At 35.6% G+C, this 288,358-nt stretch overlaps 3 protein-coding genes and 3 long non-coding RNA genes across 19 annotated transcripts; 3 read left to right on the forward strand and 3 right to left on the reverse strand.

Annotated features, from left to right (window-relative positions):
* Positions 1-37,188: 37,188 nt before the first annotated feature.
* LOC101901060 (small nuclear ribonucleoprotein-associated protein B) lies at positions 37,189-38,110 on the forward strand. The gene is made up of 2 exons (XM_005175769.4): positions 37,189-37,345; positions 37,400-38,110. The coding sequence occupies exons 1-2, from the start codon at positions 37,343-37,345 to the stop codon at positions 37,994-37,996; spliced, it is 600 nt and encodes a 199-aa protein (XP_005175826.1). The 5' UTR covers positions 37,189-37,342; the 3' UTR covers positions 37,997-38,110.
* Positions 38,111-38,310: 200 nt separating this feature from the next.
* On the reverse strand, positions 38,311-42,182 carry LOC131806044 (uncharacterized). Its single transcript, XR_009343937.1, has 3 exons — positions 41,820-42,182; positions 39,806-41,756; positions 38,311-38,806 (listed from the first exon to the last, which is right to left on the reverse strand). It is a non-coding gene; the product is annotated as an uncharacterized LOC131806044 (long non-coding RNA).
* Positions 42,183-49,381: 7,199 nt separating this feature from the next.
* Positions 49,382-164,778, reverse strand: LOC101889182 (CD2 antigen cytoplasmic tail-binding protein 2 homolog). Of its 10 annotated transcripts, XM_059129948.1 has the most exons (6): positions 164,499-164,776; positions 164,260-164,443; positions 85,776-85,804; positions 85,335-85,715; positions 85,015-85,152; positions 83,287-83,636 (listed from the first exon to the last, which is right to left on the reverse strand). In XM_059129948.1, exons 1-4 carry the CDS (start codon positions 164,597-164,599, stop codon positions 85,703-85,705), a joined length of 327 nt encoding a protein of 108 aa, XP_058985931.1. In that variant the 5' UTR covers positions 164,600-164,776; the 3' UTR covers positions 83,287-83,636; positions 85,015-85,152; positions 85,335-85,702. The 10 variants fall into 10 exon arrangements, with proteins under 10 accessions (XP_058985925.1, XP_058985917.1, XP_058985923.1 ...); XM_059129934.1 differs by lacking the exons at positions 164,260-164,443; positions 164,499-164,776 and adding an exon at positions 85,939-86,165 and having other exon boundaries at positions 82,811-83,636; XM_059129942.1 differs by lacking the exons at positions 83,287-83,636; positions 85,015-85,152; positions 85,335-85,715; positions 85,776-85,804 and adding an exon at positions 49,382-49,504 and having other exon boundaries at positions 164,499-164,778.
* LOC131806070 (uncharacterized) lies at positions 78,039-89,860 on the forward strand. 4 transcript variants are annotated; one of them, XR_009343951.1, is made up of 3 exons: positions 80,162-80,309; positions 88,933-89,052; positions 89,113-89,860. It is a non-coding gene; the product is annotated as an uncharacterized LOC131806070 (long non-coding RNA). The 4 variants fall into 4 exon arrangements; XR_009343949.1 differs by lacking the exon at positions 80,162-80,309 and adding an exon at positions 86,199-86,337; XR_009343950.1 differs by having other exon boundaries at positions 78,039-80,309; positions 88,933-89,860.
* A 48,570-nt stretch (positions 164,779-213,348) lies between the features above and the next one.
* Positions 213,349-214,611, reverse strand: LOC101897369 (ER lumen protein-retaining receptor). 2 transcript variants are annotated; one of them, XM_005189946.4, is made up of 2 exons: positions 214,456-214,611; positions 213,349-214,399 (listed from the first exon to the last, which is right to left on the reverse strand). In XM_005189946.4, exon 2 carries the CDS (start codon positions 214,297-214,299, stop codon positions 213,661-213,663), a length of 639 nt encoding a protein of 212 aa, XP_005190003.1. In that variant the 5' UTR covers positions 214,300-214,399; positions 214,456-214,611; the 3' UTR covers positions 213,349-213,660. The 2 variants fall into 2 exon arrangements, with proteins under 2 accessions (XP_005190003.1, XP_005190004.1); XM_005189947.4 differs by having other exon boundaries at positions 214,479-214,606.
* Positions 214,612-239,111: 24,500 nt separating this feature from the next.
* On the forward strand, positions 239,112-239,715 carry LOC131805782 (uncharacterized). The gene is made up of 2 exons (XR_009343824.1): positions 239,112-239,397; positions 239,470-239,715. It is a non-coding gene; the product is annotated as an uncharacterized LOC131805782 (long non-coding RNA).
* The last annotated feature ends 48,643 nt before the right edge of the window (positions 239,716-288,358 follow it).

Consider the following 288,358-nt stretch of genomic DNA (forward strand, 5'->3'; position numbering starts at 1 on the left):
GCATTCCACCTTATACCAAGAGGTTTAGAACTACTAGATTCTACAAATGACAACAATTGCGCATCTAACAAATGTTCTGGGGGAAAACAGTTCAAAATATTTTTATCATTGGCTGTCCATTATCTAAGCTCAGACTTCAGATAGAAAATCTTGTGGAGATCGACATATTTTTGAAACGAGGACATTCAAAAAGCAAATGATTATGTTGCGGGAAAATAATACAAAGCTATTTTGGGGGATTTGAAATTATCTGATGACTTCGGTTTTGTCATATGTGTTTGTACCTTTTTTACAACAGATTTTGTTGCCTGTTCACTTCCCCTCATATCATGCAATCACATTAAAGTTCAAATCCTTTCAGTTAAGAAGCTATCCAAATCTATCCAAAGTGATATTCCGATTTGTCTTTTACGCTTTGTTCCCACAACATTTGCGTAATTTTTGGTAACCGCTGAAGACAAAAGACAGCCAAAAATGGGTCCCAATTTTCAGTACGGATGTCACAGATGTACATCGCCGATGCGGATTCATTTTGTAATATTGGCAAAGCGAAAAGAATTTTTTTTCGAACGTTCCCACGCCTCACATTCCCACCCCTGCTGACCGAGGGTGCGACCTCCCTTTACGGAGGGATCGCGTACACATCATGATCCGCATCATAATGGGAATTCAGTAGGAAATTGAAAACCAGCTACAGAATCTAATTCATCATTGAAAATAAAATTATTCTAGATTTAATAACTTCTAAACTCATACAAAAATCTACATTACAATACACAGAATTAAAGTCAACACACATTTTACTAAGAGGTTCGCCCATTGAATGATTGGTGCGGTGAAAATCAGTATATAATAATTGGTAGTATCTACTAGATCTTAACGGAACATTAATTCTAATAGATGAGATTAGGAAATCTGAAGGTATATTACCATTTAACATTTTTAGTACAAACATGGAGTTCAACATAATACGTCTGCTTTTAAGTGTATGCAATCTAATTAATTTTAGCCTGCTAGCATAAAGGTAAGGTCACATTGGGCAAATATTTGACGAAAAATGTGAAATATTTCTTTGTCACAATCTGACCACCAAATATTATTTGACGGTAAATACAAAAACAGCTGATTTTGGGAAAACAAAATTATTTGCCAGAAAACAATAATTTGACCAGTGTGTCCATAATGTGAACACATATGATCAATTATTTTCCTCTTTTTGGGTCAAACATTTATTTGACGGTGCAAATGTTTTGTAAGGTCAAACAAGGAAAAATATCAGTTTAAAACCTTGGGCAGCATTTTGCTTTAACAGTACGTTTATATATATGAAGGTTAACCCACGGGATTTGGATTTAAATTGTCATATCCATTACTTTTACTTCAAATAAATCCTCTCAAAGTAGGTTAACCCTACAAAAAGTCCTAACGTAAACATGGCATAAGAACAAGATGATTAATGAATAGAAAAACAAACGAATGCAATAAGTGGTTTTGTTTATTTGATATTTTTGAATTAATGTTTAGTAAAATTTTTAATATATGGTCTTTTCCAGAACTGCAAAAATGTAAATGTTTTTACTACGATAACCGATTTTCCTTCTATTATATCAAAAAAAAATTGTCAAACTAGTAGATTCTTCCAGGTTCTGTAACAGGATATAGGTAGATGCATCAACGCTTGAAACATTGATATGTCAAAAATTTTGAAATGTTTTGACCAAAATAGGTAGTTTGTTCCATGGTATAATAAAATCAAGGTAGGGCTATGATACCATATGATTTTAATTTTTTCATTTTCTTGGCTTAATATGTCAACTATATTTGCTTATATATATGTTTTCTTTTCAACAACAAAAAATTGTTCAGGAAATATTCAAATTCGAGTGTTTTCAAAATGTTTATTGCGACGTATGCATCGACAATATCTACAGTTTTTGTAGCGAAATAAACCTTTAGAGATATATAGAACATGATTTTGAAGAGAAATGTTGACCTTTCATTCAGTTTTCGCGGTTTTTAATTATTTGTTCAAAATAAAAGCAACAAGTTGTTTGATTTTTTATTGTTTTGATACTAATTCTGACATTACAAGCCAAACAGGTAGACCTCTATACTTGCAATTTTTTCAAAGTTAGCCTACCTTCTCTTCTTCTTATACGATGCAAATCAGAGGTTGTACTGATATGTATTTTTAAACAATTTTTACAAATTTCTATAATATTTCATTGATTATTTTCAATTCCAAAATTGTTTTGACAGTTCATTGTCCCAGCAGCTATGTCGATGCGACTACCTGTATTTTTCTACCATGATACAAACATACAAAAATGCAAAAAAAAATGTTCTGACAAGGAATTTATTTCACAACAACTGGTCTTTTGCTTCCCTTCTCCAAATAAACTCCATTTTCTTTATGTCTCTCTTTCACTCTCTCTGTCTATTTCTCTCGGCCAAATAAACTTGTATTTCCTCACAGTTTGATCAAACAATTTAATGGGAAAATATATTTTACGAATGTAAACATGTATCAAACATGTTTTCCCATAGCACTATTTGACGCTGTTTGGTGACTGCTTGAACAAACCAAATCTGTCAAATATTTGACTGTAATGTGAACATCGAATCAACTCTGTATGAATTTCACATTTGTTCAGTCAAATATGGGAAAACAAATTCCGATCAAATATTTGCCCAGTGTGACCGTACCTTAAGAAGGCAAAACAAAATCACTTTTCCAAAGTAAACCTCGTAAGGCAAATAGCAGAAATTGTTTTTGCACGGATTCTATTTTATCTGAGTATATTGCATATTGAGGATCCCATACAACAGAACCATATTCCAATATAGGTCTAACAAGAGACGTAAATAACTGTTTTGTTATATATGGATCAGAAAATTCTTTGGCCCACCGTTTATTTACTATTGTTATTACATATATTAAAATTTAATTTTGGATCCATCAAGAGACCTAGATCGACAAATGAATCTACAGTTGATAATGAATGACCGTCAATATTATATTGTAATATCACAGAAAAAGATCTGGAGAAGCACATATGCTTACATTTGCTTAAATTTAACTCCATACAATTTAATCTGCACCATTTAAAAAGGCTATGTAAATCGCTTTGAAGTAAACTAGCTCGTTTATCACAGTTATGGGAAATGAATAATTTAACATCATCTGCGTACATTAACAATTTCGAGTAATTTATGGAATTAGGTAAATCGTTGATAAATAAAAGAAAGAGGACCGGTCCAAGGTGACTTCCTTGCGGAACACCCGATGGAACATTAATCGTTTTGGATAGATACCCTTCAAACAAAACAAGTTGTGATCTATCTTGTAAATAAGATGATATCCATTTGACTAAGTTTGTGTTGAAACCCATATAATTTAATTTACATATTAGGAGTTCATGGTTAACCCTATCAAAAGCTTTACTAAAATCAAAATAAATTGTATCAGTTTGTTTACGCTGAACAAATCCTTTTATAACTGTTGACGTAAATTGTATAAGATTTGTTGTAGTTGAAAGACCACTACGAAAACTATACTGATATGGACTCAATATAGATTGAATTTTCTGTAAAATTGCTGCAGTAAATAATTTTTCAAACAATTTTGGTATGGCACTTAATTTTGCAATTCCTCTATAATTTGACACATTAGTAAGACTACCAGACTTATGTAAAGGTATAACATAAGATTTTTTCCAGAAAGTAGGAAAGAGACCAAATTTAAGTGAATAATTAAACAATATAGTTAACGGAAGTGCTAATGTTTCTGAACAATATTTAAGAATTATATTAGGTATGCCATCCGGTCCTTGACATTTAATCGATTTTAAACTACGCAGACTATTGGACACATCCTGACGCTGTAGAAAAGGCATACAAATTTGATCAGCCTGTGATAACTTATAAGGATACGAATCTTTAATTTGGCAAAATGTACTGGAATAGGTGGTGGCAAAAAAATCTGCGAAACATTCAGCAATATCTGTGCCTGTGACAAATTCTTTATTGTTATTTTTCAAAACTGAGGGCTTTGAGGAAAATTTTCGTTTTAGATTAACAAAATCATAAAAAGATTTAGGATTGGATTTAAAATTATTTTTAATCTTGTCTAGGTAAAGATTATACAATCTACGAGACTCTAAAGTATATTTAGATCTAGCAACAGAGTAATTAGTGTAGTCTATTGTTAAGCCTGATTTTTTATATTTACGAAAATGCTTATTTTTAGAGTTTTTTAAACTTGATAACTCAGAGGTTATCCATGGATATTTATTTGAATTTTTAACTCTAGTGGTTGGAACACATTCCAGTTTAAATCTATTTAAAATATCATAAAATTTATCAATTACATATTCTAAATCTTTATGGCTGTTACACAGGCACACAGAAGCCCAATTTACGGAGGAAATGAGGGTATTAAATTTTCGAAAATTAGTTTTTGTGTAATTAAGGACAGTTTTAAATGAGTCGGACTGACTTTCTTCAATTACATAACTGTGAGTCATGGAGATATATAAAGTTGGATTGTATATATCTTCAGGAGTGCATATTGGAGGAATTCTGAATATATCAAAATGCTGTGTTATATTTACAAACACCAAATCAAGAATTCTGCCGAGGGAATTTTTCACACTGTTTATTTGATAAAGATTTAAGTCACACAAACTATTTATAACATCAAATGTATACTGGGTACTGTTCATTTCGGATGGCAAAGGAATCAAAGCTTCAGAATCTGGCATTGGAAGCTACCTAATGGAGGGCATATTAAAATCACCAAGGATCAGATCATTTTTTCAGTGATTAAATTTATTGCTGATAAATGCTGATTATAAATGTCAAGTGAAGATGAAGGGGGAATATAAGAGCAAGTTACAAAAAATTTAGATATGTCCAATTCAATGGAAACACTAACAAATTCTATATCAAGAAAATCATTTAGATCAATTAAATTAATGGTATATTTGGTATCAACTGCAATAAGGACGCCACCACCTTTTTTACAAACACGATCTTTTCTAAATTTTTTGATATTTTGAACATAAAATTTCACTATTTAATATAGATGTTTTTAACCAAGTTTCGGAGAAAGCCAATACATTATAATTGAAACCAATGCTATCAGTATATAAACTGGTTAATTTTGCATTAAGCCCCCTTACATTCTGATAGCAAATAGAAAATGAGTCATTTAGTTTTTTGGCACCGAATCTGGTCTAAGAGGCAAATGAGCTAAATTATCGGATCTCTCCACAAATTATTTAATAAATGCCCTAGCAGGCCAAAATTCTTTTAAAATCAACTGTACAAAAATATTTGAAAGAAGATCTACTTTCAGAAAATGCAGATCGGAGCTTATAACATCTCAAAAAGTAATCTCCCTCAATTTTTGATTTTATATAATAGATTATGTCATCGGCCGTTGTTTCTGGCGCAAACCTTGTTACAAATATCATTTTCATGGCGGGAGCCATAGATAATGATCTTTGGACAGGTTGAGTTTTGCCAGTAGCAGTCTCGGGACGATCACTAGTGATGAGTGAAGGAAGTGATAATTCCTGTATGTTACTAGTAGATTGTGAGGTTTTCTTAGGAACCTCACTATCAATACTCATAACTTCAGGATTATTAACCCCTTTACCTATACCGCTGTTATCTACCGGAACTGGATGTTTCAGTCTCAGTTGTTTCAGTGATATTAACTGAAACCGGTTGTGGAACAGTGTTCTCCACAGAAACTATTGCTTTGCGACTAGGCATTCCCTTAGTTGATGCCTTTTTCGCAGCCCTTTTGCGTTTCTGGCCAGAAACTGACGGTGACGACACAAACTCATCTAATTCTTGGTATTTCTCAAACAATGTAGAGAAATTCACAAATCGGAGTGATAGTGAGGAAAAATCTTTTTTCATCGATGTCAATTCCGACTGCAAATCCTTTACAAAATTATAAAAGTCTGCAGAGAGTTTCCTACATTGCACACAACACAAGCGAACACCAACATTATTTCTAATTGTGTCTACAACTTTTGCATTAATCCTAGCACATTTTGCATGTCATTGATAAAGACAAAACCAACAGGTAACACACAATTCATCCTCTGCAACAATATTACACAATTCAAAAGGGCACGACATTTTTTATTTTAATTATTATTTATTTTAATTATAATTATTTCTTTTTTAATACACAAGTTACAACTAGTTTTTTCAAGATTAGATCTGTAGCTGGATTTTTTTATTTATTTATTTTATTCTTCTTTAAATTCTTTTTTAAATTCTTTTTTAAATGTTGGCAACTCTTATGAGATGACAAACAAAACAAGACGATATGTTACAACAACTAATTAGCTAATGCAACAAAGGAAAGAGGATAAAAGGAGAATGTACAACTACACAATTTGAAAATTGATATTACTTTAAAAGACAAAACAAGATGTTAAAACACTAAACCAATTATCACTTTGAGTTACAAAATCACTATTGAACACTTTAATACACTTTTTACCAGATTAATTAATTTACTAAAACATATAACTAATAATTTTTTCAAAAGCACGGAACACCACAATTTTTTGACACTAATCACAACAGAGTTGCCAACTCTATGTATTTTAAATTGTTTGTGGACAAGTAACCGAGGATTTATATTATATTTTAAATTATATAATTATATTTTAAAGCTTTCCACCGAAACTGCGGTGGGTCAACTGAAATCTCGAGATAATTTCTCGAGCCTCTCCACTAGTTTTGCGCGTAAGATTGCAAAGGCGCTCTATATCGCTTAAACGCGAATTATTTATGTACACCGTGCTAAAAAGGTCTCTAAACATGGGCAAGATTGAAAATCTTCTTCGAAAACATCTATATCACACGGAGGAAGCGTTAAACTATGCATAATGTCATTATTTGGAGGATCAATTAAACTCTGATGAACACTAGGATTCCCAATATTCGACATTGGGGAGCTAGTCTTACCTACTTCCTGAGAAGTATATGTAGCAGAGTTCGCTATCTCTAAAGTTACATCAGAAGCCTGTTATTCTTGAGGAGTATTACAGGGATGCCGCAAAAGTGACACTACTGAACTACTGCGAGGGGAGTTCAGCGATTTTCTCGAACCTCGAAAATCTAACAACTTATTATTTATATCTCTTAAGCATTTCATATATTCCTGGTGCACGACCTCATATTTATGATCAGCGGACTCGATCATTTCTTTAGTGGAATCCTCAGACGTTTCCAAGAAGAGCATACATGTATCGAAGACATCCTGGGTCTTTTTCCAATATTTTTCTAGCTCGGTGCTACGAACTTCTAATGCACAGAGCTTAATTTCCTCTGGTTTCATTGCCCGAACCTGTTCCACGAACCTGACGAAGGTATCCGAAACCCGGATGAAGCTGTCCAATGGAGTATACGACATATTTAAAAGTTTTATTTAAATAAGCAACAACAATCAAACAACTCACAAGATTTTTTTTAAATTTTGACGATTTTCTTTGAAGAGAAATTCGAAATGTTAACGAACAATTTCCGTAGGCGATCAGAAATATTCAATTTAGTTTTACCAAATAATTTTATTCTTTTCGAGGGAAACCAATTTCTTATGGAAAAGAATAAATATCAAACAAATTTTTCACAAACTCCGACTGAAAGATGAAAGAATTCCAAATTTCAAAAAATGCGACCTAAATCTTCACGAGAGAAACCAATTTTTTCTACAAAAGAATCAAAATCGACCAATTTATTTAAAATTAGGCAAAATATTCAACGACTTCAATTTTAAACGAACCCGACCTAATTCTTCACGAGAGAAACCAGTTTCTTCTAGAAAAGAATTAAAATCGACTAAAATTACCAAGAATTCTTAATGTATGCAAACGGCAGGATCTAATATGAAGTTTTACCAAAACAATTAATAAAGCTTCCCCAAATGCTAAAATTTTCACGAAATTCTTAAAGAAAATCAACGAACTAACAACACATAAATACGTAAATTCCTATTCTTCGAACAAACTGCCTACTAAAAAAAAACACAAAAAAAGCGATCACGAAATAATTTTTTTTTTCAAATTTTATCAAATGCTAATAATTGTATTAAGAAATTATATATACATTGCGTACAGCTAGCCGCAAATGTTACATGCATGCTTACAGTCGTTATCATGAATATGGTCCCAGACCATGTCAAATTGTTATCTGGCTCGTTAGGGATCAAATTTTTATATCAAACCATTTATTTTATTGTGCATATTATAAAGTAAGTGTGTGTTTAAATTCAATGTATGGTTTTATTTATAATTCAACATTTGTATTTTGTGAGCATGTACAATTACTTGGTTATAGGTAGGTTTGTAATGCACTTTAGTTTTTCATGTAATTTAGATTTTTGCTGTTTTTAATGTTGGTTTTAAGTTTTAATTAATACAGTTTTAAGTTAAGGTTTAAAAGGTAAGTATTTAATTGAATGTTATTTCTTCCATTGTGCCGGTGATAAGTACGGACGCGTTTTATTTTCGTTGCTAATGAAATGTGTATTTTTCATAAGTAAATAAAATAAATAATATAAAAGCAAAATGGACGCTATTCAAAAACTTGGGAAAAATCTAAAAAACCTGCTTACAATCACTTTTTAATTAAGAATTTTTGCAAAATAATTTTTTTATTCTCTTTTCTTTACTTTAAGTTACAGCCAAACCCCAAAGCCGTTCTAAATCGGTATCGCCGAGTATTTCCCACAACAAACATTTGTCAGGTGAGACTACACCGAACGAAACAAGAGAAATGTCATATAAACACGTCCAAAATAGATATTATAAAGGTAATATCACATGATGGGATTGCACATCAGGAAAATATCGCTTTAAGTAAGCAAGCGTCTCTTGAAAACATACGAGGCTAAACAAAGTTCCTCCAGGCATGATATGACTTAGTAACGAAGCGAAAGGCCACTTCTAGAACGCCAATCAAGAAACCAAAAGTCTACAAATAATGACCGCAAACAACAGATTCTCAATTCTTGGCTCTAATGGAGAGACTGACAAATGAATGCAACTCGTTAGATCCCAAAAACCTCTCCCACTATATTTTCGCGAAAAAACTACAAACACAATCTCGTTAACAAACTCTCCTAAATGTTGGAAAAAATCTAATGTTCATGTGGTATCTATTAAGAAAATAAATTTTCAAGGGACAGAAATACAAACTTTTACTAACCGCATTATAAGGACCTAGTTCGTGTTCTGGATTCTGAAAAGAAAAATTACTACACTTATCAGCTCAAGAGCTTAAAAGGACAAGTCGTCGTAATTAAATGGTTTCATAGTTCTACACCCGAAGAGGACATAAAATATGCAGCAGAGGGATTCCAAATAAAGTCCATCATCAACATTTTAATAAAGATAAAGTTCCGAAACCTAAGTATGTTTAAAGTAGAACTAACATATGAATCTTCGCAAATAAAGGAAAAGAGACAAATTCATTCAATTTTAGTTTTGTTTGTAATCGTGGATTGAAAATAGAAGAACGTCAAAAAAGATAAGGCCAACCTCAATGTGAAAACTGTCAAGAGTACGGTCATTCCAAAACGTATTGCAAAAGTTATCGGTATCTATTACTTATGGCGATCTCCACGAATCGTCGGAATGTCCACATCTCCACATAAAAAGGTGTGGCTTAGCCACAAGAAAGCCTGTAAACTACCGGGTACGGGAAAACCCACAATTTAATATCAAAACAACTGATTTCCCTGAGCCTGAGGAAAGTAACCATCGCTCCCAAACATAATCTCCCTTCTCAGAATATTAAATACTCATATTCTCATGCTTTGGGAAATGACTCACCCAACCATAAAAATCCAAATATAGAATCATCATTGAAAAACTTATCGACAACATAAATTCTTTAATGACAAGCATGCAAAGAAATGATGAGAAATCAATCTATCATTCATTCAATCATCATCATTTTAAAACAAAAATATATAAAATTCAAATTTGTTTTGGAACGCAAACGGCTTAAGCCAACATAAATACGAGCCAACATATTCAATCACACATTTTATTGGCATCTGAAACTCATTTCACTTCTAGAAACCTTTTTAGAATAAATGGATACAGTACATATGACAGTAAACACTCTGGTGGAAGAGCTTGTGGTGGCACCGCGGTGATAATTTTTAATAAAAGTCAACATTACCCCGTGTCAGAATATAAGTTTGATAGCTGGATATTACAATGCCAAACGCACTTTCTGAAAATGTAGACTTATCACACCCAAAGGTAGACAACTTTTAAACTCCATTTCGTCCGCTAAACTATATGTTAATTATATATATCTACCGGCCAGCCTACTTACTGGCCTTAAGACCTGCAAAAACGTCCTGACTCAATTGACTTTGCGCTAACAAAGAATATTAAAAGGGAACAAATGTCCATGGTACCCTCGTTTGAATTCCCAAACTATCATAACATTAAAAGATATCCAACTCGTATCTTCACAGTATTATCTGTCAAATAAATAAACGAAGTGGATGAAGTACAAAAAATGTGCCAGTATACATGCGAATCTTAACACTTCCTAAAAGTCCGAAGAAAAAAAATTTGAAAGCAGTTAAAACATTTATTTCGGTAGTCAACACCGCTGTCAATGTTGTCACTCCCACTAAATTTTCTAAACTATAGAAAAAATCCTACAATCCATCGATCATTCTGAAAAAGGAAGACTAGAAAAGAATGGCAGAAGCGCAGCTTCCCTAGGCTTCGGGACAAACTTAAAGAATGTGAAGAAATAAAATATCAGCTAGGTTCAGGCGGGCTGAAATTTCTAAACCACCACCATTCGGAAGGAACTTGAAAAATGTTTTAAAAAATTCCGTCGAAACATACAAATAGACATCTTTTATATGAGGGCTATACATACCTGGTGCTGGATAAGTAATTTCCTGCCATAGACTGTAGTTCCGATTGCGAACTTCAAATACGAAATTTCAAATAATTCCGGTGAATAATGTCTCTATATAAACAATCCTCTTCGATGGATTAAAGTACCCAGAATGAACTCCTTGTGTAGAATTACAGACAATTCCATTGAAAACTGTGCTTCAAATCAGCAAAGCACTGAATATTAGGGGGGGGGGGTTGGTTGTTATATGGGGGTATTTCGATATTGTGGACCGATATAGCCCATCTTTTAACTTGAACTGAAATGACGAACTTAATGAACTATGTATGGTGAATGGTATAAAAACTACAAAAAAAAAAAATACTCAAATTAAACGAAGAGCCCAATTTAAAAATATTCCTAAATAATCTAGAACAGAGATAACTGATTACAGCGTATGTAAAGCCACAAATAACTTGAGAAGACCTATCGACCACGAATCTCCAATTCGCTTAGAAAATGGGACCTAGGCAAAAACAACAGACAAAAAAGTAAACGCATTTGCCAAGCACCTTGAATCTGTATTTACACCAAATCCTGGACCACCGACAGTTGCTCAACTTCCTATTGACGAAATCGTTCTGAATCCCATACGATTTCTCTGAAAGAATTTGAAAGTTCTATAGCCTCGACGAAACCAAAAATATCCCCTGGTAGAGATGCTCAAGAAATTACCTACTACAGCCGATAAACAAATGTTATTCATATTTAACAGCATTCTTCGAATAGGGCACTTCCCCTCTGCATGGAAAAAATCAGAAATAGTAATGATTCCAAAACCTGGAAAAGATCCAACGGATGTCAAATCGTATAGACGTATAAAAAAATGGTAAAAACTTATTGTCATTTTCTTCAATATATAGGAAAGATTTAATAAATACATAAAATATTATTTATTTTTGTGTGTGAATGTGCAATTTTTTGTTTTAGCTAGGTTTAGATTTTAGAACAAGTTGTGTTTGTTTTTATTAATTGTGTACTTTGTCTTTTCTTTTTTAAATTTGTATTGGGCAGTTTTTGTCGGTTTGAAGAACTTTTCACTAACAAAAATATTATTTGTTCTTATGTTACTAAGGCGTATTGAAATTTCGAGTATCTAATGGAAAATAAATTGGTTGGCGTTAACATGTGTTTATGTATTGGTGTATATGCACCAATGTATAAATTGCGTACAGCTAGCCGCAAATGTTACATGCATGCTTACAGTCGTAATCATGAATATGGTCCCAGACCATACACTGCTGTTATTGCGAAATTTACAATTACAATTACAGTTTTTTTTTTGTCGATTTAAACATGTTTAAAATTTTCAGCCATAATTTTTACTATATAAATTATATTTTATACGATTTTCTCAACACTTTAGAAGTCTAGTTCGATTTCTTTCTACATAATAATTAGGTAAGAGAGCAAGTTCTCTGAGAAATGATATCGTACACACCTAATGTTTCAGTTTTTCGTGGAGGTTTCAACATGTTTGCACGAGGGGATTTAACTCGTGGTATAAATTTACTATATTCTTCATTTTAGAATGTAATTATGTTATAATTATTTTATTGAATTAAAAATTCCTAACCTCGAATTATGCCTTCTTATATTAGCATTTAAAAGGCTAGCAAATTGAAACATTTGACGTATTCACAAATCCTTTAAGTTATATTAATTCATAAACACAAATAGCTAACCCGGCTGCGTTTTCGGGAACCAACTAAACACATAACTTAATCTATAAAAATATATATATGCAACGTTTTCCAATTTTTTTATTTCTCAGCTGCAAGGTATTTAGCTGTGTCCACCTCATGCTTGAGCGAGGATAGTCCAAAATAACTTCCCTTTTATGACCACACGCTTTTACACCCTTCATCATTCGAAAGAAACTTAAAAAAAAAATAAGAAATCACATTAAACTTCCATTTAATTGAAAACCGTTGTCAAATACGAAATTTAAAACAATTGCAGTGAATAATGTCGCTAATATCATCAAATTCCGAATATAGAGCGATATCGTTGCAGCATATTCAAATTAATTTTGTAATTAAAATACAACCTTTCCCAACGGAAATGAAACCCGTTGTGTTTGAAAGGAAACTTTTTGAAGCAGATATGACAAATTTTGCAGTGGAAGTGAATCCTTTCGCTATTGGAATTAAACATTTTGCAATGTAAATGAAATTTTTTGATTATGGAAAGGACCATAACAAAACATTTTTATTTTAAGTAGGTTTAAAATTGAATCAACTAATTATTCCCTATATATATTGTGAAAGAGAAAATTTTATTAATTATTAATATTATTTCTTAACATTTTCAAGACCCACCATTCTAGACACAATACAAACTATTGTTCCAAATTTCAAATCTCTACGTCAAATTTCATCTCAACATCGTGTTTTCAACAGACTGACAGCCGGACATCATTAAATCAACTGAGATCATAAATGTATATACTTATTGGATCTACAACGAATATTTAGAGGTGTTACAAACAGAATGACAAATTTAATATACCCTCCTTTCCATGGTGGAGGGTTTAAAAAGGAGTTATCTAATTCGAGTCAGAGACAGACATTGAAAAAAACCTACACGACAGGACTTTTATACCTATATAATGGATCTGCTGCTAAAAATCAGAATAATAGTTTACATTAAAATAATGCTAAATTTCGTATTTCAGTCCTGTCCATAAGATTTATGGTAATAGTACAGCAGGCCCACTATTGTTTCAATTACTTTTTTTGCGTTAAGTATTAAGAATATTTAATATTTTATATGAAATTGTTGAGGTATGTTATTACCATAATTAAACAAAATTCAGAACAAAATTCTGGTCTTGGAGGACTCCGTATGAAACCGCCTAACAAAACCGTGCGGATCTGGCGTCCCTTTATGTTGTGTCACAAAATAGGTCATGCGAAGACTTGATTCTGCTGATGTACAAATACCTTAACGAACATCTGAGCATATTCCAGTAGCGTCAATCCGCACAGTATAATTTGATTCCTTTATCGATAGCGTCCCAATTTTGTATAACATTTAAATTCTTTTTATGCTAAACAACTTTTAGAGGAGAAGCCATATACTGTATGAAATATATATAATTAGTTTTACTCATAATGAATCTTACTATAAGGTGTGTCTGGTTACCCTAAAATTGGTAACAATTGTTACAAATTGTTACTGGAAGTCGTCTGTTAACCCAAAAGTTCTGCAAAAGAGAGCGGTCGGAGAGAGAAATTTTGACAGTTCTTTCAGTGAGAGTATGCAAATTCTTGCTGGAAAAATTTCTTCTTGCAATCACTTGCAACTCTTCTTCTTCTCATTCATCGACATTCAATCAGATGTTTTTCTATTGTTTATTTATTTCTTTTTGTGATTTTAATTTGAAAATATTGTTTTGGAATTAGCAAGACTAATTGTTTTTTGAGATAAACTTTACAAAATGTGAAAAACGTAAATATTAATATGTAATAAGAAAATAAAAGGCTATTTCCAAGGTTTTTAGACAAACGCCATTAGCAACAAATTGAAAGGACTCCGGGGAACACATAAAATCTATCTTTCTTTTATTGTTCATTTTTTGTTTAATTGCTTATTTCCTTTTTATTTAAAAAACTTGTAAAATTGGTGTTCCTTCCTTTCATTTTATTTTTATAATAGGGGACATATTGGTTTGTTTTGACAAATCAGCTGATTAGTTGCAAGCTTTTGCAGGAATACCGTCTGTTTACTTTTCGCATTTTCCTTGCAAAAGAGAATAAAACTACCTTACTCTCTCAGAAAGATTTTGCTGGACAATTCCTGCAGGAAAAGTAACCAGACACACCTATAAATTGATGGACACCATAATAAAAGCACTCCTTGGCTTCAGATCGAAATATTCGATATGCAGATAGAGAATTCAAGTTTTGCTCTTTTAAAATAAAAATTTTGACTGCTGATTGTTTTTTTTTTCTATACAGTATAAGGTGTATCTGGTTACCCTAAAATTATCACAAAAGATCTGCAAAAGATTTGTTGCAATCACTTCCAACTCTTCTTCTTCTCCTCTCGTTGATTTATATTTAGACAAGCAATTTTTAATTTCTGCATGATTAATCTCTGTTTAGTTTTTGCGGGATGCCGTCTGTTTACTTTTCACAGTTTCCTTGCAAAATAGAAAATAACTACGTTGCTCTCCTAGAAAGGACCTGCTGGATAATTCCTGCAGGAAAAGTAATCAGACACATCTATTCCATTTCTTTTAAAAATTTCAGCGTTGCGTGTCCCTTTTTTAACAATTTTTGCGCACCTAATATTTTGTACGGACCCCTTTACAAGTATCATTTTCAAAGGGGAAATTTCAGTATAAACACTACAAGCTCTATCGTTACAATAATCATATGTTGCGAAAATATTTCCATAACTGTTGTTAATGCCACGTATTATTGGATGTTTGTTTGTTACCCGAAGAGTAGTTTCTTTTGACTACAACTTTTGTTTTTTTTGGTTTTTATGTTTTGCATCTTTTGATGCATACACGAATTAACAAACATTAAATGTATTTTTCTCGCTTTTTCTCCGCAGATAAACGTTTTACCAAATTTTTTTGTACTTCATCCAGTTGGTATATTTATTTGGCAGATAATACGGGGAAGTTACGATTTGAATATCTTTTAATGTTATTATAGTTTGGGAATTGACAAGTCAAACGAGGGTACCATGGACATTTTTTTTCTTGAGTCTCTAATTTCTTCTCATTTTACAATATATCGCCCTTCAGAATTTCTTTTGGTAGTTTTCAAGTAATATTATTTCAATCGATGAAGTATTGCAAAGTGATATGTAAGAGACACATTTTGTGATTTATTCTGCAAGGATTGAATTGATTTCATAGGTGTTCCAACTGTAAAGATGAATGGGCTAACGTCCATCCCTATTAGAAGATCAACTGGTTGGTTGATTAAAACTTCAGGTCAGCTAATTCCAAGTTCGTAGCGTCATGCATCTGTGTTCTTTCAAGGGTATATGACTCCAAGTTTGACGGAAGCGATTTCAGAACAGGTGCCCAAACTTCTAACCTGAAATTTGGGTCAAGTCTGGAACGTTATTTAAATACGAAAGCTTTGGCAGAAGTTTCTGAAATGAGTCGATTACTTCTTATCACATGCACTAGGTTTCGTTTAGTGGGCAACCTTAAACGATTCTTTAAATTCTCAGTAACATAAGTAGATTGTGATCTTGAGTCGATTATAACCTGAAATTTGGGTCAAGTCTGGAACGTTATTTAAATACGAAAGCTTTGGCAGAAGTTTCTGAAATGAGTCGATTACTTCTTATCACATGCACTAGGTTTCGTTTAGTGGGCAACCTTAAACGATTCTTTAAATTCTCAGTAACATAGGTAGATTGTGATCTTGAGTCGATTATAGCTCGTACGTCGTAATAATGACCATTCGCATTGATTTGAACCATGGCTGTAAAAAGTAGGGTGTCTCCGGGACGAGGACTGACTTTACCGTCATCCTTGAGTGTCAAAGTGGTTATGTTCGTTTCTTCATTGATGTGGACTGTATTAGTGTTGTGAGAGCGGCAGTACTGGTGCTAGGGCGTACTTCCTCTTGTGTTGAAGTTTGTGATGTAGTTCCCTTATGTAACATAGTATGGTGCTTTAAATTACATGTTCTGCATCCAAAACGACTTTTGCAATATTTTACGCCATGGTTAGATGATAAGCAATTGAAGCACACATGAATCCCGTCATTTACGTATTTAGCAATAAATTGTGGACAATCCCGTATGAAATGATTAGATTTGCAAATTTGGCACGTCTTTAAGTACTGGTTTATGGACTGCTGCTGAACGTTTGCATTTTTGCTCTTGTAATTTTGGGCTTTCTGATTAATTTACGCTTGAAAACTGTTTGTAAATCTCATTTTCTTTGTATAATCGTTTCTGCACTGAGTCTACTGATTTGGTTTTGACAATTTTGATTTTATGTTTCCTATGTTTGTGGGTTTGTGGATCAAAAAATTGTTAAAAGCTTCCCATGATGGTAGAGTCTTGCAATATTCTATGGTATTTTCAAATTCTTCTAAAGTTTAGGAAGTTTGCTGGAACAATGATATATCAATATAGGATCCAATCCTGCTACTTCGACATTTTGTGTCTCCAAAATTTGAATGCAGTTATTTACTGTTCGCTGTAGCTTCTGTATTCTCTAACTCGAATCAATTTAAACTTTTGCTTATAACTTCTCTAGATTCCCCAGTTGTTTTTTTTTTTTGAGTCAAATGAAAAAGTTTATCAACATTGCTCAATTTGAAGTTCTGGATGTAAATGGCGGAAAATAAATCCTGAAAAGTATTGTAACTTCCTTCAAAAGTGTCCGTGTCGCAGGGTGGTAATCTCAAAGGTGGGGTAAAATCAGCTTCCTTTTGAGCCAACTGGGTTTCTCTTCTGATTCTTCCTCTGCTTCATTTTCTTTGAGAGTTTAGATTTGTCCATTGATTACTCCTATCGCCTAAATAGTGGGTCCTTAGTTTAGTTTTATCAACCGGTTTTCTTCCTCCCTGTGAAATAAAATCTCGGCATTCTAAATACGCTTTTTACTTGGTCATAAAATGAATTTAGCTCCACTCTTGATGCCTCCAATGTGTGTATGTTGTCGTCTGTGCCTGCGATGCTCACAATTGATGTGTAATCCTTCAGATCATTCAAGAATATTCGAATTTCTCACGGTTGAGTTTAGACATCTTTGTTGTAGTACGGGCCAGACTTTAGAACAAATTTTTGTATAACAAGAATTTGAAAAATTTGCCGATTAAGAGTACAGATCTTTGTTGTATTTGGATACAAACAAATCAATGATTTTTCTTGACAAAACCTTGAATGTTACTTTCCAAATATATTTTTTAAGAACGAGTGATTTTTAATTGCAAATCGCGTTTTCGAATGCGCAAATTTTACAATACTTGCTAGCAAATACTTTGCAAGAGGTCAGAAAAATATTATAAATTTCAACGAAATAAATTGCGTAGAAGGATCAGTCAAGTTTACGATATAATGGCCAATTTCAAACAAAATATCCGTTTTTACTATTTAAAAGTTCAAAAAACAATCGCCGAAAAATATGTGTTCGTAAATGGACTATGTAGGTCCACGTTTTCATATAGCCTCCATACAACGGTACCTCCCGATATTCGGTATTTTGACGATTTAAGCGACATTATTCACTGGAATTGTTTCAACTTTGGTATTTGAAGTTCTAAATGGATACTACTGCCTATGACAGAAAATTATCTGGGAGGTCCACGTCTTCGTATAGCCCCCATATAACGGTACCTCCCAAAATTCGGTATTTTGATGATTTTAGCGTCATTATTCACAGGAATTGTTTCAAATTACGTATTTAGAGTTCGTAATGGGAACTACAGTCTGTGACAGAAAATTGTTTATGCAGGTCCAGGTCTTCGTATAGACCACATATATCAGTTCCTCCCTATATTCGGTATTTTGACGAGTTTAGGTATAATACCCACCGAAATTGTTTGATATATGGTATTTGACGTTAGTAATGGATGCTATAGCCTGTGACAGAAAATTGTCTTTGCAGGTCCAGTTCTTCGCACAGCTCCGATATAACGGTAACTCCCTATATACGATATTTTGATGATTTTAGCTACACTATTCACCGTTAATTTCAAGTTTCAAATTTGAATATGGTAATGGCTAATGACAAACAACGCCTATGTAGGTCCACGTCGTATAGACCCCAATATAGCTGTATTTTTAAAATTTTAACAGAATTTTTTAAGGATTTTATTTTTTTAAAATTTCCAAATTCGTTCCAAATGGTGGAGGGTATTTGATGTAAATGTGGAAGTGGTAGAATAAATTCAACTAATCGTTTTGAATGTTTAAGATGAAGTAAGAAAAAATTTTATTCAATATGTATCCATCGTTGTCACAATTCAGTTTGTATGTCTAGGCCTACTATATCAATTTAACATTTGTATATAACAAGTATAAATATTACAAGTTTATTTCAACACTTCTCCTGAACATGTAATATATCTACTTATAGTAACATTTTAAATATATTATAAATTGTTATTGCAAACCAAACACTTTCGTAAAAACTAATAATTTGTTTAAAGTAACGCCCTTTGTAAACATGTCAGCAGCCATTTCATTTGTAGATACACTCAATCAAACAATTGTCCGTACCCCATACAGCTGAAAATATATTTGATTATAATTCGAAAAAATATTTACCATATTCGAGAAAATTATTTTTTTTTACAACAATTGTTATAAACAACAATTGTTTATAATAATTGCCAACAAAAATAAAACAATCATGTTTCATTACTTTTTTATAGGAAATACAAACAAAAAGTCCAAAAAAGTAAAATCAAAAATTTGTCCGTACGACAGAATTCGAATATAACGAGTCTTTTTTTTTGTTTTTATAAAATCGGATCATTATGTAGAGAAATATAGATTTCTCTAATATAACGGATCATTCATTTTTGAAGTTGAGGAAAAATTAGACAATTGTCCAGTCTTATAAAGTGACTTGTCTGAATAGTGCGTTTTAAGAGTTTGACTATGAGTTCAAATAATAAAAATCATACTAAAATTCCTATTGCCATCAAAGAATTGATTATTAAACTGCACAATGAAGGCAAAAGTTATCTTGACATCGCTAAAAATATTTCCACACCAAAATCATCTGTACAATATGTGATACAAAATTATAAAAAAAAAACAGGCTCACTCTTGATTGCGCCAGGAAGAGGTCGTAAAAAAATCATAGACACTCGACTAGGAAGAAAGATCGACCGGATGGTGAAGGTGGAACCAAAAACAAGTGCTGTGGAAATAGCTAAAAATGTTCAAAAAGATGAAAACGTTACTTTAAGCGCACAAACGGTACGGAACTTTCTGCATGATAACGAATATAAGGCATGTGTTCCACGCAAAAAAATCTTCATTTCAAAAAAGAATTTAAAACAGCGTTTGGAGTATGCCAAAAAATATGTAGACAAACCTGACGAATTCTGGAAAACTGTTATATTTACTGATGAAAGTAAATTTAATATTTTTGGGTCGGATGGAAGACGTTTTGTGTGGCGAAAAGAAAGCACCGCGTTGCAGTTAAAGCACTTAAAAGCAACAATGAAACACGGTGGTGGCTCGGTGATGGTGTGGGGTTCAATGGCAGCTGGAGGTGTGGGAAATCTCGTGTTTGTGGAAACCACGATGGACAAATTTAGGTATTTGAATATTTTAAAAGAAAATTTAAAAGCAAGCGCCACTAATTTGGGCATACAAGACGATTATCGATTCTTGCACGATAACGACCCAAAGCACACTTCCATGGTTGTGCGAGAATGGCTGCTCTACAACGTTAAGGAAGTGGTACCTCATCCTCCCCAGATTTAAACCCCATAGAGCATCTATGGGGTATTTTAGAAAAAAAAATTCGGCAACATAAAATAACTAATAAGCAGACGCTGAAAGATTTTATAGTTCAAGAATGGCGGGCTATTTGTGCAGAAACCACAGAAAAACTGGCTTTATCGATGAAAAATCGCTTAAGAGACGTAATCGCTGCTAAAGGATACCACACTAAATATTAAGGATATCAAACATCAATATAATACACATTTCATTAATACATATGTAAATTTTTTTATAGAGTACGGACAATTTTTGGAGTTAATATTGAGAATTATTTTCAATTTTTTTGTTAAAAATAAAAGTGAATCTTTTTTTATTTTAATATTAATTGACATTTTTATAACTACTTGTTGGCCCTCAAAAAAAAAGATTACTACATTCAAATTGGGAAAGTATTTTTCGAGTTATAATCAAATATATTTTCAGTTATATGGGGTACGGACAATTGTTTGAGACAGTGTATGTATTGCAAGTTAATAGTACCATCAAGTAAACGTTCTTGTATAAATTTGACTCTTATATCGATGTGCTTCGTTCTAGACGAATAGGCATTATTATAAGCAACGTGAATATCCCTCTTATTATCACAGTGCAAAACTATAGTTTTTGAAGGTTTAACACTGAGTTCTTTCTCCAAACGTTTTAGCCAAATAGCTTCTTGAATGGCCGCAACAATAGACATGAATTCCACTTCCACTTCGTAAATTTCATCCTCGCTTGTTTTAGGACAAAGTTCCTTTGACACTTTTGTACTACAACCAACTGGAGTTTTTATTGGGTTACAGTCGACCATCTGAAGACGCTTAAGAACATTTTGAATATACTGGGTCTGGTCAATTTTGATATAGTTGTCCTTTTAGGAAATGTAGAAGTTTCACCCAAGTCTTGCATTTTAAAATTTTTCTACAGAGATCCCTCAATACGTTCAATATGACTCGATTTATTTAACAAAATCAAAACATCATCTACGTAAATTGCGATGTATGTTATTTCATCCTTCTGAATTCTGTAGTAAATGCATTGATCGGTTTCGGATCGAGTAGGCCCCATCTTCAACAAAACTTAGTTAATAGTATCATTCCATATACGGCTTGATAGTTTTAATACACATATGGACTTTTGAAGTTTGCAAACTCTACCAGTTCCATCATTCATACCTTCGGGCTGTTCCATATATATTTCTTCCTCTAGATTACCGTTTAAGAAAGCAGTAACTGCATCCATTTGATGTATTTTCAATTTGTACTTTGCAGCTAAAGCAATTACAAATCTGATTGATTCGTACCTGACTACAGGAGCAAAAGTTTAATTATAGTCAATTCCTTTTTCTTGATTATAACTCTTTGCCACAAGTCTTGCTTTTCACCGCAAAATCTCATTGTTAGCACCAACTTTTGTCCTGAAACACCATTTTGCAGCAATTGCTTTTTTATTTGAAGGTAACTCTGTTAAAATCCATGTTTCATTTGCAATCAACGAATCATATTCTTTCGTCATCACTAGCTTCCATTCCTCTGCATATGGTAATGCGAAAACTAAAACCAGTAAAGAAAGTCTTAAGCTGGAAATACATAAAGCGCTTATCTGGCTGGCTTAAGTCATCGGCTGGCTTCTTCGTAGAGGAACAAAGGAGTTTTAGGTTGACTTAGTTCGATTTTGACCCTAGGCTCCTTTGTTCATTTCCGAAGAAGCCAGCCGATGACTTAAGCCAGCCAAATAAGCGTTTTATGTATTCCCAGCTTTAAAGTCGGGCGGGACCGACATTATGATACCCTACACCACTTTTCTAATTTAGTAGAGCTCCACATAACAATTAAAAGTTTTTATGGGAGAATTCAATCATACACGCTATGATTATAATTATAATTTAAAGTTCCAAGGACTAAATATACCGAAGCATTCGTATCTTTTAAATTCGGACTTGTATTGCCCTTCTAGACTCAATTCGGTCGTAAGTGCCAAATTCAATTCCATTTGGACAATTACTAGACGTTTGGTGCACAAAAAAAGCTAAATCGGACGAAGTTATATATGGGAGCTATATCTAAATTTTGACCGAATATCTCCAATTTCAATAGGGTTCGTCCTTGGGCTCAACAAATGATCTGTGCAAAATTTCATCTGGATAGGGCAATAAATGCGAACTGTACTTTGTTTACAAAAATACATGGACAGACGGACGGACGGACATGCTTAAATCGACTCAGAATGTGATTCTAAGGAGATCATGAAAAGGAACTATGGGTCTATCTCGTTTCCTTTCGCCTGTTACAAACAAATGCACAAAGACAAAATACCCTGACCACCTTGTGGTGTAGGGTATAAATAGTGCAAGCTAATGGAATAGCACGTTGGAAAGCCCATAAATAAACGTTTCCAGAAAACTGTATTAAAATCTGGTATAAATGACATGTAAACATTCACTTTCTTATTCTTATTGTCTTGAGTTTTTTGAGTCCATAAGTTACAAACAAACGTACATATTCCTCTTTTATAGATATAGATATGGTGTGGTATATATGTGGATACTAAATCTACCTTTCTCTCTCAGAGAGATGTTGCTGGACAATTCCTGCAGGAAAAGTAACCAGACACACCTATTGTTAATGCTCTAGACAGATGGCAGAGTAAGAGTGCATTAGAAAGCTGTTAATGGAGTCCATAAGTTACAAACAAACAAACATACATTTTCCTCTTTTATAGATATAGATATGGTGTGGTATATATGTGGATACTAAAATTACCTTACTCTCTCAGAGAGATATTGCTGGACAATTCCTACAGGAAAAGTAACCATACACACCTATTTTAATGCTCTAGACAGATGGCAGAGTTAGTGTGCATCAAAAAGCTGTTAATGCGCATTTAAGGTGAGAGTACATAAACAGCTTAACATCATGGATGTGCATATTAATGTCCTTTGTCATATGTCATGCAATAACATCAAGCTTCTTACATATGTACAAAAACCTTTAATTTTTTGCCCTGGGGTTTCGCTCTGCCTATAGATCCTTAAAAATCTCGGTGTCTCTCTGAAAACGGAATCGTCGATTCTATTCTTTCGACTTTTGGGATTTTTTTTAAAAAATCCGGGTCCAAGAAATCAAATATTATAACACTCCAGAACCGTTTTAAATAACTCCCACGGTAGAAGAATATAGGTAGATGCATCAACACTGTGGAACATTTATATGTCAACATTTTTAATATGTTTATTAAAAAAAGTATATTCTTATAAATTTTCTTATACAACACGAACCGCAGGTGGTTATGATACACATTTTTCAAAAAATTTTGCAAATTTAAATAACTTTTCATCCAAAATTTTCAATTTCTAAATTGGCATGACTGTTCATTGTCCCAACAGCTGTGTTGATGCGATTACCTATATTCTTCTACCATGATAACTCCATAAAGTGACCATTTGTATGGGTAGGTATTTTACATTTCAGTTGGTCTGGGTATAAACCGGGTCTTGTACCAATCTCTGGAAATAATGTCAAAAGAATCCCAGAGTTTTTACTAAACTAGAGTTGTACCTAAAACTGTTAATATTTTATTAATTAAATTTTAGGTAAAAACAATGCAAAATTTTACAATTCTTTTTAAGTTGACAATATAATTACCCAGTGAACCAAACTGTCCTAGTTCGGTTAGAGCATGTCGGAAGAATCTTCCGATTTCGAATACGAATTCGGCCCGATCTCTGACTGAAAGTTGACGTGTTGTCGTTTTAACCGACTTTCGAAGTCAGATCGAATTCGCACGAATATCCGTGGGAAATTCGAAAGGGAAATTGGAGTTGTTGGATCGAACTCGGACGTAATATTGTGCGCATTCCTAATATGAAGTTCTGATGTACATGTTAACAACAATCTCATTACGACGAAAGCAAATAGTAATAACTATCGACTACAGTAATAACTATCGACTAAAGTAATAAATGTTGAATATGTGTATAAATACACATGGAATAATGATAATTTAATACATAAATAAACGTTTCCAGGAAACTGTATTAAAATCTGATATAAATGATGTGCGTGAAGATAAAAACGATTTGAACTAGCGAAGACAACACTCAGTCTGGACGCACTTTCTGTTGTATAACAGTGTATAACAGATATGCGGAAAACAAAAAATGCTATTTTTTTAAATTTGTAGTTATTTTTGTTTGTACCCGATAATGAACATAATTATAAGTATAAAAAAATAAAATAACTACTTTAAAGGTGTTCATACCGATTATTTTTTAATGGAAGAAAATTACATAGCCCACTGTGCGACAGTAAAAAATAGTGCACGCATATGGATGGTGATGCAGGAAAGGTCGTTCCAAATTTTAGAGAAAAATTGATTTTTCTTATTTTTCAAAAGTTATCATCGAGTCCCACTGTGCGAAAACTAAAATCAGTAAAGAAAGTCTTAAAGTCGGGCGGCACCGACTTTATGATACCCTACACCACTTTTCTAATTTAGTAGAGCTCCACATAACAATTAAAAGTTTTTATGGGAGAATTCAATCATACACGCTATGATTATAATTATAATTTAAAGTAACAAGGACTAAATATGCCGAAGCATTTCTATCATTTGGTGCACAATTAATTTGAAAACGGATAAAGATATATATGGGAGCTATATCCAAATCTGAATCGATCTCAATAAAATTTGGCAAAGATTTTTCTGAGCTGTATTTGATATATTTCCCTGAATATCGTTGTTATGGAGTGCATATTACGGCTGTGGGTAACAAATACAACAAATCGAATGAACAATATATATGGGAGCTATAGCTATATCTGAACCGATTTGACATACTAACTTCTAGACTCAATTCGGTCGTAAGTGCCAAATTCCATTCCATTTGGGCATTTAATGAAATTGATTTTACTATATTAGTCGGATCATCAGACACAAATCCCATCGCACTAAATACAAAGGATCGTTTAGGCCTGTCAGCTAACCTCTCTGGACGTCGTTCATTTATATTTTCTGAAGATTCCGCATTATGAACATCAGTTGCAATAGCGTCCATAAAATCATTGTCACTGCTTCTTAAGTTATTATCATTGGGTTCCAAATCATTATCCGATTCCAAATCGATTGTTGGTTCTCTCTCTTTTGACAATTCAACTACAGTACTTCCCCCGGAATTGTCATCTTCATAATTCACCACTTGCTCTATTTCGGGAAAATATAGATTGTTATGTTAATCAGACATTTTACCATAAAATTCAGACTCGAAGAAAACAATATCTCTGCCAAGATGCAATCAATGGACTTTTTCATTAATTTTGACCGCTTATGTTTTGGTACATGAACCATAGCTTTACAACCAAATACTCTTAGGTGTTTTAAATTTGGTTTTTTGTTTGACCAAATTTCCTCTGGAAGACGTGAGTTACCTCTGCATGGAACACGGTTTATAAGATACGCAGAAGTCATAGTAGCTTCTGCCCAAAATTGTTCCCTTAATTTGCTCTCGAATAGCATACAGCGCATCATTTCTACAACAGTCCGATTCATTCGATCTGCTACTCCATTCTGTTCTGGAGTGTACGGACAAGTTTTCTGGTGTTTTATTCCGTGTTCTTTCAAATATGTGGCAAATCGGTTGTTCACATATTCTTTTCCATTATCAGTGCGTAATATTTTAACTTTGCTAGAACATTAATTTTCCACAGCGTTCTTGAATTCAGCAAACCTCTCGAAAGCTTCCGATTTTCGTTTTATTGGGTAAACAAAAAATTTTTCTAGAAAAATCATCAACAAAAGTCAATAAACAACAGTTCCCAGAAAATTACTTTTGCCTAAATGGACCAAGCAAGCCTGTACCTCGTTCACCTACGTCTTTAAACGATTTTCGAGTCGGTTTTCCTTCAACACAGGTAACAAATTGAATTCACATTTCGGAGGTTTTCACTACAAATATGGCCTAGCCGACGATGCCATAAATTTGAAGTTTGCTTCACAATGAGAGATTTGTTTTTTGTGGTATTCACATCGCACTTCAGACGGTACAAACCATTATTCATTAATGAATAATTAATCACCCCAATTAAATGATCATCCTTGTTGAAAATCTGACAAACATCTTTCTCGAATGTAACCTTCTTTCCATACTGGGTTAACTGAGCAACAGAAAATAAATTCGCACAGAGGTCTGGAACATACTCCACACTTTTAACCACTGCATTGCACGAATCTTCACCCATATTCAAAGACATCTGTATATCTCCCGAACTCGAAACTTTCAATTTGTTATTATTGGCGACCACAATTTCTTTGTTACAAACCTTAGTTTCATTAAATAACGAATCTCTATTATAAGTCATATGATACGTCGCACCTGAATCGATATACCATTCATTCACTTTGTCTGTTTCAGATATCAAAGCTGCATACAAAACGTCACCATTGTTCTTTGTTGGTTTCTTAGGATTGTTCTTGTTTTTCTTTGGAGAATTTTTACTAATATTTACGCAAATGACACTTCAATTAAAATTTTTTTAAATTTTCTGTTTGACACAAATCCTTTTTTTTTTTCTTATTGTTATCAAATTTAGCGTCTTGCAACAATAGATTCTCTACCGAGTCAACAGTCAATTTGGTCTTTGAATTTTCAATTGCCATCACCAATGATTGAAATTCTTTCGGCAATCCTGCCAGCATTAGAGAAGCCGTTACTTCGTCATTAATTACCAATCCAGCATTATTGACCTTGATAGATGTTAAAATCATTTCGTTTACATATTCTTCCATCGATGAAAAATCACCAAGCTTAAGTTGCACTAACTGTTTCAACAGTTCCATCTTTCTGGTCAACCCCGTATCCTCGTATGCGCTTACTGTCGAATCCCAAGCTTCCTTTGCCGTTTTAGTTTTTGCAATATGAGCGAAATTGTTGGGTTCGATCATTAGCGTTATCTCCGCTAAAGCAAGTTCATTAATTTCACGATCCTTGTCTCCATCTATCCCTTTTTCGACAACATTCCAACATTCGACATGATTAAAATATCACCAAATAAGATTTCGCATGTTGTCTCCAAACATCGGAATTTTCACGTTCACGTAGCTTTTTGAATGGGAAATTGAAAACTGAAGCCATTGCGTTTTAAAATGCACGATTTATAAAATGAATTCCGCGTAACAATTCTACCAAAAACGATACAAAAGTCCCATAACCTGATATAAATGTGGAAATGGTAGAATAAATTAAACTAATCATTTTGAATGTTTAGGATGAAGTAAGGAAAAATTTTATTCAATATCTATCTATCGTTATGACAATTCAGTTTGTATGTCTAGGCCTACTATATCAATTTAACATTTGTATATAACAAGTATAAATATTACAAGTTTATTTCAACAGTATTCAAAGTTCGGCCTGGCCCAACTTACTGCTTTTTAACTTGTTTTTTTTTTTATTTAACATGGCGTTTATAATTAATTAGTAATATTCCGATGTGTCCGTGTTTATGTAAAATATTTCTTGTTGATGTATGTACACGTAGAAAAATACACGTTCCAAATATGCTTGGATCCAAGTATGTATATATTTGGTGCTGTTTGTATAGTGCAGCAGAAGACGCAAAAGCGACGACAAGTGGGGTGAAAACTTTGTTTTTGCTGCGCGGCTAAACACTTGTGTTTTGTTTATAAGTGCGGTTGTAATATTTAGAAGATTTTCTAAAAGAATTTTGGGAAAAAAAGTTTTTTTGTCATAGAAGTAATTTTTAAATAACTTTTGGGGAGAATATCCCTGACAAAAAACAAGGGAAACGATGAGGATTGGTGGCTCTTTCCGAAACCTAGGTGTTTAATTTAGAATTGCATTAAATATTGCTTTTTATTGACCCCTGGTTTGGTCCTTAATTATTCGTTAAAATGTACGCGCTACGGTTTATTGCAACCTTGTGCTAGCGCCTTTGACATTTTAACGAGTGATTAAGGACCAAACCAGGGGTCAATAAAAAGCAATATTTAATATTTAATAATATGGTAAACATACCATCGTTCTCCACTAATAAACAAACCTTGTTTTTGAAAAAACAACAATAAAGGGATTATGCCTGACCATTTTGCAACAACAAAATACTATGGTATCCCGAACAATCAAGCCAATTCTGTTCCATATGTATTAAATATAAATACTTTCTATTGAAGTATATATATGCTTACATCCAAACATATATATACTTGTATCCACGCATAACTTCACCTGCATCCAAGCATATACATACACTTGCATTTAATCATATATTTACTTGTAGTATCCAAACATATTATATGTTTGAGACTGTAGCAAACATATTATATGTTTGAGACTGTAGCAAACATATTATATGTTTGAGACTGTAGCAAACATATATATATATTGCTGTAAAATATGTTTGAAGACATATGTTAGAGAGGCAATTTTTTCCCTCTGTGTATGTGATAGGGGGTAACCAGCAATTTTTCAAAAAAAAATTTAACAAAAAATATGTACGATAGCAAGGTTATTGGTGTTGTTAGATTTCGTGTTGTTTTTGGTATGTAAAATATTTAGCAAAATGTCTGATAATTTTTTGAAGTTGTTGTATCGCAATTATGACGCAATAAGTTGCGTCATAAAATTGATTTTCAAAGAACGCTAGTTAAATGTAAATGGAATATTCCATATTCCAAGCATTGATTTATCCAAAAAAGGTAAATAATTAATTTTTGTAAAGTCTCCAAAAATTTATATTGAATAAGGGTGTGTTGATTTGCCAAAGGTCCCACTGTATACGAACATACTGTTACGTTCTTGGATTTTACTTAATCCCGTGTAGACGTTGTTTTATTTCCCAATACAGCTCGTACCAAATAAAACGCGGGTTCTTTTGGATTACGATTATTACAATGATTTTATTCACACAACTTTACTTTGCACTTTACTTTACTCGACGGTTTCAATTCGCGATCTGATTCACAACTGACTAACTGCCTTTCCATTTCCCCTATTTATATGAGCCTCGCCTGTCGCTACAGAAGTTTCTAGACGATCTGGTAACGCCTAGATTACGAACAATCTACCAATGCAACGAACACATACAAACTTACATTGAGTGAACAATAACAACAACACATACAAACTTACATTGAGTGAACAATAACAACAACACATACACAGGCGAGGGGGTAACAAAGAAAGAGGAATTAAGCGATCATCAATGATGTCGTTTAACAAGAACTGTACGTCAGCAACAAAATAGAAAATGAAAGAGGAAATGGAAGGATGTAGAAAAATCTATACAGTAGTTGTTGTTGTGAAGTTATTCAAATAAACTGCGTAGTAGAAATTTACGTTACAATTCAAATTCTTAAATTAACGGAATTCATCTAAATTAACTTAAATCTAAAGTTATATTCGTAACATTGCCCCCCGCTTAAGCCTGTTCGTCCCGAATAGGCACAGTTCCCGTTCCGTAGGGGGTCAGCCGCTCCAAATGTACAACTTTCATCTTCGACCTGGGACTGTCGCTCCTCTGGATGCGATAAACGACGTCATTTATTTTCGTGACAATCTTGTAGGGTCCTTCCCAGTGCGTTTGTAATTTGGGGCATAGTCCTTTCTTTCGTTGTGGGTTGAACAATAGTACCAGTTGCCCTTCTTGAAACCCATCGGTATTTGCCGCTCGATCGTACCTTGCCTTCATGCGGTTGCTAACCATTTTTATTCGATGTCGGACTGCATCGTGGACTTTACTAAAAGAGTTTTGACTGTCTTCATCTTGGTTCACATCGTCGTTTGGGGTAGCACCGAATATCAAATCGCCAGGTAGCTTTAATTCATTTCCGAACAGAACTTTGGCTGGGGTCCGGGATGTGGAATCATGAATGGCCGATCTATAAGCCAGTAAAAACTTGGGAATATGCTCATCCCAGTCTCGTTGGCCACTGTCCACCACTTTCCGTAGATGTTCTTCCAGGGTGCGATTGAATCTTTCCACCATGCCATCTGATTGTGGATGTAGGGGCGTCGTTCTGGTTTTCTTGATTCCGTAGGAGTCACACATTTCCTTGAAGATCGCTGATTCAAAATTCCTCCCTTGATCGGAATGAACCTCAGATGGAACACCATAGCGACAAATCCAATTTCTGCTGAACACATCCACAATTGTCCTGGCTTCTTGATTTGGGATAGCATAAACCTCTGGCCATTTACTGAAGTAATCCATGACCACTAAGACATACCGGTTCCCAGAGTCGCTTGTTGGGAACGGTCCAGCTACATCCATCGCGATTCTTTCAAAAGGGGCTCCTGAATTATACTGCTGCATGTAGCCTCGACTCTTCCGTGTTGGACCTTTAGCTCTTATGCACCTTTCACAATTGGCGATCCAGTCGGCAATGGATTTTTGACAGCCGACCCAGTAGAATCTCTGCTTTACCTTTTCAGCGGTTTTTGCTATGCCAAGATGTCCTCCACTTGGCCCATCGTGAAACTCCGACAAGACATCTCTTATTTTGGAGTCTGGGACGACGATCAAGTTCCGGTGAGATTTACCGTCCTCACTTTCCCATTTGCGATATAGGCAACCATCTATTATAAGTAGACTGTCCCACTGGGCCCAATAGGATTTTAAAAGAGGGCTTTCGGAGGTAATTTCTTTGCGACTAGGTCGTTTGCCCGTTTCTATGGCCGAAATTACTTTGCCCAGAATGGGATCTCTTCGTTGTTCCGTCGACCAATCTTCACCCGACTCAAATTGCAATAGTCGGACATCAACGATATTCTCTTTATTCTCAGCCTTTGAGCAGTGCTTGCATTCTACTTTGCATGGCCGACGAGACAAGGCATCAGCATTACCGCGTTTTCCGCCTTTTCTGTGCTCGATTCTGAAGTCATAACTCTGGAGCCTCTCGATCCAACGGGCTAGTTGACCTTCCGGATTCTTAAACTGCAGCAACCATTGGAGAGCAGCGTGGTCGGTCCTCAGCAGGAAATGCTGGCCATATAGGTATTTGTGGAAGTGTTTAACGCACTCAAGGACAGCAAGCAGCTCTCTCCTCGTCACACAGTAATTCCTCTCAGGTTTCGACAATGTCCGGCTGTAGTACCCGATGACTTTTTCCTGTCCGTCGATTTCCTGGGAAAGGACGCCACCGATGCCGCACGCACTTGCGTCTGTGTCCAGGACAAACTTGCCGCCAGGTATAGGGTATGCCAAAATGGGGGCTCTGCATAGCATGTCTTTGAGCTTTCTGAATGCCTCCTCCTGGTCGTTGCCCCACTGAAACCTCTGGCCTTTTTGCGTCAAACGGTGTAGACAGGCGGCGATGTTGGCAAAATTTTGGACAAATCGACGGTAGTATGTGCAGAGACCCAGAAAGCTTCGCAGCTCATGGAGATTTCGGGGCTGCGGCCAATCTCTGACGGCTTGAATTTTCTCCTTATCCGTCGATATGCCCTCCGGCGTCACGTGGTGCCCCAGGAACTTCACCTCTCGTTGGAAGAGACTGCACTTCTTTGGGTTCAGCTTGAGGCCTGAAGACGAAAGCTGCTGTAGAACATCCTTTAAGTTCTTGATGTGTTCGTCGAAGTTGCGTCCTATGACTATGATGTCATCCAGGTATATGAGGCACGACTTCCACTGCAGCCCTTTTAACACACGCTCCATCAGCCTTTCAAATGTAGCCGGGGCGTTGCAGAGTCCGAATGGCATGACATTGAACTGCCAGAGACCCCCATTTACGCCAAACGCTGTTTTCTCCTTATCTTTCTCGGCGATCTCTACTTGCCAGTACCCACTCTGCAGGTCGAGGGTGGAGAACCATGACGTCACGGCTAATGTGTCCAATGTGTCGTCGATTCTTGGGAGCGGATAGCTGTCTTTCTTGGTGACATCATTCAACTTTCTGTAGTCCACACAAAATCGGGTGCTTCCGTCTTTCTTCTTGACCAAGACCACTGGGGAGCACCATGGACTTGACGATGGTTCTATTACACCACTCTTTTCCATTTCACTTATCAGCTTCTGAACCTCGTCTCTTTTTGCCAGGGGAACACTTCTTGGAGGCTGTTTAATGGGTCTCGCGTCTGCTGTATTGATTTCATGCTTCACCACTGATGTTCTTCCTTGGTGCTCTTTTGTCAACGCAAAGGTAGAGGCATATTTCCATAATAGCTGCTTAGCCTTGTTCCTCTCGGAAGGTGATAATTGGTGTGTCCACTCTTTTATGTAGCCGTCGAGGTGCTTCTTCTCCATGGCAGCTGGCTTTTCGGTGCTAGTTTCCAAATTAACTACAGCTTCAGCTGGTGTGCATTGTCCAACATCGGAAAATTGGCAAATTTGCTCTTGCTTGTTTGACAGGTTCAAAACTCTAACAGGAATTAATCCGTCCTTGTTGCTTTTCACTAGGGCATTCGCTATTAGGATGCTACTGTTTCTGTTTTCTGCTGGTTCCACCACCCACAACTTCTCGGCTCCACAATCTCCATTCATTGGTACCCATATTATTGCTTCGGCACAGGGCGGTATTATCTCTGGATGGTCCGTGGTCAGACGTCTAATGGGTGTACTTACATCGTAGCCCACGTTTAACGGAATTTCGACGTTAGACCAGGTCATCACACGTTCTTTCATATCCAGATTGATACCAAAGGCAATCATAAAATCTGCGCCTATTATCACTTCGTCTACGATATCGGCAACTATAAACTCGTAATTCTCCGATTTATTGGCAATAGTTAGTCTCAGGGTAATCTTGCCGTGTACTGCCGCGGGCTCCCCCGTTGCTGTGCGCAGTCTGACTCCATTAAGTTGCGTTATTTTTCCCTTTACCAGATCTGATCTTACGATGGACTTTGATGCGCCAGTATCTAACGTCAGAACTCGCTTATCACCATTGATGTACCCAGTTGTTGTTAGGTTGTGACTTTCCTGTTGTACTATTGCTATGGAGATTGTGGGGCCATCGTCGATGGGAGCCAGTTCATGCCCCGCTGGACTGGCTCGATTTAGTTTAACTGTGACTCATTGGTGGACTGTTGGGCCATTCTTCTACCATCTTTCGTTGGAGGTGGTGACGATGACCTGGATCGTTTGCGCTTAGCTCTGCATTCGCGCGCAATATGACCTGCTTTATCGCAGTTGTAGCATCTAACCCTGGGCTTAGTCATCCCAACTAACTTTGTCTCTTCTATTACCCGCCTCATGGCGTCTTCGATCGAGTTAACGAGAGATTTGGGTTCGCAACCTTCGGTCTCCAGTTGGCGAATCTTGTGGGTCTGGGGCTTAACAACTATTCTTGCCGTCTCTTGGGCAAGGGCAAACGACACAGTTTCGGAAAATGATGCTTTTGGTGACGCATATGTTGCATACTTAATCTCAGGGTCACGTATGCCATTCACAAAGGTTTCGATTTTCATACGGTCAAGCAATGGGTGATCCTCTCCTGGATACGTCATTAGCACCAAACGTTCCACCTCAGCTGCAAAGTCTTGTAACGTCTCGTTTGCCCTCTGTACTCTTCCCCTTAATTCCATAAGGTAGATGTTTCGTTTATGTTCGCCACCGTACTTACGTTCCAGTGCAGCAATAACATCTTCATAGTTGTTTCTAGAAGCGACAGGAATACTCTGTATAACATCAGCAGCACTGCCCTTCAATGCCAGAAGTAGTGCAACCGCTTTGTCGCTGTCGTTCCACGAATTTCTAGAAGCCACTGTCTCGAACTGTAACTTGAAAACATTGAATGACGTAGAGCCGTCGAATACAGGAGGTTTGATTTTTAGTGTGTTATCAGGAACTCGCACCGGACCACCTTTGATTTCCAGTTCCGAAATTTTCTTCTCCAGATTTGTAACCCTATGGTCGTGGGACAGAAATTTCTCGTCAACCGACTGCACTTTCTTATCCAACTCTTTAATTTGGACCTCCACGGTTTCCATTCTCCTTCCAATAACTTCTGTAATGTACTCGAGTTTCTCGTTCATTATTCTCGAATTTTCTTCGACTCTTCTGAAATTTTCCTCAAACATTTTGGCTAGCATTTCTCTGAAATCGTCACCCCTGGCAGCTACTGACGAGACTTCCCCACCGTTGGATTCGCCCATTTCCGATAAATCCACTTCATCCTTACTGTCAAACTCATATGTATCGATGTTCATACCACGGCGCTCGAACTCATCCAACAGACGTTTTTGTAGTTCAGCCTTGTTGCCAGTAGAGGACAATTCCAATTTATTAAGTTCCTTCTTCAAGTCTTCCACTCGTAGATCCTTAAACTTCATCGTAGTATTATCGTAATCTCACTTCCGACACCAATTGTTACGTTCTTGGATTTTACTTAATCCCGTGTAGACGTTGTTTTATTTCCCAATACAGCTCGTACCAAATAAAACGCGGGTTCTTTTGGATTACGATTATTACAATGATTTTATTCACACAACTTTACTTTGCACTTTACTTTACTCGACGGTTTCAATTCGCGATCTGATTCACAACTGACTAACTGCCTTTCCATTTCCCCTATTTATATGAGCCTCGCCTGTCGCTACAGAAGTTTCTAGACGATCTGGTAACGCCTAGATTACGAACAATCTACCAATGCAACGAACACATACAAACTTACATTGAGTGAACAATAACAACAACACATACAAACTTACATTGAGTGAACAATAACAACAACACATACACAGGCGAGGGGGTAACAAAGAAAGAGGAATTAAGCGATCATCAATGATGTCGTTTAACAAGAACTGTACGTCAGCAACAAAATAGAAAATGAAAGAGGAAATGGAAGGATGTAGAAAAATCTATACAGTAGTTGTTGTTGTGAAGTTATTCAAATAAACTGCGTAGTAGAAATTTACGTTACAATTCAAATTCTTAAATTAACGGAATTCATCTAAATTAACTTAAATCTAAAGTTATATTCGTAACAATACAAATTATTTTTAAAAGAGAGTCTTAAAATTCCAGCTTTCCACAAACCGACGGACAGGAGTTCCAATTTTCCATAAACTCTTCTCAATTTAACAATTAAGGGGTTAGCTTCCATAATTTGGAAACTCTTTTCCACATTTTCCAACTATTTATTGAAAGAAATATAGATATTTGTGTGTATGTGTAAATAAGGACGTATTTTTGTATTCCCCAGGTCTAAATTAAGGGTCAAAATCAGTCCAAGATCCCAAATAACGCTGAGTTTGGGTCAATTGTGTCAAATTGTATGTAGAAAAGAGCGCTTCTATCATCTAAAGGCACAGCTGCACTCCTTTCTCGATTCCACGCTTAAAGCACAAAACAATCTCATTCGTACTCACTTTGCCTCTCTTTGTATAGTTGGGAATGTGTTGATGTATGTGTGTTTACCCTGTGCGTTCTTGTTTTTCTTTCTGTTGGCGTCTGGGTTGTTTTGTTGTTTGAATTCAGGTTAGTTACACCCGAACCGCTGTGCTTGTATAATTTTCGATTTGCTTGTTGCTTTTATTCTGTAAAAATTGTTATTCACTCTTGTTATTATTATTTATTTATTATTTTTTTTTTTTTTGTTTTCGAAATTATACCTATTAATAAATTTTATATATTTTTGTTTTGACCCACTGTGGTTTATTTTTTGTCTCTTTAATTTTTCCAGTGGTCTCTCACTACTGTATCTTGTTGTTTTATCACTATTTGCATACACTGATCACTGTTCTGCATTCGTATGTATGTGTGTGTGTTTAGTCGGTGTCTACTGTCTTGTTGAAACACTTATAATTTTTTTGTTCTTTTTTGAATGTCTCTTTTTTATTCAACTTTGTTTTTAGTTATAACACTTTTGTTGAAATGTATTTTAATTTTTGGTTTTCTTGTTCACTGTTTGCCTTGTTTTCTTTCTGTAGTTCAATTTGTATATGTTCGTAGCGTATTTTATCTCACTTTTATAATATTGTTAAATTGTATTTTAATTCCACTTCACTTTGCACTTTTTTTTAAATTTATTAAAAAAAAACATACAATCTGGCTTGTCAAGAACCAAATGTTTTTATCTTTACCTTTTACTTCCCTTTTTTAATTTGTTAAATATTTGAATGTGTGTTTTAATTCAATGTGTTATTATATTTGTAATTTAAATCTTTGTTGTTTGTGTGTATGTACAATTGTTTGATTTTTGTATAGTAGAATTTTGTTGTCTAATTTTGTACAATTTTATGTAACTCAATTTGTTTAGTTTTATACAATGTTAATTTTGTGTATGTAAATTTCAATACTTTTTATGTAATTTAAAAAAAACTGTACTTATGTTCCGAACTGAACAGGAATATTCTGACTACCAAAGCTTTTTAATCTTCCAGTATTTATTGGAAAAGTGTTTGGCTAGCGGCAGCACGTATGGATGTATTAGTTAATATGCACTAATATACATATTGTGTACCGCTAGCCACAAATTTAAAATTCTTACATATAGTGGCTTTCATAACTATGGTCCATGGTAAAAGATTACAGGTAGTCGCATCGACACAGCTGCTGGGACAATGAAATGTCAATTCAATTTTGGAATTGAACATTTTGAATGAAAAATTATTTAAATTTGAAAAAAAAATTGAAAAACGCGTATTAAAATAACCTCCAAATGACGTCGTATAACAAAACATACAAAAATCTACTTATATTTGAAAAAACATTTAAAATTTTTTGACATATCAATGCTCCCAAGCGTTGATGCATCTCCCTGTATTCTTTTGCCATGTATCTAAGCATATACTTTAAATGACGAATAGTAACGTGTAAACGGTTGGATTCGTGTACGATAATCTGAGAGCGACAAAGCTACGCAAAAAACCAATGGAAACATGCTATACCCAACCAAAATAATATATCGATGCTATCGATGGGCGCAATTGTTTTTCAACATAACTTGTACCTGGCTGCTGCTTCATCCTAATCGTTGGCGTTGTAATTAATTCAACATGGTAAAATATATTTAATAATTATGTTTTATGTATATTAATATCATACTTTTCTAGACTATTGGCAAAAACAATAAAATGATACAGCATCTCAATTATAGAGTGCGAGTGGTTTTACAGGATTCGCGCACTTTTATTGGCACATTCAAAGCCTTTGACAAACATATGAATTTAATACTTGGTGATTGTGAAGAGTTTAGGAAAATACGGTCAAAGAACACAAAAGTTCCCGAACGAGAGGAAAAAAGAATCCTTGGATTTGTGTTACTTCGAGGAGAAAACATAGTATCATTAACAGTAGAAGGCCCTCCCCCTCCAGAAGAAGGACTTCCTCGTGTACCAATACCGGGCGCACTTTCTGGTCCTGGTATAGGCAGAGCCGTAGGCAGAGGCGTTCCAGTTAGTATGTCAACTGTTCCAGCTGGACTTCAAGGACCTGTACGTGGTATTGGGGGACCTGGGCAGCAACATATGACTCCAGTTGGTCGTGGTGTTCCTCGAGCTCCAATTATTGGAGGACCTCCACCAAACATTATTCCAGGTAACATCCCTCCTATGGGCGGAACAATCGGACGTGGGGCACCTCCACCAATGAGAGGTCCTCCCCCTGGCATTCTTCGTGGTGCTCCTCCACCAGGTCGTGGGGGGTATTAAAAAAATAAAACAATGTATATGTTTCTATTACGTTAAACTTAAACGAATGAAAACGATGTTCGCAATCTTAGATCTATATGATGCTAATAAACAAAAAATTGCATACAAATCCAAGCACACTATTTTGTACATAAGATGGGAAGAAGACTACTGTTGACAATAAAACACTTGTGATTTGACTTTCTCTACGTTTCGAAAAAACTTCGTAGCTAGATGGCCCTGGTCCACTTATTTGCTTACGTTGAGATTAATCCATAAGCTCAAATCTCCCTGAAATGTTTATCATAAGCATTCGTCTTAACTTATTTAAAAAAAAAAGAATAGCTTTTGAACAGAACTTGAACTGTATGCCTAAAAGAGAAAACTAAAAATGTTTTGAAGATGTTTAAATTTCACAAATGTAGTTTTTTAATATGATTCCTCTGAATATATACAGGCATGTCCCAGAAAATAATTTATGTATAATTTAATTTGGTGTGTAGCTTCTTCAGAAAAAAAAAAATGATGCTATATCTCCAGTTCCAAGTGGAACTTAAAAAAATATTGCCTATGTTACTTTCAACCGATGTTGTAGTATACTTAGAAATCTGTGCAGCGGTTTTGGAGTCCATAAATTACAAACTTTACAAACATTTTCCTCTTTTATGGATAAAGATTTTCTTTCAGGGGGCGAAGAACTCCTTTTATGGAATTTCCGAAAATTCCATTGAAAAATGTGGCTAAAATCTTAAAAATATCGAATATCGGGGAGTACCGTTGTTCAGGGCTACACGATATCGTGGACTGCTATAGCCCGTCTTCGAACTTGACCTGCCGCAGATACAAGACTAATCGGTGCAAAATTTTAGTTTCCTATCTTAGTTCGTTTTGACTTTAGAGTTATTATATTATAACAGATGGTCGGACGGGCAGAGCCATGGTAGAATTACAAGGTATCAATTTGATATGTCAAAAAATGTTGTAATTTGAATTCGCCTTCATTTACACATAAGAAAATTGTTGCATGATTTCAAACTTTAACAATGCTATTAATAGAAAATAGAGATTGCTATTGATAGAAATATACATAAAAGACTTCCTGTCTGCTACACATTTCATAGCTAAGCAAATAATATGCGTGGACTCACAGTAGACACAGCCCCCTGTATCTTCTGCAATCTTTGATCCAAATCTTAAGTAAGCCTGAGGAGTAAATATACCCTAAAGTACCTTTTAGGTAGCATGTCACTACAGCGAGAAAGCTGACGATGTAGCAAAAGAAAAAAGGGTACACCCCAGAACCACCACAAAACCTAATTTTAAAGCATCAAAACTAATTTTCCGGATATTTTCTTGTAAAGAACATTATCGCTGTTGAATATGAAATCAACGTTACCAACGTTACCAAAACTGCATGCTGTTTCGTTGGCGCGCTGGAGACTACGACCATTCCATTTCCAGTCTCTGTGATTTTCAAAAATGTTGTATTAAATGTGCGATAATCAAACCAAGATGCAGCGGCTTCAGCATTACTTTCAATCGATGTTGGAAGTTTTGAATATTTGCTATTGTAATAGAAAAAACAACAATTTTGAAAATTTTTAAATCAATATTTTGATTGGAAAAATAATTTGCCCCAAATTTTGTACTTCAATTCAATTCGCCCTGACTACAACTTTGACATATCAAGTTTCCAAAAAAGTTGCTTTGTTGTAATTTTCGCCTATGTTGCTACCTGGTATTTCTACCATGGGCAGAGCTAAATGGTCTTATAATTTTACGCCGATCAAAAATAAAATTATTATTTCGTTGAGAGACAAACGGAATGACGAACTTAACGTACCCTCCATACCATGGCAGAAGAATACAGGTAGATGCATCAACGATTAGGAGCATTGATATGTCAAAAAAATTTTAGTGTTTTTTCAAATATAAGTAGATTTTTATATGTTTTCTTACACTACGTCATTCGGAGGCTATTATAATTCGCGTTTTTCAACATTTTTCACAAATTTAAATAGTTTTTCTTTCATCATTGTCAATTCCAAAATTGGTTTGACAGTTCATTGTCCCAGCAGCTGTGTCGGCGCGTCTACCTATATTCTTCTACCATGCTCCATACTATGTACCATGGCAGAAGAATACAGGTAGATGCATTAACGCTTGGGAGCGTTGATATGTCTAAAAAATTTTTTTTTTTTTTTCAAATATAAGTAGATTTTTACATTTTTTCTTATACGACGTCATTCGGAGGTAATTATAATTCGCGTTTTTCCACAATTTTGACAAATTTTGAATAATTTTTCATTCAACATTTTCAATTTCAAAATTGGTTTGACAGTTCATTGTCCCAGCAGCTGTGTCGATGCGTCTACCTATATTCTTTTACCATGCTATGTATGGTGGAGGGTATAAAAATGTTCTTTTAATAGCAAATACAGAACTAATTTTACATTTTTTCTTTTCATTTAATGTTAAGTTCGTATGGCACGTGATTCGCTCTCTATTCGTTGTTCGGCCATTAATTATGAAATATCTACTTGATTGCCCACACAAAAAATTTAACTATCAGAACTACGATGAAATGTGTGCCATCCCTGACAAATGAGAGCATTTATCGTAAAAAGTAAATTATGACATTTAAAAATAGAAAAATTTAATAATAATTTAATAAAACTTTAAAATTTTTCAGGAAGACTGGAAATTATGATGAAAGATATAATGTAAAGTAAATTTTGTTTTCTCTCTTATCCGAGGTACACTTTTTGTCCACTAGTTGTAATTTCTAAAGAAAAATGGAAACAAAAGAATTTATATCGAAAAAAAAAATACAAGTGACTCTCTAACTGAATTTGAAAACAGCAAAGTACAAAAATATATTTAAATTGTCAGCATTTATCATGGTAGAAGAATATAGGTAGAGGCATCGAGACAGCTGCTGGGACAATGAACTGTCAAACCAATTTTAGAATTGAAAATGTTGAATGAAAAATTATTTAAATTTGCAAAAATTAATGAAAAACTCGTATTGTAACAATCTCCAAATGGCGTCTTATAAGAAAACATACAAAAATAAGCTTATATTTGAAAAGACATTTAAAATTTTTTGACATACCAATCGGCCCAATTACGATTGTCGTTACTATGGTCGTCGTCGACTTTATGTGAGAGTCGCCCTCGCCGTCGCTTCGATTCAAAAATGGTATTATGGTAAGGCATAGAAGCGACATCGACATTTTAAAATAAAAGTTGGCAACAATTAAAAAACGTTGGCAACACTCGCTTGTTATTGACAAAAAAATATATTTTTTTGGTATTTTGAATTCTAATTTCGACTCTTTCGGAAAAATAAAAAATATAGTGAAAAAATTAAGATTAAGTTCAAGTGAGGATGAAGAGAAAAATGTATTAGTAGTGCAGCGGCGAGTTTAAGGCAGCCAACAAACATATTTGCAATGCCTGGCTCTTGATTGTTTTGTTACAAAAGTGTTCAATAGTTTTTTTCCATTGTTTCTTGATCGAGAAGCTTCAGTAGTAGGTTACATCAGTCTCGTCATCAGCATTGTCCACTTGCTCATTTTCATGAACTATAACGTCTATTACACTTATGTTTTCCTTATTTTCTATTCCAAGTGCACGACCTGGTGCACCTGAAAATGCATTATATTCGCGAAAGACTCCTCCAAAGTCATTTGCTTAAAAATGCCACATCCATTGCTGCTGGTTTCACCCTTGTTGTGCACAAGTTTTTTTTGGTTTAAAATTTTAAGTCTTTCCAAACCTAGAAGAATTTTAGAAAACTAAGTAATAAAAACATACAAAAATAATTTTCATTTTTACATACTTTTTGCCAGAAATTAAAATTTCAAGTTGTTTTGCTGTTGTTATTTTCGTGGTCAAATATAAAATACAAAATGCTTACAATAGTTGTGTTCCAGAACCTACAAATTAGTACTAATTAGTACTAATTCTGCTACAACGCGTTCCCGTACTGCAAAAACTAGCAAAACTTGCAGCTCTCTCGAGAAAAAATGGCGCTGAGTGGTGCACATTTCTGCTTGTTTTAGCTACATGAATTTGGCCGAGCAGAAATGTGCAAATTGTGAATTTGACATTTAATTGGCAGGGCTAACAAGGTTGAAAAATGTATTGATACATTTCAATGTTCCCGCGTCATAACAAAAATAAAGAAATGATCAACTTAAAAACTAATATTTGTAGTGCAAAAAAAAAAAAGAGAAAAATATGGAGCAACTGATGTATTCACTTTTGGATGATTCCAGTAGTGAAGAGGACTGGCTGAATGATGAATCAGATTATTAATTATTATTATAGATTATTAATTTTAACGTATCGTCTTCAATACTATTTTTTTTAAATTTTGGCGTTCGTTTCAGTAAGGTTTCACCAGTCCGATTTGGACTGTTTACTCTTGGAATTTTGAATTTTGACATTTTATAGCATTTCTGCTAATATTTCGTTCCCTTATTTTTTGAGCACACCTAATTGAGAATGACACTTCGAACTGTTCTCTCTTCTGCTAGTTTTACTACTAAAAAAAGTACTGGAACACAACTAATATCAACGTCGACTAAAAAGTACTATGTCGTCACAATTTTTTACGGCGACAGCTATTCTAAAAAATCGACTTCACGTCGACTATTGTACCGACAATGATAATGGCAACCATTTGTCGCTATCGACAAAAAACGACAACCATAATATTATTGTCGCCTCGACTTCATTTTAAGACGCCGACGATAACCGTAATAGGGCCAAATGTTCCCAAGCGTTGATGCATCTACCTGTATTCTTTTCTACCATACAAAAAGTTCTTAACATGAATGAAAATTGTTAAATGAAAGATACAATAAATCTTTGGAGGAAAAACAATAATTTTTCTCATTATTATTAATGCTAATTTCATGTACTTACGTACAAATTCCTATAAAAATCAACAAACAAAAAATTTGAAAAAAGAAATTATGCTACTATCAGACATGTCACAAGAATGAGTTCCGTACGAAAGTGGTTTTAATTTCATATTTAGCTTCTTCAGAAAATGTAAATCGCAACATTTTTTCGTTTTGAAACCACTTGTTTTTGCAAGTGAAATTGTATTTTTATGGAAATTTGTGACTTTGAAACACTCTCAAAAGTTATTTAAGTAATAAAGATGTTGTCTCAATGACCCTATTACGGTTATCGTCGGCGTCGCAAAATGAAGTCGAGGCGACAATAATGATATTAGGGTTGTCGTTTTTTGTCGATAGCGACAAATGGTTGCCATTATCATTGTCGATACAACAGTCGACGTGAAGTCGATTTTTAAGAATATCTGTCGCCGTAAAAAATTGTGACGACATAGTATTTTTTAGTCGACATTGATATTGTAATATTTGGCAAAAGGTTTACCAAAGGTCATGTTCCAGCTAATTTTAAATCAGATTGGGAATCCATTGCTACAAAACTAAATGTAAACGGGCCTCCGATTAGAGACTCCCATGGCTGGCAAAAAATATGTAAAAATTAAAATTATTTTTGTATGTTTTTATTAGTTGGTTTTCTAAAATTCTTCTAGGTTTGGAAAGATCTAAAATTTAAAACTAAAAAGAAACTAGTGCACAACAAGGGTGAAACCAGCAGCACTGGAGGTGACATTTTTAAGCAAATGACTTTGTCGCCTTTGGAGGAGTCTGTCGCGAATATAATGCAGTTTCAAAAGTTACTGAATACATCAGGTTGTGCACTTGGAATAGAAAATAAGGAAAACATAAACATAACCTAATAGACGTTATAGTTCATGAAAATGAGCAAGTGGACAATGCTGATGATGAGACTGATGTAACCTACTATTAAAGCCCAGAAAAAAAATGGTAAAAAATCATGAAGGAAAGTAGAAACTATATAACTCTTGAAAGAGCGACATAAACTTTTGGAACAACACAATCAAGAGCCAGGCAATGTAAATATGTTTGTTGGCTGCCTTAACACTCGCCGCTGCACTACTAATACATTCTTCTCTTCATCCTCACCTGAACTTAAGATATGTAACGCATTTATAGTCTTCATTTTCACTATATTTTTTATTTTTCCGAAAGAGTCGAAATTAGAATTCAAAATATAAAAAAATATATCTTTTTTTGTCAATAACAAGGGAGTGTTGCAAACGTTTTTTTTTTTTAAATTGTTGCCAACTTTTATTTTAAACTGTCGATGTCGCTTCTATGCCTTACCATAATACCATTATTGAATCGAAGCGAAGACGAGGGCGACTTGCACATAAAGTCGACGACGACTATAGTCACGACAACTGTAATTGGGCCGAATTAAATTTACATTCGACCTAATTACGGTTGTCGTTACTAAAGTCGTAGTTGACTTTATGTGCAAGTCGCCCTCGCCGTCGCTTCGATTCAAAAATGGTATTACAGCAAGGCATAGAAGTTCAAAATAAAAGTTGGCAACACTCTCTTGTTATTGACAAAAAAAAATATTTTTTTTTTGTATTTTGAATTGTAATTTCGAATCTTTGGAAAAAATAACAAGTAAAAAAGCAGTAAGTTCGGCCGGGCTGAACTTTGAATACCCTCCATCATTTGGAACAAATTTGGAAATTTTCGAAAAAGATAACATTCGCCAAAAATTCTTTTAACGTCTTAAAAATACAGAATATAGCCGTTATATTTGGGCCTGTACGACGTGCATCTACACAGGCATTTTTTTGTCATTAGCCATTACCATATTCAAATTCGAAACTTCAAATAAACGCTGAATAATGTAGCTTAAATCATCAAATTCCGTATATAGGGAGGTACCGTTATATCGGAGCTATACGAAGACCTGGACCTGTATAGACAATTTTGTGTCACAGGCTGTAGCTTCCATTACTAACTTCAAATACGACATCTCCAACAATTTCGGTGAGTATTGTACCTAAAATCGCCAAAATACCGAATATAGGGAGGTACTGATCTATGGGGCCCATTTTCTGCCTTTGGCTGTAGTACACACAATACACATTTTGAATTTGAATACTATCCAGAGTGTTGATGATGACAAATATATAATCAAATATAAATTTTCATTATTTTTATTCAAAATAATAAGCAAATTTTAATGGTTTCTCAATTGACCAAGGCAATAGTTAACAAAGTGTTGCCACATCACTTTTTTCATGAAAATAACTTTTTATTATTTAATTATTCATTGTGAAAACCAAACAATGTGATATTACAAAAAAAATTTGTACAAAAATGCAAGTATTTTAAAATGTGTGAAATATGTATTGTGGAATGCCATTTAATCAATTAATCATTAATTAATATTTTAGGGGCTGGCACAGGAATTCGGTCCGAAGCATCTCTTAAATTCCTCTGGCGTATTTTTTCAGTATTGTGTTTATTACTTTGCGCTTCCCGGCATTGCGTAAAAAATAATGAAATAAACTTGGTTTTTGCACAAAATATTTTTCATAAGTTACACTTCTACAGTGTTTTCTAATCATGAGTGTTCTTTTGATTCCTCATTCATTCGTTCTTTCATTCCCCTAATGTTACCATATTAAATTTATAATGTTGCCATATTTACAATGAATTTGTAGTTCACCAAAAGGTTTAAAATCAGAGGAAGCTAAAACAAAAACGTATGATCTTGAATTGCGAAATTCAAACCATTTCGGAACGACTTTGTGACATGTTTGTATGAATTACATATTGTGCCGTATGAACGTATGAATCGCATGGTAGAAGAATACAGGTAGTCGCATCGACACAGCTGCTGGGACAATGAACTGTCAAACCGATTTTGGAATTGAAAATGTTGAATGAAAAATTATTGAAATTTGTAAAAATTGTTGAAAAATTCATAATATAACAACCACCGAATTGCGTCGTATAAAAAACATTTAAAAATATTCTAATTTTTGATAAAACATTCTAAAAATTTTGACATATTAATGTTCCCAAGCGTTGATGCATCTAACTATATTCTTCTACCATGTATGAATCGTATACCTAATTCTGAGAGCGAATAACGTGATTGAAGGTGTCATGGGAACATAACATAAAACAATTACCAAATTTGTTTTTTTTTTCTCAATTGACAAAGCCAATAATTAACAATGTGTTGTTACATAATGTTTTTCTTGAAAAACATTTTCTATAAAAAAAAACTATTTGTGAAAACATAACATTCTGGACATACGCATGATTAATTGAAGCAAAGATAAAAAACATAAAAAAATGAAATATATACATTTTCTCCAAAAATGTGAGCACTTTGAAATGTTAATTAACATTTTAATTATTTAGGGACAAGCGCAGGAATGTACTTATTTTGGATAGAAAAATGTTCGGAGCATTTGTTCAGATCATTTTCAATTTTTAATAAATAAAGAGATGCCAGAGCCCATGGTAGAAGAATATAGGTAGACGCATCGACACAGCTGCTAGGACAATGAAATGTCAAACCAATTTTGGAATTGAAAATGTTGAATGAAAAATTATTTAAATTTTTAAAAATTGCTAAAAAAAACTCGAATTATAATAACCTCCGAATGACGTCGAATAAGAAAATATTTAAAAATCTACTCATATTTGAAAAAAACATTTAAATTTTTTTGACATATCAATGCTCCCAAGCGCTGTATTCTTCTGCCATGCCAGAGCCGCACTCAAATCCAGCCACCGTTTTCCCTATAGTGTGGTATTAATATTCCTAGCCGTGGTGCCATGCTACTTATCGACCCACACCTTAAGAGTTTATGAATCATGTTGCTATGAATGACGAATAGTAACGTGTAAACTGGTAGATTCCTTTACGAAAATCTGAGAGCGACAACGCTACGCAAAAATATAAAACAATGGAAACATGATATAACCAACCAAAATAGTATGTTGATGGTATCGATAGGAATATAATTGTATAATTGTTGAGTTATGCTATGTTCTCATTGCACTTTCAATCAAGTTTTTCGCTCTCAGAATTAGGTACACGAATTAACCCGTTCATATGGCACGATTCGTAATTCATAGTAAAATAATTCATTTTTTCAAAAATTTTGTTTGTTGATTTTAATGGGAATTTATACGAAAATACATGAAATTCTCACTAATATGAATAGAAGAAATTATTGTTTTTCTCCCAAAGATTTATTATATCATTAACTTTACAATTTTCATTCATGTTTTCAACTTTTTGTGTAAATGTTGACATTTTGAAAGTATTTTTGTATTTTTCTATTTTTAAATTCTGCTGGAGAGAGTTGTCAAACATTTTTTCTGCCGATACAAAAATTTTTAAAATATTTCCTCTTTTGTTTCCAGCTTTCTGTGGAAATTTCAACTCGTGGCAAAATGTCCACCTCGGATGAAAGAGAAAACAAAATTTACTTTCGAGTTTTGCCTTATTAAAGCGAAGATCATATGTTTTATGATTTATGTGTTTGATTTCTCTTTCGAGACGAGCTTAATGATCTGAAATTTGCAGTGATAGTGTCTATCTGGCTTTCCTTTTCACTGCAAATTTCAGATCATTAAGCTCGTCTCGAAAGAGAAATCAAACAAAATTTACTTTCGTTTGAATGTACATACGCCATTCAACATTGTAGTTTTCATTCATAATTTTAAGTCTTCCCAAAATTATGTAAAATTTCATTAAATTTGTCTATTTTGAATTTTTAATTGTCATAATTTATTTTTTCGATAAATGCTCTCATTTGTTAGGGATGGTACACATTTCATCTTAGTTCTGAGAGTGATTTGAATGGAACAAAGAACAAAAATCTTTGTTCGCTCAGCAAATTTTGTGTGGTGAATTAAGTAGATATTTCTTAATTAATGGTCGAACAAGGAATAGAGAGCAAATCACGTGCAATGTGAACTTAGCATTATTTTCCCACTGCTTAATAAAGTGAAGTAAAAAGAAAACAAAGTATTTTTCTTTTATATTAAACAGGGGTTGCACAGAATTGATTTATTTATTTGAAAGTATTTTGAAAATGTTATAGAGGGTTTTAGTAAAAGTACGTAGCTGTTGATCGCTCGGCTGTCCAATTAAAAGAGAGCGAGTCAACTTCAACTACTTTCTTTGGTAGCCAAAAAACCATCAAACCAAAATGTATATAATATGCATAAAACATATGTTTGCATTATTGCAATTATATACATTCCATTTTTGCATCATACTTGTTTGATGTCATCGACTACCTAAGCCAATCATGCTAATTCTCATTTCTTTTACATATTTATTTGTAATATGAAGGGCTTAGGCATACATCGGTCACACATAAATATGTGCAGTTGGTTGTTCCCATTGTTATTAAGCAATAAGAATAGCAAAGCATGTTGGTGAGGGGCTCGCGACGCACAAGCAAGCATCAAAGCGACCATCAGTGATCGATGCGAGTGGTCACCAAAGAAAAGGTATTATTTGGCTACACTCGTGATAATTAGTATACGTACATTATAGTTTTAAAAATTAATATAAAAGTATGTATGTAACTAATTAATTGAAAAGTAGTATAGAATAATGGAAATTAAATTAAAATGAAAATAACATAAATTAAATTGAAAATAAGTGTAAATAAAAATATAAATCTTAATAATGATTATAATAGTATTATTAAAGAAAGATAATAATAATAATAATAATATTAATAATAATAATAAATTTATATGAAGGGTTTGATGAGGTTTGCAATGATGATGATGGTGTTGTTGCCATTTGTGAGTGGTGAAGATTCTTGTGGTTTGATGATGTTTGTTATATACATTTTCATCAACAGCAACATTTGTTGTGTTCTGCTATGTTCACATTGCACTTTCAATCACTTTGTTCGCCCCATGGTAGAAGGATATAGGTAGACGCTTCGACACAGCTGCTGGGACAATGAACTGTCAAACCAATTTTGGAATCGAAATTGTTCAATGAAAAAATTACTCAAATTTGTAAAAATTGTTAAAAAAAAATGCATATTATAACAACCTCCGATTGGCGTTGTGTAGGAAAACATATACAAATATACCTATTTTTGAAGATATGTTAAAAAAATTGGCATATCAATGCTCCTAAGCGTTGATGGATCTACCTGTATTCTTCTACCATGGTTCGCCCTCAGAATTAGGCATGAAAGATGAATACAGGTAGATCCATCAACGCTTGGAAACATTGATATGTCAAATATTTTAAAACGTTTTTTTCAATAAGTAGGTTTTTATGTTTTCATATACGAAGTTGTTACAATATGATTTTTTCAAAAAAAAAAAAAATTCCAATTTTAATATTTTTTCATTAACGATTTTTAATTCCAAAGACTTTATCAACAAAATAAACGATAATAAATCGTCTGTATTGATGGAATATCGAACTTTGTGCTATGCAAACTTCCTCATGCTATAGTAAATCTCTTTACTTGCATTTTTAACAATTGAACTGATTCCAATTAAAAAGAAGACTGCTTGTGAACGGGTCTCCGATTACCGTCCAACTTCGCTTCCGCCCAAAGTGGGAAAAATCCTGGAACATATTCTGAAAGACAAAATTAAAAATGAATTTACCATCGATCCCATTTCAAACTTCCAATTTGAGTTTCAGAAGCAACATTTAACACGTCACGCTCTTCTAAAATTTCAAAGTGATTTTACGTCAAATTAGCTTTATAGTAGCTATTTAGCTACAAATTAGCAAATTAGTAGCTATTTCTTTGGATATCGAGAAGACGTTTGATTCTGACCGCAATAAGGGAATCGTATACAAATTAATTAATTTAGATCCCTTTCTCATTAAAACCATTCGAAGTTATTTATTTTTTTTTATTTATGTTCAATTAACACAATTACATAGCCCATTGGGCCATGGACGGTTCCAAAAACTTCTATACATGACTATTCTAAAATTATTTATAGTATTCTTAATTTTAAGGATCTTAATTAAAATTATTATTAACATTAAAACAAATTAACAAAAATAAAAAAATAACAATTGATTTAATAATAAGGTGAATCACTATGCAAGAGAAATACAAAAACAAACACAAGAAAACCATGAACATTATGAAACAATATTTTGATTCTAGTGATCATATAATTTACGCTTATAACAGACAGGAATATTTTTGTTCAAATAAACAATACTACTTCGGAACATGGTTTGGTACAAAGCGGAGTCCCACAAGGAAGTGTGCTTACTTCTTTCCTGTTCTAAATTTTTCTTAATGGCAGTACTTTATGCTGACGACTTCTTGATTTACGCTCATAGTACCTCATGGGAGAAGCTTTACAACATGAATTCGAACATATAGAGCGTATTAATCAATGTTATCAGACATGGGGCATCAAAATTAATGCGCCTAAATCCGAAACCTACTGTATCAGGAATGCATCAGGAAAATGCCCGAAAGCAACCAGCTTCGCAACCAGATTCGATGCATTCTTGATGGCTTCGAAACCCCCTTCAAACAATGCATACAATATTGGGAATCACTTTTGACAAACTCAACAAGCTCAATCCAAAGAAAATATGAAAACCCCATGAAAGTATCTGCAAACACGTACATATATATAACACCACCATTTTGCATATATGCCTTAAGCCTAAGTACATAAGAAGCTTGAAGTCATGGCTAGGCATAATAATGTCAAATTATAATGGAAAACTACGGCTGGATTTTAGTGCGGCTCTGTAATCCCTTTGTGAAATGTCACAAAATATGCCTAGCCATGACTTCAAGCTTCTTATGTACTTAGCCCTTTAAACCTCCAAAGGCAGTTCGTTGAAAAGTTAGACTCTCACTGCAACGTTCTGATGAACAATATCTATCATTTAGAACGCCAGACTTCTTGGTCATAAACATCATACCTGTCAGAATCCATCGAATGTCTGCCAAATAGTACATCAGCGCAATTTTACATCAAGTCTACCCCGTGCACACATAGGGGAAAAATGGGTACAAATATTATATATTATCTGTGATATTTTTTAACTATTCTCAAGCTTTCGCTTAATCAATTCTGCGATATATTATGTTATTTTTATTCAATAGAAAATTTACTGTCATTATCAACGATTATGTTGTTGTTGTTGTAGCAGCTCATACATCTGTGTTCGTTTGGTTTCCATTTTCTGACTCAATTCAGGATGCAACCTGTATGGGTTGTGTCCATAACGAGACTGGTATTAGGTGAGTAGGCTTGGCTGGGCAGCGAAAAAGGTGCAGCATGTCATGTGGTCCTGTGCCACATGCTGGGCAGATGTTTTGCACGTCGCCGTTAATCCGGGTCCAGTAGGAATTTAGGCGGCTGCACTATACGGATCGTAATTGAGCCAAAACTACTCGTGTTTGTGGGGGCAGCTATCGTTCTTCAGCTGCGACGGGAGGGGGATGGTCTCCTAGCACAGTATTTACTCTATATCCTTCAATGGCTTCTGAGACCGCATCAGAGAGAATACTATTCAGTCCCGCTTGATAGGCCTGTTGATCTAGAGGCTCTCTCTTATACCTCTGTACCTCTCTCTCTAGATCATGAAGGTTTTTCCTAACGAGCCTGGGCGGAGGTTGCCTATCCACAAGATGGTGATTTGGATGGCTTTGTCTATAACACCCAAGCAGGTATTGCATTGACAGCATTTTGTTATGCTGTCGCACCGGTAAGACCTTCGCCTCCTCATGTAGGTGATCGACAGGTGTCATGAGAAGGCACCCTGTTGCGGTTCTAAGGGCGGCATTCTGACAGGACTGCACATTTTTCCACTGCGTAGCACTGACGTTGGCGGACCACACCGGAGCCGCATAGTTTACCACAGACCGGCCTATCGCGTTGTAAGAGGTCAACAAGGTCTCCTTATCAGCTCCCCAAGTACTGCCGGCCAGAGACTTGAGAACCTTGTTCCTACTTCTAATCTTGTCGCAGATAGCTGTGGTATGCGCGGACGACTTAAAAAGGCTATCGAATGTGACCCCTAATACCTTGGGGTAGTTGGTGGTCGGAATAATTGCACCATCGACCTGCACATTCAAGGATAGCCCCATCTCCGCAGTCCATGTGGTGAAAAGTGTGGCGGTCGACTTAGTTTCGGATATCTTCATATTCCTCGCAGTGATCAACAAGGTAAGCGTTTAACCGATCGCAAATGTCATCAATAATGGGTCCGGACGCCACGAGCGTACAATCATCTGCGTACGTTATAATCTCTATGCCGTCTGGAGGGCGTGGAATGTCAGAAAGGTAGAGGTTAAACAGTTCCGGAGATATCACCCCACCTTGGGGAACTCCCTGTTCAACTCTACGGATGCTCGACTTTTTGTTTATGAATTCCACGTACGACTGGCGTCCACACATGTAGTTTACTATCCAACGTTCAAACTTGGCCGGAGGGTGGTGCGCTCAATGTCCTCGAACAGTGTGGCATGATTGACTGTATCAAAGGCTTTTGATAAATCAAGTGCCACCATAACTGTTCTATCGCACGGCCTGTTCTGGTTGAGACCTCTGCTGACATGTATGGGAATGGCGTGTAAAGATGTTGTTGTGCTGTGCAATTTTCGGAATCCCTGTTGATGATCGGCTACTGGAAAACACTCTCTTATGCTGGGGAGGAGTAAAGCCTCAAGCGTCTTTGCTACTGGTGACAAAAGTGATATCGGCCTGTATGAATCACTTTTGCTGGCATCCTTGCCTGGCTTCAGTAGCGGGACCACCCTGCCCATTTTCCGGGCATCGGGAACTGCTACTTGTAAGATACTCAACTCCTGGTTCATCCAGTTGCTTCAACATCACCATTGAGATTCCGTCAGGACCAGGCGCTTTGGATGACTTTGCGCTTCTGATGACCTGTGCAACATCTGCCAACGTAAATTGTGGTGGTACCTCCTCGGCTGGAAGAGATCGTACACGGCGTAGGATCCTTCTCTTCGCCCTGTCACTCTCGGGGTGGTCTACAAACTACTTAAAATAACACGCGCACCTCTTCGGATCTGTCACTTCTACGCCGTTGAATGAGACAGACGCTGCCTCTGCTGGGAAATTTTGTCTTATTTCAGGTATTCGACCATAGCGAGCGGCTGCAGCTTTGATGATGTCCCGGAAACACCTATCCGCTACCTGAACATCAGATGGGTTGGGCAGTTCTCTGAAGCGGCGATTGGTATACTCTCTGAATCCTTGTCAATTGGCTTTCCCGTGGTTAAGGAAAGTGCGGCGTTCAGAGTCAATGAAGTCGGGTGGTCTGTTGATGGCGATAATAATGGGGAGGTGGTCTGAGCCTAGAGAAATGACTGATTGCCAAGTTACGTCATTCGTCAGACCTGGGGACACGATGGATATGTCCAGAGAACTGTGGCAGTCTCCCCTTATTCTGGAGGGCGCGTCCTCATTCACTGTGCAAAACGTGGAGCTATCTATTTGCTCAGCCAGCGCCATGCCTCTCTAGGACGGAATGCCATAATTCATGATGGGCATTGAAATCCCCTAGCACCAGACGGTTATTGCCTACCAGTAGTGAACTGATATTAGGCATGTAACGTGAGGCACAGCTATTTAACGGCGGAATGTACATGTTGAGCACCTCTACCTCGGCGGTTCCACACTTGACCGCTACCCCCATACATTCCATGTACGGGTCACTAGAGTCAAGCTCAGGCGAGATAGGTCTGTACTGGACAGAGTGGTGCAATAGGAACGCTAATCCTCGGTATATCACAAAGGAATTATTTACAAATTAATTAAACTGATCGTTGATCCATTTCTGGTCAAGATTTTTTTTAGATTTTTGGACCAATAGAAGAATTGCTTTCATTATCAACGATTATGTGTCAAATCTTGGCGTAATTGAAAGTGTTGTACTCTTTCAAAACCCATCCAAACGCTTTCCAAATCTAGCCGAACACAACAATCATCTTTTGAACGAGATATATGCTGCTGAACAAAATCAAATTACCTTTTACCTGTGGGAATTCCAAATGAAAATCTTGACAACAGTCCCAGCTACTACATACGACCGGTTTTTGTAACTCCCGGAACACATAGGTGATAAATGAACTGATAAAATGAATTCTGTGATACTTATTTATACGTTTACATTCTTGCAGTTCTGGAGCAGACAAAGCCATTTCTTAACCATGTTCATTAACCCTATAATTACACAATTTATTTTAGCACAATTTACAAGTTATCTTTACACATCCCACTTAATTGTTCATAATCACTAAAATTTCTTTCACAATTTACCTTTATACCCTCCACCATAGTATGGAGGGTATATTAAGTTTTTCATTTCGTTTGTAACACTTCGAAATATACATTTCAGACAGCACAAAGTATATATACTCTTGAACAGCATCAAATTCTATGTCGATTTAGCAATATCCGTCCGTCTGTGGAAATCGCTCTAGCTTCCGAACGAAATGAAGTAATTTAGATCATTTTAGCGACATTATTTACCAGAATTGTTTCAAATTTGTTATTTGAAGTTCGTAATGAATACTACAGCCTATGACAGAAAATTGTCTGTCCAGGTCCATGTTTTATTACACCCATGGTACCTCCCTATATTCGGTATTTTGATGATTTTAACGACATTGTTTACTGGAATTCTTTCAATTTTTGTATTTGAAGTTCGTAATGGATACTACAGCCTATGCCAGAAAATTTTCTGTGCAGGTCCACGTTTTAAAACCCCAATGGTACCGTGTAACGCTGGAAGTCGGAACTTTTTCCGGCTCCACATCCCGATACTGTGCATCGACATAATTAATTACTATTATTAAAATGAATTTTTTTTTTTATATTTGAATTGAATATATGAATTTAATGAAACATACATTGTTTGCCATAACTTCTATACGTCCCTAAGGTTTTATTGTTGCGGACGAGGATTACTGCCACAACAATTATCAGTAGCCAAAATTGTCAACAACTTGTTTACGCCGATGATCCAAATGTCTCGCTGGAGAAAAACAAGTACCAACAACATGCATATGTAAGGCATTCTCCAGCGATGTAAAGGAGTAAACAACTTGTTTATGCAAGTGATCGCGAGAAAAACACGTAGCAACAACATGCATGTGTAAGGCATTCCCCAGCGACACCAAGGAGTAAACAACTTGTTTATGCAGTGATCGCGAGAAAAACAAGTAGCAGCAACATGCATGTGTAAGGCATTCCCCATCGACACCAAGGAGTAAACAACTTGTTTATGCAGTGATCGCGAGAAAAACAAGTAGCAACAACAGGCGTAGGTGGAGCGCTTTGAAGCGCCGCTAAAGTGTAAACAACTTGTTTATGCAAAGGAACTGCGAGTAAAAGGTAGCAACAACATACGTCTGTAGGGCACCTTTAAGCAAGCACACCGTCCTGATCCCTATAAAAGGAGTGGCTCGCTGTGAGTGGGGATCAATCAAGTGAAAACCGGTAACACGAGTGCGGGAACTGAGAAGACCGTGATACGATACCCAAGGAGGATACCAGGTAAGACTCTCGGACACAAAGCCTCAAGAGTGAGTTTCCCTACGCCACTCAGAGAAAGGGTCCCAGTTCCTAAAAGTCCTCAGGTTGCTCCGCAGAAGAGTGAGTTGGAAAAGCCACTCTTGAAAGGAGGGACAACACCAAAGAAATCTATTCCCGTGAGTTCGACAGCCACGGGAGACCGGGTACCCACGGTTCCAGAACCTAACATAGGACCCCCATAATAGAGCCAGTGAGTTTCCCAAGCCGCTGGAAGCCAGAACCCCAGAAGCAGCCTCCCATCAGGAACTTGGCAGGACATGTCGCCGGACGATCGTCGAGTTGGCAGTGCGGTCGACGTAGTGTGCGCACTATAGACTGTTGTCGCAGGAGCTCGGGAAACGAGCGCCGGACTCGTCTAGATCGAGGGGAGACGGGTCCACCGAGAGCATCCAAATCCCTCAATTGAACACATCCCTTCATATGCAACCAAACAGACTGGTGGCAACAATCGCGATTGGGCAAATTCGGATTGCGGCCACAGTCGACACAGGAGCCACAACTTCCTTCATCAGCGAAACCTGTGTAGCCACATTGGGGAACTTTGTTAGCAGAATACCATTTATCGCTAGTGTGACGCTAGCAGATGGATCGCAGCGTCAAATCCAATATGCGATTAAAGCCACCATCGATCTTGGCCACCAACTGGTTCCTTCCTGCCTTTTGCTAATGCCGGATGCTACCGAGGACGTCATCCTCGGTCTCGATTTTTTGATCAAGGTAGGGGCTCGACTAACGATGGCCGGTCTGTCATGTGTGTTTGCGGTCGCAGGTCAAGGGAGAGAAGATCTTGGGCATGTGGAACAGCACCACTTGTATGTGTGACATTATCGACCCACATGGCAGTCGAACCACACGAAGGAATCTACGAAGGAATCTACGAAGGACCGCTTACCGGTAAGTGCTACATCCAGTCAAGATCAACAGAAAATACAAACGTTTCTGGACAATGAACTTCAACAATTCCGTGATATTCATGGACCGACAACTGCAGCTACTCATCGCATCGCTATGACAGACGATCGACCGTTCAAGTTGCGGTACGCCACACGTAACCCTGCCATGCAGGGGATCATAGTCGCAAAAATCAGCGAACTTTAAGCGGAAGGTTTTATCGAACCATCCCGAAGCCCATACAGCTCCCCGATTACTCTCGCCCAGAAGAAAAATGGCAGTTGGAGATTGTGCATGGATTTCCGACACCTTAACTCCAAATCCGATCCCGACGCATATCCGCTTCCACGAATACAGGCGATATTGGACCGGCTCCGAGAGGCCAAATACGTCAGTAGCATAGATCTCAAGGATGGGTATTGGCAGATACCATTGGAAGAAGAGAGTCGGAAGTATACGGCTTTCACAGTCGCAGGCCGGGGTCTGTTCCAATGGAGAGTTATGCCTTTTGGTCTGCATTCCGCACCAGCAACATTCCAGCGTGCCCTTGATAGAGTCATCGGACCGGAAATGGAGCCGGTTGCGTTTGATTACCTAGATGATATCATTGTGATCGGGAAAACCCTTGATGAACACCAGACAAATCTCCATGAGGTGTTCCGAAGGCTCCGAGCGGCTCATCTTCGTATCAACCCGGAAAAGTGCTAATGTTTCCAGAAAGAAGCCAAATATTTGGGCCATGTAGTGTCAGGAGAAGGGATACGGACGGATCCAGAGAAAATAGCAGCGATACTTGATATAAGGCCACCACAAAATCTGAAGGAGTTGCGACGTTTCTTAGGCACCGCTTCCTGGTATCGTCGTTTTGTACCTGAATTTGCCACTTTAGCCCATCCATTGACATCCCTATTGAAAAAGGGAAAGCACTGGCGGTGGACGGAAGATCAGCAGACAGTCTTTGAGCTTCTGAAGGCACAATTAACGCAAGCCCCGGTGCTGGCCTGTCCCGATTTTTGCAGAACCTTCTTGTTACAGACCGATGCCAGTGACTGTGGCCTAGGGGCAGTGCTCACTCAAGAGTTTACCGAGGGAGAACTAGTTCTCTATGCACCTTGAACGGCGCGGAACGTAACTATTCTGCCACCGTGAAAGAGTGCCTGGCAATTGTGTGGGGCATCAGGAAAATGCACCAGTACTTAGAAGGGTACGAGTTCCAAGTCGTGACAGACCACTTAGCCTTGAAGTGGTTGAACTCAATCGAGAATCCCACCGGCCGATTGGCAAGATGGGCGTTAGAACTCCAGCAATACAGATATACGATACAGTATCGCAAAGGAGCTCTAAATGTAATCGCTGATACCCTATCTAGGAAATCCTTGCAACGAGCTGTAGCAGAGACCGGAACAGAGTGCACATGGATACAGTCAAAAAAGGAAGAAATCGAAAGAAGCCCGAAAAAATTTCCGGACTATGCTGTAGTCGGCGGACAACTCTACAGACATATTCCGGTGCACCCGAACGACGTCGACAACACGCCTTGGAAGCTGTGTGTCCCCACCCAACTGAGATCGCGAGTCCTTCATGAAAATCACAGCCAACCCGCTGCTGGTCATCTAGGGATCCGGAAAACGGCGAACCGGATATCCGAACGATACTTTTGGCCCGGAATGACGAGGGACATAACAAAGTTTGTGCGAAGCTGTAAATCCTGCCAACGTTACAAGCCCAGTCAGCTGGCGCTTGCTGGGGAAATGCTCATAAACATTCCGGATGAGCCCTGGGCTACGGTCTGCGCTGATTTCGTGGGACCGTTGCCGCGGACGAAGCATGGTAATACAGTGCTACTAGTTTTCATAGATCGTTTCTCCAAGTGGGTGGAATTAGTTGCGTTACGTAAGGCTACCGCTGGTGGAGTCGTCAAAGCTTTCCGAGAACGGATTGTCGCAAGATTCGGAGTGCCCAAGCTACTCATCACGGATAATGGAAGGAAGTTCACTAGTCGGGAACTAGGAAAATACCTACAAGAAGTCGGAGTGCGACATCAATTTACAGCACCGTATTGTCCTCAAGAGAATCCAACCGGGCAAATCGAACCGTCAAAATGATGTTGGCCCAAATCTGCTGTAATCAACACCATAAATGGGACGAATTTCTTCCGGAAGTAAACCTCGCTGTAAACACCAGCAAATCAGAAAGCACCGGTTATACACCATCCTTTCTTGTACAATGCCGTGAACCACGACTTCCAAACGCTTTGTACGATGAGGTGACTCCGGGCACAGGAGTAGCTAAGAAAACTCCGATTGATAGAACAGATGAACATCGGGAAATTTTTAGATAGTGCGTAACCAACTTGGCCGCGTGGGAGAAGACCAAAGGAGATACTATAACCTTCGCCGACGGCCATGGAAACCCGCGGTAGGAGATTTGGTTTGGGTTCGGCAGCATCCCTTATCTAAAGCCGTTGAAAACTTTGCGGCAAAATTAGCCCCGAAATATGACGGGCCGTATGAAGTACTAAGCTTTCCATCTCCGGTCATCGTGAGCGTCCAGGGTAGGGAGCGGGGCGACCTGAGAGCGGCACATCTTAAACGGGTAAATAATTCTGGTACTTTTCTTTCTTCTCCAGCTTCAAACGCCAGACACCAGCAAAATGGAGGAGCAACCACCCACTGTTGAAACCAAAGCCTTTTACAAACACCAGGGGCTGGAAAGCCAAACGGAATCCGCAATCCTAAAGAGTCTTCCCACCCACATGTCGTTTGAATCTACAAAGAAACCGGTTTGTGTTGTACGACCGATGATAAGGCAGGTACCATCCACAGCTGATTTGCCGTCCAGGGCAAATTCCGCGTCCCGGGAAGCTCTCGTGGGAAACACCGATGACTTGGTAACACCACCACGGGTGAGGCGAGCGCAATTTAGCCCCACCACGCCGTCTCCCATAGTGTCCCCATTATCATCAACCATCATCATCGAAGATTCCATGGACGGGATCACTCCTGAGAGGTTTTTCACCGGACTACCATATTCCGACACAAGACAAGAGGGGGTATTGGAGACAATAGAGATTTCGGATGATGAAATAAGCCACGAGCTGGAACCCACCAGTCCCGAAAACCCGACTTCACCCAGATACAACGAGTCAACGGAAACCGATTTCTCCGAATCCGAACCAGAGATTGGGTACGTTCATCCTAGAAATCCGACGTCACCTAGATATGCGGATTCCACAGAGACCGAGTCGGAGCCAGAGTTCGACATTACCCGACGTAACCCCCGTTTGGTACCCACAAGAACCGTAGTTACGCCCAGCGCTCAATTGAGAAGCGTGATTGTGGTACCCGACCAACGAGACCAAGGATATCCTTTTGCGTGTCGCGTAAACCTTCCAAAAGATGTCCAAAATGGCCTACAACGCCATATTAAAATGGGTATTAATCTGCGCATACCGCGCAAACAATACAAGAGGATGGTAAACATACAAGGCCGTCGTTATCGTCTTCTGGTGATTCGCCAAGGGAAAGTTTTTGTGAAGCCCTGTTAATGACCTTCTCTCAGAGGAGGGGGAGCAGTGTAACGCCGGAAGTCGAAACTTGTTTCCGGCTCCACATCCCGATGCTGTGCATCGATATAATTAATTACTATTATTAAAATGAATTGTTTTTTTTTATATTTGAATTGAATATATGAATTTAATGAAACATACATTGTTTGCCATAACTTCTATACGTCCCTAAGGTTTTATTGTTGCAGACGAGGATTACTGCCACAACAATTATCAGTAGCCAAAAATTGTCAACAACTCGTTTACGCCGATGATCCAAATGTCTCGCTGGAGAAAAACAAGTACCAACAACATGCATATATAAGGCATTCGCCAGCGACACCAAGGAGTAAACAACTTGTTTATGCAGTGATCGCGAGAAAAACAAGTAGCAGCAACATGCATGTGTAAGGCATTCCCCATCGACACCAAGGAGTAAACAACATGTTTATGCAGTGATCGCGAGAAAAACAAGTAGCAACAACAGGCGTAGGTGGAGCGCTTTGAAGCGCCGCTAAGGTGTAAACAACTTGTTTATGCAAAGGAACTGCGAGTAAAAGGTAGCAACAACATACGTCTGTAGGGCACCTTTAAGCAAGCACACCGTCCTGATCCCTATAAAAGGAGTGGCTCGCTGTGAGTGGGGATCAATCAAGTGAAAACCGGTAACACGAGTGCGGGAACTGAGAAGACCGTGATACGATACCCAAGGAGGATACCAGGTAAGACTCTCGGACACAAAGCCTCAAGAGTGAGTTTCCCTACGCCACTCAGAGAAAGGGTCCCAGTTCCTAAAAGTCCTCAGGTTGCTCCGCAGAAGAGTGAGTTGGAAAAGCCACTCTTGAAAGGAGGGACAACACCAAAGAAATCTATTCCCGTGAGTTCGACAGCCACGGGAGACCGCGTACCCACGGTTCCAGAACCCAACATAGGACCCCCATAATAGAGCCAGTGAGTTTCCCAAGCCGCTGGAAGCCAGAACCCCAGAAGCAGCCTCCCATCAGGAACTTGCCAGGACACGTCGCCGGACGATCGTCGAGTTGGCCACACAAGTGAACCAGCCTGAATTTACGACTAAAATAAAAACAAGTGAAATAAACCTGGGTATCTCTCACAAGACAAAATCTGAAACCTTCTCCTTACTCAAGTCGCTGAAATAAACAAATTTCTGTGACGCACCTTGGCCACCGCGAGCTTATCCTAGCAACGGCGGAAATCGTGTCGTTACAACCTCCCTATATTCGGTATTTTGACGATTTTATCTACATTTTTTTCAAGTTTCGCATTTGAATTTTGTAATAGCTTATGACAAAAGTTGTTTTGCAGGTCCACGTTGACGTGTAGACCTTAATATAGGGCTTCATTAGGTATTTTTAAGATTTTAACAGAATTTTTAACAGATTTTATTTTTTTGAAAATAGCCAAATTTGTACCAAATGGTGGATGGTATTCCAAGTTCGGCCCGGCCGAACTTACAGCTTTTTTACTTGTATTTTATGTAAGATTTCGACCTAAATATTATATATGTTCACAATTTATATATAACTAGCACAAAATGTCACCTTGTTCAAATATATTTATTTTAGTATTTAAGTGTTAGCTAGTGTTTAAGTAGTTTTGCAGATATATATTCCGCACGCTAAAATATATACCGTGATCAAGTCTTAACATCTCTTTTCACACTTGTTTACATTTAGTAAATTCCTGTTTATTAACTTTGCATAAAGCATTTACGAACTTGAATGTTGCAATATTTACACTGAATAATGAGATTTTATTACCCACCACCCTGGAAAGGAGGGTATATTAACTTTGTCATTCCGTTTGTAACATCCCTAAATATTCTTCGTAGACCCCATAAAGTAAATATATTAATAATCAGCATAAAATTCTAAGTCTATATAAAGTTGTCCGCCTGTCTGTTAAAATCCCGATACAGCTCACATTATTTGACGTAGGGAGCCAAAATTTATCAGAACAATTTGTGTTGTGTCTAGGATGGTTGGGTTCTAGCTCGCGTGACGAAACATTGTATGTATAGGTCTACGTTTTGGCAAAGCCCCAAAACAAGGGTACCTCCCGTTATTCGGAATTTCGATGCAACATTTTTCACGGATTTGCCTGAAAATTGGGGCTTAACTCTAGTTTAGTAAAAACTGTTCATTTTTTTCGAAAAATTTTCCAGTGGTAGGCATTTTTACCCTGATCCCGGGAAACTATTTTTTTCTTGGGGGACGGACCCGGGACCCTAGATTTTTGACCCGAAAATCCGGGTTCAAGACCCGGCCTGGACACCGCCCCTATTAACCGATATAGACAATATAGGCATCGTTAGAAAGCTTATGAAAATACTTATCCAACAAGTGTTCACATTATGGTAAGTGGTCACGGTTCGGAAGTTATAGTCAAACTATCGATTTTTGGACCAGGATTTTTTATAAAACCCCCCAAAAAGTCCAACAAGGCCTCATTATGGGGGTCAACAACATTGATGCCAAATTAAAGCTGGCACTCTTACCTTTCCAAAAAGTGCTAATACCTTTACTGAGTCGAGAGATATGGGTCTTTCCATCCGCATAACCCGATTCTAACCAGTTCATTAAAATTATGTTTTCAATAAAAAAGGCTTATTTCGCGTAGCCGTTGTTGGATTACAAAAGCACCACATTTAGAAAACTTTGGTTCGCGTTAGCCGGTGTACATGGCAGAAGAATACAGGTAGATGCATCAACGCTTGGGAGCATTGATATGTCAAAAAATTTTAAATGTTTTTTTCAAATATAAGTAGAGTTTTATATGTTTTTTTTTATATACTACGTCATTCGGAGGCTTTATAAATCGCGTTTTTCAACAATTTTTACAAATTTAAATAATTTTTCATTCAACATTTTCAATTCCAAAATTGGTTTGACAGTTCATTGTCCCAGCAGCTGTGTCGACGCGTCTACCTATATTCTTCTACCATGCCGGTGTAGGTGTAACATACAACGTTTACATTATTGTGGTAGATGACATTGTGGCATATATACATACCTGCACGCATATTACTCGGCCTTGTGGCTCGTCGGTGGGGGGGTTCGTTGGGCATGAATATACCTAATACCACTGTGCTACAGAAATTCAATTATTTTGTGCGTGCAAAAGAAAAGAAATATCAGAAGAAAAGCAACATAGATTGAGCAGGAAAAGGAAATTTGATACCTATATGGTGATCGAAAGAGACAGTTATAGAGATGAAAAGGTATATAACAGATAGCTACATGTGATGAGAAGAGAAAGCATATGGGAGAAAGTAAGAGAAAGCAGATATCAAAAGTCTGAAGCAACATGCTGATATTTGGTGCTGTAATTGCCCTCCCATCCATTGTCATAATTAAATAAACAAGTCCACAATAGAGAGTTCATATATGACCCCATGATGACACTACCAACCTCTTCAACGACTAAAAAGAATCAATCAGATTATCTTCAGGAGTATATTCAGAATGCATGTTGAATTTTAATTTCAATAAAAAGATGCATACGTATTTGAAAATGTAAACTTATATCTAGCAAAGAGATAAATTTGATATACCTATTAACGCTAGATGCAAAAGTGGAAATAATCTATTTTGGTAATAGTGATTTTATCATTGACAATTGTCAACATTATAGAAATCACAACATTATCAAATGTAAACAGAATGGAATAAATAATTTCAATAAACGTAGAAAATATTTATGAGTTAATAAATATTATGAATGAAGGATAACTAAAGCACTTAAAGTAATTGGGTTTAAGTTGAATAAAAAAATTAAAATAGGTTTATGCTTAAGGTAGGGTGCAAAAACAATAATAAATGTAAACAAAGAATTAAATTATAGATAAATGACTCACAAAAGAACTCATATATTACATTCACGTTCATGATTGTTCTCTTTTTCTCTCTATACTTTTCTGATATTAAGGTTACCAACTCACATAACTTTTGACTTGGTAACGAAAACCAAATGTTATGTTGGGAATGAATAGTTTACTATTGGTGTCAAATTTGTTTCTCAAATAATAACTGTTCAAGAAAGAAATTTGATCATAGTCACCCAATACATGCAAAATTATATCAAAAAGGAAAAAATCATTTAAGTACTCACTCAACTCTCACGATCCCACGACGAAAGTACTTTCGCAGAGATTATGATGGTGACTGCTCTGCTGCTGCTGGTAATGGAGTAATACAAAATTTTGCTATTGATCTCTTTTTTTTTTGAGGGTGCTCTGTTATATTAAGAGAACTAACAGAAACTGTTATAAAACTTCATTGGTTTTGCAATAGGAGAATGTTGATGTTCTCTTTATTTAATATCAATGCAAATTTGCCAATTTAGGAAACATTCACTGTAATCATTATCTGATACCCAAGCTAACGCCATTTTAATTATCTTAATTACATGATCATTATCATGTAGTTTTGCTTGGATATTAGACTATGATTTGCAAAACCAACGGTATTAAATTTTTCGGGTTTTTACACGTTTTACGAATTCTTTTGCACTTCTTCTTCTTTTTAAGAAGATTAATCACTAATCATTTTAAGAGCTATATTCACTTAGTAAACTAAATTAATTTTTATGCAAAATATTTAAATTTGATATTTTTTTAAGTATTTTGGTTATAGTTCACTCAGTTGTTGTTGTAGCTGATTTTGTGAATTGTATAGTATTTCGCATATGATTTTAACAAGATTCAAATCAATTTGGCCACCACAATTCCTGGTCTGCGTTCGTGTATTTCCGGACTCTCATTAGACGACTCTCTCTCTCTCTCTCTTTAGACGACTATATCTAGTAAAATACTCCACTAATCTTCGCCTCGGACCACTGATGGATTTTGCTGAAACTTTGTTCAGAAATTATTATAAGCACCGGTTAGCAACAGGCTGCCCACGGTGTCAACGTTTGGCGATTGTAACACAACGAACACATGTAGTTTCATAAGAATCGATCGAACACGCAAAACAGCAGGAGAATGACTGATCGATAATATGATAACTTTGCTTGAAATTTCTGCGTTATGCTTTCTATCGTATTCTAATAAAAGCTTTGGTGTTTAGCTGGCAGAACTCTAATAAAAAGACATTGCATTTAAAAAACATTGTAACAAAAAATGGGAGAGTAAAGCAATTACCGGTACAGAGTTTAACTTAGAGATGAATTCATAATTTCTGATCATATATGTATGATTTCTGATGTAAATAAAGGATGTAATAAAGGAGAAAATCTCAAGCACCGGCCCAAGGCCGGCTATTTACAAAAAGTGTCAAATTTAGAAAACTTTTGTAATTCCAACGACGGCTACGCGAAATAAACCTTTTTTTTACTGAAAACATAATTTTAATAAACTGGTTAGAATCGTGTTATGCGGAGGGAAAGATCCATATCTCTGGACCCGAAGAAGGTATTAGCAAAAATTGTAGCATTTTGGAAAGGTAAGAGTGCCAGCTATAATTTGGCATAAATTTTGTTGACCCCCATAATGGGCCCTTTTTGGGGGTTTTATAAAAAATCCGGGTCCAAAAAATCGATAATTTGACTATAACTTCCGAATCGTGACCACTTACCCCATCATGTGACCACTTGTTGGATAGGTATTTTCATAAGTTCACAAGTATGACCACTTTGTACTGTTGTTCGCCGTTCGCCGGCGTATGATATAGAAATAAAGCTAATTGAGTTCGCGGCGTCCGACGACGATATTTTCGACCGCGCCGTGATTGTGTGCATTTCTATATACACATATGGTTCTTATTTTTGACGACGTACATACGCCGCGAAAAATTCGTCGTTCGCTCCAATTGTGTTCCTGCCGGCGAAAATTTCGTCGGACGCCGCGAACTCAATTAGCTTTATTTCTATTTCATACGCCGGCGAACGACGAACAAAATAGTACAACGTGGCCATACTTGTACAAATTTTATGTGCTTTAAGTTACTTTTAAAGTTAAATGGTATCGTAACAATTTTTCTTTTGTTTTTTTTTGATTTTTGGGTAGCTAGATTTCCTATTTTGTTGATTACAATAAAGTAGTCCCAATATTTGGCAATCTTAAAAATGCATTTCAGGGGTAAACTATTTAAGAATTATTAATAGCCATGGTAGAAGAATACAGGTAGATGAATCAACGTTTGGGAACATTGATATGTCAAAAAATTTTAAATGTCTTTTCAAATATAAGTACATTTTTATATGTTTTCTTATACGACGTCATTCGGAGGTTATTAAAAACGCGTTTTCAACCATTTTTGCAAATCTAAATAATTTTTCATTCAACATTTTCAATTCCAAAATTAGTTTGACAGTTCATGGTCCCAGCAGCTGTCTCGATGCGTCTACCTATATTCTTCTAACATGTTAATAGCATTTTGTTAAGTTCATAAAGGTTGTTTTACATTATTTTCGAAAAGAAAAATTCCCCTCCGTTATTTTTAAAACGCCCTTATGGTCTTATTTTTAAAATTCTAGGATGGATTTTTTTAAAGATATAACTTTTTGTTTGTTTCTTTTTCTACTGGTAGATACTGGGGATAGCGTAAACTATTTTTTATGTGTCCTTTATTCCTTTTGACCGAATGTAAGAAGGCTAGAATAGAACACAATTGCTTCCATTCTCTACCCTACTAGAAGGGCCAAATGTAAGAAGGCGAGAAAGGGACCCCTCTCTTTCCTTAAGTACTACAAAGCTAATATATCTTAACTTAATGGCAGCCACACAATTACTATTACCTATATTTATATTGAATGGATAACATTACAGGGTTGGTTGTCATTTCATTCAAGTGGTCTTGTATATCTACTGAGCGCATCGATATCTGTGCGTGTGGGTCATAACCTTTATTATCTAACAAATTATCGTATTGGTCAGCGCACATGTTCACATGTAATATTTGATGGCGGCTGAGAAATGTGTATTTTTAGAATTTATGTATTTAATTATTAGATTTTCACAGCGGCAAAGTATTTTCTACATTAATTTATGGATATATGTATATATTTGTTAATTTGTGTGATTCTTCATTTAGTATTATTTTCATACCCTCCACCATACTATGGAGGGTATATTCACCGTGTCATTCCGTTTGTTACTCCTCGAAATACTCATGTCAGACCCAACAAAGTATATATATATATAAATATATTCCTGATCAGCGTAAAATTCTAAGTCGATTTAGCGATGTCCGTCTGTCTGTCTGTCCGTTTTCGTATAGCCCCCATATAACAGTACCTCCCAATATTCGGTATTTTGATGATTTTAGCGACATTATTCACCGGAATTGTTTCAAATTTGGTATTTGAAATTCGAAATGGATACTTCACCCTAAGACAGAGAATTGTCTGTGCAGGTCCACGTCTTCGTATAGCCCCCATATAATGGTACCGCCCAATATTCGGTATTTTGACGATTTTAGGTACAATACCCACTGAAATTGTTTGAGATGTGGTATTTGAAGTTCGTAATGGATGCTACTGCCTGTGACAGAAAATTGTCTATGCAGGTCCAGGTCTTCGCACAGCTCCGATATAACAGCAACTCCCTATATACGATATTTTGATAATTTTTAACATTTTAACAGAATTTTTTAAGGATTTTATTTTTTGTAAATTTCCAAATTAGTTCCAAATGGTGGAGGGTATTATTATTTTATTCTTTTATTCTCCTTCTTAACTTGTTAATTACTAGATTTTCCTAGCGGCTCAACCGCACTCAAAAGTATGTTCAAAGTATTTCGTTTTTGTGCTTATTTAGTTTTGTTTTTGTGTTCCTTTTTATTTCATTGTTTATTATTATTCAATTGTTTGTTTATTATTATTGTGGTTCTGAATGTATGTACTGTGATTTATAAGTTACGTTACTCGTCGCACTAATTACGAACCCTTTTTTCAAAAAAAAAAAAAAAAAAAAAAAAACATCATTTTTATCAAACCTGTATGTGAGTCAGACAAAATGTGTATAATCTGCTACACAGATTCCACATAAGAAGACAATTGTAGGACTTGCTATGCAACTTTGTTTTACGCCGTTATTTACAGAAACGTTTTTGTAAAACTGTTCTCACCATAAATCTAAGTTGTGACACTAGCATATGTATCCGGCAATATTCTGACTTAAGCTTTTAAAAAAACTTTATTTAATTCGAAGAAGGATCGTAACAAAAACAATTTTTTTTTTTTTGAGTTTTGGGTAGCTAGATTTTTTATGTTGCTGATTACAATAAAGTATTTCCAATATTTGGCTATCTTAAAAATGCATTTTGTTAAGTTCACAAAGTATGTTTTACATGATTTTCGAAAAAATTGCTTGTTTATCCAATAAACTAATCAGATTTACTTAAAAGCTAATGTAGTTTTTACTAGCTCTATTGCTCTTATTGAACTGATTATTTCTACACATTGCAAGATTTATTTTTCTCCAAATGTCGACAACATTAAGCTGCATTTTTACGGTTGGGTTTCAAATAAACTCCTTATTTGATGGTATGTACCTATTCTTTCACTGTAATACTCGTATTACGTCAAAGTTTGGTATGTGATTGTTACGCTTACACTGTTCTTCAAGTGTATTTTTTGTATATTGTATTGGTTGCGCATTTTAATGTCTGAATTATGTCCCGAAATTGAAGGGGTTCTAAAATTACAGAGAAGCATTAGAGCCCAAAGTATTTGTTGCACAAAGATTAACAACAATAAATATGAGTATTAGAAAACACAACAAGTATACAGGCGATCATGGTTCAATGAATTAAAGGTAACCTCATTTCAAATAAGTATTCCCAGCTTTGCATTTTCTGTAATTTACCTTTTCAAAATTCACTTCATAGAAAACAGTTCCCATCTCCGATTTTGTATATATACTACGGAATTATGAATATAAATTTTAACAACATGTTGTCAAAAGTAACAATTTTAAAAAATTGTAAACATATGATTGCATGACTTAACCTCCTTAGTTCTACGATGCAGGCGATACTTACGTATTACGAGTAAGGCACTGGCGGCTTATATTTCAATAAAACATTTGTTTTAAATAAAAGACTCTGTCGGTATGAATTTATATTCTTTTTATTACAACATTTTTTTAGTGAATAATTTTTGTCTTATTGGTGTCGTGAACCAGGAACCTCAACATGCCAGCCCCCTTTGAGTGGTGCCCCTTAATGTGTGTAATCAGTAGAAAATAGGTAATAGGTAAATTCTCTCTTTGAATCTGTTCAACTTATTTTTTTGGAAAGAAATACACAAAAGCAACAAATGTGTAACCATACTAAATTTTTTGCCAATTCATCATATATTGAGTCACCTCTAGTGACAAATGACCACCTTTAGTTGAACATTTTTTAAAAATTTCCAAATTCGTTGTAAATGGTGGAGGGTATTCAAGGTTTCGCCCGGCCGAACTTACTGCTTTTTACTCTTTTGTTGTTGTTGTAGCAGCGCATACATCCGTGTTCGTTCTTTTCCATTTTCTGACTCAGTTCAATCAGGTTCTGCCTCTAAGTCCAGTCTCAAAAAGGATGCAACCTGTATGGGTTGTGTCCATAACGAGACTGGAGTTAGGTGAGTAGGCTTGGCTGGGCAGCGAAATAGGTGCAGCATGTCATGTGGGCCTGTGCCACATGCTGGGCAGATGTTCTGCACGTCGCCGTTAATCCGGGCCCAGTAGGAATTTAGGCGGCTGCACCATCCTGATCGTAATTGTGCCAAGACTACTCGGGTTTGTCGGGCAGCTCTCGTTCTTCAGCTGCAATGGGAGGGGGATGGTCTCCTAGCACAGTATTCACTCTATATCCTTCAATGGCTTCTGAGACCGCATTAAAGTGAATACTATTCAGTCCCGCTTGATAGGCCTGTTGATCTAGAGGCTCTCTCTTATACCTCTGTACCTCTCTCTCTAGGTCATGAAGGTCTTTCCTAACGAGCCTGGGCGGAGGTTGCCTATACACAAGATGGTGATTTGGATGGCTTTGTCTATAACACCCAAGCAGGTATTGCATTGACAGCATTTTGTTATGCTGTCGCACCGGTAAGACCTTCGCCTCCTCATGTAGGTGATCGACAGGTGTCATGAGAAGGCACCCTGTTGCGGTTCTAAGGGCGGCATTCTGACAGGACTGCACATTTTTCCACTGCGTAGCACTGACGTTGGCGGACCACACCGGAGCCGCATAGTTTACCACAGACCGGCCTATCGCGTTGTAAGAGGTCAACAAGGTCTCCTTATCAGCTCCCCAAGTACTGCCGGCCAGAGACTTGAGAACCTTGTTCCTACTTCTAATCTTGTCGCAGATAGCTGTGGTATGCGCGGACGACTTAAAAAGGCTATCGAATGTGACCCCTAATACCTTGGGGTAGTTGGTGGTCGGAATAATTGCACCATCGACCTGCACATTCAAGGATAGCCCCATCTCCGCAGTCCATGTGGTGAAAAGTGTGGCGGTCGACTTAGTTTCGGATATCTTCATATTCCTCGCAGTGATCAACAAGGTAAGCGTTTAACCGATCGCAAATGTCATCAATAATGGGTCCGGACGCCACGAGCGTACAATCATCTGCGTACGTTATAATCTCTATGCCGTCTGGAGGGCGTGGAATGTCAGAAAGGTAGAGGTTAAACAGTTCCGGAGATATCACCCCACCTTGGGGAACTCCCTGTTTAACTCTACGGATGCTCGACTTCTTGTTTCAGAATTCCACGTACGACTGGCGTCCATACATGCAGTTTACTATTCAACGTTTCAAACTTGGCCGGAGGGTGGTGCGCTCAATGTCCTCGAACAGTGTGGCATGATTGACTGTATCAAAGGCTTTTGATAAATCAAGTGCCACCATAACTGTTCTATCGCACGGCCTGTTCTGGTTGAGACCTCTACTGACATGTGTGGAAATGGCGTGTAAAGATGTTGTTGTGCTGTGCAGTTTTCGGAATCCCTGTTGATGATCGGCTACTGGAAAACACTCTCTTATGCTGGGGAGGAGTAAAGCCTCAAACGTCTTTGCTACTGGTGACAAAAGTGATATCGGCCTGTATGAATCACTTTTGCTGGCATCCTTGCCTGGCTTCAGTAGTGGGACCACCCTGCCCAATTTCCAGGCATCGGGAACTGCTACTTGTAAGATACTCAACTCCTGGTTCATCCAGTTGCTTCAACATCACCATTGAGATTCCGTCAGGACCAGGCGCTTTGGATGACTTTGCGCTTCTGATGACCTGTGCAACATCTGCCAACGTAAATTGTGGTGGTACCTCCTCGGCTGGAAGAGATCGTACACGGCGTAGGATCCTTCTCTTCGCCCTGTCACTCTCGGGGTGGTCTACAAACTACTTAAAATAACACGCGCACCTCTTCGGATCTGTCACTTCTACGCCGTTGAATGAGACAGATGTCCGATCGTCCTTTTTCCCAGGGTTCGAGAGCGACTTAACCGTTGCCCACAATTTACTCGTTCCGGTACCGATGTTGCAATGCTTCAGATGTTCTAACCACTTTTTCCGCTTATGCTCACCTACTAACCTGTTTACCTCCAGAGTAAGTTCCCTGACTCTGGGGTTATTAGGGTTAGTACGGCGAAGCTCATCTCGCTCGTTTGCTAATCCCGCTGCCTCTGCTGGGAAATTTGGTCTTATTTCAGGTATTCGACCAGCAGGTATATAGCGAGCGGCTGCAGCTTTGATGATGTCCCGGAAACACCTATCCGCTACCTGAACATCAGATGGGTTGGGCAGTTCTCTGAAGCGGCGATTGGTATACTCTCTGAATTCTTGCCAATTAGCTTTCCCGTAGTTAAGGAAAGTGCGGCGTTCAGAGTCAATGAAGTCGGGTGGTCTGTTGATGGCGATAATAATGGGGAGGTGGTCTGAGCCTAGAGAAATGACTGATTGCCAAGTTACGTCATTCGTCAGACCTGGGGACACGATGGATATGTCCGGAGAGCTATGGCAGTCTCCCCTTATTCTGGTGGGCGCGTCCTCATTCACTGTGCAAAACGTGGAGCTATCAATTTGCTCAGCCAGCGCCATGCCTCTCTGGTCATTACCTAGGACGGAATGCCATAATTCATGATGTGCATTGAAATCCCCTAGCACCAGACGGTTATTGCCTACCAGTAGTGAACTGATATTAGGCATATAACGTGGGGCACAGCTATTTAACGGCGGAATGTACACGTTGAGCACCTCTACCTCGGCGGTTCCACACTTGACCGCTACCCCCATACATTCCATGTACGGGTCACTAGAGTCAAGCTCAGGCGAGATAGGTCTGTACTGGACAGAGTGGTGCAATAGGAACGCTAATCCTCCACCTCTGGAGCGATCCTTCCTCAGTACGTTGTATCCATCACAACTTTGAAGCCTGCAGGTGGTACTCAGCTTCGTTTCCTGGATCGCTGCGACCTTGATGTTCTTCCGACCCATAAAGCTTACAATTTCGTTGATCTTACCTCTGAGACCATCACAATTAAATTGGAGAAATGATGCATTATCCGGAACCTGAACAGCAATGTGTGGCGTCAACTGCTGCGTAGATTGCTGTTGAGGAGATTGTGGGGGAGTCTCATATTGCGACGACGATGAGGACGCCGAAGATGAAGACTCACTGGGGTCTACATTGACGCAGCAGGAAGCAATGTAGTCCCTATCGCTATACTCCTGTATCCGGTTTAGGCCGGATCAATTTCGGAAATGCACCCACTCCATGCATCCGTTGCATCTCACCGAAACCGATCTGTTGTGGATGCGATTACGACAAACGGAGCAGAACCATGGTCCGGGGTTGGTCTCGATCCCGGCTCGGACCAAGAGAATACGGAGCAAACATTCCGGGTAATGTTGCTCCCACATCAGAAAAATGGACGAACACGAACATGTATTTGCTGGGTTGACGGCCCCTGGTCGGAGAACTATGCCTCCGAGTCAATCCGGTACATAGAACCGGCCGCCGTGGGATTGTACTCATTTGTTGTTCCTATTATTTTCATTGTTTGTTATTATTCAATTTTTATTTATTATTATTGTGGTATTCAATGTATGTATTATGCCTTAAACACTACATTATTCATCGCACTAACTACAAGCTCTTTTTCACCACACCAGCTGATCAATAGCCGAATAATGGCAATTAACAGATCGATAATACATAACAATAGTACAGAAAAGAAATGCATATCTAAATTGCTAGTGTACGTGTTTAGTAAAACGATGGGAGTAAAACGCCGAATGCGTCGAGCAGTGGACCGTAGGGGGGAAATATAAAAAGAAATAAAACAACAGTTTTTCTTAATATATACAACTATTTATTCTTAGTTTGGTAAGAGGTAACGTTATTACCTGTGGCAAAAATATGCGTTTCTACGCACAACGATATGTGCTTTGCAAACGATATTGTGGATGTTGTCTGTCCGAATGACAGCGAAAAACTACTTGATGTCTAAAGGAGGCGGCAAAACAAGGGACAACTAATTACTCGTTAAAATGTCAAAGGCGCTAGCACAAGGTTGCAATAAACCGTAGCGCGTACATTTTAACGAATAATTAAGGACCAAACCAGGGGTCAATACAAAGCAATATTTAATGCAATTCTAAATTAAACATGCCGACCCCCTTGAAACATCAAAGCATGTTTCAACATAATTAAACAAAATCGGAATAAGTTCCGATGGTAGGTACTGGATGCATTGTTCAGTGTGAGCTTTTTATTCGAACAAAATGTGGGGAATGGAAACGCAAATGAATCTGCAGTAACAGATTCGGGATCCATCTCTGCTACAACGATAATATGAAGCCGCAGATGAATCTGCAGTAACAGATTCGGACTTCAATCAAGCATATTATTACACGAAATGTAATATCTTGAAGCCGCAGATGAACCTGCAGTTACAGATTCGGACTTCAATCGAGCTACGTGTTTCCCGAAACGATATTCGAGGGGGGTTCCAATTGAGACCCTGTGCCTATGTCGGTATATACATTGCCAGCTGTCACAAGACCGATTTTATGTGAAGGTCGCTTCACAACATTGCTTACAAATTTACGTTTTGTTGACTGATTACCTTCCGATAATTCATTTTTTCGAATGAACAAAGTTAGATTTAGGATTTTCGACTCCAACCGATGTGGAGGATGTATATTTTGAGGGACGAAAAACTGGGGCTGACAAACCTGTATGTTAGTCAGACAAAATGTGTATAATCTGCTACACAGATTCCACATAAGAAGACAATTGTAGGACTTGGCATGCAACTTTGTTTTACGCCGTTATTTACAGAAACGTTTTTGTAAAACTGTTCTCACCATAAATCTAAGTTGTGGCACTGACATATGTATCTGGCAATAAAGCTTAAGCTTTTAAAAAAACTTTATTTAATTCGAAGAAGGATCGTAACAAAAACAATTTTTTGTGAGTTTTGGGTAGCTAGATTTTTTATGTTGCTGATTACAATAAAGTATTTCCAATATTTGGCTATCTTAAAAATGCATTTTTTGATTTTCAAAAAAATTGCTTGTTTATCCAATAAACTAGTCAGATTTACTTAAAAGCTAATGTAGTTTTTACTAGCTCTTTTGCTCTTATTGCACTGATTATTTCTACACATTGCAAGATTTATTTTTCTATAAATGCCGACAACATTAAGCTGCATTTTTACGGTTGGGTTTGAAATAAACTCCTTATTCTTCCACTGTAATACTCGTATTACGTCAAAGTTTGGTATGTGATTGTTACGCTTACATTGTTCTTCAAGTGTATTTTTTGTATATTGTATTGGTTGCGCATTTTAATGTCTGAATTATGTCCCGAAATTGAAGGGGTTCTAAAATTACAGAGAAGCATTAGAGCCCAAAGATTAACAACAGTAAATATGAGTATTAGAAAACACAACAAGTATACAGGCGATCATGGTTCAATGAATTAAAGGTAACCTCATTTCAAATAAGTATTCCCAGCCTTGCATTTTCTGTAATTTACCTTTTCAGGCGATACTTATGTATTACGAGTAAGGCACTGGCGGCTTATATTTCAATAAAACATTTGTTTTAAATAAAAGACTCTGCCGGTATGAATTTATATTCTTTTTATTACAAAATTTTTTTAGTGAATAATTTTTGTCTTATTGGTGTCGTGAACCAGGAACCTCAACATGCCAGCCCTCTTTGAGTGGTGCCCCTTAATGTGTGTAATCAGTAGAAAATAGGTAAAACCGCAAATTCTCTCTTTGAATCTGTTCAACTTATTTTTTTGGAAAGAAATACACAAAAGCAACAAATGTGTAACCATACTAAATTTTTTGCCGATTCATCATATATTGAGTCACCTCTAGTGGCAAATGACCACCACTAGTTGAACATTTTTTAAAAATTCCCAAATTCGTTGTAAATGGTGGAGGATATTCAAGGTTTGGCCCGGCCGAACTTACTGCTTTTTACTCTTTTGTTGTTCCTATTATTTTCATTGTTTGTTATTAATCCATTTTTTATTTATTATTGTTGTTGTATTCAATGTATGTATTATGCCTTAAACGCTATATTATTCATCGCACTAACTGCAAGCTCTTTTTCACCACACCAGCTGATCAATAGCCGAATAATGGCAATTAACAGATCGATCATACATAACAATAGTACAGAAAAGAAATGCATATCTTAATTGCTAGTGTACGTGTTTAGCTCAGAGGGGCTACGCCGATGGGAGTAAAACGCCGAATGCGTCGAGCAGTGGACCGTAGGGGGGAAATATAAAAAGAAATAAAACAAGAGTTTTTTTTAATATATACAACTATTTATTCTTAGTTTGGTAAGAGGTAACGTTATTACATGTGGCAACAATATGCCTTTCTACGCACAACGATGTCCGAATGACAGCGAAAAACTACTTGATGTCTAAAGGAGGCGGCAAAACAAGGGACAACTAATTACTCGTTAAAATGTCAAAGGCGCTACCACAAGGTTGCAATAAACCGTAGCGCGTACATTTTAACGAATAATTAAGGACCAAACCAGGGGTCAATACAAAGCAATATTTAATGCAATTCTAAATTAAACATGCCGACGCCCCTGAAACATCAAAGCATGTTTCAACATAATTAAACAAAATCGAAATAAGTTCCGATGGTAGGTACTGGACGCATAGTTCAGTGTGAGCTTTTTATTCGAACAAAATGTAGGGAATGGAAACGCAAATGAATCTGCAGTAACAGATTCGGAATCCATCTCCGCTACAACGATAATATGAAGCCGCAGATGAATCTGCAGTAACAGATTCGGACTTCAATCAAGCATATTATTACACGAAATGTAATATTTTGAAGCCGCAGATGATCCTGCAGTTACAGATTCGGACTTCAATCTAGCTACGTGTTTCCCGAAACGATGTTCGAGGGGGGTTCCAATTGAGACCCTGTGCCTATGTCGGTATATACATTGCCAGCTGTCGCAAGACCGATTTTATGTGAAGGTCGCTTTACAACATTGCTTACAAATTTACGTTTTGTTGACTGATTACCTTCTGATAAATTCATTTTTATAAACTTAATAAGGTTCCTTTGGACATTTTGTACAGCGATTTCGAATGAACAAAGTTGGATTTAGGATTTTCGACTCCAACCGATGTGGAGGATGTATATTTTGAGGGACGAAAAACTGGGGCTGCAGCTGACAACAACGATTTTGACGAGCTTGCCTGAACTTTTGGAGTCAGAACCGGAAACGAACTATTCGGTTTTAATGATTCGCGATGTAGTAACGTATGATGATGTTGACCACATTTCCAACAACTATTATTAGTACAATTTACTAGTTTATGTCCCTTTACCAAACAATTTATACAATGTTCGTGGCGGTTGACGAATGCAAACCTTTTTGCGGGGGCTAATTCCTTAAATTTTGAGCAAAAATGAAGGCGATGGATTTTCTCATGACAAAGACGACACGATTTTCCAATAGAAGGGGAAGACGAACATTTAGATTTGGACTTTCTAGCGGTATCAGGCGAATTTGAATCCTGCAAAGGAATGGATTTCTATCTATAACCTTCTAAACACACGAGCGTGTTAATCCTTTCTGAAAGAAAGGTGTCTAAATCTTTCCACGAAGAAAGGGCCGATTTGTTTTTAATACCTTGTTCCCATAGCATTGTCATTTCTTCCGGCAAGCGTTGCAGGCAAAGAAAGACAAGTATCGGATCCCATTGATCTGTGGGAACGTTATAGATCGACATAGAAAAAATGCAACTATTAATTCCCCGTCGGATCTCCTTAAGACCCATTGCAGTTTCTTTCTCAAGAATCGGAAGATTATGCAACGACTTTAGTTGATGATGAACCAATAATCGAATATTATTAAATTCATCATTTAATGCTTTCCATGCGAAAGCAAAACCACGGTTAGTTAGAGGAAACTGCGAAACGATTTCCCGAGCTTCTCCAGCAGTTTTATTAGGCAAATAGAACATGCGTTCGACATCTCATTTGAGTGATGTCGAGTGATTTATGTAAATGGCGCTAAACAAATCCCGAAAGGAAGGCCAAGAAGAAAAATCTCCCTCAAAAATATCAATATCAATTGGGGGCAATGCCATATTGTGAACGATATCACAACCAGAAGAAATACTTGCGCAATATTTTCCTGCGATTCAGGAAGCAAAAGAGATTGAGCCGATTGCTCTTGATTTTTATCCGCGTTTTTAATCAAATTTTTTAATACACAACGAGTTTTTATAATTTTTCTATTAATTGTGGCCATAGTGCTGGAGTAAATGTTTAAAGAAACATCATATTTACTTTCTGCCAAATGCTGATATTCTTTTGTAACATTTTTCGAATTTTCTAAGCTTTGTAACGACTTATAGACCGATTGCCATAGTTTTTCTAACTTGCTCTTCCTTTCCTCTAGCATACTAATTTCTAAATCGTCTTTTATTGCACCGATTAGTGCACCAAATTTTATCAGGGCCTCTGAGTCTCTTATGAAAGTTTGTAGAGGAGAGGAGGCCATAATTATAGCAAGAAACGTCGAACCAAATTTGGAAAAATAGAGGAATAAATAAAATTACAATTTTATTTTTATTTATTTAACTTGTCAAAATGACCGCCTATAGGGTTTATTAATTTCCAAAAGTTGAAAACAACAAATAACTATATTAATTTAGCTTTAATAATAATAATTTTACACCCAATACCAACTAATATAACAAGCAGAGGTGACCGACCAACGTAGTGTAGCTATTCAACCTAAACGGACACGACAGAAAGAGGAATAAACAAAAATATTCTTCCTTCGTTTGTTATGTTCGTTCACTGATCTAACAAAGCTCAAACAACTAGTGCTGATCAGAGAACAACGACAAAGCAAGCAGTGATGTTAGTGGATGATCAAACAGTGTTGTTGTTGTTTGCGACAAACAAAACAGAAAATGAATTTGACTGTTGTTACAACGAGAAAAAGAGAATAAATGTAACAACAGCAATATGCAATATTAAAGCGGACAGACCAAACAAAAAGTATAATATTGCAATCTTTGCTTTAGGTAGTAAAGCACACCAAACTAAAAACTAACAACGACGACGTTTTTGTTGGTATCAACGAAACGAGATGTTTAATGTTTTGTTGTTTTACATGAACCAAAACAAAGAAAGTTAGCAAACGATTTTTGCAACAATTTTATTTTCGAGTTTTGTTTTGATTATAATGCTGCCGAATGCAATCATCCACATTAGAAGCCAACGATTGGCGGGAAACAAAACAAAAGAAAGATGTGACGTTGTAAAACAACCTTTGGACCTAAACAAAACCGAATGTTTTGTTGGTGTCGCGGTAATTTAATTACGCGAGCTCACTTGAAAAACTGCACTATACATACCTTGTAATGCAGGAGTAATGGACTGTATGTTGTGGTTTCCAAAAGCGTCCAAGAGGGCTGGAATATCCGGTTCGATTGGACCAATGTTTAGCTCAGAGGGGCTCCGCCAATGGGAATAAAACGCAGAATGCGTCGAGCAGTGGACCGTAGGGGGGAAATATAAAAAGAAATAAAACAAGAGTTTTTCTTAATATATACAACTATTTATTCTTAGTTTAGTAAGAGGTAACGTTATTACCTGTGGCAACAATATGCCTTTCTACGCACAACGATATGTACTTTGCAAACGATATTGCTGGTGTTGTCTGTCCGAATGACAGCGAAAAACTACTTGATGTCAAAAGGAGGCGGCAAAACAAGTGACAACTAATTACTCGTTAAAATGTCAAAGACGCTAGCACAAGGTTGCAATAAACCGTAGCGCGTACATTTTAACGAATAATTAAGGACCAAACCAGGGGTCAATACAAAGCAATATTTAATGCAATTCTAAATTAAACATTACGTGTCGATTTCAATTATTATAATCTCAAACATTTTCGTGTGCCAACGCACAAGACACTGAATTGTTCGCATGTAATATTTTACGTCGGCTGAGAAACATGTAATTATAGAATATTTATTTTTATACTCTCCACGCTATCTTTCGAATGAATTGATATAGAAGGCTAAAATGCACACATGTTTATTTTTCCAGTAGGCAGTTTAAGTTCGTAAATGGGCCATGTAGGTCCAAGTTTTCATATAGCCTCCATATAACGGTACCTCCCGATATTCGGTATTTTGATGATTTTAGCGACATTATTCACCGGAATTGTTTCAAATTTGGTAGTTGAAGTTCGAAATGGATACTACAGCCTAAGACAGAAAACTGTCTGGGCAGGTCCACGTCTCCGTATAGCCCCCATATAACGGTACCGCCCAATATTCGTTATTTTATTGATTTTAGCTAATTTATTCACCAGAATTTTTCAAATTACGTATTTAGAGTTCGTTATGGGAACTGCAGTCTAACAGAAAATTGTCTATGTTAGTCCAGGTCTTCGTATAGGCCCTATGACCATTGATATGTCAAAATTTTTAAAATAGTTTATCAAAAATAAGTATATTTGTAAATGTTTTCTTATACGACGCAAGTCGGTGGTTGTTATAATATGAATTTTTCAAAAATTTTTACAAATTTCAATAAGTTTTCATTCAACATTTTCAATTCCAAAATCGGTTTGACAGTTCATTGTCCCAGCAGCTGTGTCGATGCGACTACCTGTATTCTTCTACCATGGTTTGTACTATGATTTATACGTTACGTTACTCGTCGCACTAACTACAAACCATTTTTTCACCATACCAGCTGCTTAATAGTCGATCAATGGTGGTTAACAGGCCGATCATACATAACAATGGAACAAATAAAAGTTTATCAACAGAGTAGCTTTAGTAGCCGAAAGTATTTGTTTTACAAAGACGAAGAACAATAAATTTAAATATTAGACAATATAATAAGTATACAGGTAATACATACATATAAGTATCTTGTGGCTTATGTATTAATAACACACTTGTTTTAATTAAATACTTTTATCAAAACATTTTTTTTTGGCTATAGTTGTTACTTCTTTCATAGCTATATATCTTCTCTGATGATTGTTGAAGTATCGATTGATGCCTCATCGTTGTTATGATTTAGGAACCTCAACAGGCATATAATTTTTTTATTACAAGTATATTTCTTGTATTTTGTTTTAATAACGTATGGCAAGATGGCCCTTTTCGCTGGCAGGAGCGAGAGAAAGGCGTTGGGATCGAAAAAAAATTGGGGGAGACCAAGTTCTAGATGCAGTATCTAGTTGGGCGTATTGTTCGGAATGTATAACATTAAATAAAAAAACTTGAAAATTTCTCATACTTTATATTTTTCAAAACCCTAAATTTGTAATGCATAGTACATTATACATCTTGAAGAAAAAAACACAAGAAACTTTTAATTTTGCACACATGTTTATTTTTCCAGTAGGCAGGTTAAGTTCGTAAATGGGCCATGTAGGTCCACGCTTTCATATAGCCCCCATATAGCGGTACTTCCCGATATTCGTTATTTTGATGATTTTAGCGACATTATTCACCGGAATTGTTTCAAATTTGTATTTGAAGTTCGAAATGGATACTACAGCCTAAGACAGAAAATTGTCTGTGCAGGCACACGTCTTTGTATAGCCCACATAAAACGGTACCTCCCTATATTCATTACCTTGATAATTTTAGCGACATTATTAAACGGAAATGTTTCAAATTTGCCTACATTATTCACCATTTATTTCAAGCTTTGAATATGGTAATGGCTTATGACAAACATTGCCTATGTAGGTCCACGTCGTAAGACACCAAAAATTATGGCTATATTCGCTATTTTTTATATTTTAAAAGAATTGTAAACGTATTTATTTTTTTAAAAATTCCCAAATTCGTTGTAAATGGTGGAGGGTATTTAAGGTTTGGCCCAGCCGAACTTTATTACTGTTGTGATGTTCAATGTATGTATAATGCCTTATACGCTACGTTATTCATCGCACTAACTACAAGCTCTTTTTGACCACACCAGCTGATCAATAGCCGAATAACGGGAATTAACAGATCGATAATACATAACAATAGTACAGAAAGCAAATGCATATCTTATTTGCTAGAGCACGTGTCGATTTAAATTATTATTTATAATCTCAAACTTTTTCGCGTGCGTCAACGCACAAGACACCGAATTGTTCGCATGTAATATTTTATGTCGGCTGAGAAATATGTAATTATAGTATATTTATTTTTATACCCTCCACAATACTATGGAGAGTATACTAACTTTATCATTTCGTTTGCAACTCCTCGAAATGCTCACGTCAGACCCAACAAAGTATATATATTCTTGATCAGCGTAAAATTCTAAGTCGATTTTGCTATGTCCGATTGTCTGTCTGTCTCTCTGTTGTAATCACGCTATCTTTCGAATGAATTGAGATAGAAGACTCAAATTTTGCACACATGTTTATTTTTCTAGTAGGCAGGTTAAGTTCGTAAATAGGCCATGGTAATATAATGGTAAATCCCTTTTTTCGGTATTTTGATGATTTTAGCGACATTATTTACCGGAACTGTTTCAAATTTGGTATTTGAAGTTCGAAATGGATACTACAGCCTAAGACAGAAAATTGTCTGTGCAGGTCCACGTCTTCGTATAGCCCCCATATAACGGTACCGCCCAATATTCGGTATTTTGATGATTTTAAGGTAATTTTTCACCAGAATTTTTCCAATTACGTATTTAGAGTTCGTTATGGGAACTACAGTCTGTGACAGAAAATTGTCTATGCAGGTCCAGGTCTTCGCACAGCTCCGATATAACGGAACCTCCCTATATATGATATTTTGATGATTTTAGCTACATTATTCACCGTTTATTACAAGTTTTGAATTTGAATATGGTAATGGCTTATGACAAACAATGCCTATGTAGGTCCACGTCGTATAGACCCCAATATAACAGCTATATTTGGTATTTTTATAACTTTAACAGAATTTTTTTAGGGATTTTATTTTTTGAAAATTTCCAAATTCGTTCCAAATGGTGGAGGGTATTATGTTTTTTTTCTTTTATTCTCTTTCTTAACTTGTTAATTACTAAATTTTCCCAGCGGCTCAACCGCACTCAACAGTATGACCAGTTTTACATTGAGCCTTTCACGCGCGTTAAACGCATGAAATTCTCTTTTGATCATCCTTCGAAACGCAAGATGTGTTTACATTAATGGTTTTAACGCGCGTTTATAATTTGGAAGTTTTGACATTTACTTATTTATTTCTCTTTGCAATTCATTCATAACAAGTATTTTTATAAACAAGGGTGGATAACTTAGAAAAAGAATAATTGATTGAGGAAATATTAGATTTAACAGAATTTGCTGTGGACCATTTAGATATGGATGATCGGGAAAATTTGGAAATTATCCTTACATTATTGGATTTCTATGAAGAAGCCGAAAACATGCCTAACAAAAGAAGAAGAAGGGAATGGGTGAAACCATGGCGGAATGAGCGGGAAAATATGGGGTCGTTTCCTTTTCTTATGAAGGAACTTGGCAATGATGAATTGTCTTTCTATCAGTACATCCGGATGGACTGTGAAACTTTTAACTACATCCTACAGACTATAGAAGGCAGCATAAGAAAACAGGATACATTGTTAAGAAAATCTATATCTCCTGCAGAAAAATTAGCAGCAACACTTCGATATCTTGCTACAGGAGAATTTTACAGGAGTACCAATTTCCAAACAAGATTATCAGAATCTTTTCTTTCCGCTACAGTCCCTGAAGTTTGTGAAGCTATTTGGAGTTGTTTCAAAGACAAATATTTAAAGGTTTTTGTTTTGGTTAAGTTTTGTGTTACAATTTTTTTTATTCATTTAAATTTTGAAATTGTATATAATATTAAAACTTAAAATAATTGTTGCTTTCATCATCAAACAGTCGATCTATAGACAGTTGTAATATGTCTGGGGTTCTGGGCATTGGGCTGGAAGTAGTACTTGTGGAGTCTAATTCTTCTACATGTGAAGAGCATGCTGAATAGTCTTCTGAATTGGCGTCATCACTCTTCTCATCCTCCATTATTCCTTCTCTTAGCGCATCTTGGATTTTCCATATTGTCCTTTGCTGAATTTTTTCGTTTTTGATGTAGTTCAGCTGCGCCACTACTTCCTTGCCGAGCCAGTCACATTTTGGTTCATTATCCAATTTCCTAAATATTTTTTCTCGAATCCCATCAAGTTTTACTGGTTTTGTTTGTCTTTGCTAAAAAAAAAAATATTACAGTTTCCAGATACAGTCAGTGAATGGAAGAATATTGCAGACAAGTTTACAATGAAATGGCAATTTCCTCATTGCATTGGCGCATTGGATGGAAAACACATTTCTTTTCAAGCGCTCAAAAAAGATGGATCTTTTTTCTACAACTATAAGGGTACACACAGCATTGTGTTGTTGGCGTTAGTTGATGCAGATTGCCGCTTTATATATATAAACGTGGGATGTAATGGTCGCACACATGATGCAAGAGTGTTAATGCATAGTGATTTAAAACAAATTATTGACAATGGCGATAATTACTTTCCAACGGATGAAGTCATTGGAAATGGAAGAAAACTTCCATATGTAATAGTCGGAGATGATGCGTTTCCGCTCCACAAGCATATAATGAAGCCATACCCATACCACACAAAAATCAAAGAAAGAAAAATATTTAATATTAGACTTTCACGGGCTAGACATGTAGTGGAACATGCATTTGGCATATTAAGTAACAGATTTCTTATATTTCAAAGAAAAATGAATCTAAGTGTTGAAAAAGTTCACTTAATTACAAAAACTTGTTGCGTGTTGCATAATTTACTTAGCAAAAGAGATGTAAATTACATAAATCAATCATCATATACCGCCATTGACGATTCATCTTCTACAAATATAAGTGATGGAAAAGAGTGCCCCGTACGGCGATCTGCCCAATTAGTAAGACAAGGCTTCGAAGAATATTTTAATCAAGAAGGGCAGCTCCATTGGCAAGATTTAAAATTGTAACTGATTATATTATATTATATAATTATATTATTTTATGATTTTAATACAAATAATAAAATATAAAACATACAAATAAAACAGAACAAGTTAAAAAGTATCAGTTGGTTTGCCGACAGATTGATACCCTCAGCTTATGTCCGTATATTAAAATATATTTTGACATGTTTTATTATTATTCAAAATTTTACAATATTTACAAAATTTACAATTAGGACAATATTGTCCACTTCCTTTATGACCTAAGTCTGATATAAACATTGGGTGTGACAGGATTGCATCATGTGTGTAAACTTTTTATGAACTTTTATGATCGTGATGGTTGTTCAAAATTTTGATAAGTTGTGGAGGAGGTTCCAAAAGGAAAAGTTCTTTCTATCCGTTCTTCACACCTGATCTTGGAAGAAATATGGGGATGTGAAGACGATAGGACTCACATTTCAATTTTTTTTGAAAAATTTAAAGAAATATTTCCTTTCACATCTGTGCCTTGTCTTTGCATTTTGTCATTTTTGTTATATTTTTTGAACAAAAATAACTAACACAGAACATTTTTGGGCGATATGTCATTTTTCATTTACGCTAATAATATACATACTCTTTTCCTTGGAACATGATTTTCTGATGGACTGAGTAAAGTCACACTAGATAAAGATGGACTGGATAAAGATGGACTTGCTTTTGGAGAAGGTATCGCCAGGTATAACTCCTCTGTAGTTGTGGCCAGGTTCTCTGTCTAAACAAATTAAAAAACGTTCACCTTTTTGTTTGTTGATTAATATAATCCATAGTTATGCTTGTGGCCATCCACAAAAAAGTAAAATAATACGTTTTTTATATTTACATTACATTATTATCTGTTTTGTGAATGGCCACAAGCTTAACTAAAGGTTTGTATTTTTAAATACAATTACTTACTTGCGGAATATTTGACTCCCCATCCCGAACAGAGCAAAAAGACTTTAAAAATTGCAGCTGCGAATAACACCAAAGTTTTGGTTCATAAATATCATCGGCACCAGCACCACTCTTTTTGCTACAGGAAACTTTTTGGAGCTCCTTGACATATTGTGAGCGCAATGTGTGTATTTTCTTTTTTATACATTCCTCTGATATATTATTATCCACCTCCTTTAATTCCTTGCAGATTTCAAATAAGGCATTTGATCTTTTTACCCTATCTGCATAATGAGGGTGTGAAGTATTGTACAAAAATTCATATTGTTGATATTTCGTTATCAACAACTCCACTAACTCCTGGGTCCACATTAATTTATTAATTTTTTTTAAACCACACACCTAAGGAATTAAAATTATAATCACAATTATACAATTTTTTCTGAATAAATCAAAACTCACCTGTTCGCCCGCCATTGTCTGTAATTTGCCTGTTGAAAAACGAAAACATATGAAGCAACACATAAATAACACGAAACACAAGAAAGAGAAATGTCAAAAGTTCCCCCTCAAACTTTCGATCGAGCCTGCTGGTCTACCCCGCAAGCACCTTACATCCTCTTACCCTCTTAGAAACGCAAAGCGTGGGCACGCGCGTTAAAATGCTTAATGTAAAGTGCCTCTATGTTCAAGGTATTTCGTTTTTGTGCTTATTTAGTTTTGTTTTTGTGTTCCTTTTTATTTCATTGTTTATTATTATCCAAATGTTTGTTTATTATTATTGTGGTTCTGAATGTATGTACTATGATTTATAAGTTACGTTACTCGTCGCACTAACTACAAACCCTTTTTTCACCACACCAGCTGATTAATAGTCGAACAATGGTGGTTAACAGACAGATCATACATAACAATGGAACAAATAAAAGCTTATCAACATAGTAGCTTTATTAGCCGAATGTATTTGTTTTACAAAGACGAAGAACAATAAATTTGAATACTAGACAACATGATAAGTATACAGGTAATACATACTTATAAGTAACTTTTGGCTTATGTTTTAATAAAACACTTGTTTTAAATATAATGCTCTGACGGTCTGAATTTATCCTTTAGTTTTTGGTGGCTAAAGTTGTTAGCTTCTTTCATAGCTATATATCTTTTCTGATGGTTGTTGAGGTATCGAATGTTGCCTTATCGGTGTCATGAACTAGGAACCTCAACAGGCATATATATTTTTTTGTATTACGTCAGTTTTTTGTTTCAATAACTTATGGGGAGGTGGCACTTTCGGCCAGCAGAAGCGGGAAAGTTAAGCGTTTGGATCGTCGAAAAAAATTGGGGGATACGAACTTCTAGTTGCAGTATCTAGGTGGGCGTATTGTTCGGAATGTAAAACATTAAATAAAAAAAAATCGAACTTTATATTTTTCTCATACTTTATATTTTTCAAAACCCCAGATTTGAGCTGCATAGAACATTATATATCTTGAAAAAAAAAACACAAAAAACTTTTAATTTTTTTACTGTACATTTTTTTGGATGATTTATATATTTTGACCAAGTGGAAATCACTTCTATTTTGAAGGAGGTGAGATTTTGCTGTAAATGAGTTGTGAAAGATAGATTATAAGTTTTGTTTGTGATAATTTTATGCATCTTAAATGTGCTGGTTTTAATGGTAAACAGTGTGATTAAATTACTGACAATACTAAGGGTCTACGTTGGTCTTGTTTTGATTGTAGAGATCTTCAAGTTGATTATCATAGCCTTTAAAAGAAACTAAGGCTGAAATCGATAATTTAAAAAAAGTTTTAATTGAACTTTTAAAAAATTTGAAAAAATTGAAAAATTGGTTAACAGGCTTGAATTATCTGATGGTTCTCCAAAGAGGAAAAAAGCTTCAGCTGTTGTTAACAATATCGAAACAAACAATTTAAGTCTTGATAATTTAATCAGCTTAAATTCTCCGATTTCGCCAAATCCTCCTCCTAATAGTAATAAACTAGTTTCTCATGATAATCGTAAATACTCGGATTTTACTTCCAACGCTACAACCTCAATATCGAATTGTACGACTTCCAAAAGAGCATTTTCTAACCCACCTGCAATTGTGGTGCAAGCTCCTCCAAACCCTTCGGCTGCTGTAAATGTTGATGATCCGTCAACTTCTAACCAGCATGTTGTTGTCGCACGTCGCAAAACAGTTTTTGTATCCAGACTTCATCCTGAAACTTCTATTGTTAATATCCGTAATTATATGAAATCTAAGTTACGTGACGTAAGCGATAATGATTTAAACATCTTTAAATTTAACTCGTCACAGGAGCGCGACATTTCGTCGTTTAAAATAACAGTTCCTAATAGACTTTCTAACACTGTTGTTAGTAGTTCGTTTTGGCCCGATGATATATTGGTAAAAGAATTTGTTTTTAGAGAACGCTCCAATGTAGATAAGTCTGTAAACATCGTAACTGGGATGGGATTAAACACTAAGCTTAGATATGTTTTCCTTAAAAGTTTCTTTTCTGAATATAAAATAATTGCTTTCGCTGAAACGTGGTTAAAACCTGATGTCATGGACATTGAGTTATTCTCTGTTCAGTTCATAACTCGATTCCTTCAGAAATGATTGATGTCTCAGCGGATCATAATATTGAATATATCTGCGCAAAATTAAATATCATTGGTAATACTATTTTCTTAAAATTTTTCTTAACCATGCAGATTTTTTTGCAAAGGTGTCTTCGTTGTTTACAGGTAATTCTACATTAATTTGTTTAGGAGATTTTAACCTTCCTTGGGTATTTCGGACCTCAGGTGAAAAAAATTCTAGATTACATACCTCTGACATACCCAACAGGTTTTGTTAACTTTTGGTATAAGATATTTGAGCTTTGTCTGTACCAAGAAAACCATGTGTTAAATGTTAAAGACAGGTTGTTAGACTTAATTTTTTTGTCTTCATTGAATATTTCGATTTCTAGATGCTCTCCCTATGTACTCCCTGAAGACAGTTATCACCCTACGCTTTCGATAAACCTCGATTAAGAAACTCCTCCCTGAATTCTAATTCTGTTAATGCTTCTATTGATAGGCGTAACTTTGGGAAAACAAACCTTATTAAACTGCGCTCTATTTTATCTAACACTATATGGCATCTTAATGATGACATTGACTTATGTGTCTCAAAATTTTATGAGCAACTTAATTTTGCATTATCTAGTTCTGTACCTATAGTAAAACAAAATTTAGATCAGGGTCCTGCTTGGTTTATGCCTTCACTGAGACGTTTACGAATTTGAAAAGCAGATTATTCAAAAAATTTAAAAAGTCGAATACTGCACTGAACTATTCAAAGTATTCTTCCGCAAGGAGTAGATATAACTCTGAAAACTGCAAATGTTATTCGCAATATTTAATAAAAATGAAACAAAATCTGCTACATAAATCCAAAAACTTTTTTAAATTTGTAAATTCCAAAAGGAAGGCACATAAATTTCCCAGTAGTATGAAACTTGGCAATAGTGAATCTTTTGACAACTTAGTGATTTCTAATTTATTTGCTGAGTTTTTATCAATCATCTTATACCCAGAATACTTTTAATGTTTCTTGCAGCTATATTATTGAAAAATTAAATCATTCTCCTCGTATTGATGATATGACAGATGACGAAGTTTTCTATGGGTTAAGAACACTACGCTCCTCATTCTCTCCAGGCCCTGACGGCGTTCCAACGTAAACGTGAAATTTCTGTACCTCTCACTAAAATTTGTAATTTCTCCCTATCTAAAGCAGGCCATCTACAGACGAATCTGTTCGACGAACAAAAATTTCATTTGCCACAAACGAGTGCGAACATGCTCACGAACATCATTTGTAAACAATTTTCATCGAGTAAACATGTCATCAGACAGCGACCGCGACACAGTCATTGCCTTGATGACAATACATGTTTGTTTGGAGGAAAAAAAATAAGGGGAGTTAAAAAAAGAAAGCACAGCATATGGATGAAAGAATGGTATGCAAAGCGCCAAAAGTTCACACATACAAAACTCTTAAAGGATCTGAAAGAAAGTTCTCGGGTGGATTTAAAGAATTTTCTTAGAATCGACGCTGAAACATATGCAGCTCTATTAAATTTGGTAGCTCCAGAAATTCATCGACAGGATACTACAATGAGAGAAGCAATGAGTGCAAATGAAAGGCTTTCAGCGACTTTGCGCTTTTTGGCAAGTTTCCAAAGCTACGAAGATTTAAAATTTTTAACTGGAATTTCTCCCCAGAGTCTTGGACGCGTAGTTTTCGAGACATGTGGCGTAATAATTAAAATGCTTAAGCCGTATATAAAAGTAAGAATAAAAATGTTTTATTTTAAGCCGTATATAAATATTAAGAGTAAGAATATAAAAGTAAGAATAAAAATGTTTTATTTTAATAATTTCATTTAAGTCTAATATTAATTTTAATCTTTATACATATTCATCGCTGTTGAATAAATCATTATACGAAGATGCTGCCACGTTGTTATTTTGCGTGACCAATACTGGGCGTGTTGAATTATCATCTACAGAGTACTGCAATAGAAATTGTTGTGACATTTTAAGTACGTCTTCACTCTAAAAAAATATTTTTCAACTGATGTTCGGCGAACACTGCCACCCACTGTGTCAAATGTTCATGCGAACACAGAAAAGATTGAAACGTTTTAATTTTTGGCGAACAAAACGACGAACACAAGATTCACTAACACCAACGATATAAACAACACATGTTCGTCGAACAAATTCGCCTGTGGATGGCCTGCTTAAAGGATATTTCCCATGCTATTGGCGCTTGAGCTTTGTTATCCCCCTGCATAAATCAGGAAATAGGAGTGTCATCAATAATTATAGGTGTATCGCTAAATGAAAGGTAGATCTACGATTTCTAATCTATTAGAATTTGTTTGTCAAGTTCAAAATGGTTTTGTCAATAAGCAACAGACTGACGTTATTTACACTGATTTTAACAAAGCTTTTGATACGTTAGTTCATAAGCTGTTGCTTCAAAAACTAGACTTAATGGGTTTCCCAACATCACTTTTAAACTGGATATCCTTCTTCTTACATAATCGTACACAAAGAGTTATTTTTAATGATGTCTCTTCGAAGAATATCATTGTTTCATCTGGTGTACCCCAGGGAAGACACTTGGGCCCATTACTGTTTGTTCTTTACCTAAATGACCTTTCAAACGTAGTTCGTTTTTCCAAAATCTTAATGTACGCTGATGATGTGAAGCTTTTTCTTCACACAAATTCACTTAGCGATCAAATTTCTTTACAATATGATTTATACTCACTCGTAAACTGGTGTAGTGCAAATGGTATGACCTTTAATCTAATAAAATGAAAAAAGTTGTCTTTCTTTCGATCCCAAACCTTATTATCTAATTACTGTATTGGCTCCCACAAATTAGATAATGTTGATTATTTCGTTGATTTGGGCGTAATATTAGATCCTACGCTTCGGTTTCATTTGCATATTGCTTCTTGCGTTAATAAAGCGAAATCTTTGGTAGGATTCATCAAGCGCTGTTCTAAAAAGTTTGATGATCCTTACGTAACTAAAAAGATTATTTGTTAGCTTGGTGCGTCCAGTATAAGAATATGGCTGTATATTAAGAGCACTATTTATCATTAAACTAGTACGCGGTCTCATTGATTCCCCATTTCTTATAGGTGAAATATACCATAATGTTCCTTCCCGCAGAACTCGTAAAATTATCGTTTGCGAGAACTAACTATGAGCTTAACAACCCTATGAGGTCACTTTGTGTTATTTATAACAGTTTATTTAAAACTATTTGCTTAAGTAATCCATTAAATACAATAAAGAACTATGTTCTACATATGTAATTTTATGTTTGTTTAATGAGTATTCGTTAATTGTTTCATGTTTTTGTTCTTAATTCTCAAAACTCATCTTACGGCATCTTATCTACATCTCCCCAAGCGGAACTACTAGAACTCGCCTTTGAGTAATAGTTGTAAACAGTAGATTGAAATTCTGTTATGAATTGCTATGCTGCTTGATCATCTGGCACTTGGTCTACATTTCCCTTTGCGGTACAGTAGACGCAGCCAATGAGCAGCGATTTTTAAAATCTGTACCTTGTTAACTTATATTTACTAATCTGTGTATGTCTTTTATTTTAATTATTTTATTCACTGGCTGATGTAGTTTTTGTAGCCGGTGTGAAACCATTGCTAACCTGCCTTAGTCCGGACTTTGGTGTGTACGCGCTCTCTACGTATAGGGAGGTGGCCCCCTCGGTCAGCAGGGGCATTGTGAGAGCCGTGGGAACGAACGAAAAAAAAAACAAAAAACTAGTCTTTCTACAATATGGTATGAATATCTACTATTAATTTCAATTTCATGGCATTCGTAGTGCCATTTTAGATTTATGATATTGTTTCACATCTTTGTTACTTTAGATTTTGACAAGTTAAATTTTAACGGTCATTTAACACAATCGATTTGCAAAAAAAAAAAAATTCATTTCTATCAAACCAGTAGGTGAGTCAGACAAAATGTGTATGAAGCAGAACTGTAATATATGTGTCTGCTACACAGATTCCACCTGGTAGCTCTTTTGGTAAATCATTTATATATAAGAAGACAATTGTAGGACTTGGTATAAAACTTTGTTTTATGTTGTTATTTACAGAAACGGTTTTGTAAAACAGTTCTCATCATAAATCTAAGTTGTGGCACTAGCGTATGTACCCGGCAATATTCTGACTTAAGCTTTTAAAAAAACTTTATTTAATTCGAAGAAGGATCGCAGCAAAAACAATTTTTTTTTTTTTGAGTTTTGGGTAGTTAGATTTTTTATGTTGCTGATTACAATAAAGTATTCCCAATATTTGGTAATCTTAAAAATGCATTTCAGAAAACATAATTATTAATAGCGTAGCATTTTGTTAAGTTCACAAGTATGTTTTACATGATTTTCGAAAAAAATTGCTTATTTATCTAATAAACTAGTCAGATTTACTAAATAGCTAATCTAGTTTTTACTTGCTCTATTGCACTGATTATTTTTATATATTGCAAGATTTATTTTTCTCCAAATGCCGACAACATTAAGCTGCATTATCACGATGGGGTTTGAAATAATCTTCTCATTTGATGGTATGTACCTATTCTTCCACTGTAATACTCGTATTACGTCAAAGTTTGGTATGTGATTGTTACGCATACAAGTGTATTTCATCTTCAAGTGTATTTTTTGTATATTGTATTGTTTGTGCAATTTTATCTCTGAATTATGTTCGAAATTGAAGGGGTTCTAAAATTACAGAGAAGCATTAGAGCCCAAAGTATTTGTTGCACAAAGATTAACAACAGTAAATATGAGTATTAGAAAACACAACAAGTATACAGGCGATCATGGTTCAATGAATTAAAGGTAACCTCATTCCAAATAAGTATTCCCAGCTTTGCATTTTCTGTAATTTACCTTTTCAAAATTCACTTCATAGAAAACAGTTCCCATCTCCGATTTTGTATATATACTACGGAATTATGAATATAAATTTTAACAACATGTTGTCAAAGGTAACAATTTAAAAAAATTGTAAACATATGATTGCATGACTTAACCTCCTTAGTTCTACGATGCAGGCGATACTTATGTATTACAAGTAAGGCACTGGCGGCTTATATTTCAATAAAACATTTGTTTTAAATAAAAGACTCTGCCGGTATGAATTTATATTCTTTTTATTACAACATTTTTTTAGTGAATAATTGTTGTCTTATTGGTGTAGTGACCCAGGAACCTCAACATGCCAGCCCCCTTTGAGTGGTGCCCCTTAATGTGTGTAATCAGTAGAAAATATGTAAAACCGCAAATTCTCTCTTTGAATCTGTTCAACTTATTTTTTTGGAAAGAAATACACAAAAGCAACAAATGTGTAACTATACTAAATTTTTTGCCAATTCATCATATATTGAGTCACCTCTAGTGACAAATGACCGCCTATAGTTGAACATTTTTTAAAAATTCCCAAATTCGTTGTAAATGGTGGAGGGTATTCAAGGTTTGGCCCGGCCGAACTTACTGCTTTTTACTCTTTTGTTGTTCCTATTATTTTCATTGTTTGTTATTATTCAATTTTTATTTATTATTATTGTGGTATTCAATGTATGTATTATGCCTTAAACGCTACATTATTCATCGCACTAACTACAAGCTCTTTTTCACCACACCAGCTGATCAATAGCCGAATAATGGCAATTAACAGATCGATAATACATAACAATAGTACAGAAAAGAAATGCATATCTTAATTGCTAGTGTACGTGTTTAGCTCAGAGGGGCTCCGCCGATGGGAGTAAAACGCCGAATGCGTCGAGCAGTGGACCGTAGGGGGGAAATATAAAAAGAAATAAAACAACAGTTTTTCTTAATATATACAACTATTTATTCTTAGTTTGGTAAGAGGTAACGTTATTACCTGTGGCAACAATATGCGTTTCTACGCACAACGATATGTGCTTTGCAAACGATATTGTGGGTGTTGTCTGTCCGAATGACAGCGAAAAACTACTTGATGTCTAAAGGAGGCGGCAAAACAAGTGACAACTAATTACTCGAAAATCGAAATAAGTTCCGATGGTAGGTACTGGATGCATAGTTCAGTGTGAGCTTTTTATTCGAACAAAATGTAGGGAATGGAAACGCAAATGAATCTGCAGTAACATATTCGGAATCCATCTCCGCTACAACGATAATATGAAGCCGCAGATGAATCTGCAGTAACAGATTCGGACTTCAATCAAGCATATTATTACACGAAATGTAATATTTTGAAGCCGCAGATGAACCTGCAGTTACAGGTTCGGACTTCAATCGAGCTACGTGTTTCCCGAAACGATGTTCGAGGGGGGTTCCAATTGAGACCCTGTGCCTATGTCGGTATATACATTGCCAGCTGTCGCAAGACCGATTTTATGTGAAGGTCGCTTTACAACATTGCTTACAAATTTACGTTTTGTTGACTGATTACCTTCCGATAAATTCATTTTTATAAACTTAATAAGGTTCCTTTTGGACATTTTTTACAGCAATTTCGAATGAACAAAGTTAGACTTAGGATTTTCGACTCCAACCGATGTGGAGGATGTATATTTTGAGGGACGAAAAACTGGGGCTGACAAACCTGTATGTGAGTCAGACAAAATGTGTATAATCTGCTACACAGATTCCACATAAGAAGACAATTGTAGGACTTGGTATGCAACTTTGTTTTACGTCATTATTTACAGAAACGTTTTTGTAAAACTGTTCTCACCATAAATCTAAGTTGTGGCACTAGCATATGTATTTGGCAATATTCTGACTTAAGCTTTTAAAAAAACTCTATTTAATTCGAAGAAGGATCGTAACAATTTTTTTTTGAGTTTTGGGTAGTTAGATTTTTTATGTTGCTGATTACAATAAAGTATTTCCAATATTTGGCTATCTTAAAAATGCATTTTGTTAAGTTCACAAAGTATGTTTTACATGATTTTCGAAAAAAATTGCTTGTTTATCCAATAAACTAGTCAGATTTACTTAAAAGCTAATGTAGTTTTTACTACCTCTATTGCTCTTATTGCACTGATTATTTCTACACATTGCAAGATTTATTTTTCTCCAAATGCCGACAACATTAAGCTGCATTTTTACGGTTGGGTTTGAAATAAACTCCTTATTTGGTGGTATGTACCTATTCTTCCACTGTAATACTCGTATTACGTCAAAGTTTGGTATGTGATTGTTTCGCATACAAGTGTATTTCATCTTCAAGTGTATTTTTTGTATATTGTATTGTTTGTGCAATTTAATCTCTGAATTTTGTTCGAAATTGAAGGGGTTCTAAAAATTACAGAGTAGCATTAGAGCCCAAAGTATTTGTTGCACAAAGATTAACAACAATAAATATGAGTATTAGAAAACACAAGTATACAGGCGATCATGGTTCAATGAATTAAAGGTAACATCATTTCAAATAAGTTTTCCCAGCTCTGCATTTTCTGTAATTTACAGAAAACAGTTCTCATCTCCGATTTTGTACATATACTATGGAATTATGAATATAAATTTTAACAACATGTTGTCAAAGGTAACAATTTTAAAAAATTGTAAACATATGATTGCATGACTTAACCTCCTTAGTTCTACGATGCAGACGATACTTATTTATTACGAGTAAGGCACTGGCGGCTTATATTTCAATAAAACATTTGTTTTAAATAAAACACTCTGCCGGTATGAATTTATATTCTATTTATTAAAACATTTTTTTAATGAATAATTTTTGTCTTATTGGTGTCATGAACCAGAACCTCAACATGTCAGCCCCCTTTGAGTAGTGCAAACCCTTAAAGTGTGTACTCAGTTGAAAATAGGAAAAACCGCGAATTCTCTCTTTGAATTTGATCAACTTATTTCCTGGAAAGAAATACACAAAAGCAACAAGTGTGTAACCATACTCCATTTTTTGCCAATTCATCATATATTGAGTCACCTCTAGTGACAAATTACCGCCTCTAGTAGAACATTTCGACTATTCTTGATGTTGTTTAATGGAATTTTTTCGGGGGAACACTTTTGAAAATTAATCACCTTTATAACGACCACTAGTGGCTACGTAACATTATTATTGTCATTTTTTAATTCATATTCGACTTCAGTATGTGTTAAATCTATCATTGAAGGAACAAAAAAATTTCAAGACAATCATTTTGGTTATAGAGCCAATTTGTCTTCAGTAACCTCTAGTGAAAATTCGTATGTTGTAACAAATCATTTACTGAAATTTTTTATGAATCACCCTCTTTTACTGAACAATTTTAGTTGTCACCTCCAGTGACTTTTGATATAAAATGCTCAAAATTCTTCAGTGGATGATTTGCAATTACCTAACCACTAGTTAATGTGCCTGAGGCATAAGTAAATTTAGTATTGAAGATTCAAACCAAGGCTCATATTTACAATATCTTGGTACATACCCTCAATATTCAAAAGTATATTTTGTATTTTCAATTAATATTTTATATATCATAAATACTTCATGGGAATCTAGACTTGGCGGGGTAATCGAGCCATAGAGCAATATTACCCAGATTACCCAGAGCCAATATCATTACTAAACTGGACCTAAAATATGTATTTTGGCAGATAGGTGTTTCTGTGGAATTCAAGACCCTCGCCGCTTTAACAGTGCCCGGAAGATCACGGTTTCAATTTACGGTGATGCTTTTCGGGCTATGTATAGCGCCTCAAACTATGTGCAGGTTAGTGGGCATGATTACCATGAACATGGTTGTTTGAAGCTCAAAACTTCTTCAAAAGCATCAAAGACTTGCTAACCAAACCGCTCGTTTTATCAAATACTGATTTTAGGAAAAAAGAATTGAGAAGGGACTATGGTATAGGCGCCGTACAGGTCCAAATCGACGAGGAAGGTAATGAACGACCCATAGCATTTATGTCCAAAAAATTAAGTACCTCGAATTGCAAGAATTTAAGGCAGATAAAACAATCTGATCTGACTGATAGGCTAGCCCACTCAGTATTCAAATTACAACCTCACCAATTTACCATTATTTAGCGAGAATTTAATGAGCATATTGTTCCCGACATCTTGTTCGGAATTCCAGACGTTAATGTATCAGCAATAAATCGAACAAGAAGTCGATTAGAGTTCAGCCAGCTTTGACGACAAAGACATTCAGGATTTGAAAACCAAAATACAGAAAAATTATTCAATATAACCTGATACAATTGGCTTGTAAATTTTTGTACATTCGTACCGATCATTACTCCCAAGATCGCGATCAAAAAAGCCGAACTTGGATGATTTGAATTCCAGAGAAATTGAGGCACGATTTAATTGTTAGGTTTCATTACTCACCGTTGGCAGCACGCAAAGTAGCAGACCTAATTCACCGGTAGTTTTACTGGCCTGGAATGGATACCGACTTTCGTGATTATTTTCGCAATTGCGAAACCTGGAAAGCAACTAAGCCTCCAAACATAGTTCTTAAACCAGAAAAGAGAAAAACGAAAATTCTGACCTTTTTATAGATTGTACCGGTACATTCTAAAACAGTTTGATCTGACTGATAGGCTAGCCCACTCAGTATTCAAATTACAACCCCACTAATTTACCATTATTTAGCGAAAATTTAATGAGCATATTGTTCCCGACATCTTGTTCGGAATTCCAGACGTTAATGTATCAGCAATAAATCGAACAAGAAGTCGATTAGAGTTCAGCCAGCTTTGACGACAAAGACATTCAGGATTTGAAAACCAAAATACAGAAAAATTATTCAATATCACCTGATACAATTGGCTTGTAAATTTTTGTACATTCGTACCGATCATTACTCCCAAGATCGCGATCAAAAAAGCCGAACTTGGATGATTTGAATTCCAGAGAAATTGAGGCACGATTTAATTGTTAGGTTTCATTACTCACCGTTGGCAGCACGCAAAGTAGCAGACCTAATTCACCGGTAGTTTTACTGGCCTGGAATGGATACCGACTTTCGTGATTATTTTCGCAATTGCGAAACCTGGAAAGCAACTAAGCCTCCAAACATAGTTCTTAAACCAGAAAAGAGAAAAACGAAAATTCTGACCTTTTTATAGATTGTACCGGTACATTCTAAAACAGTTTGATCTGACTGATAGGCTAGCCCACTCAGTATTCAAATTACAACCCCACTAATTTACCATTATTTAGCGAAAATTTAATGAGCATATTGTTCCCGGCGCCTTGTCCGGAATTCCAGACATTAATGTATCATCAATAAACCGAACAAGAAGTCGTTTAGAGTTCAGCCAGCTTTGACGACAAAGACATTCAGGATTTGAAAACCAAAATACAGAAAAATTATTCAATATAACCTGATACAATTGGCTTGTAAATTTGTGTACATTCGTACCGATCATTATTCCCAAGATCCCGATCAAAAAAGCCGAACTTGGATGATTTGAATTCCAGAGAAATCGAGGCACGATTTAATTGTTAGGTTTTATAACTCACCGTTGCCAGCACGAAAACGTGATAACTTACATAGACAAATGAAGATATAGACAACGATTTGTTCGAAGATAAACAGTGAGAGCATTTCGTTGTCTATATTTTTATTTGTCATCATAACCTTCGAAACAATTTTAATGACTTATTCAGTGTTCATATGTATTCTCATGTTAGGAAGGTCTTAGTAAATTAAGTAGTAATGTAAATAAACTTAGTCATCTAAATTAAATGCTGGTTTGGTTAGCAAGTCTTTGATGCTTTTGAAGAAGTTTTGAGCTTCAAACAACCATGTTCATGGTAACCATGCCCACTAACCTGCACATAGTTTGAGGCGCTATACATAGCCCGAAAAGCATCACCATAAATTGAAACCGTGGCCTTCCGGGCACTGTTAAAGCGGTGAGGGTCTTGGATTCCACAGAAAAACCTATCTGCCAAAATACATATTTTAGGTCCAGTTTAGTAATGATATTGGCTCTGAGTAATCTGGGTAATATTCGCTCAATGCTGGGTAATGGATAGGCATTTTTTGTAACTGAATTAAGCTTGCTTGCGTCTAAGTAAATGCGTAGTGTATGCGGAAACTGATGGCTTCATTACCACGAGTGAGAGCATAAGATCTACCTCCTAATACATCAAGTTTCCCATGGCAGGTAATACGGGGTAGAATCGGTACTTCACCGATTTTGAATTGTAAATATCAATATGATTTTTCAAGTAACCTATTCTATCTAGGAAGCTCTGGGAGGTGATAAAGCAGACGGGCGGTCAGATAAGTGGGTTTTTGGACAATGAAGTATATCTGGTGTTAATGAAAATGACTTACAAAAATCTAAACCAAGGATTTGACGCTGATAAAAGGAAGAAACAATCAAAAGCTTTAATTTATGACTATCGCCACGAAATGTTACATCAACTTGCAAGAATCCTAATGTCATTTGAAGTAAGTCATCAGCTGTTTTGCTGTTACATAGTGTAATTTCAGGTTGCTACGTGTAATTTTGGGTGGCTAAATCTGAGCCAATACATGATATCTTTGCACCTGTGACTAACAACCCATATTCTGTAAAGGCGACGATTTTGACTTTGTCATATCTCCCATCAGACGGGTTACTAATAATAGAATATTGTACATACTTAAAAACAACTTTTATTTTCGGCACTGAAAATATTTGGTTTAGGTTTTCGATATATGCTTGATACCTAGTCACGATTACATTCGTTAATTCAAAAAGTCTGCGAATATCTCTATCGTATGAGTTCCGGTATAAGATCATCATGTGAACCTAACGAAATAGTGTATTCCAAATATTCTACTAATATTCTTCTAATATTAATGAACTTAATCAGTTTTTTCGCCTCATTCTCACAGAAGATGAGGTGTTAAACAATAAATTACGTTTTAATGTAATTTCTTGTTGCACATGTAGTCCGTGTGTAATTAGTGGCATGTGTAATTTATTATTTTACAGTTTTAACACTTCTTTACAATCCTCCCTTCCCAAATCCTACAGCAGAAAGAATATTTAGCTAATGATTTTTGGGAAAGACAAGAAGCGAACATAATTCTCATTTACTGGAGAATGTTCGACATTTAAAGTGCTTGTCTTTCTCTAAAGTCGTCACATCAATAGCCTGAATTCATGATATTGGTTGCGAACGTCAAATGTTGCAAAGCCGTCAGTTTCGATTTGAAAAACACTACTCTTTGGAATAGAGGGTAATATGAAGATAATAAGCCAATAGGGGACTACCCCAGATATAAGCAATTGAATATTAAGCATATTAAATAGTTGGAAAACAGAATTTAAGAAACACACAAGTATATTTGTATACCCTACACTATGATCGGGGTATTATGTCTTTGAGCATTTGTTTGTAACATATAGAAGGAAGTTAGACCCAGAGTTCTTTTTGATGATCTGCATAGAATCACATTCTGAGTCGATTTATGAATGTCCGTGCTTCCATCCGTCCGTCTGTGCATGTATTTGTGTAAACAATGTACAGGTCGCATTTACTGCCCGATCAAGATGAAACTTTGCACAAAACATTTTTTGTTCCCTTTTTTTGAAATTGGAGATAATTGGTCAAAATTTAGATATAGCTCCCATATATATCTTAGACCGATTTGCCCGAAATGTGTAATATTAGTCCAAATAGGATGGAATTTAGTATAACATGATAATATAATTTGATATAAAATTAATTTATGTTTATTTTTGGGATATAGAGCTTTTTTTTTTGTTAAAGAAGTAACTTTTTTCAAAAAAATGTTTGGTACATAAGTAATTTTTCCGCATATGTGTAATATTTTCACACCCGTGTGTAATGTACAGTTTAATTGGTGGCAACACTGATATATCCCTAACTTTACAAAATACTTACTCTCTCTCTCTCTCTAAATTGATTAGTCTGGTAAACCCAGATGTATGTGGAGATAAAAACTTATCGAGCTTTACTCTTGTCACTATTTTCTCCTTTAACTTCATTGTCTCATTATCTAGTAAAGCCTATCCTTCGGTGTTGTACCCGACCGATGTCGTGATTCTCATGGGGCCATAGTTTGGCAGGTCGCATCTTGCTCTAAACTGCCACTGATGCATCAAAAATGCAGTCACACTATCGTGATTTGGCTCCTTCTGACAGTCTATCTTGCTACCGGAGCTCGTTTTGGGATCTTCCCCATATGATGCTTTGGATAACAGAAAAACAGGTACTGCGTTGAAGGTTATTAATTTAACGAATGGGAATAAATTTCGCCACCTACCTAAATTGTCCTACGCCTCCTCAGTAAACTGTCCAATTCTGCAATGAGGGGGCACCCTGTTGCACTTCGCAGTGCTACATTCTTATCAGTATGTAATTTAACACATAATAAGCTGTTAACCCAATAAAATATAATTTTCCAAAATAATAATTCAAAAGAATAATTCTCATCCCAGCAACAATAAAGTTACAAAAGCTGCTAGTCCAATTCCAATGAAACAGCATTGTTGACATTCGTCTGTCCCAAATATTACCAACATTTAATTCCGATTAATTGTTTCAATAAACCCAAAAACCCATGCAACTCTTGGCGCTTGTAGACAAAATTAACTAGAATTTCTTTTTGGTAGCAACAACTAGTTTTTAGGCAACAGAGTGGCATGATTTCATGGAAAATCAATATGTTCAGTAATCAAATAAAATTAAGAATTGTATTCTGATTTAAAAATTGTAGAACTCATTCTTTTACCAGCAGCCAAACAATAAAGTCGGTTTCAAAAAAACATCGTAAAAATTTTTAACTGGCGCCCGAGCAAATTAAAATCGCCTAAAGTGTGCACAAGCCGCTTCACCTGCGAATAACTATTAAAAAGTGAAGATTTTAACCAAAACGAATAACTACGTTTATTAATCAAAATTATTCTTCTTGTCATACCCTCCACAATTCTATCCGTTTGTAACTCCTCGAAATACTCATGTCAGACCCAACAAAGTGTATATATTCTTGATCAGCGTAAAATTCTAAGTCGATATAGCGGTGTCCGTCTGTCTGTCTGTTGTAATCACGCTATCTTTCGAACGAATTGAGATAGAAGGCTAAAATTTTGCACACGTGTTTATTTTTCCAATAGGCAGGTTAAGTTCGTAATTGGGCCATGTAGGTCCACGTTTTCATATAGCCCTCATATAAAGGTACCTCCCGATATTCGGTATTTTGATGATTTTAGCGACATTATTCACCGGAATTGTTTCAACTTTGGTATTTGAAGTTCGAAATGAATACTACAGCTTATGAAAAAAATTACTGTGCATGTCCACGTCTTCGTATAGTCCCCATATAATGGTACCACTCGATATTCGGTATTTTGATGATTTTAGCGACATTATTCACCGGAATTGTTTCAAATTTGGTATTTGAAGTTCGAAATGTATACTCTATCTATGTCTATGCTGGTCCATGTCTTCGCACAGCTCCGATATAACGGTACCTCCCTATATACGAGAATGGCTTATGACAAACAATGCCCATGTAGGTCCACGTCGTATAGACCCCAATATAACGGCTATATTCGGTATTTTTAAAATTTTCTTTTCAATAGTTCTGAAATTACAAATCAAGATGTAAGCGACGGCTGCCATGCCAAGAGTTGCACGGGTTGACGAATCGGAATTGAATGTTGGGAATATTTGGGACAGACGAATGTCTACAATGCACTTTCATTGGAATTTTACTAGCAGATTTTGTAACTTTGTTGTTGTTGGGCTGAGAAATATTCTTTTTAATTATTTTTTTTTTTTTGGAAATTATATCTTTTTGGGTCAACAGCTTATTATGTGTTAAATTACATAGAATTTGATAATTTACTGAGGAAGCGTAGGACACATTACGTAGGTGGCGAAATTTATTCCCATACGTTATATTAATAACTTTCAAAGTAGTACCTGTTTTTGTGTTATCCAAAACGTCATATGGGGAAGATCCCAGAGCGAGCTTTATTATGGATAGGCTCAAAAGCCACTTCCGGTAGCATGATAGACTGCCAGAAGGAGCCGAATCACAATAGTTTGACTGCATGTTTGATGCATCAAAAGGCGTTAATGCAGTCAAGACCTGCCAAGCTGTGGCCCCATGAGAGTCACGACATCGGCCGGGTACAACGCTGGAGAGTCAGGGACTATCATGACAACCTGTACGAATACTTTTGGCATAAGATGGCCTTTTAGTGAAGGTGAAAGAGTAAGGTCTGCCACTCATCCATATCATCACAAAGAGATTGGACAAGACGACCTACAGCTTCAGCAATAAACCGGAAATTTCAAATGAGCGGAGCCGACCTAAATCTGTTTTTTGCAAACGATTCCTAGCAAAAACGTACCGAAATAAACATTTAATAAACAGTCATACCGATCTTTGTTATAGGGATTGTGATGATAAAAAGGTCATTATCCCCATTGCAATAAATGGGGGTGGCGGAAATATCTACATATCTCGATGGGTTGGGTCGATTTAGCTATGTGTGTCCGTCTGTCCATTTTTATTTGTAATCACGCTGCAGGTCACAATTATGACGCAAACCTCACGAAATTTTGTGTTGAGTCAGAGTTAGGGTCAAAATAAAAACCTTTAGGCTTGAAATGGACCAACAAGAGATTTTTCTGATTTTTGTAGTCTCTCTTTTGCGCGGGGTTAGAGTTTAGAACAGCGAAAAAGCGCACCTGTTGGGATCGACACAGCGCATCGGATGAAATGGATCATACCTTTTGTATGAAATATCAATTTTCAAACACAATATTTTACTTTTTTTAATTTTGTAAATTAACAATTGATATTTTTTGATTGTCTACTTTGGCATTTCGTTTTGTTTGTGTTGGTGTTAGATAAACCAAAATTTGCATATAGAAAAAAGCTCTGTTTGTTTACTAACGTACAAAAACTAAAAATTCTACTTGTCTGCCATTTGCCTTGCAATTGGAAGAAAAAAATTTTGCTGATCAGGCTATATGTCGAATGTTGTGACGTACTGCGCCAACGAAGTCCGCACCTAGTCTTCGGGGTCATCACCTTTCTCTTTGTAAGAGTACGGAACTACATCGCAACATCTTGCGCAACGTTTTGAAGCTCCACTTCCGATTGTACATCGTTTTTGACATTTAATTGCAACGGACTCGCAGCTCTATGAAAATTACAGCCTACAACGTTGTTATGGTTACAACGTATTGAGAAGGATCACAAGAAGGAGAGGTGGAAACTTAGAGTTCCTGTTACAACGTTATGTTCAATACACTTGAGCTTTTTGCTAATATTATTTGCAATATATTAAGTCTCTGTTGGTTTATACCACCTGGTACTTTAACGCCCACCATGAGTTGCAACATACCGAAGTAGGAAATGACCAGAGGGGATTAGCGATTGCACAATAGATTCACTGCTCCACATCCTGAGCGCATAACTAGAATGCATCACCCAAATAAGAAGACTTTACCAAAGCTCACTGAGAGTTCACCCTCCTTCGCTTCGGCGAATAGTCCAAACCTTCTGATGTAGGATTTTCCGAGATATCATCAAAACTGTAGCCGCTTTCTATATATCTTCTGGTTGAATACCTGAAGCAAGACCGAATTTCCCAGCAGATGCAGCGACGTAATCAAATGAGCGTGCTGATATCCGCCGTTGCAATCCTACTGATCAAAGAATCAATGAATTGAGAGTGAAGGTCAACTGGTTGGTACAGGAGGATAAGAGGAAAAAGTGTCTAGACAAGTGTTGTAACATGGAACCGATATGAGTAAGCTGTGTGTTATGGTAAAATCACTCTCAAAACCTAAGATTATATTAAAAGTTTGTCGAGAACCCCAAGGGCGATAGGTCGATGCGAAAGTGCTACGCCGTATTAGATCTCTTCCTGCGTAGGAGGCACAACCACAGTTAATAATGGGTGATGTTGCAAATGTAATCCGAAACGCTAAGTCTTCCAAAGCGTTGGGTCCCAACGGAATATAATACGCAATGTTGAAACAATTGGATACACTGAGAGTTGAGTGCCTTATAAAAGTTCTCAAACTGTCGCTACCCACCCACATCGTTCAAGAAGACTGAAATATGCCATTAAAGGCGAAGAATACAGCCCAATTTCGCTTTTGTCGCCAGCAGCGAAGACCCGTGAGGTTTTACTCTTCCCCAGCATCAGAGGAAGCTATCCAGTTGCCAACATAGCACCAAATAGTATTGCACGCCATATCCACACATATCAGTCGAAGATTAAACCAGAACAAGTCGTATTATATAAGAGTTTTGGTAGCCCTTTCCAATCAAAGACATTTGATACAGCTAACCATCCCACACTGTTTGAGGATGTAAACTCTGTGTAAAACTTGGATAATCCACTACATCTGTGGACGCAAGTCTTAAGTGGAATTCCGGAACAATAAGTCCAAACTTTGTAGAGTGAAACATGGAATACCCCAATGTGGGATAATATCACTGAAACTGTTTACCTCGCCCTCCAGACGGGATAGATCTTGGCGTCGGACCCCTGGTGTTGATGACATATGTGTAAGGCCGACTAACTATCTTGTAGAGATTGCCACCTAATTCCACAAAGGTCGAGGGAGATATAATTCCGACCACGATCTACCGCAATATCCAAGGAATCACGTTCGACAGCATGGTGAAGTCGTCCGCGACAAAATGAAAACTAGGAAAAAGACCTCAAGCCGTTTGGGGTGCGGACAAGGAGACCTTTTTGACCTCTTATAACGCGATAGGTCGGTCTCAGCTCAACCATGCGGCCTCGGGGTCTGCGAATGCAAGTGCTACGCAGTGGAAGAACTTACGGACCTACCAGAATATTACCCTGAGGATTGCTACAGGGTGCCTCCTCATGACGAGGCGAAGATCATTCCTGTTCGCCAACATATGCTTTTGTCGTAGTCCTCATTATCCTCCTAGACGTGTCAGGAAACTCCTAGAGGGGGAGGTCCAATTCTATTATGAAGATGCTTTAGTTCAAGAAGCACATCAGCCATTTGCTATTAACAATATCGTCTTCGGACTACTGAGTAAATGAATTAGAATCATTGGCTTATGCTATTTTCAAAAATAGCTTACGGTATTTAAATTGATTTGTACAGCAAAAATACACCTTATTTGGGTTCATCAAGGACCAACTCATCGTAAAAAAAGTGTAATGTTCTACAATCTCAATGTAATGGTCTACCTTTTATTACAAGATTTTTGACAAACCAAAAGGAGGGTTAATATTTTGTAGAGTTGGGGATATATACCCAACTAACAAGGAGTATGACCCAATGTTTTAATTTGCTACAAATTTTCATTAATCAAATTTATAGCCCTTGTTTTTTCAAATTATACGTCGGCTTTTTATTAGTTCTGAAATTACAAATACAAATCAAAATGTATGCGGCGGCTGTTATAAAACTTTTCTTCTCCTACTTTCCTTACGTAGACGCCATTACGGCCAAATTCTCCTTTAGACGATAACTCGTACATTTTGGTAGTATTATAAGGACCTTCGCAATTGACATCTGTCTGGAGACATTTAAACTCCCAAAGAACATCAGCACCTTGAACTGTTTTGGCATATTTGGAAATATTTAGTTTTGAATTGTGTTCTTTCGAATCAAAATCATCGGAGTACATGTCTAATGACAAATTGCTGACTTCGGTTTTTGATGATCCAGGAGTGGAACCAATAACTGATTCTATAGATTCATACGACATGTCATAAACGTCCATGTTGCCCGTTTCAGTAAGTATGTGGTTTATTAACCCCGTTAATTTCAAAATTGTATCTCCATTGACGTCCGGCATGCTTTTTTTGTGTTTTAATCTCTCGGCAGTACCCATTTTTTTCCTATTTTTATCAAGACGGCGAAGTGTTTGTGATACTGTCTCGCTCTTTTCCATACATTGAAGAATTTGGATATATATGTTGCACATATTTGATTCTTTAGTTGCCGGGATAACATCGTCTTTCTCGTCACACTTTTTAACACCATTTTCATCTATCTGAAAAAAGATGTCCATTGTTATATAAGTGTATGATTTATAGTGTTTGTGTTTAGGCATGCATTCTATTATTATGTATACTGTTTACGGAGCAAAATGATATGGAGAAAAATAAAAACACAATCAATTAATATTTCTTCCCCACAGGGTAGTGGACTGTATATTTTTTATAGGGTGGTTGTTCGTAGAACAACATTTCCTTCGTAGAGTCGGTAGAACACTGTAAAGGCGGCTATTACAAACGTCACTCCTCAGGAAATGTCATTACCTTTGACATTATGTCGTATTAAGATGTAGTAGACAAAGTCGTATTAAGATGTAGTAGACATTACCTAAGGAGGAGAAAAATCACCCGTGTTACAAATATGTAATAAAAACGTTTTTTATGAAAATTAAGTTTGAAATTAAACATTCCGCCGACCTTTGCGGCATTTCCCGTGTTGCAATGTTTACGTTAAATATAGTTATTTTCATGTGAGCTCGTGTAGCACGATCGTGCCATGCCTCGAGGAGGATCTGATGGTATCATGAAAATAATTGACAAAATAAAAAAAAGTTTGTTTTCAATTTTTCATGCGAGCTCATAGAGCACGATCGTGCAATGCCCGAAAAGGAGCCGATCGTATCATCGTGCAATGCCTCGTCAAGGTTCTGATCCGTAGGGAATGATGCGAGCAAAGTAACTCAAAGTCCCCAGTAATTTATCCCAATCTAAGGATAATCCCTAAAAAAAAAGGTTGTAGAGAGGAGTTAGGCATTGGACCAGCAATGTTCCGGCCGAAGGTGGTGTTCTGTGCTTTCAATGAGCCTAGTACGTTGGTACGTGTACCCTGTAGCAGGATCTTTGGATAAAGATCTGCTCCTAGAAGTTGGCCAACAGGACGAGAAGAAAAGGGATCAGGGTAACCAAATGAAAATTTGGCAATTGTGGAATGGAGTCACGATTCATGGAAAATGATGGCAGATTTTCTGCAGTTGTCGACAAAACCAGATCATTGGTTTCCATTGTCTGCGTAGCGTCCAATAGAGAACGGCTACGAATAGGACATTGCTTACGGGAAATTTGTGAAACGGATCCACTAACCCCCGAGATTGAAGCTTAAACGTTATTCGCACCAATACCCAATCTTCTCTGCATACGTTCAGAGACAAATGACGCTTCTGAAGCAGGATCTATCAAGGCTCTAGATGGGTACGTAGTACCTTTGTGCACAATATGGACCATAGCTGTGCCTAACAATACTTTTCTGCTCTGGGTGGTATGAAATACTTGTCGGTTTAAAGACCCTAATGTGATACTCGTAGAAGTATAATAGCGTGTAATGCCGTTCGTTGCATATAGTGCAATTATGAATGCTTTTGCATTTGGAAGCTTCGTGTCCATGAGACAAACAATTAAGACAACAGAAATGTTTTTTTCAGGAACTGAAAGTCTAAGAAATTTATGACAAACTCTTAGAAGATGATTTTGTCGTTACCCGAGGATGTACTAAGTAACCTTGAGAAATGAGGGGCACTTCGGGCCGTGACGGAATTTGATGAATTTGTTGCACCATTCGTAGAATGGGAACGTTTATCTTTGTTTAGAGGTTCGACGTAATCGATGCCCCTAATGTAACGTAAGCAGGTCAGAGTTTGGGTCCTTTCTGTTAGAAAGGGATCCAAATCTTTCTACGAAGACAAAGTAGATTTGTTGTTTATGAATTGTTCTCAAAGCACAACGCAGTTCTTAGGTAACCTCTGAAGACACAGGAAAACTAGAAAAGGATCCTAATCATTTGTCGACACATCATAATTAGCCTCTTTGTAGTTTCTTTAACCCTGCACTAGTTTCTTTGTCCAAAACTGGAAGGTCAAAGAGGAGCTTAAGTTCGTGGTTCACCAAAATTCGAGGATTGTCATAAGTAGATAATAGTGCACTCCATACTAGATTAAAGTTTTTGTATGCCGCTGTTGTATAAATTATATATATATATATATATATATATATATATATATATATATATATATATATATATATATATATATATATATATATATATATATATATATATATATATATATATATATATATATATATAAATTACAGAAAATAAGTCCCTGAACGTAGGCCAGGAAAGAAAATCGCCATTGAACACTTCGATGTCACAGGGTGGCAAAATTTAACCTGTGACCGGAGTTTTCATTTCCACAGGATGTGAAAGACGAATTTTTTGAAATTTCGGGTCGATGCGAAACATTTAAAACTGTCGCGGTATCCTCGGATCGAGGTATTGAAGTGTTACTCACATGAGATTTTGGTGTAATTGAGTGTGTTTTTGTTGGAAACAAAAATCAATTTGACTCTGTTTTGTTGTTGTGATAAATGCCGACATAATAGGAGACGGACGGACATAAAAACTTGTTGAAAACGACCGTTGTTGTTGTTGTCGTTGTATCGTCGGCGAGGCAAAGAGTCGAATCGTAGAATCCAATGTTTTTGTTGCGAAACTGTCGTTTTTTGTTGTTTATTCTCGTGAAGGAAGGAGACAGATTGTAAAATCTGGTTCGATCGGATCAATGTTTATTTTTCCCCACAGAGTAGTGGACTGTATATTTTTATAGGGTTCGTAGAACAATATTACCTTTGTAGAAGAGTTTTTAGCAGTAGGACGTCATCTTATGCTTGTTATTACTCGTATAGTCAGTAGAACACAGTAAAGGCGGCAATTACAAACGTCACTCCTTAGGAAATGTCATTACCTTTGATATTATATACAAAGTACAAAGTCGTATTAAGAGGTAGTAGACATTACCTAAGGAGGAGAAAAATCAATCATCAGGAGGAGTTTGAAATTAAACATTTCGTCTGCCGCCAAATGTTTAACTCAGGGGAGTGGGGAGCATGGCGACAGCGACAACAACTATAACTCCCCAGGGTTATTATTATGTTTATTATGTGGTGTAATGGTGAGAGATGTGTGTGATTCGCGCGTGTGGTGTGTAAAAGAAAGAAAATATAGAAGAAATAAAATACAAGAAATAATTAGTATATTCTAAATTAAACTCATGCTTTTATTGGTAATTCTTAATTTTCAAACGACAAAACCACCTTTATGTAAATTGGGTGGGGACAGAGGCCGTGTGTTGATGCTTTCACTTCTACAAGACAAGTGAACGCAATGATTCTGAGTGACATCAGCGGGTGCCATGTCTATCTACTACCACATATACCAATACAGACAAGTGAACGCAGAGGTTCTATGTGATCGCAGAGGATCCCTTTCTCTTTTTATTACAACAGCAATTACTTATAATGAGAGCAAACCGACAACAACCAATGCCTAGCGGCGATCCGCTCACTACAGTCTCCGCCAAGAGAGTTGTAGAGGAGATGCCAGTGTGCCAAACAGCATCTGTGATTGACGGGAATTGGGAAGTTGTGGTGGAACGTATCGAACTTATACATTTCGGCCGCCTTGCTTGTATAATAATTAATATAAATTTATTAAAGTTGGGAAAGAACGTAAATTCAGATTCCCACGTGAGCGATAGCGCGTTGTAGATTTTTAAATTAACGATAGATTTTTTTACTATTTCAGGGTTTAGAGCTTATTTCAAAAATTTAGATTTAAAAGGATCCGATTGGTAGATTTCAATGTTAGGTGCAAGATTAGAAGAATCCAAAACAATTTTTGGAGGTTCAGCTTCTAGAATTTTAGGATGCAAGTCAGCGCCAAGTAGCAAATCTATTGGGCCATTATCGAATGAATCCGCTAAATCAAGATCAGGAATTCGAGTCTTCAAATCTGTCATGGGTGAAAGGGAAAACAATTTCCCGGTGACATTAGGATTGACTAAAACTCTAGTTTCGAAAATTCTAGACGAATTTCTTGGAGAAGACAACTAAAGGGTACAAATTTCTCTTGAAGCAGCAGTTTTAGAGCTAGTAACCTTGTAGTAACCTAGCGAGTAAAATTACCAAGTTTTTTTTTTTTTTTTTGATTTTTTTAATAACAATTGATGCCTTAGAAGAAGGATCTACAATTGCTCGAGCAGAGTACGATTTGCCGTTATGAACTATGTTGACGAGAGCAGTTCCCAAGAGCACATTTTCTTGAATGTTGTTGGGAGACTGGCTGTTATAATCATTTTCAGCAGAGTTTAGAAGGATTAGGGCCTCGACTTTTGACCTTCGTAAAAGTAGGAGGGGACTTTGAACCTCGGCATTTGACTTTCGTAAAGACCGGAGCTAATTGCTTAGATTTCGAACCGAGTGTTTGAGAAGATCTACCGGATGGTGATGATCTACTATATTTTTCATTAGTGGTACCAGATGTGTTTTTAAGAATGATGATGCAACAACTTTATATTGTGGCCGGTGAAGAAGGCTGTGATGCCTTTGTTTGTATAAATTGCAAGAATTTGTACTACGGTTCTTTTTTACTCGATTGTTATTCTTCTTAACAATTGAGAATTTGTCGTCAAACGAAAGTTTAATAAACTCGGGACAGAGATGCAGCACATGTCTCTGGCTAGGACAAATGGGACAATAAGTGTTTGGCCGAGGAGAAGGATCAACACATTTTGGCTCAGGCACCAACGACTTACTGATGGAACTAGAAGTACGAACATGCTTGGATTGCAACGAGGAGTGATGGCCAACGAGGAGCGATGAGGTGAAACACTCTTTGACGATAACGATTTCTTTGCAGGTCTGTGTGGAATAACAATCTTTGGCAACAATGATTTAGTAGATTGAATAGGAGAAGTGGCTTTTTTGGGCCAGTAGTTTTCTGTGAACTCATTTTTCTGTATGCTCTGAATACACTGCAAAGTTTGTATTCTGTCTGTAAGGAATGTATCTAAGTCTGACAACAACAAAGACTTAATTTTGACACTTTGCTCCCACACGGTTAAAGTTAATTTTGGCAGCTGCTGCAAAGAAATGATTGAATCCCACGTCATAGACAGTCATTGCAGCAAGACAAATTTATGCATCGTTGGATAGTTTTTAATCCCGAATCCGAAGTCTCAAAGTTTAAAAGAGGAATATCGAACAGGCTTTCTTCGTGACTATTCACCACAATGCGCTTATTATCATACGCATCCGACAAAGCTTTCCACGCTAAGGGGAAACTACAATTTGTGAGTGGAAATCTGCAAACAATTTTGCGAGCCTCACCGGCAGTCTTCTGTCTAAGATGGCAGAGACGCTCTATGTCCGAGACGAGACAATGACAATTGAAGTTGGGATTAGAGCTACTATTCTTGGAGGAAGATTCTAAGGGCACATGAAGTGGCGGATTGGAAGAATGTGCCGAAATCGATACGACGAGGTTGGTTAAAACCCAGGCAGATGGAAGAAATACATTAGAATTATGCAACAGTACCTTGGGTGGAATTTGGCTACTGGGTTGTTGAAGAGTTAAATGAATAGTAGCATATTGCCTTTCAGAAGCAGGGGTGGGGGACTGAGGGGCAGATGAACAGTTTTCACTGAGTGGAGCTTTAAGGCGATTAAGATGCCTGTTTATGGTGGATAAACACCGAAGATTAGTAATACAAGCTGCACTATATTTTCCCTCAATAACATAAAAACTACCGGACTGTATAGTCTCGGTAGTCTTGAGATATATTTTGCACTCCTCATATGTGCACTAGACTTTGTCCCACAATTCCCCAATCTCCGTATTCCGAATCTCAAGACTATACACAGTGAACTGTGATTCGTCGAGCTGTTCGAAATAAGCTACACTCTTCAGAACAATGTCAGCGGCTCTAACAAAATGTGTAAGCGAAAATGTAAGAAAAACTTGACCTACTACGTTAATTTAAAGAAAAGTAGGCTGAAGTTATGAATAAAATTGCTATTGTTATCAAATATTTAAGAAAATAAACGATTTGGTAATGCCAATTGTAGGGTATTTTTCCAAAAATTTTATCAAATTTCCAAAATGTTAACGACAAAACCACCTTTATGTAAATTGGGTGGGGACAGAGGCCGTGTGTTGATGCTTTCACTTCTACAAGACAAGTGAACGCAATGATTCTGAGTGACATCAGCGGGTGCCATGTCTATCTACTACCACATATACCAATACAGACAAGTGAACGCAGTGGTTCTATGTGATCGCAGAGGATCCCTTTCTCTTTTTATTACAACAGCAATTACTTATAATGAGAGCAAACCGACAACAACCAATGCCTAGCGGCGATCCGCTCACTACAGTCTCCGCCAAGAGAGTTGTAGAGGAGATGCCAGTGTGCCAAACAGCATCTGTGATTGACGGGAATTGGGAAGTTGTGGTGGAACGTATCGAACTTATACATTTCGGCCGCCTTGCTAGTATAATAATTAATATAAATTTATTAAAGTTGGGAAAGAACGTAAATTCAGATTCCCACGTGAGCGATAGCGCGTTGTAGATTTTCAAATTACCGATAGATTTTTTTACTATTTCAGGGTTTAGAGCTTATTTCAAAAATTTAGATTTAAAAGGATCCGATTGGTAGATTTCAATGTTAGGTGCAAGATTAGAAGAATCCAAAACAATTTTTGGAGGTTCAGCTTCTAGAATTTTAGGATGCAAGTCAGCGCCAAGTAGCAAATCTATTGGGCCATTATCGAATGAATCCGCTAAATCAAGATCAGGAATTCGAGTCTTCAAATCTGTCATGGGTGAAAGGGAAAACAATTTCCCGGTGACATTAGGATTGACTAAAACTCTAGTTTCGAAAATTCTAGACGAATTTCTTGGAGAAGACAACTAAAGGGTACAAATTTCTCTTGAAGCAGCAGTTTTAGAGCTAGTAACCTTGTAGTAACCTAGCGAGTAAAATTACCAAGTTTTTTTTTTTTTTTTTTGATTTTTTTTACTAACAATTGATGCCTTAGAAGAAGGATCTACAATTGCTCGAGCAGAGTACGATTTGCCGTTATGAACTATGTTGACGAGAGCAGTTCCCAAGAGCACATTTTCTTGAATGTTGTTGGGAGACTGGCTGTTATAATCATTTTCAGCAGAGTTTAGAAGGATTAGGGCCTCGACTTTTGACCTTCGTAAAAGTAGGAGGGGACTTTGAACCTCGGCATTTGACTTTCGTAAAGACCGGAGGTAATTGCTTAGATTTCGAACCGAGTGTTTGAGAAGATCTACCGGATGGTGATGATCTACTATATTTTTCATTAGTGGTACCAGATGTGTTTTTAAGAATGATGATGCAACAACTTTATATTGTGGCCGGTGAAGAAGACTGTGATGCCTTTGTTTGTATAAATTGCAAGAATTTGTACTACGGTTCTTTTTTACTCGATTGTTATTCTTCTTAACAATCGAGAATTTGTCGTCAAACGAAAGTTTAATAAACTCGGGACAGAGATGCAGCACATGTCTCTGGCTAGGACAAATGGGACAATAAGTGTTTGGCCGAGGAGAAGGATCAACACATTTTGGCTCAGGCACCAACGACTTACTGATGGAACTAGAAGTACGAACATGCTTGGATTGCAACGAGGAGTGATGGCCAACGAGGAGCGATGAGGTGAAACACTCTTTGACGATAACGATTTCTTTGCAGGTCTGTGTGGAATAACAATCTTTGGCAACAATGATTTTGTAGATTGAATAGGAGAAGTGGCTTTTTTGGGCCAGTAGTTTTCTGTGAACTCATTTTTCTGTATGCTCTGAATACACTGCAAAGTTTGTATTCTGTCTGTAAGGAATGCATCTAAGTCTGACAACAACAAAGACTTAATTTTGACACTTTGCTCCCACACGGTTAAAGTTAATTTTTGCAGCTGCTGCAAAGAAATGATTGAATCCCACGTCATAGACAGTCATTGCAGCAAGACAAATTTATGCATCGTTGGATAGTTTTTAATCCCGAATCCGAAGTCTCAAAGTTTAAAAGAGGAATATCGAACAGGCTTTCTTCGTGACTATTCACCACAATGCGCTTATTATCATACGCATCTGACAAAGCTTTCCACGCTAAGGGGAAACTACAATTTGTGAGTGGAAATCTGCAAACAATTTCGCGAGCCTCACCGGCAGTCTTCTGTCTAAGATGGCAGAGACGCTCTATGTCCGAAATACGTGCATTATTTATGTGGACGGTGGTAAAAAGATCACGAAAAGTGGACTAATATATTAAATCACCGGCAAAGACTTCGATTTCAATATGTGGCACGACGAGACAATGACAATTGAAGTTGGGATTAGAGCTACTATTCTTGGAGGAAGATTCTAAGGGCACATGAAGTGGCGGATTGGAAGAATGTGCCGAAATCGATACGACGAGGTTGGTTAAAACCCAGGCAGATGGAAGAAATACATTAGAATTATGCAACAGTACCTTGGGTGGAATTTGGCTACTGGGTTGTTGAAGAGTTAAATGAATAGTAGCATATTGCCTTTCAGAAGCAGGGGTGGGGGACTGAGGGGCAGATGAACAGTTTTCACTGAGTGGAGCTTTAAGGCGATTAAGATGCCTGTTTATGGTGGATAAACACCGAAGATTAGTAATACAAGCTGCAATATATTTTCCCTCAATAACATAAAAACTACCAGACTGTATAGTCTCGGTAGTCTTGAGATATATTTTGTACTCCTCATATGTGCACTAGACTTTGTCCCACAATTCCCCAATCTCCGTATTCCGAATCTCAAGACTATACACAGTGAACTGTGATTCGTCGAGCTGTTCGAAATAAGCTACACTCTTCAGAACAATGTCAGCGGCTCTAACAAAATGTGTAAGCGAAAATGTAAGAAAAACTTGACCTACTACGTTAATTTAAAGAAAAGTAGGCTGAAGTTATGAATAAAATTGCTATTGTTATCAAATATTTAAGAAAATAAACGATTTGGTAATGCCAATTGTAGGGTATTTTTCCAAAAATTTTATCAAATTTCCAAAATGTTAACGACAAAACCACCTTTATGTAAATTGGGTGGGGACAGAGGCCGTGTGTTGATGCTTTCACTTCTACAAGACAAGTGAACGCAATGATTCTGAGTGACATCAGCGGGTGCCATGTCTATCTACGGCGATCCGCTCACTACAGTCTCCGCCAAGAGAGTTGTAGAGGAGATGCCAGTGTGCCAAACAGCATCTGTGATTGACGGGAATTGGGAAGTTGTGGTGGAACGTATCGAACTTATACATTTCGGCCGCCTTGCTAGTATAATAATTAATATAAATTTATTAAAGTTGGGAAAGAACGTAAATTCAGATTCCCACGTGAGCGATAGCGCGTTGTAGTTTTTCAAATTACCGATAGATTTTTTTACTATTTCAGTGTTTAGAGCTTATTTCAAAAATTTAGATTTAAAAGGATCCGATTGGTAGATTTCAATGTTAGGTGCAAGATTAGAAAAAGACTTTTGGGGCAGCAAAGAATCCAAAACAATTTTTGGAGGTTCAGCTTCTAGGTGAGTTTAGGTGACATTAGGATTGACTAAAACTCTAGTTTCGAAAATTCTAGACGAATTTCTTGGAGAAGACAACTAAAGGGTACAAATTTCTCTTGAAGCAGCAGTTTTAGAGCTAGTAACCTTGTAGTAACCTAGCGAGTAAAATTACCAAGTTTTTTTTTTTTTTTTTGATTTTTTTACTAACAATTGATGCCTTAGAAGAAGGATCTACAATTGCTCGAGCAGAGTACGATTTGCCGTTATGAACTATGTTGACGAGAGCAGTTCCCAAGAGCACATTTTCTTGAATGTTGTTGGGAGACTGGCTGTTATAATCATTTTCAGCAGAGTTTAGAAGGATTAGGGCCTCGACGTTTTAGAAGGATTAGGGCCTCGACTTTTGACCTTCGTAAAAGTAGGAGGGGACTTTGAACCTCGGCATTTGACTTTCGTAAAGACCGGAGGTAATTGCTTAGATTTCGAACCGAGTGTTTGAGAAGATCTACCGGATGGTGATGATCTACTATATTTTTCATTAGTGGTACCAGATGTGTTTTTAAGAATGATGATGCAACAACTTTATATTGTGGCCGATGAAGAAGGCTGTGATGCCTTTGTTTGTATAAATTGCAAGAATTTGTACTACGGTTCTTTTTTACTCGATTGTTATTCTTCTTAACAATCGAGAATTTGTCGTCAAACGAAAGTTTAATAAACTCGGGACAGAGATGCAGCACATGTCTCTGGCTAGGACAAATGGGACAATAAGTGTTTGACCGAGGAGAAGGATCAACACATTTTGGCTCAGGTACCAACGACTTACTGGAACTAGAAGTACGAACATGCTTGGATTGCAACGAGGAGTGATGGCGAACGAGGAGCGATGAGGTGAAACACTCTTTGACGATAACGATTTCTTTGCAGGTCTGTGTGGAATAACAATCTTTGGCAACAATGATTTAGTAGATTGAATAGGAGAAGTGGCTTTTTTGGGCCAGTAGTTTTCTGTGAACTCATTTTTCTGTATGCTCTGAATACACTGCAAAGTTTGTATTCTGTCTGTAAGGAATGCATCTAAGTCTGACAACAACAAAGACTTAATTTTGACACTTTGCTCCCACACGGTTAAAGTTAATTTTGGCAGCTGCTGCAAAGAAATGATTGAATCCCACGTCATAGACAGTCATTGCAGCAAGACAAATTTATGCATCGTTGGATAGTTTTTAATCCCGAATCCGAAGTCTCAAAGTTTAAAAGAGGAATATCGAACAGGCTTTCTTCGTGACTATTCACCACAATGCGCTTATTATCATACGCATCTGACAAAGCTTTCCACGCTAAGGGGAAACTACAATTTGTGAGTGGAAATCTGCAAACAATTTCGCGAGCATCACCGGCAGTCTTCTGTCTAAGATGGCAGAGACGCTCTATGTCCGAAATACGTGCATTATTTATGTGGACGGTGGTAAAAAGATCACGAAAAGTGGACTAATATATTAAATCACCGGCAAAGACTTCGATTTCAATATGTGGCACGACGAGACAATGACAATTGAAGTTGGGATTAGAGCTACTATTCTTGGAGGAAGATTCTAAGGGCACATGAAGTGGCGGATTGGAAGAATGTGCCGAAATCGATACGACGAGGTTGGTTAAAACCCAGGCAGATGGAAGAAATACATTAGAATTATGCAACAGTACCTTGGGTGGAATTTGGCTACTGGGTTGTTGAAGAGTTAAATGAATAGTAGCATATTGCCTTTCAGAAGCAGGGGTGGGGGACTGAGGGGCAGATGAACAGTTTTCACTGAGTGGAGCTTTAAGGCGATTAAGATGCCTGTTTATGGTGGATAAACACTGAAGATTAGTAATACAAGCTGCACTATATTTTCCCTCAATAACAAAAAAACTACCAGACTGTATAGTCTCGGTAGTCTTGAGATATATTTTGCACTCCTCATATGTGCACTAGACTTTGTCCCACAATTCCCCAATCTCCGTATTCCGAATCTCAAGACTATACACAGTGAACTGTGATTCGTCGAGCTGTTCGAAATAAGCTACACTCTTCAGAACAATGTCAGCGGCTCTAACAAAATGTGTAAGCGAAAATGTAAGAAAAACTTGACCTACTACGTTAATTTAAAGAAAAGTAGGCTGAAGTTATGAATAAAATTGCTATTGTTATCAAATATTTAAGAAAATAAACGATTTGGTAATGCCAATTGTAGGGTATTTTTCCAAAAATTTTATCAAATTTCCAAAATGTTAAGGCCAGTACAATATACACATTTACAAAAATCCTTCAAAATGTTGGTTGGTGTTGGTAAATGTTTTGCCATTGAAGCCGAAAGTAGGGTGTATTTTTTCAAAAATACCGAAATCCTGCTGAGAGTCACAAACAATCACAAAAACTGCGAAAATCGAATCATTTCAACTAATATATATATATTTCTAGAATATGTGCAAAGAATCTGAATGTAGGGTGAATTTGTCCAAAACCCCTACCTAGAGTTTTAATTCTTGAAGCCAAAATTAATAATTTGGAAGGCTTGCCAAAAAAAGAAAATTTTTCACCATTATGTGTTGCTAAATATTTCTGCAAACAGTGCTGAATCGAAAAATAATTTCTTAAATCAATTACAAAAATACACAATTTGTGCTGCTATACCCCACTGTGCCGAAACAACAACGAATATCGTACAAAGAGGAATAAAACACAAGCGACGTCGGCAGAGAAATGACTATGCGTAAACAGCTACGCACCCACACAAATTACGACGCCACAAACGATCCAACAATGAGAGTTGGAGATCAAAACACTTTGTTGTTATTTTTACTAAATATCAAACCGACGCTAAAAAGGGCGCGTGGAATGATGGGATATAGTTGTTGTAATTGTTGACAATTAAATTCTCAAGTGAAAATTGATATACGTTAAGAAAACGAAGGAGAATTGCAATAGATGAATTATTGTTGGAGAGGACAATAAACAACCAACCGACAGAGATGTGTGGTAACGACTTTACTTCTTTGCCCAGTCTCTCTTGGCGATTCCACCACCTTTATCTGGCGGCTTCATTGTCCATGCTGCCGAATTAATGGTCCATCGTTGCAGACTGTCATCATCCCTGTAGGAAAGGTTCGGCAATGGCTTTATGGTAATCTTCGGCTTGTCGTCTTCGGTTTTCACGGCCATTGCTGATTTGCTGATTGATTTCTCTTTTATAATACCCTTTCATAACCAAAAAAATTTCTCGGCTTTTCCCACTTCTTCGATGTAGTCTTTTCCATATTCGGAGGATTTGTCGGCGGGAAACACTTTATAATATTTTCTTCTAAGCAGGGAATCTCTTTTAGATTAACCGCATAATGCCCCTCTCTTACATTTGCCAGTTGTGTAGACAGGCCATCTCTCTCAGCTTCGACGGCTTTCCTATTGTTCCGTGTATTAATTTTTATTTTAGCTGGGTTGTTGCAATAGGAACATCTGCTTAATTTCGTCCATCATCGATTTCAATTGCTCTTGCTGCTGTATCATCTTCTGGAACGCCCGAATCTGTTGTTCCATTATTATCATATAATACTCGGATATATTCAATGCCCCAGGATTTTCGAGGTCAATATCTCCTGACGCTGTTGTATTGCCTGCTTTCCTTCTTGGAGCTTTTGATTTTGAGACTTCTTTTAAATTTTTTTGCTTTTGCTTTTTTATATGTCTTTGCTTGTTTGTTTTATTTTCCTCTTATATATATATATATATATATATATATATATATATATATATATATATATATATATATATATATACATATATATATATATATATATATATAAGAGGAAAATAAAAAATAAAATATAAAATAAAATATATATATATATATATATATATATATATATAAGAGGAAAATAAAAAAACAAGCAAAGAAATATAAAAAAGCGAAAGCAAAAAAAATGAAAAGAAGTCTCAAAATCAAAAGCTCCAAGAAGGAAAGCAGACAATACAACAGCGTCAGGAGATATTGACCTCGAAAATCCTGGGGCATTGAATATATTTATTTGAATTTATTTATTTATTTTTTTTTTTTTTTTAATTTGCCCCGGGGTCTTTTTTGTTTGGTCTTGCTCCTATGGCGTATTTTGTAATTTTTGCCTTTTGGGTCCCTTTTTTATTTATTTTTTTTTTTAATTCTGGTTTTATGGCTTTTTTATTCTTGCACTATAGCTTTTTCATATAATTTATTCACTTCGATTTTTTCTTAAATGCCCTACGGTCTTACATTTAAAATATCTCAGCGGACTTTTTGGTAGCAGTTCTCCTCCTTTTTGAAGAACAGCTACTTCTTTCTAGGTTATTTTGAGTTTCTTACCACTGGTGGGAGATAACTCAAACCAATTTTATTTTAGGTCGTCGATTCTTTATTTTCCGAAGGACCAATGTAAGATGAGAAAAGATTCTAATCTCTCTCTTCGATTGTCAACTCTATTCCCTATTCGGCTCGACCGGAGCAATGTTTAGTGAGAAAGTAATACAACCGAATGGTTTGGCTGTTGATTAAATTCTAGTTTTTATTTAAAAATTTGTTTCTTAAGTACTACAGAAACTAATATAACTTAACCTAATCGCAGCCACACACTTATTCTTATCTATTCTTATATTGAATGGAGAACATTGCAGGGCTGCTTGACATTTCATTCAAGTGGTCTTGTACATCTACTGAGTGCATCGATATCTGTGCGTGTGTTATAATCATTATTATCTTACACATTATCGTATGCGTCAGCGCACACGATCACCGAATTGTTCACATGTGGTATTTTATGGCTGCTAGGAAATATATAATTTTAGAATATTGTTGTTGCAAAATGGTCAGGCTTAATCCCTTTATTGGTGTTTTTATAAAAACAACGTTTGTTTATTAGTGGAGAACGATGGTAATGTTTACCAGGGGGTAAGGCAAGAAATACCTAGGTTTCGGAAAGAGCCACCAATCCTCATCAGTTCCCTTGTTTTTGTCTGGGATATTCTCCCCAGAAGTTATTTTAAAAAATAACTTCTATCACAAAAACATTTTTTACCCAAGTGACGATATCGTAAGTTCAATAGAAGAGGAACCAAATCTTACAACCGCACTTATAAACATTTACATCTTTCTCCACCTGTTATGCTTTCGTTCAACCTGAACGAAGTAGCATAACCATGTAAGTTGGTGATGTCAGTTACAACAAAAGCCCCTTCGTCGACCGTGCCTTGTCTATTAATAGAACAGTGTTTGGCTTGTTTGTTCGGGATAATATAATATTTTGTTGTTGCAAAATTGTCAGGCTTAATCCCTTTATAGTTGTTTTCATTTTGCAACAACAAAATACTATGGTATCCCGAACAAACAAGCCAAACACTGTTCTATTTTAGAATATTTATTGTTTATTGCTAGATTTTCCAAGCGCTTCGACCACACTTAAAAGTATGTACAAAGTATTTTGTACAGTTACTAAAAAATAAGGTTCATGAAAATTATATATGATAGCAAAGGTCAAGCGTGCAGGAAACTGCAATTTTGAAGTTGAGTGGCATTTCTGTTGCAATTAGAGAATTCGAGGCATCAACATACTTTCCCGTAATAATCGTATCTTCAATCAAATTGTTGTGTAGTTTTTTACTATTAGCCTAATACCATTACAAAGGCATTGTGGGTCAATGCTTCTTAATAAAATCATATCTCAATCTGAACCGAGTTGAGTAAAATTTAACAAAACTTTATTTTACACCAAATCCCGTCACACCTTCCATATTTCATTGAAATTGGAGGTACGTACCATGTTTGGTACATCAAATATGTGAAATCGGCCAGGATATATATGGGAGCTGTATCCAAATCTTAACCGATTTCTAATTAACTTGACCAATTTATTATTGTAACCAAATTCCGTAAAACATTCTGAATGTCATTGAAATCGAACATGCATATCGCGTTTGGTACATAACATACATGTGATCGACCGAAAAATATACCCAAACCTCAACCAATTTCAATATAATTTTGCAAATTTATTTTTGTACCAAACTTAGTCCCTCATGCCAAATTTCATCGGAATCGGACATACGTATCGTGTTTGGTGCCTCAAATATGTGAAATTGGCCGAAAATATATATGGGAGCTATATCCAGTTCCGAACTGATTTCAATATAAATTGAAAAACTTATTTTTGCTTCAAATTCCGGCATGCTTTCCAAATTTGGAGACTGTATCTGTAATCTGTCAATAGATATGTGCATATAAAATCTAAATATTTGGGAGGTACCTCCGATTCTGATACTATATCTCCAGTTCCAAGTGGAATTTAAAACGTTTATATAGCCTATGTTACTATCAGGCGATGTTATAGTCTACTTGGGAAATCTGTGCAGCGGTTTTCGAGTCCATAAGTTACAAACAAACAAACATTTTCCTCTTTTATAGATATAGAATAAGATACATAACATTATTTAGTAAATAAATGTGGAAACTATATATATATTTATTTTTGAAAAGTTAATGCTTTCGAACATCTTCTGTTTAACATCTTGAAACTATTCTGCGACTTCTGACTATACTTCGTATTTGGAGTTCTGACTGACTTTCTTCAGGATTTTGCATGGAAGTGATTGTTAATTTTTGTTGTAGTATCAGGTGATTGTTATGTCGTAGCCGTTAATGATTATTGTCTTAATTGGGAATGCCCGTCAGGATTTATCGATAACATGTTGCGATGTTTAATGCGATAAATATGTCGCCTGAAGTTTCTACTTCTGCTTGTATAATGTCTGGTATCCATTTCTTCCCCTTTCCCTAATTTCTGTGGCATACCGCATCACTGATTTAAAATTTATTATAGTGTGTTGATCTTTAAAATTTTTGTTTTGATGAATAGAATAATTGCGTCCAAATACTTCTTCTGGTCTATTTCAGCTGGAAATTTTCCTTCGGATATTGGCATAAATCGGTATGTTGATAAAAATTTAAGTACGGCATCTTTAACGGACATGTTGTCAATATTTTCTTGTACTGACGTTTTGAAAGTTTTAACTAATCGTTCAGCATAACCGTTAGACGCAGGTGAAATGTAATATTTATGTTATATCTGAGTCGATATTGTTCACCAAATATATTTTCGAGCAGGTTGATTCATTTAATAATGTCCCAATGTCATGTAACATTTTTAAACTCTTCACTCGCAACGATTAAGGTATGATGACACGGATGATGTTTGTTTCTAGACAAAGTAGATTATTGTGGATCGTTATATTATTTCTTTCTTCTTAAGCTTCAAAATGCTCATCTGAACCCATTTGAAGACGTCATCTGCATTGCCATGATCAGAAGATTTTCGATTGAGTGAACCCTACATGGACAGTCTATAATTTATTTGCTGTAACAAGGAAAATAATTAAAATTCAAAAAAATTGAAATTTATGCGATAGTAATTGGCCAATAGTATTTACTGCTTTGTTTTGCCAGTTAATGCACAATTTATAGTTACACATATAAAAATGCCGTCTCGATTAAACTGCAATGTTTGCAATGAGCATATTGCACAACCTAAATACAAAATGGGATGTACTGGTTGTGTGAAATTTTTCAGTTCAGTGATTTCCTGGATTTTCGTAGGATTGATTGGCGGGGTGTGGAATATTATTTTGCAATTTTGATTTTAGTCCTCTGAATCCTACGAGTGATGTTGACCAACAGTTGGCTTTGTTTAATTTGTTGTTTCCGTTGAATCCCACGTTCTTTCATTTTTGGCAAATGTTTCTTTGGACTAAACAGACTAAGAAGGAGGTTATGGTTAGTTACCAAAATAAACTTACGACAAAATAAACGTTTGACACCGATAACTTTTGCAAAAGCTCTTTTCAATTTAGCTGTAATTTTCCTGATGTCTCTGTAAGGTTTTTAAAGCAAATGCAATAGTTCTTTCTAATCCATCTGGGTAAATATGAGAAATAACAGTCCCTATGCCAGGTTGTGATGCATCAGTTGCTAAAACGAATGGTAAATTATCTTGAAAATGCGGGAGCTGTGTAACATTTACCTTTAATTAACGAGGTGGTGGTAAATTCACATTCAAATTCTCTCTTTTACCTCGATGAATAAAAGTTTTTTTTAAATGGAAAAAGCTGTTTTTACTTATTGTAATTTAAAATATGCAATCTTATACTTATAAAACTAATAATTATCAAAAAATGTTTTTAAACCAATTTTTTTATCGGAAAATAAAAATCAGAATTATAAAAATAAAACAATGATGTTTTCCATTAACCATAATTCAAAATAAAGTTATTAAGAACAAAGTTTTTTGTTTTGTAAAATTTAGAGGGGTAAAATTTACTACTAGGTTATAAAATATTTCACCTGGCCAGTTAAAGGTTTACTTTGTGAGCTTTTAGTTGTGCTTGCTCTTTTCCCCATGTGCTTGCTCTTTTCCCCATCGGAATTTAAAATTCTTTCTACGCAGTATATTAATTGTTGATGCAATTTTTTAACATTTTTTACAAAATTAAACAATCGCATTTCTCCTTCGTGCAATGCAATAAAATTTCAAATACTTTCAAGACACTGGAGATGTGTTCCATAGTTGGTACTAATATAATTATATCGTCCAAATAATTTGCATAGAATTCTTTACCGTGAAATAGTTGTTCGATATGTTTCTGGAAAATAGCTGTTGAACTTGCGATTTCGTTGGTAAGCGTTGATACTGGAAGATTGCAAGTGACGTATAAATTAGCATAATTTCTTTCGACGAATCCAACTCCATGTGAAGATATGCATGATTTAGATCTATCTTTTAAAAGTATTTCCTGTCACGAATCGCATGAAATAAACGTTTACGTGTTGGTAGAGGATTCTGTTCGATATCAATTTACTAATTGACATCAACTTCGAAGTCACCACAAACACGAATTGAGTTGTTTGACATTTTGGCTAGCACTACTGGGGATGCCTGATCAGTAAATTTTACTGGTTTTATAACTTTTTGATCAAAAAGAGGTTGAATTTCTTTTTTAAGTGTGGCATACGTGAGAAGGAATTGGTCGGCTTCTAAAAAAATTAGTTAAGCATCACTCTTTAGACGAATATTATTTTAAAATTTGTCACCGTACCTCGCTTATTGTCTACTTCCAAAACAGAATCAATGTTAGAAATGGGTCGTATTTATGGCTCAATAAGAAAGGTTGCTCAATAGGAAAAAATGTAACTCTGCATTTTGTGTGTGTGTGTGTGTGTGTGTGTGTGTGTATTTTTTTGAATAAAAAATACAATAATTTGAAATTATCTCAAATTCGGTTGCAAAATTAATTCATATTTTCGACGATAATCGACAACTCAGTGTACAATTTTGGAATAAATCTGTATTGTCCTACTATTTTACATTCAATCTTGTGGAATAATCCCGAATTTTATTCTTGTTTCGCGAGTTTTTCCCAATATAAATAAACAATGTCAACTGTGGCATATCTAAAAGTCTATTTGACACTATAAGACTCCAGCACAGAGTTGAATTTTTCTAGTTTCTTTTTAAGTTGAGCAACCTATCTTATTAAGCCATGCTATTTTTCCACATTTCATTCTGTGTATAGTGCACTTAGCACTGATATAACTTTTTTGGCAAAACCGTATAACAACGTTACCTAAAATTCGACGTATTTCACCACAAAAGTAAAACACATGCATTAATATTAAAGTTAAAGTTGAACATTTTCAACATTAACAATTGAATCATTTTTTTTTTTGGTTTGAAAATAGAAATAAAAAATGCATAAAAAGTAATTGAAAAATATTACGATTGGATGCATTTAAAAGAGTATCAATTATTACAACATTTTTATTTGAAAGATTTTAGGATATGGGCCTGGCGTATTTGGGTAATAAGGCATACAAAACATTTTACCATAGTGGAGAAGTTGAATAAATGTATACGCTACGTCGAAATGTCTCAGTAACGTCTATATTGTTTTTTCTACATTGTTTATTATTAAAGGTTCTGTGTGTCCATTTATTCGTGCTTTTGATAGATTGCTCATTTACACTCTCCTCTTTTGTGAGAATTAAAATAGCCCGAACGTGATTTGTATTTGTTTTTATTTTTTTTAACTCACTTCTATTTTTTCACTACATTCACTCTAAACGTCTTTTTGTTTCGTATTTCTTTCATAGATTTTGCCGCCACCGCTTTTGTTGTTGCTTCAAACCTTTCTGCAAGTACCAAAACATAATGAAGGGTTGGTTTTTATTTTTGCAACTCGGTTGATCGAACTGCATCGTGTGGCGTGTTCACAATGATGTGATCATGCATGCAAACTTGCATGGTCCGGCTAAACGGACGCTTTGTAGGGCTCTTCTTCACCCATATATTTAATATTATCAGCAATTGTTTCAATTTTAGCAGCTGAATGCCTGCTACCGAATATGACGATACTTGTACAATTCATCACCAATGGACGTTGAAAATCCACTGCAACAGAACCATTCACTACCAGAAAATCCCAACCCAACGGCGGCCGGTTCTATGTACCGGATTGACTCGGAAGAACAAATGTTCGACAAGGGCCCACCAACCCAGCAAATACATGTTCGTGTTCGTCCATTTTTCTGATGTGGGAGCAACATTACCCGGAATGTTTGCTCCGTATTCGCTTCGTCCGAGCCGTGATCGAGACCAAACCCGGAGCATGGTTCTCTTTGTCGTAATCGTATCCACCACAGATCGGTCTGGTGAGATGCAACGGATGCATGGAGTGGGTGCAATTCCGGAATTGCTTCAGCTTATACCGGATACAGGAGTATAGCTATAGGGGCTACATTGCTTCCTGCTGCGCCAATGTAGACCCCAGTGAGTTTTCATTTTCGTCGCCTCTCCCGTAAACTCTACAACAGCAAGTCGTGCAGCAGTTGATACCACACATTGATGTTCATGTTCCGGACAATGTATCGTTTCTTCAGTTCAACTGTGAGGGTCTCCGAGGTAAGATCAACGAAATCGTAAGCTTTATGAGTCGGAAGAACATGAAGGTCGCAGCGATCCAGGAAACGAAGCTGAGTACCACTTGCAGGTTTTATGGATATAACGTGAAGGTGGATAATTAGCGTTCCTATTGCACCACTCTGTCCAGTACAGACCTATCTCGCCTGAGCTTGACTCAGGTGGCAGATAGGTGTTTCCGGGACATCATCAAAACTGTAGCCGCTTGCTATATACCTGCTGGTAGAATACTTGAAATAAGACCAAATTTCCCAGCAGAGGTAGCAGGATTAGTAAATGAGTGAGAAGAGCTTCGCCGTACTAACCCTAATAATCCCATAGTCAGGGAACTTACTCTGGAAGTTTAGAGGTTAGTCGGTGAGCATAAGCAGAAAATGTGGCTAGAACATCTGAAGCATTGCAACATCAGTACCGAATCGATTAAATTGTGGGCAGCGGTTAAGTCGCTCTCGAACCATGGGAAAAAGGGTGATCGGACATCTGTCTCTTTTAACCGCGTAGACGTGGCAGATCCGAAGAGGTGCGCGTGTTATTTCAACAGACAATTTATAGAGCGCCGTGTACGATCTCTTCCAGCCTTTTAGGTACCACCACAATTTACTTTGTAAGATTTCGCACATGTCATCAGAAGCGCAAAGTCATCCAAAGCACCTGGTCCTGACGGAATCTCTATGGTGATGTTGAAGCAACTGGATAAACCAGGAGTCGAGTATCTCACCCAACACCTCAACCTGTCGTCAGCCACCCTTATAGTTCCAGATGCCAGGGTGGTCCCGCTACTGAAGCCAGGCAAGGATGCCAGCAACAGTGATTCATACAGGCCGATATCACTTTTGTCACCAGTAGCAAATACGCTTGAGGCTTTACTCCTCCTCACCATAAGAGAATGTTTCCCAGTAGCTAATCATCAAAACTAATTCCGAAAATTACATAGCGCAACAGCTTTACACGCCATTTCCACACATGTCAGCAGAGGACTTATCCACAATAGGCCGTGTGAGAGAACAGTTATGGTGTCACTTGATTTATCAAAAGCTTTTGATACAGCCAATCATGCCACACTGTTCGAGGACGGAAACGTTAGATAGTAAACTAGATGTGTGGATGTCAGTCGTACGCGGAATTCAGAAACAAGAAGTCGAGCTTCCGTAGAAGGAAACAGGGAGTTCCCCAAGGTGAGTGATATCTCCGGAACTGTTTAACCTCTACCTTTCTGACATTCCACGCCCTCCAGACAGCAGAGAGATTATAACGTACGCAGATGATTGTACACTCGTGCTGTCCGGACCCATCATAGATGACATATGCGATCGGTTAAATTATTACATAGTTGATCTAACCACCTTTTCCACTGCGAGGAACATGAAGATATCCGCCACTAAATCGACGGCCACATTTTTCAACACATGGACTGCGGAGATGATGGATGTGCAGGTCGATGGTGTTGTTATTCCGAACACCAACTACTCCAAGGTCTTAGAAGTCACATTTGATAGCATCTTCAAGTCGTCCGCGCATACCACAGCAATCTGCGATAAGATTAAAAGTAGGAACAAGGTTCTCAGGTCTCTGGCCAGCAGCACTTGGAGAGATGATAAGGAAACATTGTTGATCCTTTACAACGCGATAGGCCGGTCTGTGGTAAACTATGCGGCTGCGGTGTGGTCCGCCAACGTTGTTGCTACGCAATGGAAAAATATTCAGTCCTGCCTGAATTCCGGGCATCTAAGGAAAGACCGTAATGATATATAGACAGAGGTACAGAGGTATAAGACAGAGCCTCGAGATCAACAGGCCTATCAAGCGGGATTTAATAGCATTCACTCTAACGCGGTCTCAGAAGTTATGGGAAGATATAGAGTGAATACTGTACTAGGAGAACATCCTCCTCCCATCGCAGTTAAAGAGCGAGAGCTGAAACTCTCACCTTAACGTTTGCTGATGATACTTCTTTCATTAGCATACACAAGGATCCTAGGATAGCGTCGAAAAAACTACAAAAATGGAGAATATCGGTAAATGCTAACACGTGCATACACGTTACTTTTGCTCTAAGAGGTGAACTTTGCCCCACAATAAAAATCTTGAATTCTAAAGTTCCACAAAAAGATAATGTAAAATATCTCGGAATGCACTTGGACCGAAGATTTACATGGAAGCAACACATCGATGCAAAAATCACAAAAATTTAATTAAAAAAGGCCAATCTTGAGTGGTTAATTGGTATACGTTCTCAATTAAATTAGAATATATATATATATATATATATAGCATTCACGGAATAACTTTTTAGAATTGAATTCATTCACGAGGCAAGAACTCTCTTTAACTGTACTGTGTGTAATAACTACTACATACAACTATAGCTAGCCATCACCAATTGTATCGAGAGCATATTTTTGCGATCGTATTAAATATTCTTGTTGTTATAATTAGGGCATTCACATCAGTGTCAACACCTTATTCCAACTATTAATCTTTATTTTGTAGTATGGTATTATTAATAAAGTATTTCCTGCTAACTACTCTACCTTTAAGAGGTGCGTGTCCCAACCACGATGTAGCTTTCAACAACTCGTTGCATCTTTTTAGAAGCACGTCTTGTTTTTAAATATTGGAAAAGGATGATGACGCCACAGAACGATAGACTGACGGTCAATGCAATGGCAAAAACATCTTTAGAGAACCATCCGATGTTACGTCATCCTAAGCTCTTTAATGATTCGCAGGTTTTGTTCATTCATACGGTGCAACATAGGCAGCCTAACACTTCGTTATGGCCAATGATGTCCAGAAAAGATGAAAATGCTATTTCTAGTTTTTTCATTATCATTCCCTTGTGGTTACATAATTGGTGCAATTTATGGTAGCTGTACTTTTTTTTTTTTTTGATTGTAATCACGTCCTCGTCCACAAATGTTAAAGGTTTCAAATGACTAGGTTGGGTGTGACATTCGGCAGAACCTCCTGAATGAATTGCACGCGCACAAGTATCATGCTTCATTACTCTGCAGAATGTTACTTGGTTGGTCTTTGCACAATTGTTGACTGCTATGACCGTATCGTCGCATTCGGCAACGGTGTTATCTTTCAACTGCAATAGAGTGTTGTTGTAGCTTACAGGAAATATTATTACCTCTTGGCAGCTGGACTCTACTCTAGGATATTCTATGAGTACATAAATCATACTATCTGACTGTAAAATCTTTATATTAGAAAATTCCATTAGGTTAACAATAGATATTTCTTTGAGGTTTTTAACAAAAATAGACTTCAAATCAAATAATCAAAAATTGACGGATTTATAATATTAGTTTTATCCAATGTGATAGTTAACAGTAAATTCTGAATTTCTGTTATAACTATTCTATTTCTAGCCAAGAGTACATCGTATAAATGAGACTTGTCCGGCATGTTCTTCTTAGTTTCTTTTATGATTTTGTTAACCGCGTCTGTAAGCCGATTTATTTGTTTTTGAGTTTCGATACTAACAAAGACTTGCCTATTGATTCTATAAGTTGCGACTCCGACATCTTAAGCTTTTAAAGTCTGCTGCGTCCGGAGTTCCTGCCACAACTTTCAATGCTGTTCCTAGAAAATCTAAACTTCTGCCTAATCTATGGTGTAGTTTTAATGTGGACAGTAAATTTCGAGCGTGTTCTATGTCAACCTTGAGTAGTTTTCTCATATGCGACTGAGGAAATAACTCCGTCATCTTGTCAGTATCATCTATCATCATGTTACGTCAAGAATTGCACGAGATGCAAATAGTTGGATAATGGCAAATTTGGAAAATTTGTCAATGCTGTGTTATTCCCTGGAATTGTTTCAAATTCGGTATTTGAAGTTCGCAATGGATACTACAGCCTATGACAGGATATTGTCTGCGCAGGTCCAGGTCTTCGTACAGCCCCATACAACGGTAACTCCAGATATTCGGTATTTTGATGATTTTAGCGACATTATTCACCGGAATTGTTTCAAATTTTGTATTTGAAGTTCATAATAGATACTACAGCACAAGACAGAAAATTGTCCGTGCAGGTCTACGTCTTCGAAGAGCCCCCATATAACGGTACCTTCCGATACTCGGTATTTTAATGATTTTAGCGACATTATTCACCGGAATTATTTCAAATTTCCTTATTTGAAGTTTGTAATGGATTCTACAGCTTAAGACAAAAAAATTGTCTGTGCAGGTCCACATCGTCGCATAGCTCTCAAAAAAAGGTTTCTCCCGATATTCGTTATTTTGATTATTTTAGCTACATTATTGCCGATTTTTTTTAAGTTTCGCATTTGAATATTGAAATATGTAATATGTCGTCATATAGATCCTAATATAACAGCTATTTTCAATACTTTTAAGATTTTAACAGAATTGTTAACGGTTTTTATTGTTTTTGAGAATAGCCAAATTCGTTTCAAATGGTGGAGGGTATTCAAAGTTCAGCCCGGTCGAACTTACAGCTTTTTTACTTGTTTATTCGTAGAAAAGATGTCGGTATGTAAAATTTCACCCGAGTAACTTGGTATTGGCGTTTCACCCAATTCCTGTTTCTTAGGGTGCCTATCGTACTTTGCCTTCGAGTAACTCTACAGTTCCTAAAAGTTCACATATATTGGTGAATTGGATTATATAACGAGTTTTGGTACCAAACATTATAAAACTATTTCGACTCCTCTAGAATTATCTGATTCCCAAAGTAGTTAATAGGTTTTTCGGTTGACTCTATTGTGTAAGACAAAGATTTTTCACTATGATGGTGGCTGCATTTGATTATAAATCGTCTTGCAACGTGGATACATTTTGTCTGAAAAGAGCATCAGCTACGTAATTCTCTTTCCTTGGTTTATAATGAATTTTTGCGTTGTGCTCTTCTATGAATGCCTTTCTTTTCGGAGACTGCAAATGTCAAAGGTTGATGGTCAACAAAAATATTCAACTCTTTAGTGCCATACAAGTACGGTTGAAGTTTACGTAGGGCCCAAACAATAGCTAATATTTCCCTTGCATTGGTGGCATATGCAATTCGTTGCCTTTCAATGTTCCCGAGATCATAGTTATTGGTCTACTTTCTTGAGTCAAGACCGCTCCGATTACACTATCGGACGCGTCTGTGGTTAAATCGAAAGGTTTTTTGAAGTCCGGAATGAATTAATATTTTCTTTGAAATATATTTACTGACTGTACCGTTCTCTCCTATTAATATATTTTTCAAAGGTTTTGCTATCGAAGCTTAATCTTTAATAAATATTCTGTAGTAGTTGGCAAGGCCAAGAAAGGACCTTAGAGCATACAATGTATTTGGTTCGGGAAACTCTTGTATTGACTTTACCTTTTCTGCGTCTGTTTTTGCTCCTCCTCTGGCTACAATGAATCCTAAATATTCTAGACTCTCTTTAAAGAATTTGGGTTTCTCCCATGCGACTCTCATATTGGCGTCTAGCAATTTTCGTCGTCGTACATGGTCTGTTTCATTGTCCGAGAATATTATTACGTCGTCAACGTAGACATAACATATTTTCCCAATTTCTTCGCGCAATACACCATCGATTGTTCTCTGGAATATACTTCCTGCATTTTTCAAGCTAAAAGGCAACCTAAAAATTCGTATTTCCTGCCATTTACATTTTTTCACGAACCTGTTCCGCTAAATAGATCTAGTGATATCCAGACTTTAAATCCAGAGTAGTGAAATATTTTGCCTTCACTAAATTAGCAAGGATCATTGGGATGATTGGCATTGGATAGCGATCGGGTATTGTGTGTTCATTTAGTTTCCTAAAATCAATGACCAGGCGCTTTTTTTCTTGTGATCTTTATCCTTTTTTGTCAACGACCCATGCAGGGTCGTCTTAAGTCTCTTCAGTATCATCCTCTTAAACTGATCCCGTATTATTTCGGGGACTTGTATATCGTCTATATGTGTAAAATTTACGTTGTTACAGAGGTGGTACTGCAATGCACTATGGGTAAAAAGCATGATTTTTTGGCATAAAGTCATTTTTTTTTTGGTTTCATATTTTGAAATTTAACTGATTTCCTAAATGTAGATACCCATATTAGAAAAAAAATGTTTAATATCAATACGGGTGGCAACCCTTTTTTGCTGGCGAGCTTTTAAAGTCAGCTGTTTGAAAGTCACATTGTTTTGGTACAACTGGCGGTAAAGATCAGCTAAGTTCAAGTGCTTCTGATTTGACAAAATTGAAAAAAATAAAATGTGTAATTATGGAAAATGTTAGTGCAGGTATGTACAATTAAGACGAGGTGCCCTTTTTGTCATAATTGTCTGTTGTTGTAATACTGTGAATTGTTTCGTTTATGTATAGCTTTATATAAAATCTATAAATTGTAGTTGTGTTCCGTGGAGTGTAACTTGTGAATGGCAAAGAATTGCAAAAAGATATAAATGCCAAGTTATTAACAAAAGTGTGTTAATTAATGAGTAACTAGCCTTTTTTGTTCTATTTTGTGCCAACACGTGTTTTGCAGATAAACATGTGTTTGTCCATGCAGCGCTTATTGAAATTTGGAGAAGCAACAATCGCTCAGAAGATGCACTTGTGAAATATGTGTTACAGAATATCAATAATATCAGTTTAAATGAAGACCAAATGCGTTTGATATCAAAACAAGTGAAAGATTTTGTTAATTATATAAAAAAGCATTTGCCAAAGTGCATCCGTAAACTAGAGCGATTTAAAACTAAACATTCAAAATGTTCAAAAGTATAATTATTGTAATAAATGAGCAGTATGTTTCTCCAAATCATTATAGCCGATCGGCCAGATCGGCTATATAGCAGCTACATGAAATAGTGCCCCAAATCATATGAAAATTCGTACGTCATCTTGGGGGCATAAAAATGAATACAAATTTCAATTCAATAGCTTCATAAAAAAAAGTTGGGTCAAATCGGCCAGATCGGCTATATAGCAGCTATATGAAATAGTGTCCCAAATCATATGAAAATTGGTAGATCATCTTGGGAGAATAAAAAATGTATACCAAACAAATTTCACTTCAACAGTTTCATAAATAAAAAAGTTGGGTCAAATAGGCCAGACCGGCTATATAGCAGCTACATAAGAAATAGTGCCCCAAATCATATGAAAATTCGTAAGTCATCTTGGGGGGGCTTAAAAAATGAATACAAACCAAATTTCACTTCAATAGCTTCATAAACAAAAAAGTTGGGTCAAATCGGCTATATAGCAACTATATGAAATAGTTCCCAAAATCATATGAAAATTCGTAGGTCATCTTGGGGGCATAAAAAATGAATACAAACCAAATTTCACTTCAATAGCTTCATAAACAAAAAAGTTGGGTCAAATCGGCCAAATCGGCTATATAGCAGCTATATGAAATAGTGCCCCAAATCATATGAAAATTGGTAGGTCATCTTGGAAGCATAAAAAATGCATACAAACCAAATTTCAATTCAATAGCTTTGAAATTAGAGTTTATGCCAAAATAAACGTAAAAAAACCCATAGTGCAATGGTTCAAACTCCAGAGTATGCGATGTTGTTATCACTTAAATTTAATGTTCACCCGACTGTGTTAGCAGATTATGATAGCATCAAACGTATTTACTGAATCCAAAAAAAATCCCAAACATTTTAATAAGAGATTTCTCTTTTATTTTACTTGAACCATGTATTGAGTCCACTGTAAAAGGGGTATTGACAGGTGTTACGTTTTTTGAGTCCATTTATGGGTCTCACGTAATTTTTTTTGCGCCCCAGTATCAATTAATATTTTTAATGTTCTATCAGCCAACTGTCGTTTGATGAACGGCAGTTGAGAACATTCCCTAAAAAATTCAATGAGTCGTTTTCAAAGGTAGATTCATTGTCATCATCAGTATCTTCAACCGTTGATAAGTTTCCTGTTGTTGACTAACTTCCTGACTGATATTGTTTACCCGTTGACATCTTTGTCCTGTCATACGTTCTGAGGTATTCTGTCTGTTTTGGGCAGGAAAAATTCCAGAATGTTGAGGTTTACTGAAGTTTGTTGATTATGTAAATTTAGATGAAGATGGATCGACATAATCAGCTTTTCCAACAAAGTGAGGATTTTTTTTCTTCTTTTCCCTGTCTTGTATGCCATCGGTTACTTCCGGACGTCTGATTTTTATCTTCAAGGGCTTTGGCGTATGAAGCAGCAAATTTGCTTCTTTCGATACTTGCCTCCGCTTCTTGGGCTAGGACTATTGCTGTTGGTAAATCCTTGAGCTGTGCAGGGAATACAACGGATTTCAGTGGGTTTTTGAGGCCTAAAATAAATGCATGTAAGGCGTCACTTCTTACTTCTGAGTTGAGTAAGATGACCCCTTCTGTTTCATTTGTCATAATGATCTTGTTTGTGACAAGTGTAAGTTTTTTTCGACCTCGTCATAGTACTCCATCAAGCTTAAATTTCCTTGTCTAACCATTTCAAGTCCCTGTCTTCGTGTTCGCAATATCGGCATATGTGCAGTCTAACCTAGCTATTTATAGCTTGAGAGTTGAGCACCGTGTTATGTGATACGAGTACGAGCTCTAGCCTTTCCCCTAATTTTATTCCTAACAATTAACACCGCTTGATAGTAAGCTTCGTTGCCATCATGTGACTTAAAAATTCCATATGTGTCTACAGCTGATTGCCTCCACGAACATATTCGTCCTGAGTTCTATCGAACTCTGGAACAGATTTTATGATGTCTAAACCTACATCGCATTTTATAGCTAGATTGATTGTAATTTTTTCATGTCTTGACATTTGGAACATCTACCCTCATGTTAGAAAGTTCTTGACTAAGCGCATCAAATTTGATTTGAAATTCTCCCTGCATGCAGACCTCCTGTTCACGCAGGGTATTGTTTACTACACCTTGCACAAAGTCTTGTAGCGTCCATAACATGTATATTTCGGTTAATTTCTTGAGGACAATATCCTAAAGTGTCACTGCCTTCACTCTTGTTTAATTTCTCTGAATTCTTCGCCCCAACCCATCAGTTTTAACTGATGGTTTTCTACACCGTATTTGTAGTCAAATTCAATGCTAATTGCCACAATATACTTTAAAATTTTTAACAACTTACATACACATATGAAGTCTTTTTTATTGAAAAATTCACTCACATGGTATTCTTTATATTTTTTTAGAAAATTGTTGATTGGATTGATTGATTAATTGGTGATACACTCCTTTAGCTTGCAGGTCCAGTGGATACTATTGGTGTTGTGCGATAATTATTTGATAACGTCAGTTACCGGATTTTCCTTTTACATTGGCCTTTTAACTCAATGAATAAACAACATTCACGGTATTACTTTTTAGAATTGAAATAATTTATTGTTATCAAATAATTATCGCACAACACCAATAGTATCCACTGGGCCTGCAAGCTAAAGGAGTGTATCACCAATTAATCAATCAATCCAATCAACAATTTTCTATATATATATATACACCAGTCAAATTATCTGATGAGACGTCATATTTTTGGGAAATTATATTGGATCAATGTCTTTGTTAAATAAAATTCAAAAGGAGAAATCGCATTTAAATTTTTCTTTTTTCTTGATCATGGATTTACACATAGAGTCCTTAATAAAGCTAAGTCTTTAAAATACTGGCTTAAGGAATTCGATTGTTTAAAATATGATTACGTACTCCGAAGCCCTTTCTATAAAAATATTACAAAATAGAATCAATTCAGGTTTAATTTCTAGTGCACTGAGAAGTTTATAAACTTCTCCCATCATCTGAGAATCACCTTAAGCTTTTCGATCATCCCACACTGGGGAAAAGGGGCCTGGTCGGCGTGTGCGGAAAAGTGTGGCAATGGGAACAATTATCCACATTTAGTAAAGGAGACCGATCACATTTATGTGGAATAAATTTTTAGAGATAAATGGCTCAGAAGCATCAATCGATATTTACTCTAGCTAACACAACATAATTGTCATTTTTCGTGGGGAAGTTCATACACTTCCTTAAAGTTCCTTTAGTGCCTGATATATTTGGTTTGTAAGACCAACCAAGTAATTTGGATATCAAAGTGAAGCAAAGGGCGGCAAACCACTAAAACTATACATTTCAAAAATAGATTCTCGGATCGATCCGCGAAGACCGAACTACTTAAGCTCCATATGTTATCGAACATAGATTTTATTAATCATTCCGGTTTATAGTGGGGGAGAATGTTCAAAAAGTACATATTTTTATTCCTTTAATGATAACCAATAAAGATGACTCGAGTCAGCATAAAACTACCCGCTTTATTGTTTATTGTATTCAGGTCAATAACCCAAATAAAGGAATATCTCGATTAGTTGCACAATGCAGGGGTTATTGGCATTGTTTGCAGTATTGAGGAATTTTCCCCAAAAAGGGGATATTTTTTCAAATTGGGGACGAAAAATTCAAGTTGGGGACTTAAGGATTTAGTGGGGATCTTTTTAGAAAATTGCGGAAATTGTGAGGATTTTTTTTTTGTAAAAAAAAATTCTAACTACCTTACATATTTTGATATTCACATTTATGTTACACATGCGTAACGCATCAATAAAATACATTCCCCACTAACGAGACAAAGTTGTTATAATTTATACCAGATATAAGAAATGGATTTGCTATAGTTATCTCTTCCCATACTCCGTTTTTGCTATAACACATACACATTACGATTTGAAAAAAGAGTCTCCGTTGCAGTGATGTCAAAAAAGGTATATTTGTAGAACAGTTACATTGATATTTGCATTGAAGGTGCTAAAAGTTGCATGATTGTTTTACATAGAAGGTGCCAACCAGCAATGCATGTATAGAACGAGTTTCTTCAGTTATGAACTCAGTGAAAACCAAACTTAGAAATAAAACGCAGTATGATTTGTTGGAAGCTCTTTGGAGAATAAAAACTCAATTTTCAAATAATTCCATTTGCAGCAAATTTTGAGCCTACCAATAAAATGTTAAAGCTTTTTAATTATAAGAATTTATATAAACCAAATGAGACTGAATATGATGACAATTTGGAATTTGAAGTTTTTGACGCAACTTTAAAAACTGTAGTCCATGAAATTAAAATGTTCCATTTATTTGTTATTTTCTATTTTTTTGTTATTTTACATGTATATTATGCAAGATAAACAAGTCTATGAATTGAATTCTATGTACAAAAATATTTGTATACCCTCAGCTATATGGCTACAGAGGGTATATATCATTTGATAGGTCAAAACGTGCCTAGTCGAAAAAACGGTTTTAGACAATAGGGCTCTTTGGACCAAATCCATTTCAGGACATTTGGAGTCGATCTAGCGATCATCCAAACTTGGTACATCGTAATATTTTTGTCAAACTTAGATCGAGTTCGGAGATGGGCAAAATCGGTCCACTCCATCAAGCACCTCCGCCACAAAGGGTCAAAATTATTACAACTCTTATAAATTGTGATGTGAGAGTCCGATTGTCTTCAAATTTCACACATCCCAATAATTTTATTAACCAAAGGTCTGGTGTTAAGATGGAATATATAGGTCAACTCCTTCAGGTACCTCCCCCACAAAAGATCGAAATTTTGAAGTTCATAAAAAGCGAAATTAACATCCGATTTCATTCCAAGCTTGGTACATCTAAAAAATTTCAATCAACACAAGATCTGTTATGAAGATATATATGATATATATCTGCGAACCCCTTCTGGTACAATTTTCAATACTTTTATCTGTCATACCTTGCGATTCTTTACAACTTGTTATATCTGAATATTTCTCTCAACCAGAACCCTGAGATAAATATGGAATTTATTATTTCGCATAAATTTTTATACGCATTAGATGAAGTATTAAAATGGAATACTTCGGCTGACTATATTTGGTACCTCAAGCACATTTCAACATTCTCTAAAATTTATTATATATTTCAAATAAAGTGAAGGAAGAAGCCAATATAGTCCAAACCGGGCACGTCGCAATATTTATATCATATGTATTAACCTACTCCATAGAAGGTCGACAATTTGAATAGTCATAACAGAAGTCAAAATATATTTAAATAATCAAACCCTTGCTGAGGGTATACATCTGTCGGCAAAATCGACTGATATTTTCTAACTGGTTTCAAATAAATTTACTCTGTTCGTTTTTTGTTAAATGCTTGGGGATTTTTTTGAGGAAATTGAATCAAAATTGAGGTGATTTGGGGAAAACGTTTTGTGATTTTGGGGACGAGAGACAGAAAAATACTGGCAACACTGGTTATTGGGTAGGTTTGCAATTAAATTGCATAAAAAACATCGATTAAATAAATAAGTATGTCAACCCTGCTCGCATGCAAGTGTTTTTTTCTGTCTGTCGTCAAACACAATCAAATAATAAAAACAATCAACAATTCAAATAATAACAAGTAAAACAACATTAAGTTCGGCCGGACCAAACTTTTAATACCCTCCACCTTAGGGTAAAGGAAACATTAGAAGAAATGTGGCAAAAACCATCAAAATACCGAATATCTGGAGGTAACTTTATATGGGGGCTATACCAAAACGTGGACCTATACATGCCATGTTTTGACACACGCACAGGGACCCGTTTTGACCTACAAATACCAATTTTCAAACAAATCAGTGAAAAAAATGTAGCATAAATCATCAAAATACCGAATATCGGGAGGTACCGTTATATTGGGACTATACCAGAACGTGGACCGATATATCTCATTTTCAATACCAACCATCCTAGACACAATACAAATTGCTCTGCTAAATGTTGGCGCTCTACGTCAAATAATGTGGGCTGTATCGTGATTTCAACAGACAGACGGGTAGGCAGACAGACGGACATCGTTAAATTTTATGCTGATTATGAATAAATATACTTTATGGGGTCACGATGAATATTTAAGGATGTTACAAACGGAATGACAAAGTTAATATAACCTCCTGTCCAAGGTGGAGGGTATAATAATCGTTCGTAGTTATGTTCTTACGAGTGTTAACTGTTATTCTTCGGTCTTTTCTGTCTTGTTATTTACAACGTAGTGTTATTTTCTTTGTTTATGACCGGCTGATTCCCTTTTGCTGTTCTGTACGTATAAAATTGGATTTCATTAGCATACTCTTAAGCCTTAGCATAAGCCTGAACATTTGAAATGTGCAGCTCTTAATGACCGCCATTTTGATGTACTTACTTTACGTTGGGCTTTAGATTGTATGGCCTTGAAAACTAACTTTATAGACATTTCAAGTGCTGTGAAGAAGTGTTTCGACAAAGCATTTTTGAAGCCTCACAATTTTAAAGAGAAGTTTAATCATTTTAAACTCTTAGATGGGTCTCCGAAACGAAAGAAAGTCTTTGTACCTGGTGTTTATTCGATCCGTTTAAACTCATCAGCTGTGGCTCAGCCATACAATACTGTCATATGTTTTGTCTCGGACATCCCACCCTCTTTTGATTATGAAATTATGAAAAATGCTTCAGAAAATCCTGGGGTCGAAATTCAATCTTCTAAAATCGTACCTATAGCTCCTCAATTCTTAGTGCCCGCTATTGTTGCTAGCAGTGCAATTGCTTACTTCTACGGACAACTCTAATATCAAACGTTATCTTCTATACCTTCTGCGGAACCGTTGAAGGTAACTTCTGTTACTGCATGATGAAATTTGATTAAGCCTCCATCGATTAAAGAAACAAAATCTGTTCCGGCAGATAAAGATAAGACGTGTATTAATAATCAATCTGTTTCAGCAGATACTTCCGGTGTTAATGAAAATAATTTAAAAATGGAATATCTATGCCTTCCGGCATTAATGAAAAGTCTGTTTTTGCAGACATTTATAATCAACTTATTGCTGTTGCGCCGCGTAAGACTATATTCATGTCCCGATTACATCCTGATACCAAATTTGATAACATTCGATCTTACCTAAAAACCAAATTGCCGAATATACCTGATAATGACATAAACATTTTTTAATTTAATACGTACCAATACCGTGATATTACATCTTTTAAAATCGTTACTCCTGCAAAATATATTTAAGTCACTAGGTAATAGAACGTTCCGGCTTGAAGGATTGTTATTATGTAAAAGAATTTACATTAGGGAACGAACAAATTATCTTAAATTCCTGGTTGATAAACTATACTAACTAAACCCTTATCTTTTTCTCTAACGTGAGAGGTCTTAATACTAAATTTAGAAGTATTTATTTGACTGTGATTTAAAAATTTGATCTTCACAGAGACATGGCTAAAACCTGAGATTTTATCTGATCAGTATCAAGTTTACAGAAATGATATGTTTAATAAAATTGGTGGAGGGGTTTTCATTGCCGTTCATAATTCCATTGCCTCAGAACGTATATTGGATACAGAATACCCTAAAATTGAATTTGTGTTAAATTAAAATATCTAAATTATAGTATTGTTATAACTTGCTCTTATATTGCTTCAAATTCAGATATTGATATTTATCTTAAGCATTCAGCGTTAATAAGAGGTTTCATTATTCATTCCTCAAGCTCTGAAATTATTTGTCTTGGGAGATTTTTGATTTATTTGCCCCAGAAAAAAATATTATAGATTATGTACCAGTCTCTTCTGCAGAACTGCATGCTGATATGTCATATTTTTGGTAAATCTTATGGGATCAATATCTTTATCAAATAAATTCTGTCTATAAAGCAAATCCCAAAATATTGGATTGCAAATCCCAAAATATTGATTGATTTTTTTTTTCAACTGTGACATCCTCTTTTTGTAGGAGACCCCCTTCTCAGAGCTATCCTACTCTTATTGTAACCATTGAACTTAGTAGTATTCAGACATTACACACCTCATTTCAGTCTTAATCGCGTAAGGTAAACTTTGGCAAGATTAACGTAGATCTGCTGCGTTCTACATTATCGGCTCATTTCTTAATTTATTTATAATTTGTAACACAGAACCCTTTTTGGCCAAAAATAGCATTACATAGTAACATTACCAAATAGAATATATCTTAACAACTATAATAATACAAATATTTATTATACCCTTACACCATGCTATGGAGGGTATATAAACTTTGTCATTCCGATCGTAACTCCTCCAAATACTCATGTCAGACCCAACAAAGTATATATATTCTTGATCAGCGTAAAATTCTAAGTCGATTTAGCTATGTCCGTTTGTCTGTCTGTCCGTCTCTCTGTTGTAATCGCGTTATCTTTCGAACGAATTGAGATAGAAGGCTAAAATTTTGCACACATGTTTTTTTTCCCAGTAGGCAGGTTAAGTTCGTATAGGTCCACGTTTTCATATAGCCCCCATATAACGGTACCTCTAGTTATTCGGTATTTTGATGATTTTAGCTACATTATAAACAATTTTTTTCTAAGTTTCGCATTTGAATATTGCAATAGCTTATGACAAAAGATGCCTATGCAGGCCCACTTCGTAGTATAGACCCTAATATAACGGCCACATTCCGTATTTTTAAGATTTTAACAGACTTTTTAACGGATTTTTTTTTTGAAAATTGCCAAATTTGTTCCAAATGATGGAGGGTATTTGAGGCTCGGCCCGGCCCGCAGGTCCAGAGGTAAAAAGTTCCAGATCAAACTACGAATGTTGGAAAATTGAAACCAGTTGAGTAAAGTCAGCGCAAAGTTCCATAAACTCTGGCATGAACAGAGTCAATACGTGGTACAAAATTAAGCTAAGCACTTGTGCTGATCTAAGAAATGTACCATAGTTTATCTAATGAAAATGTTTATTACCATCTCATTAGACGCAAATCGAATTTCTTTTGAATTGTTACGACTCCAATGGAGTATTGAATTGAGACACACATTTATATTATTTTCTAAAACAGTCTCACATCCCTTATCAGCACTAAACAGTAAGATAGTATCGTCGGCAAATACGAATGCATCACATGAGTTTTGACCCAAACCAAAGAGAAATCGTTAATATAAAGTATAAATAAGAGTGGCCTTAAAACCGAGCCCTGTGGTACACCAGAAGTCAGGCTTGCAACACCATATATTATACCATTTGTACAAAATACTTTGTACATACTTTTGAGTGCGGTTGAGGAGCTGGGAAAATCTAGCAATAAACAATAAATATTGTAAAATTACATATTTCCCAGCTGCCATATAACACCACATGTGAACAATCCAGTGATCTTGTGCGCTGACGCGTACGATAGTGTGAGATAATAAACACATCCTGTGACGCACAGATATCGATGCGCTCAGTAGATACCCAAGACCACTTGAATGAAATGACAAGCAGCATTGCATTCAACATTAGAAGAATAAGAATAATTGTGTGGCTGCGATTAGGTTAAGTTAGATTAGTTTCAGTAGTATTAAAGAAACATATTTTTAAATGAAAAACCAGAATTGAATAAATAGCCAGATATTCGGTTGGTTTTCATTTCTCATCACCGAATAGAGAATAGAGTTGACAATCGAAGATGGAGATTGGACTCTTTTCTCATTTGCATTGGTCCTTCGAGCAGGATAGAGAATTAAATTGCACCCTAACGAAGCGGTCGCGTTTCTTTTCTCACTTTATATTGCTCCAGTCGAGCCGAAAACGGAATAGAGTTGACAATCGAAGAAGAGATTGGACTTTATTCTCATTTACTAAAAACATTGATCCTCCGAGCAGGATCCAGAAAGGAGCTGACAATAGAAGAGGGAGATTGGACTCATTTCTCATCTAAACATTGGTCCTTCGAGAAATAAAGAATCAACGACCTAAAATAACATTGGGAAAAAAGTCATAGAAGCAAATTAAAAAAAAAAAAAAAAAAAAAAAAAAAAAACATTTACACAACAAAAAGAAAAACGAAAAGAGTACATCAAAACTCCCAACGAAAAAGGAACAAATTAAAAAAGCAAAGGCAACGTTAAAAAACGGATTATTAAAAAATAAAAGAAACTAGCAAAAAAATAAAAGAAACAAGCAAAAAAATTAAACAAACAAGAAAAAAGCAAAGAAATATAAAAAAGCAAAATATGATGCAAAAAATTAAAAAGGAGTGCCAAAAACAAGACCTACAAGAAGGGGAGCTTGAGCTTCAGAAAGCAGACAATACATTAGAGCCAGGAGACATTGTGCTCGAAAATCCTGAGGCATTGAATATACCCGATTATTATATGATAGCAATGGAGCAACAGTTTCGGGCGTTCCAGGAGAAGATGCTGCAGCAGCAGGAGTAAATGTAAATGGAGAAAGAAATGAAGCAGATGTTCCTATTGCTACAACCCAGCAAAAATAAAAATAAATACAAATAACAAGAGGAAAGGCAAGTCGTCAAAGCTAAGAAAGATGACTTGTCCAAACAACTGTCAAGTGTAAGAGAGGGCATATTTTGGGAACTTTTTTTCTTCTTCTTTTTATCCAGGTGGAGCTCATCATGTTTTGCATAGTCAACATGCTGATTTACGCGTTCAACCCACTCGACTTCGAAAACACATTTTACCGTTTTTCAAAAATTTCACTTGATTATTCCCGAATTTTCCGATGTTACGAAAGTACGTGATGACACATTCTACTATTATGAAACAATTATCAACTGACAAATATCCTACAGTTTTTATTATTTTTAACGTTTTAGAATTGAGTGACTTCAATATTCTCACTCAAACCCCTGAAACGATATGGACGACATCTGCTGATTCCATTTCGGTGAGAACATTTCATTGTCTATATCTTCATTTGTCTATGCATAATTATACAATTGTTAACAGAACAACAAAAAGCTATGGCGCAACAAACGCAACTGCTATAGCATACTCACCACAAACATCAAATCCATCCAAAGCACCAGCACAATCAATGACAGCATTTGTATACGAGCCAGAGAGCGTTCTGATATTTCAAGCATGGTGCATCAGGTTTGTGCATGTTGAACACGACAAAGTGGCCTTGTTATGAGGAAAAATGTCAAACAAAATACACAAAAGTTTTGCCAACTATGTTTTACCAGCAAAACCTGAGGACATGACTCTAGAGAAACTCAAGAAACTCTTCGGTAAAACAGAAACTCTAGTCTCACAAGGATACAAATGTCTACAGCTAGCAAAAGGCGATAGCAAAGATTTCAGAGAATACGCAAACAGAGTAAACTTAAAAAGCAAAATGAAAGAATTAAAAATCGATCAACTTAAATGTCTCATTTTTGCGTTAGGACTCAAGTCAGCAAAAGACATAAGACATCGCTTACTTAAGGTACTAGATGATGAAATCACTACAATGCTCCTAGATCAACTAGTAGACGAAACACAACGAATTCTCGATCTCAAATCAGACAACAACCTCATTGAACATCAATCAAACATCGTCTGTTCATTCAACAAGCATGCAAAAGATTTCAAGAGGCACAAAATTCCCAAATCACCTTGCTGGTACTGCGGAGACCTTTACTACGACAAATTTTACTTATTTATTTTGGCAGACTATTAGCAAATATGGAATCAAACCTGATTCAATCAAAATAGCAGCCGTTCCAAATCTTAAAACACTAGATAACGTCTCGGAAGTAAGATAATTATTAAGCTCTATTAATCATAACGGGAAATTTGTAAACAACGGAATTCCAATTTACACAGCGAATCGTTTACAACAATGGGCTCTTATATTACTTGCTTACAACTTCGAAATCAAATACACGAACACAAAAGACTTTGGTCACGCTGATGTGTTATCAAGATTACTCAACAATCACGAAAAACCACCAGATGACTTTATAGTGGCTTCAATATCATTCGAAGAAAACATACGTGACGATGTAAATAAAACTATGTCAGTCCTCCCAGTATCATTTAAAATGATCATCGATGCAACTACGAAAGACTCGGATTTTCAAACGATCATTAATTACATTCAAACAGAATGGCCAGAAAGTAACAAAAATGTTAACCTATCAGTTATTCAATTTTTCAACCGCAAGCAAAATCTTTCAACGTTTGATGGCTGCATTCTTTTCAATAATCGTGTTGTAATTCCTGAATCATATCAGAAAAAAATCTTACAACAACTCCATAGAGGACACTTATCGGCAGAACACAGCAAAGCTATTACCAGAAGTTATGCGTATTGGCCAAACATCGACAAACAAATTTAAGAATTTGTTCGGAAATGAAAAAGTTGTCAACATGGGGCAACAAGTCCTGTAAATACAAATCTCTGCCCATGGCGTGTAGTTACCCTCTTGAAAGAGTGCATGTAGACTATGCGGGTCCAGAAAAAGGTAAATATTATCTTCTTATCATCGGCTCGTATTCAAAATACCCTGTTATTTACGAGAAAACAACGACAACCACATATGCAACATTAAAAATGTTAAGCGAATATTGTGCACTCTTCGGGAATCCTGAACAATTGGTCTCAGACAACGGAACATAGTTCTGTTCAGAACAATTTGAGAAGTGGTGCAGCAAAAAAGGCGTTAAGCACACTAGGACTGTTCGTTTCCATCCAAGTTCAAATGGACAAGCCGAGCGTGCATTAAAGAAGCTCTTAAACGTGCATTAAAGAAGCTCTAAGTCTAAAGATCCTAATCATTTGCCTATGCAGGGAACTTCAAAGGAAAAAAGTTACTGGACAACAGGCGAAATTATTGAGCGCAAAGGTCAAGTCATTTACAACACTCTAATTGACGTTAGGGATAGAAAAATTCTAGTACGAGCGCATACAGATCAACTTCGATATAGAGAATCAGAAGAGTCAAACAGCCAAGAACGACAAAACCTAGCATTGGAAATACTACTCGAAGAATTCGAAATCACTTCACCAAAACAACAAGGCCACTTTGCAACTCTAACAGGCTCACCCAACTGGACACCTCAAATGATAACAAGTCGCAGACAACCAGTCGAACCTTTTTCAAGATCACCCTTTTCATCTTAAGGAGGGAGATGTTGGGGCAACCAACATTAACAATATGGCACCTTATCTTGAAACATCCAATACTTCAACACGCATATAATAGGACGCAGTGCAACCGCCATTTTCATTCGGTCAGTCAATCGAGTCTAACTCGCTACATCCATACAAATTAGTAGCTGTAAACGCTCATCATCCAATAAATCATTGTACCTTTAGTATTAACAACCATTGTCTTTTATTCAAACAAAAAAAGTACATCAACGATAATGTGAGATAATAAAGGTTATGTATAGGTCAGATATCGATGCGCTCAGTAGATACACAAGACCACTTGAATGAATAGATAAGAATAATTGTGTGGCTGCGATTAGGTCAAGTTAGATTAGCTTCAGTTGAATTAAATTGACAGCCAAACCATTCGGTTGTGTTCTTTTCTCACTAAGCATTGCTCCAGTCGAGCCGAATAGGGAATAGAGTTGACAATCCAAGAGGGAGATTGGACTCTATTCTCATATACACATTCAAGTCAACAGATTGAAACCCATGATTTATTTAATCCATAATCAGTTTACACGCTGTATTGAAAAAGTTAAAGCCATACCTGAGTTTACGTATCATAATAGCATAACATATAGAATTAACAGCTTTAGATAAATCCAAGGAAATTAAAATGCTGTCATTGTTTTTATTCATATTGCCTCTGATAGACTCAGTGAGATGCAACAGTAAAAATGTGATACTATGACCAGCACGGAAAACATATTGCGATTCGAAGAAGTTTTCGGATTTAAACTACACCCGCTGTCTTCCATGCAACAGAGAAAACTTATGTAGTTATAATAGAGTTGAACAAGTCTAAGATCAAGTGAGAAATGTGGGGAAAATAAATGTTTAAAAACACACTCAAATAAGTGCAAATTACTAATATATTCAATGTAATCAACATCAATCAATCCAAGCTTATCAGGACCAGCACCTGATGCGAAAAAGTTATTCAGCGCATCAACATCACCTTCATAATCAGCACCCTCATCACCTGTACAACAATACCCTTTTAAAGCCCGCAATAATTCTTTACAATTCATTCCATTAAAGTGTCTAGAATAGAACTGACGCCGCACTTTTCTTATCACTGATTTATCCCTGTTACGATATCATTTCTACTCCAATTCTCATCAGCGCTATTCTCTTGGAATGCTTTATGTGATGCATTTATTAAGGACTCCTACCCTTCCATTTATAATCAAACGAGTGAATTTATCTTTTAACAGTGGGCACAAAAAGTAAAACTCTTTAATCCGCGAATCAAGTAGAGAACATTTAGCATTGACGTCACTAGTTGAGTAGAATAAAGATGTGTCAAAATTACTCAAAGTTTGTAGTAATAGTAACATAGTAATATTACCAAATAGAATATATCTTAACAACTATAATAACACAAATATTTATTATACCCAAATATTTATTATACTACACCTCGAAATACTCATGTCAGACCCAACAAAGTATATATGTATATTCTTCATCAGCATCTAATCTAAGTCGATTTAGCTAGGTCCGTCTGTCTGTCTGTTGTAATCGCGATATCTTTCGAACGAATTGAGATAGAAGGCTAAAATGTTCCACACATGTTTATTTTCCCAGTAGGCAGGTTAAATTCGTAAATGGACCATATAGATCCACATTTCCATATAGCCTGATATTCGATATTTTGATGACTTTAGCGCATTATTCACCGGAATTGTTTCAAATTTGATATTTGAAGTTCGTAATGGATACTAAAGCCAATGACCGAAAATTGTCTGTGCCTCTGATAGACTCAGTGAGATGCAACAGTAAAGATGTGGTACTATGAGCAGCACAGGAAATATATTGTGATTCGAAGATTTTATTCCTGGCAAAAAAAGTTTTCGGGATTGAAACTTTCTTCCATGCAACAGGGAAAACTTATGTAGTTATAATCGAGTTGAACAAGTCTATGATCAAGTGAGGAACATGAGGAAAAGAAATCTCTAAAAACACAAGTGGTATTTCATCCACGCCAACTGACTTCGACCCAATTTTGCCTAAAGCAATTGCAACATCCTCACTTCTAACACACTAAAATGAGTGCAAATTTAAAATATATTCAATGTAATTAACAACAATCAACCCAACCACATCAGGACCAGCACCTGATGCGAAAAAGTTGTCAACTTCATAATCAGCATCCTCATCACCTATACAACCATACCCATTAATAGCCCGCCATAATTCTTTACAATTCATTCCAAAATGACTAGAATAGAGCTGACGCCGCACTTTTCTTATCACTGAATTATCCCTATTACGATATATTTTAAAAGTACTCAAATTCTCATAAGTGCTATTCTCTTGCTTTATATGACGCATATCTTAAGGACTCCTACCCATCTATTTATGATCAAACGAGTGAATTTCTCTTTTAACACTGGGTACAAAAAGGGAGCAAGTTGATTTTAGGGGCTATGCTCCGATCATTTTGAAATTTTTAACGCAGGTGGGTATTTTTAACCTGATTAAGGGAAAGTAATTCCAATTTACACAGCGAATCGTTTACAACAATGGGCTCTTATATTACTTGCTTACAACTTCGAAATCAAATACACGAACACAAAAGACTTTGGTCACGCTGATGTGTTATCAAGATTACTCAACAATCACGAAAAACCACCAGATGACTTTATAGTGGCTTCAATATCATTCGAAGAAAACATACGTGACGATGTAAATAAAACTATGTCAGTCCTCCCAGTATCATTTAAAATGATCATCGATGCAACTACGAAAGACTCGGATTTTCAAACGATCATTAATTACATTCAAACAGAATGGCCAGAAAGTAACAAAAATGTTAACCCATCAGTTATTCAATTTTTCAACCGCAAGCAAAATCTTTCAACGTTCGATGGCTGCATTCTTTTCAATAATCGTGTAGTAATTCCTGAATCATATCAGAAAGAAATCTTACAACAACTCCATAGAGGACACTTATCGGCAGAACACAGCAAAGCTATTACCAGAAGTTATGCGTATTGGCCAAACATCGACAAACAAATTTAAGAATTTGTTCGGAAATGAAAAAGTTGTCAGCATGGGGCAACAAGTCCTGTAAATACAAATCTCTGCCCATGGCGTGTAGTTACCCTCTTGAAAGAGTGCATGTAGACTATGCGGGTCCAGAAAAAGGTAAATATTATCTTCTTATCATCGGCTCGTATTCAAAATACCCTGTTATTTACGAGAAAACAACGACAACCACATATGCAACATTAAAAATGTTAAGCGAATATTGTGCACTCTTCGGGAATCCTGAACAATTGGTCTCAGACAACGGAACATAGTTCTGTTCAGAACAATTTGAGAAGTGGTGCAGCAAAAAAGGCGTTAAGCACACTAGGACTGTTCGTTTCCATCCAAGTTCAAATGGACAAGCCGAGCGTTTCGTTGATACACTTAAACGTGCATTAAAGAAGCTCTAAGTCTACAGATCCTAATCATTTGCTATGCAGGGAACTTCAAAGGAAAAAAGTTACTGGACAACAGGCGAAATTATTGAGCGCAAAGGTCAAGTCATTTACAACACTCTAATTGACGTTAGGGATAGAAAAATTCTAGTACGAGCGCATACTGATCAACTTCGATATAGAGAATCAGAAGAGTCAAACAGCCAAGGACGACAAAACCTAGCATTGGAAATACTACTTGAAGAATTCGAAATCACTTCACCAAAACAACAAGGCCACTTTGCAACTCTAACAGGCTCACCCAACTGGACACCTCAAATGATAACAAGTCGCAGACAACCAGTCGAACCTTTTTCAAGATCACCCTTTTCATCTTAAGGAGGGAGATGTTGGGGCAACCAACATTAACAATATGGCATCTTATCTTGAAACATCCAATACTTCAACACGCATATAATAGGACGCAGTGCAACCGCCATTTTCATTCGGTCAGTCAATCGAGTCTAACTCGCTACATCCATACAAATTAGTAGCTGTAAACGCTCATCATCCAATAAATCATTGTACCTTTAGTATTAACAACCATTGTCTTTTATTCAAACAAAAAAAGTACATCAACGATAATGTGAGATAATAAAGGTTATGTATAGGTCAGATATCGATGCGCTCAGTAGATACACAAGACCACTTGAATGAATAGATAAGAATAATTGTGTGGCTGCGATTAGGTCAAGTTAGATTAGTTTCAGTTGAATTAAATTGACAGCCAAACCATTCGGTTGTGTTCTTTTCTCACTAAGCATTGCTCCAGTCGAGCCGAATAGGGAATAGAGTTGACAATCCAAGAGGGAGATTGGACTCTATTCTCATATACACATTCAAGTCAACAGATTGAAACCCATGATTTATTTAATCCATAATCAGTTTACACGCTGTATTGAAAAAGTTAAAGCCATACCTGAGTTTACGTATCATAATAGCATAACATATAGAATTAACAGCTTTAGATAAATCCAAGGAAATTAAAATGCTGTCATTGTTTTTATTCATATTGCCTCTGATAGACTCAGTGAGATGCAACAGTAAAGATGTGGTACTATGCGCAGCACAGGAAATATATTGTGATTCGAAGATTTTATTCCTGGCAAAGAAGTTTTCGGGATTGAAACTTTCTTCCATGCAACAGGGAAAACGTATGTAGTTATAATCGAGTTGAACAAGTCTATGATCAAGTGAGGAACATGAGGAAAAGAAATCTTTAAAAACACAAGTGGTATTTCATCCACGCCAACTGACTTCGACCCAATTTTGCCTAAAGCAATTGCAACATCCTCACTTCTAACACACTAACATGAGTGCAAATTAAAAATATATTCAATGTAATTAACATCAATCAACCCAACCACATCAGGACCAGCACCTGATGCGAAAAAGTTGTCACCTTCATAATCAGCATCCTCATCACCTATACAACCATACCCATGAATAGCCCGCCATAATTCTTTACAATTCATTCCAAAATGACTAGAATAGAGCTGACGACGCACTTTTCTTATCACTGATTTATCCCTATTACGATATATTTTAAAAGTACTCAAATTCTCATAAGTGCTGTTCTCTTGGAATGCTTTATGTGACGCATATCTTAAGGACTCCTACCCATCCATTTATGATCAAACGAGTGAATTTCTCTTTTAACAGTGGGTACAAAAAGGGAGCAAGTGGATTTTAGGGGCTATGCTCCGATCATTTTGAAATTTTTACCGCAGGTGGGTATTTTTAACCTGATTAAGGGAAAGTAATTTTTTCGTGGGGGAAATACCCGGTTACTCGGTCATTTGACCCGAAAGTTCGAATACAAAATAAGTTTTTTATCCGGTTCTACAAAACCATTATGTACAAAATGGATATCATTTGAAAGCTTATGGAATTACCTATCCAACAAGTTGTCATATGATAGGTTAATTGGAACCGGTTCCGGAGTAATGCAAGAAAATTGGTATTTTTATACCAGTACTTTTTGAAAAACACCTACAAACTTGAAAATAGACCCATTATGGCGTATTAATATCTACATGCTACATTATAGCCTATATTCTTGCCTTTCCAAAATGGTATCATATGTGCTGATATCTCTTATAGTTCCAAAGATATATTTGATGCAAATTATGAAATTGAGATTTTCTCCACTAATATGTATCTAAACATTTTAAAGTAGCCGGCCTTCGGTCTGGACTTGAGATTTTTCCTACACCGGCTACCCGATCCATAGTTTTTCTAAACATTATAATTTTGGTAGGTAGCCGGCCTTTGGCCGTGGCTTGTTATTTTCTCCCTGGAGTATGTCATACACCGGCTACGCGATCCATAGTTTTTCTAAACATTATAATTTTGGTAGGTAGCCGGCCTTCGGCCAGGGCTTGAGATTTTCTCCTCTAGGGAATGTCCAACACCGGCTACGCGATCCATAGTTTTTCTAAATATAATTTTTGTAAGTAGCCGGAATTCGACTTTAAAGTCAATATCTTCGGAACTACAAAGCTAAGATACATATTAGTGGAGGAAATCTCAATTTCATGATTTGCAACACTAATATCTTCAGAACTACAAGAGATAAAATTCAAATACCCCATAATGGGGCCATTTTCGACTTTTTATGGGTTTTTATTTTTAATATTAAAAGAGGCAAAAATTAAAGCACGGTGATATAATTAGGAACATTGTACTTGATTAGAATTATGAGGGTTTAAACTATCACTTATTAGCGTGTCGGTATTAAGTTATGTAAAACGGTTGCGTTGCCAGAGAAATTGAGATACTAAAAGCATCAATACCGTCTCCGAGTTACCAAAAGCATCGATTCGTGATTCAACCAAAATTGCCCTAAGTTCATCAAATTTAACTGAATCTCTAGAAGGCCTTAAACTTTGGCAATTTATATTAGCCACAATGAATCTTCCTTTCCTTGAATTAAAATAGATCTAAAGTACGTGTTTCCACTAACCCCCTCACCCAACAACCAACAAAAATAAGTATACATATATAAGAAACAGCCTTCATTAAAAAAAAGCCTAAAAAATTGCACAAATTCCTTAATTAAAAAAAAAATCCTTTAAATTCCTAGAAGTATGAGATTCGGTAGTAGAGAATCATTTGATCCTATATAAATAGCAGACACGTTTGCAGACTTTTTTCAAAGTATGATACGTTCCACCACAACTTCCCTTGCTCGATCAATCCTCTACAACCCCCCCCCCCGTAGTGAGCGGAGCATTGGTTGTTGTCGGTTTGCTTTCATTGGAAGTATTTGTAATAAAAAGAGACAAGGGATCCTCTGCGATCACATAGAACCTCTGCGTTCACTTGTTCGTATTTGTATATGTGGTAGTATATAGTCATGGGATCCTCAGCGGTCAATCAGAATCATTGCGTTCATTTGTCTTGTAGAAGCGAAAGCATCAACACACGGAATCTGTCGCCACAACAATTACTGAAGGTAATTTTTGTTGAGAAAATAAAGAAGCACCAATAAAGCATGAATTTAATTTAGAATTATACTAATTACTTGTGTTTTGTTTCTTGAAATTCTCTTTCTTTCTTTTGCACACCACACGCGCGAATCACCCTCATCACATCTCTCACCTACACATCATCTCACATAAATAATAAATAACTCTGGGGAGTTATCGTTGTTGTCTTGTCGCTGTCGAAGCCATCTCCCCACTCTCCTGAGTTAAACAGTACGTATTCCACATACTCTACTAATGGTATAAATTACTCTTACAGTGTTAATAAACTTAACTAGTTTCGTTTTCGTTTTCGGAACCGGTTCCGGAGTAATGCAAGAAAATCGGTATTTTTATACCAGTACTTTTTGAAAAACACCTACAAACTTGAAAATAGACCCATTATGGCGTATTAATATCTACATGCTACATTATAGCCTATATTCTTGCCTTTCCAAAATGGTATCATATGTGCTGATATCTCTTATAGTTCCAAAGATATATTTGATGCAAATTATGAAATTGAGGTTTTCTCCACTAATATGTATCTAAACATTTTAAAGTAGCCGGCCTTCGGTCTGGACTTGAGATTTTCTCCCCTGGGGTATATCCTACACCGGCTACCCGATCCATAGTTTTTCTAAACATTATAATTTTGGTAGGTAGCCGGCCTTTGGCCGTGGCTTGTTATTTTCTCCCCTGGAGTATGTCATACACCGGCTACGCGATCCATAGTTTTTCTAAACATTATAATTTTGTTAGGTAGCCGGCCTTCGGCCAGGGCTTGAGATTTTCTCCTCTAGGGAATGTCCAACACCGGCTACGCGATCCATAGTTTTTCTAAATATAATTTTTGTAAGTAGCCGGAATTCGGCTTTAAAGTCAATATCTTCGGAACTACAAAGCTAAGATACATATTAGTGAAGGAAATCTCAATTTCATGATTTGCAACACTAATATCTTCAGAACTACAAGAGATAAAATTCAAATACCCCATAATGGGGCCATTTTCGACTTTTTATGGGTTTTTCAAAAAGTTTCGCTACAAAAATATCAGTTTTTTGTATTACTCCGGAACTGATTGAAACCATCACATACCACGTTTTAAAAAGGTATTTCCATAAGCTTTCAAATGATACCCATTTTGTACATTTCAGTTGTGTACAGCCGAATAAACACGCATTTTGTATCCGAACTTTCGGGTCGAATAAAAGGGAAACCGGATATTTCCCCCACAAAAAAATTACCTTGTCGTAATTATACGTAAAATTGGTAAAAATTGCAGAGCAATCCGAGCATAGCCCCTAAACTCAACTTAAGCCAAAGATGTGTCAAAATTACTCAAGGTTTGTAGTAAGCCTTCCCAGATTATATTATTGTAATCCTTGTACTCTATAATTTAATCAAAGGTTTTCATATGAATATCAAAAGAGGCAAAAATTAAAGCATGGTGAGAGTATTAGGAACATTGTACTTGATTAGAACTATGAGGGTTTAAACTATCACTTATTAGCGTGTCGGTATTAAGTTATGTAAAACTGATAAGTACAATATAGTACGCATTAAACTACTTCTCGTAACTTTGAATATATCGCAATTAAATTAACAAACAACAATCACATTTGCATACATCATAAACAATTCGTAGTAAATGTCTTCAAAAGCCACTAGGTCCCCTACAGGTGGTAAATAAGCAACCCCCAAAAGCACCTTTGCGTTGCCAGAGAAATTGAGATACTAAAAGCATCAATACCGTCTCCGAGTTACCAAAAGCATCAATTCGTGATTCAACCAAAATTGCCCTAAGTTCATCAAATTTAACTGAATCTCTAGAAGGCCTTAAACTTTGGCAATTTATATTAGCCACAATAAATCTTCCTTTCCTTGAATTAAAATAGATCTAAAGTACGTGTTTCCACTAATCCCCTCACCCAACAACAAACAAAAATAAGTATACATATATAAGAAACAGCCTTCATTAAAAAAAGCCTAAAAACTTGCACAAATTCCTTAATTAAAAAAGAAAATTCCTTTAAATTCCTAGAAGTATGAGATTCGGTAGTAGAGAATCATTTGATCCTATATAAATAGCAGACACGTTTGCAGACTTTTTTCAAAGTATGATACGTTCCACCACAACTTCCCTTGCTCGATCAATCCTCTACAACCCCCTCCGTAGTGAGCGGAGCATTGGTTGTTGTCGGTTTGCTTTCATTGGAAGTATTTGTAATAAAAAGAGACAAGGGATCCTCTGCGATCACATAGAACCTCTGCGTTCACTTGCTCGTATTTGTATATGTGGTAGTATATAGTCATGGGATTCTCAGCGGTCACTCAGAATCATTGCGTTCATTTGTCTTGTAGAAGCGAAAGCATCAACACACGGAATCTGTCGCCACAACAATTACTGAAGGTAATTTTTGTTGAGAAAAGAAAGAAGCACCAATAAAGCATGAATTTAATTTAGAATTATACTAATTACTTGTGTTTTGTTTCTTGAAATTCTCTTTCTTTCTTTTGCACACCACACGCGCGAATCACCCTCATCACATCTCTCACCTACACATCATCTCACATAAATAATAAATAACTCTGGGGAGTTATCGTTGTTGTCTTGTCGCTGTCGAAGCCATCTCCCCACTCTCCTGAGTTAAACAGTACGTATTCCACATACTCTACTAATGGTATAAATTACTCTTACAGTGTTAATAAACTTAACTAGTTTCGTTTTCGTTTTCGGAACCGGTTCCGGAGTAATGCAAGAAAATTGGTATTTTTATACCAGTACTTTTTGAAAAACACCTACAAACTTGAAAATAGACCCATTATGGCGTATTAATATCTACATGCTACATTATAGCCTATATTCTTGCCTTTCCAAAACGGTATCATATGTGCTGATATCTCTTATAGTTCCAAAGATATATTTGATGCAAATTATGAAATTGAGGTTTTCTCCACTAATATGTATCTAAACATTTTAAAGTAGCCGGCCTTCGGTCTGGACTTGAGATTTTCTCCCCTGGGGTATGTCCTACACCGGCTACCCGATCCATAGTTTTTCTAAACATTATAATTTTGGTAGGTAGCCGGCCTTTGGCCGTGGCTTGTTATTTTCTCCCCTGGAGTATGTCATACACTGGCTACGCGATCCATAGTTTTTCTAAACATTATAATTTTGGTAGGTAGCCGGCCTTCGGCCGGGCCTGAGATTTTCTCCTCTAGGGAATGTCCAACACCGGCTACGCGATCCATAGTTTTTCTAAATATAATTTTTGTAAGTAGCCGGAATTCGGCTTTAAAGTCAATATCTTCGGAACTACAAAGCTAAGATACATATTAGTGGAGGAAATCTCAATTTCATGATTTGCAACACTAATATCTTCAGAACTACAAGAGATAAAATTCAAATACCCCATAATGGGGCCATTTTCGACTTTTTATGGGTTTTTCAAAAAGTTTCGCTACAAAAATACCAGTTTTTTGTATTACTCCGGAACTGATTGAAACCATCACATACCACGTTTTAAAAAGGTATTTCCATAAGCTTTCAAATGATACCCATTTTGTACATTTCAGTTGTGTACAGCCGAATAAACACGCATTTTGTATCCAAACTTTCGGGTCGAATAAAAGGGAAACCGGATATTTCCCCCACAAAAAAATTACCTTGTCGTAATTATACGTAAAATTGGTAAAAATTGCAGAGCAATCCGAGCATAGCCCCTAAACTCAACTTAAGCCAAAGATGTGTCAAAATTACTCAAGGTTTGTAGTAAGCCTTCCCAGATTATATTATTGTAATCCTTGTACTCTATAATTTAATCAAAGGTTTTCATATGAATATCAAAAGAGGCAAAAATTAAAGCATGGTGAGAGTATTAGGAACATTGTACTTGATTAGAACTATGAGGGTTTAAACTATCACTTATTAGCGTGTCGGTATTAAGTTATGTAAAACTGATAAGTACAATATAGTACGCATTAAACTACTTCTCGTAACTTTGAATATATCGCAATTAAATTAACAAACAACAATCACATTTGCATACATCATAAACAATTCGTAGTAAATGTCTTCAAAAGCCACTAGGTCCCCTACAGGTGGTAAATAAGCAACCCCCAAAAGCACCTTTGCGTTGCCAGAGAAATTGAGATACAAAAAGCATCAATACATCAATTTCGTCATCATCAATTCGTGATTCAACCAAAATTGCCCTAAGTTCATCAAATTTAACTGAATCTCTAGAAGGCCTTATACTTTGGCAATTTATACTAGCCACATTAAATCTTCCTTTCCTTGAATTAAAATAGATCTAAAGTACGTGTTTCCACTAATCCCCTCACCCAACAACCAACAAAAATAAGTATACATATTTAAGAAACAGCCTTCATTAAAAAAAGCCTAAAAACTTGCACAAATTCCTTAATTAAAAAAGAAAATTCCTTTAAATTCCTAGAAGTATGAGATTCGGTAGTAGAGAATCATTTGATCCTATATAAATAGCAGACACGTTTGCAGACTTTTTTCAAAGTATGATACGTTCCACCACAACTTCCCTTGCTCGATCAATCCTCTACAACCCCCTCCGTAGTGAGCGGAGCATTGGTTGTTGTCGGTTTGCTTTCATTGGAAGTATTTGTAATAAAAAGAGACAAGGGATCCTCTGCGATCACATAGAACCTCGGCGTTCACTTGTTCGTATTTGTATATATTGTGTTTAAAGTTTTATTGAAAACTGAAAAAATATGTATTCTAATTTACAAATCGTATGAATACAAATTCAATGCATACAAGATATAATATAACAATTAAAAGTAGTAGTGTAAAAGGTAGTTTTACATTCAAATTACAACACTCTCCCTGAATGTAAACTCCTTTCATTAAATTAAAGAAAATGTTATTTTGTTTTACAAAAGACCAAACCTATTTCTAAAATATTTTAATTTTTGATATGGTAAAGCTTTTGTAAAAACATCTGTCAACATTTCGTTAGTAGAAATGTACTCTAATGCTACTTCTTTTTCATCGATTTTTTGCCTTATAAATTTTGCCTTTATGTCGACGTGTTTAGTTCTATTAGAATAATTATTGTTCATTGCTACATGTAATGCTCCTTTGTTATCACAAAATATTTTCATGGTCTTCTTGGCGTCAGGATTCATTTCGTTTTCTAATCGTTTTAGCCAGACTGATTCTTGTATAGCCGCTGTAATTGACATGAATTCTGCTTCAGTTAATGATAGCGCTACTGTCTTTTGCTTTTTAGTTGACCATGATATTGCTGCGGATTGATATACAAATATATATCCAGTTGTTGATTGCCGGTCATCAATATTACCAGCCCAGTCGGCATCACAGTAACCAGTAATTGTATTATCCAAATTTGGTTTGTATACTAGGCCTTTCTCAATTGTTCCTTTTAAATATCGCATGACACGCTTCGCCGCTTCCAATGAGCTCTCCCTGGATTAGTGCTATACCTACTTAGCATATTTACGGCATATGAAATATCAGGACGTGATACTTGTGCTGGAAATAATAAGCACCCAATAGCTTGCATATAGGGAACCTTCGACATTTCCTGTCTTTCCACTTCGTTATTTGGGCTCATTGACATTGATAACTTCTGGTTAGTATCCATCGGAGTAGAAACTGGATTGCAATCGCTCATTCCAAAACGGTATAAGATATCATTGATATATTTTATTTGATCTATTTTTATAGTGTCCTGATTTCGACTTATTTTTATTCCAAGTATTGTAGACACCTCTCCCATATCTTTCATTTTAAATATTTTGGAAAGCTTCTTCTTCATATTTCTAAAAATCTTGCTATTGTTGCAGAATATGAGGACGTCATCAACGTAAATTGCGACATACAATTTATACCCATTGTTCAAGTCGTGGTATATACACTGATCGACTTCACTGCGTACAAGTCCCATTTTAATAAGTTCTGAATTTATCGTCTCATTCCAGACTCTTCCAGATTGCTTGAGACCGTATATTGACTTTTCCAGTTTACAAACTTCGTGCCATCAGAAAATCCTTCAGGTTGCTCCATATAAATCACCTCTTTCAGAGTTCCGTTAAGATACGCGCTTACGGCATCAATTTGATGAATTTCCATACCACCTTTTGCGGCCAATGCAACTAAATATCTTATAGAGTCATACCTGATTACTGGCGAAAATGTTTCATTATAGTCAATACCCTCTCGTTGACTAAAACCTTTAGCGACCAGTCTTGCTTTCCATCTAATGTGGCTTTCGTTTTCATCACTCTTTGTCTTGAAAACCCACTTCGATTTTATAGCCTTTTCACCTGGTGGTAGTTTAGTCAAAATCCATGTATTATTCAGCTTCAATGATTCAATTTCATCTTCCATTGCACGTTTCCATTTATGAGCATTATCCGACGACATTGCTTCCTTATAACTTGTTGGATCATTTGAAACGAAATCAATGGCACAGAATGATGACGAATTTTGGTTTTGATTTGCAATACGCTCTGATCTCCGAATTTGTGGTTCCTCCACACTTTCTTGCCTGTAGCTTCTGCTAGGAGTCCATGCACGATTTTGTGCACTGACTTCATCGCTATTTGATGGCCAATCTGTTTCTAAATACACGCTGTCTGTATCGGATTCCTCAGCAGGGGTTTCATTCGGAGTTAGAGTTTCTTCAGATGAATTTTGCATTCTTGGATCATTAGCTATTACGGAAGGTCTTGATTCATTAAGATTGTCTTGATAATGAGATTCTCTCTCCCCTGAATCAGCGCTTTCGTTTTGCAATAATTCTGGATAATAAAAGTCTTCATTTCTTGGCTCAGTTCTGTTGACTTTCCCGTTCTCCATAAATGTTACATCACGACAGATTATTATCTTGCTATCCTTGGGACTAAACAAGCGGTATGCCTTGCTTTCGGCACTATATCCCACCATTATGCATTCGGTTGACTTCGGATCTAACTTCGATCTTTTATCTTTCGGTATGTGTGCAAAAGCAGGATAGCCAAACACTCGAAGGTACGTTAAATTTGATTTTCGACCGGTCCATATTTCTTCTGGACATTTCTTTTGTTGTCGACATGGCACTCGATTTATGAGATATGCTGCAGTAACTGCTGCTTCAGCCCAGAAACGATTATCTAAGCCACTATCGATGATCATACAACGGACCCTTTCAATGATTGTGCGGTTCATACGCTCCGCCACACCATTTTGCTCCGGGGTGTATGGACACGTCTTCTGATGTATAATGCCTTTTTCTTTGCATAACTTCTCAAATTGGCGATTAACGTATTCTCCACCATTGTCTGATCGGAAAATCTTTATTTTTTTCCAGTCTGGTTTTCAGCCATATTCATAAATTCCACAAATTTTGAAAACACTTCAGACTTACTTTTTATGGGATACGCCACAACTTTCCTAGAGAAATCATCAATGAAGGTTACAAGGAAACGTGTTCCAGAAAACGAGCACTGGTTCAACGGACCAACAACATCAGTGTGTATAATTTGCAAAAGTTCTGTAGCTCGTGTACCATCTTCTTTATTAGGTTTTCGGCATTGCTTTCCTTGTAGACAGATTGTGCATGTACCATCTTCTTTCTCCGAAAAATTTAATCCAAAGTGTAAAATATGACCCATTCTGCGATGCCACAAATTCAAATTACCTGAAACAGCAAATACTTTATCTTTCGAGTTTTCAGATTCACATTCTAATCTGTATAATTCATTGCGCATCTTTGCAAAGGCTATAACTTTTCCTTGCTTTCCAGCAACCTTTTATCACCAATAACGATTTTGCTTGTCTTTTCCAGACATCAAAATTCTCGCGGCCCCGCAATTTCTCCATTGGGCACAATAATTGGTTGCTTGCCACAGTTTTCACAATTTTTTCAAAATTTGAATTTTTTTTTTAAATGTGTCTAGAGACCCATAACCTATTGTGTTTGAAGTTTTTTTGAAAACTGAAAAAATATGTATTCTAATTTACAAATTGTATGAATACAAATTCAATGCATACAAGATATAATATAACAATTAAAAGTAGTAGTGTAAAAGATAGTTTTACATTCAAATTACAACAGTATATGTGGTAGTAGATAGTCATGGGATCCTCAGCGGTCACTCAGAATCATTGCGTTCACTTGTCTTGTAGAAGCGAAAGCATCAACACACGGAATCTGTCACCACCCCAATTACTGAAGGTAATTTTTGTTGAGAAAAGAAAGAAGCACCAATAAAGCATGCATTTAATTTAGAATTATACCAATTACTTGTGTTTTGTTTCTTGAAATTCTATTTTTTTCTTTCGCACACCACACGCGCGAATCACCCTCATCACATCTCTCACCTACACATCATCTCACATAAATAATAAATAACTCTGGGGAGTTATCGTTGTTGTCTTGTCGCTGTCGAAGCCATCTCCCCACTCTCCTGAGTTAAACAGTACGTATTCCACATACTCTACTAATGGTATAAATTACTCTTACAGTGTTAATAAACTTAACTAGTTTCGTATCATTAGCACATCAGATGAAGTGTTAAATGGTTTAATGTCATTGAAATGTTCCATCCGGGATGGCTCTTTTCTACACTCTTAATTCTGACAACCAACCACTTAATCTGCAACATGACTTGTAATCTCTGCAAATTGGTCTAGTGTCAATGGAATGTCATTAAATTTAAAAAACTGTCTTTGTATAGATCTCAGCTTGTGACCAACAATTATTTCATAGGTTCGTACATATTGGATAATGGTGATCCGTTACTTGATCTTGGTGTCAGACAATAAATTTCTGATTACAACAATATAAAGGTTTGGGGGAACACGATTTCCTAATTTCCCCAAATACATTCTTTTTTATCGTTATATTAATTAAAATAAAAATTCCAAAATGTTGTCATAAGCAATGTGGGAGATTCCCAAAATTATCCTTGGTGCACTTTTTGTTTGAATCTTCTTAAATAATAGTTTTATCATTAATCTTATTTATTCTTAAATATACTTCAAAAAATAAAGAACATTATAAAATGTTCATTTGTTGGAGTAATTCACTAATCATGGAATGCATGTTATTTTAAACAAAATTGTTAGCTTTTAGCGGAGGTTTTTCTCTATTTCATATAGTAGTTTTTCCGATTTAACAACGAATTCGGGATTTAACAAACCTAAAAAAATGTTCATTGAGACCCTTGTATCACGAACACTGTAAAATAATTTGTACTCGATATAACAAAAAAAAAACCTACATTAGTTTAGTTTACTGAATGAGAGAGTGAGGTGATTTTGATGCCTACTCAGCGACGGAATGACAAAAAAAAATAATGAGAATGGGGATAGAAAAAGTTACTTTCCAACGATGCTGTGTTTTGTTTGATGCTGAGACTAATATTAATGGTGAAGACAACATTTCTGCAGAAGAACAACCGAGATTTAAGTAAAACATTTACAATTTTTATGCCCTCCAGCATACATAGTATGGAGGGTATATTAACATATATGTTATTGATCAACGTAAAATTATAATTCAATTATAATAATTTATAAGATAAAAAATATTAAAAAAACGTTGGTTCGTAGCCGGTTTTTGGCTTGCCCCAGAGGAAAAAATCTTAAGCCTCACCCGAAGGTCGGGTACTTAAATCTAAAATTTAAATAAACTGGTTCGGGCAGCCGGTTTTGGACATACTGTTAGACATTCCGATTAATTCGACTGCGTTTGTCCAGAAAGTTTGAATTTTCGATCAGACGACCAATGTCCAAAAATTTTAAAGTCTGCCAAGCTTGGACACATCCCTTCTAGATACAGCTCCGATATTATATTTATGCTTTCTCAAAGTCATAACATGATCTCTATACCAATATCAGTTTGTGCGAGGTGAAACAAATTTAGCGAGAATCGATTCTGATTACCATATAGCTCCCACCAAAATAATTACTTGTTAAAAATGTATAACCTATGATAACTTGTAAAAATGTACAGCTTAAGAATATGCGTGCTCTTTTTTATTTAAAACATACCTTCACCCAATCAATGTTGTCCAACCAATTGTCTCTTATATTAGTATTTTTATTCCAGTGGAAATGACCATCTTTATCAAAATGTCCCTCTTCCAATTCTTCTCGCATATTAAACGGAGTGATCTTAACATCATCACGTATGGTGGGATCGCCGTCTTCCTCACCATCCACATCATCATCATCTCTGGTAATACAAAAAGACAATCAGAAACTGCAGTCTATAATTATTCATTAATTACCGTTCGTATTCGTCGCTGTCTTCTTCGTCCGAATCAAGTGTATGTTTTTTCCTATTAACGGTGCAGCAGTCATCTACATTAAAACCACTGTTCCTTTTCATGTTAGACTTAACACTTAGACGCTTGCAGTTCTCAAATCTGGATTCTAAAATTGAGGCTCCTCGTTCCGGATCGTACTAGCTGAGAGGAATACTCCACAATAGGCAACACCTAGGGACAGGTTGTTCGACTTCCGATTAATCGACTTTGATTACTTAAAATTCTGAAACTCGAACTGGACTATGGACTTGGGTGAAAACCGACTACTCGGCTATTCACAGTGGATTGTTCGACTTATGCTATGTTCTCAGTACCCGCTGCATGGTAGAAGAATGCAGGTAGTCGCATCGACACAGCTGCTGGCACAATAAACTGTCAAACCGATTTTGGAATTGGAAATCTTGAATTATTGAAATTTATAGAAATTGTTGAAAACTACATTTCATGCGTCGTATAAGAACACATATAAAGATATAAAGACGGAACACTTTAAAAATGTTGATATTTTAATGTTCCCAAGCGTTGTTGCAGCTACCTATATTCTTCTTATTGTTTCTTCTCCAAAGATTTATTATATATTTCATTTAACAGTTTTCATTCATGAGTGATTTAAGACTTTGTCTTATTGGGCTTTTAGGTCTGTCATTTAGTTCACTCATATTTGGAACTTTTTGTATAAATGTTGACATTTTACATATATATTTCTGTTTTTAAATTCGTTTGGAAAACGAAAAAATTGCCTCTTTTGTTTCCAGTTTTCTGCCGAAATTCCAACTCGTGAACAAAAAGTGAACCTCGGATGAGAGAAGAAACAACATTTACTTTCATTCGAATGCACAAACGTGCTGATGAAAAATAATGAAAACAAATAAAATAATATAATTATTTAATGAAATTATGATTTAAAAATGGTTATGATTATGATTTAAAAATAGTTCCGTATAACAAAACTTAAGTCATTTTTCAAGGGTTTCATGCGAAACACCGCTATCAAATCAATTCAAAGACAGCACAATTTTCCAGCTAGATCTGACCTGTGGTCAGGACAGAAGAGCGGCTCTGGAGGCTTCCCTATTCAAACCTCGTCCAAGTTGGCAACCCTGTTGTGATTAGTGTCAAAAAATTATGGCGCTCCGTGCTTTTGAAAAAATATTAGTTATATCTTTTATTAAATTAATTAATCTGGTAAGAAAGTGTCTAATAGTACGTTTATATATATGAGGGTTAACCCACTGGATTTGGATTTAAATTGTCATATCCATTACTTTTACTTCAAATAAATCCTCTCAAAGAAGGTTAACCCCACAAAAAGTTCTAACGTAAACATGGCATAAAAGTGTTTAATATTGATTTTGCAACTCAAACTGATAATTGGTGTAGTGTTTTTAAATCTTGTTTTGTGTTTAAACTAATATCAATTTTTAAATTGTGTAGTTTTACATTCTCCCTTTTATCCTGTTTCTTTTGTTACATTAGCTAATTAGTTGTTGTAATATATCTTCTTGTTTTGTTTGTCATCTCAAAAGAGTTGCCAACATTTAAAAAAATAAAATAAATAAAAAAAAAAATCCAGCTACAGATCTAATCTTGAAAAATATAGTTGTAACTTGTATATTAAAATAAATAATTGTAATTAAAATAAATAAAATGTCGTGCCCTTTTGAATTGTGTAATATTGTTGCAGAGGATGAGGTAATACACCTGTTGGTTTTATTTTAATCAATGGCATGTAAAATGTGCTGGGGTTTATGCAAAAGTCGTAGATACAATTAGAAATAATGTTGGTGTTCGTTGGTGTTGTGGGCAATGTAGAAAACTCTCTGCAGACTTTTACAATTTTGTAAAGGATTTGCAGTCGGAATTGACATCGATGAAAAACGATTTTTCCTCACTATCACTCCGATTTGAGAATTTCTCTACATTGTTTGAGACAGTTGATTTTAAAAGAATTTTGGCCTGCTAGGGCATTTTTAAAAGAATTTCTGGAGAGATCCGATAATTAAGCTCATTTGCCTCTAAGACCAGATTCGGTGCCAAAAAACTAAATGACCCATTTTCCATTTGCTATCAGTATTTAAGAGTACTTAATTCAAAATGAACCAGTTTATATACCGATAGCATTGGTTTCAATTATAATGTATTGGTTTTCTTCGAAACTTGGTTAAAAACATCTATATTAAATAGTGAAATTTTATGTTCAAAATATCAAATATTTAGAAAAGATCGTGTTTGTTAAAAACGTGGTGGCGTCCTTATTGTAGTTGACACCAAATATACGACTAATTTAATTGATCTAAATTATTTTCTTGATATAGAATTTGTTGGTGTTTCCATTGAATTGGGCAAATCTAAATTATTTGTAACTCGCTCCTATATTCCACCTTCATCTATAAAGCAATAAATATTATCACCAAAAAAAATGAAAGATTCCGATCGCATCCTGATTCTTGGTGATTTTTATATGACTTCCATTAGGTGGCTTCCAATGCCAGATTCTGAAGCTTTGATTCCTTTGCCATCCGAAATGAACAGTACTTAGTATACATTTGAAGTTATAAATAGTTTTTGTGACTTAAATCTTTATCAAATAAACAGTGTGAAAAATTCCCACGACAAAATTCTTGATTTGGCGTTTGTAACAAAAAAACTCTTGATTTGGCGTTTGTAAATATAACACAGCATTTTGATATATTTAGAATTCCTCTAATATGCACTCCTGAAGATATGTACCATCCAAATTTATATATCTCCATGACTCACAGTTATGTAATTGAACAAAGTCAGTCTGACTCATTTAAAACTGTCCTTAATTACAAAAACAACTTATTGTCGAAAACTTAATACCCTCATTTCCTACATAAATTGGGCCTGTGTAACAGCCATAAAGATTTAGAATATGAAATTGATAAATTTTATGATATTTTAAATAGATTTAAACTAGAATGTGTTCCAACCACTAGAGTTAAAAATTCAAATAAATTTTGGAATTGAAAAATTAATTGCAATTCCAAAATTGTTCGAAAAATTAATTACTGCAGGTGGTCTACAGTAGTGGTCTTTAAACAACAACAAATCTAATACAATTTACGTCAACAGTAAAAAAAGGATTCGTTCAGCATAAACAAACTGATACAATTTATGCTGATTTTAGTAAAGCTTTTGATAGGGTTAATTTAAATTTTATGGGTTTCAACACAAACTTAGTCAAATGGATATAATCTTACTTACAAGATAGATCACAACTAGTTTTATTTGAAGGGTATCTATTCAAAACGATTAACGTTCGATCAGGTGTTCCGCAAGGAAGTCACCTTGGACCGGTCCCCTTTCTTTTATTTATCAACGATTTACCTACCATTCCAAAATTGTTCGAAAAATTAATTACTGCAGTAATTTCACTGAAATTTCAATCTATATTGAGTCCATATCAGAATGGTATTCGTAGTGGTCTTTAAACAACCACAAATCCTATACAATTTACGTCAACAGTAATAAAAGGAGTAAAATCAGTAATAAAATTGGACTTTAATTCTGTGTACTGTAATGTAGATTTTGGTATGAGTTTAGAAGTTATTAAATCTAGAATAAATTTATTTTTAAACAACTAAAATACAGGTTTGTTATATGATAAACTAGCTGATGAATTAGATTCTGTAGCTGGTTTTCAATTTCCTACAAAATTCCCATTATGATGCGGTTCATGATGTGTACGCGATCCCTTCGTGTTAAATGAAAGTGGAAGCTGTTACGAGTATTTTAGCGTAAAAAATGTTCTCCAACTTCTACCAAAAGTAGAACAAAATTTTCAAATTTCTGATATTCCACTGGTGGTCAGGTCGAAACATGGCTCTGGAAGCCTTCATATAAAACCATCAAAAAAAACTATTGTGATTGGAACTAAATGCATGATTTAATTGAACATTTTTTAAAATATTTTTTAACAAACACTTCGATTTAAGACTTATAGCCTTTTCACAGAACTTTTGTTTGAGGCAGACAAGCAATTGCTACCCAGGCAATCAAGTTTTTATTTCAGTTCATGTACTTTTTTCGTCTGGGAGTAAAAGCTCATTTTACACATAGTCCTCTGTCAAAAATTTTATTATGTTTTCAAAAAGAAAATTTGTTTATTTATTTATTTTTTTAAATTATCACGTCCGTTGGTTTTAGACGTGGCGGGTCGGTGCCCGGACGTAATCCTCACGGACATAAACCCCATTGCAATTATGGAGATTATGCCCGGTTTGTTTTTGGCCATAATCCCCATAATAATGTGGGGATAGTGTCCGCTTCCAACACAGACACAAATAATTAATTTTAGAAATCTTTGATTCGCTGTAGCCGGTGCAGGACACGCTCAGTGGAAAAGATCTCAAGCCCCGGCCAAAGGCCGGCTACTTACAAGAATTATGAAATTTTGGGTGCAGGAAAAAATCTCAATTTTTTGGAAATTAGCGGACATAACTCCCATAATAATGGGTATGTCCAAAGACTTTCCCTCTGGACATGTTTGGCACCGGCTATCGTGAATCAAAGATTTCTAAAATTAATTATTTCGTACGTAGTCCACACAGCAAACGGTCATACTTTATCATTTGGATTATGGGGATTATCAGCGAAAAAAGATCATAATCTCCATAATTGCAATGGGGGATTATGTCCGGGTGTCGGTTTTGGATTTTTCATTTCAAATAAAAGTCTAAATAGGGGTGGCGAAAATATCAACCTAATCCTCCAAACGTTAGGTGGTGCCACAAACCTCGAAATATTAGTTTCAGGCCCACGATTTTACATATGTATCTATCTATAATTAGGCTTTGAGTCAGGGTTAGGGTCAGAATAAATACCTATAGGACTCGTAATCGACCAACAAGAGATTTTTCCGATTTTGTAGCCTTTCAGGTCAATTTGCGCTTAATTTTGCGTGGGGTTAGAGTTGAGACCTTAGAAGAAGCGCACCTATTGGGATCGACACAGTACAGCGGATCAAATGGACCATACCTTTTGTGTGAAATATCAATTTTCAAACACAATATTTTACTTTGCTCAAATTTTGTGAATGAACGATTGATATTTTTTGATTGTCTACTTTGGTATTTCGTTTTGTTTGTGTTGGAGTTAGGTGAACCAAAATTTGCCTATAGAAAAGAGCTCTTTTTATTTATTTACGTACGGAAACCAAAGATTCTATTTGCCTTACAATTGAAAGAAAAACAAGTTTGGTGAACAGGTTATTAGTTGACAAAGGTCAGCATGTTTGTGGGTACGTTGAATACCGAATGTGCGAATTTTATCAATGGCAGTGGACAGTGTGCAGCTATTACATTTATAAACTAATGACAGTGTTCGTAATCTAAAATATAAAAAATAGTAAGAAATTAAAAATTGACCAAAACATAGGTACTCTTATGGTACAATAAAACTACAGAAATACAGCCCTGAGGCTATGCCCGCTTCCTGTCAGACTCATTCAAAATTATATGCAACAATTTGTTTTCATATCTTTCCTCACTTTAAAATAGGTTAAATAGCGGGAAAAATGAATGAAATGCCAGGATTTTTTCTCAAAAATATAATCCAAACTGTTCAATCTTTCAATGTCATGGCTCAACTGGTTAATAGCTTTAATGTGCGAGACGCAATGAAGGTGTATTCTAATCATTGGTTTTGAAAATGTTTTGTTTTCATTTTTCAAAACAATAAATACATACACAATATTGGCAGAAGTCGGGCACGCTTTGAAAAAAATTGTAATCAGCTGGTAGCTCTTCCTTACCTCTTTACTGTTCCATGGGTACTCACAGAAAATTTGTCGTATTTCTGAAACAAATGTAGGTGTGGATTAGGTCAATGCAAATTGTCAAACTGTCACAATTTTTGGAAAGTAAGTTTCTTATCTTTTTATACCCTCCACCATAGTAAAGAGGGTATATTAAGTTGGCACCTCGAAATATACATTTTAGACTTCACAAAGTATATATATATATATATATATATATATATATATATATATATATATATATATATATATATATATATATATATATATATATATATATATATATATATATATATATATATATTCTTAATCAGCATAAAATTCTATGACGATTTAGCCTTGTCCTACTACCTGTATTTTTCTACCATGGGTAAACCGTGTGTAGAAGAATACAGCTAGTCGCATCGACGCAGCTGCTGGAACCAATTTTAGAATTGAAAATGATAAATTAAAAATTATTGATATTTATAAAAAATTTTGAAAAATACATATTATAACAACCTCCGATTTGCATCGTATAAGAATACATATAAAAAATCCACATCTTTTTGACATATCAATGTTCCCAAGCCTTGCTGCATCTACCTGTATACTTCTGCCAAGGGTTAACTCGCCGAATCTATTAAACCCAGTGAGTTAATCAGCTATACTCTAAACGTACCATGGTAGAAAAATACAGGTAGATGCATCAACGCTTGGGAACATTGATATGTCAAAATTGTTTAAATGTTTCTGCTAAAATAAGTACATTTGTCTATGTTTTACCACACAACGCCAATCGGAAGTTGTTATAATATGCATTTTTTTTAATAATTTTTACAAATTTGAGTAATTTTTCATTCAAAAATTTCGATTCCAAAATTGGTTTGACAGTTCATTGTCCCAGCAGCTGTGTCGAAGCGTCTACCTATATTCTTCTACCATGAAACGTACCATTCATTGTACAATCGTGTGTTCTAATTCCAAATATAGGAGATTGAACAACACAATATCTTAAATATTTAACGCCGTCGTAAGAACAACTACATCTGTCAATATTAGACGGCGACAATCGCCGTATATAATAAAATTATTCTAGATTTAATAACTTCTAAACTCTTACCAAAATCTACATTACAATACACAGAATTAAAGTCAACACACATTTTACTAAGAGGTTCGCCCATTGAATAATTCGTGCGGCGAAAATCAGTATATAATAATTGGTAGTATCTACTAGATCTAAACGGAACATTAATTCTAATAGATGAGATTAGGAAATCTGAAGGTATATTACCATTTAATATTTTTAGTACAAACATGGAGTTCAACATAAGTGCAGACAATCTAATTAATTTTAGCCTGCTAGCATAAGAAGACAAAACAAAAACTCTATTTCAATGTAAACCTCGTAAGGCAAATAGCAGAAATTGTTTTTGCACGGATTCTATTTTATCTGAGTATATTGCATATTGAGGATCCCATACAACAGAACCATATTCCAATATAGGTCTAACAAGAGACGTAAATAACTGTTTTGTTATATATGGATCAGAAAATTCTTTCGCCCACCGTTTAACAAAACCTAACACACTATGTGCTTTATTTACCAATGTTATTACATGGCTATTAAAATTTAATTTTGGATCCATCAAGAGACCAAGATCGACAAATGACTCTACAGTTGATAATGAATGACCGTCAATATTATATTGTAATATCAGAGAAGAAGATCTGGAGAAGCACATATGCTTACATTTGCTTAAATTGAACTCCATACAATTTAACCTGCACCATTTAAGAAGGCTATCTAAATCGTTTTGAAGTAAACTAGCTCGTTTATCATAATTATGGGAAATGAATAATTTAACATCATCTGCGTACATTAACAATTTCGAGTAATTTATGGAATTAGATAAATCGTTGATAAATAAAAGAAAGAGGACCGGTCCAAGGTGACTTCCTTGCGGAACACCCGATGGAACGTTAATCGTTTTGGATAGATACCCATCAAACAAAACTAGTTGTGATCTATCTTGTAAGTAAGATGATATCCATTTGACTAAGTTTGTGTTGAAACCCATATTATTTAATTTATGCATAAGGAGTATTTGAAAGACCACTACGAAAACCATGCTGACATGAACTCAATATAGATTGAATTTTCAGTTAAATTACTGCAATAATTTTTCGGACAATTTTGGAATGTAATTTTGTAATACCTCTATATCTTGACATATTAGTAAGACGACCAGACTTATGTAAAGGTATAATATAAGATTTTTTACAGAAAGTAGGAAAGTGACCAAATTTAAGTGAATAATTAAACAATATAGTTAACGGCCTGGTTTTTTTATATTTACGAAAAAGCTTATTCTTAGAATTTTTTAAACTTGATAAATCAGGGGTTATCCATGGATATTTATTAGAATTTTCAACTCTAGTAGTTGGAACACATTCCAGTTTAAATCTATTTAAAATATCATAAAATTTATCAATTACATATTCTAAATCTTTATGCCTGTTACACAGAAGCCCAATTTACGGAGGAAATGGGGGTATTAAATTTTTGAAAATTATTTTTTTTTTTGTAATTAAGGGCAGTTTTAAATGAGTCGGACTGACTTTCTTCAAATACATAACTGTGAGTCATGGAGATATATAAAGTTGGATGGTATATATCTTCAGGAGTGCATATTGGAGGAATTCTGAATATATCAAAATGCTGTGTTATATTTACAAACGCCAAATCGAGAATTTTGCCGTGGGAATTTTTCACACTGTTTATTTGATAAAGATTTAAGTCACACAAACTATTTTTAAAACAAATGTATATTGGGTAATGTTTATATCGGATGCCAAAGATTCAAAGCTTCAGAATCTGGCATTGGAAGCCACCTTATGGAGGGCATATTAAAATCACCAAGGATCAGAATGCGATCGGAATCTTTCATTTTTTCAGTGATTAAATTTATTGCTGATAAATGCTGATCATAAATGTCAAGCGAAGATGAAGGGGGAATATAAGAGCAAGTTACAAACAATTTAGATTTGCCCAATTCAATGGAAACACCAACAAATTCTATACCAAGAAAATAATTTAGATCAATTAAATTAGTCGTATATTTGGTATCAACTGCAATAAGGCGCCACCACCTTTTTACAAACACGATCTTTTCTAAATATTTGATATTTTGAACATAAAATTTCACTATTTAATATAGATGTTTTTAACCAAGTTTCGGTGAAAACCAATACATTATAATTGAAACCAATGCTATCAGTATATAAACTGGTTAATTTTGTATTAAGCCCCCTTACATTCTGATAGCAAATAGAAAATGAGTCAAGTAAACTAGTTAAATGATTGTACATTATTAGGCAGAAAATATTGTGAGGTTTAGGTAGAATAATTAAAGCATTAAGGCTATTAACCACTTGAGCCATGAAATTGAATAGTTTGGATCATATATTTGAGAGAAAATCCCGGCATTTCATTTTAATGAGGAAAAATTTGAAAAAATTAAACAAATTGTTGCATATAATTTTGAATGAGTCTGACAGGAAGCGGGCATAGCCTCAGGGCTGTATTTCTGTAGTTTTACGAAGCTGTTCTACCTCCTTATTGTACCATATGAGTATTTATGTTTTGGTCAATTTTTAATTTCTTACTATTTTTCTTATATTTTAGATTACGAACTCTTTCATCAGTTTACAAATGTAATGGTTTCTCAGACTCGCTGCATTCTAGGTCTTACAACACTTCAACTGCCATTCATACATCCGATACTCAACTTACCTCCAAACATGCTGACCTTTGCCAACTAAGTCTTAAATCGAAGTGTTTGTTAAAAAATGTATTAAACAATTTTCAATTAAATCTTACATTTAGTTCCAATCAAAATAGTTTTTTTTATGTTTTTATATGAACGCTTCCATAGACATATTTCGTCCTGACCACCAGTGGAATATCAGAAATTTGAAAATTTTGTTCTACCAAAAACATACTTGGAGAACATTTTATATGCCCTCAAAAAATGACTTAAGTTTTGTTATATGAAATTATTTACAAACCCATTGGGTTTTTAATTCATAATTTCATTAAATAATTATATTTTGTTGTGTTAATTATTTTTCATTAGCCCCATTGATAAAAAAGATACTAAAAGAGAAATTGTGTTGTTCGGTGTCACCATGTGAATTTCGATAATTCGTTGTTATCGAAAGTTAGCGTCGTTGCTAACTTCATGCATCTCCTAAAAGTGAGGTCAGATTTGGACAAATATTTGACGAAAAATGCCAAATACTTCTTTTTCACAATCTGACTACCAAATATTATTTGACGGCAAATACAAAAACAGTTGATTTTGGAAAAACAAATTATTTTCCTCTTTGGTCAAACATTTATTTGACGGTGCAAATGTTTCGTAAGGTCAAAGAAGGAAAATATCGGTTCAAAACCTTTGGTCTGTTCCAGAACTGTAAAAATGTAAAAGTTTTTACTAAGATAACCGATTTTCCCTTTATGATATCGAAGAAAATGGCAAACCTAGTAGATTCTTGCAGGTACTGGAACAAAAAGAAGTCTTGGTCCACTACTCAGTTTGGTGTACTTTGTTAATTAATTCAAAAAAGTTGTTCTGGCAAGGCATTTATTTCACAACAGCTGGTCTTTTTTCCCTTCTCCAAAATAAATTATACCCGAAACTCCATTTTCTTTATGTCTCTCTCTCTCTATTTCTCTCGGCCAAATAAACGTATGTTTCTTCACAGTTCTATCAAAGAATTTCGTGGCGAAAATATGTTTCACGAATGTGAACATGGTAGAAGAATATAGGTAGATAATCAAAACTTGGGAACAACATTTTTAAATATTTTTTTTTCGAAAATAAGTAGATTTTCGTTAGATTTCTGATACGACGCAAATCGGAGGTTGTTATAAAATGCATTTTTCAACAATTTTTACAAATATCAATATTTTTCATCCAACATTTTCAATTTCAAAAAAAAAAAAAAAAAAACAAAATCTGTCAAATATTTGATTGTAATGTGAACATCGAATCAACTCTGTATGAATTTCACAATTGTTCAGTCAAATATGGGAAAACAAATTTCGATCAAATATTTGGCCAGTGCGATCGTACCTTAAGAATGTAAAAGTTTTTACTACGATAACAGATTTTGCCTTTATGACATCGAAAAATGTTGCAAAACTAGTTGATTCTTGCAAGACCTGTAGTGGGATTTTCTAACTCTTTTTTTTTTTTTTGAGTTACGGACCAAAGTCAATAACTTTTTAACCAAACTTTTGATATAAGATAGAAGTTAAAGTTGACAACATTAGCATCAATCGGTAGGTTTTAGCGACTACCTTGATTTCGTCGAAGCGAAACACATCTGTCTGTTAATTTTAATGTCAATTTTTTGTCATTTTCTATGCGAAAACACTGGTTTCGCCGTGACATCTAATAATAACGGCAAATTTGTTAATGGCCAACAAAGAAAAACAACCCCAAAAGGAAAACATCATGTATCAGAATGTCGACTTTTGTGTGGGAGGTAACAGAAGGAGTACACCGAAACCAACCATCTTCACAACAGATATTATTTAGATTAAATAAGATGATTTTTATGCATTATACAATACATTTTTTCAAAATTTTGACCCTTTGTGGGGGAGGTACTTGAGAGAGTAGACTGATATCGTTCTAGTACTGATACGGTTATTGGGATGCACACAGTTTGAACCAAATTGGATGATCTGTTTTTGTTGCTCATCTACGAACTCGATCTGAGTTTTTTAGCCAAAATGGGGGCTCCCTTCGACAGTTATCGTGTGCATCAAATGGATGGACAGACAGACACCTCTAGATCGATTCCAAATTTCCTGTAACGGTTGGTCCAAGGAGACCTAGGGTCTCGAACCGTTGTTTCGATGAGACACGTTTTGGTAGTATCAAATGTTATACCTATAAATTTTTTATACAGGGTAAGATAAAAAACTGCAACAAAGTTCAACGCCATAACGTGATCGAAACTTTGGTATTTTTTAGTGCCAACCTTGCATTTCAAAATACTCCAGACGCAATAGTCCATCGGATTTGTATCCGGAGATTTTGGTGACCATTGTGCGCTGGAAATGAAGGGAGGAACCTCATTTTGTAACCATTCATGGGTGGAGCGTGCTGAGTCTTGTTGGAATGTCCTAAGTCTGCGGCCAAAATGTTTGCGTGCCTAAGGCTTTAATACACCCTCCAGAATATTTTCGTGATAATATTCTCTTCTAGATTTCACCACATAAGCAACGTCGAAGTGTTCAGAGCATACAGAGACGTTGCTTTCAATTCTACCTGGCAAACATTACTCCGTTCCGCCCTCGGTACTTCATCCTTTGAATCCGAAAAAACCGCTCCCTGGAACCTCCTTCTTTCTGCATATTTGGCAAATTCTCATTTTCAAATTTACAAATTTTCCTGTTTATTTATAATTTATATAGATTTGTCTTCAAATTTCTTTAATAAATAATATTATTTCAAAATTTTTTGACAAGAACGTCACAATTTTGTTCTTGCATTCATAGGGCGAATTCAAACTATATTTTGACAAAAAACTTGGTCGTCAGATGGTCTTACTGGCCGACCTTATATAGGCCTTGGTCTGTTCCAAAACTGCAAGAATGTATTGCTAAATTCACATGGCACTTGATTCGCTCATTTTTGTACTTTGTTCCATTTAAATCACTTACAGAACTAAGATGCAATATATGTCATCTCTAAAAAATGAAAGCATTTACGAAAAAATAAACTATGACTTTTAAAACTTCAAAATAGAAAAATTTTATGAAATTTTAAAAATGTTTAGAAAGACTGAAAATTGTGAATGAAAAATATAATGTTGAATGGCGTATGAACACTCAAACAAAAGTAAATGTAGTTCTCTCCCTCATTCGAGGTACGTTTTTTGCCCAAGAGTTGGAATATTTGCAGAAAGCTGGAAACAAAAGAGCAGAAAGCCAGCAGAAATAAAAATTAGAAAATGTACAAAAATATATTTAAAATGTCAACATTAACAGAGAAGGCTCAAAACATGGATGAATATGGTAAAATAATGATAAAATAGTTATTTAGAAGAAGAACAATCGCTAGACAACATTCATTTCAAATTGAAACCAAATTGCATACATTCATAAAGTATTCTACATTTGGTAATTGTAGGAAACATGATACATACGAATATATATATTTTCGCACCATCGCCGTTGGAGTTTTGTTGAGTACAACGGCGATTTTTTCTATTATTCGCATTGCCCTGCAGTGAAATTTTATATCAAAAAAGGGTATACCTATTGTAATTCAAGAAAATGAATTTAATCACAAAAAGTCATATCGAATCGAATATTACAATAGAATCATGGTAGAAGAATACAGGTAGTCGCTTCGACACAGCTGCTGGGACAATGAACTGTCAAACCGATTTTGGAATTGAAAATGTTGAATGAAAAATTGTTAAAATTTGTAAAAATTGTTGAGAAATATATATTGTTACAACCTCCGATTTGCATCGTATAAGAAAATATATAAAAATGTACTTATTTTTGGCAAAACAATTTTAAAATATTGACATATCAATGTTCGCAAGCGTTGATGCATCTACCTATATTCTTCTACCATGAATAGAATCAAATCAGCTGGGACTTTCTGTTACCTGTAATAAATATACCATGTGGTCTAACAAAGAAGCTTGTAGGCAGAACAAAACTCATGGTAGAAGAATATAGGTAAATGCATCAATGCTTGGGAACATTGATATGTCAAAAAATTTTAAATGTTTTATCAAAAATAAGTAGATTTTTAAATGTTTTTTATACGACGCCAATAGGAGGAGGAGGAGGTCATAAAATTAAATTTTCAACAATTTTTACAAATTTCAATAATTTTTCATTCAACATTTTCAATTACAAAATCAGCTTGACAGTTCATTGTCCCAGCAGCTGTGTCGATGCGACTATCTGCATTCTTCTACCATGACAAAACTAAAGGTAAGGTCACATTGGGCAAATATTTGACGAAAAATGCGAAATATTTCTTTGTCACAATCTGACCATCAAATGTTATTTGACGGTAAATACGAAAACAGCTGATTTTGGGAAAACAAAATTATTTGCCGGAAAACAAAAATTTGACCAATGTGTCCATAATGTGAACATATATGATCAATTATTTTCCTATTTTTTGGTCAAACATTTATTTGACGGTGCAAATGTTTTGTAAGATCAAACAAGGAAAAATATCAGTTTAAAACATTGGGCAGCATTTTGCTTTAACAACAGGAGCATTTGTAGCATGATGTTTAATGAATAGTGGTTTTGTTTATTTGATATTTTTGAACTAACTGAATTTGAATGTTTAGTAAAAAATGTGTATATTTGGTCTGTTCCAGAACTGCCAGAATGTAAGTGTTTTTACTACGATAACCGATTTTCCCTTTATTATATCGAAGAAAATTGTGAAACTAGTAGATTCTTGCAGGTTCTGGAACAGGATATAGGTAGATGCATCAACGATTGAAACAATGATATGTCAAAATTTTTGAAATGTTTTGACAAAAATAAGTAGATTTTTCTATATTTTCCTATACGACAAAAAATCGGAGGTTGCAATGATATATATTTTTCAACAATTTTTACAAATTTCAATAATATTTCATTCATTATTTTCAATTCCAAAATTGTTTTGACAGTTCATTGTCCCAGCAGCTATGTCGATGTAACTACCTGTATTCTTCTACCATGATACAAACAAAAATGCAAAATAAAATTGTTCTAACAAGGAATTTATTCCACAACAGCTGGTCTTTTGCTTCCCTTCTCCAAATAAATTATACCCGAAACTACATTTTCTTTATGTCTCTCTTTCACTCTCTTTGTCTATTTCTCTCGGCCAAAGAAACTTATGTTTCCTCAAAGTTTGATCAAACAATTTAATGCTAGGAACACAATTGGAGCGAACGACGAATTTTTTCGCGGCGTATGTTCGTCGTCAAAAATAAAACACATATGTGTATATGGAAGTGCACACAATCACGGCACCGGCGAAAATTTCGTCGGTCGCCGCGAACTCAATTAGCTTTATTTCTATTTCATACGCCGGCGACCGGCGAACAAAACAGTACAAGGTGGCCATACTTGTACGAATTGTATGTGTTTTAGTAAATAAAGTTACTTTTTACTTTAAAATTTGTTATGGTCACTCTACTATCTGTTACTCGTATAAAAAAAAACAAAATTAATTTGTTTATTTATTTGTGTACTTGCGCCTGAGTGAAGATGGATATCAGTGAATTTATAATAGAGAAGATGGACATAAGTGAAATTATAATAGAGAACGTAAAGAATTATGTGTTCTTGTATAATTCATTGTAGTCAACAAATGAGCAAAAAGTAAACAACTTCATCAGCTGTTTTATAATTTCGTCGGTATTGTGTTCCATACGACGAATTTTCGCGGCTCATTTTGTCGCCGCGTAGGGCGAAATTCGTCGTTCGCTCCAATTGTGTTCCTAGCAGAATGGGAAAATATATTTTACGAATGTGAACATGTGTCAAACATGTTTTCCCATAGCACTGTTTGACGCTGTTTGGTGACTGCTTGAACAAACAAAATCTGTCAAATATTTGACTGTAATGTGAACATCGAATCAACTCTGTATGAATTTCACATTTGTTCAGTCAAATATGGGAAAACAAATTTCGATCAAATATTTGCCCAGTGTGACCGTACCTTTAGAAAGGAAAAAATTGTTTGGCTTGGTAGAAGAATATAGGTGTGTCTGGTTACTTTTCCAGCAACTTCTTTCTGAGAGAAAAGATAGTTTTATTCTCTTTTGCAAGGAAAATGAGAAAAGTAAACAGACGGTATTCCTGCAGAACTTGCAACTAATCAGCTGATTTGTCAAAACAAACCAATTTGTCCCCCATAAGGAGAATTAAAACAAAGGAAGCAATACTAATTTAACAAGTTTTTAAAAAAAATGTTGGAAATAGTCTTTTATTTTCTTATTACATATTAACATTTACGTTTTTCACATTTTGTAAAGTTTTCCTCCAAAAACTATTAGTCTTGCTAATTCCAAAAATATATTTCAAATTAAAAGCACAAAAATAAATAAACAAACAATAGAAAACATCTGATTGAATGTCGATGAATGAGAAGAAGAAGAGTTGCAAGAGATTGCAAGAAGAAATTTGTCCAGCAAGAATTTGCAAACTCTCACTGAAAGAACTGTCAAAATTTCTCTCTCCAACCGCTCTCTTTTGCAGAACTTTTGGGTTAACAGACGACTTCCAGTAACAATTTGTAACAATTGTTACAAATTTTAGGGTAACCAGACACACCTTATAGGTAGGCGCATCGACTCAGCTGCTGGGACAATGAAATGTCAAACCAATTTTGGAATTTAAAATTATTTAAATTCTAAAAATTGTTAAAAGAAACGCTTATTATAATAACCTTTTATTTTATTGCTAATTTCCTTTTTATTTATAAAACTTTTAAAATTGATGTTTTTTTCCTTTCTTTTAATTCTTCGAATGAGGGACAAATTGGTTTGTTTTGTCAAATCAGCTGATTAGTTGCAATTACTATATTGTAATAATATATTGTAATAATATAGTATCCTCAATTAAATTTTTGTGTAGTACCATTGCAAAGGCGTTGTGGGTCAATGCTTCTTAATAAAATCATATCTCAATCTGAACCGATTTCAATAAAATTTGAAAAATTTTACTTTTACACTAAATTCAGTCACACCTTCCATATTTCATTGAAATTGGAGGTATATACCGGGTTTGGTGCATCAAATGTGTGAAATCGGCCGAGAATATATATGGGAGCTATATCCAAATCTTAACCGATTTCTAATTAATTTATCAAATTTATTATTATAACCAAATTCCATCACACATTTCATTGGAATCGGACATACATATCGTGTTTGGTGTATAACATACATAAAATCGGCCGAAATATATATATATGGGACCTATACCCAAACCACAATCGATTTCAATATAATTTTACAATTTTTTTGGTGCCAAATTTCGTTTCTCTGTACGAATTTCATTGGATTTGGACATGTATGTATGGTGCTTGGTGCCTCAAATATGTAAGATCGGTCGAAAATATATATGGGAGCTATATCTGAACCGATTTTAAATACAATCAAATATAATATGATAAATAAATCGTTAGATCAAATTCAAATCACATATTCTGAATTTCATTGATTTGAAATAAACAGCGTGTTGAATGCATCAAATACATGAAATCGGTCGAAAATATATATGGGAACTATATCCAAATCTGAACCGATTTTTGTTCCAAATTCCTTTCCACATACCAAATTTGGAGACTGTATCTGTAATCGATCAATATATATGTGCATATAAAAAAATATATATATTTTGAGGTACCTCCGATTCTGATGCTATATCTCCAGTTCAAAGTGGAAATGTATATAGCATATGTTACTTTCAAAACTAGTTTTGATCTACTTTCAAAACTAGTTTTGATCTATGTTGTAAGTAAAATGATATCCATTTGACTAAGTTTGTGCTAAAACCCATACAATTTATTTGTATATATTAGGAGTTCATGGTTAACCCTGACAAAAGCGTTCTAAAATCAGGGCATTTAATCGATTTTAAACTTCGTAAACTATTGGATACCTCTTGACGTTGTAGTCTGTGACAACATATAAGGGTATGAATCTTTGATTTGGCAGGGTGTTAAAATGGTTGTGGCTAAAAAATCTGCGAAACTTTCAGCAATACCTGTGTCTGTGGCAAATTCCTTATTGTTACATTTCAATACTGAGGGCTTTGAGGAAACCTTTCGTTTTAGGTTAATTAGTGTTAATTAGTGTGGGATGAGAAAATTAGGGTATGCTCATACATCATACTCATACTTGAAGTTAGTTTATACGAAGACGCGGAACTGTAAAGACGTACAACGACGACGCTTAGTTACATTTATTCATTGTTCATTCACTTTTATTAAATCCATTTACTTTTAAAATAAACATTAATTCCAAATCTATAATTATACGAATTAAATATAAAACTGTGACTTTTATTGTGAAGAGAAAGAATTAGTGAGTGCCAAAGATGTGGGAATAAAGAACATTAATTAATAGATAAAACTCTATAAATTTGGGACTCGTCCGGGACAAAACTATAAATTTGGGGGCTCAACCCGGATAAAATGAACCAAAACGACGTTGGTCAGTTCGAGATAACCAAAGAAGACGCCGCTAATCCCGGAGAAATCAGTAGTATTGGATTTTGACGGAAAAAGTAACGAACAAAGTGAATATGTATGCGTTCGAGTAAAAATGACGTAAACGACGATCAAAGTACAAAGAGAAGTTGTTGTGATGGAATTAATAAAAACGACGAACAAAAAAGAATAAATTATTCTATTTTACAAATAAAAATACGAGGCAACGAAGTAGAGAATAAAAAAAAAACGACGAAAGGAAAAACTGTACTTGGAAAAAACCCAAGGTAAAGAAACAGAATAACGGTCAAAATGGCTGCACTTGGTGATTTTGCAACGATTCGCCATAATTTGGCTGGTGCCAAACGAACAGTTGTTGTTGCTTTGCATAAGTTTGTGTATGGTAACGAAGGAGATCGGGGAAATAGAGGACGACTTCGACAATTTGATGGCTTTGAATACGACGAAACGACGGATGAGTATAAGGCGAAGGCAGAATACGTTCGACAGAATTTGAGCGCAGGAGACCTGGTATCAATCTGCAACATGTTGGGAATTGCATACGACGTTAACGACTTGTTCCCATACATATTTACAAATTTGAAAAAAGGTTGCCTGTTGAACTCTTCGAACATAGACGACGATTGCCAAACTGATGAAGACGACCCCGACGAAGACGCAGTTTCCGAAACGAGTGAGACGAAAGATCGAACAATAGTACCAAAGCAGAGCAACGATGAAGGTGGTGACTACAATGAAGTTTATAACGACGATAATGAAGATGCTAGCAGCAATAATGAAGTTTACGTGGGCGCATCAAGGTATGCTACAACATTCGATGCCATGAAGAAAACTAGAACAACCGTAGAAAAAGGAGTAAATTCATTCAAACAAACATACGAACATAAAAATATAAACAGAAATGATAATAACAAATTCAGAATGACGCAGTATGCAACGACTTATAATGCATCAAGATTTACAATGAATTTTCGCGATATTGAGGAATCAATTAGACCATTCGATGGCAGTGGAATTTTGTCGATTAGATCGTGGATTCAAGAATTTGAGGAAACGGCTGTCGTTATGGGCTGGGATGATTTACAGATGTACGTTTTTGGTAAGAAATCATTGGAAAGTCTTGCTAAGCTTTTTGTATCAAGTGAACGAGGAATTACATCGTGGCAGAAACTTAAGGCATCTCTTATTGACGAATTCGGAACGAACTTGAATAGCGCACAACTACATACACTACTTGCGGAACGTAGAATTGCGAAAGACGAGAATGTTCACGAATACTTTTTGAACATGAAAGAGCTTGCTTCGCGTGGATCAGTGGAAGACAGTGCTTTAATGCAATACGTGATAGATGGTATACGAGATTCGACTTCAAACAAAACGGTCCTCTATGGTGCAACAAGTTTGAAAGAGTTTAAGGCGAAACTAAAATGTTACGAGACCATGTGGATGAAGCAAAACACAACACGTTCAACGCTAGTAAGCAAAATACGAAGAATACAAGAAAAGACATGTTATGTTTCAATTGTGGGGTCAAAGGCCATACATCGCAAGCCTGTAGAGACAAATCAAAAGGTATCAAGTGTTTCAATTGTAATAATTTTGGTCATATTTCCAAAGACTGTCCTTTAAAACATCAAACTTCAAATATACGACGATTGTTATCACATGATATAATGAGAAAAGAAATAACATTCGGAGATCAAAGTTGGTCAGCGTTATTTGACACCGGCAGCAAATTTAATGTCGTATCCAAGAAAGTGTACAATCTTCTCAAAAATCCGAAGCTAAGTGAATCAAATTTCCACCTAGTAGGATTTGGAAAGGACGCCAAGGGAAATAAAGTTAAGCCATTAGGAAATTTTGATTACAAGATTTTATTGGAGAACGAAGAATACGTTATGAAATTTCATGTTGTTCCAAATACATGTAGCGACGTTGAGATAATAATAGGAACCGATATCTGTAGCCAAGCCAGAATAATAATTACTCCGGACCGTCTGAAGATCGAGAAGATAAAAGACGTAGTACAAGAAGAAGACGAGGAGCACAGAATAATGGTTATGGAAGTTTGTGACGATTATAAGGAAATTGATTTAGACATTGACACCTCTGCTGATAACGAAATGGTGAGAAAAGTAAGGAAGATGGTTCAGGCATATAAGCCCAGCAAAAGTAAAACTACGAACGTGGAAATGAGACTCGTGCTCAAAGATGAATCACCAATATTTTGCAATCCCAGACGACTACCACTACAGGAGAGAACTGTAGTAGAAAATCAAATTGATAACTGGTTGGATGAAGGTATTATTGAGCATTCAGATTCAGAATTTTGCAGTCCAATCGTTTTGGTGAAGAAACGCGATTCGACGAGTAGATTATGTGTTGATTATCGAAGAATAAACAAGGTGATAGTAAAAGATCACTACCCGTTGCCACTAATCGAAGATCAACTAGATCGCTTGCAAAACGCCGTTATATTCAGCACGATCGACTTAAGAAATGGATTTTTTCACGTACCAGTCAACGAGGAAAACAGAAAGTATACATCGTTTGTGACGCACAACGGGCAGTACCAATTTCGAAAGGTTCCTTTTGGTCTTTCTAACTCGCCGGCCGTGTTCCAACGTCACATAAATGCAATTTTCCGAGAATTGAATAGAGAAGGTGTTGCTTTACCATACGTCGACGACGTCATAATACCAGCAAGTAATTACGAAGAGGCTGTTATAAATCTTCAAAGAGTATTGGATACCTGTAGAGACTATGGATTGGACATCAATCTCAAAAAGTGCAGTTTCCTAAAGAAAAGAATTCAATTTCTAGGTAACATCATTGAAAACAGAAAAATTTCGCCTGGTACAGACAAAACGAAAGCCGTGGTAAATTTTCCACAACCATAGAATCTGAAACAACTTGAAAGCTTTCTAGGACTCGTCGGATATTTTAGGAAATTCATACCGAATTTTGCGCTGATAGCCAAGCCACTCAACGATCTGCGAAAAGGAAATGTAAAGTTTGAATTCGGTAATGAACAAAAATTAGCCTTTAATAAACTCAAGCAGTGCATGATTAACGAACCAGTACTAAACATATACAACGAGAACTTTGAAACTGAGGTACATACAGATGCATCTATTGATGGCTATGGTGCAGTATTATTGCAAAAATCTCCAGACGACAACCTTTTACATCCTGTCTACTACATGAGCCGGAAAACTACTGACGCTGAAAGGAAATACACAAGTTACGAGCTGGAGGTACTTGCTGTCATCGAGGCATTGAAGAAGTTTCGAGTTTATCTCATTGGTAAAAAATTTAAATTGATGACCGACTGCAATGCTTTTACGAAAACACTGGATAAAAAAGATTTAAGTACAAGAGTAGCAAGGTGGATCCTGTTTTTACAAGAGTACGACTTCGTGGTAGAACATCGACCTGGTACACAGATGAAGCATGTAGATGCCCTAAGTCGATACCCGATAATGGTTATTCACGATGTTGGTTTAGTGGAACGTATAAGACGACTGCAAGAGATGGACGAAGAACTCTGCGCAATTCAAGAAATCTTAAAGGAAAAGCCTAGTTATAAGGGATATTTTGTAAAATGTGGTATATTGTACAAGATTGAAAACGATTGTGAACTTTTAGTGATCCCAAAGGGTATGCAAAACGAGATAATAAAAAATGCTCATGAAAGGGGACACTTCTCCATAAAGAAGACTAAAGAGCTGATCGATAAGGAATACTACATCCCGAAGCTTGAAGATAAAATTCACAGACTTGTAATGAATTGTGTTGCTTGTGTGATAACTGGCCGAAAGCGTGGAAACAGGAAGGAGAATTAAACCCTCTGCCGAAAGGAGATACGCCATTGCACACTTACCATATTGACTATCTTGGACCACTGGAAACGACAAACAAGAATTATAATCACATATTTGCCGTGATTGATGCCTTCACCAAATTTTGTTGGCTGTATCCAACGAAGACTACTTCCGCCAAGGATGCAATCGCGAGACTAGAATTGCAAAGTATTACATTTGGCAATCCTTTTCAAATCGTGTCCGATCGTGGCTCAGCGTTTACGAGCGAAGATTTCAAAACCTATTGCGACGAAGAAAAAATAAATCATATCAAAATTACGACTGGACTTCCTCGTGCAAACGGCCAAATAGAAAGGCTCAATAGTGTCATTGCGTCAGTTTTGTCGAAGTTAAGTGTCGAAGAACCTTGCAAGTGGTATAAACATGTGGGGAACGTTCAAAGGGTAATTAACTCAACGTATCAAAGAAGTGTAGGACGCACACCCTTCGAAATGTTGGTTGGAAAGCGAATGAGAACTAAACAAGACGAAAGGCTAAAGGAGTTGCTTGAGCAAGAAATGTTTTTATGCTATGACGAACAACGAAATCAAATACGGCAGTCAGCGAAACTTCAAATTTTAGCCGTTCAGGATGAGAACAAAAAGTACTACGATCAGAAGCGCAAAACACCACACAAATACAATGTTGGCGACCTTGTAGCCATAAAAAGAACTCAACTTGGTGGTGGCTTGAAGCTTAAGGCAAAATACTTAGGTCCTTATAAAGTTATGAGAAGTAAACCAAAGGACACCTACGACGTTATAAAGGAAGGTATTAACGAAGGGCCGAAACAAACTACAACCTGTGCCGAGTTTATGAAACCGTAGCCAAAGCATTATAGCATGAAAGATGACATTGAGGATATTGGAAATCCTAATGACTTGCAGGATGGCCGAGATATGGGATGAGAAAATTAGGGTATGCTCATACATCATACTCATACTTGAAGTTAGTTCATACGAAGACGCGGAACTGTAAAGACGTACAACGACGACGCTTAGTTACATTTATTCATTGTTCATTCACTTTTATTAAATCCATTTACTTTTAAAATAAACATTAATTCCAAATCTATAATTATACGAATTAAATATAAAACTGTGTCTTTTATTGTGAAGAGAAGGAATTAGTGAGTGCCAAAGATTTGGGAATAAAGAACATTAATTAATAGATAAAACTCTTTAAATTTGGGACTCGTCCGGGACAAAACTATATTAGTGTAGTCTATTGTTGAGAATTTTGTAAACTTGATAACTCGGGAATTTTTAACTCTAACAGATGGAACACATTCCAGTTTAAATATATTTGAAATGTCTTAAAATCTATCAATTGCATATTCCCAGGCACACGGAGGCCCAATTCACGGAGGAAATGTGGGTATTAAGTTTTCGAAAATTAGTTTTTTTTTTATAATTAAGAACAGTTTTAAATGAATCGAACTGACTTTTTTCAATTACATAATTTTATGTCATGGAGATATATACTGTTCATTTCGGATGGCAAATGAAGGCATATTAAAATTACCAAGAATCAGAATACAATCAGAATCTTTTTCTCAGTGATTAAACTTATTGCTAATAAATGCTGATTAAGAATGTCAAGTGAAGATTAAGGTGGAATATAAGAACAAGTTACAAACAATTTATATTTCCCAATTCAATTGAAACACCTATTATCTCTTTATCAAGAAAACCATTTAGATCAATTAAATTAGTGGTATATTTGGCATCTTCAGCAATAATGACGCCACCACATTTTTAACAAACACGATCTATTCTAAATATTTGATATTTTGAAAATAAAATTTCACTATTTAATATAGATGTTTTTAATCAAGTTTCGAAGAAAACCAATATATTATAATAATAAGTGAAAAAGCTGTAAATTCGGCCGGGCCAAACTTTGAATACCTTCCACCATATGTTACGGATTTGGCAATTTTCAAAAAAAAATAAAATCCGCTTAAAATTCCATTCAAATCATAAAAATACCGTATGTATACGACGACAGGGACCTGCATATGCAACTTTCGTCATAAGACTTTACAATATTCAAATGTGAAATTTGAAAAAAAAAATTGGTGAATAATATCGCTAAAATCATCAAAATACCGAATATCAGGAGGTCCCGTTATGTGGGGGCTATACGAAGACGTGGACCAGCACAGACAATTTTCTGTTTTAGGCTGTAGTATCCATTTCGAAATACTAAATTTGAAACAATTCCGGTGAATAATGTCGCTAAAATCATCAAAATACCGAAAATATAGAGGTACCATTATATGGGGCTATACCAAAACGTGGACCTACATGGCTCATTTTCAATACCAAAAGTCCTGCAGACATTATATACATTTGTGTAAAATGTTATCAACCTGCGTCATTTCGTTTGGAAGCTAGAGCTATTTCCACAGACGGATAGAAGGACAGACATCGCAAAATCGACATAGAATTTTATGCTGATCAAGAATATATGTCTAAAATGTATGTTTGGAGGTGTTACAAACGGAATGGCAAACTTAATATACCCTCAACACTATGGTGGAGGGGTATAAAAACCAATGTCATCAGTATATAAACTGGCTAATTTTGTGTTTAACCCCTTTCCATTCTGATAGCAAATTCAAATCTACTTTTTTGGCACTGAATCTGGTAAGGTTTCAGGCATGGCACAATTACAGAAGGTAGAACAAAGCTACACCTTAAATACATTTTTTTCTTTTGGTGCCCTTATTCTGTCAAAACATGTACACATTTTGTGTATGTGTGTATTGTTTTGAATAAAAGTACAATAATTTGAAATTTAAAATTCGGTTGCAAAATAAATACATATTTTCAACGTAAATGGGCAACACATTGTACAATTTTGGAATAAAACTGTATTGTCCTACTATTTTAGATGCAATCTTGTGGAATAACCCCAAAATTCCATTCTTATTTCGCTGGTTTTCCCAACTGTTGCAAATTTAAAAGTCTATTTGACACTATAAGACTCCAGTACAGAGTTGAATGTTTCTAGTTTCTTTGATGTTGAGCAACCTTTCTTATTGAGCATTGGTTTCAAACATCATTATTGCAAAAAAGTGCAAATATGACACTTAGTTATTTGTATATTCCAATGAAATAAATTGTTAAAAAAAAAACTTATTTTCCGCTCAAAAAATTTACATCTTTTCAGTTGTAGTTTTATCGTAATTTTCAAATTGTTTTCATGAATAGTCTTCTTGGCCGACGTCATGGCCCAAGTATAAGGCCCCCCCAAAAAGAACAAACAAAGCCAAAAAAATGTAAACAAATTTTGACATTTCATATGGTTTTCGCGCTAAGGGAGTCATAGACTTTGAAAAATATGCAAAGATGATGGCTGATGATGCAATAGTGTATACATTTTTGATCAATATAAAAATTCTATGTCGATTTACATATGACCGTCCGTCAGCCTATCTGTTTGTTGACATCACTTTAACATAACAACATCCCAAGCAACCAAAATCAGGGAGTCGAAAAAGTCATTAGCGGCTCTCAAGAAGCCTGTCCACTGGGCCAATGATGAAACCATTTTAATTGCAACTGTCTCGACCGAGAACTTGTATAATTTGTCACAAAAAATTATGTTTTTATAATATCGTACGCAACAGTACTAAAGCAGGGGAATATCAACATATACCAAGCGTCAGTATATATACCGTTCGACTCACCGACACTAGCACCTACGTCAGAGCTGCAGTGGCTGGTGAGGTAACGAAGTACTTATAGGTTGCGATGCTAACTCATACTACATTAGGTTAATAGAGACTTAAGTAAAATAATTCGAAGAATGCTGTCCACTACCAGATATGCATTTGTCAAAGGACGATCGGTGGAAACCGCATTACATGAGACATTGGTATCGAAGGCGCAATCAATAACGTCAGCACATATACACTCATCCAATCCTTAGACAATTTCCAGGTTTACCGATGTTAAGGTACCGGATAAACAATACGCTAAAGGATCGATAGATAAATTGTGGGCTATTTGACGTTAAAATAAGGGACAAGGTTGGTCACGGAACGCCACACGGAGTAATTTTAACTTTAAATCCTGCCAGAGACTCATGGATCGATGGATTCCTATCACGAATGATGTTGTTTACAGACGGCTCAGTGCTAGGGGAGAGCGGCTTGCCCGATCATAATTCAAAACTTTAAGCGGAGGTACGGGCGATTGCAGAGTGCCTGAACTGGCTCAATGCCAACACGAAACCGGCTACCGTAAGCGTACTAACGGAGAGTAAGATCGCTATAAAATCCAAAACTATTTTGGAATATATAAATTCAATAAACAATCAACGAACTCTCTCGTCAAAAAAGTAACCAACAGTAAACTTGTACAATCCAATACCGCTAAATGCGTCACGTCTAGAATGAAAGACATGGTTCCATAAACCCCCATGTAGCACGAAGGCATAGGGAAAACCACAAAACTCCTGTGGTATGCGACCCCAATTAGATAAAAACGAATAGTCTTTTATAATTAGGAAAGTGTGAGATTAGTGGGGTAACAGCCATCCTTACGAGTCACCGGGTCACCTACAAGCTATGCAAGACATGCCTCTAAAATTATGTGTATATGAGACTTTCGTGGATAAAGTAGAATCATATCTACAAATTTATGTTGACTCTAAAAAAATCTTAGATTCTTAACCCTCTGCAACTGATGTATGGTCTGACAGACCCCGCAAAGAGAACAATCGTTCGTAACTTTGTAAAATAACAAGTTACGATCTCTACGCTCTCGTTACCTTTTCTATTCATGCTCCTACGTCGCTCAGTGTGAAAAGAGCAATCGTGGGCAACGCACGTGTCTAACTGCGCAGTAAAAGGTCTATTAGACCCGCACATCAACATTTGTGTAAGTAGCCAGCAGACCACCACGTCAGTATTATTGTGAAATTCAATATGGTCTTGTAGACCTCACATCAGTAATATCGTAAAATTACATATTGTCTCTCAGACCTCACAACAGTAAAATTGTATTTTGACTATTATTATCACTTATATTTTTGCAGTCAGTAAGCTCAGAGGAAATGACTTCCTATAAAAGAACATCAGCTGGAACTTTTAAAAGCAGCGAACAGCAAATAACTGAGTGTCTGGAAGAAATTGATGAAGAGGGTGAAGATTTCAGCGGCGACGATGATGTAAATGATCCAGATTTTGTAGCAGAAGAAATTATATTTGAGGACGACGAAATTTCTCTGGAAGCGCGTTTTCAAGAGGAAGGTAATAGCTTTGCGGAAGTTCAAACGGAATCCATAAGTGAGCATTTGTACAGATGTAAAAATGGCTTTGTATGGTCTGATCAGGAGGGTCCAAGACATTCTAGAGTTCCAGCTCATAATATTCTAAGGCTACCAAACATTGTAACTTTCACAAAATTTGAAAGTTATGCTTGTCTTTGGACAAGATTTTTTGATCAGTCTATGGTTTCAAGCTTGATAGTAAATACAAACCAAAAGCTTAATATGAACAGCCAGTTCAAAAATAACAGCCGAGCAGAACTTATGGACACGAATGAGAATGAAATGAGAGCATTCATAGGGCTCTTATAATATTCGTCGGTGTTTAAATGCAACGCCTCCGATCTCAATACAGTATTTGCTACTGATGGCACAGGCCGTGAAATATTTCGCTGCGTTATGTCCAAGTATAGATTTTCATGCTTAGTCAACTGTTTGCTTATATCAACTGTGGTAAAAATTCTGATGGAATAGGACTAAATGAAGAAGAGAAGAAATTATCGGTGCCATCGCAATCAGTCTTACGACTTGTGAAAGCTGTTGAAGGCTCAAATCGTAACATTACAGTGGACAACTGGTTTAGTTCCATTCCGCTAATGGAAGCTTTGCTAAAAAAGAATCTAACCTATCTTGGAACACTCAAAAAAATAAGAGAGAGATCCCTGCATGTTTTTTGCCAAACAAAGAAAGAGAAGTTTCGAGTTCACTTTACGCTTTCACCAAGGACTTTTCATTATTATCATTTGTTCCAAGAAAAAATAAAGCAGTCCTTTTAGTTTCAACCACACACCACATCCAGGAATCCGACATTGCAACAGGCAAACCACTAATGATTGTAGATTACAATCAAACAAAAGGAGGCGTTGATGAGATCGACAAAAAGTGCTCGATATATTCCTGCAGTTGCAAAACACGTCGTTGGCCGATGGCAATTTTTTATAGACTACTTGATATGATAGGTGTCAACTGTTTCGTTGCGTACCAAGCATGTGAAAATATGGACCCCAAATTGAGAAGAGGCCAATTTTTGTTAAATATGGCTCGTGAAATGGTGCTAGATCACATGAAAGCACGTGCATATAATGAAAGATTACCACGAGAATTGCGCATGACCATCAGTCGAGTTCTGGAAAAAGATCTTCCTCCTCCACCACCAAAAATTCAGCCTGAGACAGGCAGCGGAAGAAAACTGTGTCATATATGTCCATCTAAATCGCAAAGAAAAACAAATTACAACTGCTGTTCTTGTTTGAAACCTGTTTGCTTGCAGTGTTCCAATCCTCTCTGCGATAACTGCCAAGCAAAATGTAGTTTTAAAGACTGAATTTTTAATACCGAACATGTACTGATCTAACCGTACGATTTAGCTAAAAATCAAACCAAAACTTATTTGATAAGTGTTTTTTAAGGTAAAAAAGAAGTTCCTCAATATTTGTAAGAATAATTGTTTTTTTTTTTTTTTTTTGTTTTAAGAGAAGAGTATTTTTCCGTCATCGTCGTTTATTTGAAATTTTTAACCTATGCTAGATTGAAAACTATTTACTGTTGTACATAAATAAGGCCAAGAAAGCGCCAGTCAAAAATTTGAGCATGGGAAATCGGTTTAAAAATGAGGTCTGCTAGACCCTCAGTTGCAGAGGGTTAAATAAAAACTTGTAGATATTTTAATGGAACCGATTCCGAACAAATTTAAATTTAAGTAAAAATAGTTTTGTAATACACAATAATAAAATATATAAAACAGATTTTTATGAATATTAAAAGTTAGTTAATTAAAACAGTTGCATCGAGAATATAGTATAAACAAGTAAAAAAGCTGTAAGTTCGGCCGGGCCGAACTTTTAATACCCTCCACCATTTGGTACAAAAAAAAATAAAATCAGTTTAAAATTCTTTTAAAATCTTAAAATTACCGAATGCCTATACGACGACGTAGACCTGCATTGGCAACTTTTGCATAAGTTATTGCAATATTTAAATGCGAAACTTAAAGAAAAATCTGTTTATAACCGAATATAGGGGGTACCGTTATATGGGGGCTATACGAAGGCGTGGACCTGCACAGACAATTTTCTGGCATGGGCTGAAGTATCAGTTACGAACTTCACATGCGAAATTTGAAACAATCCCGGTAAATAATGTCGCTAAAATCATAAAAATGCCGAATATTGGGGGGTACGGTATATGGGGGCTATACGAAGACGTGGACCTACATGGCCCATTTTCCGTTTTATGCTGCAGTATCTATTACGAACTTCAAATACCAAATTTGGAACGATTCCGTTAAATAATGTCGCTAAAATCATCAAAATACCGAATATGGTGGGTACCGTTATATCGGGGCTATATGAAGACGTAGACCTACATGGCTCATTTTTTGACTAGGATGTAGCATCCATTTCGAACTTCAAATACCAAATTTGAAACGATTCCGGTAAATAATGTCGTTAAAATCATCAAAATACCGAATATCGGGGGGTACCCTTATATGGGGGCTATACGATGACGTGGATCTGTACACATAATTTTCTGTCTTAGGTTGTAGTATCAATTACGAACTTCAAATGCCAAATTGGAAACAATTCCGGTGAATAATGTCGCTAAAATCATCACAATGCCGAATATCGGGAGGTACCGTTATATGGGGGCTATATGATAACTTGGACCTACATGGCCCATTTACGAACTTAACCTGCCTACTGGCTATATATACATGTGTGAAAATTTTAGTCTTCTATCTCAATTTGTTCGAAAGATTACAACAGACAGCAGACAGACGAACAGACAGACAGACACACAGACAGACATACGGACATGGCTAAATCGTCTTAGAATTTTACGCTGATCAAGAATATATATACTTTGTTGAGTCTAACATGAGTATTTCGATGAGTTACAAATGGAATGACAAAATTAATATACCCTCCATAGTATGGTGGAGGGTATAAAAACAAAAATAACCAATTTGGAAAATGAGTCTTTCAATTGTAGAGGAAGGGAAAAATCCTGTTTATGTTTGAGAATTATATTACTAAGTATAACACTACTGGTATCTTCGTAAAAATTTAAACATTCATAAAATTGGAAAATTATTATGTAAAAACAGAACATTCATCCTACGCACAACAACCCCATACTGTCTTAGTTTCGCCCCTCTTTCCTACCTAACTTAACATACGAATGGAATACAGTGGGTGGAACAACTCTAGTTTAGTTAAAACTATGGGATTTTTTAATTTTTTTCCAGAGGTAGGTGTTTTGTACCATGAATCGGGTGCATGGACCGGATAAGACCCAGATCTATTAAACCGTATAAACAATTTAGGTAAAGCTAATAAAAATACCTATCCACGGCTCAGGAGTTGTACCAAACTTACTGATATTTTGGACCCGGATTTTTTTTAAAAAATTTTGCTCCCCTGGGTATGTCCAAAACCAGCTTCGCGATTCAAAGTTTTTCTAATTTTGATACTCTTTTTAAGGGGCTGAAGATTTTCTCCCCTGGGTATGCCCAATTTAGATGGAGCTGTACCAGTACCTTTAGGAATCTACTAGTCTTTGGTCTGTTCTAGAACTGCAAAAATGTAAAAGTTTTCACTACGATAACCGATTTATGATATCGAAGAAAATTGCAAGTGATCTGTAACTTCACGCACCTACTGGAACAGATCACTTGCAATTTTCTTCACATGTGTGTGCTCTGTTCTAGCACCTGCAAGAATCCACTATTGTTGCAATTTTCTTGGATATCATAAAGGGAAAATCGGTCATCGTAGTAAAAACGTCTATGCTTTGTTCTCATTGGCCCAATTCACACGAGAGTAATTTTTAGTCCAAACAACATGGTAGAAGAGTACAGGTAGATGCATCAACGCTAAGGAACATTGCTATGTCAAACATTTTTGAATGTTTCTTAAAAAATAAATAGATTTTTATATGTTTTCTTATACGTTTCGGAGGTTATTATAATAAGCGTTTCTTTTAACAATTTTTACAATTTAAATAATTTTAAATTCCAAAATTGGTTTGACATTTCATTGTCCCAGCAGCTGAGTCGATGCGCCTACCTATATTCTTCTACCAAGCCAAACAAATTTTTCCTTTATAGTGATTATGTCACATTGGGCAAATATTTGACGAAAAATTTTAAATATTTCTTTGTCATAATCTGACCACCAAATATTATTTGACAGCAAATACAAAAACAGTTGATTTTGGGAAAACAAAATTATTTGCCAGGAAACAAAAATTTGACCAGTGTGTCCATAATGTGAACACATATGATCAATTATTTTCTTCTTTTTTGGACAAACATTTATTTAACGCTGCAAATGTTTTGTAAGGTCAAACAAAAAATATCGGTTCAAAACATAGTCGCAGCATTTTGCTTTAAGAACAGGAGCATTTGTAGCATGATGTTTGCTGAATATAATGAAAACGAATGCAAAAGTAGTTTTGTCTATTTGGTATTTTTGAATTAATTAACAATGCACAACAAACTGAGTAGTAGGCCAAGATTTATTTTCAAAATAATTTTCTATATGTATATATATCTTTAATGATCTATTTTGTCACAAATGGGTAAAAGTTGTTAGTACATGCTTTGTAATATGCATATTTTTAACTGAATTTGAATGTTTAGTAAATTTGTTAATATATGGATGTTTTACTACGATAACCGATTTTCCCATTATGATATCGAAGAAAATGGCAAAACTAGTAGATTCTTGCAAGTTCTGGAACACGCCAATAATTTAAAGTTGTGTTCCAGAACCTTCAAATTAGTACTAATTAGTGATAATTCTAGTTGTGTTCCAGAACCTGCAAATTAGTACTAATTAGCACTAATTCTGCTACAACGCGTTCCCGTACTCCAAAAACTAGCAAAACTTGCAGCTCTCTCGAGAAAAAAATGGCGCTGAGTGGTGCACATTTCTGCTTGTTTTAGCTACATGAATTTGGCCGAGCAGAAATGTGCAAATTGTGAATTTGACATTTAATTGGCAGGGCTAACAAGGTTGAAAAATGTATTGATACATTTCAATAAAGAAAATGACCAACTTGAAAACTAAAGGAAAAACTAATATTTGGCGTGCAAAAAACAAAAAGAGCAAATATGGCGCAACTGATGTATTCACTTTTGGATGATTCCAGCAGTGAAGAGGACTGGCTGAATGAGGAATCAGATTATTAATAATTATTATAAATTATTAATTTTAACTTATCGTCTTCAATTCTCATTTTTTAAATGTTGGCGCTCTTTTCAGTAAGGTTTCACCAGTCCGATGTAGGCTGTTTACTTTTGGAATTTTGAATTTTGACATTTTATCGCATTTCTGCTAATTTTCCGTTCCCTTATTTTCTGAGCAAACCTAAATGGGAATGACATTTCGAACTGTTCTCTCTTCTGCTAGTTTTACTACTAAAAAAGTACTGGAACACAACTTCTGCTACAACGCATGGCAGATGAATACAGGTAGATGCATCAACGCTTGGGATCATTGATATGTCAAAAAAAGTTAATGTTTCTTCAAATATAAGTAGATTTTTATATGTTTTCTTATACTACGTCATTCGGAGGCTATTATAATTCGCGTTTTTCAACAATTTTTACAAATTTAAATAATTTTTCATTCAACATTTTCAATTCCAAAATTGGTTTGACCGTTCATTGTCCCAGCAGCTGTGTCGACGCGTCTACCTATATTTTTCTACCATGCTACAACCCGTTCCCGTACTCCAAAAACTAGCAAAACTTGCAGCTCTCTCGAGAAAAAAATGGCGCTGAGTGGTGCACATTTCTGCTTGTTTTAGCTACATGAATTTGGCCGAGCAGAAATGTGCAAACTGTAATTTTGACATTTAATTGGCAGGGCTAATAAGGTTGAAAAATGTATTGATACATTTGAATGTTCGCGCGTGACAACAAATGTAAAGAAAAAAATAAATTTAAAAACTAAAGAAAAACTAATATTTGTCGTGCAAAAAACAAAAATAGAAAATATAGAGCAACTGGTGTATTCAGTTTTGGATGATTCCAGGAGTGAAGAGACTGGCTGAATGAGGAATCAGAATCATACGAAGAAAACGAATTGGAAAAAATTAGTGAAAGGTAAATTGACTAATTAAGCTTAAAATCAAAGATTTGCTTATTACTGTTAACATTTTCTTTTTATACCCTCCACCTTGGAAAGGTGGTCGTAGACCCCATAAAGTATATATATTCATAATCAGCATAAAATTCTAAGTCGATGTAACGATGTCCGTCTGTCTGTCTGTTGAAATCACGGTACAGCCCACATTATTTGACGTAGAGCGCCAACATTTAGCAGAGCAATTGATATTGTGTCTAGGATGGTTGGTATTGAAAATGAGATATATCGGTCCACGTTCTGGTATAGACCCCATATAACGGTACCTCCCGATATTCGGTATTTTGATGATTAATGCCATATTTTTTAACGGATTTGTCTGAAAATCGGTATTTGTAGGTCATAACGGGTCCCTGTACGTGTGGCAAAACATTGCATGTATAGGTCCACGTTTTGGTATAGCCCCCATATAATGGTACCTCCCGATATTCACTGATTTTTTCACTGATTTGTTTAAAAATTGGTATTTGTGAGTCATAATGGTTCGTGTGGCGAAACATTGTATGTATAGGTCCACTTTTTGGTATAGTCCCCATATAACGGTACCTCCCAATATTCGTTATTTTGATGATTTTTGTCACATTTTTTCACGAATTTCACTGAAAATTTGCTAGTTGTAGATCATAATGCGTCCCAGTTCGTGTGGCGAGTCATTGTAATTATAGGTCCACGTTTTGGTATAGCCCCCATATAACGGTACCTCCCGATATTCGGTAATTTAATGATTTTTGCCACATTTTTCACGTATTTGTCTGAAAATTGGTATTTGAAGGTCATAATGGGTTCTAGCTCCGTTGGCGGAACCTTGCATGTATAGATCCACGATTTGGTATAGCCCCCATATAACGGTACCTCCCGATATTCGGCATTTTAATGGTTTTACCACATTTCTTCTAATGTTTCCTTTACCCTAAGGTGGAGGGTATTAAAAGTTTGGCCCGGCCGAACTTAATGTTTTTTTTTACTTGTTATTTTTTAGGTTGGCTGTTTTCCCAACTTGTGGGATTAAGTCTTCTAGCAGACTTAACATTAATTCAACCGGCGCCTCCAACCATGTCAGCTTCTCCGGGGTTGGGGTTTGAGAAAACTCCACCTCTAAACAAACATTCTAAATAAACAGCATTCAAAACTAATTATTAATTATAACTTATTTCAATACTCATTTTTTTAAATTTTGGCGTCCATTTCAGTAAGGTTTCACCAGTCCGATTTAGACTCTTTTGGAATTTTGAATGTTGACATTTTATAGCATTTCTGCTAATTTTCCGTTCCCTTATTTTTTGAGCACAACTAAATGAGAATGGCATTTCGTACTGTTTTGTTTTTGTTTTCCCATTTCCCATTTCAAAATTTTTGACATATCATTGTTTCAAGCGTTGATGCATCTACCTATATCCTGTTCCAGAACCTGCAAGAATCTACTAGTTTCGCAATTTTCTTCGATATAACAAAGGGAAAATCGGTTATCGTAGTAAAAACACTTACATTCTCGCAGTTCTAGAACAGACCAAATATAAACACTTTTTACTAAACATTCAAATTCAGTTAATTCAAAAATATCAATTAAACAAAGCTACTTATTGCATTTTTTGTTTGTTTTTCTATTCATTAAACATCATGCTACAAATGCTCCTGTTCTTAAAGCAAAATGCTGCCCAAGGTTTTGAACTGATATTTTTCCTTGTTTGACCTTACAAAACACCGTCAAATAAATGTTTGACCAAAAAATAGGAAAATAATTGATCATATATGTTCAAATTATGGACACATTGGTCAAATTTTTGTTTTCCAGCAAGTAATTTTGTTTTCCCAAAATCAGCTGTTTTTGTATTTACCGTCAAATAATATTTGGTGGTCAGATTGTGACAAAGAAATATTTCACATTTTTCGTCAAATATTTGCTCAATGTGACCTTACCTTAATGGTGATGTCACATTGGGCAAATATTTGACGAAAAATTTTAAATATTTCTTTGTCACAATCAGACCACCAAATATTATTTGACAGCAAATACAAAAACAGTTGATTTTGGGAAAACAAAATTATTTGCCAGGAAACAAAAATTTGACCAGTGTGTCCATAATGTGAACACATATGATCAATTAGTTTCTTCTTTTTGGACAAACATTTATTTGACGGTGCAAATGTTTTGTGAGGACAAACAAGAAAAAATATTTGGCCTCTGTGTGCCTGTGCAACAGCCATAAATATCTGGAATATATATTTGATAAATTTAAATTGGAATGTGTTCCAAATACTAGAGTTGAAAATTCTAATAAATATCCATGGATAACCCCTGAGTTATCAAGTTTTAAAAATTCTATAAATAAGCTTTTTCGTAAAAATAAAAAATTAGGCTTAATAATAGACTATACAAATTACTCTGTTGCTAGATCTAAATATACTTTAGAGTCTCATAGATTGTATAATCTTTACCTCGACAAGATTAAAACTAATGTAAAATCCTATCCCAAATCTTTTTATGATTTCGTTAACCTCAGAGCCTTCAGTATTGAAATATAACAATAAAGAATTTGTCACAGGCTGATCAAATTTGTATGCTTTTTCTACAACGTCAAGAGGTGTCCAATAGTCTGCGTAATTTAAAATCGATTATATGTCCAGGCTCGGATGGCATACCTAATATAATTCTTCAATATTGTTCAGAAACATTAGCACTTCCTTTAACTATATTGTTTAATTATTCACTTCAATTTGGCAACTTTCTTACTTTCTGGAAAAAATCTTATACCTTTACATATGTCTGGTAGTCTTACTAATGTGTCAAGTTATAGAGGTATTACAAAATTACATTCCAAAATTGTTCGAAAAATTATTGCAGTAATTTAACTGAAAATTTAATCTATATTGAGTTTATATCAGCATGGTTTTCGTAGTGGTCTTTCAACTACAACAAATCTTATACAATTTACGTCAACAGTAATAAAAGGATAAACAAACTGACACAATTTATACTGATTTTAGTGAAGCTTTTGATAGGATTAACCATGAACTCCTAATATATAAATTAAATTATATGGGTTTCAACACGAACTTAGTCAAATGGATATCACCTTACTTACAAGATAGATCACAACTAGTTTTGTTTGAAGGGTATCTATCCAAAAGGATTAACGTTCCATCGGGTGTTCCGCAAAAATATCACCTTGGACCGGTCCTCTTTCTTTTATTTATCAACGATTTATCTAATTCCATAAATTACTCAATTAAATTGTTAATGTACGCAGATGATGTTAAATTATTCATTTCCCAGTAAACAGGCTAGTTTACTTCAAAATGATTTAGATAGTGTTTTTCAATGGTGCAGGTTAAATTGTATGGATTGATTGAATTTAAGCAAATGTTAGCATATGTGCTTCTCCAGATCTTCTTCTCTGATATTGCAACAGATGGATCCACAATTAAATTTTAATAATCATGTAATAACAATGGTAAATAAAGCAAATAGTGTTTTAGGTTCTATTAAACGGTGGGCAAAAGAATTTTCTGATCCATATATAACAAAACAGTTATTTACGTCTCTTGTTAGACCAATATGCAATATACACAGATAAAATAGAATCCATGCAAAAACAATTTCAGCTATTTGCCTTACGAGGTTTACATTGGAATAGTGATTTTGTTTTGCCCTCTTATGCTAGAAGGCTAAAATTAATTAGATTGCCTACACTTACAAGCAGACGTATTATGTTGAACTCCATGTTTGTACTAAAAATATTAAATGGTAATAGGGTAAGTGTGCCTAAGTTCGGCATGTCCCAGTAGTCGGCACTTTTTATTTTTAAGCCCAAATAAATGAAACTTTTATAACTAAATGTATTTTGTTTACATCAAATATATTGTCAGATATCTTTGTGTACAATTTCGCAGAGAAAAGATGATTTGTTCTAATAAAAATTAAATTTTTGTCTGTGAAGGTCCTCAACAATCCATATTCTTAAGAAAAGTACAATAAAGACGTCGAATCAGTTTAACTAAACAAAAATATTATATTTTAATGAATTAATTTATTATTATTATTAATTATTCTTACAAAAAATTGGTATGCCGACTGTTGGAACATGCCATACCGACAATTGGCAAGTGGTGCCGACTACTGGCAAAAAAGCATTGTTTTAATAAAACTACAAATTTATGAAATTTAATAAAAAGTTATTAAAACTTTATTTATTATTGCAAAAACAATAGAAAATTTCGAATCTGAATAAATTAACTTTGTAATAATTGAAAAATTCCACTCAGAATGGTGAGCGATTAAAAACGCGAAAATCCTAAAAGTGCCGACTACTGGTACACTTACCCTATACCTTTAGATTTTCTAATCTCATCATTCGTTTAAATCTAGCAGATACTACCAATTGTTACATATCGATTTTCACCGCACGAATTATTCATTGGGCGAACCTCTTAGTAAAATGTGTGTTGACTTTAATTTTGTGTACAATTATGCAGACTTTTGTATGGGTTCAGAAGTTATTAAAACTGTAATAAATTTATTTTTAAACAAATAAAATACATGTTTTATTATTTGACAAAGTAGCTGATGAATTAGATTCTGTAGCTGGTTTCCAATTTCCTACTAAATTCCCATTATGATGCGTTTCCATTATGGGCGTTAATAAATCCCTCCTTTACATTTCTTTTAGCATCTTTCAATGAAAACTGAAGGGTTGAATTTATACATTTGATGTACAGGGTAAGATGAAAAAAAAAACCGTAACCAATTTCCGAATACTGTCATTACTAAACCACTCGCCCGACAGCTGTTAAAATTATTCCAGTGACAGCTCATTGTATTGTTTGCAAGCGCACAAAAACATTTTCGTGAGAATTTACCAGAAAAAAAGTTATTCGTGATGGAATTTAAACGTGATAGTGTAATTTCTTTATATTTGGCTGGAAAACCACAAGTAGCTATCGTTAGAGCACTCCATCATTTAAGTATGAATAAATCTTTTGTGTCTCGTACCATCGCTCGTTACCGTGATGCTGGTAGCGTAGCCCGACGTCAAGGAAGTGGAGGGAAGAAAACAGCAACATCAGCAGAAATGGTTCGAAAAGTAAAGAAGCGGCTTGATCGAAACCCGCGTCGCAGTGGTTTAAAAATGTCTCGTGAGCTGAACATATCGCAATATTCCATTCGGCAAATGTGTGCAAAAAATGAGCTTGGGGTAAAGCCATTGAAATTCCAAAAAGTGCAAGAACTTACGCTTGGCCGATAGTGGTGAAAGTGCCGAATTTAGTTTTCTCCGATGAGAAAACATTTGTTGTCCAGCAGTTTGTAAACAAACAAAATGATCGTGTTAACTTGCCAAAGAGGTCAGCTGAAAATGTGCACCTTCGGTTGGCCACCAGAACTCAAGCGCAGTCCATGGTGATGGTGTGGGCCGCCATAATAGTCTATGGTCGCTCTCCGCTCGTATTAATCGACCGTGGCATCACAATAAATGCCGATAATGAGGTTCCTCGCTTCATTTCCAGCGCACAATAGGTACCAAGTGTTTTTGGCACTAAAAAAACGCTCTTCCGCCGTCAAGTCAATAGCTAAAAATCGGCCACCCAAACAGTGTTGCCGTTTTGGGCGTTTCCGTCCAAATTTGGGCGGAAAAAAGATAAATTTTGTGGTGTGGGCGGATTTTGGGCGGATTTTTTCCATATTGGGTACAAATTTATTTTTCATTGTTTATTTTTATGTAATTTAATTTTTTTTATTACTAACTGAATTTTATATTTTTTTTATTGAGATGAATCGTTATTTATTTTATAGTTTTTTTAATAATATATATATAATACATTAGGCTAAAGTCGTGCGGGGCCAACCATGTGATACCCTACAACACTACAATATGTTAGAAGCCCCCTTATGTCCGAATCCATTTTGGAATATATCGCTTTTGAGATAATGTCATGGAGCACTGCCCAGATATTACCCTTAGCGGTTTGACCAGGGACATTTGCCCAATATTTACGCACTCAATCGTGCTGTTAGTTGTTGTGGTCCATTTTACAGCTACATATACCAATGGTTATCCAAAATGCTAGAATTCTTCCCTGTTCTTAACTCTCTTTAATTGTGTGAGCAGGAAATTTTTTCTGTTTTTGGTTCATTTGAACCCCTAAATATCAACTCCAATAGCAAGAGGCCCATCTGTATCACCAAAAAAAGCCAGAAGTTGTAAGAAATGTTGGTTTTTTTACACACAAAATTAGTGGTCCATTCTACCCGCTATCTAAAACTCGAAGTTCATGCGAGATTTCCTTTGAATTCAATTTGTTAACTTTAAAACGGCTGCAAAATCAGGAACATTTCTAGTTGTTGGTCCATTTCAACCCCTAAATATATTGCGGACATCTTTGAAAACAATAGGCCTAGCCATTCTGAGCCTAACCCTACCCTTTTTCGTGAGGGTCAAATTGAAAAAATCGCATGCGATAAAAAATATGAAAAAATAAAAAAAAAATGTCACAAAATACTGCAAAATCTATATTAACATCATTATAGGCATTTTTTATGCGATTTTTTTTAGATTTTATACTTTTATGTTAAGAGGGCATTCTGAATTGACAAAATTTGACGAAATCGGTACAGCCAATCTTGAGATATAAGCATTCTAGCTATCATCCCCCTCCCTCTTATATATATATACATTGTATATATTTCGCTATAAACATCCGATATATTTACTATCGGCATCTACGTAACGGTCAGAGTTGATCTATTCGTCTAGTTGTGATTTCGCCGGGATTAAAAATATTCGCGGTTTTAATGAAAAATTTGACTTTTATTTAACACAAATGTTGTGGCCTATTTCAACCACTAAATATTACCGATGAGCATCAAAATTGGAAGGCTTCTATATATATATATATATATATATATATATATATATATATATATATATATATATATATATGTATATATATATACATAAACTTGAAGCATATATATACTAAACTTGAAGTAAAACAACAATCAAATTTTTATTTTCTCTAATGTATATAATACATTGAATGTAATAAAACTTGAGTACATTTTTTATATATAGTGTAAAATTTTCAATAAAATTTACTTGAATACAAACTACATATAAATTATTCAACTTTTTATAGTTTGGGCGGATATGGTCGATTTTGGGCGGTTTTTAGAAAAAATTTGGGCTGAAATAAAAATTTCAAACGGCAACACTGCACCCAAATGCAATTCAATTGAAATCATGGTAGAATTACAAGGTAACCCTTTCACACCAGCTGGTATCAATTTGATACGTCAAAAAAATTATTGTAATTTGAATTCGCCTTACAGATACATAACATAAATTTAAACTTCAAACGGAAACAACAAATAAACCTAGAATTCCTTATACTACTGAACCAAATGGCATCGAAATAATGGTTTTGAATCCTAGGTCTCTTGGACGTAATCCGTTTCAGACGTTTGGAGTCCGTTAAGCGATGTCCGCCTTACAGTCTGTTTGTAGGCACGATAAGGAAGAAGTATTCGATTTTGTCCAAATTTGGCGCATCGTAATTCATTTATCAAAATAAGATCAAGATGGGAATCGGTCTTGCCTCACAAAACGGCATCAGTGCTAGGTTAGGTGCGAAATGGGCAACATCGTTCCACTACATCAAGTACCTCCCCCACAAAGGGTCAACATTTCACATACACCAATATTTTTTTGAATAACCAAAACCTTTATTGAATCCGGAACAGGCATCACATTATTTTTATATTTTACACATCCCATTATTTCTACTAACTCAAGATAAGCTTTGGTGCCTCCCCCACAAAGGCTCAACATTTTGAAAATCCATGAAGCTCATAAAACGAGAAATTAACATCCGTTTCTATTGAGACTTGGTACATCTGAATATTTTCATCTACACAAGATCTGTAATAAAGATGGTAGAGATCGGAAATTCACCGCTTAATGTTGATATTGTTGATGGTTCCTTCCTCATATATTGAGTTCTCTGAATTCTTATTGAATTTGTTTCCATTGAGATTTCCATTTCACGGCATTTAACGCATTTTTATATGGTATTGTTTGCTTTTATCGAGTTCTCTTAAACCGGGAAACGTACAAAACAGTACAATTCACAACAACACAACATTTCCTTGCTTGAAATTTCAATAAAAATTTAAAAATAAACAATATTTTTCAATATTTCAAAATTGTTCTGATTGGTGCAAACCAATTTGCTTCAAATATTATATGTCAGGTAAATTCGCTTTGCTTTCAATTTTGACATATCAAGTTTCCAAAAATGTTGCTTTGTTGTAATTTTCGCCTATGTTGCTACCTGATATTTCTACCATGATTAGTTGTGTTCCAGTACTTTTTTAGTAGTAAAACTAGCAGAAGAGAGAACAGTTCGAAATGTCATTCTCATTTAGGTTTGCTCAAAAAATAAGGGAACGGAAAATTAGCAGAAATGCGATAAAATGTCAAAATTCCAAAAGTAAGCAGCCTAAATCGGACTGGTGAAACCTTACTGAAAAGAGCGCCAACATTTAAAAAATGAGTATTGAAGACGATAAGTTAAAATTAATAATTTATAATAATAATTAATAATCTGATTCCTCATTCAGCCAGTCCTCTTCACTGCTGGAATCATCCAAAAGTGAATACATCAGTTGCTCCATATTTTCTCTTTTTGTTTTTTGCACGACAAATATTAGTTTTTCCTTTAGTTTTCAAGTTGATCATTTTCTTTATTGAAATGTATCAATACACTTTTTCAACCTAGATAGCCCTGCCAATTAAATGTCAAATTTACAATATGCACATTTCTGCTCGGCCGAATTCATGTAGCTAAAACAAGCAGAAATTTGCACCACTCAGCGCCATTTTTTTCTCGAGAGAGCTGCAAGTTTTGCTAGTTTTTGGAGTACGGGAACGCGTTGTAGCAGAATTAGTGCTAATTAGTACTAATTTGCAGGTTCTGGAACACAACTATTGAAATATAGAACGAGCTTTGAAAAATAAAAATATTGATGTTGCTGCTAAATATATCAATATATTTGTAAAGCAGCAAGTTATAGCCCGAGCTGTATGATTTTATGTATTGAGGCTGAGCATTTTATATTCTATATTTGGTTGTGATGTTGTAAACATATTTCTTTTTTATGTATATATTTTCCGCGTTTTAATAATTTTCTATGTAACAACCAGAAATAATATTATTGCTCAAAAATACTTAACTGTGGATTGAGGTACCATTACTAAAAGAATCATGTTTTCGGGTATAATGTTATTCAGTAGGACGATAGACCCGAAGATGTCAATCCCACGGCAGCGGGTTCTACGATACCGGATTGACCCGAAACAACAAGATCAAAGTTTCGGCCAGCGGCTGCCAACCCAGTACATGTTTGTGTTTGTTTATTTTTCTGCATTGGGAGCAGCATATCCCGGAATGCTTGCTCCGGATTTTATTGGTCCGTGCCGGGATTGAGGATAACCCCGGACCTTGGTTCTGCTCGGTTTGTCAGAACGTCATCCACCACAGATCTGTTTCGGTGCGATGTAATGGGTGCAGTTCAAGAACTGTTCCTGACTAAGGCGATTGCGAGACTACAGCGAAAGGGATTATGTTGCGACTTGCTGCAGTAACGTAGTCCCCAGCGTGTCCACTTCTTCGTCGTCCTCATCTGAGACGTCGTCGGAGTATGGCACTCCACCGCAGTCTCCAGAACAGCAACCAACACCGCAGCACCTAACGCCACATGTTGCTGTTCCAACTCCGGATTGTGCAGCATTCTTGCAATTCAATTGCAACGGACTTCGATGCAAAATAGATGAGATAGTGGAATTTATGAGTCGGAGGAATATTAAGATCGCAGCAGTGCAGGAAACCAAACTGAATGAAAATTGCAGCCTACAACGTTGTTATGGTTACAACGTACTAAGGAAGGATCGCACCAGAAGTGGAGGTGGGGGATTAGCGTTCCTGTTACACCATTCTGTTCAGTACAGACCTATCTCGCTTGAGCTAGTCTCTAGTGACCCATACATGGAATGTATGGGGGTAGCAGTCAAGTGTGGAACTGCCGAGGTAGAGGTGCTTAATGTGTATATCCCGCCGATTAATAGCTGTGAACCGCGTTATTTGCCTGATATTAGCCCATTATTGGTAGGCAATAACCGCCTGGTACTAGGGGATTTTAATGCCCACCATGAGTTGTGGCATTCCGTCCTAGGTAATGACCAGAGGGGATCAGCGCTGGCAGAGCAGATTGACTGCTCCACATTCTGCACGGTTAACGAGGATGCCCCCACCCGAATAAGAGGAGAGTGTCACAGTTCGCCAGACTTAACCATAGTGTCACCCGGTCTGATAAATGACGTGACTTGGCAACCCGTCATTTCTCTTGGCTCAGACCATCTCACGATAATCGTCTCCATAAGCAGGTCGCCCGATTTCATAACCTCTGAACGCCGCACTTTCCTTAACCATAAGAAAGCTCACTGGCCAGAGTTCAGAGAATTCACCAACCGCCGCTTCAGAGAACTGCCCAACCCTTCTGATGTTCGGGTAGCAGAAAGGATTTTCCGAAACATCATCAAAGCTGCAACCGCTCGCTATATACCTGCTGGTCGAATACCCGAGATAAGACCAAACTTCCCAGCAGAGGCAGCGGGATTAGCAAACGAGCGTGATGATCTCCGTCGTACCAACCCTACTGATCCTAGAAACAGGATTTGACAGTGGAAGTCAACCGGTTGGTACAGGAGCATAAGAGGAAAAAGTGGCTAGACCATCTGAAGTGCTGCAACATTGGAACCGATATGAGTAAGCTGTGGGTAACGGTTAAGTCGCTCTCGAACCCTGGAAAAAAGGATGATAGGACCTCAGTCACTTTTAACGACGTAACGATGACTGATCCGAAGAGGTGCGCGGAATATTTTAATCGACAATTTGTCGAGCACCCCGAGAGCGATAGGGCGAAGCGAAGAGTACTACGTCGTATCAGATCTCTTCCCGCCGAGGAGGAACCACCACAGTTTACGATGGGTGATGTTGCAAATGTCATCCGTAACGCTAAGTCATCCAAAGCGTTGGGCCCAGACGGAATCTCAATGGTAATGTTGAAGCAGCTGGATACGCTGGGAGTCGAGTACTTAACGAAAGTTCTCAATTTGTCGCTATTGTTGCTAACCACCAGCACGGATTCTGTCCACAACATAGTACCACAACAGCATTACACGCCATTTCCACACATATTAGTAGACGACTGAACCAGAACAGGCCGTGTGACAGAACAGTGTTGGTAGCCCTTGACCTATCAAAGGCATTTGATACGGTCAATCATGCCACACTGTTCGAGGACGTGCAGAGAACTACCCTCCGGCCAAGTTTGAAACGTTGGATAATCAACTATATGTGTGGACGCCAGTCGTACGTGGAATTCCGGAACAAGAAGTCCAAAGCCCGTAGAGTGAAACAGGGAGTTCCCCAAGGTGGGGTGATATCTCCGGAACTGTTTAACCTCTACCTTTCCGGAATTCCTCGCCCTCCAGACGGCATTGAGATCGTAACGTATGCGGATGATTGTACGATCATGGCGTCGGGTCCAGTGGTCGATGACATATGCGAAAGGTTGAACCCCTATCTCACGGAGCTTGCGGCATACTTCCACGCGAGGAATATAAAAATATCCGCCACGAAATCAACGGCACACTCTTTTCCACATGGTCTGCGGAGATGAAAACACAGCTGAATGTGCAGGTCTAGGGGAATTTAATACCGACCACGAACTACTCCAAGATTCTAGGGGTCACATTCCACAGCATGTTCAAGTAGTCCGCGCAAGCCACAGCTATCTGCGACCAGATGAAAAGTGGGAACAAGGTCCTCAAGGCGCTAGCCGGCAGCACTTGTGGTGCGGACAAAGAAACCTTGTTGACCTCTTATAATGCGATAGGTCGGTCTGTGGTCAGCTATGCGGCTCCAGTGTGATCTGCGAATACTAGTGCCACGCAGTGGAAGCATATCCAGACCTGCCAGAACGCTGACTTAGAACTGCGACAGGGTGCCTCCTCATGACACCAGTGGACCATCTACATGAGGAGGCGAAAGTACTTCCCTTACGTCAGCATAATCATATGCTTTCGTTGCAGTACCTGCTTGGGTGTTACCGTGATAGTCATCCCAACCATCATATGGTGGATAAATCTCCCCCACCCAGGCGTGTCAGGAAGGACATACATGATCTAGAGAGGGAGGTCCAGCGCTACAAGAGAGAACCTCTAGATCAAGAAGCCTATCAGGCAGAGAGGGAGGTCCAGCGCTACAAGAGAGGATGGTGTAGTCGTCTCAATTCGTATTGGGCACGAATTGATGAAGATGTGCGTGACGCCTGCCCGGCATGCGATACAGGCCCGCACAATACGCTACACCTCTTTAATTGCACAGCCAAACCTACCCAACTCACTCCAGAAGATCTCTGGCTACAGCCCGTTAAAGTAGCCGAATTTCTAAACCTGGAGCTGGAACCAGATTAGCAGAACGCAAACACATACATGTACTACTGCTACAACAACAACAACCCGAACATGTAGGATATACAGTAATAACGTATTCTCGCAGTAAAATCGGATTGTGGTAAATAATCAGATATCATGTGCAAAGGTTTGTACTATTCCGACAATGGAGAGGTTTTGCTTAGATGTCATCATTATTTTTTGAACGTTCCCACGCCTCACACTCCCACCCTTGCCGACCGAGGGGACGAAATCCCTTTACGTAGAGATCGCGTACACATCATGATTCGCATCATAATGGGAATTTAGTAGGGAATTGAAAACTAGCTACAGAATCTAATTCATCAACTACTTTGTAAAATAATAAAACATGTTTGTAAAAAATAACTCATACCAAAATCTAAATTACAGTACACAGAATTAAAGTCAACACACATTTTACTAAGAGGTTTGCCCATTGAATAATTCGTGCGGTGAAAATCGGTATATAAAAATTGGTAGTAACTACTAGATCTAAACGAATGATGATGAGGTATATTACCATTTAATATTTTTAGTACAAACATGGAGTTCAACATAATACGTCTGCTTGTAAGTGCAGGCAATCTAATTAATTTTAGCCTGCTAGCATAAGAAGGCAAAACAAAATCACTATTCCAATGTAAATCTCGTAAGGCAAATAGCAGAAATTGTTTTTGCATGGATTCTATTTTATCTGTGTATATTGCATATTGGACTAACAAGAGACGTAAATAACTGTTTTGTTATACATGGATCAGAAAATTCTTTGGCCCACCGTTTAATAAAACCTAAAACACTATTTGCTTTATTTACCATTGTTATTACATGATTATTAAAATTTAATTTGGATAGATACCCTTCAAACAAAATTAGTTGTGATCTATCTTGTAAGTAAGGTGATATCCATTTGACTAAGTTCGTGTTGAAATCCATATAATTTAATTTATATATTAGGAGTTCTTGGCTTCACTAAAATCAGTATAAATTGTGTCAGTTTGTTTATGCTGAACAAATCCTTTTATTACTGTTGACGTAAATTATATAAGATTTGTTGTAGTTGAAAGACCACTACGAAAACCATGCTGATATGAACTCAATATAGATTGAATTTTCAGTTAAATTACTGCAATAATTTTTCGAACAATTTTGGAATGTAATTTTGTAATACCTCTATAACTTGACACATTAGTAAGACTACCAGACTTTTGTAAAGGTATAATATAAGATTTTTTTCCAGAAAGTAAGAAAGTTACCAAATTGAAGTGAACAATTAAACAATATAGTTAAAGGAAGTGCTAATGTTTCTGAACAATAATAAAGAATTATATTAGGTATGCCATCCGAGCCTGGACATATAATCGATTTTAAATTACGCAGACTATTGGACACCTCTTGACGTTGTAGAAAAAGCATACAAATTTGATCAGCCTGTGACAAATTCTTTATTGTTATATTTCAATACTGAAGGCTCTGAGGAAACCTTTCGTTTTAGGTTAACGAAATCATAAAAAGATTTGGGATAGGATTTTACATTAGTTTTAATCTTGTCGAGGTAAAGATTATACAATCTATGAGACTCTAAAGTATATTTAGATCTAGCAACAGAGTAATTTGTATAGTCTATTATTAAGCCTGATTTTTTATATTTACGAAAAAGCTTATTTTTAGAATTTTTAAAACTTGCTAACTCAGGGGTTATCCATGGATATTTATTAGAATTTTCAACTCTAGTAGTTGGAACACATTCCAATTTAAATTTATCAAATATATATTCCAGATATTTATGGCTGTTGCACAGGCACACAGAGGCCCAATTTACGGACGACATGAGCACATTAAGTTTTGCGAAAATTAGTCTTTTTGTAACTAAAGACAGTTTTAAAGGAATCGGACTGACTTTCTTCAATATAGGTCATACTTGCATTTTGGAACAATGCAATGTAACAAAACAATTACGTTTGAAATGTGTCTAAAATCATAATAATAGTAATAATAATATAACAAATAAAATGCCAACACTGCTATAGGATATTGTTATTCTTATGTTCTTTTCTTTTATGTTCTTTGCAAACAAAACTAATATATAGTCTGCCTCGTAGAACCTACACGTCCATAATTTTGTTTTTATAGATTAGAAAATCAAGTGTATTTACTACGAAATCACCCTCACGCGACGGTCTGGATGTTTCTTAATTTACAGAACTCGGTGAGTTCATAGTTGAAAATGTTCTGGTAGTCATTGCAATTCTCTCTTATGATGATTTTTGGGAAAGGTGAGTGTGATTCTCATTTACTATGTTTATCAAAGTAAAATAAAATAATGAAACCTTCAAAATATCATTATTTAGTTTTTTGAAGCAGGAACTGATAAGTGAGTTACACGAGTTAAATTTTCTGAATGATACTTTCTTTCAAATGATACTCATATTGTTTAAATCGGAATGAAATCGGTAGAATAGAATGAAAACGGATTTTGTTTCCGAACTTTCTGGTCGAATAACCGGGAATATTCCCCACGAATACATTGCCCTAATCAGTGTAAATATATAATAAAAAAATCAAAATGATCCGCACATAAACTCCAATACAACTTCCTCCCAAACATTAAAAAATTTTAAGTTGCCTTGCAAATTTTATTTCTGCCTCCAAATTGCGATAAAAATAGCTGAGGTCTTATTTGTTTCCATTTTATATTCAGCAGGCAATACCCTGATTAGCAGCTGTTTATTATCTTTGACCTGAAAGACCAAGAATCAGAACGAATATATATAACATCTTATTTTCAGTTCACGATGAATTGATATTTAGAATAGGGCCGTGTATCTTGTTTTCACAATAACACTTTTGGTAAATGTTCAATTTCTGGAACTATATATTTTCATCAAAATTGGCTGAATACTAGTAACTGACAGGGAAAATAAATTAAAATTGATTTATATGTTTTTTTTTTGTTTTATTTGTGTTTTTGAAAAATATACGTAAGTCGTCTTATAAAATTGTAGTGCGATTTACATTTAACGGATTACATTTATGGAAATATATCTAGCATTACAATCGTGATATACATGAATTAAAGCCATTTAACATTTTCTTACATGTACGTCGGGCATATAAAAGGTGGAATTTTTATACATTTTGCAAATGTAACGTAAAGAGCAATCGGCTTTACGCGCATTCGAAAATTTAGCAACAATGTTCACGATGGTTCTACTTTTGAATCAGAAATGTTGTGTTCATTGACTATTTAAGCGGGCAACTGCAACTTTTTGCCTTTTAGAACTTTGGTAATGTACAAATAAAAGAAATCGCAGTACAAAATAGTTTGGACAATTCCAGCAAATATTGCAATAAGATCGTAGTGCGATTCTACTATGTAACGGTACACCCAATTTAATAAATACAGAGCACGGTATGAGCCCAAAGCAAATAGATAATGACTTGTAATAGACTCTGCTTCTCCGGTTTTGCTAACCATGAAGAGTTGCGGTAATATGGCAACAGATTCTAAGTAAATTGAAAATGTCCACAAAACCTCCATTACCGTAAATTCATGGTTAATTAATAAAGACAACAGAAGACACGGCACCAATAAGAATTCAATACGGAACGAATCGTGATTACGATCATAGGTGGCTCTGAATTTTACATACATTAGATACACGGTCGCTCCAGATGACGCTAGAAAAAGTACTTTCATTACTGAGTTGTATAGGCTGACATAGGTTGTAAACAAATCTAAGTATCGAGTCAAATATACAAGAGCAAATAATATTTGTGATTTTCCGGAAATGCCAGCACAGGACCTAGTTTTCCATATTTTTAAAAGTAGAATTATAATAGCGAAGACGTGCGCCAAATCACCAGCCAATCGAAAGATATTCATTTTATTAGGTCAGATAAATGTATGTATACTTATTATCACGATTTATTGAGTTTTATCCAAGAAATTGAGCACGTATGACGCTGTAGCCGCTAATCAGTTTCTGCAAATAAATTTTATATTAATTCGTATTTATTATATACTTTAATTATTATATACATTAATTAATGCAGATATATTACACAAATGTCAGCACAAAACGCACAACAAAAACTTGGCGAAAGGGAAATGTTAGGAAGGCAAAGAAAGTGACGTGGCCGCCATTGTAGATAAAGCAGTATTACAATTCAACTGACGATTAAAATAAACACGTTCCATAGAACAAATAAAATTTGACACATCTGTGTTGCACATAAGGCATCGTTTACATTGAAAAATGCTATCATGTACGAAGTGACATTTTGTAAATGCTAACACGAGACCATGGTAGAAAAATACACGTAGACGTCACGTCATTCGGAGGTTATTATAATTCGCGTTTTTAAACATTTTTTAAAAATTTAAATAATTTTTCATTCAACATTTTCAATTCCAAAATTGCTTTGACAGCTCATTGGTCGAGCAGCTGTGTCGATGCGTCTATCTATATATTTTTTTTTTTCGAACGTTCCCACGCCCCACGAGGGGGCGACCACCCTTTACGGAGGGATCGCGTACATATCATGATCCGCATCATAATGGGAATTCAGTAGGAAATTGAAAACCAGCTACAGAATCTAATTCATCAGCTAGTTTGTCAAATAATAAAACATGTATGTTAATTGTTTAAAAATAAAATTATTCTAGATTTAATAACTTCTAAACTCATACAAAAATCTACATTACAAGACACAGAATTAAAGTCAACACACATTTTACTAAGAGGTTCGCCCATTGAATAATTCGTGCGGTGAAAATCAGTATATAATAATTGGTAGCATCTACTAGATCTAAACATAACATTAATTCTAATAGATGAGATTAGGAAATCTGAAGGTATATTACCATTTAATATTTTTAATACAAACATGGAGTTCAACATAATATGTCTGCTTTTAAGTGTAGGCAATCTAATTAATTTTAGCCTGCTAGCATAAGAAGACAAAACAAAATCACTATTCCAATGTAAATCTCGTAAGGCAAATAGCAGAAATTGTTTTTGCACGGATTCTATTTTATCTGAGTATATTGCATATTGAGGATCCCATACAACAGAACCATATTCCAATATAGGTCTAACAAGAGACGTAAATAACTGTTTTGTTATATATGGATCAGAAAATTCTTTGGCCCACCGTCTAACAAAACCTAAAACACCAGTTGCTTTATTTACCATTGTTATTGCATGGCTATTAAAATTTAATTTTGGATCCATCAGAGGCCTAGATCGACAAATGAATCTACAGTTGATAATGAATGACCATCAATATTATATTGCAATATCAGAGAAGAAGATCTGGAGAAGCACATATGCTTAAATTTAACTCCATACAATTCTTCTACCATTCTCGTGACTAACTAAAACGAGAACAAGAATATTACAGTGTTGGCCTGTTTGTTTGGGATTCCATAGTATTTTGTTGATGCAAAATAGTCAGTTTAGTTTTTATAAAAACATGGGATTAAGCCTGACTATTTTGCAACAACAAAATATTACGGAATCCCGAACAAACATGCCAACACTGTTCTATTAATATACAAGACAGGTAAACGAAAGCATAACATGTGGAGAGCGATGAAAATGTTTTTTTAAGTGCGGTTGTAAGATTTAGAAGATTCTCCTAAAGAATTTTAGTTTATTTTAATTCTTTGGTTCCTCTTCTATTGAGCTTACGATCTCGTCACTTGGGTAAATTTTTTTTTGTCATATTGCAACAAGATTATTTCAAATTTGAAGAAATTAAACAATATTGTCCTATTTAATGTTTTGTGGGTTTCCTCCAAATGTAAGAATTGTACATAAAAAATAATAATGAAACAAAACGACTTGTTGAATGAATAAATGTATATTTGACACAATAATACTCCAAGATTGAACTTAAGCAGTTCGGCTTGCGTTTTCACTTTCCGTACGATAATAATATTCCAAAAAAATATATAAATAAATAATAATAAGAATAAAAAGGTCTACAATACAAAACTAACATAAAAAATGAAACACCAACTGAAAACAAAATACCAAATTTATACAAAAAAATAAACAAAAAACTTAAAAATAACGCAAGAGTAACAGTGTAAAAAGGCCTACAGGTGTAAGTACATAAGAAGCTTAGAGTCGTGGCTAGATATATTTTGTGACATTTCTTAAAGGGATTACAGAGCCGCACTAAAATCCTGTCGTCTTTTCGATTATATCTGACTTTTTATGTACTTGCACCTTACCTTGTTTTAATATTAGGATTACTATCGACACAAATTTAATAAGTTGTTTATTATCAAAAAAAAAAAAAAACAAATCAACTTGTTCCATTGATTTTGATTAACCGCAAAAATTGAATGAAGTTAAAATTTACTTTCAAAATCATGTTCTATATTTCTCAAACTATTTATTTCGCTACAAAAAGTTTAAATCACACTGTTTTATTACAATTAAATTATAAACCCAAAATGCAACTCGTCATTATTTCTAATTATTTGCCATCATACCATTTTATTCCACTTTGAACTTTCGTTGGCAAGCGATGGAAAATTCTAACGAGTATTATCTGTCAATTTGCGCGGCTCTTGAAACGTCTTGGCTTTCTCGTTTCTGTTACTTCACTTGTTTTACAGATTATAGTCCTAACAACATCGCAGCAACACCAATTATACAACAAAGGTAAACATATATTAGTTATTCGACTAATATAATAACATAATAAAACTGCCAATTTTTTATTTTAAAAATACTAAATTTCTTGTGTTTTATATCTTCCCTTTTTTATTTTCTTTACACTGCTCCGCAATATTTTGGTCTCTTCGAACCGAGATTCGGGCTTTCCAGCAACAACAACTAACTTGGTTCATTTTATTTTATTCAAGGGTTTGACATCGTCAGCAACCACCACCAAAGATCATCAACTCTCGCCAATCATCTCAACACTCATCATCCATTATTTTCATTAAATACATTTAGTAATCACTAAAAGGTATGTATTTTTAGTGAGCACAAACGCGAGTGTTTGAATAAAAACATTTGGTTTAACTCTGGTTTAGTAAAAACTCTTCAATTCTTTTTCGAATTTTTTTCCTGTGGTAGGTATTTTTACCCTGATCCCTGGACGCCAATTTTTTCTTTGGGGACGTACCCGGGACCCCAGATTTTTGACCCCAAAGTCCGGGTTCAAAACCCCAACTAGACTTGGATCTAATAAAGACAATATAGGTATCGTTGCTTATGAAAATTCCTATCCAACAAGTGGTCACATGACTGGGTAAGTTGTTTGGTTGGAAGTTACAGTCAAATTATCGATTATTTGGACCCGGTCACATGACTGGGTAAGTTGTTTGGTTGGAAGTTACAGTCAAATTATCGATTATTTGGACCCGGAATTTTTATAAAACCCCCAAAAATTCAAAAACGAGCCGATTATGAGGGTCTACAAAATTGATGCCAAATTATAGCTCACACTCTTACATTTCCAAAATGCTACAATTTGTGCTAATGCTTTTACTGAGTCCAGAGATATGGGTCTTTCCATCCGAATAGCCCGATTCTAACCAGTTCATTAAAATTATATTTTCAATAAAAAAATGTGGTCGTTGGATTACAAATAAAACCCCCAAAAAGTAAAAAATAGCGTATTATTGGGGTCAACAAAATTGATGCCAACTTATAGCTGACACTCTTTCCAAAATGCTACAATTTGTGCTAATGCCTTTACTGAGTCCAGAGATATGGGTCTTTCCATCCGCATAGCCCGATTCTAACCAGTTCATTAAAATCATGTTTTCAATAAAAAAAAATTGCCGTCGTTGGATTACAAAAGCACCAAAATTAGAAAACTTTGATTCGCGTTAACCGGTGTTGGACATACATAGAGGAGAAAATTTCAAGCCCGGCCGAAGGCCCGCTATTTACAAAAAAGTGTCTAATTTAGAAAACTTTGGTTCGCGTTAACCGATGTAGGATATACTCAGAGGAGAAAATCTAAAGGCAGGCTATTTACAAAAAGAGTCAAATTTAGAACTCTTTGGTTCGCGTTAGCCGGTGTAGGATATACTCAGAGGAGAAAATCAAAAGCACCGCCAAAGGCTTGCTATTTACACAAAAAGTGTCAAATTTAGAAAATTTCAAGCCCCGGCCGAAGGCCCGCTATATACAAAAAGTGTCAAATTTAGCCGGTGTAGGACATACCCACAGGAGAAAATCTCAAGCCTCGGCCGGAGGCCGGCTATTTACAAAAAGTTTCAAATTTAGAAAACGTTTGTAATTCCAGCGACGGCTACGCGAAATAAACATTTTTTTATTGAAAACATAATTTTAATGAACTGAGTGAGAGAGTGTCAGCTATAATTTTCTTTACATTTGGGGGTGTTATAAAAAATCTGGGTCAAAAAATCGATCATTTAGCTATAACATCAGAACCATGACCACTTACTCCATCATGTGACCACTTGTTGGATAGGTATTTTCAAACGATACCTATCCTGGAAAAAATTTCGAAAAGATCGAAGAGTTTTTACTAAACTAGAGTTGTTCCAAATATTCTCTAAAAAATATTTGATACGATACAAAAACAAAAAAGTGCTTATCTATGGTCGTTCGTTCCGTTTGCTTAAGTGTCCGTCCGTCGGTAATTCCCTCTTTCGTAATTTCCAACAGTGCCGGTTTCTCATTGTGTACCATAATTCTCTTCTAGAAAATTACACTCATAATAAATTTGCACATATTCGCTCTTATTTACGATATACGCGAAAACAGAAATAGAAAGTGTGGTGCAAATAAATAAGCAGTGATCTGTAATGTACATTGTTGTTGTGATTGGTGCTTTGTGTTTTTCAACACAAAAGAGAAATAAAATAACAATAACAACATACTACTAGTTAATACAACAACAACAGTACGATCACATATAAGTGCTGTATGCTTGTGGTTGACTGACTTGTGTTAGGTAGTCAGTAACCACCACACCGTGTAATAGGTGTGTTCATTACAAAAAGTGAAAAATGTTTATTAGGTCAGTTCGGGCTAAAATTGTAAAATATTTTTTTCAAACACTTTAATTTTCTTCAAAGTTTTAACGGTTCTGTTGGAAATTAATTATTTCGTTATTGAATTTGTTTCTGTTTTACTTGATTTTAATTCAGTAAACTTTTTTATTGTTCAAGATTTCGCTTTCTACACATGATTATTTTATCAGAGCAATTGATGCTATCATTCAATTCGAAAACAGCTTCAATGCTCTTCGAGATGAAGATCTAGACATTTACATTCTTGAAGTTCAATCTTCTGAAGCTAAGTCGCTTTGGGATAAAGTGAAAGATACATGTGACAAATGCCTTACTTCTATTAAACTTGCTGGCGAGGCCCAAGAAACATCTCGAATAAACGCAAAGTAAATATAACGCTACATTTAATGCATATGTCAACGTTATTGCTTCAATAAATAGAAAATTGGATCAGCTTCGTGCTTCGCAATAGTCCTCCAATTCTCTGATCATTTATCCCAAACAGATCCTCCATCGAATTTGAACTCCAACTTTTCTAGTACTCCTAGAACAGATGCCCCTATCCTGATGATATTTTCTCGTTGTCTGGTGTTTCACACTAAACGGGAAGGTCAATCGAAGTTTTCGCTTCAAATGACAAGGTTATGCATAGTTTAAATCTTCCGCCTTGCGATATTGAGGTTTTTAATGATGATTTTCTTTCTTGGCCTTCATTCAGCGATCTTTTCTCGGCGGTTTATATCAACAACAGCCGCCTTAGTAACATTGAAAAACTATGTTACTTGCTGAAAAAAACTAGTGTTGAAGCAAAATATGTAATATCAAAGTTCCCTTTGACGCATAAAAGTTTTGATTTAGCGTGACAAGCATTGAAGGGGCATATGACAATGTCCGTATATTGGTTAACAATCAACTTAAATTACTTTTTGATCTTCCGGTTCTTGACAATGAGTCATCTAAGGGTTTAAAAAACAGATGGTACGGGAACAGATGGCCAAAAACAAATCGGCATTGTCGTCTTGGAAGTATTCAGATCATTTCCTTACGGAACGAATTCAAACCCTTACGCGCCTTCGAGATATTCGGGGCATAGATTCTCCCAGAAAAGCTGAAAAGAAGTTGCGAGCTCATTTTACGAAGACAGCTCCTTCTGTTAATTCTTCTCACCCTTCAGTTAGAGTGTTCGTTCTTTGCCCGAAATTGGCTCATCCTCTGCGTTTGTGTCTAGAATTCAACAAATTATCAGTGGAAGGTCGATTTTCAGTACTCAAACGGTTCAATTGTTGTATTAATTTCTTACAATTGGTCTCGAGGTCAAAAAATGTGTAAGTAAACATAACTGCGGTAAATGCATCAAGCGATATTACACCCTTTTACATCGTGCGAAGTCCAATCCTGCGATTCCGGTTCCGTCAACGACTTCTTCGAGGTCGATTTCAAACCAACCTTCTTCTCAATCTAGCAATGCGAAATCAAATCTTCCCTCGACTTCGTCAGGTGTATCGCACTCTGCCAATAGGCAAGTGTATCACATTTCGCACAACAAAAATGTTATTTTAGGTACAGCAGTGGTTCATTTAATTCATCAAGAAATAACAAACCCTGCTCGTGCCTTAATTGACCCAGCTTCTGAAGCTTCCTTCATTACTGAAAACTTGCAACGTCGTCTTGGTATTTCTACTACGTCGATACAAGCCACTATTTCTGGCATTAACCAAACCTTGCCCACTACATCAAGTAAATTGTGTTCGCTATTCATGGGTTCTACTATCGATACATCCTTATTCATGGAATTGTCATCATTAGTGGTTCCCGCTATTTCTAGTAATTTACCATCTTTTTCACTTGGTGGTTACTTCATTTCCCGTTTACCAATTTTCGTTTGGCTGATAGACGTTTCTTTGAATCTACATCAGTTGATCTACTCTCGATAAATCAATCCAATATTTTAGAGTCATTAATGGTTCAAAATACTGTTTTTTGGCTGGATCATTACTGAATTCCCTCTTCCAACATAACGGTATTAACTACCACAATAAATTATTCCAAAGATAATCTTAACAAGACACTTCTTCGATTCTGGGAATTGGAAGAACCTCCAAAGCGCGCAATTCTGTCTCCTTCGGACAAGTTTTGTGAGGAAAATTACAAAAGTACAACGTGTCGGGACTCAGATGGCAGATATATTGTCAAACTTCCCATTATACCAGAATTCTCAGGTCAGCTTGGTCATTCCAGGACCAACTGCTTACATCAATTTTTCCGTATTGAAGTTTCTCTCATTAGAAAACCACAAATTAAAAACATTTACGATGGGGTGGTCAGGGAATATTTAGAATAAGACCTACATACCTCACCATCCGGTTATTAATCCGGATAAATAAACAACTAAATTGCATGTGATTTTCAATGCCTCTAACAAGACTTCTAATGGGAATAGTCTAAATGATATATTTAATGTCGGCCCAACTCTTCAGTTGGATTTAATCCTCCTTATTCTAAGATGGAGACTTTTCAAATTTGTTTTTAACTGCGACATAACTCAAATGTACTGATAAATTATAGTAGATCCTGATGTGCGTGAAGATAAAAACGATTTTAACTAGCGAAGACAACACCCAGTCTGGGCGCACTTTCTGTTGTATAACAGTGTATAACAGATATGCGGAAAATAAAAACGATTTTTGTAGAGGTAAAATAAAAACGATTTTTGAACATGCGAAACAAAAATGCAAATTTTTTTAAATTTGTAGTGATTCTTGTTTGTACCTGATAATGAACATAATTATAAGAATAAAAAAAAAATAACTAATTTAAAGGTGTTTCAATAAAAAAACTTTCGTCATCATACCGATTATTTTTAATGGAAGAAAATTACATAGCCCACTGTGCAGCAATAAAAAATAGTGCACGCATATAAATGGTACTGCAGGAAAGGCCGTTCCAAGAGCTTTCTAAAACGCTATTACTTGGCCAAATCGATCGTGGAAAATTAGAGAATAATTGATTTTTCTTATTTTTCAAAAGTTATCAACGAGTCCCACTGTGCGAAAACTAAAAATAGCGCAAGCTCATGGAATAGCACGTTGGAAAGCCCATGAGGTGTACTTTAAATATATAAACACTCCTGAAAGATTAATCGGGCAGTTTTTTTTTAAATATTTTTCCTAAAGTCAAGTGTTTTCTAGAGGGAAACATAAATGGCCCACTGTGCAGCAATAAAAAATATTGCACGTATATGAATGGTCCTGCAGGAAAGGTCGTTCTAAGAGCTTTCTAAAACGATTTCCGATTTCTTCAAAAGTTAACATCAAGTCTTATTGTGCGAAAACTAAAAATGGTGCAAGCACATGAAGTAGCGCATCAGAAAGCTCATGAGGTGTACTATCAAGATATAGCCACTCCTAAAAGATAAATCATGCCGATTTTTTTTTTTAAGTATTTTTCCTAAAATGAAATTTTTTCCAGAGGTTAACACAAAATGGGCCACTGTTCAGCAAAAAGTGCAAGCATATGAATAGTATTGCATTAAAGGTAAATCGAGTCATTGTACGAAAACAAAAAATAGTGCAAACACATAGAATAGCGCGTTGGAAAGAATCCCCATGAGGTGTTCTTTCAAGATAAAGATTAATCGGTCAGTGGGTCATTTTATGTTCCACTCTGGAAAGCATTTGATTTTAGGAAAAACATTTTAAAAAAATCGGTCCGATTAATCTATTAGCCTATATCTTAAAAGTACACCTCATGGGACTTCCAACCCGTCATCGTAATGTCGCTAAAATCATCAAAGTGCCGAATATCAGGAGGTACTGTTATATGGGGTCTATGCGAAGACGTGGACCTGCTCAAAAAATTTTCTGTCATAGGCTGTAGCATTCATTACGAACATCAACAATAAAATTTGAAACAATTCCGGTGAATAATGTCGCTAAAATCATCAAAAACCGAATATGGGGAGGTACCGTTATATGGGGCTATATGAAGACGTGGACCTGCACAGACAATTTTCTGTCATAGGCTGCAGCATCTATTGCGGACATCAAATACCAAATTTGAAAGAATTCCGGTGAATAATGTCTCTTAAATCACCAAAATACCGAAAAAAAAGTATTTACCATTATATACCAGAACGTGGACCTACATTTACAATAGCAAAAAACCTGCAGACATAATACACATTTGAGTAAAATTTTAACAACCTACCTTATTTCGTTCGGAAGCTAGAGTGATTTCCACAGACGGACAGTTGGACAGACGGACGGGCTTCGCTAAATCGACATTGAATTTTATGCTGATCAAGAATATATATACTTTGTGGGGTCTAAATATAATAAGTCAAATGTATTAGTCGGTTTTGCTGACAGATGCATACACAAAGTCCTTTTTTTTAAATATTTTTTAACTTGTGAAATGATTCAAAATGTTGACCCATTTTGAAAGAGGAACCGAAAGATTAGGCCAATATTGCCCATTCCGTATCTGAAACGTGCCAAATTTTAACAATATCCACAACTTCCTTTACTTTATATGAGAAATATTAAATTTTTAGATGTGCCAGATATAGTGGGTATTTTACTTCATCTAATGCTTTTAAGTGTATTGTAACCTTTCGTGGGGAAGGTACCAGAAGGAGTTGAGAAAAATATTTAGATGTACCAAATTTGAAAAAGAACCGACGACTTGTTTCGCAGGTTATGAGAAATATTTGTATTGAAAATTGGGGCCATTTGTGATAGCTACCACTGAGTGTGCGCCGATATATACCACCTTCACAACAGATATTATATAACAGCAAAAAATAATGGAGTTAGTGAAGTTTACAAAGAATCGGATGCTCATTTTGAATTTTGTGAGCGTTTTGGGTATTCAAAACTTTAATTCTTTTTGAGGGAGGTACCAGAAGGAGTGGTTCGCTATATTCCAACTTTATACCTGATATTCTGTTGATAAAAATATTACTAGCTGAAACGGACCGCTTTGCATGCCCATAGTTGTAGTGTTTTATGCATATTTTTCAGAAAATACATAAATATATTTCAAACTTGCCTTCAAACTTCAAACTTATATTTCAAACTTGGCGTTTTCCTTGTTTGAGGGTTATTGCTGTAGTCTTGTCAACTCATATCTTTAAAGTTCACAATATTTATGAAGAATGATTAAATTTTTGCATTGACATTGTGTCTGTTCTCAAGGTCTTCCAAAAAAGGTCTTCAGCTACCTAATTTTAATTTTAAAGTTCAAACCTAATAGATGTAACAGATTTATTAAAACTTCAATATGCCATCGGTTTAAAATACCCACATTTTGCGTCACGAAATTTACAAAAATTCGGTACATGCTTGCCACCACATCCATTACATGCGGATGGTTTCATTTCATTTCTAATATCCTTACATCCACATCGAGCATGTATTTTCTTCTACTGCGTTGTTTATTTAAGGACTCAACTATCTCCTGGATTGTTGTTTCCAAATCTGTAGTGGTCTGGCGAGTTCCACCCAATGAGAGTGCAATAGGACTCATTGAATGTAGATGGATTTTTTTAAATTATTTCGTCGCATGTGTTACATGATTCCATACCCAACTTCATTTGTTCCGTAAGCATTCTGTCACAATATCTTACTGTTTTTGCTCAGTCTTAGCTCAAAATCTGCAATCGATTCGCTCTTCTCCTATAAAATTTGTCACAATTTAATACCTTTCAAAAATTTATTTCTCGTTTTAGCGATATGAGCGAGTAAGTTTATTTCATATCCGCGTATGAACAGTCCTTAGGGTTCTTTTGGGATGAGTAAGAATTTGCAACGCATAATTTAATTGCATACCACATTGTTGAGATTCAGAGCTATATCAAAGCGCTTAATATTAATGTATCCATTGTCTTATATTCCGGAATTGTGAGTGAATGTAGTTTTCTATATAAATTGGTTTGGTCATTTATATTCTTTTGTTGAGAAATCGATCGCAGCTTTAGTAACTTATATTACCTAAAATTAACTTCACTAGTCTAGTAACATACACGCACACGAATTAGTCTTTTTAATCGATCAAAATCTTAGTTAAATTTTTTCACACATATATTTTTTAGTCATTATTTTTATTAAATATGTATATATATTATATTATTATATATTAAATAAAAACAGCAAAATATATATGAAATCATTATATATATATATATATATATATATATATATATATATATATATATATATATATATTTTTAATATATATGTATACATTAATAATAATGTATACCAGGAGGATATCAAATTAAAAAGTTTTAATCCCCATACGAAAGTAGCTCCTTATTAGATTTGATTTGGGGGAACACAGTTCTTAACAAGTAAATCTCATCCTAAAAATTAGTCGAAATAGGTTCAATAGTTTAATAAAGTACATCTTATACTAGACTTTATATTTTTCTCTATTTCGAACAGTTAAAAACAAGTTGTATAGTACTATACCGAAGGTGAACTTTAATGTTCTTCATAGAATGTATGTCCGAATTCGATTTATGCAGCTTCGAATTGTATTAAGTTTGGTTGAAATTTCTCTCGATTTGGCATTTAATATCCTTCAGACTGGTACTTCAATGTCATCTCGTTTATCCGCAAAGTCCTTCTGAATACCAAAAAAATCATTAAGTTTTATTCGAATTCTATAATTTCATTTACTTCTGATAATTTATCGTTGTAGCCAATGAGAAAGCTGTTGAGATCAACATGTATCTAGTATTTGGAAGCACTATGTCTGTTGGTAAGGCGTGGTTTTCAAAAATTATATTTCACATTCGGTCCAAATGATATTCCACGTTTGGAATAATATCCGTTTAGTAGAAAACCATTTTAACCACAAAGAACAACTTCGCTTTTTTATGTTTTAAAATTGAAAAAAGAATGTTCACAAATGTTGTTTTCTGTTATATTCAATTTGAATTCAATAGTCATATCAATGTCTACCAACAAAAAAATATCAACTCTGTATTGGCATTATAGGGGTACCACAAGAAATAGTAATCACCTGTTAGGTTTACACTATCTCTCTTATTTTGACACGATCAGAGAATTGAACTTACAAGAGAAAAAAGGTTCTATAATAATTTTCTTACATATGGTCACATTTCTTAGGGGTGCGATAGTGTACACAGGTGTATGTTTTGTAAACAGAAGTACCACAGTAAACCGCATTTATCAATCAACGTTCAAGACAGACAATATAACAAATCTAGTAACAGTAAAATATTCTGGGAAAATATTTAGAAATAGAGCTCTCATTGACTCTGCATCAAAACGAACGGTCCTTAGTAATAGTTAAACAAATTGACATATGCACTGAAAAAATCAGTTTCGAGATTATTGGGCTCAGTGGAACACTTGTGGCTTATTCTAATAACAAGTGTGTTCTAACGTTGTATAAATGATACTGAATTTGAAGCAGAAGCTTTTATTGTGCAAGATTTAACAAATTTATTGCTGACGCAAACAATTAAAATTTCAGTTTTGGGACTCATGAAGGATTTCATGTTAACAGATCCAGGCTTTATGATTTCAGATCAAATTGATATGCGATGTCGTTCCATGTATAATCCTAGAAGTAGTTGAAAAGAACAGTAAAACATTAACACTGAAGTTGACATTAGAAATAAGTAGTTGACAAGAAGAAATAAGTACAACTGCTATTTCCACGAAATCTGACGAATATTGTGAAAAATTGTACGCCAATACCGTCGATCAGATGTAAGATTCGTTGTAAAATTACCTTTCGTCCAGATTCAAGGAAATAAACAGTATAAATGTAGGCCTCGAGGAGTCATATAACAAAGAATTGAAATAATATTTGGATCATATGCAGTCCTCCGAATAAAGAGAGATGTGAACTGGTGAAAAAATTGTTTGTACTATTTACCGCATCATGCAGTCTTTTGCCCAGAAAGTTCTAACATTAAAGTGAGAGTGATTTTTAATGGATTGAGTAAGACAAAAAGCTCGTATTATAAAATGGTTTAGCATCTGTAATTTTGAATTAACACTTTTATAAGTACGTAATCAACGGTGACATTGAGATCGGCAATACCAGATAGATATCTTAGATAAAAAATTGTGTACTATTACCTTTGGTATAAGCAGTACATCTTATTTGGCACATTGTTGTAATTGGCAGAGAAGTCAAATGATAGGTGCTAAATTGCATTGAAAATAAGCAAAATGTTGATGATGTATTGACTGGTGGGCTTTTGAATTCGACAGATTTTCCTTTAAAATATAATGGCAAATCATCTGACCCTTCTTTCTAACAACGAATCTTCCATTGATCGATCTCCAAAATCATTAATAATTTAGCTTTTGTCGTTTGAAATTTCTCCTTAGGGGTCTAACATTTTTTCTGTCTTTCAATTTATAAGCCTTTTCTTCTTTTTCCTTTATTCCTGATAAATAGACACATTCAAATGCGTGCATTGTGCAATGGATTCTAACTTGGTTTCTATATATATATATATATATATAATTATGATTTATTTAATTTAAAATTCCTTCACGGGTCCCTTTTTATCCCTTCGTTACATTTTGTCCACTACTCATATATACGTCCTTGTTTATTTCGTACACAAAGACAAATGTAGTAACAAAATGTAACAAGTAGCTTTTAAACCCCGCTTTGCGACATCTTAGCTTTTTTTAATCGCTAAGATTACTCGCTCATTGGTTCACGACCAGAAAGCATCAAACCCCTACATCCTGTAAAAAAGGTAATTTAATTGTTTTATGAACAATTATCAATAAAATATCAGTCCACGACTGCATTAAAATAAAATTCTAATAATCTTGTGTTTTATTTCTTTTCTTTCATTTTGCAACGCAAACATTGGTCTAATCGAGCCGGATTATTTTCAGCGAAAATTAACCCATCTCCCTTTTTCTCCTTTTACAAAGGCATCTACATCGACTTCGTCGAGGACAACAACAACCAACACAAAAAGATCAACGATCAATAAAATTTATATTTTATTTATCTATTCAAAAAAAAAAAAATAATAATAATAACAGCAACACAGGTATGTACACCTCTTTATTTATTTTACGAATAAAAAGTGTTGTACAGTGATTCCGTGTTGTGATAAATAATAAAAAAAAACCGTCAGTCGTTTTACAGCGCGTCCGTCCGTCCATTTGCCGTCGGTAAATTTCATTTCAAAAACAATAAGTGTCAAATCCGTCACTCTATACTTTTGTTTACAACAAAAATATACACACACACAATCACAGTGAATTTTGTGTCATTTCCATTTTAACTTATTTTTTGTGTGTTTCGCACATTTCTTTTATTTTGTTCTTTTTTTTTCTATTGATCATTTTGGTGTTTTGTTTTTCATTTATTTTTTCTTCTTTCTTCAAAACACCAAAATCATCACAACAACAATTACCATATGCAAGAGTAATTGTCATCTCTGCTGATTGTTGCCACCTTGTGACATATTTGACACTTACATATAAGCATGGTAGAAGAATATAGGTAGACGCATCGACACAGCTGCTAGGACAGTGAACTGTCAAACGAAATTTGCAATTGAAAATGTTGAATGAAAAATTATTTAAATTTGTAAAAATTGTTGAAAAACGTGTATTATAATATCCTCCGAATGACGTCGTATAAGAAAACATATAAAAAATCTATTTTTATTTGAAAAGAAATTTAAAAAATATTGACAGATCAATGCTCCCAAGCGTTGATGCATCTACCTGTATTTTTCTACCATGTATATAAGTATACACTTACATATTATCACTTCCTAATATTATCCAACAAATTGATCGAAATATTTTAGTGCCATTTTCGGTTATTTTTTGTGTTGAATCCTTCGGATATCAACTTAAATTAAATTTAAATTGTGTTTTCGACACTGTGCATCCTATATTAGGTCTTATTTATTAAAATATTATTAATTTTATATTTATATAAAATATAATATTTTATATATTTAATCAAAAATTATTTAATTTTTTATAAAATATTTTTGATTTAATTTTTTTGTTGTTGTCCGCTACCGATTGAAAACGTGCATCTTACAGTCCGTGCATCCTACAGTCGGTTTTATTGACATTTTTAATATTTTTTCGAATTTTTGATTTTTTATTAAAATTTTTTGATATTTTTTCGTTGGCAATTGTTATCATCGATACTTTGCCATAGTTTGCAGGTATTCTACGATACACTGTAAACATTTTACGAAATTTGTAGTACACTGAGATAAATTTTAAGCTATTACTTAATTTTGTTTTCTTCAAATTTCTATATATTCGTGGTTTAATCACGTTAAACCTCAATATTTTGCCGTATCTACGATATTTTATTACGATTAGTCAACGACTAATTATAAAATCAATGTATTTCTAATAAAACACATTAATTTTTTTCAAGCATCTCGTGCTTTAAAGTACTTTTTATTAATATTTTTGCAAAAACTTTCACTTTTTTGGATTTGGATTGTCAATTTCTAGAAATTAAAGCATTTCGTGCAAATCTTTCTAGATTTTTATATTTTTGCTATATATTTGTACATCTTTTTAAAGATTTTCATAGTACAAATTGTTTTTCAAACAATTCTTTGAAAATTCTTCCTGCAGTTTTCTAAAACAAAATACAGTTTTCCACGAAAACTTTAGACATTTTTCTAATTTTTTTCTGAATTACGTTCATTTATTTGAAATAAAATGCCACTCACACCTCTAGATTTGTTCATCCGAGCTACTGATGCTTTGGTTAAATTTGATGCCAACTTCAGTTCCCAATGGGACGATGAGCTCGATGTCTATATTTTAGAATTACAGGGAGCTGAGGTCAGAACGTTATGGGAAAAGGTGAAAACAGTTTTTGACAAGTGTCTTAATTATTTTGCAGAAGAAGACAGTTCGGGTGAGGACATCACTGCCGCTGGCACTAAATACGATGTCGCATTTAGTTGTTATCTAAAAGTTTTAGCTTCCATCAACAGAAAGTTAGATGAACTTCGGGCTCCGCCTAAGACATCAATGGCGACATCGTCTCCTCAGGCTAGCGTAGGTAATAGGACTACACCTCGTTCCGAGGATAGAGCTTCGATTTTGGAGGCTTCGCCTCATTCGCCAATATCTTATAACTCATCACTCACTTCCTGTGATGGTGATAATTCTGGTCATAGGTTGAATTTACCGCCTTGTGACATAGAAATATTTAATGGCGACTTTCTTTCCTGGCCCACATTTAGAGACTTATTCTCGGCAGTGTATATTAACAATACTGGCATTAGTGACATTGAACGTCTATGTCATTTAAACAAAAAGACCAGTGGCGACGCCCATGACATAGTGGCTAAGTTTTCACTTACCCACAAAAACTTTGGTCTTGGGTGGAAAGCTCTAAAACAAACGTATGACAATCCACGTATTTTGGTGAACCACCAACTTAAGCTTTTATTTGACCTGCCAGTTTTAGACAGTGAAACAAGTTTAGGTTTAAAGAAATTGCAAAGAGGCATAAATGGGTGTATTTCGGCCATGTTAAATTATGGCGTGTCTACTGAAGGCTGGGACCCTATTCTAGTGTTCATATGTCTTCAAAGGCTCCCCAAAAATAGCGTCAAACTTTGGGAACAAAGTATCAAAAATAAATCAGCTTTGTCTTCCTGGGAAGATTTGGATAAGTTTCTTACAGAACGCATCCAAACTATTACCTGCCTTCGTGGCATTAGAGGCATTGACAACGTCAAACCTCAAAGTAGTAAAAAAGTTCGTTCACATTTCACGAATGCTGGCACGAACCGATCCCCTACTTTTACGCCTCGTAATTCATCTTCGTCATCTAGGTCAATCCGAGCACGCTCCAATAAAATATGCATTCTATGTCCACGACAAATGCATCATATCAGAGCATGCCAAAAATTTCTACAACTTTCAGTTCCTGAAAGAATTAACACCATTAGGCGACATGATTGTTGTTTAAATTGTCTGTCTCCTAAACATTTAGTCAACCACTGCAGTAGTCCATACAATTGTAGCAAATGTAATAAAAGACATCGCACTCTATTACATAGAGATAATTCCACGTCTTCGACTGCAGCAACTTCTGAAGTCAGGAACGTAGCTTTGTGCAATCAACCTTCCACTTCTTCAGGTCTATCTTCCAGCTCTTCTAATAGACAGGTATTTCATACCGCTCAAAGTCGAAATGTCCTATTGGGCACGGCAATGGTGAACATCGTTTACCAGGGTACCACGTACCCTGCTAGAGCATTAATTGACCCTTCTTCAGAAGCTTCTTTTATTACAGATCGCTTACAGCACATAATAGGCATCGCCTCCACTACAACTGTTGATACAATTTCTGGCATTAATCAGGCAGTTTTGACTACGTCGCGCAAGTTGTGTTCAATTTGTATAAGTTCTCCATTGGATGCTTCGCTTTCAATGGAAACTACTGCCCTGATTTTACCTTCCATCTCTGGCAATCTGCCTTCCTTTTCAGTTAATAGCGACATCGTTTCTCGTTTGCCAAATCTACGTTTGGCTGATCCAAATTTGTTCAACAGTCGCCCTGTTGACCTTTTGCTGGGAGCAGATCTTTATTTAAAGATTCTGCTACAGGGAATTCACATCTATCTATCTATCAATCTTTTCCGTTAAAGTCAGTATATCTGACGAAGAAAACCTTAACAAGGTTCTTCTTCGTTTTTGGGGACTGGAGGAAGTTCCTAAACTTCCAATTTTGTCGCCCTCCGACCAGTTTTGTGAGGCAAATTATAAACGAACCACACGTCGGGATTCAGAGGGCAGGTACGTGGTCAGCCTTCCCTTCAAGACAGAGTTAGTTGGACAGGCAGACTTAGGATTTTCCCGAAATAATTGTTTACGACAATTTCTTCGGAATGAGGCATCTCTTCTTCGAAAGCCACAAGTCAAGGCAGTCTACGACCAAGTGGTCAATGAGTATTTAGATTTGGACCATATGAGGCCGGTAGTTGCCGTCAACAAACTCTACGGTTTGATACCTTCCCCACCATCCAGTAATAAATCCCGATAAGCAGACTACTAAGCTTCGAGTGGTTTTCAACACCTCGAATAAAACTTCCAACGGGAAAAGTCTTAATGATATTTTACATGTGGGTCCCACTCTAAAATTAGGCTTAGTATTCCTTAAGCTAGGAATACATAAAGCGCTTATTTGGCTGGCTTAACAAATCTAGTAACAGTAAAATATTCTGGGAAAATATTTAGAAATAGAGCTCTCATTGACTCTGCATCAAAACGAACGGTCCTTAGTAATAGTTAAACAAATCAGTTTCGAGATTATTGGACTCAGTGGAACACTCGTGGCTTATTCTAATAACAAGTGTGTTATAACGTTGTATAAATGATACTGAATTTGAAGCAGAAGCTTTTATTGTGAAAAATTTAACAAATTTATTGCTGACGCAAACAATTAAAATTTCAGATTTGGGACTCATGAAGGAATTCATGTTAACAGATCCAGGCTTTATGATTTCAGATCAAATTGATATGCGATGTCATTCCATGTATAATCCTAGAATTAGTTAAAACGAACAGTAAAACATTAACACTGAAGTTGACATTGGAAATAAGTAGTTGGTAAGAAGAAATAAGTACAACTGCTATTTCCACGAAATCTGACGAATATTGTGAAAAATTGTACGCCAATACCGTCGATCAGATGTAAGATTCGTTGTAAAATTACCTTTCGTCCAGATTCAAGGAAATAACCAGTATAAATGTAGGCCTCGAGGAGTCATATAACAAAGAATTGAAATAATATTTGGATCATATGCAGTCCTCCGAATAAAGAGAGATGTGAACTGGTGAAAAAACTGTTTGTACTATTTACCGCATCATGCAGTCTTTTGCCCAGAAAGTTCTAGCATTAAAGTGAGAGTGATTTTTAATGGATTGAGTAAGACAAAAAGCTCGTATTATAAAATGATTTGGCATCTGTAATTTTGAACTAACACTTTTATAAGTATGTAATCAACGGTGACATTAAGAAAATGTATTGACAGACATGTGTTCATGCTGCTGATCGGCAATACCAGATAGATATCTTAGATAAAAAATTGTGTACTATTACCTTTGGTATAAGCAGTGCATCTTATGCTAGGAACACAATTGGAGCGTACGACGAATTTTTTCGCGGCGTATGTTCGTCGTCAAAAATAAAACACATATGTGTATATGGAAGTGCACACAATCACGGCACCGGCGAAAATTTCGTCGGTCGCCGCGAACTCAATTAGCTTTATTTCTATTTCATACGCCGGCGACCGGCGAACAAAATAGTACAAGGTGGCCATACTTGTACGAATTTTATGTTTTTTAGTAAATAAAGTTACTTTTTACTTTAAAATTTGTTATGGTCACTCTACTATCTGTTACTCGTATAAAAAAAAAACATAATTAATTTGTTTATTTATTTGTGTACTTGCGCCTGAGTGAAGATGGATATCAGTGAATTTATAAAAGAGAAGATGGACATAAGTGAAATTATAATAGAGAACGTAAAGAATTATGTGTTCTTGTATAATTCATTGTAGTCAACAAATGAGCAAAAAGTAAACAACTTCATCAGCTGTTTTATAATTTCGTCGGTATTGTGTTCCATACGACGAATTTTCGCGGCTCATTTTGTCGCTGCGTAGGGCGAAATTCGTCGTTCGCTCCAATTGTGTTCCTAGCATTATTTGGCATTTCTTTTCTTTCATTTTGCAACGCAAACATTGGTCCAACCGAGCCGGATTATTTTCAACGAAAATTAACCCATCTCCCTTTTTCTCCTTTTACAAAGGCATCTACATCGACTTCGTCGAGGACAACAACAACCAACACAAAAAGATCAACGATCAACAAAATTTATATTTTATTTATCTATTCAAATAAAATAATAATAGCAACACAGGTATGTACACCTCTTTATTTATTTTACGAATAAAAAGTGTTGTACAGTGATTCCGTGTTGTGATAAATAATAAAAAAACCGTCGGTCGTTTTACAGCGCGTCCGTCCGTCCATTTGCCGTCGGTAAATTTCATTTCAAAAACAATAAGTGTCAAATCCGTCACTCTATATTTTTGTTTACAACAAAAATATACACACATAATCACAGTGAATTTTGTTTCATTTCCATTTTAACTTATTTTTTGTGTGTTTCGCGCATTTCTTTTATTTTGTTCTTTTTTTTTTTCTATTGATCATTTTGGTGTTTTGTTTTTCATTTATTTTTTCTTCTTTCTTCAAAACACCAAAATCATCACAACAACAATTACCATATGCAAGAGTAATTGTCATCTCTGCTGATTGTTGCCACATATTTAACACTTACATATAAGTATACACTTACATATAACATATGATCATATTTATTAGGGGTGTTCACACTTCCTAATATTATCCAACAAATTGATCGAAATATTTTAGTGCCATTTTCGGATATTTTTTGTGTTGAATCCTTCGGATATCAACTTAAATTAAATTTAAATTGTGTTTTCGACACTGTGCACCCTATATTCGGTCTTATTTATTAAAAGATTATTATTTTTATATTTATATAAAATATAATATTTTATATACTTAATCAAAAACTATTTAATTTTTTATAAAATATTTTTGATTTAAATTTTTTGTTGTTGTCCGCTACCTATTGAAAACGTGCATCTTACAGTCCGTGCACCCTACAGTCGGTTTTATTGACATTTTTAATATTTTTTTCGAATTTTTGATTTTTTATTAAAAATTTTTGATATGTTTTCGTTGGCAATTGTTATCATCGATACTTTGCCATAGTTTTCAGATATTCTACGATACACTGTAAACATTTTACGAAATTTGTAATACACTGAGATAAATTTGAAGCTATTACTTAATTTTGTTTTCTTCAAATTTCTATATATTCGTGGTTTAATCACGTTAAACCTCAATATTTTGCCGTATCTACGATATTTTATTACGATTAGTCAACGACTAATTATAAAATCAATGTATTTCTAATAAAACACATTAATTTTCTTCAAGCATCTCGTGCTTTAAAGTACTTTTTATTAATATTTTTGCAAAAACTTTCACTTTTTTTGATTTGGATTGTCAATTTCTAGAAATTAAAGCATTTCGTGCAAATCTTTCTAGATTTTTATATTTTTGCTATATATTTGTACATCTTTTTAAAGATTTTCATAGTACAAATTGTTTTTCAAACAATTCTTTGAAAATTCTTGGTGTTTTTGCTACTTTTCCTGCAGTTTTCTAAAACAAAATACAGTTTTCCACGAAAACTTTAGACATTTTTCTAATTTTTTCTGAATTACGTTCATTTATTTGAAATAAAATGCCACTCACACCTCTAGATTTGTTCATCCGAGCTACTGATGCTTTGGTTAAATTTGATGCCAACTTCAGTTCCCAATGGGACGATGAGCTCGATGTCTATATTTTAGAATTACAGGGAGCTGAGGTCAGAACGTTATGGGAAAAGGTGAAAACAGTTTTTGACAAGTGTCTTAATTATTTTGCAGAAGAAGACAGTTCGGGTGAGGACATCACTGCCGCTGACACTAAATACGATGTCGCATTTAGATGTTATCTAAAAGTTTTAGCTTCCATCAACAGAAAGTTAGATGAACTTCGGGCTCCGCCTAAGACATCAATGGCGACATCGTCTCCTCAGGCTAGCGTAGGTAATAGGACTACACCTCGTTCCGAGGATAGAGCTTCGATTTTGGAGGCTTCGCCTCATTCGCCAATATCTTATAACTCATCACTCACATCCTGTGGTGGTGATAATTCTTGTCATAGGTTGAATTTACCGCCTTGTGACATAGAAATATTTAATGGCGACTTTCTTTCCTGGCCCACATTTAGAGACTTATTCTCGGCAGTGTATATTAACAATACTAGGATTAGTGACATTGAACGTCTATGTCATTTAAACAAAAAGACCAGTGGCGACGCCCATGACATAGTGGCTAAGTTTTCACTTACCCACAAAAACTTTGGTCTTGGGTGGAAAGCTCTAAAACAAACGTATGACAATCCACGTATTTTGGTGAACCACCAACTTAAGCTTTTATTTGACCTGCCAGTTTTAGACAGTGAAACAAGTTTAGGTTTAAAGAAATTGCAAAGAGGCATAAATGGGTGTATTTCGGCCATGTTAAATTATGGCGTGTCTACTGAAGGCTGGGACCCTATTCTAGTGTTCATATGTCTTCAAAGGCTCCCCAAAAATAGCGTCAAACTTTGGGAACAAAGTATCAAAAATAAATCAGCTTTGTCTTCCTGGGAAGATTTGGATAAGTTTCTTACAGAACGCATCCAAACTATTACCTGCCTTCGTGGCATTAGAGGCATTGACAACGTCAAACCTCAAAGTAGTAAAAAAGTTCGTTCACATTTCACGAATGCTGGCACGAACCGATCCCCTACTTTTACGCCTCGTAATTCATCTTCGTCATCTAGGTCAATCCGAGCACGCTCCAATATAACATGCATTCTATGTCCACGACAAATGCATCATATCAGAGCATGCCAAAAATTTCTACAACTTTCAGTTCCTGAAAGAATTAACACCATTAGGCGACATGATTGTTGTTTAAATTGTCTGTCTCCTAAACATTTAGTCAACCACTGCAGTAGTCCATACAATTGTAGCAAATGTAATAAAAGACATCACACTCTATTACATAGAGATAATTCCACGTCTTCGACTGCAGCAACTTCTGAAGTCAGGAACGTAGCTTTGTGCAATCAACCTTCCACTTCTTCAGGTCTATCTTCCAGCTCTTCTAATAGACAGGTATTTCATACCGCTCAAAGTCGAAATGTCCTATTGGGCACGGCAATGGTGAACATCGTTTACCAGGGTACCACGTACCCTGCTAGAGCATTAATTGACCCTTCTTCAGAAGCTTCTTTTATTACAGATCGCTTACAGCACATAATAGGCATCGCCTCCACTACAACTGTTGATACAATTTCTGGCATTAATCAGGCAGTTTTGACTACGTCGCGCAAGTTGTGTTCAATTTGTATAAGTTCTCCATTGGATGCTTCGCTTTCAATGGAAACTACTGCCCTGATTTTACCTTCCATCTCTGGCAATCTGCCTTCCTTTTCAGTTAATAGCGACATCGTTTCTCGTTTGCCAAATCTACGTTTGGCTGATCCAAATTTGTTCAACAGTCGCCCTGTTGACCTTTTGCTGGGAGCAGATCTTTATTTAAAGATTCTGCTACAGGGAATTCACATCTATCTATCTATCAATCTTTTCCGTTAAAGTCAGTATATCTGACGAAGAAAACCTTAACAAGGTTCTTCTTCGTTTTTGGGGACTGGAGGAAGTTCCTAAACTTCCAATTTTGTCGCCCTCCGACCAGTTTTGTGAGGCAAATTATAAACGAACCACACGTCGGGATTCAGAGGGCAGGTACGTGGTCAGCCTTCCCTTCAAGACAGAGTTAGTTGGACAGGCAGACTTAGGATTTTCCCGAAATAATTGTTTACGACAATTTCTTCGGAATGAGGCATCTCTTCTTCGAAAGCCACAAGTCAAGGCAGTCTACGACCAAGTGGTCAATGAGTATTTAGATTTGGACCATATGAGGCCGGTAGTTGCCGTCAACAAACTCTACGGTTTGATACCTTCCCCACCATCCAGTAATAAATCCCGATAAGCAGACTACTAAGCTTCGAGTGGTTTTCAACACCTCGAATAAAACTTCCAACGGGAAAAGTCTTAATGATATTTTACATGTGGGTCCCACTCTAAAATTAGGCTTAGTATTCCTTAAGCTAGGAATACATAAAGCGCTTATTTGGCTGGCTTAACAAATCTAGTAACAGTAAAATATTCTGGGAAAATATTTAGAAATAGAGCTCTCATTGACTCTGCATCAAAACGAACGGTCCTTAGTAATAGTTAAACAAATCAGTTTCGAGATTATTGGACTCAGTGGAACACTCGTGGCTTATTCTAATAACAAGTGTGTTATAACGTTGTATAAATGATACTGAATTTGAAGCAGAAGCTTTTATTGTGAAAAATTTAACAAATTTATTGCTGACGCAAACAATTAAAATTTCAGATTTGGGACTCATGAATGAATTCATGTTAACAGATCCAGGCTTTATGATTTCAGATCAAATTGATATGCGATGTCATTCCATGTATAATCCTAGAATTAGTTAAAACGAACAGTAAAACATTAACACTGAAGTTGACATTGGAAATAAGTAGTTGGTAAGAAGAAATAAGTACAACTGCTATTTCCACGAAATCTGACGAATATTGTGAAAAATTGTACGCCAATACCGTCGATCAGATGTAAGATTCGTTGTAAAATTACCTTTCGTCCAGATTCAAGGAAATAACCAGTATAAATGTAGGCCTCGAGGAGTCATATAACAAAGAATTGAAATAATATTTGGATCATATGCAGTCCTCCGAATAAAGAGAGATGTGAACTGGTGAAAAAACTGTTTGTACTATTTACCGCATCATGCAGTCTTTTGCCCAGAAAGTTCTAGCATTAAAGTGAGAGTGATTTTTAATGGATCGAGTAAGACAAAAAGCTCGTATTATAAAATGATTTGGCATCTGTAATTTTGAACTAACACTTTTATAAGTATGTAATCAACGGTGACATTAACAGCCTGTTCCACGATGTCGAAAGAACACGTTCGCACAACTTTTACACGACAAACAGCTGATTTCCGTTCCACTAAAATCCATCAGAACGAAAATTTGCACGAAAATCAAAGCGAACGAAAACGTAAGCGTTTCAGTGTAATTTTGCGTTCCACTATCTTTTTTCTTTCGTACGCATGCGAACACAAATGTCAAAATCAGTCACTTGTGTGTTTGCTGTCGAATGATAAAAATTAAGGAAAATTGTTTTAACATAAACATTCCTCGATTGAAAATGGAAAGAAAAATGTAAGTAAAAATAATAAATGCAATTTAATCTGTGAACAACAAATATATATTTTTTTATTTTCGCAATTCCAGCACGAAAAAACTACACAGCTGCGGGCACTAGTTGAGTATATGGGGGAGAATCCTAAGTTCGCCAGAGGAGTGCCAATTTTTGGAAGCAGCAGGCAATCCCATGAAGACCACTGGAAGACACAAACCTAGAAAAAATCATTTTTTTTATTATTTCAAAAATGTAAAAATACAATCATACTTACTGGTTGTTAGGTACTTCAAATAAATTCGAAGCATCTCTTAAATGCCTCCGTGGCACAATTTGAACCTCCTCCTCATCATCCATAAAAAATAGGGCTACAGAAATATTCATTTTTTTTCTTTTTTAAGAACACAAATAATCTGAACACAATCACTAGAAATTTTATTTTGTTTGTTTATTTACAATTTGTTTGTTTACAACTGAACTGTCAGTTGAGACAGAGCCACTGCTGCTTTTTCGCGTTTAAATTAGACATTTGGCGCTTTTTTTTTGCCTTATTTCGCGATTAATTTTGCCAAAAAATATTTTGCAACACTGAATCACGTAAGGCTATGCGAAAGAAAGAACGAAAGTTAGTGGAACGCATTCTTATGCGAAAGTGAGTGAGTAGCCTTCGTTCGCACAAATTTTCTTTCGAGATCGTGGAACAGGCTGTAAGAAAATGTATTGACAGACATGTGTTCATGCTGCTGATCGGCAATACCAGATAGATATCTTAGATAAAAAATTGTGTACTATTACCTTTGGTATAAGCAGTGCATCTTATGCTAGGAACACAATTGGAGCGTACGACGAATTTTTTCGCGGCGTATGTTCGTCGTCAAAAATAAAACACATATGTGTATATGGAAGTGCACACAATCACGGCACCGGCGAAAATTTCGTCGGTCGCCGCGAACTCAATTAGCTTTATTTCTATTTCATACGCCGGCGACCGGCGAACAAAATAGTACAAGGTGGCCATACTTGTACGAATTTTATGTTTTTTAGTAAATAAAGTTACTTTTTACTTTAAAATTTGTTATGGTCACTCTACTATCTGTTAATCGTATAAAAAAAACATAATTAATTTGTTTATTTATTTGTGTACTTGCGCCTGAGTGAAGATGGATATCAGTGAATTTATAAAAGAGAAGATGGACATAAGTGAAATTATAATAGAGAACGTAAAGAATTATGTGTTCTTGTATAAATCATTGTAGTCAACAAATGAGCAAAAAGTAAACAACTTCATCAGCTGTTTTATAATTTCGTCGGTATTGTGTTCCATACGACGAATTTTCGCGGCTCATTTTGTCGCTGCGTAGGGCGAAATTCGTCGTTCGCTCCAATTGTGTTCCTAGCATTATTTGGCATTTCTTTTCTTTCATTTTGCAACGCAAACATTGGTCCAACCGAGCCGGATTATTTTCAACGAAAATTAACCCATATCCCTTTTTCTCCTTTTACAAAGGCATCTACATCGACTTCGTCGAGGACAACAACAACCAACACAAAAAGATCAACGATCAACAAAATTTATATTTTATTTATCTATTCAAATAAAATATTAATAGCAACACAGGTATGTACACATCTTTATTTATTTTACGAATAAAAAGTGTTGCACAGTGATTCCGTGTTGTGATAAATAATAAAAAAAACCGTCGGTCGTTTTACAGCGCGTCCGTCCGTCCATTTGCCGTTGGTAAATTTCATTTCAAAAACAATAAGTGTCAAATCCGTCACTCTATATTTTTGTTTACAACAAAAATATACACACACAATCACAGTGAATTTTGTTTCATTTCCATTTTAACTTATTTTTTGTGTGTTTCGCGCATTTCTTTTATTTTGTTCTTTTTTTTTTCTATTGATCATTTTGGTATTTTGTTTTTCATTTATTTTTTCTTCTTTCTTCAAAACACCAAAATCATCACAACAACAATTACCATATGCAAGAGTAATTGTCATCTCTGCTGATTGTTGCCACATATTTAACACTTACATATAAGTATACACTTACATATAACATATGATCATATTTATTAGGGGTGTTCACACTTCCTAATATTATCCAACAAATTGATCGAAATATTTTAGTGCCATTTTCGGATATTTTTTGTGTTGAATCCTTCGGATATCAACTTAAATTAAATTTAAATTGTGTTTTCGACACTGTGCACCCTATATTCGGTCTTATTTATTAAAAGATTATTATTTTTATATTTATATAAAATATAATATTTTATATACTTAATCAAAAACTATTTAATTTTTTATAAAATATTTTTGATTTAAATTTTTTGTTGTTGTCCGCTACCTATTGAAAACGTGCATCTTACAGTCCGTGCACCCTACAGTCGGTTTTATTGACATTTTTAATATTTTTTTCGAATTTTTGATTTTTTATTAAAAATTTTTGATATTTTTTCGTTGGCAATTGTTATCATCGATACTTTGCCATAGTTTTCAGATATTCTACGATACACTGTAAACATTTTACGAAATTTGTAATACACTGAGATAAATTTGAAGCTATTACTTAATTTTGTTTTCTTCAAATTTCTATATATTCGTGGTTTAATCACGTTAAACCTCAATATTTTGCCGTATCTACGATATTTTATTACGATTAGTCAACGACTAATTATAAAATCAATGTATTTCTAATAAAACACATTAATTTTCTTCAAGCATCTCGTGCTTTAAAGTACTTTTTATTAATATTTTTGCAAAAACTTTCACTTTTTTTGATTTGGATTGTCAATTTCTAGAAATTAAAGCATTTCGTGCAAATCTTTCTAGATTTTTATATTTTTGCTATATATTTGTACATCTTTTTAAAGATTTTCATAGTACAAATTGTTTTTCAAACAATTCTTTGAAAATTCTTGGTGTTTTTGCTACTTTTCCTGCAGTTTTCTAAAACAAAATACAGTTTTCCACGAAAACTTTAGACATTTTTCTAATTTTTTCTGAATTACGTTCATTTATTTGAAATAAAATGCCACTCACACCTCTAGATTTGTTCATCCGAGCTACTGATGCTTTGGTTAAATTTGATGCCAACTTCAGTTCCCAATGGGACGATGAGCTCGATGTCTATATTTTAGAATTACAGGGAGCTGAGGTCAGAACGTTATGGGAAAAGGTGAAAACAGTTTTTGACAAGTGTCTTAATTATTTTGCAGAAGAAGACAGTTCGGGTGAGGACATCACTGCCGCTGACACTAAATACGATGTCGCATTTAGATGTTATCTAAAATTTTTAGCTTCCATCAACAGAAAGTTAGATGAACTTCGGGCTCCGCCTAAGTCATCAATGGCGACATCGTCTCCTCAGGCTAGCGTAGGTAATAGGACTATATCTCGTTCCGAGATTAACACAGTCAATCAGCCTAAACCTCGTTCCGAGGATAGAGCTTCGATTTTGGAGGCTTCGCCTCATTCGCCAATATCTTATAACTCATCACTCACTTCCTGTGATGGTGATAATTCTGGTCATAGGTTGAATTTACCGCCTTGTGACATAGAAATATTTAATGGCGACTTTCTTTCCTGGCCCACATTTAGAGACTTATTCTCGGCAGTGTATATTAACAATACTGGCATTAGTGACATTGAACGTCTATGTCATTTAAACAAAAAGACCAGTGGCGACGCCCATGACATAGTGGCTAAGCTTTCACTTACCCACAAAAACTTTGGTCTTGCGTGGAAAGCTCTAAAACAAACGTATGACAATCCACGTATTTTGGTGAACCACCAACTTAAGCTTTTATTTGACCTGCCAGTATTAGACAGTGAAACAAGTTTAGGTTTAAAGAAATTGCAAAGAGGCATAAATGGGTGTATTTCGGCCATGTTAAATTATGTTGTGTCTACTGAAGGCTGGGACCCTATTCTAGTGTTCATATGTCTTCAAAGGCTCCCCAAAAATAGCGTCAAACTTTGGGAACAAAGTATCAAAAATAAATCAGCTTTGTCTTCCTGGGAAGATTTGGATAAGTTTCTTACAGAACGCATCCAAACTATTACCTGCCTTCGTGGCATTAGAGGCATTGACAACGTCAAACCTCAAAGTAGTAAAAAAGTTCGTTCACATTTCACGAATGCTGGCACGAACCGATCCCCTACTTTTACGCCTCGTAATTCATCTTCGTCATCTAGGTCAATCCGAGCACGCTCCAATAAAACATGCATTCTATGTCCACGACAAATGCATCATATCAGAGCATGCCAAAAATTTCTACAACTTTCAGTTCCTGAAAGAATTAACACCATTAGGCGACATGATTGTTGTTTAAATTGTCTGTCTCCTAAACATTTAGTCAACCACTGCAGTAGTCCACACAATTGTAGCAAATGTAATAAGAGACATCACACTCTATTACATAGAGATAATTCCACGTCTTCGACTGCAGCAACTTCTGAAGTCAGGAACGTAGCTTTGTGCAATCAACCTTCCACTTCTTCAGATCTATCTTCCAGCTCTTCTAATAGACAGGTATTTCATACTGCTCAAAGTCGAAATGTCCTATTGGGCACGGCAATGGTGAACATCGTTTACCAGGGTACCACGTACCCTGCTAGAGCATTAATTGACCCTGCTTCAGAAGCTTCTTTTATTACAGATCGCTTACAGCACATACTAGGCATCGCCTCCACTACAACTGTTGCTACAATTTCTGGCATTAATCAGGCAGTTTTGACTACGTCGCGCAAGTTGTGTTCAATTTGTATAAGTTCTCCATTGGATGCTTCGCTTTCAATGGAAACTACTGCCCTGATTTTACCTTCCATCTCTGGCAATCTGCCTTCCTTTTCTGTTAATAGCGACTTCGTTTCTCGTGTGCCAAATCTACGTTTGGCTGATCCAAATTTGTTCAACAGTCGCCCTGTTGACCTTTTGCTGGGAGCAGATCTTTATTCAAAGATTCTGCTACAGGGAATTCATATCTATCTATCTATCAATCTTTTCCGTTAAAGTCAGTATATCTGACGAAGAAAACCTTAACAAGGTTCTTCTTCGTTTTTGGGGACTGGAGGAAGTTCCTAAACGTCCAATTTTGTCGCCCTCCGACCAGTTTTGTGAGGCAAATTATAAACGAACCACACGTCGGGATTCAGAGGGCAGGTACGTGGTCAGCCTTCCCTTCAAGACAGAGTTAGTTGGACAGGCAGACTTAGGATTTTCCCGAAATAATTGTTTACGACAATTTCTTCGGAATGAGGCATCTCTTCTTCGAAAGCCACAAGTCAAGGCAGTCTACGACCAAGTGGTCAATGAGTATTTAGATTTGGACCATATGAGGCCGGTAGTTGCCGTCAACAAACTCTACGGTTTGTTATCTTCCCCACCATCCAGTAATAAATCCCGACAAGCAGACTACTAAGCTTCGAGTGGTTTTCAACACCTCGAATAAAACTTCCAACGGGAAAAGTCTTAATGATATTTTACATGTGGGTCCCACTCTAAAATTAGACTTAGTATTCCTTAAGCTAGGAATACATAAAGCGCTTATTTGGCTGGCTTCTTCGGAAATGAACAAAGGAGACTAGGTCCAAAGTCGAACTAGGTCAACCTAAAACTCCTTTGTTCATCTACGAAGAAGTCAGCCGATGACTTAAGCCAGCCAAATGTGCGCTTTATGTATTTCCAGCCTTATTCTTATGTGGAGATTATTTAAATTTGTATATAACTGCGACAGATGTATCGCCAAATTCGTGTCGATCCGGCACATACTCCACTACAGAGAATACTCTTCCGGGATTCTCTTCAAAAACCTGTTCAGGATTTTAAGTTGCAGACGGTAACATTCGTCGTAAACCGCGCCCCCTATTTAGCCATACGGACGCTTTTATAGTTAGCTGACGATGAATATCCTCTCGCTGCACACATTCTACGTAGGTGCATGTACGTCGACGACGTGCTAACAGGATATCATGACTTGCGTACAGCTTTAAATTCTCGCGATTAATTAAGATCTGCTTTTTCGTCCGCCAAATTTGAGTTGAGGAAGTGAACAGCAAATCACCGTGCTATTTTGCAAAATCTTCCTACGGTAGGTTTAATAGACGACAAAATTCTTTCCTTTGTGGAAGCTAGCAGTTCTGAAAAAAGAATGTTCACAAATGTTATATTCAATTTGAATTCAGTAGTCATATCAATGTCTACCAACAAAAAAAATTATCAACTCTGTCTTGGCATTATAGGGGTACTACAAGAAATAGTAATCACCTGTTAGGTTTAAACTATCTCTCTTATTTTGACAAGATCAGAAAATGGAACTAACAAGAGAAAAAAGGTTATGTAATAATTGTCTTACATATGGTCACATTTTTTTTTTTAAATTGAACAAAGAATGTTCACAAATGTTGTTTTCTGTTATATTCAATTTGAATTCAATAGTCATATCAATGTCTACCAACAAAAAAATATCAACTCTGTATTGGCATTATAGGGGTACCACAAGAAATAGTAATCGCCTGTTAGGTTTACACTATCTCTCTTATTTTGACACGCTCAGAGAATTGAACTTACAAGAGAATGAAGGTTCTGTAATAATTGTCCTACATATGGTCACATTTCTTAGGGGTGCGATAGTGTACACAGGTGTATGTTTTGTAAACAGAAGTACCACAGTAAACCGCATTTATCAATCAACGTTCAAGACAGACAATATAACAAATCTAGTAACAGTAAAATATTCTGGGAAAATATTTAGAAAAAGAGCTCTCATTGACTCTGCATCAACACGAACGGTCCTTAGTAATAGTTAAACAAATTGACATATGGACTGAAAAAATCAGTCTCGAGATTATTGGACTCAGTGGAACACTCGTGGCTTATTCTAATAACAAGTGTGTTATAACGTTGTATAAATGATACTGAATTTGAAGCAGAAGCTTTTATTGTGAAAAATTTAACAAATTTATTGCTGACGCAAACAATTAAAATTTCAGATTTGGGACTCATGAAGGAATTCATGTTAACAGATCCAGGCTTTATGATTTCAGATCAAATTGATATGCGATGTCATTCCATGTATAATCCTAGAATTAGTTAAAACGAACAGTAAAACATTAACACTGAAGTTGACATTAGAAATAAGTAGTTGGCAAGAAATAAGTACAACTGCTATTTCCACGAAATCTGACGAATATTGTGAAAAATTGTACGCCAATACCGTCGATCAGATGTAAGATTCGTTGTAAAATTACTTTCGTCCAGATTCAAGGAAATAAACAGTATAAATATAGGCCTCGAGGAGTCATATAACAAAGAATTGAAATAATATTTGGATCATATGCAGTCCTCCGAATAAAGAGAGATGTGAACTGGTGAAAAAATTTTGAACTAACACTTTTATAAGTATGTAATCAACGGTGACATTGAGAAAATGTATTGTCAGACATGTGTTCATGCTGCTGATCGGCAATACCAGATAGATATCTTAGATAAAAAATTGTGTACGATTACCTTTGGTATAAGCAGCGCATCTTATTTGGCATTTCTTTTCTTTCATTTTGCAACGCAAACATTGGTCCAATCGAGCCGGATTATTTTCAACGAAAATTAACCCATCTCCCTTTTTCTCCTTTTACAAAGGCATCTACATCGACTTCGTCGATGACAACAACAACCAACACAAAAAGATCAACGATCAACAAAATTTATATTTTATTTATCTATTCAAATAAAATAATAATAGCAACACAGGTATGTACACATCTTTATTTATTTTACGAATAAAAAGTGTTGCACAGTGATTCCGTGTTGTGATAAATAATAAAAAAACCGTCGGTCGTTTTACAGCGCGTCCGTCCGTCCATTTGCCGTCGGTAAATTTCATTTCAATAACAATAAGTGTCAAATCCGTCACTCTATATTTTTGTTTACAACAAAAATATACACACACAATCACAGTGAATTTTGTTTCATTTCCATTTTAACTTATTTTTTTGTGTGTTTCGCGCATTTCTTTTATTTTGTTCTTTTTTTTCTATTGATCATTTTGGTGTTTTGTTTTTCATTTATTTTTTCTTCTTTCTTCAAAACACCAAAATCATCACAACAACAATTACCATATGCAAGAGTAATTGTCATCTCTGCTGATTGTTGCCACATATTTGACACTTACATATAAGCATGGTAGAAGAAACAGGTAGATGCTAAGGCGAATTTCTACAACAAAGCAACTTTTCTGGTACAATGATCTGTCAAAATTTGTACACAAGCGAATTTAGATCGATTCGCCTTGACGTTTCAAATTTAAAGCAAATTTGTTTTCAGCCAATCAGAAGCAGTTGTCGTTGGAAGAACAAAAAAAAGGAAAAATACTATAAATTTTGTATAGGTGTCAATAAATGAAAGTAATGAATTAACATACATTCATAATTTGAAAAATGTGAAAACAACCGGAGCCCAGATAATAGAAAAACAATTTAAGATTTGGGAATCTGTGCGGCTTCCTGAATAACAAGAAGACGGTTGGTCTTTTGTTAAACAAGGCAACGCTCAAGATGATTTTAGACTGAGACAGGTAAGTTGACGAGATGACTATGTTCCAAATGTATTATATTTTATTGAAAACTTTTGTTTTTCGCACAGACAGGTTTTGGTTCTTTTCAATTATCGCTTGAATATTTCTGCAATGTTGTTTCAACAAATGTATGGGCCCAGTTTACAAGGCAAATATTTGATTGTATTTTCAACGGCAGCTCTTGTGCGGATTTTTAGATGCTGGCTTCAAAACAAAACAAAAAAGACGATAATAGCATTCCTTTCCCAGGTCTTGCTTTTTGGGTCAGATAATTGATCTCACCGCGAAGATCTCATGTGCGTAATAGTTTGAAAACATTGTGCATTTGTTTGTAAACGAAGGAAACGAGATAGACACATAGTTCCTTTTGTTGATCTGCAAAGAATCACATTTTGACCGATTTATGGATGTCCATCCGTCTGTCTGTCTGTCCGTCTGTCTATGTATTTTTGTAAACAAAATGCAGGTCGCATTTATTATCCGATTGAGTTGAAATTTTCCAAACAATATAGCACCCATATATATCTTCTTCCTATTTCAGGCATTGTGCATCAAATTATGAATGATTTTGTTTAAACATTAATAAATAAATTTATTTATTTCCAATTAACAATAGTTGAATTATGATATAAATCATTGTAAACAAATAAATAAATAAATATAAAATTAATATGATAAAAAGTTAAAATTTTGCAATATTAATTTTCGGTACAGCACAAAGTATCGTGTGTGGGACCTTTATATATTGGAAGTGATAATAGTCATTTTATATAAACATCTGTCAAGGCAAAGAAACCCCCTCCACCATACATAGTATGGAGGTTATATTAAGTTCGTCATTCTGTTTGTAACTCATCGAAATAATGATTTTAGACCCAACAAAGTATATATATTCTTGATCAGCGTAAAATGCTAAGACGACATATTATATTTTTTTAAGGAATAGTATATTTTAAGTTTTAGTTTCATATTTTATATTTTGATCCATATTCTTATTTAGCTTTGGGTTCAAAATTAAGAAAATAGTACAAAAAATAAATAAGTAAATAGATAAATAAAAATGACTAAAGTAAAGTAAAAGTTTGGTGTGAAATTAATTATGTTCAATGATATAAACAAAATAAGTAATGATAATTGGTTAGACCAAGACAAGGTTTATATCACATTTCTACTTTTTATAGGAGCATCAGTAAAAACTAGTAACAAGTTTATAAGGTAATTTTAACCATTTTCTTATTGCCCATTATTCTTTGTTTGGCTTTTTGTATTTTAAGGCGTTTATTCAAACTTTTCACTCGAAAAAAATACGACATTTAAAAAAGAACTCCTTTACTTTCTCGGGCAGTTCGATATCTTTGGTACTATGAACTAGTTGATGGCGAAGTTTGGTAGCATGCGAAATTTCCGAGCCATTAAAATTGTTGAAATGTAATTCCAACTGTTTTATTTTATTTAGAAATTGTGGAGTTGGTTTTATTAGGGAGCCTTTTGAAATCTGATCAACCCATGTGTATGAATTGGAATTGTCTTCACAATCTTCAAGATTTAGCTTTCGAATAACATAACCGGATACGTATTCCAAGGCATCCTCTTGAAGATAGCCAATGTCAACAATATTGGAGTCGTTCAGGTCACTTAACTCCGTTGTTTGCGTGGATGTTGATGGCATTTCTTCATATCCGTCATCTTGGGAAGGCACTACAGCTTCATGGAGACTGTTTTGAAAAATATTTGGTGAGGAGATATTGGCGTCTAACCATTCCGTTTGATCCGCTTCTACATTTCCATTCTCTGAAAGAATTTCAGTATTTCGAGCTGAAAATGATAGTAGTAGATAAGTAGATGTTAAATATAATATATAATATAATTTCCTTTTGCTTACCTAAAATATATTTTCGGATCCTATACTTGAAGTCTTGAGGTGTAGGATGGTCATGAAGACCACCTTTGCTTCTCATAGCTCCAAAAAAATGTTCCAATACGTCTTGATTCAATCTCCGCGTGGCTATATACTTAAACATATATTTTTGCAAGTATTGGTATAGCATTATAAGAGCATTGTTGGATTGTAATACTCCATATTGGAAATATTCTAGACATTTTTTATTTGGAACTATGACCTAAGACATAATTTGATCCATCTTCCACAAAATATTTTGTTGTTCTTTTAATTTAGTTCCATATGGTTCCTAATAAAATGCTATGAATTAGTTATAAGTTAATGAAAACAAAGAACATGAAAGTTACCTTTCCCGGTAGACCGAATGTGCTAATTGAAGAATTGTGGACATCAAACCAGTCATTTACAAGTTTTATAAATTCTGCGGTTTCTATGGCTTTATGAACATCTCCGCCGATTATATGACATCGTTTAATGGCGTTTGCAGTGGTATTTGAAAAAAGCTGAACAGCCATCTTAACTTTTTGCCTGCCTGTAATTAATTTTGTTAATATTTAAATCCTACATACATACTTTTTTCATACCAGGGCCTCTAACTAGAAGATGTTCTTCGGATACTTTATGCAGAATGGAGATATCGCTCTTTTTCGTGTATTTTAAAACATCACAAATTGTCCTGGACGTCAGCAATTCTTTATTAATAATCAATCCTGAGTCCAGGTAATGATTACTTATTAATTTTAAAAGGTGTGGGACGTCGAAAAACGCAAAGATTTTTTCTTCCGAATTTAGTTGATGTTCAAACCAAGGATTGTCTATGTATTAAAATATATATATTTAATTTGTTTTTTTTTTATAAATTTTTTAATAATACATTTTTGACATAACTATATGAAAATGATGAGTTCGGACACATGCAAAAGCAACTCGTTAGGAATGATGCGAAATCAAGCATTATGCAAAGCAATACACTACCTAAAGAACTAGACTATTTTATTTACCAATTCTTTCTTTTCAGTATGAGTAGAAATCCTTGTCATAATGTCCACCTGACAGACTTCCGATAGAGATCCTTCTGTGCATTTAATCCGAGTCAATATCATTGTAAGAGTTTTCTTTGTATTACGGAGTAATACATTTGAACTTACCAAGTGACACAAGCAAATCTTTGAACAACTTTCGGTTGGACGATCCCATGTCGGAAACTACTGCCACCACAGTAAACCCGGCTTTGCTTAGAGCTTCAATAACGAGAAACAAAATGTCCTTCGTCATCTTACAATCAAAGTCGTAAAAGACAGGCTGCTTCCACGATTTCATCAATCCACTTGCCATGACAACTTGCACAAAGTTTGCCGGTTTCCGTACAGTATCCTCACGCAAGTTGTATTCATATGTCTCCGTGACTTTCATTTCATCGAAGCAGAGAACACATATTCTGTCTTCTGGTGACATATAATTAACTTGCCGCAGTAATGCAATTGAAGTCAAAAGCAGTCCTTCGCCCAAGCTCAGCTTATTGCACCAACGATGAAGAGTGGTGACATGAGGCAGGGGATATCCTTTTTTATACATGTGTCGATATGCCCTCGGACCTGCAGCATGTAGACATATGGCATTTGAAATGTCATCCCATTTCCACTCAACCCTGCTGTTGGTTCTCAGTTTTTGGACTTGTCCAGGAGTAAATATTGTTTCAATGGAGCCTACAGCATTTTTTGCCTCTAACAACTCTAGTTTAAGATTTCTTATTTCACTTTCTTGAGTCTTTAGCAGTTCCTTAAATTTATCAATTTCCCCTGAAAAAAGTACCGGGCTAAAGCAAAAGTTAAAAATTTATATAAGTTTATATGAAAATTTACTCATAATTTCTTAGGCTGGAAATACATAAAGAGCTTATCTGGCTGGCTTAAGTCATCGGCTGGCTTCTTCGGAAATGAACAAAGGAGCCCAGGGCCAAAATCGAACTAAGTCAACCTAAAACTCCTTTGTTCATCTACGAAGAAGCCAGCCGATGACTTAAGTCAGCCAAATATGCTCTTTATGTATTTCCAGCCTTACTCAGTTTGCGAAGCAGCATCTTTTAGCAATTTCCATTGCAATTTTTCCTGAGATACGTGCGAATCCACAATCTCTTGTTGCCAGAAGTCTTCGTGAAAATTGACCTCTTCGTTCGTAGGAGTTGATGTGCCTCCACTTGAAATAAATAAAAAATATTGCTTTCAATGGTGGTCTATTTCAAATATGTTAAAAAATACCATGGCATAAGTGGATAATGTCGCAATTCTGGAACCGCGAGGGGTAGAAGCCTCATTTTCGAACTATTACCAGTCTTGTGTTGATTACCAGTCTTGTGTGAGTCTTTTTTCCACAAAAAACCTTTCCTTTTTCTCGTTAACGATTGCACTTTGAAATTGATGATGCGTTATGCGCATGTGCGGCGAATTTAAATTACAACTCGTTTGACATTATTTTGACATTTCATTGTCCAATCAGCTGAGCTGAATCGGCTACCTCTATCATTCTACCATGCATATAAATATACACTTACATATAACATATGATCATATTTATTAGGGGTGTTCACACTTCCTAATATTATCCAACAAATTGATCGAAATATTTTAGTGCCATTTTCGGATATTTTTTGTGTTGAATCCTTCGGATATCAACTTAAATTAAATTTAAATTGTGTTTTCGACACTGTGCACCCTATATTCGGTCTTATTTATTAAAATATTATTATTTTTATATTTATATAAAATATAATATTTTATATATTTAATCAAAAATTATTTAATTTTTTATAAAATATTTTTGATTTAATTTTTTTGTTGTTGTCCGCTACCGATTGAAAACGTGCATCTTACAGTCCGTGCACCCTACAGTCGGTTTTATTGACATTTTTAATATTTTTTCGAATTTTTGATTTTTTATTAAAAGTTTTTGATATTTTTTCGTTGGCAATTGTTATCATCGATACTTTGCCATAGTTTGCAGGTATTCTACGATACACTGTAAACATTTTACGAAATTTGTAGTACACTGAGATAAATTTTAAGCTATTACTTAATTTTGTTTTCTTCAAATTTCTATATATTCGTGGTTTAATCACGTTAAACCTCAATATTTTGCCGTATCTACGATATTTTATTACGATTAGTCAACGACTAATTATAAAATCAATGTATTTCTAATAAAACACATTAATTTTTTTCAAGCATCTCGTGCTTTAAAGTACTTTTTATTAATATTTTTGCAAAAACTTTCACTTTTTTGGATTTGGATTGTCAATTTCTAGAAATTAAAGCATTTCGTGCAAATCTTTCTAGATTTTTATATTTTTGCTATATATTTGTACATCTTTTTAAAGATTTTCATAGTACAAATTGTTTTTCAAACAATTCTTTGAAAATTCTTGGTGTTTTTGCTACTTTTCCTGCAGTTTTCTAAAACAAAATACAGTTTTCCACGAAAACTTTAGACATTTTTCTAATTTTTTTCTGAATTACGTTCATTTATTTGAAATAAAATGCCACTCACACCTCTAGATTTGTTCATCCGAGCTACTGATGCTTTGGTTAAATTTGATGCCAACTTCAGTTCCCAATGGGACGATGAGCTCGATGTCTATATTTTAGAATTACAGGGAGCTGAGGTCAGAACGTTATGGGAAAAGGTGAAAACAGTTTTTGACAAGTGTCTTAATTATTTTGCAGAAGAAGACAGTTCGGGTGAGGACATCACTGCCGCTGGCACTAAATACGATGTCGCATTTAGTTGTTATCTAAAAGTTTTAGCTTCCATCAACAGAAAGTTAGATGAACTTCGGGCTCCGCCTAAGTCATCAATGGCGACATCGTCTCCTCAGGCTAGCGTAGGTAATAGGACTATATCTCGTTCCGAGATTAGCACAGTCAATCAGTCTACACCTCGTTCCGAGGATAGAGCTTCGATTTTGGAGGCTTCGCCTTATTCGCCAATATCTTATAACTCATCACTCACATCCTGTGATGGTGATAATTCTGGTCATAGGTTGAATTTACCGCCTTGTGACATAGAAATATTTAATGGCGACTTTCTTTCCTGGCCCACATTTAGAGACTTATTCTCGGCAGTGTATATTAACAATACTGGCATTAGTGACATTGAACTTCTATGTCATTTAAACAAAAAGACCAGTGGCGACGCCCATGACATAGTGGCTAAGTTTTCACTTACCCACAAAAACTTTAGTCTTGCGTGGAAAGCTCTAAAACCAACGTATGACAATCCACGTATTTTGGTGAACCACCAACTTAAGCTTTTATTTGACCTGCCAGTATTAGACAGTGAAACAAGTTTAGGTTTAAAGAAATTGCAAAGAGGCATAAATGGGTGTATTTCGGCCATGTTAAATTATGGCGTGTCTACTGAAGGCTGGGACCCTATTCTAGTGTTCATATGTCTTCAAAGGCTCCCCAAAAATAGCGTCAAACTTTGGGAACAAAGTATCAAAAATAAATCAGCTTTGTCTTCCTGGGAAGATTTGGATAAGTTTCTTACAGAACGCATCCAAACTATTACCTGCCTTCGTGGCATTAGAGGCATTGACAACGTCAAACCTCAAAGTAGTAAAAAAGTTCGTTCACATTTCACGAATGCTGGCACGAACCGATCCCCTACTTTTACGCCTCGTAATTCATCTTCGTCATCTAGGTCAATCCGAGCACGCTCCAATAAAACATGCATTCTATGTCCACGACAAATGCATCATATCAGAGCATGCCAAAAATTTCTACAACTTTCAGTTCCTGAAAGAATTAACACCATTAGGCGACATGATTGTTGTTTAAATTGTCTGTCTCCTAAACATTTAGTCAACCACTGCAGTAGTCCATACAATTGTGGCAAATGTAATAAAAGACATCACACTCTATTACATAGAGATAATTCCACGTCTTCGACTGCAGCAACTTCTGAAGTCAGGTCAGCTTTGTCCAATCAACCTTCCACTTCTTCAGGTCTATCTTCCAGCTCTTCTAATAGACAGGTATTTCATAGCGCTCAAAATCGAAATGTCCTATTGGGCACGGCAATGGTGAACATCGTTTGCCAGGGTACCACGTACCTTGCCAGAGCATTAATTGACCCTGTTTCAGAAGCTTCTTTTATTACAGATCGCTTACAGCACATACTAGGCATCGCCTCCACTACAACTGTTGCTACAATTTCTGGCATTAATCAGGCAGTTTTGACTACGTCGCGCAAGTTGTGTTCAACTTGTATAAGTTCTCCATTGGATGCTTTACAGTTAGCTGACGATACTGACGATGAATATCCTCTCGCTGCACACATACTACGTAGGTGCATGTACGTCGACGACGTGCTAATAGGATATCATGACTTGCGTACAGCTTTAAATTATCGCGATCAATTAAGATCTGCTCTTTCGTCCGCTAAATTTGAGTTGAGGAAGTGGACAGCAAATGACCGTGCTATTTTGCAAAATCTTCCTACGCCAAACATCTTTCCTTTGTGGAAACTAGCAGCTCCAAGCCGTTAGGTATACGTTGGAATGCTCAGCTTGATTTGTTTTATTTTTGTGTGAATGCTCTCCCCACAAAAGCCCACTATACAAAACGAGAAACTTTGTCTACTATTGCAAAATTGTTCGATCCTTTAGGTTGGTTAGGCCCCGTAATTGTGACAGCTAAAATAGTTATGCAGAAGATCTGGACAGATAAAATCGGCTGGGATGATGCACTTCTGTCCACGACAGAACGTGATTGGCAAAATTTTGTGGATTGCTACCAGGATGTGAATTCCATTCAAGTTCCTCGGTGGGTCCATTATACGCCAAGTTGTTCCGCCGAACTTCATGTCTTTTCTGATGCCTCAGAAAAGGCATACGCGGGGGTGATATATATTCGGATTATAACGCCGAATAAAGACATTTATACTCACCTCCTGACCTGCAAAACTAAGGTAGCCCCCCTAAAGACAATTTCCTTACCACGGTTAGAACTTTGCGGAGCCGTTTTGGCCTCCAAATTTTTAAAAAATATTATAGATGAAATTGACATTTCATTTCCAAAAATTTATTGTTGGACTAATTCTACGATCGTCCTCTCCTGGCTCAACAAAAGTCCATCTACGTGGACGACATTTGTTGCCAACCGTGTTACCAAAATTCAGGAGATAACAGACGAAGGTAATTGGCATCACGTGCGCTCTGAAGATAATCCCGCTGATTTAGGTAGCCGGGGGGTGTCGCCTTCCGAGTTCGCCTCCTCTAATCTTTGGTGGCATGGACCACAGTGGCTACGCCAAAATAGTTCTCATTGGAATTTATCCAATTTTCCTCTGCTTGACACCGAAATTGAAATGCGTGCTGTCAAGACTCATGTCTCTTTCTTTAATAATTATTGTGACCCCTTAGAAGATTTCTCTTCGTTAGATAGGGCTCTTCGAGTCCTCTCCTATGTTTTTAGATTTTTCCACCGACCTGCTCATAGAGGTCGATACATTTACAATGGGAAGGCCCTTACCAGTTCAGAGATAAAAGCGGTTAGCTGGCTATTTTATCTCAAAAAGTCCACTTTGCAGATGAGTACCAGTCTTTATCAGATAAGGTTCCCTTAAATGCAAAGATTTCTCTTTTACCCTTAAATCCATTTCTGTATGAATTCGGGGTAATTAGGCTCAATGGACGCTTGTCGCAATCACCTACTCTGTCTTACACAGAAAGGCATCCCATTATTCTGCTTCGCCAAAGACGTTTCACGCACTTACTACTTCAATTCATACATGTACTTTCCATCCAGGGTGGAAATCAACTGATGTTACGCATCATTAGAATTGAATTTTGGGTCCCACGACTCACATCACTAATTAAAACAACTATTACTAAATGTAAAACATGTTTTTTTGGACAAAAAACGGTCTTGCTCTCAGATAATGGCTGCTCTTCCTCCGGGGAGAACGGTATTATCTAGACCATTCCCCACTACCGTTTGATCTTAAATCAGTTACAGGCCGTGTTGCTAAAATCACAAAAGGTTGCGTCTGTGTTTTTGTCTGCTTTTCTACGAAAACAATGCATCTTGAGGCTACTTCTGATTTGTCTACGGCAACATTTTTAGCAGCATTTCATCGCTTTATCTCCAGACGTGGTTGTCCAAAAACAATTTTCTCTGATATTGGCACCAACTTCGTTGGAGCTTCTAGGGAAATCGAAAATAACTTTAAAATAGTTCTCCGTGAAAGTCGTACTAACCTGTGTTCCACACTGCAGTATCAGGAACTTTCACGGCAATGTATTCCCGCTGGCGCCCCGCATATGGGTGGTCTATGGGAGGCCGCCGTAAAAAGTTTTAAGTAACATTTTCGTAAGCAAGCTAAGAACTTCAAATTTACGTTTGAAGAACTTTCTACAATTCTTTCCAGAATAGAAGCTTGTTTAAATTCACGACCTTTATGTCCCATAAATGACAACCCCCAAGATTTAGTAGCACTAACGCCAGGGCATTTTCTTATTGGAACCCCAATCCTTGATCCTCCGGAGCCTTGATGACGAAGCGCCTTTGCATCTGGTAAATCGGTTTCGGAAACTTAAAGCTCTCACTCAGCAACTCTGCCTACGGTGAAAGGATGAGTATTTGAAGAGCTTGCACAAAAGGTACAAATGGAAGTTTCCGCAACGCGATTTTCAAAAAGGCGACTTAGTCGTGGTTCGGCATGAAAATCTTTCTCCCACTTCGTGGAAATTAGGTGGAGTTATAGCGGTGCACCCGGGTTCTGATGGTCGAGTACGAGTCGCAGATATCCATACGGAAAATCCCACTATCCGACGGCCAATTGTAAAATTAATTGCGCTACCTTAATTGTCATAGTCCACGTTTTCGAATCGTCTTTATTTTCTTTATTTTTCGCAACAGAAAAAAAATATAATTGATGGCCGCGAACGCGTCGCGAATTCTCGGGCCATGGCCATTTTAAAACGACCTACGGTTTTTGATGGTCATTCTGGCCAAGTAATATTTGTTCTCCTCATCGCTGTGTTATTGCATCTTCTTTATTTTTCACAGAAGATTGAAGATTTAGGCAAGATGGCTGAAACACTCCCTAACTATGAGGACGACGTCCCCATGTCCGATGAGGAACGGGAGGTCGACCCCATTGCTGTCCCCATCTCCGATGAGCCAACTGCAACAGGGCCTCCGGAAGCTGCACCTCCCTCGGAGGGGACAAAAAATCAGCCTACGGCGGTCCCTGAAGTTCATTCAGGAGATCCTGTGGTCTCGCCAGCCCTTTCGGCATCCTGTCGGAACAACCAGGATTCGAACAAGGCATGTGTTCACTGCGGCGGCAAGCACCATCTACGGGACTGCAATGAGTTCAAGGTGATGCGCGTTGAGAGAAGATTGCGAACAGTCACACTGCATAAATGTTGCGGTAACAGTCTATCGCCAACGCATTTTCTCCGAGATAGTCACGTTCGCCGTTGTTGCAAAATCTGCAACCAGCAACATCATACGTTGCTTCACAAACCTTCCTCCCATAATATGACTCCGTCCGGCGCTTCTCAGCCAAGAACATCACATCGCCCTAAGACACCCAAAAAGCTCCGCAAGCGTAAAACTTCAAAATGTCCGTCCGTTCCTTCTACCTCTACGCACCCAGGTGCATCGGTCACTCCCCAACAGACCAAAACCAGTGGGGCTTCGCCCTGCATTGCAAATCGGCCAATCTCTGCCATCCACCACGTAGCTACGCTCGGGCCTACGATGGTGGTACAACTGCTTCTAAATGAGCTACGGATACCTGTCAGAGCACTTTTGGACCCATGTGCAGGACATAGCATAATTTGTCATTCACTGGCTGACAGCCTTAAGCTATGCCCTGTACTTGTGGGTCCACAAAGGTTCTACCAGTTTTCTGCCGCCTCATCTTATGATAGCACGCAACGCCTTTCAGTGTCGGCGCGAGTGATCGATTTGGGAAACTTTGGATCCTTTGGAGACTGTGTCCGCGGGCCTTAAAAACATTTTTCTAGCCTGCAGTTAGCCGATCCTCGGTTTAATGAGGATCCGATCCTCGGTTTAATGAGGAGCTGCAGCGGTCAGCATGGTTCTAGGCCCTGAAGTTTACCACAAAGTAATGAAGCCTCAGACCTATTCGAGTCCTGGTTTCCCATGGGCCCAGCTCACCATTTTTGGCAGGATGTTGCAACGCGGGCGGCAATGTATATTTTCAAAGTAATTGTGATTTATTTAATTTAAAATTTCCTCACGGGTCCTCTTTAATCCCGTCGTTACATTTTGTCCACTACTCATTTATACGTCTTTGTTTATTTCGTAGATAAAGACAAATGTAGTAACAAAATGTAACGAGTAGCTTTTAAATCCCGCTTTGCGACATCTTAGCTTTTTTAATTCGCTAAGATTAATCGCTCATTGGTTCACGACCAGAAAGCATCAAACCCCTACATCCTGTAAAAAAGGTAATTTAATTGTTTTACGAACAATTATGAATAAAATATCAGTCCACGACTGAATTGAAATAAAATTCTAATAATTTTGTGCTTTATTTCTTTTCTTTCATTTTGCAACGCAAACATATATATACATACAGAGAGAGAGAGAGAGAGAAGCATCATATATGAAAGTGTGACTGGGTAGAATGCAAAGCCTAATGTATAACATTCCTGATAAATATAAAATCACTTTTTTCGAAACCAAGTAGCTTCTGTCGTATTGGGAACCAGGAAAAGCGGCTTAACCCATTTACGCAGGCTCCCTTATTAGTGGGAGAAAAATGTTGAAACTTAGTGGAGGATGCCATAATGTCACTCATATCCACAAAAATTCAGCCCCCTATCTCCACCCCTTGCTCGTGCAGGGGGTGGTGCGTTTTCGCACCCGTCGGCGTTACTGAGTACAATTTTAGTACTAGAAAATGTTTTTTATAAATTAATAGCATTGTAAAGGAAAATACATGAATTATGTTGGAATTTTAATAAAATACTCAAAAATTAGACGTTTATTTTACAAAATAGTGAAGCAATACATGTTCCAAAGGTTGCACGTTATCATACCCTCCACCTTGAAAAGGTGGGTATATTAACTTTGGAGTATATTAACTTTGTTGTTCCGTTTGTAACATCCCTAAATATTCGTCGAAGACCCCACAAAGTATATATATTCATAATCAGCTCAAAACTCTAAGTCGGTTTAACGATGTCCATCCATCTGTCTACCTATCAGTTGAAATCAAGATACAGCCCCCATTATTTGATGTAGAGCGTCAAAATTTAGCAGAACAATTTGCATTGTGTCTAGGATGGTTGGTATTGAAAATGATTTTTACTTGTTCCAATTATGAATTTTGGAGAGAATTTGATTGAGAATAAAGCAACGCTATTTATTTATTATTATACTATACCTTTTTTATAGTTGTTAAACAGCTTAATTTAACAAATTTACAATATAATGATTCGAATATACGTGCTGGATGTTGATAAGTCTGAAGAGTAACATAGAAGATCGAAAACACGATACTAAACGACCAATTTTATTTATATATCTTCTTCGCTTTTCTGCAACGTCTAAGAGGGTAATGTCATTTGATACAAAGAAAATAGTTTACATTATAAAAAGAGAAAAAATCATCCAATTGAAAAAAAAATATATATATATAATCTCTTTAGATAATTTTTAAGCGAAATTATGCATTAAAGAGATCGTGACAGAGAACAGACGGTGTGACAGCTATTTTTATTGGGAGCGCTTCATTAGCGTCCGCACATATGGTTAACCGAAAATACTTTTCTTAGTAAAAGAGCACCCATTAGCGCCGACTGGTGCGAAAACGCACAACATGTATATATGCAAAGACGTTTATACGTACAATTTTGAAAAATTTATAAGTTAAATATAGGACAGAGGGCTACCGATCCATACCAATATATGTTTAAAAAATATTTTTTTCTATATGTTTTCATTGTATAATAGGGTTACTTTTTGCATGTGAGAAAACCTGCACTGTGCAATGCGTTTATCATCACGTAGGTGACGTCTGATGAAAAAACAGCCCAAGTCAAATAAATAGACCCATGCATCTACTATCTATACCCAGAAACAGAAAAGCGATATCGACTGCGAAACCGTTTCTATGCATGCTCAAAAACTCCTCTATTTTTGGTGCGTTTTCGCACCCGTCGACTTTAATGGGTTAAACACATTCAGTGATCTCTGTAGCAAAATCAAAAAAAAAAAAAAAAAAAAGAGTCGATTGGAATATCTACAAAATATATAATTTATGTGTTGATCTAAAATAATTGACCAAAACCCTACAACAAAAAATGTTTCCTTTTTTCGGAGGAAATTTGTTTAGAGTTTGTTTAATTTACAATTAAATTATAAACCTAAAATGCAACTCGTCATTATTTCTAATTATTTGCCATCATACCATTTTATTCAACTTTGAACTTTCGTTCAAAGTTAGCGATGGCAAATTCTAACGAGTATTATCTATCAATTTGCGCGGCTCTTGAGACATCTTGGCTTTCTCGTTTTTTTCTCTTTACTTGCAACATCTCTGCAACACCATTGTACAACAAAGGTAAATTATATATTAGTTTTTCGACTAATATAAACCATCAATAAAACTGTCAATTGTTTAATTTCAAAAATACTAATTTACTTGTGTTTTATTTTCTTTTTGGTTTTATTTACACTGCTCCGCAACATTTTGGTCACTTCAAACCGAGATACGGGCTTTCCAGCAACAACAACTAATCTGGTTCCTTTCTTATTCAAAGGTTTTGACATCGTCAACACAGCCAACCAAAATCATCAACTCTCGCCAATCATCTCATCATCATCATCATCATTTATTTAAATAAATTCATCCACTCATCACTAAAAGGTACGTACCGTCATTTTTAGTGAGCATACGCGAGTGTTCGATAAAAAATATTCTCAAAAAAAATATTAAATACGAAACAAAAACAAATACAGCGCTTAACTGCGGTCGTTCGTTTCATTTGCTTAAGTGTCCGTCCGTCGGTAATTCGCTTTTTCGTAATTTCCAACAGTGCCGGTTTCTCATTGTGTGTAATAATTCTCTTCAAGAATATTACACTCATAACACATTTGCACATATTCGCTCTTATTTACGATATACGCGTGAAAAGAAATAAAAAGTGTGGTGCAAATAAATAAGCAGTGATCTGTGATTTACATTGTTGTTGTGATTGGTGCTTTTGTGTTTTTCAACACGAAAGAGAATTCAAATAACAATAACAAAATAATAGTGGTAAATATAACAACAATACGATCACATATCAGTGCTGTATGCTTGTGGTCGACTGACTTGTGTTAGGTAGTCAGTAACCACCACACCGTGTAAAAGGTGTGTTCATTGCAAAACGCGAAAATTGTTTATTAGGTCTGTTCGGGCCAAAATTAAAAAAATATTTTTTCAAAAATTTTAATTTTTTCTTAAAAGTTTTAACGGTTCTGTTGGAAATTAACTATTTTGTTATTGAATTCACCCTACATTCGGTCGTTTTGTATCTTACTATAATAATATTCGTTATTATATATATTAAAACGATATTTTATTTAATTTTTGGAATATTTTAAACATTTATTTCTGTTTTTTATTAATTCCTGATTGCGATTTTGATTTGTAGCGTGCATTTTACAGTCCGTGCACCCTACATTTGGTCATAAATTCAAGAAAAAATCAAAATTTTACAGATTTTTTGCGATTTTAGGTCATTTTTTCTTGGTTTTAAAATTATTTCTTTTCGGAAATAATTTTGTCGTGTACTATTCGATACACATAACTTAATTTGCAGTATTCTTCGATACATATAAACAAAACAACGTGTATTATTCGATACACAGTGCAAATATATACGATTTTCACTACATCGAGAAAGAGTATTTTATATTTTTTCTCATTTATATCAATTGTTTTCTTTTTAAAGCTTCGCTTAAAAAGTAAAATACTTTGTTGTGGTGTTGCATTTGTTAGTATTCGCTAACAAATAAAATAATTTTCCTGAATTTAGAAATTTTCTACAAAAATTACAAACATTTTGTTTCTATTTTACTTGATTTTCATCCAGTAAAACTTTTTTGATTACTCAAAATGTCGCTTTCTACTCTTGATTATTTTATCAGATCAACTGATGCTATCATTCAATTCGAAAGCAGCTTCAATGCTCTTCGAGATGAAGATTTAGACATTTACATTCTTGAAGTTCAATCTTCTGAAGCTAAGTCGCTTTGGGATAAAGTAAAAGATACGCACGACAAATGTCTTACTTCTATTAAACTTGCTGGCGAGGATTAAGAAACCGACCTCGAATCAGCACAAAGTAAATATAATGCTGCATTTAAGGCATATGTCAAGGTCAATGCATCAACAAATAGAAAATTGGATCAGTTCCGTGCTTCGCAAAAGCCCTCCAATTCGTCTTCAATTCAATCGGTTCGTTCGAACTCGGATCATTTATCCCAAACAAATCCTCCATCGAATTTGAATTCCAACTTTTCTAGTACTCCTAGAAGAGATGCCCCCCATCCTGATGATATTCTCTCGTTGTCTGGTGTTTCACACCAAACGGGAAGGTCAATTGAAGTTTTCGCTTCAAATGACCATGTTATACACATTTTAAATCTTCCGCCTTGCGATATTGATGTTTTTAATGGTGATTTTCTTTCGTGGCCTACATTCAGGGATCTTTTTTTCGGCGGTTTATATCAACAACAGCCGTCTTAGTAACATTGCAAAACTATGTTACTTGCTGAAAAAAACTAGTGGTGAGACGAAAGATATTATTTCAAAGTTCCCTTTGACGCATAGAAGTTTTGATTTAGCGTGGCAAGCATTGAGGGAGGCATATGTCAATGTCCGTATATTGATTAACAATCAACTTAAATTACTTTTTGATATTCCGGTTCTTGACAATGAGTCATCTTCGGGTTTAAAAAATCTTCAGCGGGCAATCAATGGATGCATATCGGCTATGGCGATCTACGACGTTTCTACGAACGATTGGGATCCCATATTAGTCTCTTTATGCATACAAAGATTACCTAAAAACACCGTCTCATTGTGGGAACAGACGGTCAAAAACAAATCGGCATTGTCATCTTTGGAAGGATTTGGATCATTTCCTTACGGAACGGATTTATACCCTTACGTGTCTCCGAGATATTCGTGGCATAGATTCCTCTAGAAAATCTGAAAAGAAGGCGCGAGCTCATTTTACAAAGACAACCCCTTCTGTTAATTCATCTTATGGGCCTTCAGGTAGAGTGTGCGTTCTTTGTCCGAAATCTGTTCATCCTCTGCGTTTGTGTCCAGAATTCAACAAATTATCAGTAGAAGGTCGCTTTTCAGTATTCAAACGGTTCAATTGTTGTATTAATTGTCTTACGATTGGTCATGAGGTCAAAAAATGTGTAAGTAAACATAACTGCGGCAAATGCAACAAGCGGCATCACACTCTTTTACATCGTGCGATGTCCAATTCTGCAGTTCCCGTTCCATCAACGACTTCTCCGAGGTCTATTTCAAACCAACCTTCTTCCCAATCTAGCAATGCGAATCCAAATCTTCCCTCGACTTCGTCAGGTGTATCGCACTCTGCCAATAGGCAAGTGTATCATATTTCGCACAACAAAAATGTTATATTAGGTACAGCAATGGTTCATTTGATTTATCAAGGTATAACATACCCTGCTCGTGCCTTAATTGACCCAGCTTCTGAAGCTTCCTTCATTACTGAAAACTTACAACGTCGTCTTGGTATTTCTACTACGTCGACACAAGCTACTATTTCTGGCATTAACCAAACCTTGCCCACTACATCAAGTAAATTGTGTTCGCTATTCATGGGTTCTACTATCGATACATCAATATTCATGGAATTGTCAGCATTAGTGGTTCCCGCTATTTCTGGCAATTTACCATCTTTTTCACATGGTGGTGACTTAATTTCCCGTTTGCTAAATATTCGTTTGGCTGATAGAAATTTCTTTGAATCTAGATCAGTTGATCTACTCCTAGGCGCTGATTTATATCCTAGAATTCTTCTTCGAGGAATTCAATCCAACATTTTAGGGTCATTAATGGCTCAAAATACTGTTTTTGGCTGGATCATTACTGGTCCAATTCCCTCTTCCAACATAACGGTATTAACTACCACAATAAATTATTCCGAAGATAATCTTAACAAGATTATTGGAAGAACCCCCAAAGCGCGCAATTCTGTCTCCTTCGGACAAGTTTTGTGAGGAAAATTACAAAAGTACAACGTGTCGGGACTCAGATGGCAGATATATTGTCAAACTTCCCATTATACCAGAATTCTCAGGTCAGATTCGACCTGAGAATAACCTCACCATCCGGTTATTAATCCGGATAAACAAACAACTAAATTGCGTGTGGTTTTCAATGCCTCAAACAAGACTTCTAATGGGAATAGTCTGAATGATATTCTCTATGTCGGCCCAACTCTTCAGTTGGATTTAGTCCTCCTTATTCTAAGATGGAGACTTTTCAAATTTGTTTTTAACTGCGACATAACACAAATGTACAGACAAATTAGAGTAGATCCTGCTCACACCCCCTCCAAAGAATTGTTTTTCGGGATTCTCCCAACAAGCCGGTTCAAGAGTTTGAACTTCAAACAGTAACATTCGGAGTAAAGTTGCTCCATATCTTGCCATTTGGACTGTACTACAATTGGCCGATGACACAGAAAATGAATTTCCATTAGCTGCACATATCCTTCGGAAGTGCATGTACGTAGATGACGTCTTAACTGGCTATCACGATTTGAAGACAGCGCACAAATGTAGAGACCAATAATTGGTGCTCTATCTTCCGCAAAATTTGAATTACGTAAATGGACAGCCAATGATCGCAGTATTTTACAACCACTTCCTTCAGATCATCTTTACGACGCTCAGCTTCTAACTTTCGTAGAAGCTAGCAGTTCAAAACCGCTGGGTATTCGTTGGAATGTACAGCTGGACCATTTTTATTTCAGTGTAAACGCGCTGGAACATCGGTCCAAATGTACTAAACGGAAAGTTTTGTCAACTATCGCAAAATTATTTGATCCAGTTGGATGGCTAGGACCAGTTATAATGGTCGAAAAAATAATTATGCAACGTTTTTGGCTCGACAACATTGGTTGGGATGATTCGCTTCCGCCTTCGACGGAACGTGAATGGCAGAAATTCGTTGAATCCTTTCTTGACGTCAATTCGATTTCTATTCCTCGTTGGGTCCAATATTCTCCGAATTCCCAAGTCGAACTTCATGTCTTTTCTGATGCCTCAGAAAAGGCATACGCGGGGGTAGCTTACATTCGTGTTATAGATGGCAGAAATGGCACCATTTTCACAAATCTTCTATCATGTAAAACAAAAGTAGCTCCGCTCAAATCTATTTCTTTACCTCGTTTAGAATTATGCGGTGCAGTACTGGCATCCGAACTTCTAAAAGGCATTCTAAACGAGATTGATATTTCTTTTAACAAAATTTATTGCTGGACAGATTCAACAATTGTGCTTTCTTGGCTTCAAAAAACGTCATCAACATGGTCTACTTTAGTAGCAAATAGGGACTGTCGTATTTCACGCCGCGGATGTCCCAAGACTATCTTCTCGGATAATGGTACCAATTTCGTTGGTGCATCTCGAGAGTTAGAACGAGAATTTAAACTCACATTAAATGCAATTCGTAATAAGCTCCGATCCAAGATTCAATACTAAGAACTTGCATGGAAGTTTAATCCAGCCGGAGCTCCACATATGGGTGGACTCTGGGAAGCTGCTGTCAAAAGCTTCAAAACTCATTTTCGAAAAATGACTAAAAATCTTAAATTTACATTTGAAGAGTTTTCGACAGTACTAACAAGAATAGAAGCTTGTTTAAATTCTCGTCCTCTCTGTCCTATGAATGATAGTCTTGATGATACGGTGGCGCTTACGCCTGGACATTTTCTTGTCGGGTCTCCAATCCTTGTTCCCCCAGAGCCCATCATTAACGAATCTCCTTTGGATATCGTGAACCGGTATCGAAAATTGAAAGCGTCGCGTCGTAAACGTCTATCCGGGAATCGACGGTCATGTTGGAGTTGCGGACGTGAAGACGGAAAACGGTATCGTAAAACGACCCGTTGTTAAGCTCGTCATTCTGACCGACCAAGAATAGATAGTTGTTCTCTCTTCACTGCGCCATCTCCATTTTTTCGCAGATTGAGCAAGATGGCCGCTTCCCTCCCAATTGTGGATGACAGCATCCCAATGTCGGATGAACAGAGAGAGTTTGAAGACAACAATGTGGCTCCTTTAGGATCACAAGACTCGGCTTTTAAAGATATTATCGAAGCTCCTAATCAGGAGTCTGCTCCGGGTCTTCAAGCCTGCCATACCAGCTCATCGGCTGACAAGAAGATGGTTGCTTCTCCTCATCGGGAGAATAGCACAGCAACTGTGGCTCTCCCCAGCACCGCATCGGTTGTCTCTCCTCATCAGGAGAATTGCACGACGACTGTTGTGTCCAATCCGGGATTTTCGTCCCAAATGGCGGTTGATACCCTTCCGGTACTTCTGCCCAACAAAGAAGAAGTAGGACCCGCTTCTCCTCATCGGGAGATTGCACGGGCGCGTTCTGCTTCAACTTGAACTATTCCTTCGGCGTCTCCCCATCGGGAGCTTGCACACGCCAATGATGAAAACACAACAAATAGTACGGCCACAATTCCTTGTGGTAATCGACCAGTGGCAGGATCTAATCGTCCTCAGGGTCCGAAATGCTCAATGTGCATGCAGAGGCATTTCTTGAAAGATTGTCCCGAGTTCCACAAGCTACCTTGTGTGAAAAGAATTCGATTTGTGGTACAGAATAATTTCTGTTCGAATTGTTTGACCCGATCACATATTCTAAGAGATTGTTTCAGTGTGCGACGATGCAAGAAGTGCAACAATAACCACTACACCCTTCTCCACTCCAACCAAACACTCCATGGAACTGTCCGCCCTTCGGGTAGTAGAGGCTACACGTCTCGTACGTTACATTCGTCGCCCTCGTCCAATTTAAATTCGTCCGCTATAAAGAAGACCTCTATTAAACGTCCGTTCGGGCGCCGTCCGTCCGTCCGATAGTTCAGTCCATACAGCCCATTGTGACTCTGGGGCCTACAATGGTGGTACAAATTGTTCTTCCGGACCGAAAAGTACCACTTCGAGCGTTATTGGATCCTTGTGCTGGACATAGTCGAATTTGCTCAACGCTGACTAGTAAACTCCAGCTCAGCTCCTTAAACGTTGGCCAGGATTTGTTCTGCCAACTGACTTTACAGTCTTTTCACGACCAGACGCAGCTGCTTCGTGTATCCGCACTTAGCATGCCCTTGAGACATGTGGTCACTCCTGCGCAATCTGCTCCAGACCTAATAAAGGGCCACTATGTTGGGATGCAACTAGCAGATCCCGAATTCTACAAGTCCGCTCACATCGGACTAATTCTTGGTCCCGATGTGTACCCGAAGGTTATAAAATCTCAAACCCATTCGAGCCCAGGGTTCCCTTGGGCTCAACTTACTATCTTTGGTTGGGTGGTATCCGGTCCTTGCCCACTGTGAAGTTGCCCGAGATGATCGGCCTAAATAGAGACCCATGGTCTAAAATTTTTTGAAGGCAATCTTCTATTGCCTTGATGGTTCATCGACCATCACTCGTTTTTGAAAAAATGAAAAAAAAAAAAAATATACTGAATAAAGAATGCTCAAAAAAAAAATTGACGGTTATACCTTTCACTTATTTGTATTTTAATTTTAGATCTAAGCATTATTGTTGTAACATACCTAGATGTTTCAAGGGCGGCGGTAATGTTTAATTTACAATTAAATTATAAACCTAAAATGCAACTCGTCATTATTTCTTATTATTTGCCATCATACCATTTTATTCAACTTTGAACTTTCGTTCAAAGTTAGCGATGGCAAATTCTAACGAGTATTATCTGTCAATTTCCGCGGCTCTTGAGACATCTTGGCTTTCTCGTTTTTTTCTCTTTACTTGTTATTCGGATCTTCGTCCTAGCAACATCTCTGCAACACCATTGTACAACAAAGGTAAATTATATATTAGTTTTTCGACTAATATAAATCATCAATAAAACCGCCAATTGTTTAATTTCAAAAATACTAATTTACTTGTGTTTTATTTTCTTTTTGGTTTTATTTACACTGCTCCGCAACAGAGTTTATTTACTCATCTCTGACTATAAGTCAAGTAACTAAACTTTTTCAATATATTTTTCAATATTAATGTATACCAGGAGGATATCAAATTAAAAAGTATTAATCCCCACACAAAAGTAGCTCCTTATTATGCCATGTTTACGTTAGAACTTTTTGTAGGGTTAACCTACTTTGAGAGGATTTATTTGAAGTAAAAGTAATGGATATGACAATTCAAATCCAAATCCAGTGGGTTAACCCTCATATATATAAACGTACTTTTAGATTTGATTTGGGGGAACACAGTTCTTAACAAGTAAATCCCATCCTAAAAATTAGTCGAAATAGGTTCAATAGTTTAATAAAGTACATCTTATACTAGAACTTATATTTTTCTCTATTTCGAACAGTTAAAAATAAGTTGTATAGTACTATATCGAAGGTGAACATTAATGTTCTTCAAAGAATGTATGTCCGAATTCGATTTATGCATCTCCGAATTGTATTAAGTTTGGTTGAAATTTCTCTCGATTTGGCATTTAATATCCTTCAGACTGGTACTTCAATGTCATCTCGTTTATCTGTAAAGTCCTTCTGAATACCAAAAAAATCATTAAGTTTTAGTCGAATTCTATAATTTCATTTACTTCTGATAATTTGTCGTTGTAGCCAATGAGAAAGCTGTTGAGATCAACGTGTATCTAGTATTTGGAAGCACTATGTCTGTTGGTAAGACGTGGTTTTCAAAAATGATATTTCACATTCGGTCCAAATGATATTCCACATGCTTCTGACCACATTAACTTTCGTTGGTAGTCGTTTGGAATAATATTCGTTTAGTAGAAAACCATTTTAACCACAAAGAACAACTTCGCATTTTTATGTTTTAAAATTGAAAAAAGAATGTTAACAAATGTAGTTTTCTGTTATATTCAATTTGAATTCAATAGTCATATCAATGTCTACCAACAAAAAAAAAAAAAAATCAACTCTGTATTGGCATTATAGGGGTACTACAAGAAATAGTAATCACCTGTAAGATTTACACTATCTCTCTTATTTTGACACGATCAGAGAATTGAACTTACAAGAGAATGAAGGTTCTGTAATAATTGTCCTACATATGGTCACATTTCTTAGGGGTGCGATAGTGTACACATGTGTATGTTTTGTAAAAAGAAGCACCACAGTAAACCGCATTTATCAATCAACGTTCAAGACAGACCTACACAGCCAAGAATTGTAGACATCACAATAATTACGATATAACAAATCTAGTAACAGTAAAATATTCTGGGAAAATATTTAGAAATAGAGCTCTCATTGACTCTGCATCAAAACGAACGGTCCTTAGTAATAGTTAAACAAATTGACATATGCACTGAAAAAATCAGTTTCGAGATTATTGGACTCAGTGGAACACTCGTGGCGTATTCTAATAACAAGTGTGTTCTAACGTTGTATAAATGATACTGAATTTGAAGCAGAAGCTTTTATTGTGCAAAATTTAACAAAATTTATTGCTGACGCAAACAATTAAAATTTCAGATTCGGGACTCATGAAGGATTTTATATTAAATAAACCAGGCTTTATGATTTCAGATCAAATTGATATGCGATGTCATTCCATGTATAATCCCAAAGTAGTTAAAAAGAACAGTAAAACATTAACACTGAAGTTGACATTAGAAATAAGTAGTTGGCAACAAGAAATAAGTACAACTGCTATTTCCACGAAATCTGACGAACATTGTGAAAAATTGTACGCCAATACCGTCGATCAGATGTAAGATTCGTTGTAAAATTACCTTTCGTCCGGATTCAAGAAAATAAACAGTATAAATGTAGGCCTCGAGGAGTCATATAACAAAGAATTGAAGGAATATTTGGATCATATGCAGTCCTCCGAATAAAGAGAAATGTGAACTGATGAAAAATTTTTTCGTACTATTTACCGCTTCGTGCAATCATTTGTCCAGAAAGTTCTAGCATTAAAGTGAGAGTGATTTTTAATGGATTGAGTAAGACAAAAAGCTCGTATTATAAAATGATTTAGCATCTGTAATTTTGAATTAACACTTTTATAAGTATGTAATCAACGGTGACATTGAGAAAACGTATCGACAGACATGTGTTCATGCTGCTGATCGGCAATACCAGATAGATATTTTAGATAAAAAATTGTGTACTATTACCTTTGGTATAAGCAGTGCATCTTATTTGGCACATTGTTGTAATTGGCAGAGAAGTCAAATGATAGGTGCTAAATTGCATTGAAAATAAGCAAAATGTTGATGATGTATTGACTGGTGGGCTTTCGTTTTCGCACCCGTCGGCGTTACTGAGTACAATTTTAGTACAAGAAAATGTTTTTTATAAATTAATAGCATTGTAAAGGAAAATACATGAATTAAGTTGGAATTTTAATAAAATTCTCAAAAATTAGACGATTATATTACAAAATAGTGAAGCAATACATGTTCCAAAGGTTGCACGAGGGTATGATCCCTCCACCTTGGAAAGGAGGGTATATTAACTTTGTTATTCCGTTTGTAACATCCCTAAATATTCGTCGAAGACCCCACAAAGTATATATATTCATAATCAGCTCAAAATTCCAAGTCGATTTAACGATGTCCGTCCATCTGTCTATTAGTTGAAATCAAGATACAGCCCCCATTATTTGATGTAGAGCGTCAACATTTAGCAGAACAATTTGTATTGTGTTTAGGATGGTTGGTATTGAAAATAATTATGATCCGGCCCGGCCGAACTTACTGCTTTTTACTTGTTCCAATTATGAATATTGGAGAGAATTTGTTTGAGAATAAAGCAACGCTATTTATTTATTATTATACTATACCTTTTTATAGCAGTTAAACAGCTTAGTTTAACAAATTTACAATATAAGGATTCGAATATACGTGCTGGATGTTGATAAGTCTGAAGAGTAACATAGAAGATCGAAAACACGATACTAAACGACCAATTTTATTTATGTATCTTTTTCGATTTTCTGCAACGTCTAGGGTGGTAATGTCATTTGTCACAAAGAAAATATTTTACCTTATAAAAAGAGAAAAAAATCATTCAATTGAAAAAAATATATATAATCTCTTTAGATAATTTTTAAGCGGAATGATGCATTAAAAAGATCGCGACAGAGAACAGCGTTAGCGTTCGCACATATGGTTCGCACATATGCGTTCGCCGACTGGTGCGAAAACTCACAACATGTATATATGCAAAGACGTTTATATGTACAATTTTGAAAATTTATAAGTTAAATATAGGACAGATGATAGATGTTTCAAGGGCGGCGGTAATGTTTAATTTACAATTAAATTATAAACCTAAAATGCAACTCGTCATTATTTCTTATTATTTGCCATCATACCATTTTATTCAACTTTGAACTTTCGTTCAAAGTTAGCGATGGCAAATTCTAACGAGCATTATCTGTCAATTTCCGCGGCTCTTGAGACATCTTGGCTTTCTCGTTTTTTTCTCTGTACTTGTTATTCGGATCTTCGTCCTAGCAACATCTCTGCAACACCATTGTACAACAAAGGTAAATTATATATTAGTTTTTCGACTAATATAAATCATCAATAAAACCGCCAATTGTTTAATTTCAAAAATACTAATTTACTTGTGTTTTATTTTCTTTTTGGTTTTATTTACACTGCTCCGCAACAGAGTTTATTTACTCATCTCTGACTATAAGTCAAGTAACTAAACTTTTTCAATATATTTTTCAATATTAATGTATACCAGGAGGATATCAAATTAAAAAGTATTAATCCCCATACAAAAGTAGCTCCTTATTATGCCATGTTTACGTTAGAACTTTTTGTAGGGTTAACCTACTTTGAGAGGATTTATTTGAAGTAAAAGTAATGGATATGACAATTTAAATCCAAATCCAGTGGGTTAACCCTCATATATATAAACGTACTTTTAGATTTGATTTGGGGGAACACAGTTCTTAACAAGTAAATCCCATCCTAAAAATTAGTCGAAATAGGTTCAATAGTTTAATAAAGTACATCTTATACTAGAACTTATATTTTTCTCTATTTCGAACAGTTAACAATAAGTTGTATAGTACTATATCGAAGGTGAACTTTAATGTTCTTCAAAGAATGTATGTCCGAATTCGATTTATGCATCTCCGAATTGTATTAAGTTTGGTTGAAATTTCTCTCGATTTGGCATTTAATATCCTTCAGACTGGTACTTCAATGTCATCTCGTTTATCTGTAAAGTCCTTCTGAATACCAAAAAAATCATTAAGTTTTAGTCGAATTCTATAATTTCATTTACTTCTGATAATTTGTCGTTGTAGCCAATGAGAAAGCTGTTGAGATCAACGTGTATCTAGTATTTGGAAGCACTATGTCTGTTGGTAAGACGTGGTTTTCAAAAATGATATTTCACATTCGGTCCAAATGATATTCCACATGCTTCTGACCACATTAACTTTCGTTGGTAGTCGTTTGGAATAATATTCGTTTAGTAGAAAACCATTTTAACCACAAAGAACAACTTCGCATTTTTATGTTTTAAAATTGAAAAAAGAATGTTAACAAATGTAGTTTTCTGTTATATTCAATTTGAATTCAATAGTCATATCAATGTCTACCAACAAAAAAAAAAAAATCAACTCTGTATTGGCATTATAGGGGTACTACAAGAAATAGTAATCACCTGTAAGATTTACACTATCTCTCTTATTTTGACACGATCAGAGAATTGAACTTACAAGAGAATGAAGGTTCTGTAATAATTGTCCTACATATGGTCACATTTCTTAGGGGTGCGATAGTGTACACATGTGTATGTTTTGTAAAAAGAAGCACCACAGTAAACCGCATTTATCAATCAACGTTCAAGACAGACCTACACAGCCAAGAATTGTAGACATCACAATAATTACGATATAACAAATCTAGTAACAGTAAAATATTCTGGGAAAATATTTAGAAATAGAGCTCTCATTGACTCTGCATCAAAACGAACGGTCCTTAGTAATAGTTAAACAAATTGACATATGCACTGAAAAAATCAGTTTCGAGATTATTGGACTCAGTGGAACACTCGTGGCGTATTCTAATAACAAGTGTGTTCTAACGTTGTATAAATGATACTGAATTTGAAGCAGAAGCTTTTATTGTGCAAAATTTAACAAAATTTATTGCTGACGCAAACAATTAAAATTTCAGATTCGGGACTCATGAAGGATTTTATATTAAATAAACCAGGCTTTATGATTTCAGATCAAATTGATATGCGATGTCATTCCATGTATAATCCCAAAGTAGTTAAAAAGAACAGTAAAACATTAACACTGAAGTTGACATTAGAAATAAGTAGTTGGCAACAAGAAATAAGTACAACTGCTATTTCCACGAAATCTGACGAACATTGTGAAAAATTGTACGCCAATACCGTCGATCAGATGTAAGATTCGTTGTAAAATTACCTTTCGTCCGGATTCAAGAAAATAAACAGTATAAATGTAGGCCTCGAGGAGTCATATAACAAAGAATTGAAGGAATATTTGGATCATATGCAGTCCTCCGAATAAAGAGAAATGTGAACTGATGAAAAATTTTTTCGTACTATTTACCGCTTCGTGCAATCATTTGTCCAGAAAGTTCTAGCATTAAAGTGAGAGTGATTTTTAATGGATTGAGTAAGACAAAAAGCTCGTATTATAAAATGATTTAGCATCTGTAATTTTGAATTAACACTTTTATAAGTATGTAATCAACGGTGACATTGAGAAAACGTATCGACAGACATGTGTTCATGCTGCTGATCGGCAATACCAGATAGATATTTTAGATAAAAAATTGTGTACTATTACCTTTGGTATAAGCAGTGCATCTTATTTGGCACATTGTTGTAATTGGCAGAGAAGTCAAATGATAGGTGCTAAATTGCATTGAAAATAAGCAAAATGTTGATGATGTATTGACTGGTGGGCTTTCGTTTTCGCACCCGTCGGCGTTACTGAGTACAATTTTAGTACAAGAAAATGTTTTTTATAAATTAATAGCATTGTAAAGGAAAATACATGAATTAAGTTGGAATTTTAATAAAATTCTCAAAAATTAGACGATTATATTACAAAATAGTGAAGCAATACATGTTCCAAAGGTTGCACGAGGGTATGATCCCTCCACCTTGGAAAGGAGGGTATATTAACTTTGTTATTCCGTTTGTAACATCCCTAAATATTCGTCGAAGACCCCACAAAGTATATATATTCATAATCAGCTCAAAATTCTAAGTCGATTTAACGATGTCCGTCCATCTGTCTATTAGTTGAAATCAAGATACAGCCCCCATTATTTGATGTAGAGCGTCAACATTTAGCAGAACAATTTGTATTGTGTTTAGGATGGTTGGTATTGAAAATAATTATGATCCGGCCCGGCCGAACTTACTGCTTTTTACTTGTTCCAATTATGAATATTGGAGAGAATTTGTTTGAGAATAAAGCAACGCTATTTATTTATTATTATACTATACCTTTTTATAGCAGTTAAACAGCTTAGTTTAACAAATTTACAATATAAGGATTCGAATATACGTGCTGGATGTTGATAAGTCTGAAGAGTAACATAGAAGATCGAAAACACGATACTAAACGACCAATTTTATTTATGTATCTTTTTCGATTTTCTGCAACGTCTAGGGTGGTAATGTCATTTGTCACAAAGAAAATATTTTACCTTATAAAAAGAGAAAAAAATCATTCAATTGAAAAAAATATATATATAATCACTTTAGATAATTTTTAAGCGGAATGATGCATTAAAAAGATCGCGACAGAGAACAGCGTTAGCGTTCGCACATATGGTTCGCACATATGCGTTCGCCGACTGGTGCGAAAACTCACAACATGTATATATGCAAAGACGTTTATATGTACAATTTTGAAAATTTATAAGTTAAATATAGGACAGATGATAGATGTTTCAAGGGCGGCGGTAATGTTTAATTTACAATTAAATTATAAACCTAAAATGCAACTCGTCATTATTTCTTATTATTTGCCATCATACCATTTTATTCAACTTTGAACTTTCGTTCAAAGTTAGCGATGGCAAATTCTAACGAGCATTATCTGTCAATTTCCGCGGCTCTTGAGACATCTTGGCTTTCTCGTTTTTTTCTCTGTACTTGTTATTCGGATCTTCGTCCTAGCAACATCTCTGCAACACCATTGTACAACAAAGGTAAATTATATATTAGTTTTTCGACTAATATAAATCATCAATAAAACCGCCAATTGTTTAATTTCAAAAATACTAATTTACTTGTGTTTTATTTTCTTTTTGGTTTTATTTACACTGCTCCGCAACAGAGTTTATTTACTCATCTCTGACTATAAGTCAAGTAACTAAACTTTTTCAATATATTTTTCAATATTAATGTATACCAGGAGGATATCAAATTAAAAAGTATTAATCCCCATACAAAAGTAGCTCCTTATTATGCCATGTTTACGTTAGAACTTTTTGTAGGGTTAACCTACTTTGAGAGGATTTATTTGAAGTAAAAGTAATGGATATGACAATTTAAATCCAAATCCAGTGGGTTAACCCTCATATATATAAACGTACTTTTAGATTTGATTTGGGGGAACACAGTTCTTAACAAGTAAATCCCATCCTAAAAATTAGTCGAAATAGGTTCAATAGTTTAATAAAGTACATCTTATACTAGAACTTATATTTTTCTCTATTTCGAACAGTTAACAATAAGTTGTATAGTACTATATCGAAGGTGAACTTTAATGTTCTTCAAAGAATGTATGTCCGAATTCGATATATGCATCTCCGAATTGTACTAAGTTTGGTTGAAATTTCTCTCGATTTGGCATTTAATATCCTTCAGACTGGTACTTCAATGTCATCTCGTTTATCTGTAAAGTCCTTCTGAATACCAAAAAAATCATTGAGTTTTATTCGAATTCTATAATTTCATTTACTTCTGATAATTTGTCGTTGTAGCCAAAGAGAAAGCTGTTGAGATCAACGTGTATCTCGTATTTGGAAGCACTATGTCTGTTGGTAAGACGTGGTTTTCAAAAATGATATTTCACATTCGGTCCAAATGATATTCCACATGCTTCTGACCACATTAACTTTCGTTGGTAGTCGTTTGGAATAATATCCGTTTCTTAGAAAACCATTTTAACCACAAAGAACAACTTCGCATTTTTATGTTTTAAAATTGAAAAAAGAATGTTCACAAATGTTGTTTTCTGTTATATTCAATTTGAATTCAATAGTCATATCAATGTCTACCAACAAAATAATATCATTTCTGTATTGGCATTATAGGGGTACTACAAGAAATAGTAATCACCTGTAAGGTTTACACTTTCTCTCTTATTTTGACACGATCAGAGAATTGAACTTACAAGAGAAAGAAGGTTCTGTAATAATTGTCCTACATATGGTCACATTTCTTAGGGGTGCGATAGTGTACACATGTGTATGTTTTGTAAAAAGAAGCACCACAGTAAACCGCATTTATCAATCAACGTTCAAGACAGACCTACACAGCCAAGAATTGTAGACAACAGTAAAATATTCTGGGAAAATATTTAGAAATAGAGCTCTCATTGACTCTGCATCAAAACGAACGGTCCTTAGTAATAGTTAAACAAATTGACATATGCACTGAAAAAATCAGTTTCGAGATTATTGGACTCAGTGGAACACTCGTGGCGTATTCTAATAACAAGTGTGTTCTAACGTTGTATAAATGATACTGAATTTGAAGCAGAAGCTTTTATTGTGCAAAATTTAACAAATTTATTGCTGATGCAAACAATTAAAATTTCAGATTCGGGACTCATGAAGGATTTTATATTAAATAAACCAGGCTTTATGATTTCAGATCAAATTGATATGCGATGTCATTCCATGTATAATCCTAAAGTAGTTGAAAAGAACAGTAAAACATTAACACTGAAGTTGACATTAGAAATAAGTAGTTGGCAACAAGAAATAAGTACAACTGCTATTTCCACGAAATCTGACGAACATTGTGAAAAATTGTACGCCAATACCGTCGATCAGATGTAAGATTCGTTGTAAAATTACCTTTCGTCCAGATTCAAGAAAATAAACAGTATAAATGTAGGCCTCGAGGAGTCATATAACAAAGAATTGAAGGAATATTTGGATCATATGCAGTCCTCCGAATAAAGAGAAATGTGAACTGATGAAAAATTTTTTCGTACTATTCACCGCTTCGTGCAATCATTTGTCCAGAAAGTTCTAGCATTAAAGTGAGAGTGATTTTTAATGGATTGAGTAAGACAAAAAGCTCGTATTATAAAATGATTTAGCATCTGTAATTTTGAATTAACACTTTTATAAGTATGTAATCAACGGTGACATTGAGAAAACGTATCGACAGACATGTGTTCATGCTGCTGATCGGCAATACCAGATAGATATTTTAGATAAAAAATTGTGTACTATTACCTTTGGTATAAGCAGTGCATCTTATTTGGCACATTGTTGTAATTGGCAGAGAAGTCAAATGATAGGTGCTAAATTGCATTGAAAATAAGAAAAATGTTGATGATGTATTGACTGGTGGGCTTTCGTTTTCGCACCCGTCGGCGTTACTGAGTACAATTTTAGTACAAGAAAATGTTTTTTATAAATTAATAGCATTGTAAAGGAAAATACATGAATTAAGTTGGAATTTTAATAAAATTCTCAAAAATTAGTCGATTATATTACAAAATAGTGAAGCAATACATGTTCCAAAGGTTGCACGAGGGTATGATCCCTCCACCTTGGAAAGGAGGGTATATTAACTTTGTTATTCCGTTTGTAACATCCCTAAATATTCGTCGAAGATCCCACAAAGTATATATATTCATAATCAGCTCAAAATTCTAAGTCGATTTAACGATGTCCGTCCATCTATCTATTAGTTGAAATCAAGATACAGCCCCATTATTTGATGTAGAGCGTCAAAATTTAGCAGAACAATTTGTATTGTGTTTAGGATGGTTGGTATTGAAAATAATTATGATCCGGCCCGGCCGAACTTACTGCTTTTTACTTGTTCCAATTATGAATATTGGAGAGAATTTGTTTGAGAATAAAGCAACGCTATTTATTTATTATTATACTATACCTTTTTATAGCAGTTAAACAGCTTAGTTTAACAAATTTACAATATAAGGATTCGAATATACGTGCTGGATGTTGATAAGTCTGAAGAGTAACATAGAAGATCGAAAACACGATACTAAACGACCAATTTTATTTATGTATTTTTTTCGATTTTCTGCAACGTCTAGGGTGGTAATGTCATTTGTTACAAAGAAAATATTTTACCTTATAAAAAGAGAAAAAAAAATCATTCAATTGAAAAAAATATATATATAATCTCTTTAGATAATTTTTAAGCGGAATGATGCATTAAAAAGATCGCGACAGAGAACAGACGGTGTGATAGCTATTTTTATTGGAGCGCTTCATTAGCGTTCGCACATATGCGTTCGCCGACTGGTGCGAAAACGCACAACATGTATATATGCAAAGACGTTTATATGTACAATTTTGAAAATTTATAAGTTAAATATAGGACAGAGGTTTGCCGATCCATACCAATATATATTTAAAAAAATATTTTTTCTATATGTTTTCATTGTATAATAGGATTACTTTTTGCATGTGAGAAAACCTGCACTGTGCAATGCGTTTATCATCACGTAGGTGACGTCTGATGAAAAAACAGCCCAAGTCAAATAAATAGACCTATCCATCTACTATCTATACCCAGAAACAGAAAAGCGATATCGAATACGAAACCGTTTCTATGCATGCTCAAAAACACCTCTATTTTTGTGCGTTTTCGTACCCTTCGACGTTAATGGGTTAAACACATTCAGTGATCCCTGTAGCAAAATCAAAAAAAAAAGAGTCGAACACCTCATATATAACTGCCCATCATTAACACAACGTAGAATAATATGTATGTGTTTGATTGGAATATCTACAAAATATATAATTTATGTATTGATCTAAAGTAATTGACCAAAACCCTACAACAAAAATGTTTCCTTTTTTCGGAGGAAATTTGTTTAGACTTTATTTACTCATCTCTGACTATAAGTCAAGTAACTAAACTTTTTCAATATATTTTTTAATAATAATGTATACCAGGAGGATATAAAATTAAAAAGTATTAGTCCCCATACAAAAGTAGCTCCTTATTATATTTGATTTGGGGGAACACAGTTCTTAACAAGTAAATCCCATCCTAAAAATTAGTCGAAATAGGTTCAATAGTTTAGTAAAGTACATCTTATACTAGAACTTATATTTTCTCTATTTCGAACAGTTAAAAACATATTGTATAGTACTATACCGAAGGTGAACTTTAATGTTCTTCAAAGAATGTATGTCCGAATTCGATTTATGCATCTCCGAATTGTATTAAGTTTGGTTGAAATTTCTCTCGATTTGGCATTTAATATCCTTCAGACTGGTACTTCAATGTCTTCTCGTTTATCTGTAAAGTCCTTCTGAATACCAAAAAAATCATTAAGTTTTATTCGAATTCTATAATTTCATTTACTTCTGATAATTTATCGTTGTAGCCAATGGGAAAGCTGTTGAGATCAACGTGTATCTCGTATTTGGAAGCACTATATCTGTTGGTAAGACGTGGTTTTCAAAAATGATATTTCACATTCGGTCCAAATGATATTCCACATGCTTCTGACCACATTAACTTTCTTTGATAGTCGTTTGGAATAATATCCGTTTCTTAGAAAACCATTTTAAACACAAAGAACAACTTCGCATTTTTATGTTTTAAAATTGAAAAAAGAATGTTCACAAATGTTGTTTTCTGTTATATTCAATTTGAATTCAATAGTCATATCAATGTCTACCAACAAAATAATATCATTTCTGTATTGGCATTATAGGGGTACTACAAGAAATAGTAATCACCTGTAAGGTTTACACTTTCTCTCTTATTTTGACACGATCAGAGAATTGAACTTACAAGAGAAAGAAGGTTCTGTAATAATTGTCCTAAATATGGTCACATTTCTTAGGGGTGCGATAGTGTACACATGTGTATGTTTTGTAAAAAGAAGCACCACAGTAAACCGCATTTATCAATCAACGTTCAAGACAGACCTACACAGCCAAGAATTGTCGACATCACAATAATTACGATATAACAAATCTAGTAAAAGTAAAATATTCTGGGAAAATATTTAGAAATAGAGCTCTCATTGACTCTGCATCAAAACGAACGGTCCTTAGTAATAGTTAAACAAATTGACATATGCACTGAAAAAATCAGTTTCGAGATTATTGGACTCAGTGGAACACTCGTGGCGTATTCTAATAACAAGTGTGTTCTAACGTTGTATACATGATACTGAATTTGAAGCAGAAGCTTTTATTGTGCAAAATTTAACAAATTTATTGCTGACGCAAACAATTAAAATTTTAGATTTGGGACTCATGAAGGATTTTATGTTAACAAAGCCAGGCTTTATGATTTCAGATCAAATTGATATGCGATGACATTCCATATATAATCCTAGAAGTAGTTAAAAAGAACAGTAAAACATTAACACTGAAGTTGACATTAGAAATAAGTAGTTGGCAAGAAGAAATAAGTACAACTGCTATTTCCACGAAATCTGACGAACATTGTGAAAAATTGTACGCCAATACCGTCGATCAGATGTAAGATTCGTTGTAAAATAAAGTCTCGTCCAGATTCAAGGAAATAAACAGTATAAATGTAGGCCTCGAGGAGTCATATAACAAAGAATTGAAATAATATTTGGATCATATGCAGTCCTCCGAAAAAGAGAAATGTGAACTGGTGAAAAAAATTTTCGTACTATTTACCGCATCATGCAGTCTGTTGCCCAGAAAGTTCTAGCATTAAAGTGAGAGTGATTTTTAATGGATTAAGTAAGACAAAAAGCTCGTATTATAAAATGATTTAGCATCTGTAATTTTGAATTAACACTTTTATAAGTATGTAATCAACGGTGACATTGAGAAAACGTATCGACAGACATGTGTTCATGCTGCTGATCGGCAATACCAAATAGATATTTTAGATAAAAAATTGTGTACTATTACCTTTGGTATGAGCAGTGAATCTTATTTGGCACATTGTTGTAATTGGCAGAGAAGTCAAATGATAGGTGCTAAATTGCATTGAAAATAAGCAAAATGTTGATGATGTATTGACTGGTGGGCTTTCGTTTTCGCACCCGTCGGCGTTACTGGGTACAATTTTAGTACTAGAAAATGTTTTTTATAAATTAATAGCATTGTAAAGGAAATTACATGAATTAAGTTGGAATTTTAATAAAATTCTCAAAAATTAGACGATTATATTACAAAATAGTGAAGCAATACATGTTCCAAAGGTTGTACGAGGGTATGATCCCTCCACCTTGAAAAGGAGGGTATATTAACTTTGTTATTCCCTTTGTAACATCCCTAAATATTCGTCGAAGACCCCACAAAGTATATATATTCATAATCAGCTCAAAATTCTAAGTCGATTTAACGATGTCCGTCCATCTGTCTATCAGTTGAAATCAAGATACAGCCCCCATTATTTGATGTAGAGCGTCAAAATTTAGCAGAACAATTTGTATTGTGTCTAGGATGGTTGGTATTGAAAATGATGATGATCCGTCGCGGCCGAACTTACTGCTTTTTACTTGTTCCAATTATTAATATTGGAGAGAATTTGTTTAATAATAAAGCAACGCTATTTATTTATTATTATACTATACCTTTTTATAGTAGTTAAACAGCTTAGTTTAACAAATTTACAATATAAGGATTCGAATATACGTGCTGGATGTTGATAAGTCTGAAGATTAACAGAGAAGATCGAAAACACGATACTAAACGACCAATTGTATTTATGTATCTTTTTCGATTTTCTGCAACGTCTAAGGGGGTAATGTCATTTGATACAAAGAAAAAAATTTACCTTATAAAAAGAGAAAAAATCATTCAATAGAAAAAAAATTATATATATAATCTCTTTAGATAATTTTTAAGCGAAATGATGCATTAAAAAGATCGTGACAGAGAACAGACGGTGTGATAGCTAGTTTTATTGGGAGCGCTTCATTAGCGTTCGCACACATGGTTAACCGAAAATACTGTTCTTAGTAAAAGAGCACCCATTAGCGCTGACCTGCACTCTGCAATGCGTTTATCATCACGTAGGTGACGTCTGATGAAAAAACAGCCCAAGTCAAATAAATAGACCCATCCATCTACTATCTATACCCAGAAACAGAAAAGCGATATCGAATACGTTTCTATGCATGCTCAAAAACACCTCTAATTTTGGTGCGTTTGCGCACTCGTCGACGTTAATGGGTTAAACACATTCAGTGATCCCTGTAGCAAAATCAAAAAAAAAAAAAAAAAAAAAAGAGTCGAACACCTCATATATAACTGCCCATCATTAACACAACGTAGAATAATATGTAAGTGTTTGATTGGAATATCTACAAAATATATAATTTATGTATTGATCTAAAATAATTGGCCAAAACTCTACAACAATAAATGTTTCCTTTTTTCGGAGGTGTTCACGCATATATTGCTGAATTGGAGCGTGGGAGTTCACTGGCTAATTTCAGAGACCGTGTAATGGAGAGTCAAAGCAAGAAGCAAATATATATGTACGTATATTTTTTCTCGTAGCTCGCACAAATTGATGTAGGAGATCCCAATGAAGGAAATAAATCAAATTGAGCACCAGAAAAGTAAAATAATAAAGTGGTAGGATATGTAGTGTTGAAGAGTATATTTATTATTTCGGATGCCTTAAGATTGGTTACTCACTGGACGGGTGTGGTATCTTCCAAGGTTAGCAAAAGACAAGACCGATAAAAAAGGAAATTGTCCCTTCAACATGGCCGGAATACTCGCTGTAAACTGATTACTTTAGTACAAGTATCTTGCCGTTATTACACTAGAATAACCTTGGCAATTTTAGAAAGATATTGGTTAAACAAAAGAAAGGGGAAAGTTTAGGGATGCACAATTGGCGTAAACATTCCTCCCCCCTTACAGTGTGTACTGTAATGGAATAAATATTTAAAAAAAACTTATTGTGGCGCATGTTGAAGAGACATATATAATGGAAATAATTAATTTCGACAAGGTTAAATAGAACTTATTTTAAAAATTCACATTTGTAAGTTCATTATTTATAAGAATCCAATTTGCAAAATATTAATTTGAGATATAATGATTAAAAGAATAACTTTTAGTCTAAATTCTAATTTAATGGTTGAATGTTGGAAGTCCGGGTTCGGCATACATTCCATCGAGTACAATCCTTGCGTATACATCGACGCCTAGAACGATGTCAATGGGCGCAGATACGTTGAAAAACTTATCTGCCAAAATAAAGTTAGCGAAATGTTCTTTTATGGAGTCAGGGAGCGATTTCTTTGGCGTCAGGGTGCCGATCCGGTGGTCTACTCTTAGTGTAACATCTATACTCCTTGACAATTCCGCTGTAGCCCATAGAGTTAGGGGGCAAATTGTTTCCTTGTCAAGTTCCAGACATACCACGCCTAACTTATCCAATAGCCTATGGGATACGTAGCTCATTCTGGCCGCAGAATCGAAAAGGCATCTAGCCTGATGTTTTTTCCCTTATTTTCGACTCTTACTAAAATGGTTGGCAGTAGAGTGACCATGTTGTGGTTTAGTTGGGAGGTAAGGATGCGGTGGTTGGCGTAATCGGAGCAATGCGTGAATCTCCGACCAGATGTTGAAGAACCGGACAAAGACTGTACAGCTTGCCTTGATGTCGACTTAGTTGCCTGTCTGATATGCCTATCGTCTGTCACCCTCCTCTCGGCTTCCCGAGATGAAGCTTTCTGAAGTCTAGAATGGGTGTGGAGCAGTGAATGATGTGCCTTGCCACAGTACCTACAGGCTGTTTTGGTGAAGCAAGTCCCCTGTGAGTGAGTATGGGCTAAGCAGTTCATGCAATAACCATACTTCACAACGCGCATACGGTCCAGGGCGTTTAAGTCATGAAAACGAGAGCATGACTTAAGAGCATGCCTTTGCCGGCAAACTCTACACGCAAACTTGCATTTGGTGGAAACTGATGTTCTTCTATTGTGAAACTTCATTTTTCTGAAAAAGAGACGAATATTAGAAACATGGAAAAGGGATTTTAGGATAGGAGAAATAATTTAATTTAGGAAATTTTAGTATAAAAGGATAATTAGTTATGGGATATTGTCTGATATAATGACTAATTTCGTAATGGGTCTGGTTATCACGCCTCTTTGCGTGCGGACATCAGCAACTCTTACTCGGTTGTCGGACCCATGGTATACTTTCGTAACTCTTCCCAGTCTCCAACAATTAGGAGGCAGGTTTTCTTCGCGGACTACCACAAGAGTATTCTCAGTGACATTACTCTCTGTGGATTTCCATTTATGTCGTTTCTGGAGTTCCTTTAAATATTCATTCTTCCACCTGGCACAGAAATGCTGATGGATCGCCTTGAGCCTTTGCCACTGATTTCGTAAAGATATCAGTTCTTCCTGGATTTCCGGATCTAACGGTAATAAGATTGGAGTTCCAGTTAAGAAATGGCCAGGAGTTAATGCTGTTAAGTCAGATGGACTTTGCGACATAAAGGATAGGTCTAGAAGCTTTGTATGAGGTCTGAATAAATTCCTTTGCTATTATGCGAGACGCACCGACGAATGTTGTTCCGTTGTCAGAGTGTAAGTGGAGAGGACATCCTCGTCTGGATACAAACCGACTGAAAGCAGCTAGAAATGCAGGAGTTGATAGATCAGATGTTGCTTCGAGGTGAATTGCTTTTGTTGCAAAGCAGACCAGGACACAAGCATATCCTTTTGTGATTCGACAGCCTCTTCCCGTGTTAGTTTTCATGTCAAATGGGCCTGCAAAATCTAATCCGGTGTGAGTAAAGGGTCTGGAATAAGTACACCTTTCTGGGGGCAGGGCAGCCATTAATTGTTTTTGACATTTGCGTTTGTATAAAATACACGGTTTGCATTTATGGATAGTTGTTTTTATTAAATTTTGAATCTTCGGTATCTAATATTGGCTACGAACCAATCGAAGTACTAGTTGGTTTCCACCATGGAGACTTATGTTATGGACAAAGGAAACAAACAGCTTGGAATACGCACAATTATAACGTACTATAATTGGATGTCTTTCGTTATAGGAGAGGCTTGGAGCACCTTCCAATCTGCCACTTGCCCGCATAAGGCCCTTTACATCCAGGAATGGGTTCAAACTCAATAAAGTACTTTTCGAAATGGATTTTCCGCAAGAAAGTGCGGAATACTCATTTGGATAAACTGCCTTTTGACTAATACATATTAGTCGATTTCGGACGTACGAAATTTCGGATGGTGATATTATACGGGAATTTTCTTTTCTATACGCAGGTTTATGTCCAGGATGAGTTGCCCGAATAAATCGATATGTGTATGCCATAACACGCATGGCTCTGGAGTAACAGGAGAAAGTTTCCAATACGTCCTGGTACGTTTCAAAAAAGGGAAAAGTAAACTTGCTTTTGTTTTTTCTCTAATGCGAGCCCGTAGTCGATGCCAACTACCAGCATCTGGGCCACGTTTCCATTGGATCTGATAACCAACATGGTCCCTTCCACCATAGTGTACTGTTTATCAACTCTTGAGGGTACATCCCCCTGCTTGCTAAATCAGCTGGGTTGTGGCGGATTCAACATGGAACCACCGAGATGGGTCCAGCACTTGGACGATTTTAGATACCCTGCTTGCCACAAACGTATTCCAAAAACAGGGTGGTTTTGCCAACCAAGATAAAACTATTGAGGAATCTGTCCACCCAATGCATTAAATACTACCCGGACTTTGGTTGTGATACTGTCCGGTTTAACTACCGCATGATGTGGCAAATAGAAGCCTGACGTATCATGTAATGGATCAGGAAGACTTATAGGAATCATATTCTGCGATATTCTCATCATATTCTTTCTTAAGTTGTGGATCACGAAGCAATCGTATTTCATTCCTGAGAAACTGCGCCATTGCACTATTCCGGGAATTACCTATATTCGAAGTGTGTGAATAGCCCTCTTTAAATGGAAGAAAAACTACATATCTGCCCTCATGATCGCGAGTTGTCGTTTTCTCATATAAGTCCTCGCAGAATTTTTCAGATTCGGACACAAGCTTCTTCTGTGGAACTTTCTCCACCTCCCAAAAACGTGAAATCTGCTGGTCAATTGATATCTCACAGAAGTATGATATGATAGTGGGAAAGGATTTAGATTTCTTTTGACCTACAATTGGTCCGGTTAAAATCCATCCAAAGACCGTTTCTTGTGCCATCAATGACCCACATATTCCATGTCTACAACCGGATAACATAATCGATGGCAAGACATCGGCACCTAAAAGAATATCAATCTTCGAACTCTCATAGAATTTCGGATCAGCCAAAACTCATCTGAATATATTGTAGAAGAAGGAAAATTGTTGGATAAATGTGGAACAACTAGAGCAGAAATGTCAATTGTAAATGTTGCATTAAAAATGAGCCCATCGTAAAACGACATTCCTTATGTACATCTGCCGCAAGGATATTGTTAAGACCGGATATTTTTGCAGAGGTACGGGTAGATGGTAGCTTAAGAAGATTAAACCACCTTTCGGAAACAAATGTTCCCTCTGAACCGGAATCGATTAATACCCTTGCTGTATAAACGACATCCAAATGGATGATTTTGACCAATGCCGTTCCGAGCAAAACCCCCTTCGAATTCGTGGCAAAACAATTTTGGATAACACCACTGGATTGAGAAGTAGACTGTACTGAAAACGGAGTTAAAGGAACAAAGGGAGCTGCAGAAGGACTGGGGTTGGAACGTTGAGAACTTTTAGGAGTTGTAGGTACTACTGAATTGGAGTTGTTGTTGTCTTTATGGAACAAAGTGTTGTGCCGTTTCTTACATTTGAAACATGAATTTTTGCTCTTGCAGTTTTTAAGCAAATGAGCACTGGAAAAACAATTGAGGCATAAATTACTGTTTTTTATTTCAGTTAACCTCTGACTATGATCGATATTGAGAAACTTGGGACATTTCCGAATGACATGGAACTCATTCGAACAGAG

This window comes from Musca domestica, unplaced genomic scaffold (assembly GCF_030504385.1).
Source record: "Musca domestica strain aabys unplaced genomic scaffold, Musca_domestica.polishedcontigs.V.1.1 11, whole genome shotgun sequence".
NCBI classification, from domain to species: Eukaryota; Metazoa; Arthropoda; class Insecta; order Diptera; family Muscidae; genus Musca; species Musca domestica.

Coding starts and splice junctions, on each gene's coding strand:
- LOC101889182 (XM_059129933.1), bottom strand. CDS start 164,599: ATGAAAAGGAACAGTGGTTTTAATGTAGATGACTGCTGCACCGTTAAT. Junction 164,444..164,498: donor GACAGCGACGAATACGAACG/GTAATTAATGAA, acceptor TTGTATTACCAG/AGATGATGATGATGTGGATG. Junction 106,920..164,259: donor ACAACATTGATTGGGTGAAG/GTATGTTTTAAA, acceptor ATCTTTTTTCAG/ATAGATGAAAATGGTGTTAA.
- LOC101897369 (XM_005189946.4), bottom strand. CDS start 214,299: ATGAATATCTTTCGATTGGCTGGTGATTTGGCGCACGTCTTCGCTATT.